Source organism: Meles meles, chromosome X, assembly GCF_922984935.1.
Source record: "Meles meles chromosome X, mMelMel3.1 paternal haplotype, whole genome shotgun sequence".
Classification (NCBI taxonomy): domain Eukaryota; kingdom Metazoa; phylum Chordata; class Mammalia; order Carnivora; family Mustelidae; genus Meles; species Meles meles.
In genome coordinates, this window is record NC_060087.1 from 71,334,120 (window position 1) to 71,622,477 (window position 288,358).

General features: G+C 36.4%; 1 protein-coding gene across 1 annotated transcript; it reads right to left on the minus strand.

The window, feature by feature from the left end:
* Positions 1-15,487: 15,487 nt before the first annotated feature.
* On the minus strand, positions 15,488-242,725 carry HDX (highly divergent homeobox). The gene is made up of 10 exons (XM_045995799.1): positions 242,690-242,725; positions 201,726-201,872; positions 194,467-195,582; positions 159,704-159,757; positions 81,845-81,991; positions 44,980-45,187; positions 33,752-33,828; positions 30,679-30,762; positions 19,933-20,055; positions 15,488-15,823 (listed from the first exon to the last, which is right to left on the minus strand). Exons 2-10 carry the CDS (start codon positions 201,870-201,872, stop codon positions 15,698-15,700), a joined length of 2,082 nt encoding a protein of 693 aa, XP_045851755.1. The 5' UTR covers positions 242,690-242,725; the 3' UTR covers positions 15,488-15,697.
* Between the last annotated feature and the right edge of the window lie 45,633 nt (positions 242,726-288,358).

Here is a 288,358-nt window from a genome sequence, read left to right on the forward strand (position 1 = left end):
TAAACTCTCCATACCCAGACCTCTGCCTCAGAGAGAAGCCTCAGTGTGCTCCCCTCTGGGTCATCCAGAACACACAGACTTCCCCTCTGCAAACTCCGCTGAACCACACTACCTCCCACAGGTGGTGCACACCCCCAGCCACTGTCTCAGTGGTAGCCGGAGGCTTCCACTTTTCTCTGCACCCCTGTGCCACTAAAACCATGAGCGATATTGGTCCAGGGAGCCCGCTTCCAGTGGCTGCCTTTGCCAGGGCTGCTGTCTGGAGTCCACGCACATGCTGGGTGCTCTCAGACCCTGTAGCGCAGGTCTCAGAAGGCTGGGGGCTCAGGGTTCTCCAGCAGGAGCCTAAGCAGAGCTCTTTCAGACACGGGTGGGCACCAGCTGTGACTCCCGTGGGATTGTGAACTTAGGTCCATGCCTGTGGCTTCCCCATTCCACCAGTTGCCCCTTAAGACTCTCTGTTCTGTTTGAGTACTGTTAACCAGTCTCCAAGTTAATGCTGGCTGCCAACCACAGGGCACTCTCGTATTGGGGTATTACTTTCCAATGGGTCAATTCTGGTGGCTCCCTCCCCCTTTTGTTTATCCTCTTATAATAGTCCAAGTGTTCCCACTCCACTTTACCTCTCCACTGATGAGCTTCTGCCCCTGTAGAAATCCAGAAGCATATAATCTTACATCTCAGGCTGATTTCATGGGTGTTCAGAGTGTTCTGGTAGATATTTAGCTCACTTTAGGGGACCAGTTAAAACAGGGTCTCCTACTTCTCCACCATCGTGCCCTTCTTCCCTTTATTTTATTCTTTTTCAAAGCTGATTAAAGTCTTTCAAGTCTGAAGGTCTATACCAAAATTGACACAGTGGATTTTGTCTATAGGATTACTATTTTTTGAATAAGATATCACCATCAATAAGCATTTTTGAGTGACTATTGTATACAGAGTGTTGCATTAATTCTTAAAATTATGTATATGCTTTCCCTGGTTTGCTCTTGTGTTATATTCTGGTAAAAGACTAAAATCCTCCAGCCCTTACGTGTGAAAGTCTGCTTTCTAAGCATTGTATACTATGATTACATTTTGTTTCTGGGAAGTGTTAAAAAAATACTACTAAATGCTACTAAATGTGTGAATGAAAAAAATGAATAAATGTGTGAATGTTATTGTTACCCAAATGACTGCTTAGCATGTAGGTGTTTGATGCAAAGAGTTTATGACAGTAAACATAAGATCACTGGGTTATATACTGGCTCCTCAGTTCTTGTCTAACTCTTGGACCTTGGGCAAGTCATTTTTGTAATGATAAAAAATGTTTAACAATATTCAGTTCTAAAATATTTCTCTGCCACATTATGGTTTAAAGAGCTATGGAGATTCGCCTTTGTTCCACTTTGAAGTTGATAAAGAGAAATCATATGAGAGACAATGGCAAATGAGAAAGCCAATTGTGACTGTATTAGCTGCACTTGTGAAAGCTTAATGCTGAGATTAGTGTAAAACTGGTTGGAATACAGGCTTAGACAAGAAATTTAATGGAGGTAGGTTTCTTCCCTGAGCCCAAATCAGTCATACCGGTCAGCAACTTGGTGTATACTACAGCAAACTGATAAGACACATTGAGAAGAGTTGAGCAGGCATTAGCGGGCCATGCCATTTGGTTAATGGAAGCAGGATGTAAAAAAGCTCCCAAAAGAGAGAGAGAAAGACAGAGACACCAAACATCAATGATATTTTCAAGCACAGTTATTTCACCCACTAGCATTAAGTAATCCAATTATTGTCTTAGAATCTGATCCATCAGTTAGTGCCACTCCTGTTTGTGGATTATTGCTATGTGGTGGTGGTGGTGGTGGGGTGTGTGTGTGTGCTGTTTAAGATAAAATTTTAATGTGGCCTTAGAAGCCTATATATTCCTCACAGTCCTGTACATAGTGTCATTCAGGCATGGTTTGAAGGTTTGTGTTAGTTACCAGATGTTCTACTCTAATATAGAGTCTTTTCTAATTTCCTGAAAAGCCAGAAAAGTATTGACTCCTGAGCAATCAAATCAGTCTGGGGTCACTGCCATGGTAGTTAGGTATGGGGTAGTCACTTTATTTTATGATGAAGTGACTAAAACTTTCAAGGGTTTGGAAGTCCTCAGTGTAAGAAAATAACTTAAAGTTTAGGATTTTCAAAGAGTGATAGAGATCAATAAAGTCCTTAAAATTATGAAAATTATTAATGACACCAAGTCACAGAATAACAGAACTATGTATAGTCATTACTTGAAACATTAATACACAGTTTCTCTTGAGTATGATTTAAGGACCACTTACATCTGCAATCACGTGGGTAAATTGTAGGGTTAAAAAAGCAAAAAGCCCAAGTCTTAGGTTTTCAGAATTCCTGGCTATGAGGCCCACAAACTTGCATTTTATATAACCACCTTCTTCATGATCTTATGCATTTTTAATTTCGAGAACTAGTGGTTTAAAGATGTGGTTTTAGAATAAGTAAATTAAGGTATTATTCTATAGTCTAGTATGATGGAAAGCACAGTGACCTGGGGACGAGGAGACCTAAGATCAAGTCCTAGCTTTACCCTTATTACCTGTGAGATCTTGGGTAGGTGATGTTATCTATTTGAGCACCATTTTCTTTCTCTATACAATGAAAAATTTGATCTGCAGAAACTCTAAGGTTTTCTTCAGCTCTAGCACTGTATAAATCTGCACACGAGACATTAAATTAATCGAACTTGTTCCAAGAGGTCATAGGCCTATCACCTTGCACAATGTCTGGCACATTAAAATGAATTCGATAAATGTTAGTTATGCGAATGCAGACAGAAAATATAAACATGTTCAAACAGAAATTAAATAACTTTTCAGGTGACATATATGTAATGGACAATGCATTATGGTAAGCTAGGAAAATATTTGGGAACTATCTTTAAACTTCTGAAGACATCGTGAGTGCTGTGAAGTGTGTAAACCTGGCGATTCACAGACCTGTACCCCTGGGGATAAAAATACATTATATGTTTATAAAAAAAAATTGGAAGAGGAGGTGAACCATAAGAGACTATGGACTCTGAAAAACAACCTGAGGGTTTTGAAGGGTCAGGGGTGGGAGGTTGGGGGAACAGGTGGTGGGTAATAGGGAGGGCACGTTTTGCATGGAGCACTGGGTGTTGTGCAAAAACAATGAATACTGTTACGCTGAAAAAAAATTAATTAAAAAAAAAACTTCTGAAGACAAATTATATATATATATATTTCCCCACAACATTTATTGGTAGCCATCAGGGATGAATACTTTATTGGATTCAACCAAATCAAACTTACCTTTTTACACAAAGTTTCTTTCAACAACTACCCCTTATTTAAGTTCCCTCCAAGCAACCCTCTACCAACCTGTTAGCAATCACAGCTGTCACTTAACCCTCAATTGTATGCTGTCATTTGTTGCATTTTATACATTTAAACTAATGTTTTGAAGTATGCCAAGGTCCTGGAAACCAGGGGAAATACCCCTTTCCATATGACCCTCAGAACCTATATACTGTGGAATATATAGACAATGAATGAGTACTTTATTAAAAGATGTTAGTCATTTGCATTACCGTTGAGCCTTGTAAGCTATAAAATGCTTTTAAAACTAGTTCATTTGATTCTCACAACCCCTGTGAGAGACAATCAGAGCAGGCATTATTATTTACATTTCACAGATGAAGAAAATAAGGCTCAAAGAATTTACAGCAGCTTGAGCAAAATCACATAGCCGGTGCTCTTTCTTCTCTACCACACTAGAGTGTATCTTATTGGAGAAAGATGTTGGGACATAGGTTTTAGGATCCAGAAACTTTTCATCTCAAATTTCAGTCCCTTCTACTAAAAATGTTTCTACTAGAAAAGGCCAAAAACAAAAAAATAACAGAAGTCTGGAATTTTGTAATGTTCTAATTAAGGTGAAGAGAAACATTAATTACTGGATAAGTTGCTTATTACATTCTGACCTTGATATTGTCTTGGTTCTAAGGTTTTCTAAATTCATCCACCCAAGCTTTGTTTTCTTCCTTGTTTCCAGCAAGCATCTGTACCCAAATGGGTTACTGTTTCTTATCTGAGTAGACCTAAGATCTCTTGCCTTTTATGTCTTAACATTTAGGGATGGTTTTCATTGCTGCTTTTCCAGTTAAAAATATATGCTAGTATTTTAAAAAGTGGAAAATGAATACAAAAATTTATGAGGAGATATAAGAAAATAAATCCATTGAAGTCTTTATGTAATTTCTCTAGCATGTACATTAGTAGATTTTGAAAAAATCCCATACATCTCTAGCCTTTTGTGTCTGGTTTCCTTTACTTACCATAATATCTTTGAGGTTCATCCAAATCCTTGCATGTATCAGTAATTTGTTCCTTGTTTCACTTGATTGGAAACTAAAGATAAGCCAAAACAAAGCAAGTAATCTAAAATTTCTGCAGGGAATGTCAAAGGTAAGTGTCAGAAATTTACCTGCATGCACATACATTAAGCTGGAAATAAACATTTGATATAAAAACAGTAAAATGACTGACTAAGCAATATCTTTTTCCATAATGAGTGGTTCACATAAGATTATAAAACAGTACTTATACAAATAATGGGATCAATAAGAGTGGATATATTGTTACACACTATCAATATTTTATTCAATCCAAAATAATGTATCTGATTTGTTCCAGTTCCCATGGCAGCTCTTTGATAGTGAGGAAGGACAATTAACTCTTAAGGCAGTAAGAAGACCACTAAAGGCATACCAATAAAATTGTGCTGCTCTTTAATGTGACAACTCTGCTAGTAAGATAGTAAATGTAGTTGAAATTATTTTGAGGTGTGTTTTGATTTTCTTAAATCTTTGCATTAAGCCATTTCTGTCCAGGGCAAAGTTGGTAGGTGGAAACTGTCTTTGGTTCCTTTCATTCTGCTTTTCTGTAAGTAATGATAATAGCATTGACTAACAGTTACCAAGCATTTACTTTGTGCTAGGCATTGTGTTAAAGCACTTTTTGATAGGTTGTCTTATTCCTCACAATAACACTATGAGATAGGCACTATCATTATATCTTGCAAAGAAACTTAGACAGTTCAAATAACTTGCCTAAGACCTTTCAGATGGTGTTAAAACATTTGAACCCATGACTTAACTATCAGAATATTCTACCACAACCCCATGCACTATACTACTATATATGCATTTAACCTTCCAGATTTGAGTCTTAAATTCCTTCTCTCCTGCCTATCAGCCATTTAGTGTCTTCCATTGTTAGTCTTCACTCAAGACTTCTAGAAGTTCTATATTTATTCCTCTTCAGTTTTAATCACCCACCTTACCAACTACCCTTCTCTCAGTGTCCTGCTTTTAACTCAATTTTGTAAAATAATGCCGCTGATAAAGGTATGGTAATGAATACATCATAGAATAATTTATATTTGTTAGGAATTATCAAATTGTATACAAAATTATCCTCAATGAATTATTACTAATAAACTCTAACAGAGTCATGGTGGGGGGTAGAAATGGATGTGGGAACCTCCCTAACATCCATTATTTTATGCCACTTAAGCAACATGGAATTTGACTGTATCTCCCATGTTTTCCACCTGGTCCTCAGTTATAAGTGACAGACTGCTAGACAAGATTAGGAATACAGGCACATGTTGGCTCGGTCATTGAAGGATTTTTTCCCTCTTCCGATAAATAAATAATCTGAATGGAGGTAAAACTTGGGTCTCAGAATTATGCTGTATCCAATTTAAGCTAATAAGCATTATTGATACCAGTTCCTACATTATTGAAGCCATACATTGAATGGTCTCCTAACAGCTTGAAGAAATTAATAAGCCTGCCTAAAGATCTTTTAACTGGGAATGACCTAAGTACTGGGAAATATTAGTTTTATATGGCTTAGATCACAAGGGAAGTCACTTGATTATGATAGTCTTGGTGCATTATGTAATAAAATGGAAATACCAATACGGTTTTTTCACAGCAAAATCCAGAATTGGCAAAATTTGCCAAACTTCTCAAATTGTCTGAAACAGAACACTATGATTTCACTATGACACAGTGTTTATTATTTTTGGTGCAAGTATAAATGGGATTGTTTTCTTAATTTCTTTTTGGTACTTCATTGTTAGTGTATATAAATGCAACAGATTTCTGTATATTAATTTTGCAACCTGTGAGTTTACTGAATTCATTTATCAAGTCTAGTAGGTGTATATGTGTGTGTGTGTGTGTGTGTGTGTGTGTGTGTTCATGCATGTGTGTAGTCTTTAGGGCTTTCTATACATAGTATGTCATCTACAAATTGTGAAAGTTTAACTTCTTTGTTATTGATTTGGATACATTTTCCTTCTTTTTGTTGTCTGACTGCATGACTAGGACTTCCAGTACCATGCTGAATAAAAGTGATGAGTGGACATCCTTGTCTTGTTCCTGATCTTTGAGTAAAAGCTCTTATTTTTTCACCAGTAAATCTGACATTAGCTGTGGATTTTTCATATATGGCCTTCCTTATGTTAAGGTATGTTCCCTCTAAACCTACCTTTTAGGGGTTTTTATCATGAATGGATGTTGTATTTTGTCAAATGCTCTTTATGCGTCTATTGAAATGATCATATTTTTTTTCTCTTGTTGAAGTGATGCATCATGTTAACTGATTTGTAAATTCCTTGCATCCCAGGAATAAATCCCACTTGATCATGGTGAATGATTTTTTAAAAATGTATTTTTGGATGCAGTTTGCTAGTATTTTATTGAGGACTTTGCATCTATGTTCATCAGAGACATGGGGCTAAATTTCTCTCTCTCTCTCTCTCTCTCTCTCTTTTTTTGTAGTGTCTTTACCTGGTTCTGGTATCAGGATAAGTCTGGCCTCATACAATGAACTGGATTCTTTCCTTCTTTCCTAGTTTTTAGAATAGTTTGAAAAGAATAATTATTGATTCTTCTTTAAATGTTTGGTAGAATTCTCCTGTGAATCCATCTGGTCCTATAGTTGTTTGTTGGGAGTATTTTGATTACTGATTCCATTTCATTGCTAGTAATTGGTCTGTTCAAATTTTCTATTTCTTCCTGATTCAGTTTAGGGGGTTTATATGTTGCTAGGAATTTATCCATTTTTCTAGGTTGGCATATAATTTTTCAAAATATTCTCTTATAATCTTTTGTATTTCTGTGGCAGTGTTTTTTATTTCTCCTCTTTTGTTACTGATTTTATTTATTTCACTCCTCTCTCTCTCTCTTTCTCTGTCTCTCTCTCCCCTCTACCCTGTAATGAGTCTGACTAAAGCTTTATGTTTCATTAATCTTTTCAAAGAGCCAGATCCTGATTTCATTGATCTGTTCTATTGATTTTTTTAGTCTCTATTCCATTTATTTCTGCTGTATTATTTCTTATTTCCTTCATTCTACTGGATTTGTGTTTTCTTCTTTTTCTAGCTCTTTTAGGTGTAAAGTTAGGTTGTTTATTTCATTTCTTTTCCTTGAGGTAGGTCTATATTGCTAAAATCTTTCCTTTTAGAACAGCTTTTACTGCCTCCCAAAGATTTTGGACCAGTGTGTTTTCATTTTTATTTGCCTTCATATATTTTAGAAAATTTCCTCTTTGAATTCTTGTTTGACCCATTCATTATTTATGTTTATTGTAACCTTATTTATAATAGCTAAGATATGGAAGCAACCCAGTTGTCTATCCATAGATTAATGGAAATAGAATAGGTGGGGTGTGTGTGTGTGTGTGTGTGTGTGTGTGTGTTGTGGAGTATTACTCAACCATAAAAAGAACAAGGACTTGCCATTTACAACAACATGGATAGATTTAGAGGGTATAATGCTAAATGGAGTAAGTCAGTCAATGAAAGAAAAATACCATTTGATTTCATGCATATATGGAATTTAAGAAACAAATTGACAAATAACTAGACAAACAAAACAAAACAAAACAAAACAAACAAACAGAAAAACAAAAAAACCACACACAAAAAAAAACCAGGCTCTTAAATATAGAGAAGAGACTGGTGGTTGCCAGAGGGAAGGTCAGTGGGGAGATAGTTGAAATAGGTAAAGGGGATTAATAGTATATTTTTTATGATGAGCACTGAGTATATGCCTAGAATTGTTGAATATTTATGTTGTATATCTGAAACTAATATAACACTATATGATAATTACACTTACATTAAAATATAAATAAATAATAATAAAAATCAGTCATATTCTTTAGAGAAAAATTAGAATTGGATTCCAACTTGCTTCAAAAAATTATTACTGAAGTGCCTATTGGTTTACGCAATATGAGCTTTTTCACACCTAAAAATGATATTGGTTTTATTTTTAAAGTTTAGAATAGCTTACTAGTATAGATGACAAAAACATTATTGGAGTCGAAGTATTAAGAAGTATCTTGTAACTTGCAACCAAAGTAGAGAAACTTTATTATTGTGAGGATAAATAAACAACATCATCTGTTTTAAACCATATGAGACTCCTGACTCCAGGAAACAAACTGAGTGTTGAAGAAAGGGAGGTGGGTAGGGGGATGGGGTAAATGGGTGATGGGAATTAAAGAGGGCATGTGAAATGATGAGCACTGGGTGTTATATTCAACTAATGAATCACTGAAAATTATATAAAAGACTAATGTACTATACCTTTTCTAATTGAATTTAAATAAACAAAATCTAAGGTAAGAAGGATAGTATTTATGTAAAGCAGATACTTATTAATTTTCCAGAGCAGATGTATTTTAATCAGAAGAATTTTTGCTTTTTTTCTCATATAAATTTTTGGAATTGTTTTTTAATTTTAATATTTTATTATGTTATGTTAGTCACCATACAGTACATCATTAGTTTTTGATGTAGTGCTCCATAATTCATTGTTTGCATATATCTCCCAGAGCTCCATGCAATCTGTGCCCTCCTTAATACCCATTACTGGGCTAACCAAGCCCCCCACCCCTCTCCCCTCTGAAACACTCAGTTTGTTTCCTGGAGTCCATAGTCTCTCATAGTTCATCTCCCCATCTGATTTTCCCCCCTTCAGTTTTCCCTTCCTTCCCCTAATGTCCTCCATGTTATTCCTTATATTCCACAAATAAGTGAAACCATATGATAATTGTCTTTCTCTGCTTGACTTATTTCACTTAACATAATATCTTCCAGTTCCATCCATGTCGATATAAATGGTGGGTATTCATCCTTTCTGATGGCTGAGTAATACTCCATTGTATATATGGACCCTTTAAGTCCAAAAGTAATTGACAGTAAAATACCTTGGTGACAAATGATTACATAGGAATGCTCTCAATATATTACAAGAAAAAAGGCAGGACACATAAAAGCATATTCAGTATAATCTGAATTTTGCTGAATATATGTAATCCCAATTTTGCTGAATATATGTAATATGCAGAAGAAAAGACTGGAATGAAATATACTAAGACGTTAACAATGATACTATTGGAATTTGGGGATTGCAAGTGGTTGTTTTTCTTTATACTATCTACACTTTCTAGAATACCTAAAATGAACATATATTACTTTTGTAATATAATATACACAAGAAATGTTAAAAAAAAGTAGTATCAATGTTGTGAAAAACATTATTCAGTCTTATAGGCATACTCATCCATTGACTGTCTCTTAAAAAGATATACAATTATTCCCATTCATTTTTATAAAATCAAAGGATTTCACCACCTTAACTCAATTTTTTTGCAGACTGAGAAAGACTTGGGTCATTTGAAGTGCATGTTTGTATGTGATTTTTTCCCCCTTGCAATACTCTTGAACTGGGAAGGAAACCTGTTGATGTGCTATTTTAAACTCACCTCCTGCCCTCTCCCATTATTTAGGTAACATGAGCAGTTTTTTTTTTGTTTGTTTGTTTTTTTTGTTTGTTTTTTTTTTAAGTGTTAGGATAATTTTTTTTTTCTCATTTTATTTTTTTCAGCGTAACAGTATTCATTCTTTTTGCACAACACCCAGTGCTCCATGCAAAACGTGCCCTCTCCATTACCCACCACCTGTTCCCCCAACCTCCCACCCCTGACCCTTCAAAACCCTCAGGTTGCCCCAACCTCCCACCCCTGACCCTTCAAAACCCTCAGGTTGTTTTTCAGAGTCCATAGTCTCTTATGGTTCGCTTCCCCTCCCCAATGTCCATAGCCCGCTCCCCCTCCCCCAATCCCACCTCCCCGCAGCAACCCCCAGTTTGTTTTGTGAGATTAAGAGTCATTTATGGTTTGTCTCCCTCCCAATCCCATCTTGTTTCATTTATTCTTCTCCTATCTCCTACCCCTCCATGTTGCTTCTCCATGTCCTCATATCAGGGAGATCATATGTTTTCATTGGTTTAAGATTTTGACAAAAAAATGCACAGGCATATTTTAGCCAAATTAAAAGCATGCTCTACTGGTGTCAAGGAGAGCCAGATTTAGATGCAACACTATCACTTTAAAAATTTTGTTATGAAAATAACATTCTTTGCTTATATGGTGGCAATTTACTTTCTGGTTTTACTAGTTAAATATCCTTCCGTAGACAAATCTTTTTATCTATTCCTGAATATCCACTCTATTACATTGAAATTGGAGTAATTCTTTTTTAAGTAAGTCAATTAAAGATGATGTACTTGGAAGCTTGGAATTCAACCAAATTTTCACTTAAGCGTTCCATGTTCTCCCTTCTCTGACACCTAACACCTTATGATTGTCTGCATTTTGGGGGGTCTTTTTATCAGAACCTTATTTTGGGAGGAAAAATTATCTTTAAAAAAGGAATAATGCTTTAAACACAAAGACTTATGGGGCATCTGGGTGGCTCAGTCAGTTAAGCATCTGGCTCTTGATTTAGCTCAGGTCATGATCTCGGAGTTGTGAGACAGAGCCCTGCATTGGGCTTCCCATTGAGTGTGTAGCCTACTTAAGATTCTCTCTCTCTTTCTCCCTCTGTCCCTCCTCCCCCCCATTCTTCTCTCTCTATCTCAAAAAAAAAAAAAAAAACAAAAACACAAAGACTTAGAAAAATAAACATTAAAAGAAAGAAATAGATGCCTATTAGTTGGAAATCATTTATTGCCTCTATAAAATTTAAATAAAAACCCTATAAAAGATCACATTACAGTGATGTGGTTTTAAGGTGGTAATATATTTCAGAGGTAGTATCAGTAAAATGGGATGCAGAATCACTTAAAGGAATTACTTAACAAGTTAACATAAAATAAAATTTCAATGCAGAGCAATATATACTCAGTATAAACTTTAATGGAACAATCATAATTATAGTTTCATGAAAATATTATTTTATTCTCTTTCCCTCTTAAGAAATCTGACCTTAATAATGGTTTCTTTGGGGCAATAGTATGCTGACCATAGTCTCACAAATTAGTAGGATCCTCGCTTATATCATCACAAAATATAGCCCGATATGATGAGTATGCTAGTGTTGTCTTCCAAGAATAACACCAACTTCAAAGATAAACATTTACTCATCTTTTAGACACTATACCACTGATAGCTCCTTAAAAGGCTAATATGTCAGAATTTGTCATTTTTTAGGACCTGAATGAAAATAGGCAATACTGGGGCTCCTGGGTGGCTCAGTGGGTTAAAGCCTCTCCCTTCAGCTCAGGTCATGATCCCAGGGTCCTGGAATAGAGCCCCACATCGGGCTCTCTGCTCCACGGGGAGCCTGCTTCCTCCTCTCTCTCTGCCTGCCTCTCTGCCTAGTTGTGATTTCTCTCTGTCAAATAAATAAAATATTTTTAAAAAATAGGCAATACTCCTGCTATAGCATCACTACAATGTGGAAGAAGGACAGGAGTTAAATTTTTAAGAATTTCTTCTAAAAATGATCATAAACTATCAAGTTAAAATGAGGAAACTATTCCTTGGAAATGGGCTGAATGTCCCCTCCTCCCCCTAAACATAAAGCAACAAAGTCTAATTCAGAGTCTACAATTCTTCTAAATCACTTCTGTTTTTTCCTATAAATTTAAAGATGACTGGCTATGAAAGTGCCTTAAAATAGATACTGCTGTCTTTGGGGCCTCTTTGACATTTCTTGAAGTCCTGGTAGTATACACAGCACATGATGTGATTGGTTTGTAGCTTTTTCATCTCCAACAATAACATTTTTATCATGATAACATTGGTAAGCATAGAAGTCCTAATGTTGATATATGACCTTACAACAAAGCATCCCTAGTTCCCATAGAAAGAACAATTTTCTTTCTTTTTTAAGATTTTATTTATTTATTTGACAGAGAGAGAGAGAGGGAGCATGAGCAGGGGTTAGGGGCAGTGGCAGAAGCAGACTTCCTGCTCAGCAGGGAGACTGATGCTGGGCTCCATCCCAGGACCCTGAGATCATGACCTGAGCCAAAGGCAGCTGCTTAACAGACTGAACCATCCAGGTGCCCTTCAAGAAGACCAATTTTCTTTTCTTTTTTTTTTCAGTGTTCCAAAATTCATTGTTTAAGACCAATTTTCTTTTAATATTTTCCTTGCATATGCTAAGTTTCCTATTTTCCAGGGTAACTATAGTTCTCATTTTCTTGTGACTAATGTTAGCTTGGCTGAAATGAGGAAGGTATCTTCAGGTTATTTTTTAAAAACCCATTTTAAGGTAAGTGTCCTTAGATAAACATTTTTTACTTAGAAACTGCTTGGCTATCCTAAGCTGAAAGCAAACATCAAAGTGTAGTTAAAAGGAAAAAATTTAAGAAATTTGCACCTTGGTATCTGTCATTGTGAGAGATGCTTCAGATAGTATGGTCTGTTTTAATGTGTCAAACCCTAAAGAAAGAAACATTAGTTGTTTTTCTCCCCCTAGTCATGAAGATGTCACAAAAGCAGTCAAACTCATATTTTTCTGCTTTAAGATGTCTCAAAAAAATTCCAACCTATATGTGTTAAAAAATATATTTTCTTCACAATAAACTTTTAATACTTGATTTTGGCAACTTTTAAAAAATCTGCAGTACTTAATTTAATTCTGTCAATTATGATTTTTTTCTGGATGCAGCTATTTCTTTTGGTCCCTGGTACAGAACAACTATATTTCATTTTTAAATGCTTTAATTTTGATGATAATAAAAGAAATAACTCTGGTGCTGAAACACAAAACAAAAGGATTCCTAAGTGTACTGTTTCTATTTTTAAACAGGAACAAAGAAATCATCAATGTGTCCTCTCGAAATTGTAGATGAGAATTTTTTCTAGGAATCACACCTAACAGAATCTTTAAATTTATTAAAATTTTTACTTAAATAACTTTTATTAGTATCTCTGAGAAAGTGAAGACATAATTCGTTTTGAAGTTTATGGCTTGGTGAGGAGTAGAAATCGAATTTCCCTATAGCAGAAGCTCAATGAATATTTTTTGATTTGGTGTCTAATTGCTGAGGTGTAACTGATCCAATCCATAAAGCTGAAAGATGTAGGAGAGAATTATCTATCCTTACTTGGTGACAAGAGGGTGTGGTACATAAACAATGAATCTTGGAACACTGAAAAAATAAAATAAAATTGAAAAAAAAAACAAATAAGAAAGAGCTTAATTTGGAGCAGAAGAAATTACAGTTTAAAGATAAACTCAGTGAATAGGATGGAGCTCCTAGGAGAGACTTGAAAGCCTGGAATTTGTTCATTCTATCTTATGAGATGGTTTCTACATTTACTGTGTATAGTAGGGACTCTTTATCTCATGGAGGAATTGGTGTGACTGATAAATCTATTCCTAATGCCTGAGGTTCTTTTACTCAGAACTCTTTTTCTGAATGGAATTTTACTTCGCAGCAAGGAGTACTAAACATTATTTGAAAAGAACTGTATGGCTTTCATCTAAAAGGGATCATACCTAACCACTGAAATATTTCTGTTAACAAAAGAACCGTAGCAGTAACATGGCAACAGTCATAAATAATAGCTGACAAAATGAAGGATTACCAATGAACCTTACCTATTTATGTATGAGGGGAGGGGACATTTCAAGGTCAAAGATAAACATATCTGCCTTTTTGCATTCATAAATAGGTATCTGAATTCCAAGATCAAAATTGATTTTGCTTACAAATTACAAAAATATGTGACATAGAAACTTGATGGCCAAAAGAGCCATCTAGTTGGCTCATCTGGGTGGCTCAGTCAGTTAAGCATCTGACTACTGATTTCAGCTCTGGTCATGATCTCAGAATTGTAAGATTGAGCCCTACATAGGGCACTGGGCTGGGCATAGAACCTACTTAAGATTCTCTCTCTCCCACTCTCCCTCTGCCCCTCCCCCACCTCTCTCTTTCCCTCTCTTAAAAAAAAAATGAGAGCCATCTAGATACTTGATTAATCTTTTAGGAATAGATAGTAATTTAACAATGCAACACAACTCCACACAGCTAACTCACAAATACATGATGCTGGGTGCTCAGGGAGAAACTAAGAAACTGGCATTTTCCCTTCTTTGGGTCATGGTAATACCAGCTGGTACCCCAGAAGGAACAGTGTGCAAAGAATTGCCTACAGTGTGTGGCCATCTGGTACCTACTAATAGAACAACTGGGTGGCATGCCCATTTTAGGAGTGTACTCACAGAAAAGTGTCCAGGAAATTCAGAGGACCATGATTTACAACCACAGTAGTGTATAACTCTTTTTGGATATTATCCTTGGCAGATGGCTCTGTACAAGGCTCAGATGAGAATGGGGCAAAATTTGTGACAAAACTGAGTGGCTAGATTAAAAAAGAAGACTCTACCTTATCTTGACTTCCTGTTTCATAAAATGTAAGAATTGAAAAAGTATGATGAAGATAGTGATAAATGTGTAGTATTTGTGCAACATTTCATCTAACTCAGTTATACAGATTTACTAGTAGAATGTGAATCTTATCAATATTTGTCATTTGCAACAATGAAGAATCCCCATTAAGACTAACCTTTTACAACATTTTGTTTCTATACACTTAATAATTTATTTTATTTCATGTTGGTTAATTACTTTTCCATAGTGATTTCCCCCTTCCCCCCAAATATTTAGGTTAGAAAATGGAAGAATACCAACAATTTACAATTATAAACCAGTGATCCTTAAATTTTCAGTCATCAGCTGAAGTCAAATTCTCATAGGAAATCAAAAATAAATCCTAGGACTTGTTCAGGTAAAATCATTTTTAAGGTTTTGTTTTCAAATTTCAGTCCACTTTCCTGAGTAAAGGTGTATGTAGCTGATAGGAGAAGGAGAGAGAATAAAGATGTAATGGCTACAAAACACAGCTAACCAAGCTTTTGTAACTTGATAAGTAATGCTGAAATAACTTTATTTTTATGTTTCTGGTCAAAACTATTACTAAAACTAAGATTCTTCTAAAAACCAAACAAAAATCTTTCAGAAATTAGGCATTACACATTTCAGATAAACTGTTAAAAATTAAATACAAATGTTCCCCAGAGTTTTATCAGTTTGGAAAAATTTCTCAAATGCTGCTTTTAAATTTCACATACATTTTTACACTGTAGCCATTATATCTTGTCCATTCTTCACAGAACATGTCAGTTTCAACAATATTTTTTTTCCAACTGAGGAATTTTGAGGCAAGAGAATGCAGTTATCTGGAAATGCACACCTGTTAGGCAGCCAAAAGGCTGTATGTATCATGTACCCCCCGTCAAATCACAAACTGTCTGAGGCATTTTTCTCTGATAAAGAAGACACACTGAATGAGGTATCATCAGGCTCTGGTGAGGCATGATTGAAATCCATCTCTTCTAATTCAGGAGGTAAATCTGACAGCAGTGCCTGAGCCAGAAAAATCAATTTTTTAGAATTAGTATGTGGACAGGTGTTTTTTTATTTTTTCAATTTTACATTAATAAATGTTCTCTCTTGTCAATTTATATTCATGGACTTAAAGAATGAAACATTTCTCTTCAGGACCTTATACAGTATCTTACATAAAAGAAAAACTCTTCATACACTATTAAGGAAGTAATAAAATACTAGATCTTGAGAGTGTGGATTATGTAGAGTGAAACCCTGGGTAAAAGGCAAATTAGGAGGGAAATGTACAGCTATTCTGGACAAAGGGCTTTGAAGTATTTGAGAAAAGTGATTTTCATACTAGTTTTTAAGTGTTCACTGATCACTGTTAAAGGGCTTTACAATGATATTCCTTATTAAAATACTCCTGCCCACTTATGCTGTCCTTTGGAGAAAAACACGTATCACAAGACTAGTACGTACTTCACTAGGAGAAAGAACTTATTAGGGAAAAAGCTCAGTTATTCTACTTTAAACATTAACAACTTGAAAATTCCAAGTAACTTTTGTTTCTTTTCTTAGGCTATGCCCATATCTATTGATGGGCAAGCACCCACCAAGGCACAGCTGGACAGTGAATCTGGCTGTGAAATTATGTCTCTAGGGGGCTGCTCATTTCTTTGTTGGAGTAAATAGGATAAGCCAAGAGTCATGGATAAGCTTTGCCATGGAAAAATTGTTTCATCTGGAATTGTATAACATGTATCCATACAAGGGAAATAAATGATTAATACATTTTTATGTGGCTGGCAGTCCTGATGCCCATTTGATCATAAAAAATACTGTGAACTAATGATTGATTTGATTCTTCCAATATTAGTAATGTATCTTATCTGGGTACTTTAAGACAGAATTACTTGTAGTGTGGACTTTTGGTACAGTGGTAAATAAGGACCAAAGGAACATGGACAAATGCAAGCTTGTCATTACTGAATTAAGGAACAGAAAGGGCATATTGGAGAACTTATGAAATCCATTGTTTAAATAAGACAGTATTTTATTCTCTTTATTAAAATAAATGACATTTATACATTTGTCTTATAGCAGAGAGATAAGATTAGAAACTTTGTCCTTTTTGTTAATCTGCATAAGGAAAGACTAACTCCTATCTGATGGAAAAGTTATTTATTTTATACTCTTAAATAGCACATGAACCTCTTGCTGAAATTTGGAGAATTCACAAAGCAGTCATCTACTGGTTCTATATGCTTTCTAAGGTGTTAGGTTGCAGTAATAGAACACACAGCCATTTTCTTCTAGAATAGTTGTTTATCACTAATCCAGTCAAGGAGAAACAAAGCCTTAGCTGACATTAGCTGATCATAGTTTATGAGAAATACATCACTGGATTTAGTTCACTTTGTAACTGTGAAGAAGCCATATGAAAAAAGGCAAAGTCCTCCAGCTCACATTCATTGAACATGTGCTTAGAGTATTAGGAAGTCAAGTAAATGAACATACTTGATGACATTCTAAATTCTTGTGGGGATACCTTCAAGTCAAAAGAGGATTATTATTATTATAATTTTTGTAACTGAATTTTATGTAGCTGACTGACTATATATAAGGCAGCATGGGGCACTATTAATGCATGAGGTCCACTTCAAAATTCTTTTAGTATCTTACTGGATTGCAGCATTGACACACTGAACAAATCTATGGATTATGACAATTGCTAGAGATGCCTTTTACATATATATTAAGTAAACACACAACTTTTTTTTTTTTACTATAGATTCTTCATCAATCTATATTTAAAGACTGATCCGGTGCCCTTATTCCCAAAAGATTAAAGCAATTCCCAAATATATCATCTGTCTTTATAATACTTATTCAAAGCCCTGGGGTATGAATGCCAAGTTCCATAATGTTAATCATTCTTATCCTCCTTACAAAGTGGAGAAATTTAAGTTCAAGAAAAGCAATTGATCTGGCTGGGATCACACAGTGAATTATCAGGGGAAGAAAGACACTAATGATAATACAGTGGTGGCAAAATTATTTTTATTTAAAAATGACTATTAATTAAAAGAAACCCTTTGAGTAATCTAAAATTTCAATCAGACAGTGTCACATATTTTTTAAAGTCTGGACTGTTTCATTGGAGAAAAATACGCTGTGAACCACTCATCTCAGTTTACCCAAAGCAAAATTAATTGAAAGAAATTAAGAGTTTTTAAAATAAGAAACCAATGACAAAATGGTTTTCTTTTATTAGATAGAATAAAAATTGCTTCCTTCTATAAATAAAACCTGTAAGTATCTCATAATGTGAAGATCAGTAACTTAAAAGATCACCTTAATAACTTTTGTAAACTACTATTGGTGTCTTCTATACTTAGACAACTGTTATACCTGATCTCAACTATAAAAATTAGTAGTTTCTCTTTGGGTGATGATTATATAGGCTATGAATTTCAGTGCAACTTTTGTATGATTTTCTCTTTTTTATGGCCAATGTTTTGCCATATCTTAGTTCATCAGTATTCTATCAGAGGAAAAGTATAAGAGGAGAAAAGTAAAATATACAATAGTTACTTTTCTTATTTGTTAGTGGTCTTGGGGAAAGAACCAAGTCAAGGGATGAGATTAGAAGTAGAAACAAAACGCAGTCTGTGTGCTGTTCCTAGATATCAAGAGACATAGACAGATGTTGCTAGTTATCTGCCAATGTAACTCTGAATTCAAAACCATGTTCTAACTTTTGGGACCAGGTCTACACTCCAAGTCATTTCTAAAGGTGAACCTAATTTTTTTTTTTTACAATTATTGAAAATTTACAGTACCCTTGGGACCATGTTTAAATCTGCCACCTTATTCATTCAAAATCCATAGTTTACATTCCTAAAAAACAAATACACTTTCAATATGCCATGGAATATGGAAAATGAATAACTTATGTAATACAGCAACATGCTTAAATAAAGCTGGCAAAGCTAACTGAAGACTACTATCTTGGAATGCCTGTGTGTGTGAGGCACAGGGAAAGTAAACTTACAAAACTGGGCACATACTGTACATGCTGGTTTGAGTCTCATGAGTAAATTATTTTAAAAAATAATTGTGGAAAAAAAAAGAATTGTGGGATGCTAATACTCTTCTTTTTCCCTGGAGATATCTGGGATGAGCTACAAATGAACAGTCTTGCTTGGATATTAGGGATGAATTTTTGTACAATATGCATGAGATTTCTTTGCTGAATAAAAACCTACAAGACTGCTTCCAAATTAATGGTTACTAGTGTGACCTACTATTCACCAAATGTCTCAAGAAATTGACACAATAGTATACCACTCAGGCAAATTTGGTATCATTTAGTATTGAGTGTAACATTAGAAAAATTCTATAATTTTAAAGCAAGCTTAATACATTTTTATATACATTTCACATAAAAATGAGACAACATATGTAATTTGGGAGGAATTTGTAAATAAAATTCCATAGTGACAAATAAAAGGCATCTTTGGGGTAAAGGAACCAAGCATTTTAGTTAAATTGGGAAAGTAAATGATGCACTGTGATCACAAATAATTTTACAAAGTAATTTCATATTTCTTAGTGATAAGCAACATATTTTGAAATAGAAGGTATTTAAACATTTGTGAAATCTATTGAGGTCTGGAGGGTAACTGAAATACAGAAGAGAGGTAAATGCCTCACCTTTTTTTTTGAGTTCCAATAAAACTTTATTTATAAAAACACACATCAAGTTGGATTTGGCCCTGAAATCTGTACCAGAATATTTTATTCACGGAAGATTTCAAAATGTGTGTTTCTCCAGTTAGGGTAGCCCAGACTCTACAAACATGGAGAATTTCTTTAAAATTCATTTTTAAAATTATTTTTCCCTTTTTAACTCTAGCCTGAAATTAACCAAGTATTAATCAATTATTTTGATTTTCTATTAAGGCAGCACAAAAATATCTGAATATCTACTTTTAAAAATACTGTGCTTAAAAAGTTATAAAGTAACAAATCCTTTCTTGAGGCAGGCAGGAAAGAAGTATAAAAATGAAAAAAAATATTAAGAACTCAAATGTGCCATGTCATTTTTCAACATGATACATTACAGTTCTTCTGGCACCTACCTGTTGTTGTTCCTTATCATCAGCTTTCATAGCTAGTATCAAGCTTCTAACAAATGTCTGAAGTTTAAAGTATTTTTGCTTTTGAATCTCTAGCTCATTTTCAATGAATCTGACTTCTTCATTCTGAAGGAGAAAAGATCAAACAATATAATTACCCTATGCAAACCTAGGACTATACATGTTTTATGCACAATAAAATTCTAAAAAAGCAATCAAATTAGGAGGACAGTAAAGAAGATGTGGTCCATATATACAATATATACAATATTACTCAGCCATCAGAAAGGATGAATACCCACCATTTGCATCTACATGGATGGAACTGGAGGGGATTATGCTGAGTGAAGTAAGTCAAGCAGAGAAAGACAATTACCATACTGTTTCACTCATATGTGGAACATAAGGAATAGAATGGAGGACCACAAGGAAAGGAAGGGAGAACTGAATGGGAAGGAATCAGAGAGGGAGACAAACCATGAGAGACTCTGGACTCTGGGAAACAATCTGAGGGTTACAGAAGGGAGGGGGCTGGGTGGATGGGGTAGCCCCGTGATGGGTATTATGGAGGGCACATGTTGTGATGAGCACTGAGTGTTAAACACAACTACTGAATTGTTGAACACTACAAAAAAAGAGAAGATGATAATATTTTGGCATAAGGAATATAAAGCACAAAAGAAAATTACCCTTTTACTCAAAGACTACCTTTTAAGCAAATCACCAACAGTCAGTTAAGCGGCTGCCTTCAGCTCAGGTCATGATCCCAGGGTCCTCGGATCAAGTCCCACATCAGGCTCCCTGCTCAGCAAGAGAACCTTCTTCTCCCTCTCCCTCTGCCTGCCACTCTGCCTACTTGTGCTCTCTATCTCTCTGTCAAATAAATAAATAAAATCTTAAAAAAAAAAATAGGCAAAGCCCAATTAAGCCCAATTATAGAGCTATAGCAGATGCAGTAATGCTGACTGTACCATTCACAAAGCCAAATACTGAGAACTAAAAAGGTTATTATTTTGCACCAAGGAGAGACTAAAATTATTACTGTCTTAAGTAGTTGTTGAGTTCCCTGCCTTTATGTAGGAGTCTGTTATTCAGAAGATATCTCCTAATGTCCCACTGTGTACCACTGAGACAGTCTCCTTTCACTACTTTTGTTAGTTTGGTAGGAAAAAAACAATATACTAGGATTTGGGGAGATTTTAATTCCAGGTCTACTGAGAGCTGTGTAAATTTGGGCAGGCCAAACTCTCTGTGATTCTATTTACTCATCAGTAAAATGGATATAATACTAGTAGTCTTTGGCAAGTCTAGGTTTGAGGGATATATGGTCATCACAAAAGTGTTCTGAATCGATTTTATATTAAAGCTATAGTAATCAAGAAGTTACAGTATTGGCAAAGGGTGGACATATAGATCAACAGGACAGAAAAGAGTCCAGAAAAAATATAGAGAGAGTTGATTTTCTTAAAACGTGCTGAGGTAATTCAATAGACAAAGAAAGGACAATCTTCCAAAAAACAGTGATTGAACAAATGTAAATCCATATAAAAAAAAGATTATCAACTCTTACATCATATACACAATTTAGCAAGAAATTTACAAAACCTAAAACCATAAAGCTAGAGGAAAACAGGAGAAATTTTTTGTGTCTTTGGGTTAGGCTGCTTCTCAACAGGCACAAAATGCATGAAACTTAAAAGACTTCATTAAAATTAAAACAAATAAAAAACCCTTTGCTCTGCAAGAGACACTTAAGAAAATAAAAATATGAGCTTCATATTGGGAGAAAATAATTGCAAATCACATGTCTGATAAAATACTTGTATTCACAATACATAAAGAATGTTTACAATACAATTGTAGGATCACCAACAGAATAAAAACAGAGAAAATACTCACTTCATCAAAGAAGACATGTGAATGATCAATAAGCATGTGAAAAATGCTTAATATCATTTTTCATTAAGGAAGTGCAAATTAAAACCCCAATGAGATATTACCACTAACATACTACAATATCTATAGTTAAAAAGACTGACAATAGCTAGTTCTGGTGAGAATGTGGAGCAATTAGATGTCTTATACATTGCTGGTGAGATTATAAAACAGTACAGATGCTTTGGAAAATGTTTTGGCAGTTTCTTATAAAATCAAACTTTATATAATCTTTCTTTCCTATGATCTGACTCAGCACTACTAAGTATTTACCCAAGGGAAATGAAACATGTGTCCACAAAAAGATATACATGAATATTCATAACAACTTTATTCATAATAGACAGAAACTAAAAATAATTCAAGGGTTCATCAGCAGATAAATAAACTGTGGTTTTGGTTACAGAACTGTGTCCACTTGTCAAAAGTCATCTAACTATACAAAGAGGTGAACTTTATTGTATGGAAATTATATATCAAAAACTTGATTTAAATTGTTAGCTGGTCCTCTTGCAGGGAAAAAAACATACAAATGTTAAAAATAAGCTATGAGTATTCTCTGTAGGTGGAGAACTGGTCTCAAAGAGCATAGCAGGACTTAACAGGGTATGTTCAAAGAGCTGCATAAAAGGTATTAAAATTAGTTAATTCTATGCTCATTTTTATTGTTTCAGTTGAGAAGATACAGTTACAATAATCATATTCAATCTGTGAACTGCATCAATTATTTTATCAGTTTAGAACTGATTTTACCTAATAAAACTGCTTCCTTTTCAGACCATTTAAGATCACGCCCATCATCTGCAAATGATTATTTAAGTACATTTCTTATCCACAGGCACCCGACAACAATCTAAATTCTAAGTAAGCATTATAATAAAATTTCATGTGCTTCTGCCATATTATGTTTGACTAATTCTAAACTTTTTTTTTTTAGTATTCACTGTCAGAGCAGTAGTATTAGTAAAGTGCTGACTCAGAAGTCTTTTCAAATCAGGAACTGTAGTGTCTCCTTTGAATGCATAATCTTAATGAGCTGCACTCACAGTCCATTAGAAAACATTTTAAAAATAACTTACATTTGCAGAAATCACAAATCATCTTTCAGTATACATATCTCTATTTTCTCATGCAAATATTTCTTCTACTCAGTATTTATGCAACATTTTAAAAACATAAACAACTTTAAGATAATTTAATAGTGCAAGTATTTTCTTCTTGGAGCTTTTTTTAAAAAGATTTTTTAAATTTATTTGACAGAGAGAGAGATAAGTAGACAGAGAGGCAGGCGGAGGGTGGGGGGAAGCAGCCTCCCCGCTGAGCAGAGAGCCCGATGCGGGTCTCAATCCCAGGACCCTGAGATCATGACCTGAGCTGAAGACAGAGGCTTAAAATACTGAGCTACCCTAGTGCCCCTTGGAGTTTCTTTTTGCAAGCCTGTGAAACATTTTCTAGATTACAGGCAGAAATTTATGTATATTTTAGAGATTCTCCTAAGTAAGTGTTGTCTTTGTGAGAGGAACTAGTAAGATAACATCAGTCACTGAACTGCACAAAAGATCCAGCTCTAGTTTCTTGTTAAAATCTTCCCTGCATTCCTAATAATCTTTGTCAATTCTTCTCCAAGAAGATTGTAGGGGGAATTCAAGGCTTCAGGTGGACTGGAGCTCTGATAGCTGAGAAGGTAACCAATGGCTATCCAAACTGAGGTGTTATTTTATGATGTAGCTATTCATAACTCAGAGATTGAGCTCACCAATTTGTCTCATAAGCATTTTGGATTAGTCCAAACTCCTAGCAATGTGGATTTCTAGCAATATATATCAATCACAAAACCCACCATGTACAAACTGAGTATTGTGTAGTAATAGTTATCGAATGCACAGAAGTAACCACTCTTTTTCATTTTGTTACAATGAATCCCAAGAATGAGAGAATTTTTAATTCAATGTGGGAGAAGAGTTAGAGTTATCCAGCTTCTAATCTTAATTGATTTTGTATAAATGAGCATTTGCATACTGCTATTCAAAGTTTTTCCAAGCATAAGTTAACTTCACTCATGCAGGAACTAGATGCTGGGCACCTTTGTGCTGGAAACTAGGCCAGGGAACACATAGATGACTAAGATAAATCTCTGCTTTCAAGAAGCTTATGATGAATATATTTAAGAAACCAACAAAGTGATTATGATCCCAAAACAAGGAACACTAGCATGCTTATGCAAAAAGAGAACACAACTGTTCTCTGAAAAAAGACTGAATTTCAAAACCGATAAGCTCTTTTTTTAAATTTATTTTTTATTGTGTTATGTTAGATAAGCTGGTTTAAGTCAACATCCTGAAATCAGCAATAAGAATTGCTATCTGAGATTTTATTTACCCTTAATTTCTATCTTATTTTTCCTTCTGGAGAAAATAGTTTTCAATCGAACTAATCTCCAACAAATCAATAAGGAAAAGACATTAATGCATTAGAAAATTGGGTAAAATACTTGAAAAGTTACTTCAAAATGTTATAGAAAAGACCAATATCATAATTAAATATTTAGGTGTATGAATTACCAGGAAAATGAAAATTAAAACCACAATACAATAATGTTTCACATGAACCAGAAAGGCTAATAACATGTAAAAATCAGACAGTACTACTCAAGGAGATAAATAGAATTCCTATTCACTGATGTTGGAAGTGTAAAATTGGGAATTCCATTAAAGTTCAACATTTTTACATCTTTCCTTTATAATTCAGCAGTTTCATATGCATGTGCATGGAAATGTATATACATTACACATATACATATATTTTATATATATGAGTTTGCTACATAATTATTATTGAAGTAAAATTGACATACAATGTTACATTGGTTTCAAGTATACAAAATATTGATTTGACAATTTTCTCAATGCTCATGACAATAAGTGTAGTCCCAGTCTGTCACCATAAAATGTTACTACAATGTTATTGAATATATTCCATACGTTGTACTTTAGTACTCTGCAACTTATTTATTTTATAACTGGAAGTTTGTATCTCTTAATTCCCTTCATCTATTTTACTCATTCACCCACCCACCTCCCCTTTGGCAACCACCACTTTGTTCTCTGTATTTAAGTGTCTGCTTATTTTGTTTGTTCATTTGTTTTGGTTCCTGAATTCTGTGTATAAGTGAAACCATATGGTATTCATCTTTCTCTGTTGAATTCATTTTAATTAGTGTGATACCCTCTAGGTCCATCCATGCGGTTGCAAGTGACAAAATCTCACTCTTTTTTATGGTGAAGTAATACACATACACCACATACACACACACACACACACAAATGATTTCTTCTTTACCCATTCTACGGACAGTTTGGAAGACTATGTTTCTAGGAATTTATTCATTTTTCTAGGTTATCAGATTTGTTGGCATATAATTTTTCCACAATATTCTCTTTTAATTCTTCATATTTCTGTGGTGTCGGTTCATATTTCTCCCCCTTCATTTTATTTGAGTCATCTCTCTTTTTTCTTGATGAATCTGGGTAGGGGTTTATCAATTTTGTTTATCTTTTCAAAGAACCAGCTCTTGGTATCATTGATCTTCTCTGTTATTTTTTTAGTCTCTATTACTCTTGCTCTAATATTTATTATTTCCTTCCTTCTACTTGCTTCAGACTTTGTTTTTCTTTTTCTGCTTCCTTTAGGTGTGAGGTTTGGTTGTTAATTTGAGATAGTTCTCATTTCTTGAAGTACATCTCTATTGCTATATAAACTTCACTCTTAGAACTGCTTTTGCTGCATCCTAAAGATTTTGGACTATTGTGTTTACATTTTTATTTGTCTCCATGCATTTTTAATTACCATTGATTTCTTCATTGACCTATTGTTTGTTCAGTAGTGTGTTGTTTACCTCCATGTGCTTGTGTTTTTTTCCAGTTTTCCCCCACCCCGTGATTGATTTCTAGTTTCATACTATTGTGGTTAATATTATGCTTGATATTATTTTAATCTTTTAAAATTTATAGACTTGTTGTATGGCCTGATATATGACCTATCCTGGAGAATGTGTCATGTGCCCTTGAAAAGATTTTGTGTTCCTCTGCTTCTGCGTAGAATGTTCTGGAAATGACCATCAGGTTTATCTGGAGTAAGTGCCATTCAAATCCAGTTTTCTTGTTGATTTTCTGTCTGGATGATCTATCTATTGATGCAAGTGAGTTGTTAAAGTCCCCTGCTATTGTTGTATCACTGTCAATTTCCCCCTTTATGCCTGTTAATATTTGCTTTATGTATTTCAGTGCTATGTTGGGTGCATAACTATTTACAATAGTTATATCCTCTTGTTGGATTTTCTCCTTTATCATTATGTAGTATCCTTCTTTGGCTCTTATTACAGTCTTTGTTTTAAGGCCTATTTTGTCTGATATAAGTAGTGCTACCCCAGCTTTCTTTTTTGCTTCCATTGGCATGGTAAATGTTCTTCCATCCCTTCACTTTCAATCTGCATGTGTCTTTAGGTCTGAAATAAGTGTTTTGTAGGCATTATATAGATGGATCTTGCTTTTTTATCCATTCAGTCACCCTATGTTTGATTGGAACATTTGGTCCACTTGCCTTTAGAGTAATTGTTAATGAATACATACTTATTGCCATTTTAAAAATTGTTTTCTGGTTGTTGTGGTAGTTCTTCTTTATTCCATTCTTCTCTTGTTTACTTCCCTTATGTTTTGATGGCTTTCTTTAGTGTTATGCTTAGCTTCCCTTCCATTTATTTTTTGTTTCTTGTAATTTTTTGACTTGTAGTTGCCACTGCATTCATATATTACACTTTCTGTGTATAGCAATCTATAATAAGTTGATGGTCACTTAAGTTTGAACACATTCTAAAATCACTAAATTGTTACTTCCTTCTCCATGTTTTATGTGTATGATGTCATATTTTACATCTTATTTCATGTATCCCTTAACTAATTATTTTAGGCACACTTGATTTCACTACTTTTGTGTTTTACCCTCCATACTGGTTTTATAAGTGACTAATCTACCTATCACTATATGTTTGTTATTCCCATGAATGTTTCCTTTCTTAATTTCCTTACTTCTAGTCATGGCCTTCTCTTTACACTCAAAAAAGTCCCTTTATCATTACTTGTAAAGTAGGTTTAGTGGTGATGAATTCCTTTAACTTCTTTTGTCTGGGAAATTCTTTCTATCCCCTTCAATTCTGAATAATAACCTTGCTGGGTAGGTTATTCTAAGTTGTATTTTTTTTTCCTTTTTTCACTTTGAATATATCATGCCAATCCCTTCTGGCCTGCTATGTTTCTGGTGAAAAATTAGCTGATAGCCTTTTGGGGTTTCCTTTGCTTGTAACCGTTTTCTTTTGTTGCTTTTAAATTCTCTCTTTATCATTACATTTAGCCATTTTAATTATTATGTGTCTTGGTGTAGACCTCCTTGGGTTCATCTTGTTGGGGCTCTTTCTACTTCTGCATCTGGATTTCTCTTTCCTCCCTCAGGTTAAGGAAGTTTCTAGCAATTATTTTTTTCAAACAGGCTTTTTTTTGCCCCTTTCTTTCTCTCTTCTTCTGGGATTTATATAATGTGGATGTTACTATGCTTGATAGTATTGTATTGTTTTATTAATTTTATTAACCTATTCTCTTCCATTATTTTTTTTGCTTTTTGATGTTCAGATTGGTTACTTCCCATTATCTTGTCTTCTAGATCCCTGATCCATTTTTCTGCATTCTCTAATCTGCTGTTAATTTCCTCTAGTGTATTTTTCATGTGAGTTATTGAATTCTTGAGCTCTGACTCATTCTTGTTTATATTCTCTGTCTCTTTTGGAAGTTCTCACTGGGTTTATCCACTCTTTTCTCAAGTCTTCTGAGTACCTTTATGACCTTTACTTTGAACTCTTAATCAGGCATATTGCTCATCTTTGTTTCACTCTTTTACTGTGATTTTATCTTGTTCTTTCATTTGGGACATATTACTCTGTCTCCTCATTTAATCTAACTCTCTGTGTTTGTTTCTATGTGTAAGGTAGGTAAGCTACATCTTCCAATATTGAAAATGGTGGCCTTCTTAGAAGAGGTCCTGTGGTGCCCTATAGCACAGTGTTCACATGTCACCAGAACCAGGTGTCCCACAGGTGTCCCCTGTGTAGGCTGTATGTACCCTTCTCTTGTGGCTGAGCCATGGTTACCTTCAGCCCAGATAGCTGCAAAGGCCTACTTCTGTGGGCCTCTGTGAACACACTTTTGAGAGTCTGGGCTGAGGCCAGGTAGGACCGGTTGGTGGGTGGGCCCATTATACATCCTAGCAATGTGCTATTAGCCTCTCTGCCAAAACTGCACAGAAGTGTAGGGCTCAGTCCCTGTGCCTGCAGATAAGAGGCCTGGCTACAGGAACTGTGGGGGCCTGGTAAGTGGGTTTGTTATACCTTCTTAGGACAGGGGTCACTTTGGAGTGGCACTGGTCTGGGCCTAAGCTGCATAACAGGTGTGGTTGAGCAGGAGCAGCTTTGGAAGTTGTGCCTGCTGTGGCAGGTAGGTTGGGTGTAGTTGGTCCACAGGGGAATTCCAGGGTGAAGCATTTGGTGCTGATAAGGAAGATGGAGAGTGTTAGAAACTGTTGTTTTAAGCTTTTGGCTTTTTACACTGGGGGAGGGAAAGAAACAGGTGACAACTTACACTTTTGTTCTTGTAGAAATTTGCAGATCCTTGCCCTTCTGGCACATGGTCTAAGATGACCCAATAAATCTCTTTCATGTATAACCCAGCCACTTTTCAAACTGCTGTTTCTATGCTATGTCCTGGGCTCATTTATATTACTAATATGTGGTTCTTTATGGGTAGGTACTCAGTTTCCCAGGAAACTCCAGGTTTCCTGGCATCAAGCTTATTGATTTTTTAAAGCTCCCGGAGTTAAAGTCTGCTAGTTTTCAAAGTCAGACATTAAGGGGAACTGTCTTCCTAGTGTGTGTCTCCAGCGCCAGTGGTGCCCTGTGTGGGGTCTGAGTCTCTCACTTCTCTGTAGTTGTGATGTCCCTCTTGTTTGTGCTTAGTCACACAGAGAGTTTGGTTCCCAAATGCCTCTCTGCCCCCTTACCCTTTTCGATGTGGCTTTCTCTCTATGACTAGCTGTGGAATGTCTCTTCTGCGAGTGTTCATCTTTCTTTCAGAGTTAGTTGCATAGATGTAGTGTTGCCTAGGTGTGTCTGTGGGAAGAGGTAGGCACAGGAGTCTCCTAGTCTGTCACTGTGTTTCTTTCACTAATTTGTCCTGACTTTAGAATTAAGGCAATACAATTCACAGATGAGGTGAAGTGTTTTTAATAATGATTATGAAAAATATATTTCTATACAATTGCAAATTTTTTAGAGTTAAAAAATAAATTTACGTAGGTGGTGATGTGTTGTCGAAGACATTCCTAATAGGGTAGTTAAGGACTTCTTGTTCCTGTATCATTTACCAATGGAAGACACGGGGTCATTAAATGTCCTGTAGAGTTCAATAAAAATGTTAACTAGCATTCCTGGGTTAGATACTCTACCCTGCCCTGGTCTTTAGTTTCAAACCTTCTCAAGTGGCACTCCAGAAGGTTAAGGTTCTGCAAAGTATCCATTATTCTGAGCCCAGCCCCATTTGACCTTTTTGAGAGTGCTAAGAGGAGAATACTTAACAGCTGTGCAATCCAGTCCTCTCCTCTGTAGTTTCCATATCCTGTGCCAAGTGGCACAGAGCACTTTTAAACCTGAACTGGGCATTTAGAAATATTTTATGACTATGTGGGAGAGATTAGAATGATCTATTGTAGTTCAGAAACAATCTTATAATTTCATTAGTTGGAAATACAGTTTAAATACAGGATTATGCTGTGCTCTTTAAGCACTTATGGAATAAATTTCAAAAGATAATTGTCTTCTGATGATAATATTCAATATTATAAAGCCTGACATGCTATAAACATTTAGGAAACAATCTGTTGAATGATATAACTTTCAATTATAGTAAAATTGAAAAGAGTTTTGAGAAAATGACAGCTATTATCTTTTCTGATTAAATGTTATTTTCTGTTAGCATTTTAAGATTATTAGTCTCTGCTCTGAACACTTAATGTTTTCCATCAAAAGGACTTCCCTGTATGGATGGAATGATTGTTTGGCCAAAATTTCAGAGGCCTGAGTTTACCTAGTAAGATAGGATATTGATTAACAAAGAAAAACAACTACATATCTTTGCCGAAAGCATATTGATATAGACAGATAGCTCATGTCAAAATTTCATAAAGTTACGTATGACACACTCTCAAAGTAAGACTTTCAGTTTAGGTACCAGTGAATTCAAGAAAATATCACTTCTCTTTATATTCATTTGGTATTTGCTTTGGGAATTGTTTTTAAACTTCTAAAACTGGTTCCCTAAAAATGATCTTTAAAAGTTGCAATTCGAGATAAAATTAGCAAGGGCCACTGGAAAAAAATCTCCCCTTTACCACCATTTAAAAGTAAACACTAGCTTTAAGGCCACTGTCATAAATTTCACATTAACCACCATTATGTCCTGCCTCACCTTGATGTTCACTGTCAATACCTACTCCCACTCATCAAGCTCTTTTCTTAAAAAAATAACCACTAAACCAGCTAGAATTAATTAAAATGTCCATATCCTAACTGGTATCCAAGTGCCTGAGAAAGTCAATAGGGAGCCCCACTTTAACTTATTAAAAAATTGAAAATGAAATAAGCTAGTACATAGGCAATATAAAAGTCTGCCTCATTTAGTACCCTCTTTTAATGAATTTTAATGAAATTACTTTCACCTTATAATCCAAGACAGAATTGACTTGTTCAACTTCAGAATTACTTATCATGTCACTTTCTTCATCATCAATAATTTCTATTTTCTGTAACACAAGTAGAGAAGTTTTCATAAATATGTATCTGATCATCAACACTATACCCAACAATGTATAGTACATAAACATTCAATGTTTAGTTTTAATGATGGGGTTGTCTTGTCTAAGTTATCCAGAATAAACTCTGATAACTGGTTCTTCAGTGTTCTATACAGTGTATGTCTAAGCCACTTATTGCTACCTTTAACTGATGACTGCTTATTAACTAGGAAATTATTATAATACTATTTAAAATAGAAAAATCTCTCACAATATTTCTGAAAAACAAGAGGCATTTGAATTCTGCTTAAATAGCACCTTCCAGTGACAGGAAACTCACTTCCTTTAAGAAGAGTCTTTGGAAAAAAAAAAAAAAAGAAGAGTCTTTCTAATGCTAACCATGCCTACTTTGTTACATTGTTTTGTTTTTTAATTACCATGTACATCTTTACAATTTCTAATGTAAAATATCAATATGTGACATGCATTCCAAAGTCAAATGCAGTTTTCTAAGTCACTTATTTAATGCACTCCATTAGCTAGACAAATTGAAAGCAGACATTTATGATATAATAATAAAAATAAACTGGTGATTTTCTTCCTTCACTGAACAGTAAAAGGGAGAGAGAGAGATCCTAAAGTGTCATTATGTTATAATTAAGGTGCAACATAATTTGTGCAGTATTTTGCCCACAGTAGGTACTAATTAAATATCTGTCAAAAGACTCAACAAAACAGCTTACTGCTGACATGAAGAACGACCAGAGACTCAACAAAACAGCTTACTGCTGACATGAAGAACGACCAGTAAACTCCCAACCATGGGGGCAAAGAAAGTTCTCTAATCATAGAACATTATTTTTTTAAAAAACCAAAACCAAAACCAAAATGAGCTCTAAATATTTGAGCACTGGTATTGTATGGAAGTATTGAATTACTATATTGTACACATGAAACTAATATTATATTGTGCTAATTCATTGGAATTTGAATAACAATATTTCAAAAGTCCCAAACACACCTGGAATGATCATACTTAACACATTGCCTATGAGGATATGTAACCATTAACACGATGTGTGACCTACAGGCTTCTGAGTCAAGAGGATAGTTGCAATGAAATTGATTTCTACTGTTGATTGGAGATGAATCTAATTTTTTTATTAAAATCACTATAAACTTGGGGTTTCATTATGTCAGCTTTCACTAGACCTAATTTGATACTTTCTAAAAAAATTTTTTTAGATTCTCTGTTTGGATCAGTTCTGGGGAAAAGGAGGTAAGTAATCCAGGGAAGAAAGCTCCAAAGGCCACTCTATAGATTTTTGCATATAAATCAGTCTTAAATGTTTTTGTGATTTGCCATCTATGAATAATTGCAGGCACTCAGAGTTACAGGCAGAGGAGATGGGCCTTTGACAGTCTGAAGTTCTGTCTCTAAAAATGAATTTTTTGGGGGCGCCTGGGTGGCTCAGTGGGTTAAGCCGCTGCCTTTGGCTCAGGTCATGATCTCAGGGTCCTGGGATCGAGTCCCGCATCGGGCTCTCTGCTCGGCAGTGAGCCTGCTTCCCTCCCTCTCTCTCTGCCTGCCTCTCTGTCTACTTGTGATCTCTCTCTGTCAAATAAATAAAAAATTAAAAAAAAATAAAAAAAATAAAAATGAATTTTTTTTTTCAAAAGTTAGATGCCTAAATGAGTTGGATCATTCCATGCAATTATTTCATTTATTATTTCCAAATGTCTGCTGAGGGGAGATCCAATGCAGAGAAATTCAGACTAAAAATGAGCATGTGTTTACAGAAGAAAAAAGGGTTTAGTTTGTAAATAATTTTATATATCTTGTTTAGTGTAACTCAAATCTAGAGCAGAGGAGATATTACTTCATGGAATTTGAGAATATTAACACAACTAATTGTGGAAATAATTATTACCAGCTATCTAATGAAAGCATTCCATCAAAATTAAAGTTTGTTTTCCTATATGTCTGTTGAGTTGTGTTAGTAGGGTCAGACATCAATTGAAATCAGGACTGAAATCAGTAAAATGTAATCCTAAACTATATTCTGCATGGGGAAAATACTGTTATAAATTGTTTTTGCTTAACAAAAAAGAGCAAAACTGTATTTTATGTGTTCAACTTCTACTAAGGAGATGTGGCAGAATTATAGTGTCCTATAAATAAAGTTTGTAATAGAAACCAGAAATGAAGTTACACCCATTTTGTAACAAAAATCCATTATAGGGACCATTTTTTAAAAGACCGCAATCAAGCAAAAATCACTTTGAAAGAAAAAACAAAATGGCATTTGCTTTTATGTTTGACTTTAATATTACCTTGATTTCTGTATTACTTGATGAAGTCAGGATACAAACAGATGCTGCTAAAACAGCTGCTTAGAGAACATTTCTATATACCAATAATGTTTACATTTTCACGAAGCTCAGTTAAATCCACATATATCCTGTTATTCAGCCTGTTAATATTGTCTTTCCTCCATCAGTGCAATTTTTAAGACAAAGAGAGTCTAATTCAACTAGAAAGAAGGGAATGTTCCAAACATAGTAAAGACAGATATGGTATGAACAGAGAACTCTGAATCAGAGTCAAGTGTATCTGAATCAGATACAAGTCTTAGAACTAAGAAAGCCTTCTTTCATTATTGCAGTCTAACCTCAGCCTTAATTCTGTTCTTTGCTAAATGTATTAAAGAAAAATAACATATGTATAAAATGTCTATACATAGTAAGCTTTGGGTTTTTATATTTGCAAATCTCTTCAGTCAAAAAAATTGAGGCAGAAATGACAGTGCTTTAAATTTCATTTCTTTAACCCTCAAAGATATATAATTTCATTGATGACAGCTTTGTTTTGGCTTATGAAGTGGAGAAGGATATAATTATGGTAACACTGATATTATTACCAACTGGAAATATATCCTTGAAATCCATCATGTAGGAAAGAACCCATCATGAGGAAAGAATTTTAAAATGTACGTACCACATTATCTGCAGATACTGCATGGTGGTCCTCCTCCTTATGAACCCTTGCCTCATTTGGAACTTCACTGGACTCTTCTATGGAAAAAAAAAATGCTGTGATTTCATTTTTTATTCCTCAAAACTTTATTGAGAATGCTTCTCTCAAGATCACTTAAATAATTTCTGTATTTTAAAAAGACACAAATGGGGGTGCCTGAGTGGCTCATTCAGTTAAGCATCTGCCTTCAGCTCAGGTCATAATCCCAGATTAAGCCTCACATTGGGCTCCCACCTCAGCTTCTCCCTCTTCCTCTGCCACCACCCCCGCTTGTGCTCTCTCACTCTGTCAAATAAATAAATAAAATCTTTACAAATAAATAAATAAATAAATAAATGACACAAATGATAAATTCATATCATATATGCTTTGATAAGCAGTTGTACTTCTAACAGTGCCTTCTAGGAAATAAGTGTGGATAGGTACAAATACAAGGATGACCGCTACTGTGCTGTTTATAATTGGAAGAAAAAATAGAAGCAGTCTATATGCTTAACAATGAATGATTGTTTCATTTAGGACCTATTCCTTCAATAAATACTGTAACAATGAAGGGCAAGAAGAGTTGATAGTAAGGAAAATATTCACCATCTACTGTTAAGTGAACAAATGAAGGTAACAAAACCTACTATGTAGGTACACTGTGATCTTAAATAAATAAATATTTATTTATTTATTTATAGAGAGAAGGTGTGAATGCAAATGGGGGAGGGGTAGAAGGAAAGAGGGAGAGAGTCTCAAGCAGACTCTGTGCTAAGCATGAAGCCCACCATGGGGCTCCATCTCATGACCCTGAGATCATGACCTGTGCCAAAACCAAGAGTTCGCTGCTTAACTGAGCCACCCAGATGTCCCTATGATCTTAATTTTATAAAAGGAAAAAGTGTACATTTTTGTCTACAATGAAAAGACTGATATTATTTAGACCAAAACATTGACATTATTATTTTTATGGAATTACAGGCCATTTTATTTTTTTTCTTTGGTTTAATTTTACTTATTTCAATACTTCTTATTTTTTCAATTTGCTTACTTATATTGAAATATTTTTACAATGAATTTGTATCACTGGTTGTAATAAGAGAAAAATGATAAAAGCAATTTTTGAATACATGATATAAAACTATAAATATAGTACATTTCTAATTTTTTGAAAAAGCAAGTGTATGTGAACACACATACATACATACATACACACAGACCCCTGCATATATGCAAGGAAGAAAACACTGGCAAAAATATTCACCTGCTCCTATTTTAATAATAGTTATTGCTGAGAGGTAGGATTATTTCAAAACTTCTTACTGTATTTTCATATATTTTCTGTAATGAACATGTATTCCTTTTATGATCAAAAGGGAGACAAACCATAAGAGACTCTTAACTATTGGAAATAAATTGGGGGTTGCTGGAGGGAAAGGGGTTGGGGGGATGGGGTAACTGGGTGATGAGTATTAAGGAGGGCACGTGATGTGATGAGCACTGGATGTTATATGCAACTGATGAATCATTAAACTTTACCTCTGAAACTAATACAATATATGTTAATTAACTGGTTTTAAGTAAAATAAAAAAAATCAATATTCTAAAAATGTGAAAAAATTAAACTAAGAAAAATTAATTCAGAGAAACAAGTCTTTTAAAAACTCTTCGTGTTGAGCTAGGAGAAGTGGCTAGTTCACAGCATAGGCTGTCTACCAAATAAAGCCCTATCTTAGATTACCCCTACATCTATCTACTCCTTAGTAAAGTAAGACAGTAATGTTTCTCTCCTCTTTATGCACAGTCATGTCATTGAGATTATTTAAACACTAGTTGAAGTTGTCTGCCTCTTGGTAGCTGATGTTTTGTTTCATCATAGAAAGTAGAAGAAAGGAGCGCCTGGATGGCTCAGTCAGTTAAGCTCTGCCTTTGGCTCAAGTCCTGGGATCTAGCCCAACATTGGACTCCCCACTCAGCAGCGAGTCTACTTCTCCCTCTCCCTCTGTGATCCCTCTTGCTCTAACTCTCTCAAATAGATAAAAAAATATTTTAAATAAAAGAACAAAAATATTTATCAGTCTTCCTAAGATTTTTCCAGATCCATTCCTTCCCATGGAAAGATGTATAGAGGTGCCCTGTATGAGCATGGAGCATTAAAAGAAAAAAAAAAAGACTAATGGAGGAACTCACATGAGGACATAAAGAATTAGGTTTAAGATATACAGCAAAACTTTACCAAAATTTTAATGCAAAGTCCACAATAAATTCAATTTATTTATTTATCAAGTTAGTGATTTTCACGTTTTTATTTAAATTCCAGTTACTTAACACACAGTGTAGTATTAGGTTCAGGCATACAATATAGCGATTCAACAATTCCTTACAACACCCATTGCTTAACCACAACAAGTGTACTCCTTAAACCCCATCACCTATTCCACCCATCCACCTCACCTCCCTATTGGTAACCATCAGTTTGTTCTCTATAGTTAAGAGTCTATTTCTGGGCGCCTGGGTGGCTCAGTGGGTTAAGTCTCTGCCTTTGGCTCAGGTCATGATCTCAGGGTCCTGGGACTGAGTTCCGTATTGGGCTCTCTGCTTGGCAGGGAACTTGCTTCCTCTTCTCTCTCTCTGCCTGCCTTTCTGCCTACTTGTGATCTTGCTCTGTCAAATAAATAAATGAAATCTTTAAAAAAACGAGTCTGTTTCTTAATTTGCCTCTTTCTCATTTTTTACTCCCTTTGCTTATTTGTTTTGTTTCTTAAATTCCACATATGACTGATCATATGGTATTTGTCTTTCTCTAACTTATTTTGCTTAGCATAATACGTTCTACCTCCATCCATGTCATTGCAAATGATAAAATTTCACTTTATTTTATGGCTGAATAATAACCTGTTGTATATGTATATACCACATCTTCTTTATCCACTTATCTATCGACAGGTGCTTGGGCCACTTCCATAGTTTGGCTCTTGCAAATGATGCTGCAGTAAACGTAGGGGTGCATGTATTACTTCAAATTAGTGTTTTTGTAGTTTTTGGGTATATACCTAGTAGTACCCTTACTGGATTATAGGGTAGTTCAATTTTAAATTTTGAGAAACTTCTCTACTGTTTTCCACAGTGGGTGATCAGTTTGCATTCCCAAGAGTGCACAAGGTTAATTTTTCTTCATGATGCTCCCAGGACTTGTTGTTTCTTGCGTTTTTTATTTCAGCCATCCTGACAGGTGTGAGGTGGTAATTCGTAGTGTTGATTTGCATTTCCCTGATGACGAGTGATGTTGAGCATCCTTTCATGTGTTTGTTGGCCATCTGTATGCCTTCATTGGAAAAATGTCAATTTGCCTCTTCTGCCCATTTTTAATTGGGCTATTCACTTTTTGGGTGTTTAGTTTTATAAGTTCTTTATATATTTTGGATACTAACCCTTTACCAGATACGTCACTTGCAAATATCTTCTGCCATTCCATAGTGTGCCTTTTAGTTTTGTTGATTGTTTCCTTCACTGTGCAGAAACGTCTTATTTTGATATTGTCCTGACAGTTTCTTTTTCTTTGTTTCCTTTGCCTCAGGAGACATATCTAGAAAGAAGATACTGCAGCCAGTGTCAAAGAAATTAGTGCCTGTGTTCACTTCTAGGATTTTTATGGTTTCACGTCTCACATTTAGGTCTTTCATCCATTTTGGATTAATTTTGTGTATGTTGTATTTTGCATTTAGTTGTCCAGTTTTCCCACCACCATTTGGGGAAGAGAATTTTTCTCATTGGATATTTTCTCCTGCTTTGTCAAAGATTAATTGACATACAGTTGTGGGTTCATTTCTGGGTTTTCTATTCTGTTCTATTGGCCTATATGTCTATTTCTGTGCCAGCACGACATCATTTTGAGCAATACAGCTTTGTAATATAGTCCAGAATTGTGATGCCTCCAGCTTTGCTTTTCTTTTTCAGGATTTCTTTAGCTATAATAATCTTTTGTAGTTCTGTACAAATGTTAGGATTGTTCATTCTAGCTCTGTGAAAAATGCTGTTGGTATTTTGATAGGGATTGCATTAAATGTGTAGATTGTTTGGAGTAGTATAGACATGTTAACAATATTTTTCTTCCAATATATGATCATGGAATGCCCATTTCTTTGTGTCATTTTCAATTTCTTACATCAATGTTCTATAGTTTCCAGAGTACAGATCTTTTACTTCTTTGGTTAGGTTTATTCTTAAGTATCTCATGATTTTTGGTGCAGTTTTATAAGGGATTTGTTCCTTGATTTCTTTTCCTGCTGCTTCTTTATTACTGTATAGAAATGCAACAGATTTCTGTATGTTGATTTTGTGTCCTGCAACTTCACTGAATTCCTGTATCTGTTCTAGCAGGTTTTTTTGGTGGAAGCTTTTAGGTTTTCTATACGGAATATCATGTCATCTGCAAATAGTCACAGTGTGACTTCTTCCTTGCCAAATTGGATTACTTTTATTTCTTTTGTTTTCTGATTGCTATGGCTAGGACTTCCAGCACTATGTTAAATAACAATAGTGAAAGGGGACATCTCTGTCTTGTTCCTAACTATAGAGAAAAAGCTCTCAGTTTTTCCCCATCGAGGATGGCATTAGCTGTGGATTTTTCATATATGGCTTCTATTTTGTTGAGGTATATTGCCTCTACACCTACTTTGTTGAGGGTTTTTATCATGAATGGATATTGTATTTTGTGAAATACTTTTGCTGTCTCTATCGAACACCATAAATTCAATTAATTTTTTAATAAAAATGATTTCTAGATGGAGGAGACTTTATTCATTATTTAGACATTTCAAATCACAGGAATTTCAAAACCTATGTAATCAGCAACTAAATTATATGAAGGGTGGGTTGTTAACAGGTTTAGCTGCAGAGCTGATACTAGGACTAACGCTGTCAGAATAGATGTTACAGTGCTCATCGATAAGATCATTACTGGTAACATTCCTTATGGGTTTGCTTTATATTTATGTTCCTACTTGCTCAAAACTATATACATTTATGCTTTACTGGCAATATATATATGCAGGGTTTGATGTTTTATTAAAGATTTATTTATTTATTTGACAGAGATCACAAGTAGGCAGAGAGGCAGGCAGAGAGAGAGGGGGGAGGGGAAGCAGGCTCCCTGCTGAGCAGAGAGCCCGATGTGGGACTCAATCCAAGGACCCTGAGATCATGACCGGAGCCGAAGGTAGAGGCTTTAACCCACTAAGTCACCCAGGTGCCCCGCGGGTTTGATTATTTTATTAGATGTAAATAAAAATTATTTTGAGGATTTCTAAAATAAAAAGGTATGATGTGATACAGCTGAATAAGGCATGGTTTCTTTTGCTTGCAGATAGCTTCCACATTACTGCAAGTTTGAAGGCTAAACACAGTCAATATGTCGCTTATTCCTCAGGAAAAGCAACTCCGCAAATTGGAAAATAAGTAAAGTTATTATCAGTAAAAACTCTAGAGGGCACTCTATATGGTAGTCATATACTTAAACTGAGTATCTGCTAAACTATATTTTATATGCACAGCCATATAAACCCATACACATGAAAAGAGGCTTTGCTATAAAATTTAACATTAAAGATGTTAATTATTCTCATACTTTAAACAGTTTGATTATCAGGATAGTAAGAATTTTTAAAATTGCTCAGCCATGCATGGATTTTAGCAGACACAGAATTTTACATTAAATCGCTGAGTCATCTATTACTTTTGCTGGAGTTTGCAGTCCTGTGAGGGGTGAAGCCAGCTAGCTTTACCACATCTCCTTTCTCCTCATTTCCACACAGGGAAAGGAAAACAAAATGGAAGAAGTGAAGGTGGGAGACAGAAGGTGGAAGTTTAGAGGTAAGTCAGAAACTTTGTATCAGGGAAGTACCTGTTTCTCAGAAAAGAAGAAATGGAACTGAAACTGCTAAAAGATCAGCAACACTTTTTAGTGATTTGGGCTAAACTTGCCTTTTACTGTATTTTAAAAATATAATTCTTTGGGGCAGCTGCATGGCTCAGTGGGTTAAGCCTCTGCCTTAGGCTCAGGTCATGATCTCAGGGTCCTGGGATGAAGCCCTGCATTGGGCTCTCTGCTCAGCAGGGAGCCTACTTCCTCCTCCCTCTCTGCCTGCCTCTCTGCCTATGTGATCTCTCTCATCCTGTCAAATAAATAAAATCTAAAAAAAAACTTAAAAAAATTAAAAATATATAAAAAAATATAATCCTTCTTTCAGCATGTAGAGTTTTTTCCTAGAAAAATTTAACACAATTTTAAACTGATTTTTAACGTGTAAAATGTAAGTCCTGCTTTAAAGATATTTTTCTTTTTCTTATTTAGAAGATTAATTTTCTTGAAGCAACAGCTATATTATAAAGGACTGTGTTTCAAGTTGTTAGAATTTTGAAATAGTATGGGCAACTACTCTATTTTGTCTCCATATCTCTCAGATGTAACTAATGGAAATTTCAAAGTAAACACAATTAACTATATGTTCATAACTGAAAAAGAATATGGTTAGCATATCTTAAAGTTATGATATTAGTCTAGGCCACATGATACAATTCACTTAATCATCACAAAAGAATCACACAGCTTAATCATCAGATTAGCTTCTTTATCAGCAAAATGAAAAAGAAAATAGTATAGAACTCATTGGAAATAGTACCAAAAAGGGCTCTTTTTGTATTTTAAGACTCTTTTATACTTTTCTGCTCCAACTTCTGATGAGAATGAAAACGTTATTATGCAGCTTTAAAAAATAAGCCACTGAAAGGAATTCTAGGCAATCTCACTTCCCATAAAGTATTTTTTGATTCATATATTAACTTCTCTCTCTACTTTTTCTCATTAGGTCTTGATTGCTATGCTGGCCACCTAGAGAACACACTATTAAATGACAAAGGATGGCAGTGTAGGAGCAGTGGTCCATTAGCAACCTTAAAATTAACTCACTTTTTCCCCATTAACTACCGATTTTTTAAACTCCTTTTTAAGCGGGGAAGTGGAAGTCTTAGGTTGAAACTCCCCTTTAGGGGCTTATGTAATTTACTTCAATCAGAATATTTCTTCATAGCTTTCCCACCCACTCACGGAAAAACACAAAACCCCATAATCTTACAAATAGCTGCCAGCCACCATTCTCTAAAGATCCATTCATAAATCACTGAAAATATTCAAGTATTCCCAGGCACATACAATTTAGTAAAGACTAATAGAAGACAAAAATGGTTTAATGGACCAATTAGATTATAAATAAGAATTTGGAAATGATGAAATAGCCTTTCTTTTTTTCCCACTTCACAGTTTTCCTGTACACCAAATTCTGTGTTATCATCTTCATCAATACAAACAGCAAATGTTGGTAAAGACAGTGAGAGAGACAGAGGGAGGGAGGGAAGAGAGTGAGAAAGAGAGAGAGAAAGGAAACAACTGAACATTCACACAAATTTTTAAACACTTGGTTTTAAAATATATGGCCCTGGCAATACTAAGAGCTTTTATATGCCATTCATTACTCAACCTATTGCAATCTGTTGGCTTCTACCTTGCAACACACATTGTTTTTTGAAAGAATCCCTTAATCACCCAATTCAATGGGTTCTCATTCTTTTTAAAATTTTATTTTCATTTTCTTCTTTATTAAGTTATAATTGGCATACACCAAGTACACATAATTAATATATACAATTTGGTGAGTTTGGACATGTTAATACACTCATGTTACCATCACCACAATCCAGGTAATAAACATATCCATCACCTCCAGAAGTTTTCTTGTGTCCTTTTTTTTGTGTTAAGAACACAATATGAGGGATGCCTGGGTGGCTCAGTTGGTTAAGCGGCTGCCTTCGGCTCAGGTCATGATCCTAGCATCCTGGGATCGAGTCCCACATCGGGCTCCTTGCTCGGCAGGGAGCCTGCTTCGCCCTCTGCCTCTGCCTGCCACTCTGTCTGCCTGTGCTCTCTCTCTCTCTCTCTCTCTCTCTGACTACTAAATAAATAAAATCTTAAAAAAAAAAAGAACACAATATGATTTACCCTTTTAACAAGTTTTTTAAGTCTATAACCCCTTATTGCCAACTATAGGAACTATGTCGTCTAACAGTTAAACTGTAGTTCTAAAATTGTAACTTTATACTCAATGAACAACTCCTCATATCCCTGTCTCTCATCTTGTGGTACTATTATATTGTCCACTTATATACATTTTGGCATTTTTAGATTCCTCATAAGAGAGAAATTTCTATTCATCTTCCAAGAGATGACCAAGATAATGACATTTCTTTCTTCTGTAATCTCTTTCTTTGATTTTAGTAATAACATAACATCCTCATTCTCCTATATCTGAATACTCTTTTGATGGCTCCCTTTTCTTCTCTAGCCCCCAAATCTGGATATTTCTCAACACACAGCTCTTATACATCTTCTTTTTTATTTTCCATTTTCTCACTCAACTATATTTTCTATTTCTATGGCCAGACTTTTTTTTTCTTTGCCTCAATGTGGGTGGTTCCTATATTTACTTTTATGTCTTAACTCCTCTTCTGAGTTTCAGACCCACATTATCCATGAATCTCCTGAACAGCTCCACATGGAAGTCCTAATGTCATCTAAAACTTAACACGTGCAAAACTGAATTTGTCTTTCCACATTTTACTACCCACTTAATGCAGTGTCAATAAAAAAATCTTAAAATGATTTTGGGGGAGAGGGATTGGGGAAAGGTATGACTAAGCAATTCTAATGTCAATCTAGAAGAATCTGGTGCTACAAGAGCTAAGAAGAGTAATCAGAGCACTACCAGATATTTAGATATTTTATAAAGCCACAGTTCTAAATAATTAGATCAATGTAACATAACAGGAAACCCAAGATGTATATGTATACATATATGTATGTATGTATATAATACTTGATAAAAAGCTACAATTAAACTCACTGGGAAAATGCTGGATTATTTAAGAAACAGTGTAAGGGCAACTGGTTAACCATTTGGAAAAATAAAATTAGGGTTTTTTCCTCACATTTCTTGAAGTAAAATAAATTCTAGACCAAATAAATATCAAGTTGTAAAAATGAAACCATGAGAATATAAGATGCAAACATGGGGGTGTGTTAACATATTGCATCGTGGTAAAATGTAATCATGACACTGAAGTCAGAAACCATAAAGAAAAAGATTGATCTATTTGGCAACATAAATATTACAAACAAAAGTTCTGACATCCATAATCAAATTTAAAAGGCAAAAATTAAACTGGAAAATATGTTGTTAATATTCTGATAAGTAAATTAAACAAAATCGGTCAGTGCAAGATTCTTTTTTTTTCTCTCAGTTGCAAAAGGTCTATATTGTATGATTCCTTTCATATGAAATATTCAGAAAATACAAGTTTATACTGTGAAAAAGTAGATCTGTGGTTCCCTGGGTTTGGATGTGGAAATGAGGGTTGATAACAAATGGGCTCAAATTTTTTGAAGCAATGAAAATATTCTAAAGTTGGATTTTAGTGATGGTGATAATCCACAACTCTATAAAACTTACTAAAATTTATGGGATTCTACATTGACAATAGATGAATTTTATGATATGTTAATTAAACTTCAATAAAAGTGTTCATTGAAAAAGTGCATGTTATTATTTCAATTCTCACTAGGGAAACATTGAGCACTGTTATAAAGATGATCCAGCCTATTTTCCTTAGTTTACAGATGTGGAACTAAAGCTCCATGAATTAAATATTTTGCCTGAAGTCACATAACCATCTAGTGAAAGATCTAGAACTTTCACCCAGGTTGCCTATTACCCTGATGTTAATCCTATTATACCATACCCTCTTTTATTACAATACATTGATGATGTTCTAACATAAATTGATTAGAATTTCAATAAAATAAAAACAATCATGTACTTAATTAAAATTATGAATTGTTGCAATAACCAACATTTCTAAATGTGAGAGATCATTATTGTGGTAGATAAGTATTGTGATGATTCAATGAGGCTCTTTAGGTGGAGGCATTAAAAATAAAAAAAGATTAAAAAACAATGGGTGTTGGTGAGGATAGAGAGCAAAAGGAACCCTTGTACACCATTGGTCTGAATGCAAATTGGTACAGCCATTATGGAAAACAGTATGGGGGTTCCTCAAAAACCTAAAGATATAACTACCATGTGATCCAGTAATCACTTTTCTGGATATATAAACAAAAGAAATACAATTAGTACCTCAAAGAGATATCTGTGCTCTCACATTTCTTGCAGCATTATTTATATTACCCAAAATATGGAAGCAACCTAAGTATCCGCTGACAGATAAAGAAATTGAGAAATATATATATATGAATTATATATATGAATATATAATATATACACATAAACACACACACACACACACACAGGAATTTATTCAGTCTTAAATAAAGGAGATCCTGTCATTCTCAATGCATTGATGAACCTGGAGGACATTATATTAGAGAAAATAAGCCAGACACAGAACTAAAAATACTGCACAATCTCACAATCTCACTTATATGTGGACTCTTAGAAAGTCAAAGAGAAACAGAGAACAGAATGATATTTACCATGGTGGGGAGGTCAGGAAATGAGGGAATTTGGCCAAAGATACAAATTTGCAATTATATAGGATGGATAAGTCTAGAGATTTAATGTACAGCATGATTATTACAGTAAACAATTCAATATTGCATACTAGAAATTTGCGAAGAGAGTAAATTTCAGGTGCTCTCACAATATACATAAATGGTAACTATGTAAGGAATGGATATATTAATTAGTTTGACTGTAGTAATCATTTCATTATGTATGTGTATATATATAAAAATATAATCAAGGGGCACCTGCATGGCTCAGTGGGTTAAGCCTCTGCCTTCTGCTCAGGTCATGATCCCAGTGTCCTGGGATCGAGCCCCACATCAGGCTCTCTGCTCAACAGGGAGCTTGCTTCCCCCTCTCTCTGCCTGCCTCTTTGCCTACTTCTGATCTCTTTCTCTCTGTCAAATAAATAAATAAAATATTTTAAAAATATATAGTCAAAATAAATCAATTTCTTTTCAAATGTTAAAACAAAAGTTTTGAAGACTTTCGATGTGAAATGCAATTAGCTGAAAGCAAGTTAAAATCCAACAGTTTTACAAAAGCTATTATTAGGAAGTGCAGCATATGAAATACCTTGAGAGCTTCCTTCAGACAAACAGATGGAGACTTCATCATTTCTTTCATTATCCTCTCCTACTTCTGGACCAGCTTCTTCTCCTGATGTGAGTGCAGACAAAGAACCAGACTCAGGCTGCTCAGAGAAATCAGCAGGGCCTCCTCTTGGAGGCGGAACTTCAATCCCCATTAAACGATATTTTCTTCTTCGATTCCCAATCCAAGTCTTATAAGAGAAATACAAAAGGAATTTTTGTAAACATAGAATCTTTAGGAGTTCTGGCCATTAAAATAACAAATGGATGCTGCATAAAATATTATTAAAAATAAATAGGTACCTAAAATAACAACATTTAATTATTAGTAAGTAAGCAAAAATTAAGATAATTATGCTTTTACTTTTAAATATATTATTAGCAGAAAAATGACATTTATCTAAATACTCGGACTTTAAAGCAACATGCAGTCCATTGCAGAACACTACTTTTAGACTCCTTTTTCTTTTTTGAGATTGATCATTTTATTAATTTTATATAGTATAATCTATCAAAATGTCCAATATAAATGACTAATAAAAATTTATAAGCAGATGTTTACGCTTATGAAGCAAACAAAATTCAAACAGGATAATCTTTAGAGGAAATTTAACAAATGTATTTAATTTTTGATAAATGATAATTAAATAACAATGTTAACTTTTTAGAAAGTGTTTCTCTTAAATAAATGATTATGTCTTTTTTAATTCGTTAAAAATACATAATTTTTTTGTTTTGTTTTGTTTTCGGTAGAAATAACCCACCAAATTTTCAAACAAAACACAAACTGATTCTTTTCCTAATGGGACCAGACATATAGCTATAACTACAGTTCATATCCCATATCCAATCTTGCTTCGATGGTGAAAATGTAGCTTTATTAACTTTGATTCTTTAATGGTTACTTGGGTATTTAAAATATTCTAAAATTTCATTTCCTTGGATTCAGAACCAATTTTTTAAAAGTTTTATATTAAAATATTTTTAAAGGCACAGAAGTTTCAAAGGTAGATCTCCTTCACTCAGTTTTCTTCAATTTATGTTTTACATAATTATATCACAATAATTAAAAACAGGAAATTAATATTGCACATATGTATGTACGCTTCTATGTTCCTTTATCACATGATTCTTCTCCCTCTTTTATCTATCATTTCCATCCCTTGGCAACCATTCATCTCTTTTCCACTTCTATAATTGTGTCATTTAGAAAATATTATATACTCCATTTATGGAGTCATACAGCATGTGATTTTTTTTTGAAGTTGGCTTTTTTTTATTATTTCAGTTAGCCACTGTACAGTACATAATTAGTTTTTGATGTAGTGTTCAATGATTCATTAGTTAAGTATAACACCCAGTACTCAGCACAGCACATGCCCTTCTCAATACCCATCACCCTGTTAACCCCCTCCCCCCACACTCCTCCCCTCTGAAACCCGCAGAAACAATCTGGGGTCCATAGTCTCTCATGGTTCATCTCCCTCTCTGATTTTGTCCCCTTTGGATTTTCCTCACTTCCCCTATAAGTCCTCTGTGTTATTGCTTATGTTCCATATATGTGTGAAACCATATGATAATTGTCTTTCTCTGCTTGACTAATTTCACTTAACATAATCCCCTCCAGGTCCATCCATGTGGATGCAAATGGTGGGTATTCATCCTTTCTGATGGTTGATTAATATTCCATTGAAGCAGGCTTTTTTCACTCAGCATAATTTTCTGAAGATTTTTTTAAGTTGCATTTATCAGCAGTCCATTCCTTTTTATTGTTAAGTTGTATTCCCTGATTATTTATGTACTATTTTTTCCATTTATTTGCAATGCTTGTCTAATCATTCATTCATCAAAGGGAACTTGGGTTGTTTTCATGCTGGGGCCCTTAAAGCTTTTGTTAACAGTCATGAGCAAGTTTTTATGCAGATAAAAGTTTTCATTTCTCTAGAATAAATGCTCAAGAATGCAAATGTTTGGACCTATGGTAATAACACATTTAGTTTTATTTTTAAAAAAAAGCTGTCAAATTGTTTCCAGAAAAATAGTACCATTTTACATTTTTACCAGCAATGTATGAAAAATCCAGTTTCTTGGCATTCTTGCTAGCATCTGGTATTCTCAGTAATTAGAAAATTCGCTGTTCTCATGTGTGCATGCAGTGATAAATCACTGAGTTCTTAATTTGATTTCCCAAAGGCTAGTTGTTGAAAATTTTTTATGTGCTTCCATATACTCTCTTCAGCGAAATATTTCTTCATGCATTTTGAAGCATGAGATCTCTTGGACTCTGAGAAACAAACTGAGGGTTTTGGAAAGGAGGGGGTGGAGGCATGAGTGAGCCTGGTGGTGGGTATTACGGAGGGCACATATATTGCATGGAGCACTGGGTATGGTGCATAAACAATGAATCTTGGAACACTGAAAAAATTAGATTAAATTTAAAAATAAATAAAATGTTGTGTTTTAAGAGTTCTTTATATATTCTAGATATGAGTTGTTGTCAGATATGTGGTTTTGCAAATATATTCTCCCAGTCTATAGGTTTTATTTTCCTCATCTGGGTCTTTTGCAGAAAAAAAGGGGGGATTTTAATTTTGATGAAGTCCAAGCTATTTCTTCTTTTCTTTTATGGATTGTGCTTTTAGTGTCATTTCTAAAAATATTTCACCAAGCCCTAGGTCCTGAAGATTATCCCCTATCTTTTCTTTTAAATTTTTTATAGTTTTTACTTTTTACATTTAAATCTATGATCCATTTTGAGTTCCTTTTTTATAAGGTGTGAGATTTAGATCAAAGTTCATTTCTGTTTTCTATAGATATCAAAGAGTTCCAGAAACATTTTTTGAAAAGACTTTGTCCATTGAATTGCTTTTGCATCTTTGTCAAAAATCAACTAAACTGTCCATAGCTATTTCTGGGTTCATTAATCTGTTTCACCAATCTGTACATGCATCTTCCTGCAAATACCATGTATTCTTTACTACTGTAGCTATATAAGTCTTAAAATTAGGTAGGTGGATTTCTTCCACTTCATTCTCCCCCCCCCCGCCAGAGTTATTTTAATTATACTAGCATATTTCCTTTCCATATAAATCTTAGGGTTATCTGGTCTACATCAACCAAAAAATATTGTTGAGACTTTTATAAGAATTATGTTAAACCTGCATATTTGGAGGAATTTCAGTTTTACTATGTTGAGTCTTCCAATCCATGAGCATAGATATTTTTCCATTTATTTAAAACTTCTTTGATTTCTTTCATCAATGTTTTGTAATTTTTAGCATAGAAGCCCTATACATGTTTTGTTAGATTTACATTATTTGTTTTTTTCAGTAATTGAAAATAGTATTACATATTTAATTTCAGTTTCAATATGTTCATTTTTTCTATATAAACACACAATTGATTTTTGTATGTTGATCTTGTATCCAGAGACTTTGTTAAATTCACTTATTGGTTATAGGACTGTTTTGTAGTTTCCTTAGAATTGTCAACATAGGCAATTGTATGTTACTTTTATTTTCTTTCTTGTTTCATTGCATTAGCTAGAACTTCTACTATAAATTGAATAAAGGTGGTCAAAGTAGACATCTTGTTTTGTCCTTTATCTCAGGGGGAAAGCATTCTGCATTTCACCATTAAGTGTGATGTTAACTGTAGGTTTGGGCACCTGTAGATTTCTTTTTGAGGGGCAGTTTAAAAAAAATATTTATTTTTTAATTTCTTTTCAGTGTTCCAGAATTCATTGTTTATGCACCACATCCAGTGTTTCATGCAATATGTGTCCTCCATAATACCCACCACCCCAACCCCCCAACCTCCTCCCTTCCAAAACCCTCAGTTAGTTCCTCAGAGTCCATAGTCTCTCATGGTTCGCCTCTCCCTCCAATTTCCCCCAACTCCCTTCCCCCTCTCCATCTCCCCATGTCCTCCATGTTATTCCTTATGCTCCACAAATAAGCGAGACCATATGATACTTGACTCTCTCTCCTTGACTTATTTCACTCAGTATAATCTCTTCCAGTCCCATCCATGTTGATACAAAAGTTGGGTATTCATCCTTTCTGATGGATGGAGGCATAAGGATGAATTCAATTTCCTTAATAGTTATAGGGCTAATCAAATAATCTATTTCATATTGGGTAAGTTGTGATACTTTGCACTTTTCCAGGAATTGATCCATCTCATCTAAATTGTCAAATTTGTCCATATAGATTTGCTTGATATATTTTCTTTTCTCCTTTTTCTGTCTGCAAATTCTGTAGAAATATCCCTTGGCTCATTCCTAATATTACTAACTTCTGTCTTCTTTCTTTTTTTCTTTGCCATTCTTACTAGATGTTTGTCAATTTCACTGATCTTTTCAACATACTTATTATTTTATTGATTTTCAAATTCTTATTTATTTTTTACCTTTTGACCACCTTTACTCATTTCTCCCATCTTCCAACTCTCCCCCTCACCACTGCATCTGGCAAGCACCAATCTGTTCTCTTTATCTATTAATTTTTTTAAAAAGATTTTATTTATTTATTTGACAGACAGAGATCACAAGTAGGCAGAGAGGCAGGCAGAGAGAGAGAGGAGGAAGCAGGCTCCCTGCTGAGCAGAGAGCCTGATGCGGGGCTTGATCCCAAGACTCTGGGATCATGACCTGAGCCGAAGGCAGAGGCTTTAACCCACTGAGCCACCCAGGCGCCCCTCTTTATCTATTAATTTTTTAAAAAAAGATAGAATTGGGTTTGGTCAGAGTTCCAAGATGGCAGTGTAGTAGGGAGACTCTGAATTTGCCTCATCCTTAGAATACAAGTAGATCAACCTCCAACTATTCTGAACAACCAAGAAGAGGATTGGAGGAGTATGGAAACATTATATACAGCTGCAGTGAGAGAATTTGGCAGAAGTGGGGTTCAGAGCTCTGAACTGGGGAATTGGGAAACTGCGTGGCCGGGAATGGGAGGAAGCTGAGTTCATGAAGCTAAGTCAGGAAGAGGGAGAAAGGTGGAAAGATTACAGCAGTTTGTGACCAAACAATAAGCCATGGCAAGTGGATCCCTGGGAAGCTCAGGGAGAGACTGCTCCCCTTCCTAAAGGGTATTTGGAGGAACATATCTGTGCTCTCTAAAGACAAAGGGACAGCCAGGGAACCTTGAGGGGGGGCTCAACGCAGGGTCAGAGGGGAGCAGAGAAGGGAGAAAACCTCTTAACTTTTTAGTGTGAGCCAAATTAGGTTTAAGCTTCTGTGCATGTGCCAAACAGCTGCTTTTTTGAGACTTACTGAGCAGAGCACAGAGACTAGAACAGAATGTGGATAAAATTGCTGCCATTTTTTGCTGTCTGCCACAATAGATTCGAGCCTCTGCAATAGCTTTTCTGGGACTAAGGGGAGTAGGGGACTGAGTCAAGTGCAGATGGCTGATAACATGGCTCCAGCTTTCTGTTGAGTGATACAATAAACTCTAGCCTCTGCACACACACGGTGTGATGGCTTCAAGGACAGGATGGTGTAGACCACACACTGAGCTTCCCAGCCAGGGGACAAGAATGGGCACACACATCAGCAGGCCCTTTAAAACTTTAAGGTTTGAATTCCAGCCACTGACCAGAGGTAAGATACAGGAGATCTGTGGCTCTGGTTATACCAACAACACAGACCCAGACAGGTCAGGTCAGGGACTGAGGAGGTCCTGGGTCACAGGAGACTGCTTGCTTTTTTAAGAGGGACTCCTGAGCAGCTGCAGCCAGTTCCACTCCCCAGCGACAAGAGGGAGAGGTGATGCCATATTCTATCTACCTCTTCCACCACCCCTCTCTCCTCTCACCCACCAGCAAAGACAGACTCCAGAGAGAAACACAGTGCCTCTAGTGGAGGCCAGACACCCCTACACTAAACCCAGACACCCTGACCTGGCAGGAGCATCTTTAAGAGGGCAAGTCAGATTGTGAGTCAGCACAGCAGATCTCTTCCTCAGAAGACCAATACAAATCCCCACATCTACTAAGTCTACTTATTAAAGAAAGCTCGAAAACATCAGCTTCCAACATAACTTCACAAACAAATCAAAGCATAACTACTTAAAGGCCAAAACACTCTCTACTACAAGCAAGTAGAAATTCTGTAGAGGAAGGACCATTAGGAAAAAGCAGCCAAAATACAACAGCAGAGTGTGCATACCGTACACCAGAATCACTTTCTGAAGATATTCTTGTTCTTGATATTATTACTGCTGATTCTGCTGGTTTTGTTTGTTTTCTTTTTTTCCCAAATTATTTTATTAAAGAAAATTTTTTATTATGTTCACTTAGCCAACATACAGTACATCATTAGCTTTTGATATAGTGTTCAATGATTCATTATTCGCATATAACACCTAATGCTCATTACAACATGTGCCCTTCTTAATACACATCACCCTGCTACCCCCTCCCCAACCCCCCCTAAACCTTCAGATTTCTTTCCCTTTCTTTCCGGACCAAATGACTAGAAGGGGAAATTCAAAAGAAAAGGAACAAGTAGATGTAGTACTTCCTGCAACAGATTTAATCAGTATGGATATAAGTAAGATTTCAGAACTAGAATTCAGAACAACCTTTATAAAGATACAAGATGGGCTTGAAAAAAGCATAAAAGATTCTAGAGAATCCCTTACTGCTACTGATATAAAAGAAATAAAATCTTATCAGGCTGAAAGTAAAAATGCTTTCACTGAGAGGCAATAAAAAATGGAGTCTCTAACTGCTAGGGTAAATGAGGAAGAAGAGTCAGTGATATAGAAGACAAAATGGTGGAGAAAAAGAAAATTGAGGAAAAGAGAGAAAAACAACTACTGGATCAAGAGGGGATGATTTGAGACATCAGTGATACCATAAAGGGCAATAACATTAGAATAATAGGGGTCCCAGAAAATGAGGAAAGAGAGAAGGGGCAGAAGGTTCACCTGAACAAATTGTACCTGAGAACGTCCCTAATCTTTGAAAGGAAACAAGCATTCAAGTCCAGGAGGCACAAAGAACCCCCCTCAAAATCAATAAATATAGGTCAACATCCCAGCATATAATAGTGAAGCTTGCAAATTTCAGAGATAAAGAGAAAATCTTGAAAGCAGCTCAAGACAAGAGGCCAGGAGCCCCAGTACTATGTTGAAAACAGTGGGAGAGTGGACATCTGTGTCTTCTTACTTACCTTAGGGGTGAAGTTGTCATTTTTTTCCTCATTGAGGATGATAGTCACTGTGGGTATTTTATATATGGCTTTTATGATTTTGAGGAATGTTCCCTTTATCCCTACATGGTAGAGGGTTTTATCAGGAAAAGATGCTGTATTTTGTGAAATGCTTTTTCTGCATCTATTGAGATATAGAAATCTTTAAGAAAATAAAATAAAGTAAGCCAAGTATTCATGAGAGAAGAGAGCAAGAAAAGAAAGGGATGGAGAAAAAGTACAAAACAACCTTATAAAAATTGAAAAACTGGCAAAATATACATATCTATCAATAATTGCTTGGAATTTAATTGGCTAAATACTCCACTCAAATGACAAACATTGATGAACTAGATTAAAACAAACAAACAAACAAACAAATGCAAACCAAGGCCCATCTATATACTTCCTATGAGATAATTATTTCAGACCTAAAAACACATGAAGTTTAATATTTACGAGTTGGATAATTATTTATCATGAAAAATCCCATGAAAAGAAAGATCTGGTAGCAATACTTACATATGACAAAATAGACTTTGAAACAAAGAGTTTAAAAAGAGACAAAAATGGACACTATATAATCACTGCTGGCACATTCCAATAGGAGGATAATTCAACTGAATATTTATGCACCCAAAATGAGAGTACCCATATTCTTTGAGCAGTTAATAACAATAATAAGGAACAAATCACTAGCAATACAATAATAGTTTGAGACATTAACATCCCCATAAGATAGATCATTGAACCAGAAAATCAACAAAGAAATGTTGGGTTTGAATGACACATTGCCCTAAATAGACTTAGAAGCTATATTCAGATAATTTCATCCTAAAACAGCAGCATACACATGCTTTTTAAGTGCACATGGAATATTCTTCATAATAGATCAGATATCTGGGCACAAAATAAGTCTCAACAAATTCAAAAAGATCAAAATCATTCCATGGAAATTTTCTGACCATAGCACTTTGAAACTAAAAATCAATCATAAGAAAAAAATCTTGAAATAGCACAAATACACAGAAGTTAAATAACATGTTACTAAACAATAAATGAGTCAACCACAAAATCAAAGGGAAAATAAAAAAAACAACAACATGGAGACAAATGAAAATGAAACACAAAGTTATAAAATCTCTGGGATGCAGAAAATGCTGTTCTAAGAGGGAATTTTATAGCAATACATGCCTACCTCAAGAAGCAGGAAAAATCTAGGGGCACCTGGGTGGCTCAGTCTGTTAAGTGTCTGCCTTGAGCTCAAGTCATGATCTCAGAGTCCTGAGATTGAGCCCCGCATCAGGCTCCCTGCTCAGCAGGGAGTCTGCTTCTCCCTCTGTCCCTGCCCCTGTTCTTGCTAAAGGCTCTTGGCTAAGTTTAAAAAAAAAATCTTTAAAAAAAGAAGAAGCAAGAAAAATCTCAAATAAACAACAAAACCTCACATCTAAAAAATTAACAAACAAAACCCAAACCAACAGAAAGAAGGAAATGATAAAAATTAGATCATAAATAAATAAAATATAAGCTAAAACAAGGGAACAAATAACCAAACCAGGAACTGGATATTTGTAAAGATTAAGAGAATTGATAAAAATTTAGCCAAACTCATTTAAAAAAAAAAACAGAGAGTGAGTGGATTTAATCAAATAAAATCAGAAATGGAACAGGAGAACAATCAGTCAATAACACAGAAATACGGGGCGCCTGGGTGGCTCAGTGGGTTAAAGCCTCTGCCTTCGGCTCAGGTCGTGATCCCAGGGTCCTGGGATCGAGCCCCGCATCGGGCTCTCTGCTCTGTGGAGAGCCTGCTTCCTCCTCTCTCTCTGCCTGCCTCTCTGCCTACTTGTGATCTCTGTCTGTCAAATAAATAAATTTAAAAAAATAACACAGAAATACAAAGGATTTTAAGAGAAGATCATGAAAAATCATATACCAACAAATTGGATAATGTAGAAGAAATGCGTAAATTCCTAGAAACATATAATCTTCCAAAACTGAATCAGGAACAAACAGAAAATTTAAAAAGACTGATTACCAGCAATGAAATTGATTCAGTAATCAAATAAGTCCCCAAAAGAAAAGTTCTTGGCCAGAAGGTTTCCCAGGTGGATTCTACCAAACATTTAAAGAGCAGCTAATACTTATTATTCTCAAACTATTTCAAAGAATAGAAGAGGAAGGAAAATTTCCAAATTCACTCTGTGAGGCCTGCATTACCCTGATATCAAAACCAGATAAAGTTTCTACAAAAAAGGGAAATACAGACCAATATTTCTGAGCATAGATGCAAAAAGCCTCAACAAAGTTTTGGCAAATTGAATCCAACAATACCTTAAAAAATCATTTACCACAGTTAAGTGGGATTTATTCCCAGGATGCAAGAGTACTTCAGTAATCACAAATCAAAAATATGATAAATATTTTTAAAAAAAATAAAAAATATGATACATTACATCAATAAGAGAAAGGATAAAAATCATATGACAATTCATTAGATGCGGGAAAAGCATTTGAAAACATAAAATGGCCAAGCATTTCATATATATATGTATATATATATATATATATATATACACATATATATAATATAGTTTATATATAAATAATATATAATATAATAATATATATAATATATAATTATATATTATATATAATATATAATAATTATATATATAATTATATATAATATAAAATATATATTATATATAATTATATATTATTTTATATATTTATATATATTTTATATATTTATATATTTATAATAATATTTAAATTTTTAAATATTAAAATTAAATAAATTTAAATTTAATTTAAATATATGTTTATATATAATTATAAATATATAATTATATATAATATAAAATAAAAATAATATATAATAAAATAATAAGATATATATTTTTATATATAATATTATATATATATATATAAAAGATTTAGAGGGAACATAGCTTCATATAATAAAGACCATGTATGAAAAATCCACAGATAAATCATACAAAATGGGGAAAACCTGAGAGCTTTTCTCCTAGGATCAGGAGGAAGACAAGGATATCCACTCTCACCCCCTTTTTTCTCCAACACACTATTTGAAGTCATAACCATAGCAATCAGGCAAAAAGAAAAGCAACAAAAACAACCACATTGGTAAGGAAGAAGTAAAACTTTCACTATCTGCAGTGACATAATACTATATATTCAAAGCCCTAAAGAATTCACCAAAAATTACCAGAATTGATAAATGCATTCAGTAAGTTTGCAGGATACAAAATCAATGAACAGAAATGTACTGCACTTCTATACACTAATAATGAAACAACAGAAAGAGAAATTAAGAAAACAATCCCTGCAGAATCCCATTTACAACTGCACCAAATATAATCAAACATCTATGAATAAACTTAACTAAGGAGGTGAAAGATCTATCGTGTGTAAACTATAAAATACTGACAAAAGAAATTGAAAATGACACAAAAAAATGGAAAGATATTACATGCTCATTTACTGGAAGAAGAAATATTGCTAAAATGTCCATATTATCCCAGGTGCCTGGGTGGCTCAGTTGGTTAAGTATCAGTCTCTTGATTTGGGCTCAGGTCATGATCTCAGGGTCATGAGATCAAGCCCTGTGTCAAGATCCACAATCAGTGAGAAGTCTTTTGAGATTCTCTCTCTCCCTCTCCCTCTGTCCCTCCCCCCACATGCTCTCTCTATCTAAAATAAATTTAAAAATCTTTAAAAAATGTGTATACCACCCAAAGCACTCTGCAGATTTAATGAATCCCTATCAAAATACCAACAACAGGCTTCATAGAACTAGGAAAAACAATCCTAAAACTTGTATGGAAACATACAAAAGACACTGAATAGCAAAACTTTCTCAAAAAAGAAAGACAAAGTTACAGGGATCACAATTCCATATTTCAAGTTATATCATAAAGCTGTAGTAATCAATACAATATGTTACTGGCACAAAAACAGATACATAGATCAACAGAACAGGATAGAAATACCAAAAATACACCCACAATTTTATGATCAACTAATGTTTGACAAAGGAGACAAAAAAATTCATTGGATAAAAGACAGTCTCTCCACCAAATGGTGTTGGGAAAACTGGATAGCTATATATAAAACAATGAAATTGGGCCACTTTATTACACCATACATAAAAATAAACTCAAAATGGATTAAAGACCTGAATGCCTGATCTGAAACTATAAACATTCTAGATAAGAATATGGACAGTAATTACTTTGATATTGGCTGTAGCAACATTTTTCTAGATATATCTCCTGATGCAAGGGAAACAAAACCAACAATAAAGTATTGGGACAATGTCAAAATACAAATCTTCTGCACAGTGAAGGAAACAAAAAAAAAACCCCTAAATGTCAACCTAATAATTCAGAGAAGATATCGAGTAACATATTCAATAAAGGTTGTTATCCAAAATATATAAAAGACTTATACAACTCACACAAAAAAAACAAGTAATTCAATTAAAAATAGCATTTCTCGGGGCGCCTGGGTGGCTCAGTGTGTTAGGCCGCTGCCTTCGGATCAGGTCATGATCTCAGGGTCCTGGGATCGAGTCCCACGTCGGGCTCTCTGCTCAGCGGGGAGCCTGCTTCCCTCTCTCTCTCTCTGCCTGCCTCTCTATCTACTTGTGATCTCTCTCTGTCAAGTAAATAAATAAAATCTTTAAAAAAATAGCATTTCTCCAAAGAAGACATCTAGATGTCCAAGACACATGGACAGAGATGTGTACACTCAACATCACACATCCTCAGGGAAATGCAAATCAAAAATACAATGAAATTTCACCTCACACATGTTAGAATGGCTGAAATAAAAACACAAGAAACAAGTGTTGGAGAGGATGTGAAGAAAAAGGAATGATTGTGTACTGTTGGTGGGAAAGCAAACTGATCAGTCACCGTGGAATACAGTATGGTTGTACCTCAAAAAATTAAAAATAAAACTGCCCTACAATCCAGTAATTGCATTACTGGTTATTTACCCAAAGAATACAAAAATAATAATTAGAAAGGATATATGCACTCCTACCTTTATTGCAGTATTATTTACAACAGCCAAACTGTGGAAGCAGCCCAAGTGTTCATTACTAGATGAATGGATCAAGAAAATGTGTATATACATATAGATGGAATGTTATTCAGCTGTAAAAAAAGAGTGAAATCTTGCCATTTGTCACAGCATGGATGGAGGTGAAGAGCATGATGCTGAAGGGAAATATGTCAGGAAAAGACAAATAACATATGACCAGTCATATGTGAAATTTAAGAAACAAACAAAAAAGGAACAAAGGGGATATAAAAGAGAGAGACAAACCAAGAAACAGACCCTTAAATATAGAGAACAAACTGATGGTTACCAGAAGGGAGGTAGTTGTGCAGATGAGTGAAGTAGTTGATGGGGATTATGAAGTACACTTACCATGAGCACTGAGTAATGTATACAATCACTGAATCACTATATTGTACACCTGAAACTAATCTAACATTGTAAATTTACTAGACTTGAATTAAAATTAAAATTTAAAAATCTTAAAAAAAGAAAAGATAATCAACATCACTAAGCAACAGGAAAATAAAAAATCAAAACCACAGTGAGATATCACCACACACCAGCAAGAATGGATACTATAAAAAATTCAAGCAATAACAAGTGTTACTGAGGATGGAGGGAAAAAGGCAACCCTGGGGTTCTGTTGGTAAGAATGTAAACTGGTGCAACAACTGTGGAAAATAATACAGAGTTTCCTCAATAACTTAAAAAAAATTGAAATACCATGTGATCAAGTAATTCTACAACTGGATATATACACAAAGAAAATGAAAACACCAATTTGAAAATATATATGCATTCCTTTGTGTATTACAGCATTATTTACAAACACCAATGTATGAATGGATAAAGTAGTGTGTGATGTGTGTGTGTGTGTGTGTGTTTGTGTGTAAAGAATATCTTGCCAGTTGAGACAACATGGATAGACCTAGAGGGCATTATTCTAAGTGAAATAAGTCCCACAGGGAAAGACAAGTAACATATGATTTCACTTACATGTGGAATTTAAGAAACAAACAAATAAAAAACCACAAAACTAACAAAGATTGGATTAAAAAAACTGAGAACTGTTGATACACTGTCTGCAAGAGACTCGTTTATTTTATTTTTTTAATTAAAAAAATTTTTTTAAGTTTTTAAAAATTTTTTATAAACATATAATGTATTATTAGCCCCAGGGGTACAGGTCTGTGAATCGCCAGGTTTACACACTTCACAGCACTCACCATAGCACATACCCTCCCCAATATCCATAACCCCACCACCCTCTCCCAACCCCCTTCCCCCCAGCAACCCTCAGTTTGTTTAATGAGATTAAGAGTCTCTTATGATTTGTCTCCCTCTCGATTCCATCTTGTTTCATTTATTCTTTTCCTAACCCCCAAGCCCCCCACATTGCATCTCCACTTCCTCATATCAGGGAGATCATATGATAGTTGTCTTTCTCCAATTGACTTATTTCACTAAGCATAATACCCTCTAGATCCATCCACATCATTGCAAATGGCAAGATTCCATTTCTTTTGATGGCTGCATAGTATTCCATTGTGTATATATATCATACCTTCTTTATCCAGTCATCTGTTGATGGACATCTAGGTTCTTTCCATAGTTTGGCTATTGTAGACATTGCTGCTATAAACATTCAGGTGCACGTGCCCCTTCGGATCACTATGTTTGTATCTTTAAGGTAAATACCCAGTAGTGCAATTGCTGGGTCATAGGGTAGTTCTCTTTTCAACTTTTTGAGGAACCTCCATGCTGTTTTCCAGAGTGGTTGCACCAGCTTGCATTCCCACCAACAGTGTAGGAGGGTTCCCATTTCTCGCATCCTCGCCAGCATCTGTCATTTCCTCACTTGTTAATTTTAGTCATTCTTTTTTTTTAAAAGATTATATTTATTTGTTCGACAGAGAGACATCACAAGTAGGCTGAGAGGCAGGCAGAGAGAGAGAGGAGGAAGCGGACTCCCCGCCAAGGAGAGAGCCCAATGTGGGGCTTAATCCCAGGACCCTGTGACCATGACCTGAGCCAAAGGCAGAGGTTTTAACCCACTGAGCCACCCAGGTGCCCCACTTACAGCCATTCTGACTGGTGTGAGGTGGTAGCTCATTGTGGTTTTAATTTGTATTTCCCTGATGCTGAGTGATGTGGAGCATTTTTTCATGTGTCTGTTGACCATCTAGATGTCTTCTTTGCAGAAATGTCTGTTCAGGGGCACCTCCTGGGTGGCTCAGTGGGTTAAAGCCTCTGCCTTTGGCTCAGGTCATGATCCCAGGGTCCTGGGATTCAGCCCCGCATCAGGCTTTCTGAGAGCCTGCTTCCCTTCCTCTCTCTCTGCCTGTCTCTCTGCCTACTTGTAATCTCTGTCTGTCAAATAAATAAATAAATCTTTTAAAAAAAAGAAATGTCTGTTCATATCCTCTGTCCATTTCTTGATTGGATTATTTGTTCTTTGGATGTTGAGTTTGCTATGCCCTTTACACATTATGGATACTAGCCCTTTATCTGATATGTCATTTGCAAATATCTTCTCCCATTCTGTCAGTTGTCTTTTGGTTTTGTTAACTGTTTCCTTTGCTGTGCAAAAGCTTTTGATCTTGATGAAATCCCAATGGTTCATTTTTGCCCTTGCTTCCCTTGCCTTTAGCAATGTTCCTAGGAAGAAATTGCTGTGGCTGAGGTCAAAGAGGTTGCTGCCTGTGTTCTCCTCAAGGTTTTTGATGGATTCCTTTCTCACAATGAGGTCCTTCATCCATTTGAGTCTATTTTCATGTGTGGTGTAAGGAAATGGTCCAATTTCATTTTTCTGCATGTAGCTGTCCAATTTTCCCAACACCATTTGTTGAAGAGGCTGTCTTTTTTCCATTGGACATTCTTTCCTGCTTTGTCAGAGATTAGTTGACCATAGAGTTGAGGGTCTATTTCTGGGCTTTCTATTCTGTTCCATTGATCTATGTGTCTGTTTTTGTGCCAGTATCATATCGTCTTGATGATGACAGCTTTGTAATAGAGCTTGAAGTCCAGAATTGTGATGCCACCAACTTTGGCTTTCTTTTTCAATATCCCTTTGACTATTGGAGGTCTTTTCTGCTTCCATATAATTTTTAGGATTATTTGTTTCATTTCTTTGAAAAAAATGGATGGGATTTTGATGGGAATTGCATTAAATGTGTAGACTGTTTTAGGTAGCACAAACATATAAACTACCACAACTGAACAAGGAAGAAATAGAAAACCTGAACAGGGGAACCTGGGTGGCTCAGTGGGTTAAAGCCTCTGCCTTTGGCTCAGGTCATGATCCCAAGGTCCTGGGATCAGGCCCACTTCGGGCTCCCTGCTCAGCAGGAAGCCTGCTTCCATCTCTATCTCTGCCTGCCTCTCTGCCTACTTGTGGCTTCTGTCTGTCAAATAAATAAATAAATAAATCTTTAAAAATAAAAAAAAAATAAAAGAAAAGAAAAGAAAACCTGAACAGACCCATAACCAGTAAGGAGATTGAAACAGTCATCAAAAATCTCCAAACAAACAAAAGCCCAGGGCCAGATGGCTTCCCAGGGGAATTCTACCAAACACTGAAAGAAGAACTAATTCCTATTCTCCTGAAACTGTTCCAAAAAATAGAAATGGAAGGAAAAATTACAAACTCATTTTATGAGGCCAGCATCACCTTGATCCCAAAACCAGACAAGGATCCCACCAAAAAAGAGAACTACAGACCAATATCCTTGATGAACACAGATGTGAAAATTCCCCACAAAATACTAGCCAATAGGATCCAACAGTACATTAAAAGGATTATTCACCACGACCAAGTGGGATTTATTCCAGGGCTGCAAGTTTGGTTGAACATCTGCAAATCAATCAATGTGATAGAACACATTAATAAAAGAAAGAACAAGAACCATATGATACTCTCAATAGATGCTGAAAAAGCATTTGACAAAGTACAGCATCCCTTCCTGATGAAAACTCTTCAAAGTGTAGGGATAGAGGGCACATACCTCAATATTATCAAAGCCATCTATGAAAAACCCACCGCAAATATCATTCTCAATGGAGAAAAACTGAAAGTTTTCCGCTAAGATCAGAAACCTGGCAGGGATGTCCATTATCACCACTGCTATTCAACATAGTACTAGAAGTGCTAGCCTCAGCAATCAGACAACAAAAAGAAATTAAAGGCATCCAAATCAGCAAAGGAGAAGTCAAACTATCACTCTTTGAAGATGATATGATACTATATTTGGAAAACTGAAAACCTCCACTCCAAAACTGCTAGAACTTATACAGGAATTCAGTAAAGCAAAATTCAGTAAATTCAGTAAAGTAAATTCAGTAAATTCAGTAAATTCATTCAGGATATAAAATCAATGCACAGAAATCAGTTGCATTTCTATACACCAACAATAAGACAGAAGAAAGAGAAATTCTTTTACTTTTTTAAAACATCTTGTTTTTTAATTTTTTCATGTTCCAAGATTGTTTATGCAACACACCCAGTGTTCCATGCAATAGGTGCCCTCCTTAACATCCACCACCAGGCACACCTAATCCGCAACCCCCTTCCCTCCAAAACCCTCAGTTTGTTTCTCAGAGTCCACAGTTTCTCATGTTTCATTTCCCCCTCTCTTTTCCCCCAATTCACTTTTCCTTCTCCTAATGTCATCCATGTTATTCCTTACATTGTACAAGTAAGTGAAACCATATGATAATTGACTTTCTCTGTTTGACTTATTTCACTCAGCATAATCCCCTCCAGTCCCATCCATGCTGATGCAAAAGTTGGATATTCATCCTTTCTGATGGCTGAGTAATATCCCATTGTGTATATGGACCACATCTTTTTTATCCATTCATCTGTTGAAGGGCATCTGGGCTCTTTCCACAATTTGATGATTGTGGCTATTGCTGCTGTGAACATTGGGGTACAGATGGACCTTTCTTTCACTATATCATCTATCAGATATTTAAAGAAGACTTAATACCTATTCTTCTCAAACTGTTCCAAAAAATAGAAATGGAAGGAAAACTTCCAAACTCATTCTATGAAGCCAGCATTACTTTGATTCCAATAGATCCCACTAAAAAGGAGAATCACAGGCCAATATCTCTGATGAACATGGTTGCAAAAATTTTCAACAAGATACTAGGAAATTGAATCCAACAATACATTTAAAGAATTATCTACCACAATCAAGTGGGATTTATTCCTGGGCTACAAGGTTCATTCAATATTCACAAATCAATCAATATGATACACCATATTAATAAAAGAAAGGAGAACCATATGATCTTCTCTTTGGATGCAGGAAAAGCATTTGACAAAATACAGTATCCATTCTCATAAAATACCTCAGCACAGCAGGGATAGGGGGAACATACTTCAACATCATAAAGTTTATGTATGAAAGACCCACAGCTAATGTCAACTTCATTGGGCAAAAACTGAAAGATTTTCCTTTATGGTCAAGAATAGGACGGGGATGTCCACTCTCATCATTGTTACTTAACATAAAATTGGAAGTTCTAGCCTTAGCAATCAGACAACAAAAGAAAACTAAAGGCATTAAATCCACAAGGAAAAAAGCCAAATAAATGTTCAATATTCACAGATGACATGATATGCTATGGAGAAAACCGAAAAGACACCACCAAAAAATTATAAGAACAGAAACACAAATTCAGGAAAATGACAAGATATAAAATCAAGGTACAGAAATCAGTTGCATTACCATACACCAGTAATGAAGCAACTGGAAGAGAAATCAAAGAATCAATCCCATTTACAATTGCACCCAAAACCATAAGATACCAGGAATAAACCTAACTAAAGAGATAAAATATCTTTCTTCTGAAAACTGTAGAACACTAATGAAAGTAATTGAAGAGGACACAAAGAAATGGAATGATATTCCATCCTCATGGAATGGAATAACAAATATTGTTGAAATTTCTATACTATCCAAAGCAATATACATATTTAAACCAATCATCCCCAGCATTTTTCACAGAGCTAGAACAAACAATCCTCAAATATGCATGGACCTACAAAAGACCCCAAATAGCCAAAGCAATGTTGAAAAAGAAAAGCAAAGTTGAAGGCATTACAATTCTGGACTTCAAGCTATATTACAAAGCTGTAGTCATCAAGACAGTAGGCTACTGGAAGAAAAAGTTATGTAGATCAGTGGAACAGAATAGACATCCCAGAAATGTACCCATGACTATATGGTTAACTATTCTTTGTCAATGTACAAAAAACTATCCAATGTAAAAAAGACAATCTCTTCAACAAATAGTGTTGAGAAAACTGGACAGCAACATGCAAAAGAATGAAACTGGACCACATTCTTACACCATACACAGAAATAAATTAAAAATGGATGAAAAACCCAATTGTGAAACAGGAAATAATCAAAATCTTGGAGGAAAACACTCAAAGTAACCTCTTTGAACTTGGCCACAGCAACTTCTTGCTAAACACATCTCTGGAGGCAAGGGAAACAAAAACAAAAATGAAATATTGGGACTTCATCCAGATTAAAAAAAAAACCTTCTGAGGAGTGAAGGAAACAATTACCAAAACTAAGAGACGACCTAAAGAATGGGAGAAGATATTAGCAAATGATATATCTGATAGCATCCCAAATCTATAAAGAACTTATCAAACTCAACAACCACAAAAATAAATAATTCAGTTAAGAAATGGGCAGAAGGGGAGGAGTCAAGATGGCGGAGAAGTAGCAGGCTGAGATTACATCAGGTAGCAGGAGATCAGCTAGGTAGCTTATCTAAACATTGCAAACACCTACAAATCCAACGGGAGATCAAAGAGAAGAAGAACAGCAATTCTAAAAACAGAAAATCAACCACTTTTGGAAAGGTAGGACTGGCGGAGAAGTGAATCCAAAATGACGGGAAGATAGACCGCCGGGGGAGGGGATGGCTACCGGCAAGCAGTGGAGCAATGGAGCACAAAATCAGGACTTTTAAAAGTCTGTTCCACTGAGGGACATTGCTCCGGAGGCTAAACCGGGGTGAAGCCCATGCAGGGTCAGCATGGCCCCAGGTCCCACAGGGTCACAGAAGGATCGGGGGTGTTGGAGTGTCGCAGAGCTCGCAGGTATTAGAACGGAGAAGCCAGCTACAGAGACAGAGCCAAGGACTGAACTCTCAGCTGGGTTACTTTGAACCTGTTGCAGGCTGGGTAAGATCAGAGCACGGCTGGAGGCTGGGGATACGGGAGTGATTGGGTGCTGTTCTATGGGGGTGCACTGAGGAGTGGGGCCCCGGGCTCTCGGCTCCTCCGGGCCGGAGACTGGGAGGCTGCCATTTTCATTCTGTCCTCCAGAACTCTACAGAAAGTGTTCAAGGAACAAAAGCTCCCAAAAGCGAACCCGAGCGGATTACATAGTCTGGCCTCTGGTAAGAGTTGTGCAATTCTGCCTCCGGCAAAGACACTTGAGTCACTACAACAGGCCCCTCCCCCAGAAGATCAACAAAATATCCAGCCAGGACGAAGTTCATCTACCAAGGAAAGCAGGTCCAATACCTAGGACAGCAGTGGAATTCCAGAGGAGGAGAAAGCAAAGCACGGAACTCATGGCTTTCTCCCCATGATTCTTTAGTCTTGCAGTTAATTCAATTTTTTTTTCAATTTTTTTTCTTTCTTTTTTCTTCTGCTAAATTTTTAAAAAATTTTACCCTTTTATTTTTAACGTTTTTTGACTAGTTTATCTAATATATATATTTTCTTTCTTTTTTGTATTTTTTCATTGTTTTATTTTTTAAATTTTTTTCTTTTTTTTCTGAACCGCTTTTTATCCCCTTTCTCCCCCCCACAATTTGGGGTCTCTTCTGATTTGGTTACAGTGCATTTTTCTGGGGTGTGTGCCACCCTTTAGTATTTTATTTGATCCTTCATATCCTCTTATCTGGACAAAATGACAAGGCAGAAAAAATCACCACAAACAAAAGAACAAGAGGCAATACCGAAGGCTAGGGACCGAATCAACACAGACATTGGTAATCTGTCAGATCAAGAGTTCAGAATGACGATTCTGAAGGTTTTAGCTGGGCTCAAAAAAGGCATGGAAGATATTAGAGAAACCCTCTCTGGAGATATAAAAGCCCTTTCTGGAGAAATTAAAGAACGAAAATCTAACCAAGTTGAAATCAAAAAAGCTATTAATGAGGTGCAATCAAAAATGGAGGTTCTCACTGCTAGGATAAATGAGGCAGAAGAAAGAATTAGTGATATAGAAGACCAAATGACAGAGAATAAAGAAGCCAAGCAAAAGAGGAACAAACAGCTACTGGAACACGAGGGCAGAATTCGAGAGATAAGTGACACCATAAGACGAAACAACATTAGAATAATTGGGATTCCAGAAGAAGAAGAAAGAGAGAGGGGAGCAGAAGGTCTATTGGAGAGAATTATTGGAGAGAATTTCCCTAATATGGCAAAGAGAACAAGCATCAAAATCCAGGCGGTGCAGAGAACTTCCCTCAAAATCAACAAGAATAGGCCCACACCCCGTCACCTAATAGTAAAATTTACAAGGCTTAGTGACAAAGAAAAAATCCTGAAAGCAGCCCGGGAAAAGAAGTCTATAACATACAATGGTAAAAATATTAGATTGGTAGCAGACTTATCCAAAGAGACCTGCAAGGCCAGAAAGAGCTGGCATGATATATTCAGAGCACTAAACGAGAAAAACATGCAGCCAAGAATACTCTATCCAGCTAGGCTATCATTGAAAATAGAAGGAGAGATCAAAAGCTTCCAGGACAAACAAAAACTGAAAGAATTTTCAAACACCAAACCAGCTCTACAGGAAATATTGAAAGGGGTCCTCTAAGCAAAGAGAGAGCCTAAAAGTAGTAGATCAAAAAGTTACAGAGACAATATACAGTAACAGTCACCTTACAGGCTAATAATGGCACTAAATTCATATCTCTCAATAGTTACCCTGAAAGTTAATGGGCTAAATGCCCCAATCAAAAGACACAGGGTATCAGAATGGATAAAAAAACAAAACCCATCTATATGTTGCCTACAAGAAACTCATTTTAGATGCAAAGACACCTCCAGATTTAAAGTGAGGGGGTGGGGCACCTGGGTGGCTCAGTGGGTTAAGCCGCTGCCTTCGGCTCAGGTCATGATCTCAGGGTCCTGGGATGAAGTCCCGCATCGGTCCCTCTGCTCAGCAGGGAGCCTGCTTCCCTCTCTCTCTCTCTCTCTCTGCCTGCCTATCTGCCTACTTGTGATCTGTCTCTGTCAAATAAATAAATAAAATCTTAAAAAAAAATGAAGTGAGGGGTTGGAAAACAATTTACCATGCTAATGGGCATCAGAAGAAAGCTGGAGTGGCAATCCTTATATAAGTTCAATTAGATTTTAAGCCAAAGACTATAATAAGAGATGAGGAAGGACACTATATCATACTCAAAGGGTCTGTCCAACTAGAAGATCTAACAATTTTAAATATCTATGCCCCTATCATGGGAGCAGCCAACTATATCAACCAATTAATAACAAAATCAAAGAAACACATCAATAATAATACAATAATAGTAGGGGACTTTAACACTCCCCTCACTGAAATGGACAGATCATCGAAGCAAAAGATCAACAAGGAAATAAAGGCCTTAAATGACACACTGGACCAGATGGATATCACAGATATATTCAGAACATTTCATCCCAAAGCAACAGAATACACATTCTTCTCTAGTGCACATGGAACCTTCTCCAGAATAGATCACATCCTGGGTCATAAATCAGGTCTCAACTGGTATCAAAAGATTAGGATGATTCCCTTTATATTTTCAGACCACAATGCTCTGAAGCTAGAACTCAATCACAAGAGGTAAGCTGGAAAGAACTCAAATACATGGAGACTAAACAGCATCCTTCTAAAGAATGAATGGGTCAACCAGGAAATTAAAGAAGAATTGAAAAATTCATGGAAACAAATGATAATGAAAACACAATGATTCAAAATCTGTGGGACACAGCAAAGGCAGTCCTGAGAGGAAAATATATAGCACTAGAAGCCTTTCTCAAGAAACAAGAAAGGTCTCAAGTACACAAACTAACCCTACACCTAATGGAGCTGGAGAAAGAACAAGAAAGAAACCTTAAACCCAGCAGAAGAGAACTCATAAAGATCAGAGCAGAAATCAATGAAATAGAAACAAACAAACAAAAAAAGAGTAGAAAAAAATCAATGAAACTAGGAGCTGGTTCTTTGAAAGAATCAAAAAGATTGATAACCCCCTGGCCAGACTTATCAAAAAGAAAAGAGAAAGGACCCAAATAAATAAAATCATGAATGAAAGAGGAGAGATCACAACTAACATCAAAGAAATACAGAAAATTATAAGAACATACTATGAGCAACTCTACGCCAACAAATCTGACAATCTGGAAGAAATGGATGCATTCCTAGAGACATATAAACTACCACACTGAACCAGGAAGAAATACAAAACCTGAACAGGTCCATAACCAGTAAGGAGATTGAAACAGTCATCAAAAATCTCCAAACAAACAAAAGCCCAGGGCCAGATGGCTTCCCAGGGGAATTCTACCAAACACTGAAGAAGAACTAATTCCTATTCTCCTGAAACTGTTCCAAAAAATAGAAGTGGAAGGAAAACTTCCAAACTCATTTTATGAGGCCAGCATCACCTTGATCCCAAAACCAGAAAAGGATCCCACCAAAAAAGAGAACTACAGACCAATATCCTTGATGAACACAGATGTGAAAATTCCCCACAAAATACTAGCCAATAGGATCCAACAGTACATTAAAAGGATTATTCACCACGACCAAGTGGGATTTATTCCAGGGCTGCAAGTTTGGTTGAACATCTGCAAATCAATCAATGTGATAGAACACATTAATAAAAGAAAGAATTAGAACCATATGATACTCTCAATAGATGCTGAAAAAGCATTTGACAAAGTACAGCATCCCTTCCTGATCAAAACTCTTCAAAGTGTAGGGATAGAGGGCACATACCTCAATATTATCAAAGCCATCTATGAAAAACCCACCGCAAACATCATTCTCAATGGAGAAAAACTGAAAGTTTTCCACTAAGATCAGGAACCTGGCAGGGATGTCCATTATCACCACTGCTATTCAACATAGTACTAGAAGTGCTAGCCTCAGCAATCAGACAACAAAAAGAAATTAAAGGCATCCAAATCAGCAAAGGAGAAGTCAAACTATCACTCTTTGAAGATGATATGATACTATATTTGGAAAACTGAAAACACTCCACTCCAAATCTGCTAGAACTTGTACAGGAATTCAGTAAAGTCTACGGCCATACCACCCTGAACGCGCCCGATCTCATCTGATCTGCTAGAACTTGTACAGGAATTCAGTAAAGTGTCAGGATATAAAATCAATGCACAGAAATCAGTTCCATTTCTGTATAACAACAACAGGACAGAAGAAAGAGAAATTAAGGAGTCAATCCCATTTACAATTACACCCAATACTATAAGATACCTAGGAATAAACCTAACCAAAGAGGCTAAGAATCTGTATGCAGAAAACTATAAAGTACTCATGAAAGAAATTGAGGAAGACACAAAGAAATGGAAAAATGTTCCATGCTCCTGGATTGGAAGAATAAATATTGTGAAAATGTCTAGGCTACCTAAAGCAATCTACACATTTAATGCAATCCCTATCAAAATACCATCCATTTTTTTCAAAGAAATGAAACAAATAATCCTAAAATTTATATGGAGCCAGAAAAGACCTCGAATAGCCAACGGAATATTGAAAAAGAAAGCCAACGTTGGTGGCATCACAATTCCGGACTTCAAGCTCTATTACAAAGCTGTCATCATCAAGACAGCATGGTACTGGCACAAAAACAGACACATAGATCAATGGAACAGAATAGAGAGCCCAGAAATAGACCCTCAACTCTATGGTCAACTAATCTTCGACAAAGCAGGAAAGAATGTCCAATGGAAAAAAGACAGCCTCTTCAATAAATGGTGCTGGGAAAATTGGACAGCCACATGCAGAAACATGAAATTGGACCACTTCCTTACACCACACACGAAAATAGACTCAAAATGGGTGGAGGACCTCAATGTGAGAAAGGAATCCATCAAAATCCTTGAGGAGAACACAGGCAGCAACCTCTTCGACCTCAGCCACAGCAATATCTTCCTAGGAACATCGCCAAAGGCAAGGGAAGCAAGGGCAAAAATGAACTATTGGGATTTCATCAAGATCAAAAGCTTTTGCACAGCAAAGCTGTTAACAAAACCAAAAGACAACTGACAGAATGGGAGAAGATATTTGCAAACGACATATCAGATAAAGGGCTAGTATCCAAAATCTACAAGGATCTTAGCAAACTCAACACCCAAAGAACAAACAATCCAATCACGAAATGGGCAGAGGACATGAACAGACATTTATGCAAAGAAGACATCCAGATGGACAACAGACACATGAAAAAGTGTTCCACATCACTCGGCATCAGGAAATACAAATCAAAACCCAATGAGATATCACCTCACACCAGTCAGAATGGCTAAAATTAACAAGCCAGGAAATGAGAGATGCTGGCAAGGATGTGGAGAAAGGGGAACCCTCCTACACTGTTGGTGGGAATGCAAGCTGGTGCAACTACTCTGGAAAACAGCATGGAGGTTCCTTAAAATGTTGAAAATAGAACTACCCTATGACCCAGCAATTGCACTACTGGGTATTTACCCTAAAGATAGAAACGTAGTGATCCGAAGGGGCACGTGCACCTGAATGTTTATAGCAGCAATGTCTACAATAGCCAAACTATGGAAAGAACCTAGATGTCCATCAACAGATGAATGGATAAAGAAGATGTGGCATATATACACCATGGAATACTATGCAGCCATCAAAAGAAATGAAATCTTGCCATTTGCGACAACGTGGATGGAACTAGAGGGTACCATGCTTAGTGAAATAAGTCAATCGGAGAAAGACAACTATCATATGATCTCCCTGATATGAGGATGTGGAGATGCAACATGGGGGGTTAGGGGGATAGGAGAAGAATAAATGAAACAAGATGGGATTGGGAGGGAGACAAACCATAAGTGACTCTTAATCTCACAAAACAAACTGGGGGTTGCTGGGGGGAGGTGGGGTTGGGAGAGGGGAAGGGGGGTTATGGACATTGGGGAGGGTATGTGCTATGGTGAGTGCTGTGAAGTGTGTAAACCTGGAGATTCACAGACCTGTACCCCTGGGGATAAAAATACATTATATGTTTATAAAAAAATAAGAAATAAATAAAAAACTTAAAATCTTAAAGAAATGGGCAGAAGACATGAATAGATATTTTTCCAAAGAAGACATCTAGATGGCTAACAAACACATGAAAGTTGTTCAACATCAGTCATCAAATCATAACTATGATGAGATACTACCACACAACCTGTCAGAATAGCTAAAATTAATAACATAAGAAATAGCTGTTAGCAAGGATGTGACAAAGGGGAACATTTTTACACTGTTAATGGGAATACAAACTTGTGCCATCTCTATAGAAAATGGGGGGTCGGTCCTGAAAAAGTTAAAAGTCAAACTATCTTTTGATCCAGCAATTGTACTACTAGGAATTTACCCATTTGATACAATAACACTGATGCAAAGGGCACACGGATTCTGGTGTTTATAGCAATATTATCAACAATAGCCATAGTATGGATAGAGCCCAATTCTCCAATGACTGATGAATAAAGAAGATGTGCTAAATAAGACAAAATCAGAGAGGGAGTCAAAACATAGGAGACCCTTAACTATAGGGAACAAACTGAACATAGCTGGAGGGGAGGTGGTTGGGAAGATGGGGTGACTGGGTGATGGGCATTAAAGAGGGCACTTGATGTAATGAGCACTGGGTGTCATATGCAAGTGATGAATCACAAAACTCTACCTCTGAAACTGAAAACAAAACAAAACAAAAAGTAGATGTGAGATATATATATAATGGAATATTACTCAGCCATGGAAAGGAATGAAATTTTGTCATTTCCAATGACATGGATGGAGCTAGAGAGTATTATACATAAAATAAGTCAATTAGTGAAAGAAAATACCATATGGTTTCACTCATACATGGAATTTATGAAATAAAATAGATTAACGTAGGGGATGGGGAAAAATAAAGAGTGAGAGAAGCAAACCATAAGAGACTCTTAACAATGGAGAACAAACTGAGGGTTGACAGAGGGAGGTGGACGGGAGATGGGCTAAATGGGTAATGGGTATTAAGGAGGGCCTGTGCTTATGTTTGTTTGTTTTGTGTGTGTGTTTTTAAAAGATTTTATTTATTTATTTGACAGACAGAGATCACAAGTAGGCAGAGAGACAAGCAGAGAGAAAGAGAGGGAAGCAGGCTACCTGCTGAGCCTAGAGTCTGATGCAGGACTCTCTCCCAGGACCCTGAGATCATGACCTGAGCCGGAGGCAGAGGCTTTAACCCACTGAGCCACCCAGGCACCCCTTGCAGGGCACCTTGTTAAGATGAGCACTGGGTGTTATATGTAAGTGAGGAATCACTAAATTCTACATATGAAATGAATTTTACCATATATATTAACTAGAATTTAAATTAAAACTTGAAATTAAAAATGTAAAGAATCAATTTTACTTCAGTAATAAGTTTGTAGAAAAAAGTAACAAAATATATATAAAATAAAATTTATGTTTATTATATATATCATATACGTAGGTGTGTGTGTGTGTGTGTGTGTGTGTGTGTGTGTGTGTAATCAATTACTACACTTATCTGGGTGATCATTGAGGAATGTATAGAATTATAAGTCAATATGTTGTACACCTAAAGCTAATATAACATTGTAAGCCAATTCTACCTCAAGAACAAATTATTTATTTTTCCATTCACTTGCCAAATACTTTTGTCAAAGATAAGCTGACTATATTTATGTGCATCTACTTCTAGTCTCTCTATTCTTCTCTACCACTTATTTTTTTTATACTTTTGCCAATACCACATTGTGTTGATTGGTATAGCTTATGTTAAGTTTTGAAGTTTGGCAGTGTCAGTCTTCTGACTTTTCTCTTTTGATATTTCATTGGCTATTCTATATTGTTGCCATTTTATATAAACTTTGAATCAGTTTGTCAATATCCACAAAATAACTTGAGGGATTATTATTGGGTTTTCATTAAATCTATAGATCAAGTTGTGAAGAAGTGACATACTGATAATACTGAGTCAATCTATGTACATAAAAAACCTCTCAATTTGCTTAAATATTTCATTTGTTTCTTCAGAGTTTTGAGGATTTCCTCTTATAGTTCTTGTACCTATTTTGTTAAAGTTATGTTTAATTATTTTATTTTTGGGGTTATTTTTAAATTTTTATTCAGATCCCAGTTTACATAGAGTATAATATTAGTTACAGGTGTACAATATAATGATTCAATACTCCCATACAATACCTAGTGCTCATTACAAGTGCATTCATTAATCTTTATCACCTAGTTAGCCCATCCCCCAACCTGCCTCCCTTCTGGTAACCATGGGTTTATTCTCTATAGTTAAGAGTTCGTTTCTGGGTTTCTTTCTCTCTCTCTGCTCATTTGTTTTGCTTCTTAAATTCCACATATTAGTGAAATCATATAGTATTTGTCTTTCTTTGACTGACTTCTCTCACTTAGCATAATACTCTCTAGCTCCATCTATGTTGTTGGAAATGGCAAGTTTCACTCTTTTTTATGGCTGAGTAATATTCTATTGTCTTTTTAAATTCAATTTTTACCTTAAATTCTAATAAGTTAACACATATGGTTAATTTGGTTTCAGGTGTAGAATTTAGTGATTCATCACTTACATATAAATCCCAGTTCTCATCCCAAGTGCCCTCCTTAATAGCTATCAGCCATTTAGCCCATCCTCCCCACCCATCTCCCTCCATCAATCCTGTTTGTTCCCTATCCCTAAAAATCTCTTATCGTTTGCTTCCCTCTCTCTCTTTTTTCCCTTCCCCTATGCTTATCTATTTTTTTCTGAAATTCCACATATGAGTGAAATCATATGGTATTTGTCTTTCTCTGACTGACTGATTTCACTTAGCATAATACTCTCTAGCTCCATTCAAGTCATTGCCAAAGGCAAGAGTTCATTCCATTCCTTTTGATGGCTGAGTAATATTCCACTGTAGATACATATACCACATCTTCCTTTTACACTCATTAGTCATTTATCTCTTGGGCTCTCGCTGTAATCTGGCTAATGTAGATAATGCTTCTATAAACTTTGTGGTGCATGTATCCCTTTGGTGTGTTCATGTAAATCATACTTTTTTCAGTTCCATTGAGTTTTGCTCAGAACTTTATTATTTCCTTCCCTCTGTTTGCTTTGTGTTTATCTTGGTCCCTTTTTTGTGGTTTTTTGAGATGGAGTGCTTAGATTATTGATTTGAGATTTTTCTTTTTGCTAATGTATAACTCAGTGTTACAAATTTCACTCTCAGCACTACTTTAGCTGCATCCCACGAATTTTAATATGTAGTATCCTTTATGTTCATCCTGTGGAGTGTCTTTTTACCTTTGCTATTCTCTTACACTGTTCCTTTATACAGATTCAAGTCTTTGAGCTATATCATTTTATTTCTTTCTGAAAACTTTTTTGATTTCTTGCAAGCAGTTCTACTTACAACGAATACTCACTATTTTTGCTTGCCTGAGAAAAAATTTTATATCTCCTTCACTTTTGAAGGATAATTTCATAAATACAAAATTCTAGGTTGGTGTGTATTTTTTAACAAAACTTTAAATATTTTGCTTTACTCTCTTTTCCTTTGCATGATTTCTGAGATATCAGACATAATTTTTAAATTTGCTTCTCTATAGGTAAGATATTTTCCCCTTTTTCTTCTCTCAAGATTTATTCTTTTTCTGTTTCCTGCAGTATGAATCTGATATACCTAGGTGTATTTTGGGGGGGTTTTGCTTGTTGTTGTTTTGTTTTGCATTTATCCTGCTAAGTTCTCTGAGCTTACTGGATCTATGATTTGGTGTCTGACATTTATTTGAGGGATATCTCAGTCATTATTGCTTCAAATATTTCTATTGTTTTATTTTCTTCTTCTGGTATCCCCATTATGCATATGTTATATATTTTTGAATTGTTCCACAGTTCTTGTATATGTTGTTCTGTTTTTATTTCTGTCTTTTGTATCTTTTTGCTATTTGTTTTGGAAGTTTCTGTTGACATATCCCTAACCACAGAGATTCTTTTCACAGACATGCCATCTACTAATAAGCCCATCAATGTCAATCTTCATTTCTGTTGCAGTTGTTTTTGATCATTAACATTTCTGTTTGTTTCTCAATTAGGATTTCTATCTCTCTTCTTACATAATCTGTTTGTTCTGACATGTTTTCTGCTTTTTAAAAATTATAGTCCTAGCCTATCAATCATAGTTACTTTACATTCCTGGTCTGTAATTCTAACATCCTTTTCATACCTGAATCTGGTTCAGATTCTTGCTCTGTCTCTACTATGGGGTGTTTTTTATTTGCCTTTTAGTATACCTTTTAATTTTTTCTTAAATGTCAGACACGGTGTACTGGGTGAAAGGAACTCTGATAAACAGCCCTTTAGTTAGTAGTGGTAAAATGTGGTGTGGGGAAGTAGTCTACAGTCTTACAATTACTATCACTATTATAATTAGTCTGTGCACCTGGCCTGTGAATTTCACAAGTGCTCTTTAGCACCATCCACAAACTTTAAGTGGAGCAGAATAGCTAGAGAAAGCTTCAGCTGGTTATTTCACTTCCTCCAGGTTGATTAGGCACTGAGAAATCCCCAGTAGGTTAGGCTATGGTAAAATAGTTTTTCTTTTTTTTTTCTTTTTTTTTTTTAATGTAGGCCTTGTTAAGAAGAACAGAATGCTTTAACACATTTTAAAATATACTTTAAAATATACTTTTTCCTTGACTTACAGTATGTTTGCATCCAAATAAACCCATCATAATTTGAAAATATCGTAAGTCAAAATGTATTTAATACACCTAAGCTATTGAACATCATAGCTTAATCTAGCCTAATTTAGAAATGCTCAGAACACATTAGCTTATAGTTGGGCCAACTAATCTAACACAAAGCCTATTTTATAAAAATTGTTGACTATTTCATGTAACTTATTGAATAGTATATATAATGTGAAAAACAGAATGGTTGCATGGTACAGAATGATTGTAAGTGTATTGGTCATTTATCCTAGTTACATGTTTGACTGGTAGTTGTGGCTCATTTCTTCTATCACGAGAGAGTATTGTACTACATATTGCTAGCCTGGGAAAAGATGAAAATTCATAATTTGAAGTATGATTTCTAATGAACACATATTGCTTTTACACCATTGTAAAGTTGAAAATCTTAAGACAAACCATCAGAAATCGGGGATTATCTGTAGTCACTTTTTCCTGCCCTTGCCTGACCTAGATGAGGGGTTCTTCACCCATATTCACAGTGAGAACTTGATAGACCTTCTGGAGGTAGAACTCATAAAAATATGGGGACCCCTTTATGACTGACCTCCCTTCCTGTAGTTTTTAAGTCTAAGACTTTCCACACTGAGCCTTCAGCAATTTGTCAATTATACTTTATATTTTATTTTGTTTTTTAACCTTAGTACTGATTCCCACAGAGATTTCTGCTCCAATAAGTTGTGATTCTCTATATTCACCTGCTTATCTTTCCAATCCTGGGATCAGTGATTTGCCCTATGACCTCATTTATCTAGCATATCTAGGAAAATTTGTTAATTTATTAATTTTTTAGCTTTTTCTTTGTGTTAAGATAAAGTAAAACTCCAAGCTTCTCACATGCAAGAGCAGAAATTAAACCTCAAATATACATATTTTTATTTCCCTTTAGATTTCCTCTTTGACCTGTGGATTATTTAGAGATGTGTTGTGTAACTCCCAAGCATTTGTAGATCTTCTTGTTATCTTTCTATTATTAACTTGTACTTTGGTTCAAATATAGTCAGAAACATATGCTGTATGATTTCATTTTTTCAATTTATTGATGTTTGCTTAATGGTCCAGGATACATTTTAACTTGATAGGTGTTCCCTGGGCACTTAAAAGAAATGTGTATGCTACTGTTGTTTGGTTGTGTGCTCTATAAATGTCCATTAGATCCTATTGATTGAAGGTAGTTTTATCTTTGCTTGCATAAAAAGCTTTACATAATTAATGTATACAACCCAATGGGTTTGAAGATAAGTATACACCCATGAAACCACCCCCAAAATCTAAGTCATAAACCTGCACATCATTACCAACTTTCCTCTTATGTTTTAATTACTACTGTTATTTATTATTATTATTATTATTATTATTATTATTATTTTGTGATAACATTTCATAATATCTACTCTCTTGGAAAATTTTTTAAGTATACAATATAGTATTTTTGACTATAGGCAACATGCTATGCAGTAGATCTCTAGAATTTAATCATCTTGTGTAACTGAACTTTGTATGCTTTGACTAATTCATCCACATTTCCCCCTACCCTCATCCCTATTCTACTCTCCATTTCTATGAATTAAAAATCAGTAGTATTATGTAGCATTTGTCCTTCTGTGTCTGGTTTATTTCTCTTAGCATAATAACCTCCAGTTTCATCCATGTTGTTGCAAGGCTTTTAAGGCTGAATGATATTCCATTGTATGTATATTCTCCATTTTCTTTATCCTTTCATCTCTTGATGGGCATTAGGTTGTTTCCATATTGGATATTGTGAATAATGCTTCAGTGAATATGGGAATGAAGGTATCTTTTTGAGATAGTGATGTAAACTTCTTTGGGTATATATCCAGAGGTGGGATTGATGAATCACATGGCAGTTCTATTGTTAGGTCTGTTGTTTTTTTTTTTTGGAACTTCAATACAGTTTTCCATACTGACTGCACCAATTTACATTCCCATCAATAGTGTTTAAGGGTTCCCATTTTACCACATCCTCTCCAACAGTTGTTATCTTATATTTAATTGCTAATAGTCATCCTAGTAGGTGTGAGGTGATATCTCATACACAATGGAGTATTATGCCTCCATCAGAAAGGATGAATACCCAACTTTTGTAGCAACATGGACGGGACTGGAAGAGATTATGCTGAGTGAAATAAGTCAAGCAGAGAGAATCAAGTATCATATGGTCTCACTTATTTGTGGAGCATAACAAATAACATGGAGGACATGGGGAGATGGAGAGGAGAGGGAGTTGAGGGAAACTGGAAGGGGAGATGAACCATGAGAGACTATGGACTCTGAAAAACAACCAGAGGGTTTTGAAGGGGCGGGGCGGTGGGAGGTTGAGGAACCAGGTGGTGGGTAATAGGGAGGACATGTACTGCATGGATCACTGGGTGTGATGCCAAAACAATAAACACTGTTATGCTGTAAATAAACAAAAAAAATTTATTTATTTCTTATTTTTTTATAAACATATAATGTATTTTTATCCCCAGGGGTACAGGTCTGTGAATCTCCAGGTTTACACACTTCACAGCACTCACCATAGCACATACCCTCCCCAATGTCCATAACCCCCCTTCCCCTCTCCCAACCCCACCTCCCCCCAGCAACCCCCAGTTTGTTTTGTGAGATTAAGAGTCACTTATGGTTTGTCTCCCTCCCAATCCCATCTTGTTTCATTTATTCTTCTCCTATCCCCCTAACCCCCCATGTTGCATCTCCACATCCTCATATCAGGGAGATCATATGATAGTTGTCTTTCTCCGATTGACTTATTTCACTAAGCATGGTACCCTCTAGTTCCATCCACGTTGTCGCAAATGGCAAGATTTCATTTCTTTTGATGGCTGCATAGTATTCCATGGTGTATATATGCCACATCTTCTTTATCCATTCATCTGTTGATGGACATCTAGGTTCTTTCCATAGTTTGGCTATTGTAGACATTGCTGCTATAAACATTCAGGTGCACGTGCCCCTTCGGATCACTACGTTTCTATCTTTAGGGTAAATACCCAGTAGTGCAATTGCTGGGTCATAGGATAGTTCTATTTTCTTTTTTTTTTTTTTTTTTTTTTTTAAGACAGAGAGAAATCACAACTAGGCAGAGAGGCAGGCAGAGAGAGAGAGAGAGAGAGAGGGAAGCAGGCTCCCTGCTGAGCAGAGAGCCCGATGCGGGACTCGATCCCAGGACCCTGAGATCATGACCTGAGCCGAAGGCAGCGGCTTAACCCACTGAGCCACCCAGGCGCCCGGGTAGTTCTATTTTCAACATTTTAAGGAACCTCCATGCTGTTTTCCAGAGTAGTTGCACCAGCTTGCATTCCCACCAACAGTGTAGGAGGGTTCCCCTTTCTCCACATCCTTGCCAGCATCTCTCATTTCCTGGCTTGTTAATTTTAGCCATTCTGACTGGTGTGAGGTGATATCTCATTGGGTTTTGATTTGTATTTCCTGATGCCGAGTGATGTGGAACACTTTTTCATGTGTCTGTTGTCCATCTGGATGTCTTCTTTGCATAAATGTCTGTTCATGTCCTCTGCCCATTTCGTGATTGGATTGTTTGTTCTTTGGGTGTTGAGTTTGCTAAGATCCTTGTAGATTTTGGATACTAGCCCTTTATCTGATATGTCATTTGCAAATATCTTCTCCCATTCTGTCAGTTGTCTTTTGGTTTTGTTAACTGTTTCCTTTGCTGTGCAAAAGCTTTTGATCTTGATGAAATCCCAATAGTTCATTTTTGCCCTTGCTTCCCTTGCCTTTGGCGATGTTCCTAGGAAGATGTTGCTGTGGCTGAGGTCGAAGAGGTTGCTGCCTGTGTTCTCCTCAAGGATTTTGATGGATTCCTTTCTCACATTGAGGTCCTCCACCCATTTTGAGTCTATTTTCGTGTGTGGTGTAAGGAAGTGGTCCAATTTCATGTTTCTGCATGTGGCTGTCCAATTTTCCCAGCACCATTTATTGAAGAGGCTGTCTTTTTTCCATTGGACATTCTTTCCTGCTTTGTCGAAGATTAGTTGACCATAGAGTTGAGGGTCTATTTCTGGGCTCTCTATTCTGTTCCATTGATCTATGTGTCTGTTTTTGTGCCAGTACCATGCTGTCTTGATGATGACAGCTTTGTAATAGAGCTTGAAGTCCGGAATTGTGATGCCACCAACGTTGGCTTTCTTTTTCAATATTCCGTTGGCTATTCGAGGTCTTTTCTGGCTCCATATAAATTTTAGGATTATTTGTTTCATTTCTTTGAAAAAAATGGATGGTATTTTGATAGGGATTGCATTAAATGTGTAGATTGCTTTAGGTAGCCTAGACATTTTCACAATATTTATTCTTCCAATCCAGGAGCATGGAACATTTTTCCATTTCTTTGTGTCTTCCTCAATTTCTTTCATGAGTACTTTATAGTTTTCTGCATACAGATTCTTAGCCTCTTTGGTTAGGTTTATTCCTAGGTATCTTATAGTATTGGGTGTAATTGTAAATGGGATTGACTCCTTAATTTCTCTTTCTTCTGTCCTGTTGTTGTTATACAGAAATGGAACTGATTTCTGTGCATTGATTTTATATCCTGACACTTTAATCTAATTATTCTTTGGATTTGCATTTCCCTGATGATTAATGATGTTGTGTACCTTTTCGTATATTTTTTGGCCATTTGTATGTCTTCTTTGGAAAAATGTCTATTCAGTTCCTTTGCCTATTTTAAAATCAAATCATAACCTATCTATCTATCTATCATCTATCTCTATAAGTCATTTACATTATGACAGAATTACACAAGATGATGAAAGTCTAGGTTTATATTTATATGCATATATAGTATTTTGTTTATGCATTCACTTGATGGACACTTGTTTTTTTTTCCCACTTTGATTATTATGAACAATGCTGTTATGAACATTCATATATAAAGTTTTTTAAAGTTTTTTTAATTCCAGTTAGATAAGATACCATTTAATATTACTTTCAGGTGTACAATTTAGTGATTCAACACTTACATACAACCTGATGCTCATCACAAGTGTACTTCTTAAATCCCCAGCACCTATTTAAGCCATCCTCCCAATCACCTCCCTTGAAACTATTAGTTTATTTTCTGTAGTTAAGAATCTGTTTCTTGGTTTCTTTTTCTCTCTCTCCTTCCCCTATGCTCATTTGTTTCATCAAAATAAAAAGCTTCTGCACAGTGAAGGAAACAATCAACAAAACTAAAAGTCAACCCAAGGAATAGGAGAAGATATTGGCCAATGAAATATCTGATGAAGGCTTAGTATCCAAAATCTACAAAGAATTTATCAAATTCAACACCCCCAAATGAATAATCCAATCAAAAATGGTCAGATGACCATTTCAAAAGAAGACACTCAGTTGGCCCACAGGCACATGAAAAGATGCTCACCATTACTGACCATCAGGGAAATACCAAAACTACAATGAGCTATCACTTCACACCTGTTAAAATGGCTAAAATTAACAACATAAAGAAACAACAGGTGTTGGCAAGCATGTGGAGAGAGAAGAACCTTCTTGCACTGTTTATGGAATGCAAACTGGTACAGCCACTATGGAAAACAACATGGAGGTTCCTCAAAAAGTTAAAAATAGAACTACCCTATGACCCAGCAGTTGCATTACTATGTATTTACCTGAAGAATACAAAAATACTCATCCAAAGGGATAGATGCAGGCCAATGTTCATAACAGCATTATCAATAATAGCTAAATTATGAAACTAGGACAAGTGTCCATTGACTGATGAATAGATTATTACTCAGTCATAGAAAAGAATGAAATCTTACCATTTGCAGTCATGTCAATGGAGCTGCAGAGTATTATGGTAAGTGAAAAAGTCAGAGAATCAGAAATACCATATGATTTCACTCATATATGGAATTTAAGAAACAAAACAAACAAGCATGTGTAAGTTTTTGAGTATACAAACATTTCATTTCTTTTGGGTATATAATTTAGAGTGTAATTGTTGGGTCCTATGATAACTTTATGTTAAAATTTTTGAGGATTATTTTCCAATGTGGTTAAAACATTTTACATTTCCACCAGAAGTGTATAATGGTTCCAATTTATCCACATCCTGGTCAACACTTGTTATCATCTGTCTTTTTTATTATAGACATCATATTGGCCATTAAGTGGTATCTCATTGTGGTTTTGGTTTCCATAATTATAAATGATGAACATTTCTGTGTATTTATTGACCATTTATATATCTCCTATGGATAAATGTGTACTCAAATTCTTTGCCCATTTTTAATTTCATTATTTGTCTTTTTATTATTAAGATGTAAGAGTTAATATTTATATGCCCTGAATAAAAGTTCCTTATCAGATATGTGATTTGAATATATTTCCTTCTATTCTGTGGATTATCTTTTTCACTTTATTGATGTTCTTGTTTATGGTACCTCGTGCAATTTTTTTAAAGCTTTAATTTATGACAGTCTTCAACCACAGCATGAAAATTATGGAAAATGTCTTACCCGAACTATTTCACAGTCAACATTTAATTCAGTAGCAACTGCTTCAATTTTCTCTCTACAAACAGAACCAAGGCTGGTCATTCCGTTGTCCCAGTACTTCTTAAGGGTGGCTAAGTCTTGGTCACTGAACTGAGTGCGATCTTGTAGCTGTTAAAACAGATTTAAAATAATTAGAGTAATAAAAGGAAAGAATTTTATAGAAAGGACCATCTGGGTGATATTGCTAGGTTACTTTCAACACCTAACAGTAGCTAAATTAATTTCACAGTTTTTAAAATTAATTTATTTGAAAGAGAGGGAGTGACAGGGGCAGGGAGGGGGAGAAGGAGAGGGAGAGAGATTCTTAAGCAGGCTCCATGCTCAGCATAGAGAATTAGGACACTAAGATCACAACCTGAGCTGAAACCAGTAATTGGAGCTTAACTGGCTGTGACACCCAGGCACCTCTGATTTCACAGTTCTTAATATGTGTTCCCCCATTTTGAAATGGGCCTGTCCATGATATTTATTTCTGTAACATGAAAGTGTGCTAGAATAAAATGAGTAAAGAATGTTTAACTGTTAGAAATTAAGTAGTATTTATTTTAAATTGTTGCAATCACTTAAATAATGCATTGCCATTGCAGAAAATACAGATAAATTTTTAAAAAAAGAATTTAAATCACCCACAATTCTGGGAAATTGCACTTGTTAACATTATAATGTGTATTTTTCAAGCTTTTTTTCTATGATACACATATTCACATTCATACTACATACATTTTTAAAATAACAGGATCACATCACTGTGTTGTTTTTAGATAAATTAATCTAGATTTGCCATACATATGTCTTGTACTAGTGTTACAATTAAAAGTGTAAATAAAAAGTGTAAGAAGATAATGTAGACTTAAAAATCAGATTTATGGCTTCAGAAAGTTTCACAATAACCCTATCCTTTGTTTCTTAGAGTTTTTCAGTCCAATAAACTATGGTCATTTGTATTTTTTTAATTCAATAAATCCTGGAGGCACCCCTAGGAAGTAAATCAGAAGAAGCATGATAGAATAATGACTTCCAGTTTTCCAAAGGGAGTCAGAAAATCAAGGTCAGAGGACTCATTCAACAGGGCACAGAATGTTCATCGCAGAGCTAGAAACAGAAATCTGATTTTTTTCCTAGTACCTTCATCCCTATGATGTCTCCAATTATCTCAAAGGGTAGTAAAAACAACCCAAAAATAAATTTTAACTAAAAATATATATCCTGAAAAGTCCTGTATGTGTATGCATGTTTTTGTGATGAGAGAATAATGAGAGAGCAAGAGAGTGATAGAAAACCATTGAGACTGAGTTGAGGAGAAATGTTGCAAATCATGGAATAAGGTATGAGGTTCTGTTGCTGCCCTCGTTTTAGGCTACACCTCAAATACTTTGTAGACATATACTGATTTCTTTCTTTCATTTTTTTAAAGACTTTATTTATTTATTTGAGAGAGAGAGAGCAGAAGCAGGGGGAGGGAGAAGCAGACTCCCCAGTGAGCAGGGAGACCAAGGTGGGGCTAGATCCCAGGACCCTGAGATCATGACTTAGCTGAAGGAAGATGCTTAACCCACCGAGTCACCAGACACCCAACAACATGATTTCAATGTTCCCTTTCTAACTGAAATTTAAAATGGAACCCTCTCTTAAATTGGATTTGAATAAAAATGGAAAATAATCTATACAATGTATAAAATAGGACTTAAAAGAGTTATCCTAGCTAAAACTGATATAATACTTACAAGTGCAAATTTGTTTTAAAGCTACAACCTTGGGATTCCTTGGGTGACTCAGTTAAGTGTCTGCCTTCGGTTCAGGGCGTGATCCCAGGGTCCTGGGATTGAGTCCCACATTGGTCTCCTTGCTCAGCAGGAAGGCTGTTTCTCCCTTAGACTGCCACTCCCCTGCTTGTGCTTGCTCTCTGACAAATAAATAATATCTTCAAAAAATTGTTTAAAGCTACAACCTTTTGAAAGAGAGCTTTAAACATCAGGATGGAAAGCAATATATAAATTCATGGTTTACCACCAAAAGAGTGAATTTAGATTATATAAGTAATGTGTCTATTCATAAAAAATATAATAGTTGTTCTGTGTGTATGTTCCTTAGCAGATGAATCTTTTCTTCCTCTACTTAAAAAACCTGATAAGCAACATGTGTTATAAGAACTAGTACTGAGGGGCGCCTGGGTGGCTCAGTGGATTAAGCCGCTGCCTTCGGCTCAGGTCATGATCTCAGGGTCCTGGGATCAAGCCCCGCATCGGGCTCTCTGCTCTGCAGGGAGACTGCTTCCTCCTCTCTCTCTGCCTGCCTCTCTGCCTACTTGTGATCTCTCTCTCTGTCAAATAAATAAATAAAATCTTAAAAAAAAAAAAAAAGAACTAGTACTGAAATAATTATATGTCCCTAATAAATGAAGCAAAATGTGACACCCAAGTTTATTTTTAATCAAGTAGAATAAGCTTCAAGTTATTTATTTATTTTACTTTTTAAAAAGATTTTATTTGAGAGAGAGAGAGAGTGAGAGAGAGAGCACCAGAGTGGGGTGAGGAGCAGAGGGAGAAGCAGATGTCCTGCTGAGCAGGAAGCCCAATGTGGGACTTGATCCCAGGACTCTGGGATCATGACCAGAGCAGAAGGAAGATACTTAACCAACTGAGCCACCCAGGCACCCAGAGTTATTTACATAAATATCTCATTAGCCTCTCATTCTATATTGATTGTACAGTAATTTTTGTAGCTGAAATTCTCAAAATAAAACAGAAAGCAAAATAAACACTCATCAGGTTCTATGTAGATTCAAATAATCCACCATAACAGTTAGTGTAAGTGTTCTCACATATTTCCATTACAACAAATGCTCTAGTGCAAGCCAGCCTATATTATTGTCAGAATGGAAGGAATAATGAACAGAACACAACATACTCAGTCATTTAATTTGTAATTCATTTAGAAGACACCCAAGGCTGATTCATCCCTTAAATTGAACTAAACAAAAACTGACTTGATTTGTTAGAAGTGTGCTGGGGTCTCAACATTAGCAATACTGAAAGAATCTTTTTTTTTAAGGACCTTTTATGACAGTGCCTATTAAGTAGAAGCTTATGGGGGAATAACAGTTATTTTTAAGGTTCTTAAGAGCATATTATAACTAAGAAAATAAATAAGGTAGAAACAACAATATAGCATTAAAATTGGAAATATTGATTTAGAGAAGGATGAAAAGGTGGACAGAAAGGGTAAAGTACATTCTGCTCTGATGTTAAAATCAGTTTTGTTTTCAATTGGGCTCTAAGGCCACTTTCACTTTACAAAGAAACCTACAGCCTAAACCACTGGCTCAGTAAGTTAGACATATTAAACAATTCTTTGGTTGATTTTGTGAAAATAGTAACATTCCAGGTACATTCCTTGACAATCTTGGTGAAAGCTCAGGCTTGGCCCTAGTGACCATATAACTATGCTGCTTTTACATGGATTATAACACAATAAACAGAAACTTTCTGGCTTCTTTACCAGTTTCAGTAACATTTCTAGGAATTTAGTTTTTTGCTTTTCTTTCAAAAACAGAACTAGATGACAAAACTGTGATATTGAAAGCACAGCTTCCTGTTTTAAGTATGTTTCATACTTAATTGCAGAACTAAACTATTTGTACTCAGAAGCAACCCCTTTGAAATGAGAAACATTAAAAATTTCTAATCCAACTGACACTTCCCTCAGTTTACTCCTTCAGTGTTCCATATGCTATGCAGTATTTGGTCTTATTTCAAGGATAAGTCCAGACAATAGCTTGTGTTGTTGAGATTTCAAACTTATTTTGTGAAATTCTGTTAATCTTTCCACTTGACAATGGCTTCATTTAGTAATGGAGACTATACCTTTTTACTTTTATTTTTGTTGTAAAAATGAATTAATAATGCATTTGATAAAAAATAGTCAAACTCTCAGAAAGGTGTAAAATGAGCTACAGTCCCTCCTCCTTATTTATAAATTCCTAATCTAAACACCAAAGGCAACTACTGTCAGTAATTTCCAGAGTAACTTTACAAAATAAAAATATGTATACACTTACAAAAAAAGGGATGCTACTATAAACTTAAATTTTTTTACTTAAGTTTATCTTAGAGATATTTTTATACAATCACATACAGACACACTACTTAAATCTTTTCAGCTTCTAAATTGTGCTCCATGGACTACATCAAAATAAAAAGCTTCTGGACCACAAAAGAAATAAGAAACACAACTAAAAGACAGCCTACTGAATGGGAAAAGATATTTGCAAATGACATATCCAATAAAGGACTAGTATCTAGGATATATAAAGAACTAATACTGCTCAACACCAGAAAAACCTCAAATAATACACTTAAAAAATGGGCACAGGACATGAACAGATTTTTCTCCAAAGTAGACATACAGATGGCTAATGAACATATGATAATATATAATGCTCAATATCACTCATCATCAGGGAAGCACAAATCAAAACTACAATGAAACTTCCCCTTGCACCCTGTCAGAAAGGCTAAAATTAATAACAAAAGAAACAACAGGTATTGGTGAGGATGGGGAGAAAGGGAAACTGTCTCACACTGTTGGTGGGAATGCAAGCTGGTGCAGCCACTCTAGAAAAGATTACGGAGGTTCCCCATAAAGTTAAAAATAATCACCCTACTCTTGATTTTGCCTCAGGTCTCAGGGTTATGGGATTGAGCCCTGTGTCAGGCTCTCCACTCAGCAGGGAGTCTGCTTTTCTCCCTCTCCTTCTGTCTGCCCCTCTTCTCTTTCTAAAACAAATAAATCTTTAAAAAACAATGAGATATCACCTTATACCCGTCAAAATGGCTAAAATCAAAAACACACAAAAAAACAAGTGTTGAGGATATGGGAAAAAAGGAACACTCACGCACTGTTGGTAGGAATGCAAACTGTTGTGGCCAATGTGGAAAACAGTATGGAGGTTTTCAAAAGATTAAAAATAGAATTACCCACTAATTCCACTACTGGGTATTTACCTAAAGAATACAGAAACATTACCTGAAAAAGATATCTGCATCCTTGTTTTAATTGCAGCATTATTTACAATGGCAAATTATGGAAGCAATCCTAGTGTCCTTTGATAGACAAATAAGTAAAGAAGATGTGAGATGTGTGTGTGTGTGTGTGTGTGTGTGTGTGTGTGTGAGAGAGAGAGAGAGAGAGAGAGATAATGGGCATTCAACAATTTAGAATTGTCTAATGATGGAACTTTAGGCGGTTTTCAGGTTATTGCTAGTATAAACAATGCTTAAAGGGACATTCTTGCACATAGATCTTGCTTTATATTTGCAATTTATATATTATGGGAAATTCCCAGCTTTGTGTTTTGATCACCTCCACTTCTTCCCACTGGTGAAGAAGGGATTCCTTCCCTAGATGGGGATAGCCAACCAAAACCTCCCAACACCAGACAGATAAAATCAACAATAGTGTATTGGTTAGGTATATTCATAGCCTGGAAGAGGAGAACACCATATGCCACAAAGGGACACACAGATATTCCATTTGGGAACAGAATGAACAAGCAAAGGCTGTACTGTAACCTCTGAGAGTGGTGAAACCCCATTTCCCACAGGAGATGTGACTGGCCTGTTTGAACTGAAGCCTTCCATTCAGAAATAATCAGGAAATCTGCTTGGTCCCTGAGATAAAGTTAGTTATTTGAATATGGTACTTTATCTGCACAAACAGGATGAGAAGGGGAACTTGTGGTTGACCATCCTTTGGGACTCTCTTGGCTTTCCTCAGATGTCAAAATGCATGTAATATGGCACTTTAACATCAGGTCTTTTAATTTTTTAAGGATTTTATTTATTTATTTGATAGAGAGACACAGAAGTAGACAGAGCAGCAGACAGAGGGGCAGGAGAAGCAGGCTCTCTGCTTAGCAGGATGTGAGGCTCAATCCCAGGACCCTGGGACCATGACCTGAGCCAAAGGCAGATACTTAACTGACTGAGCCACCCAGGCACCCCTTACTTGAATATATTTGAGACACACTGTTACATTAGTTTCGGGTGTACAACATTGTGATTCAACTTCTCCACACATTATGCTATGCTCACTACAAGATTAGCTACCATCTGTCACCAAGTAATGCTATTACAGTATCATTGAATGTATTTCCTATCCTTTTAGTCCCATGATTTATTCATTCCATAACTAGAAGCCTGTATCTTCCACTCCCCTTCACCCATTTTGCCCATCCCCTACCCCTCTTCCTCTGACCATCAGTTTGTTCTCTATATTTATAGATCTGATTCTGCTTTTAGTTTGTTTTTTTAGATTCCAGATAGGAGTGAAATCATATGGTATATATCTTTCCATCTGATTTATTTCACTTAGCATAATACCCTCTAAATCCATCCATGTAGGTCTTATACCACAAATTAGGATTAGTGGGCCAAAGAACATGTGCATTTAAATTTTTATAAATCTAGCCAAATTGCCCTTGGACAAGGGCTGAAATATATGATAGTCCTTATAGTCCTATGTCTCTGTAAATGATAGATATTGTCCAATTTTATAATTTTTTGCCAGTTTAGAGAAAAATGGTATCTTATTGTTTTGATTTTTATGTCTTTCAGAACACTTATTTTTATATGCTTACTAGCTTTATGTATTTATTTTTCTAAGAAATACTTATTTAGGGGGAGTCAAGATGGCGGGGAAGTAGGAGGAGGCACCGTTTCAACCTGTACCCTAAAGTGAGCTGATTACCTACTAAAGAACTCCGACCAAAAAAAAAAAAAAAGAACTCCGACCACCCATGAAATCAGCCTGAGATCAGAATTATACACGTCTGGATCTCTACAGGAGCAGAAGACATCAGTGGCAGGTAAAGCAGACTGGGAGCAGCGGACTGATATCGGAAGATAAACAAAAGGGGGAGGGAGCCACCAGAGGTGACAGATTGGAAAGTAATACCCCAACACGAGAGTGTTCTGCATCTGGGAACCAGCATTAACTTGGAGTCTGGTTGAAAGCACTCAAAAAGCAAAGAGCAAAGGATCGCGGTGGTTAATAGTGGGAACGTGGGCGATTAGGGTCAGGGACCTAAGTCCCCGGACCCAGGACAGCCTCCCCTGGCGCTGAGCCAGAGAGAGTGCAGCAGTGAAATCAGGTCTCCATCCCTGAGCCGCCAGTGCGCCTGAACGCCAGCATGCCCCGAGAACGAGTGGGGTCTGGCTCCTGTGAGGGCCTGGGAGCCTGGCCACACGACAATCCTGAAAGGCACGCGTCCCACACCCTCCCTTGGGATAGGTGCTCATAGGTGCTAGCCTGGAGCTCTGGCATCAGGAAAAACCAGACATTCCCAGCCCGGGACAGCGGGAAAATCTCATTGTGCGATCTCTACTCCGAACCTCTCTGGCAGTCTGGAGCTGCCTAGACAGCCACTGCTGCCCTGGTTTTTGGTACAATGAGGAGCTCCTGCATCCCCAGGGACAGTGACTCAGAACCGACTGTGCCAGCAGCTTTTGCAAAACATTCTGAGGCTTCTCTTTGAGAGGGAGGTTGGGGTGCAGTTTGCTCTCCTCTAAACCTCCAAAAACCATCAAAAGCTGTCAAGGCGAGAGAAAACAGATGAAAGAACATAAAACCCCCCAGAGAACAAAAGCCTGAAAAAAACAGTTTCCTCAGAGCTCACCCCCAGAGCTCAGAGCAGGAGGACCTAACTCAGGGAACATCATTGTCTGAAAACCCACGGGGCAGACCCCTCCCCCAGAAAACCAACCAGGAAGGAAGAAAAAAAAAAGACTACAAGAGAACAACCACCACTACTTCATAAATACAACTTTTATTTTTAACTCTTTACCAATATTCTGGTTCTTTTTTTTTTATACATACAGATAATTTTTTAACTTATTTACCATCACACTGAGATGTCCAGTACATCAAATTCTTTAATAACCTTCTAACCTGAACTTTTTGATACATACACCGGTGTTTTTCTTTTGCTTTTCTATTTTTTTAATTCTTTTTAAATTTTAACTTAGTTTAGTCTAGTTTATTCTTTTTTAATTTTTATTTTCTACTATACATATAGAGTTAAACTTCAAGGTAATCCCCTTTCCCCAATCAATGCTACCCCTATAGACAAACCAGTTTCTAATCCCCCTGTAACTTAGGAAAGTTGAGTCCCTTAACAAAAACATCAAGATACATTTAGGAAGAATCAAGATAAACTTCCTCAGCCACACTGAGAATTTATAACCACTCTCCCAATTTTTCCTTCTGTCAGTGTTTCTGTGAATTTGTGTTTGTCCTGATAATATATAAATCTTATACTTGGGGTTCTTTCTGATGAGGTTCTTCCCTTTTTTTTTTTGCTTATATATATATATTTTTGTCTCTTGTCATATACTTTTATCAGTCTTTTTGTTTGTCTGTTTTTGTTTGTATACTTCATAAATCTTACCTTGTGGCCCATTTGGGCTGAGCCTTCTCTTTTATCTTCCCTTTTTTTCCTCTCTCTCTCTCTCTCTCCTTTTTTTTTTCCTTTTTTCTTTTCCCTTTCTTTTCTTTCTGCTTCTCTATTTCTTTTTCTTTTCTTTTCTCTCTCATTTGGGTGGGGAACCCTGATTGCATGGAAGCGTTCCAGGGTGCACCTTGACTGCACCACAATCGAAAAGTCCAGCTGCATTTCTTCAGTCATCTCTTACCAAAATGACTAGGAGGAGGAATACCCAACAGAAGAAAAATACAGAGGATGGACCTTCTGCAACAGAGCTAATGGCTATCGACATAGACAATATGTCAGAAAAGGAATTCAGACTAACAATTATCCAGGCAATAGCTAGGTTGGAGAAAGCCATGGATGACCAAACAGAATTGATTAGGGCAGAACTGAAAGCCACCAGGGATGATGTTCAAAATGCTCTCAATGAGTTCCAATCTAATCTAAATTCTCTAAAAGCTAGGGTAACTGAGACAGAAGATAGAATTAGTGATCTAGAGGACAAACAGATAGAAAGGATCAGGAGGAAGCCTGGAACAAACAGCTCAGAAGCCACGAAAACAGAATCAGGGAAATAAATGAGGCCATGAAACGTTCCAACGTCAGAATTATTGGAATCCCTGAAGGGGAGGAAAAAGAAAGAAGTCTAGAAGATATAGTGGAAGAAGTTGTTGATGAAAATTTTCCCAATCTCACAAATGGAAACAACGTTCATGTACTAGAGGCAGAGAGATTTCCTCCCAACATTTTAGATTCTCGAAAGTCCTCACGACACCTTATAGTTAAAATGAGGAATTATGTTTCACGACAGACCCTCTTAAAAGCAGTTAGGACAAAGAAGCTCCTTACATACAGAGGAAAGCCCATTAGAATAACGTCAGACCTTTCCACAGAGACCTGGCAAGCCAGGAAGGGTGGGCAAAATATATTCAGAGTACTAAATGAGAAGAACGTGCAACCAAGAATACTCTATCCAGCAAGACTGACATTTAAAATGGATGGAGAGATAAAGAGTTTCCAAGACCGGCAAGTCTTAAAAGACTATGCAACCACCAAGCTGAAACTGCAGGAAATATTAAAGGGGGTCCTATAAAAGAGAAAAAAATCCTAAGAATATCATTGAACAGAAATATAGAAACAATCTACAGACTGAAAGACTTCAAAGGTAACACGATGTCAATAAAAACCTATCTCTCAATAATCACTCTCAATGTGAATGGCCTAAATGCGCCCATAAAACGACACAGGGTTGCAGATTGGATAAAATGATGGGACCCATCCATATGTTGTCTACAAGAGACCCATTTTGAACCTAAGGATACACCTAGACTGAAAGTGAAGGGATGGAGAAGCATCTTTCATGCCAATGGGCCTCAAAAGGCCGGGGTAGTGATTCTCATATCAGATAAATTAGATTTTAAACTAAAGACTGTAGTCAGAGATACAGAAGGACACAACATAATTCTTAAAGGGACTATCCGCCAAGATGATCTAACAATTGTGAATATCTATGTGCCCAATATGGGAGCACCCAATTACATAAGAAAACTATTAATCAAGATAAAGAGTCATATTGATATGAATACAATAATAGTAGGAGATCTTAATATGCCTCTCTCAGAAATAGACAGATCATTGAAGCAGAAAATTAATAAAGAAATAAGAGCATTGAATGAAACATTGGACCAGATGGACCTCATAGTTATATACAGAACATTCCACCCTAAAACAACAGAATACTCATTCTTCTCAAGTGCACATGGAACCTTCTCCAGAATAGACCACATACTGGGTTACAAAGCAGGACTCAACCAATACCAAAAGACTGACATTATTCCCTGCATATTCTCAGATCACAATGCTTTGAAACTGGAACTCAATCAGAAGTTTCCTTCTGATTTGAATTCAGAAGGAATTCAAACACCTGGAAGCTAAAGACCACCTTGCTTAAGAATGCTTGGAGCAACCAGGAGATCAAATATGAACTTAAACAATTCATGGAAACCAATGAGAATGAAGACACTTTGGTCCAAAACCTATTGGATACAGCAAAGGCAGTTCTAAGGGGGAAATACATAGCCATCCAAGCCTCCCTCAAAAAAATAAAAAAATCCAGAATACACCAGCTGTATCTACACCTTAAAGAACTGGAGAATCAACAACAAATCAAAAGAACTCCACACACCAGAAGGGGAAAAATCAAGATTAGAGCAGAGATCAATGAGGTAGAAACCAGAGATACAGTAGAACGTATCAATGAAACTAGAAGCTGGTTTTTTGAAAGAATCAATAAGATCAATAAACCACTGGCCACACTAATCCAAAAGAAAAGAGAGAAAGCCCAAATTAATAAAATTATGAATGAAAAGGGAGAGATCACAATTAACACCAAGGAAATAGAAACAATCATCAGAAATTATTACCAACAGTTATATGCCAATAAGCTAAGCAACCTAGATGAATGGATGCATTCCTGGAAAACTACAAACTCCCAAAATTGAACCAGGAAGAAATTGACAACCTGAATAGACCAATATCTAGTAACGAGATTGAAGCAGTGATCAAAAAACAAGAGCCCAGGACCCGACGGATTCCCTGGAGAATTCTACCAAACTTTCAAAGAAGAAATAACCTCAATTCTCCTGAAGCTGTTCCAAAAAATTGAAGCAGATGGAAAACTTCCAGACTCTTTTTATGAAGCCAGCATTACCCTGATCCCCAAACCAGGCAACGACCCTACCAAAAAGGAGAATTTCAGACCAATATCACTGATGAATATGGATGCAAAGATTCTCAACAAGATCCTAGCAAACAGGATCCAGGAGCACATTAAAAAGATTATCCACCATGACCAGGTGGGATTCATCCCTGGGTTGCACGGTTGGTTCAACATTCGCAAATCAATCAATGTGATAGAACAAATCAATAAGAGAAGAGAGAAGAACCACATGGTCCTCTCAATGGATGCAGAAAAAGCATTTGACAAAATCCAGCATCCGTTCCTGATGAAAACGCTTCAAAGTATAGGGATAGAGGGAACATTCCCGAACTTCATAAAATCTATCTGTGAAAGACCCACAGCAAATATCATCCTCAATGGGAAAAAGCTTGCAGCCTTCCCGTTGAGATCAGGAACATGACAAGGATGCCCACTCTCACCACTCTTGTTCAACATAGTATTAGAAGTCCTAGTAATGACAATCAGACAACAAAGAGAAATAAAAGGTATCCAAATTGGCAAGGAAGAAGTCAAACTCTCTCTCTTCGCAGATGACATGATTCTTTATATGGAAAACCCCAAAGACTCCACCCCCAAACTACTAGAACTCATACAGCAATTCAGTAACGTGGCAGGATACAAAGTCAATGTACAGAAATCAGTGGCTTTCTTAGACACTAACAATGAAAATACAGAAAGGGAAATTAGAGAATCGATTCCATTTACTATAGCACCAAGAACCATAAGATACCTCGGAATAAACCTAACCAAAGAGGTAAAGGATCTGTACTTGAGGAACTACAGAACACTCATGAAAGAAATTGAAGAAGACATAAAAAGATGGAAGACTGTTCTATGCTCTTGGATTGGAAGTATAAACATTGTTAAAATGTCTGTACTGCCTAGAGCATTCTATACTTTTAATGCCATTCTGATCAACATTCCACCAGTATTTTTCAAAGAGCTGGAGCAAATAATCCTAAAATTTGTATGGAATCAGAAGAGACCCCGAATTGCTAAGGAAATGTTGAAAAACAAAAATAAAACTGGCGGCATCACGTTACCTGATTTCAAGCTTTACTACAAAGCTGTGATCACCAAGACAGCGTGGTACTGGCATAAAAACAGACACATACACCAGTGGAACAGAGTGGAGAGCTCAGATATGGTCCCTCAACTCTATGGTCAAATAGTCTTCGACAAAACAGGAAAAAATATACAATGGAAAAAAGACAGTCTCTTCAATAAATGGTGCTGGGAAAACAGGACAGCTATATGTAGAAGAATGAAACTCGACCATTCTCTTACACCGTACACATGGTGGATAAAAGACCTCAACGTGAGACAGAAATCCATCAGAATCCTAGAGGAGAACATAGGCAGTGACCTCTTCGATATCAGCCACAGCAACTGCTTTCAAGATATGTCTCCAAAGGCCACGGAAACAAAAGCGAAAATGAACTTTTGGTACATCGTCAAGATCAAAGGTTCTGCACAGCAAAGGAAAGATTCAACAAAACAAAAAGGCAACCCACGGAATGGGAGAAGATATTTGCAAATTACAGTACAGACAAAAGGTTGATATCCAGGATCTATAAAGAACTCCTCAAACTCAACACACACAAAACAGATAGTCATATCAAAAAATGGGCAGAAGATATGAACAGACACTTCTCCAACGAAGACATACAAATGGCTATAAGACACATGAAAAAATGTTCATCATCAGTAGCCATCAGAGAGATTCAAATTAAAACAGCATTGAGATACCACCTGACACCAGGTAGAATGGCCAAAATTAGCAAGACAGGAAACAACGTGTGTTGGAGAGGATGTGGAGAAAGGGGAACCCTCTTACACTGTTGGTGGGAATGCAAGTTGGTGCAGCCACTCTGGAAATCAGTGTGGGGATTCCTGAAGAAATTAAGAATAGAGCTTCCCTATGACCCTGCGATTGCACTGCTGGGTATTTACCCCAAAGATACAGATGTAGTGAAAAGAAGGGCCATCTGTACCCCAATGTTTATTGCAGCAATGGGTACGGTCGCCAAACTGTGGAAAGAACCAAGATGCCCTTCAACGGATGAATGGATAAGGAAGATGTGGTCCATATACACAATGGAGTATTATGCCTCCATCAGAAAGGATGAATACCCAACTTTTGTAGCAACATGGATGGGACTGGAAGAGATTATGCTGAGCGAAATAAGTCAAGCAGAGAGAGTCAAGTATCATATGGTCTCACTTATTTGTGGAGTATAACAAAGAACATGGAGGACATGGGGAGATGGAGAGGAGAGAGAGTTGAGGGAAACTGGAAGGGGAGATGAACCATGAGAGACTATGGACTCTGAAAAACAACCATAGGGTTTGAAGGGGTGTGGGGGTGGGAGGTTGAGGAACCAGGTGGTGGGTAATAGGGAGGGCACGTACTGCATGGAGCACTGGGTGTGATGCCAAAACAATGAACACTGTTATGCAGTAAATTAACAAATAAAAAAAAACTTAAAAAATTAGGTTATTTCTTACTGTTGTTTAGTTGTAAGATAGATAGATATAGATATATATATATATATATATATATATATATATTCCTTTTCAGATAAGGGATTTATTGTTTACATTCTGATAATTTCTAGTCCTTGAATTTCTGAGATACATTACTGTGATGATTGACTTTTTTGGGTTAATTTGACTGGGTCACAGATTGGCCAGAAATTTAGTCAGACATTATTCTGGGTGTGTCTATGAGGTGTTTCTGGGTAAGATTAACATATGGATAAGTAGAATGAATTAAGCAAATTGCCCTTTCCAAGATGGATGAGCTTCATACAATAAACTAAAAACCTGAATAGAAAAAAAAAGGGCTGAGTAAGAGGGTACCTCGTTCTGTCTGAGTCATGAGCTAGAATGTTGGTCTTTTCTGGCCTTTGGACTGGTACTGAAACATTGGCTTTTCTTGGGTCTGGAGCCTCCTGCCTTTTGGAATGGATCTTACATTATTGACTACCCTTGTTTTGTCATTTAGACCTGGACCAGAACAACACTTGGGCACTCCTGGGTCTTTAGTTTGCTGACTGCAGATATTCAGACTTTTCAGCCACCATTATTTTGTGGACCAATTTTTTTTTTTAAGATTTTATTTATTTGACAGACAGAGATCACAAGTAGGCAGAGAGACAGCAGAGAGAGAGTAGGGGGTGAGGTAGGGAAGCAGGGTTCCTGCCGAGCAGAGAGCCCGATGTGGGGCTCGATCCCAGGACCATGGGATCATGACCTGAGCCGAAGGCAAAGGCTTTAACCCGCTGAGCCACCCAGGTGCCCCGGACCAATTTTTTATAATAAATCTTTCTCTGGAAGTATACATACATTCTACTCCTTCTATTTCTCTGGAGATCTCTCACTAATATAATCTCTTTATAAACCCAAGGCCACTTATACTTACTTTTGAGATGAACTTCCTTTAGTTTTACACTATAGCTGTCCAAGCATGGGGTATCTTTAATCTTTAGTTCCAGGAATATTGTTATCTGAATTCCTGATCCAACATCCTTCTAAAGCCACCATATGTGAAAATTTACTGTCATTTTGGTTTCATTTTAAAAAAAGATTAACAGTCAATTCCAGAGTTTAAACTGACATTGCCCAGCTAATCTTTTACTTGTCACATGCAGTCTCAATCACAATCTTCTGCTTCAGGAATGTCATATAAAAATATTGTGCAGAAATAGAAAACTTCTATCTACTTATAAGCAGAAGTGAAGATAAATCCCAAATCACTATAGCTAAGCTTAAAAACATTGGATGTAGTTAACTTGTTAAGGAATTCGCTAAAGACAGCGACTCATCTTTGGAAAGAATGAAATAAGTGTTTTTGCTAAACTTAGAAGGCAGCAGTCTCAATACAAAATAAAGGAACTGCTGGTAAGCCTCTATGTACAAGAGCAAACTTACTAAAAAAACAAAAACAAAAACAAAAAAATCCAACAAAAATAAATAAATAAATCTCACACAATGAGGCACATTACTTCAATGTATATGCAAAAATTCTATTCTCCACCAACAACAATTAAAATCCAGAAACAATGGAAGTTCTGATTATGATTAGCACATGGTAGGTAGAGGCTTAGGATTGGTGACATACAGTAAGCTACAACTTTCCTTAGTGCAAAATAAAGAGAATAAAAAAAGAAGTCCTGAATTTTAATCTTAACTCTGTCTCTTCCTAGTTTTGGGCAAATGACTTCATCTCTGAGACTCAGTTTCCTTATCTGAAAATGAGCATGATACCAGCTATTTCATAAGATTGTTAAAAGGAAAAAAAAAGGTTAAAAGCAAACAGTCAACAAAACAAAGAGGCAACCCATGGAATGGGAGAAGATATTCACAAATGGGGGCACCTGGGTGGCTCAGTGGGTATGCCTCTGCCTTAAGCTCAGGACATGATCTCAGGGTCCTGGGATAGAGCCCCACATCAGGCTCTCTGCTCAGCAGGGAGCCTGTTTCCCCCCCTCTCTCTGCCTGCCTCTCTGCCTATTGTGATCTCTGTCTGTCAAATAAATAAATAAAATCTTTAAAAAAAAGATATTCGCAAATGACACTACAAAGGGCTGATATCCAAGATCTATAAAGAGCTCCTCAAACTCAACACCCACACAAAACAGATAATCATGTCAACAAATGGCAGAAGACATGAACAGACACTTCTCCAAAGAAGAAATACAAATGGCTAACAGACACATGAAAAAATGTTCATCATCATTAGCCATCAGGGAGATTCAAATCAAACCACATTGAGATACCACCTCACACCAGTTAGAATGGCCAAAATTAACAAGACAAGAAACAAGTGTCGGAGAGGGTGTGGAGAAAGGGGAACCCTCTTACACTGTTGGTGGGAATGCAAGTTGGTGCAACCACTTTGGAGAACAGTGTGGAGATTCCTCAAGAAATTAAAAATAGAGCTTCCCTATGACCCTGCAATTGCACTGCTGGGTATTTACCCCAAAGATACAGATGTGGTGAAAAGAAGGGCCATCTGTGCCCCAATGTTCATAGCAGCAATGGCCACAGTCACCAAATTGTGGAAAGAACCAAGATGCCCTTCAACAGATGAATGGATAAAGAAGATATGGTCCATATATACAATGGAGTATTACCAGAAAGGATGAATACCTCCATCAGAAAGGATGAATACCCAACTTTTATATCAACATGGATGGGACTGGAAGAGATTATGCTGAGTGACATAAGTCAAGCAGAGAGAATCAATTATCATATGGTTTCACTTACTTATGGAGCATAAGGTATAACACAGAGGGTATTGGGAGATGGGGAGAAGTGAGTTGGGGGAAATTGGAGGGGGAGACAAACCGTGAGAGACTGGAATCTGAGAAACAAGCTGAGGGTTTTGGAGGGGAGGGGGTGAGCGGTTGGACGAGTCTGGTGGTGGGATATTACAGAGGGCATGTACTGCGTGGAACACTGGGTGTGGTGCATAAACAAAGAATGTTGACATTGGGGAGGGGAGGCGAACCATAAGAGACTATGGAATCTGAAAAACAACCTGAGGGTTTTGAAGGGTCAGGGGTGGGAGGTTGGGGCAACCTGAGGGTTTTGAAGGGTCAGGGGTGGGAGGTTGGGGGAACAGGTGGTGGGTAATGGGGAGGGCACGTTTTGCATGGAGCACTGGGTATTGTGCAAAAAGAATGAATACTGTTACGCTGAAAAAATAAATAAAATGGGAAAAAAAAAGAATGTTGGAACACTGAATATAAAATAAAATAAAATGGAGAAAAAGGATTAAAAGAAAAAACCACATGAAACAAATCATGCTCATAGAGGGACCCAACAGATGTTCATCTTCCACTGACACCTACTTCCCCACACACCCACCCACTTCTATCCTAAACAGGAAGAAAGTACAAAGTACTCTTTGGGGGAGACTAATTCATCAAAATCTCATATACCTGACAGAATAATCTGGTAGTTTAGAAAGAACTACAGTAGCTGGTCATGCTTGGAATTTGCTCCAGCTTCTTTGTGAAGGGCATCTAATCCTGCCTATTATTTTGTTCTTATATAAATTATATACTTGCATATATTCAAGAGAGAGAATGTAGCTTTTTGGAAATATATATTTGAGTCAAAAGCCCCATGAAACACAGATGTCACTTGGATGATAGCTGATAATATGAGAAAAAGGTCTGATTTTCTACCTTGTCAGTATCATCATGTTACTATTCAGAAAAATATATACACAGCTCCATTAAAAGCTTCTCTGACATTCCCAGTGATGGCTGCTCAGATTCACATTTAGTACTGCCAGCTACTCTGTGCTCCCTGAGGAACCTTGTATGTTGACTAAATTAAATATTGGGGCTCAATACCATGAAGGAAAGTCTGGACTGAAAGTCAAACTGCTGTAGACTTCTTCTACAATATGGTCAGTTGCCCATTTCTACTGCTAACTTCCTACAGTTCTTATACACTTGGCTGTATTTCTCCATTACTCATTTAGTAATTGGTAAATTTAGGAAGAATTTAGTTTAAAAAATAAATCAAAATTGAAAGCTGACACCAAAATGTAATTTGAAAGGTGATACAATAGAATGAGGGTATAGATGTATTAGAATGTTCAGATCCAATAAAACGGCAGCCATAACATAGAATAAGATATTACAGAATTAGAGACAAAGGAAGTAAGCATATTATCAAATAAGCACTGATTACATGATATTTCCTTATATATCTCTTATAATCTTAATCCCACAGCAGAAAGTATTATCATATTTTTCAATGTTAAGTAAAATTTTTGGCATCATATATAGAAATATGCATATCTACATTTAATATACAATTGCAAGACATACTGAATAAAAAAAACTTTTTGCATAATCTTATATGAGGAGAGAAATCAGTGGTAAACCTTCCACTAGAAAGGATGTTTTGTCAGCCAATTAACATTATTGGTTATCTAGTTGGTATGTGGTACATAAGTATACAGCAGTACTGCTTATAAGTTCACATTTAACTGCCACTAAAAATAATTTTGTGGTCAAGGATTCTATAAAGTATTCAAAACCTCAGAAAACTTTTGCCTTTTAACTTCTTTTCTTTAATATCTTTTCATTGTACAGGTACTTATTTATCCTTGCAGTCTCATAAAAGTACTTCTATCTTATCTTACTGAAGTTAGGTGTAATATAGATCTAAAAACAAGAATTGAGAATTGTACTTGAAAATTGAATTAGACCCCAAAAGATTTATCAGAAGGCATGACTTTTAAGACACAGTACTCTTATCTGAGGGTAGGAAACGTTCTGTAATAAGTATAAAACAAACGCAATCGGGGCGCCTGGGTGGCTCAGTGGTTTAGGCCGCTGCCTTCGGCTCAGGTCATGATCTCAGGGTCCTGGGATCGAGTCCCGCATCGGGCTCTCTGCTTGGCAGGGAGCCTGCTTCCCTCTCACTCTCTCTGCCTGCCTCTCTGCCTACTTGTGATCTCTCTCTGTCAAATAAATAAATACAAATCTAAAAAAAAAAAACACAAACAAACGCAATCATAAAATTTAGGCATTTGTTTTACAGCATGTAAGACACAAGACAATAAAAAATCTACATAGCAGGTATTCTGCCCCCCCCCCCACTCCAGGGAAAGACAAAAAAAATCCATAATCACTCTGGCAACTCTATTTAAAGCATTCATACCTTTAAATGACAGCATTAAGATAGTTATGATCATTAAATTGTCCAAAATTAGACCTATTTTGGTTTCATTAAAACTATGTCATTTACAAATAAATTATGGGTTTATTCATAAATGCTGAGGCTTTGAAAATGGTTAAAACAAAACAAACACAAGTCCATAATCATTTTACAAAGATTAAGACCTAATTTAGGGAAAAACCAGCCTTACCAGTCAGGATGTCCCTAACCTAACCATTGTGAAGGAACTAAGAACAGAGCTACTCTGAAGAGTAGCACAAAAGATTCAAAATCCAGATTAATTTAACATGCATTTGTTATTGAAAATAGAAAATATTGCCTTTTTTTAAGATTTTATTTTATTTATTTGACAGAGAGAGAAATCACAAGTAGGCAGAGAGGCAGGCAGAGAGAGAGGAGGAAGCAGGGTCCCTGTGGAGCAGAGAACCCGACGCGGGGCTCGATCCCAGGACCCTGAGATCATGACCTGAGCCAAAGGCAGTGGCTCAATCCACTGAGCCACCCAGGCGCCCCAGAAAATATTGCCTTTAAATGGGCTTTGATCCATGTTTGGACACACTGGAACCTGGTAAGCAATGTGGATTAGCAAAAAGATTTAGTTCTAAGTCTTGGCATTTTGACTATTATGGCAAAAGAACATGGATCCTTAAAAACACAAATTACAAAGTGCACTCAAATTACATAGAAACGTTATCTTAAAAAAATAAAAATAATTCCTAAAACAGTTTTCAATAACCAAATTAAGTCATGATCATTTTGAAAATTTGAACAATATATTAAGTTTAAAAGTGATATACATAAAGTAAAAGCACAGTGTTCTCAATTCTGGCCATTCCTAATCTACCTATAAAGTGATACCACCAACAACACAAGGAAAAAAGCATTTTAGGAGCATAGACTTAAAACGTTTTGAAATAACATAACTGTTTGTGGATGACTGAAATTAAGTCACCCAAAGAAAAGACTATTCCTAGATCATTTCATAATATCTCACGTGAATTTTGAAATCTGATTTCATGAAAATGTAAATCATAGCTAGAGAATTCTAGATCCAGTACACATCAGAATACATCTCCAAAAGATGTACTTAATGTTTATTGTATCCCATCAGTAATACTGAGTAAAATCTAATGTTCAGTCCATTGTTATTTTATATTAATGTGCATTTTTTGAAGTTTTCACTAACAATTTCAGTAATAAGGAATAAATATTTTAAAAGTCACCAAGATAATATGTTTGGCTACATTTACCTATTGTTGCTGTATTGTTTTGTTAATATTGCATTCTGTCCCTAGAAGCATCAACCATCCCAATTTCTATTCACAAATGAATCTTGTTCTAAAGAATGTGGTGCAATAGACTTAAAATCATTACCACTGGTTAAGTGTAAAAAACAATTCTATTTTTCCCAGCACATTAATTTGTGATTGATGTTAACTAAACTTATTGTGGTAATAATTTCACAATATACACATATGTCAAACCATTATGTTGTACACCTTGGAATAATGCAATGTTATATGCCAATCATATCTCAATAAAGTTGGAAAAAAATAATAAATATATCATTAAGGCAATAATTCATATTCAGTTTTACTTTGGACTAGATTAAATATATTTTATACAAAGAAACTTTTAAATAGTTAATTTAAGTTTCCAATATTGTAACTTAATAGCCTTTCTTGTGCATGACTAGTTATAGTATAAATATCACTTAAGTTTTTATTTAAATTCCAGTTAGTTAACATACAGTGAAATACTAGTTTCAGGTGTAGAATTTAGTGGCTCATCACCTACATACAATGCCAAGAGCTCATCACAACAAGTGCACTCCATAATATTCATCACCTATCTAACCCATCCAGTGGCCCATCTGCCCTCCAATATTCCTCAGCTTCTTCTCTATACTTAGGAGTCTGTCTCATGGTTTACATCTCTTTTTCCCCCTTTGTTCATCTGTTTTGTTACTTAAATTCCACATGAGTGAAATCATATAGCACTTGTCTTTCTCTCACTGACATACTTCACTTAGCATAATATGCTCTAGCTCCATCCATGTCATTGCAAATGGCAAGATTTCATTCTTTGATATGCCTAGAAAGAAGTCGCCACAGCCACTGTCAAAGAGATTACTGCTTGTGTTCTCCCCTATGATTTTGATGGTTTCTTGTTTTGCATTTGGATCTTTCATTCGTTTTGAATTCATTTTTCTGATATTTTAACAGTATTTATTCTTCCAACCCATAAACATGGGATGTTTTTCCATTTCTTTGTGTCCTCTTCAATTTCCTTCACAAGTGTTCTAATTTTTTCAGAGTACGGATCTTTCACCACTTTGGTTAGGTTTATTACTAAGTATCTTATGGTTTTTGATGCACTTGAAAATGGAATTGACTCCTCGGTTTCCTTTCTGCTGCTTCATTATTGGTGTATAGAAATGCAAAAGGTTTCTGTTTGTTGATATTGTACCTGTGACTTTCCTGAATTCATGTATCAGTTCTAGCAAATTTTGAAGATTTAGTTACAGTATATCTTTTTTTTCCCGATTTTATTTATTTTTTTCAGCGTAACAGTATTCATTGTCTTTGCACAACACCCAGTGCTCCCTGCAAAACGTGCCCTCCCTATTACCCACCACCTGTTCCCCCAACCTCCCACCCCTGACCCTTCAAAACCCTCAGGTTGTTTTTCAGAGTCCATAGTCTCTTATGGTTCACCTCCCCTCCCTAATGTCCATAGCCCCCTCCCCCTCTCCCAATCCCACCTCCCCCCAGCAACCCCCAGTTTGTTTTGTGGGATTAAGAGTCATTTATGGTTTGTCTCCCTCCCAATCCCATCTTGTTTCAGTATATCTTTTTTAAAAAATTTCTTTTCAGTGTAACAGAATTCATTGTTTATGCACCACACCCAGTCTCCCTCCATGCAATACGTGCCCTCCATAATATCCACCACCTGGCTCCCCCAACCTCCCACCCCCTGCCCCTTCAAAACACTCAGATTGTTTTTCAGAGTCCATAGTCTCTCATGGTTTATCTCCCCTTCCAATTTCCCTCAACTCCCTTCTCCTCTCCATCTCCCCATGTCCTCCATGTTATTTGTTATGCTCCACAAATAAGTGAAACCATATGATAATTGACTCTCTCTGCTTGACTTATTTCACTAAGCATAATCTCTTCCAGTCCCGTCCATGTTGCTACAAAAGTTGGGTATTCATCCTTTCTGATGGAGGCATAATACTCCATCATGTATATGGACCACATCTTCCTTACCCATTCATCCGTTGAAGGGCATCTTGGTTCTTTCCACAGTTTGGCGCCCGTGGCCATTGCTGCTATAAACGTTGGGGTACAGATGGCCCTTCTTTTCACTATATCTGTATCTTTGGGGTAAATACCCAGCAGTGCAATTGCAGGGTCATAGGGAAGCTCTATTTTTAATTTCTTAAGGAATCTCTACACTGTTCTCCAAAGTGGCTGCACCAACTTGCATTCCCACCAACAGCGTAAGAGGGTTCCCCTTTCTCCACATCCTCTCCAACACACGTTGTTTCCTATTACAGTACATCTTGATGTTGGCCTGCTTTTGTTGATTTCAGTGGGCGCTCTCTGTGCCTCCTATATTTGGATGTCTGTTTCCTTCCCCAGATTAGGGAAGTTTTCAGCTATTATTTCCTCAAGTAAATCTTCTTGACCCTTTTCACTTGCTTTTTTTTTCTTGGACTCCTGTAATGAGGATGTTATTTTGAGTTCTCTAAGTCTAGTCTTGTGACCCATAACTATTTCTCTATTTTGTTCAACTTTATTATTTTCCATATTCCATTTGCTTCTTCCATCCTTGCAATTATTACATCTAGACAGTTTCCAATCTCAGTTATTGTATGTTCATTTCTGACTTTTTAAACTGCTTTAGCTCTGTAGTAAGGGCCTTCCTGATGTATTCTGTACTTTTCCCTAGCCCAGTCAGTATCATTATGATTATTGCTTCAAGTTCTCAATCAGGCATGCTACTTAATGTCTACTTTGATTAGAATTCTTGCCATGACCTTTTCTTATTCCTTCTTTTGGGATGAATTCCTCCATTTTGGCATTTTGTGTAGGTCACTGTCTTCTCTGTGTTAGAAAAGTCTGTTAGGTTTCCTGTTCTCAAGAGTAATGGCTTTATGCAGAAGAGGTCATATATTGTCTGGGGCCTGGCTCTACAGGGAGTGTTGCTGGTATGTGCTGTGTCTACTCTGCTGCCCTGTTTTGGCTGCTCTACCTTTCATGTCAGTCATCTGCAGGGTTACTCTTTGTCTGCAGTGGACAGTGTTTGGACATTGGCCAGAGTCTGGGGAGTTTTAACTAGATATGCTCTGGTCTGCTTGTTAATTGAGACCTGATGCTAGTAGAACTGAAACCTTGCAGAAGTCTCTGTTCTGAAGACATGGTGCTTGCAAGTGTTTCTGCTGGTCTTCTGGGGATGGGCTCTGCTGCTCTGGAACATAGGCACACTTGCCAGAGAAAAGCAGTACCTGCAGAAACATAGGGGGTGGGGCTTGGTGAAAGTGTGTTAGGTAGCCAGTTTGGGCACTTGTGCTATTTACTGAATCTGGTTTATGTTGAAGGTTGGGGGAGAGAAATGGAGCCAGCCAGCTCTGCCTCTGTGCTTGCTGCTCATAGGGCAGCACTCTTAGAAGAGCGAATAATCTCTCCTTGTGTGTCCCAGGCAATCTTCAGATTGCCATTTTTATGCTGTCCATATCCTGATTGCTTGCCTGCTTGGGTCAGTGTAGTGCACTTTGGGCTGTATCCCAGCCAAGTCTGCTGACATTAAAACTCCAAGCTTTCAGTTGTGGCAGAGGCCCGCACTAGTCTTCTGGGTAACTGAACCACCATGCCATCATGGTTGTAGGTATAACCAAGAAGGGCAGTTGTGCCAGAGTGGAGAGTTGTGAGACTTGGAGCAAGCAGGCTGAACAGCCTTTGTCAGGGTGAGAAGCCCTCAGCAGATGTTTATGCACTCATGTTGAGGGGTGGGGAAAGGAAATGGTGCCTACCACTTATTTTTTTCCCCAGAGAGGCATCTATGAATGTCACCTTTCACAGATGAGCTCCAAGAACAGAGTACAGTCTCTCCCCTCCTTACCTTAGGTGATCCTCAGTTCATGATATTAGCTCTGGGGATATTTGCCTGCCTTCTCTCCAGGAGTGGGGTAGTGTCCTCAGCATTCTTTCTCAGCCAAACTCGTAGACTTTTAAAAACTCCAGTCAAGCTGCACTGGTTGCAAAAACATGAAAATCAGCCCCTCTCATTTTTCCAGCCAATGGCTTTGGGGAAGTATTCTCCTTGTGTGTTTCCATGTATCTCCTCTCTCCCTTCCTCTCTCTCTCTCTTTCTCTTTCTCTCACTCTTTTTCTTCCTAACCAGGGCTCCCTTTCCTCTGAAGTTCCCTCAATCCATTTCTCCCCCAAACAATATCTCCACACTTCCTACTTTCCTCAATGTGGCCTCTTCTCTCCCTCTAGTTGTGTAGTTTATTCTGTCAGTCTTCAGGTCTATTTCTTGAGTATTCATAATGATTTGATAGTTATCTAGCTGTGTTCAAAGCACAAGGAAAGCTTAGGGTCCTCCTACTATGCCACCAATTTAGCTCCCCTCTCTTATAGTATAAATATTTTTTAAAAAATCATATTCCAAAATTTTATTTAGTTTTTAACTAGAAGTTACTAGAGGGCAGGGGTTGGAAGAATTAACTTCCTTTTGTACACTTAGCATAGATTTAAGAGTATAATTCTGAGGCATGTGGCTCATAGAACCCCAGAAAAAGTAGATCTCTAGCAATTCTTCAATCCAGGCTGGACAACTTCAAAATTATCCAAGATAATTGAGTATCAGTATTTGTCTGTGGTTATCCAGTGTATAAAAGGAAAATCTATGCAAGTTACCAAAAGATTCTAATTTATTATAACTTGTAACCTCATGTACATAAATAATAAGTAAAATAAAGTAATTGACTCATTTTTCACACATCATCTTGCACAAGAAAATAGCTTAAAGAGTTAGTCATTTAACCATTGTTAACATGGTTAACAATAAGGGATTCAAATGGAGACTTGTCCCATAATAAGACATACCTAAGATGTGGATAACTGTTATTGGTTATAGCAGTAACTATATTGGTAAAGCAGATGAATGCAGAAATTGAGAACTACTATACAATCAATTTAATTTTGAAAGGCTTAAATTTTGTGCAGTCCATTGCAGGTTTTACATGTATCTGTATAGCCTTTTGATGTAAAATTCTCTGTGTTTTATAGTGTGATATGTCCACCATTACAAGACTATATGGAATATTTCACCTCCCTAAAAATAAATCTTCTGGAACATGGGGATTTATTCAACAACAATGCCCCAATGAATCTTTGGAAACCACTGACCTGTTTATCATCTATATAGTTTTACCTTTTTCAGAATGTCATATAAATGGAATCATACAGATGAAGACTTTTAAAACAGGTTGTTTCTCCTAGGAAAATGCATTTAAGATTCATTAATGTCTTTTTTTTTTAAGATTTTATTTATTTGACAGACAGAGATCACAAGTAGGCAGAGAGGCAGGCAGAGAGAGAAGGGGAAGCAGGCTCCCTGCTGAGCAGAGAACCTGATGTGGACCCTGGGATCATGACCTGAGCCGAAGGCAGAGGCTTTTAACCCAATGAGCCACCCAGACACCCCCATCAATGTCTTTTTTTAAAATAATTTTTGAACAATGTTCACATACAATATTCCTTTAGTTTCAGTTGTAAACAGTGATTCATCATATCTGTGTGTTGTGCTATGCTCACCACAAGTGTAACTACCATATGATAGCATGCATTACTGTTATATCATTGACTGTATCCCCTATGCTGTGTCCTCTGTCCCTGTGACTTATTCATTCCATAACTAGAAGACTAATCTCCCATTGCCCTTCACCAACCTTGCCCATCCTCACATGCCCCCTTCCCTCTGGCAACCATCAATTTGTTCTCTGTATTTACAGAGAACAAATTTATTTGTTCTTTATAGATTTATTTATATATTTATTTCTGCTTTCTGTTTATTCATTTGTCATATATAGACTCCACATTTGAGTGAAATCACATGGAATTTATGTTTCTCAGTCTGCTTTATTTCACTTAGCACAATACCCTCTGGGTCCACCCGTGTTGTCTCAAATGACACGATCTTATCCATTTTTTATGGCAGTCTAATGTTTTACTGTAAGTATATATGTGTGTGTGTGTGTATCACATCTTCTTTCACTACTTTGTTAAGAATTTTTATCATGATTGAATGTTGAATTTTGTCAAACATTTCTTCTGCATCTTTCAAGATAATCTTATGAGTTTTATTGTTTGTTTTTTGATATGGTATATCACACTGATTTGCAAATATTCAAATTCTTCACTTCCATTTAGTTGGTAAATATTTTTCCAACCCTTCATTTTCAGTTTGTATGGTTTTTTTAAAGATTTTATTTATTTATTTATTTATTTGACAGAGAGAGCATGAGCAGGGGGAGAGGCGGGGGAGAAGAAGGCTCTCCACAGAACGGGAAGACCAATGCAAGGCTCAATCCCAGGACCCTGGGATGATGACCTTAGCCGAAGGCAGCTGCTCAACTGACTATGTTTTTAGGTCTGAGGTGAGTTGTAGGCATCATATAGATAGGTGCTTGTTTTTAATCTATTCAGTTACCCTATCTCTTTGGATTGAAACATTTAAGCCATTTACATTTAAAGTAATTATTGACAGGTATATATTTATTGGCAATTTGTTAGTTGTTTTCCAGTTGTTTTTATAGTTCTCTCTTCCTTTTTTTTTTTCTTAGCTTGCTCTCTTTCTTTGTGAGTGATGAGTTTCTGTAGTGTTATGTTAGGCTTTCTTTCTCCTTACTACTTGTGTCTCTATTATATGTTTTGGGTTCATGATTACCATGAGGTACATATAAAACTTCCTATATATATAGCAATCTGCATCAAGTAGATGGTCCTTCCAGTTTAAAAGCTCAAACACATTCCCAAAAAGAGGGTTTTTTTACTCCCTCATCTACATTTTATGTATATAATGTCATATTTTACACCTTTTTATTCATAATTTTCTTACATGTAATTATGGCTATGTCTTTTCCACTTAAAGAAGTCCCTTTAATATTTCTTGCAAAACTAATTAAGGGTGATAAACTCTTTTAATTTTTGTTTGTCTGAGAAATTCTTTATCTTTCCTTCAATTCTGAATGATAACCTTTCTGGGTAGACTATTCTTAGTTATAGGTTCTTTCCTTTCAACACTTTGAACATATCATGCCTCTCCCTTCTGGTAAAGTTTCTGCTGAAAAATCAGCTTTTTTGGGTTTCTCTTATACATAATTTTTACTTCTTTCTTGCTGATTTTAAATTCTCTCTTTATCTTTAGCATTTGACATTTTAATTATTATGTGTCATGGTGTGGACCATCTTGGGTTCATTTTTTTTTGTTTGGGGGGGGGATTCTTTATGCTTCCTAAACCTGGATATCTATTTCCTTCTCTAGGTTAGGGAAATTTTCAGTTATTATTTCTTCAAATAAGTTTTCTGCCCCTTCCATGTTCTCTTCTGGGAATCCTATAATGCAAATGTTTGTTTGCTTGGAGTTGTCCAAGAGATTCCTTAACCCATCCTCAGTGTTTTTTCTTTTTTAACTCTTTTTTTCTTTTCGCCGTTCAGTTTGTATGCTATTACCCTGTATTCCAGATCACTAATACATTCTCTTGCATATTCTAACCTACTATTGGTTTACTGTAATGCATTTTTAAAATTTCAGTTGTTTTATTCTTTAATTCTGATTAGTTGTTTCTGTATTTTCCATCTCTTTATTAAAAATCTCAAAAAAATAAAAACAAAAATTTCTATGTTCTTTCACTTTTTTTCTCCAGCCCAGTGAGCATCTTTATAACCACTACTTTAAATTCTTTATCAGGCATATTGCTTATCTCCATTTCATTTAGTTCTTTTTCTGAAGTTTTGTCTTGTTCTTCCTTTGGAGCACATTTTTCTGTCTCCCTATCTACTTCTAAACTTGAAAGAATTATCTTGTGTATGGACATCCCCTATGCAGACTGTTTGGTTGGTGACTTCTTTTGCCTGGCTGGAACTGTGGTTAGTGTGGGATATGGGTCCTGGGCTCTCCATGCAGTGGATGTCCAGGCAGGACAGGTAAAGCTGAAGTGGGTACAGGTCAGTATGGCTATTGGGGGTGCCCTGGCAGGACAGCAAAAGCAGAAATGCATGCATGTCAGGGGGTCCTGAGGCTCTACTTGCAGAAGGCATCTTGGCAGAATAGCTGAAGTGGGTGTAAGCCAGGGTGTCCTGAAGCTCTCTGTGCAGAGGGTACTTTGACAGGATGTCTTGAGATGAGACAGTTTGCAGGCTGTGAGATCCTGGGGTTCTCCATGCAGACGGCACTCTGGCAAGTCAGCTGCTAATGTGGGTGCAACCTGGGAGTCTCCAGGACTGTCCATGCAGTGAGCACCCTGGCAAAACAGGTAAAGATGAAGTGGATGTAGGGTGGGTGCTCCATGCCGAAGTTGCCCTGATGGGTTGGGCAGAGCTGAAGCAGTGTGTGGGCTGAATGTTCCCTGGGCTGTCCATATAGAGGGTGTCCTGACAGGTAGCTGAAACTAAAGTGGATACAAGCCAGGGGTCCCAGGGCATTACCGTGGAGGAAACCTTGGCAGAAGAGTTAAAGTTATACTTAGTGTAAACTGGGTGTTTCAGGACTCTCTACACAGAGGGTGTCCTGGAGGGTTGGTGCAATCCAAGATAGGGTACAAGGAGGTGCTCCTGGGGTTCTCTGTGCATGGTTTGACCTGGCAGGACAGCTTAAGTGAAGTGTGTGAAGGCTGGTATGGCTTCTGGACTCTCGACACAGAGTGTGCCCTGGCAGGACCACTGAAGTTGAGTGGTTGCAAGCCAGGATGCTGCAGGATTCTCTACATTGAGGGCACACTTAACAGCTGAAGCTGAAGTGGATGCAAACCAGATGTACTGGGGTGCTCAGCACATGGGGTACTCTGGTCAAGCAACTGGAACTGAGGTTGGCTTGGGTAGAGATGTTCCAGGGCACTCTATGTAAGGGTGCCCTGGTGGGTTGACTGGAACTAAGGTTGGTGGGGACAAAGTGTTTGTGGAGTGTTTTAAATATGGAACACCCTAGCAGGTTGGCTTGGATCCAATGCAGATGCCAGCTGGGTAGTTTCAGGGCACTCTGTGTTAGGGGTGTCTTTAGAAAGCTTTCTAAAACCTAAGTGGTGTATGCCTGGAGTGTTCTGCACTGCTTTGTGCCTGTGTCACCATGGCATGAAGGCTGGAGCTATAGTGAGCTCTAATCAGAGATGTCCAGGTATGCCCTGCCCTGTGGCTGCCTCTACTGGGATGGCTGGAGTTGGTGTGGGCTAGAGTTGTGGGGATCACTGAGGTGGTAAGCCAGTTAGGACACCTGGATCATGCACAGGCCTGTGCTTTCAAGGTGCATGGGAAATGTAGATGGTTTGTACGCCCCTCCTACCCACAGAATTCCAGAAGCTCTTACTGTTTGGGAGAGTTCTACGGCTGACTCATATAGGCTGGTTGCTCTTTTAAACCACAGTTATTCTGTGCCTCAGCAGGTCTGAGGCTGATGTGGGCTAGAGGACCCAGGGCTCACTGAAGGGGCAAGCTGGCTATGGTGTCTAGACCCTGTTCTAATCTGTGCTTTTAAGATAAAGTGCAAACATAAACCCTGTCACTCACCAGTTTCTCAGAGTTTTAGTAGCTCCTCTGTCATTTAGCAGAGTTGTAGGGCTGGATCTTTTATAAACTAGTTGTTATTTTAAGTCACAACTTTTAAATTTTATTTATTTATTTATTTATTTATTTATTTATGTGACCAAGGACAGACAAATCTGCTCCAGGTCCCTCAGTATTTTCTCACCTCCTTGCTGTTTGCTGCTTTGAGGGTGGGAGTTCCCTTCATTACTGTGTCTTTGTCTTTGTTGCTGTTCCCTTTTGCCATTCTATCTTTTGTGGTGCAGAAGCAGTTCAGGCAGTCCTCAGTTATTTTTGAGGAAGAACTGCTCTATAAGTAGGTGTTATTTAGTGTGTTCTGCGGAGGAAATGAGTTTCGGGTCTTCCTACTTTGCCATCTTGGGCCAGAACCCGACAAGATTCATCATTATCTTTTCATGGCTTGATGGTTCATTTTTCACGATCACTGAATAGTATTCCATTATACTTAGTATACCAGAGTTTATCCATTTGCTTATTGAAAGACATCTTGGTTGTTTCCAGTTTTTTCTGATTATGAATAAAGCTGTTATAAATATTTGCATGTAGGATTTAAGTAGGCATATATTTTGAGATCAGTTTGGTAAATACCTAGGAGCATGATTGCTAGAACAGATAGTAAGACTATGTTTAGCTTTTTGAGAAACTTTCAGAGTTTTTTTCCAAAGTGATTGTATCATTTTACATTTTACATTCCCCACCAATAAACAAGAATTTCTTTTGTTTCTCATCAGCAATTGCTATTCTCTGTCTTTTGAATTTAGCCATTCTAATGGGGGTATAGCATTTTGAGGTAAAACATATACCGTCAAAAATGACAGAATTTTCACACTAAGGAGGCACCTGGGTGGCTCAGTTGGTTGAGCATCTACCTTCACTCAGGTCCTGGAATCAAGTCCTACATCAGGCTCTCCACTTGGCAGGGAGACTGCTTCTCCCTCTCCCCTGCCTGCAGCTCTGCCTACTTGTGCTCTCTCTGTCAAATAAATAAATAAAATCTTTGAGAAAATAAATAAAAAGAAAAAAAGAGGAAGAAAAAGAATTTTCACACTAAGGACATGGCACTTTGCAAAATCACCTTTGCATGAAATTTTTAGGATTTGTTTGTTTGTTTGTTTCAGAATGTTAAAAACTGTGACTTTATATTTGAGCTTAAACATGCATTTATGCCAAAATTACATGAGCTTAGAAAGCATTTTTTAAAAGTCTAGAGCTATTTGCTCCAATATGACTTGGGGTAAAGTCATAGTAATTAACTCATTTTAACAATCACCTTAGAATATAGTGTTAGCTAAAACAAAACAAAACAAAAACAATAATAGTGTTTGCTATTTGCATGCAGAAAATGCTAGACTGTAGTCAAACTTTGCAGTAACTTTTACCATGGAACATCCAGCAATTCTAACCTAAATAAGCAGATTGAGACATACTAATACATAAAAATAAGTGTTAAGTAGAATGTCTTTTGTACTTTATCTATATAAAAATAAAAAGGAGGGATTGGAAGAAGGCCAAAAGGTACAAGCTTCCAGATATAACATAAATAATTACTAGGGGTGTAATGCACAGTTGATGACTATAGTCAATACTACTGTATAATAGATTCAAAAATTGTTGACAGAACAAATCCTGAGTTCTTGCCACAAGGAAAAAAACTTTTTTTTCTTTTTTTGTATCCATATGAGATGATGGATGCTAACTAAATTTATTGTAATGATCAGTTTATAGTATATGTAAGTCAAGTCATTATGCTGTATGCCTTGAACTTATATATTATGGTATGCCAATTACATTTTAATAAAATTGGGGGAGGAAAAAGTTAAATTTCTTTTTGATAATATTGAGACTGCCAATTCTAAAACAAAATGGACAAACAAAAAAAATCAAAATATCCAGAAGAACATATTGTAAAATTGTCATTTGGGACCTATATCACTACAAGATAAAAATCCATACTTATACTGCATATTCAATAAATGACAAAGAGTAATTAATGCTCAAAATAGGTGTACAATTCTAAATATACTGGAATTACTATAATGTTTTAATACTGATCTTAGTTTTTACCAATTTGAATATATTGAAATAGACTAGACACCAAATATCTTAATACAGAAATTTTTGTTGTCTAACAGCCTAACCATAAACCACAAAGCTTAGTAAGCAGCCTAAGTCACATTATGCTGGAATACAGAGTAAGATAGTCAATGTTTTTCAACATCTATATATAATGTCTGTAAATTAAGCTCTTCAAACTAAATTTAAACTGCTGTTTTCCTTTTAATATGGGAAAGGAAATCTTGTAATAAATATTTTCAAAAATCGAAATAACCAACTAAATAAATAAATTTAAACTTCATCACAATTAAAAAACAAACTAATTTACATGTAGATAGGAAATTTAAAATGTACATCATGAAGACATGCTATATTAAACTCTCACAGAAGTTTTATATGACATTCACTCAATAGAAGATGGATGTATTTTTTTTTCAGGTATACAATACTAAATCAGAAAAAAAGTGCAGCGTATTAATTTGGGACAGAGGAAGGAGAGAAAGGAAAAGACATTGTGCTTCCTTAAAATACCTTTAAATAAACTACACTGGTAATCATATTTTTAAAACACTCATAATTCTTTCTTTTTTGTTAACCCTTTAAAAAGTAAACTTAATTTAGTCACAAGTAACTATTCTAACCATCTAGTTCCTGACAAAAAGTGTATTAATCTAGTTAATTTCTTTTAATATTTTATTTATTTGGCAGAGATAGAGGGCACAAGCAGAGGGAGAAGCAGGAAGAGGAAGAAGAAGGCTCCTTGCTGAGCAAGGGAGCCCAATGCAGGGTTCAGTCCCAGGACTCTGGGACCATGTCCTGAACTGAAGGCAGATGCTGAATGACTGAGCCACCCAGGCATCCTTAATTTCTTAAATCAAAAAAGTATCTGGGGCGCCTGGGTGGCTCAGTGGGTTAAGCCGCTGCCTTTGGCTCGGGTCGTGATCTCGGGGTCCTGGGATCGAGTCTCACATAGGGCTCTCTGCTGAGCAGAGAGCCTGCTTCTCTCTCTCTCTCTCTCTCTCTCTCTCTGCCTGCCTCTCTGTCTACTTGTGATCTCTCTGTCAAATAAATAAAATCTTTTAAAAAAAAGTATCTGAATTATAAAAATAATTTCATAAGCACACACCTTCATGTTGCTAAAACATTTACTTCCTGTGATTATTATTTTATACAGTTCTTACTATTTTCATAATACCAGAGCTGTGTCACATCTCTAGGGTTTTTATAAGCAATGGTATCACTCAACAGATTTAGAAACAATCAGCACACTTTTTTAAAAACCATGAAATTGATTTTTGTCCAGTAACTGGCTGATCAATAAAGTCAAAACAGTCCACCTAAGGTCCTTATATAGAGAATACTGTATTTTAATACACCAACAATTCATTTCAACATGCTTACAGGTAAAGGCTAAGAACTTTATTATTAAGTATTATAGGTGATAGAAGAGAGACTTGCTTGGGAGGCAGAATAAACAAACAGAAATTGAAAGCTTAATGGAACTAAAGGCTGAAATATATCACACAAATTGTAAGCATTATAGAATTTCAGATGGAAGGAGGGCAATGTAGGTCACTGGAGTGGACTATGAGTTGAGCCTGAGATATGAGTAAGATTCAAGTAGAGAGAGATAAGGGATCAAATAAGAACAGTAAAAGTGAAAACAAGGAAACCAGACAACATAATGTATATGCTCAAGTAAACAAAGGAGGCAACTATACCCATTGAAAGATAAATTTAAAAAGGCAAGTTGAGACAAGGCAATGGTGGGCTCTAATGACAGAATAAGTTTTTATTAGATTCCACAGGCAATAAGGAGCCACAGCAGCTGCATCAAACAGGAGGGACAAGAAAGAAACTATAGAAATGCTAAAGAAGAATACAGATGCCAAACAGCGGCACTTATATTTCAAATATCATGGAGAAAAGAAATAGAACTATATATTCCAATTATCAAGGCAAAGTCTAACATGTAAGTATTAAGTAATGGCCAAAAATTCATATATAAGTAATATGCTACAATTTTTTTAAAAAACCCTAGACTTCATAACAGTTAACTCTAAAGGAATTCCACAGTAGTGCTGCTGGAATTACAAAGGCAAAGCCTTTCGAGTAATGAAATGACCAAGAACCAACATGGCACACTGGTAAATCTTTCCCTTCACTGAGGCTTATATAATACTGGAACCTGTTTCTCTTGCCTCTCAGCACTAGTAATGCCCTTTACTCTGCTTGTTTGTTTTTTTTTTTCCCTTCATGATACTTAAAATCTTCTGACATATAATTTATTTCCTTATCTGTTTACTGTATATATCCCCTAACTACAAAATAAAATCCACAAAGGCATGGATCTTTGTTTGTGTGGTTCTTGATATATACCAAATGCCTAGATTAATGCCTGAAACAGCAGGAGCTTCAAATAAATACTTCTTGAATGAGTAACTGAATGAATGAATGGATGAATGAATGACTGAATGAATATAAATATTTTTATATTTGTATAAAAAATTTTATTAAAATGTATTATAATCTATTATTTTCCCAGATTATGGAAGCAAGATATGAATATAGCAATTAAAAACTGAATGAGAAGGATAAACCATGTGTCTGTTGGCCATCTGTATATCTTCTTTGGAGAAATGTCTGTTCATGTTTTCTCCCCATTTTTTTAAAACATTTTATTTTATTTATTTGACAGACAGAGATCACAAGTAGGCAGAGAGGCCGGCAGAGAGAGAGGCGGGGGGAAGCAGGCTCCGGCTGAGCAGGGAACCCGATGTGGGGCTCAATCTGAGGACCCTGGGATCATGACCTGAGACGAAGGCAGAGGCTTTAACCCACTGAGCCACCCAGGCACCCCTTTTCTCCCCATTTTAATTGGATTATTTAGTTTCTGGGTGTTGAATTTTATAAGTTCTCTATATATTTTGGATACTAACACTTTATCAAATAAATTCATATGCAAATACCTACTCCATTCCATAGATTGCCTATTAGTTTTGTTGATTGCTTCCTTCACTCCTTCACTGTGAAGCAGCTTTTTTATTTTGATGTAGAGACATTTCTAGAGAGAAGTTGTTACATCTAATGTCAAAGAAGTTACTGCTTGGTTCTCTTTTAGGATTTTTATGGTTTCAGATATCACACAAGTCTTTAATCCATTTTATGGTTTTTTTGTGTGCATGGTGTAACAATATGGTCAAGCTTCATTCTTTTGCACATTGCTATCCAGTTTTCCAGACTAGAGAAAAGTCTGTACTGGAAAAAGTCTTTTCCCCATTGGGTATTCTTTCCTGCTTTCTTTTTTTAAAGATTTTATTTATTTAATTGACACAGAAAGAGAGAGCAACAGAGGGAGAGGGAGAAGCAGACACCCAGCTGAGCAGGGAGCCTGATGTATACTTGATTCCAGGACCCTGAGATCATGACCTGGGCCAAAGGCATATGCTTAACTGACTGAGCCACCCAGGCACCCTCTTTCCTGCATTCTTGAAGATTGACAATTATCATCAGGGAAATGCAAATAAAAAATATGAGATATCAGTTCTTACCTGTCAGAATGGTTAAAATAAAAAACACAAGAAACAACAGGTGTTGGTGGGAATGTGGAGAAAAAGGAACATTTGTGCCCTGCTGGTGGGAATGCAAAATGGTGCAGTCACTGTGGAAAGCAGCATGGAGGTTCCGCAGAACGTTAAAAATAGAACTAACCTAACATCCAGCAATCACAGTACCAGGTGTATGTCCAAAGAAGACAGCACTAATTCAAAGGGACACATGCACCTCTATGCCTATAGCAGCATTATTAATAATAGCCAAGATATGGAAGCAGCCCAAGTGTTCATCAACTGATGAATGAATAAAGATGTGGCCTATATATATACAATGACTATTATTCAGCCATAAAGAAGAATGAAATTTTACCACCTGCAATCACATGGGTGGAACTAGGGAGCATAAAGCTGAGCAAAATAAGTCAGTCAGGGAAAGACAAATAGCATATGGCTTCATTCATGTGGAATTTAAGAAATAATGCAAACAAGCAAAGGGGAAAAAAATTAGGGAAAGAGAGAGAGAAGCCAAGAGCCAGATTCTTAATTATAGAGAACAAACATGGTTACCAGCGAGGAGGTAGATGGAGGAAAGGGTCAAATAGGTGATAGGGTTTAAGAAGTACACTTGTCCTGATGAACACAGGGTGATGTATGAAAGTGTTGAATCACTATATTGTACACCAGTAACTAATATAGTATTGTATGTAAACTAACTAGAATTAAAACAAAAACTTTTTAAAAAGGGAGAAAGTAGGAGGTATCATGTAAGTATTTATAAATTAAGCTACTTTTATCTTCCAAGTTTCTTGAGTAAGTGCTTTGGTTCGAATGAGAAGTTAAAAGATAAGTTGTGTAAGGTAGAAAGAACAAGAAGAATTAACTATTAGTTCACAACCAAAAAAAAATGAGATTTTTCCCTTATGCAAAGTGCATAGCATCATTTATTTTCTCAATACGGAAATACAGAAAGGCAATTAAATAGACAGAGAATGAAGCATACACTTCTCCCACTAGGTTTTGTGTTGTAAAAATGAATATTGCAGACATGTTATATGAGAATTTTAATGTAATAATACTCAATGAATTGACATTTTGCCTGTACTCATTTTATGTAAAAATGAACAGAAAAAAATAAGTTCAGTTGAAAACTTTGGTCTATAGCAAATATTCTAAAAATAAAAAAAGAGCTACAAAGCAACAAGAATTTTAAGATTTCAAATCAAACTCTGTCAATCATCTAGCTATCCTTTTCAGAAAAGCTTAATTTCAATCCAGAAATTTAGATGAAGTCATTTTAAGTTTTAAAAATACAAATACAACAAGTTCAACTTAATTTTCCTAGAATTTCTACATATTATACACTAGAAAAATTTGAACCTCCTTCAGACCAAACCTGTATCTTTTTTTTGACAGTTTTCACATTTTAAATGTGTATTTTTAAATGTTTTTAAAAGGCACCTAAACAGATATGAACAGAAAAGAAATGCCTTGCAAAAGTGACACGGACTCCAAAAAACAACCTGAGGTTTTGAAGGGGCAGGGGGTGGGAGGTTGGGGAACCAGGTGGTGGGTAATAGGGAGGGCACGTATTGCATGGAGCACTGGGTGTGGTGCAAAAACAATGAATACTGTTACACTGAAAAGAAATTTTTTAAAAAGTGACATTAACTGAATTAAAAGTGTCTTTTAACCATATTTTTACTTTGTAATGATTAAAGACTATTGCATGGTTAGTTGTTGTAAATGTACTATCACTTCCTTGGAGACTCAGTTTGATAACTATAGGATCTTAATTTGATATTTTTCTATTGCTTCCCTATTTCATAACTATATATTGCGAGCCTGACAGACTATATATTTTTACAAAGTATGAGTGATTGCTACTACTCTATTTTGAGAAACTGTTTTTTCTTCTATTGGTGCCAACCCTTTCTGAAATGTCAACTATAATCCTTTTTCAATGAACTAGACTCAGGGGCATCCTGGGAGATGGTGGAGTAGGAAAACCCTAAGCTTGCCTTGTCCCACAAATACAACCAGGTAACACTCACATCAGAATAAGTAATTCAGAAAATGATCCAAAGACTGACAGAAAAAAAAACAAACCCTCCATAACTAACAGTAGAGAAGAGACCACATCAAATCATGTAGAAGGGTGAAGACACAGTTTGGGAGGCAAATAGACTGTGGCTGTCCACAGTGGGAAGGGAATCAGCAGTGCAGAAGGAGGGCAAAAAACAGACATTCACAGAGGGAGCCCACACAAGGAAGATGAATTCCCATAGCATTTGGGTTTGAAAGTGAGAAGAGCCAAACTTCATGAGTTCTTAGAACCAGTAGGACTTAAACTTGGAATTCTAAAATTCCAGTGTGTTTGTCTCTGAGAGCAAGGAAGACATTAGAACGCAGAGTCCCTGTTCTTAAAGAGAGAGCATGACACAGCCTATGCAGATACAGCAAAAAATTAGCAGTTCAAAAAACACCAAGAGCAGAGGGAGAGTGATTTATTCATCTCAGAGCAGGGCCCAGACAGGCAGAGATCATGAGGAGACCCTTCTGGGAACAAAAAAACTAGATATGTCATTTCCATCTCCCATCCATCCATTGTGTGTGTGTGTGTGTGTGTGTGTGTGTGTGTGTGTGTGTGTGTGTGTGTATTACATCTTCTTTCCCCATTCATTAGTCAATGGACATTTGAAGTGTTTCCCTAAGTTGGCGCTTGTTGATAACTGCTATAAACATCGGTTGCATGTATCCTTTCAGCAGTATTTTTGTGCCTTGGATAAATACCTAGTGGTGCAATTCCTGGATCATACGTCGTTCTATTTTTAATATTTTGGGGAACCTCCATACTATTTTCCAGAGTGGCTGCACAAGTTTCCATTCCCTAGGATGGGTTCACCATTCTCCACATCCTTGCCAAAATCTGTTCTTTCATGTGTTGTTAATTTTAGCCATTCTGAGAGCTGTGAGGTGATATCTCACTGTAGTTTTGATTTGTAGTTCCCTGATAAAGAGAGATATTGAGCATATTTTCACGTTTCTGTTAGCCATTTGTATGCCTTCTTTGGAAAAATGTCTATTCATGTATTCTGCCCATTTTTTAACCGGATTTTTTTATGTTCAGTATTGTAAGTTTTTTACATATTTTGGATAATAACCCTTTATCAAATATGTCATTTATAAATACCATCTCCCATTTCTTTGGTTGCCTTTTAGTTTTATGATGGGTTTCTTTGCTGTGCAGAAGTGTTTTATTTTGATGAAGTCTAAATAGTCTATTTTTTCTTTTCTTTCCCTTGTCTCAAGAGACTTATCTACAAAAAAGGTACTACAACCAATATCAAAGAAGTTACTGCCTCTGCTCTAATCTAAGATTTTTATATGCTCAGGTTTCACATTTAAGTCTTTTAAGAATTTTGAGTATATTTTTTGTGTATGGTGTAAGAAAGGGGCTCAGTTTCATTCTTTTGCAGGTAGTTGTCAGTTTTCCCAACACCATTTGTTGAAAAGACAAATTCTGAAAAGACCACAAATATATGGATGTTAAATAACATGCTACTAAACTATAAAAGTTGTAACAAAAAATCAAAGAGCAAATAAAAATGTACACGGAAAGGAATGAAAATGAAGACACAAATTTCCAGAATATTTGGGTTGCAGCAAAAATGGTTTCTAGAGGTAAGTTTATAGTAATACAGGCTTACAATGGGAAGCAAGAAAAATCTCAAAAAAACAAAACAAAACAACCTAAACTTACACCTAAAGGAGCTAGCACAACAACAAACACAACCCCAAACTAGTGCAAGGAAGGAAATAAAAGACAGATAGGGAGAGAAAATATTCAAACAAAATTACAAATTAGAGAGGAGAAATAACGACCAACACCACAGAAATGCAAATAATTTTAAGAGAATATTATAAAAATTTTATGTCATCAAACTGGACAGTGTAGAAGAAATGGATAAATTTAAACAAATATATAACCTACAAAAACTGAAGCACGAAAAAATACAAAATTTGAACTGACCAATTACTAGTAAGGAAATTTAATCAGTCCTCAAAACATTCTCAAACAAAAGTCCAGGACTAGATGGTTTCACAGGGGAATTTTACCAAAAATAATTTAATGTTATTCTTCTCAAAATATTCCAAAAAACAGAAGAGAAAGGAATTTTTCAAATTATTTTTATGAAGCTAGCATTACCATAATACCAAAACCAGAAAAGACAACACCAAAAAGGAGAATTACAGGTCAATATGTGATGGACCTAGATGTAAAAATTGTATACAAAACACTAGCAAACAGAATTCTACAATAAATTTTTAAAAATCATTCATCACAAGCACATAGGATTTATTCCTGGGTTATAAGAGTGATTTAATATTTGCCAGTCAATCAATGTGATACATCTCATCAATAAGAGTGAGGATAAAAACCATGTGATGATTTCAATCGATTCAGAAAAAGCATTTGACAATGTACAGCATCCATTCATGACAAAAGCCCTCAACAAAGTAGGTTTGGTTGTATATGACAAAACCAGAACTAATATCATCCTCAATGGGGAGCAACAGAGAGTTTTCCCTACAGTCAGGAACACAACAGGGATGCCCACTCTCACCAATGTTACTTAACATAATACTGGAAGTCCTAGATTCAGCAATCAGACAACAAAAATAAATAAAAAGCATCTAATCAGCAAGGAAGAAGTCAAACTTTCACTATTTGCAGATGACATGATGCACTATACAGAAAATGAGGGTGCCTGGGTGGCTCAGTGGGTAAAAGCCTCTATCTTCAGCTCAGGTCATGATCTCAGGGTCCTGGGATCGAGCCCCGCATCAGGCTCTCTGCTCAGCAGGGTTCCTGCTTCCCTTCCTCTCTCTCTGGCTGCCTCTCCCTCTACCTGTGATCTCTGTCTGTCAAATAAATAAATAAAATCTTAAAAAAAAAAAAAGAAATCTACTCTCACGGGCGCCTGGGTGGCTCAGTGGGTTAAGCCGCTGCCTTTGGCTCAGGTCATGATCTCAGGGTCCTGGGATCGAGTCTCACATCGGGCTCTCTGCTCAGCAGAGAGCCTGCTTCTCTCTCTCTCTCTCTCTCTCTCTCTCTCTGTCTGCCTCTCTGTCTACTTGTGATCTCTCTCTGTCAAATAAATAAATAAAATCTTTAAAAAAAGATTTTAAAAAAAGGGGGGGCCTGGGTGGCTCAGTGGGTTAAAGCCTCTGCCTTCGGCTCAGGTCATGATCCCAGGGTCCTGGGATCGAGCCCTGCATCGGGCTCCCTGCTTGGCAGGGAGCCTGCTTCCTCCTCTCCCTCTCTCACTGCCTGCCTCTCTCCCTACTTGTGATCTCTATCTGTCAAATAAATAAATAAAATCTTAAAAAAAAAAGAAAAAGAAAATGAGGAGGACTCCACCAAGAAACTGGTACTAAATTTGCAGGATGCAAAATCAATGTATCAAATTCAACTGCATTTCTATATACCAGTAATGGAGCAGGAGAAAGAGAAATCAAGGAATCAATCTTATTTGCAATTGCATGAAAAACCATAAGACACCTAGGAAACCTAAACAAATAGGTAAAAAATCTGTTCTCTGAAAAGTATAAAACAGTGAAGAAAGAAATTGGAAATGACTAAAAATTGGAAAGACATTCCATGCTCATGGATTGGAAGAATAAATACTGTTAAAATGTCTATACCATAAAACAGTCTTCCATCTTTTTGTGTCTTCACTCATGAAAGAAATTGAAGAAGACACAAAAAGATGGAAGATCGTTCCATGCTCTTGGATTGGAAGAATAAACATTGTTAAAATGTCTATACTGCCTAGAGCAATCTATACTTTTAATGCCATTCCAATCAAAATTCCACCGGTATTTTTCAAAGAGCTGGAGCAAATAATCCTAAAATTTGTATGGAATCAGAAGAGACCCCGAATTGCTAAGGAAATGTTGAAAAACAAAAATAAAACTGGCGGCATCACGTTACCTGATTTCAAGCTTTACTACAAAGCTGTGATCACCAAGACAGCGTGGTACTGGCATAAAAACAGACACATAGACCAGTGGAACAGAGTGGAGAGCCCAGAGATGGACCCTCAACTCTATGGTGAAATAATCTTCGACAAAACAGGAAAAAATATTCAATGGAAAAAAGACAGTCTCTTCAATAAATGGTGCTGGGAAAACTGGACAGCGATATGTAGAAGAATGAAACTCGACCATTCTCTTACACCGTACACAAAGATAAACTGGAAATGGAAAAAGACCTCAACGTGAGACAGGAATCTATCAGAATCCTAGAGGAGAACATAGGCAGTAACCTCCTCGATATCAGCCATAGCAACTTCTTTCAAGATATGTCTCCAAAGGCCAAGGAAACAAAAGCGAAAATGAACTTTTGGGACTTCATCAAGATCAAAAGCTTCTGCACAGCAAAGGAAACAGTCAACAAAACAAAAAGGCAACCCACAGAATGGGAGAAGATATTTGCAAATGACAGTACAGACAAAAGGTTGATATCCAGGATCTATAAAGAACTTCTCAAACTCAACACACACAAAACAGATAATCATATCAAAAAATGGGCAGAAGATATGAACAGACACTTCTCCAATGAAGACATACAAATGGCTATCAGACACATGAAAAAATGTTCATCATCACTAGCCATCAGGGAGATTCAAATTAAAACAACATTGAGATACCACCTAACACCAGTTAGAATGGCCAAAATTAGCAAGACAGGAAACAACGTGTGTTGGAGAAGATGTGGAGAAAGGGGAACCCTCTTACACTGTTGGTGGGAATGCAAGTTAGTGCAGCCACTCTGGAGAACAGTGTGGAGATTCCTGAAGAAATTAAGAATAGAGCTTCCCTATGACCCTGCAATTGCACTACTGGGTATTTACCCCAAAGATACAGATGTAATGAAAAGGAGGGCCATCTGTACCCCAATGTTTATTGCAGCAATGGCTACGGTCACCAAACTGTGGAAAGAACCAAGATGCCCTTCAATGGATGAATGGATAAGGAAGATGTGGTCCATATACACAATGGAGTATTATGCCTCCATCAGAAAGGATGAATACCCAACTTTTGTAGCAACATGGATGGGACTGGAAGAGATTATGCTGAGCGAAATAAGTCAAGCAGAGAGAGTCAAGTATCATATGGTCTCACTTATTTGTGGAGCATAACAAATAACATGGAGGACATGGGGAGATGGAGAGGAGAGGGAGTTGAGGGAAACTGGAAGGGGAGATGAACCATGAGAGACTATGGACTCTGAAAAACAACCAGAGGGTTTTGAAGGGGCGGGGCGGTGGGAGGTTGAGGAACCAGGTGGTGGGTAATAGGGAGGACACATACTGCATGGATCACTGGGTGTGATGCCAAAACAATGAACACTGTTATGCTGTAAATAAACAAAAAAAAATGTCTATACCACCCAAAGCAAACTAAACATATAATGTAATCTCTATCAAAATACCAACAGCATTTTTCACTGAACTAGGACAGTCAATCCTAAAATTTGTATGGAACCACAAAAGACCCTGCATAGCCAAAGAAATCTTGAAAAATGAAAGCAAGCTAGAAGTATCACAATGCCAGTGGTATTACAGTTAAATTACAAAGTTGTAATAATCAAAATAGTATGTACTGGAAGAAAAAAGAGACACATAGATCAATGGAACAGAATAGAAAACTCAGAAATGAACCCACAACTCTATGATCAATTAATTTTCAAAAAAGCAGGAAAGAAAATCCAATGAAAAAAAAACCAGCCTCTTTAGCAAATGGTGTTACATAAACTGATCAGCTACATACAAAAGAATCAAACTGGATCACTTTCTTATGCTATAAAAAAACAAATTGAACACCTAAATGTGAGACCTGAAACCATTCGAGTCCTTGAAGAGAATACAGGCAGTAATGCCTCTATGTTGGCCATAGCATCATTTTTCTAAATATATCTCTTAAGGTAAGGAAAGTAAAGGCAAAAATAAAGTACTGAGACTACATCAAAATAGAAAATTTCTGCACAGTGAAGGAAAAAATCAACAAAACTAAAAGACAACTTACTGAATGGGAGAAGATATTTGGAAATGCCTTATCTGATAAAACATTAGCATTCAAATATATAAAGCAGTGATACAACTTAACACTCAAAAAACCACAACAACAAATAATCTAATTAACATTGATGGGACTGGAAGGGGTTATGCTGAGCGAAATAACTCAAGCAGAGAGAGTCAATTATCATATGGTTTTGCTTATTTGTGGAGCATCAGGAATAACATGGAGGACATGGGTAGATGGAGAGGAGAAGGGAGTTAGGGAAATTGGAGGGGGAGATGAACCATGAGAGACTGTGGTCTCAGGAACTGAGGATTTTGGAGGGGAGGAGGGTGGGAGATTGGGTGAGCCTGGTGGTGGGTATTGTGGAGGGCACGTATTGCATGGAGCACTGGGTGTGGTGCATAAACAGTGAATTCTGGAACACTGAAAAGAAATTTAAAAAAATAAATAAAAATTTTAAAAAAAGAAATGAGCAAACATTTATCCCAATGGCCAAAAAATATATGAAAAGATGCTCAACATCACTCATCACCACAGAAATGCAAATCAAAACTACAATGATGCATCACCTCACACTTGTTAGAATGGCTAAAATCCAAAACACAGGTAATGAGTGTTGGCAAGGATGTGGAGTAAAAGAAACATCTGTGTACTGCTGGTGAGAATGAAAACTGGTGCAGCCACTGTGGAATACAGTATGGAACTTCTCAAAGTTAAAATTAAAATTACTCTACAATTCAGTAACAAATTCATTGTAGAGAATTGTAAAAATATAGAAAAGTCTCTAAAAAATTTTAAAATCACTTAATGCCCCACCACCCAATGAAAATCACAGCCAACATTCTGTAGTGCTTGCTTTGTGTGTTTGTGTATAAACTGAGTTCATATTGTATATATAATTTTGTTGTTCATTCTTTTCAATCAACATTATGTCATAAGCATTTTCCCATATCATCAACCATCAAAAATAATAAACTGGCTACATAGTATTCCAGAATAAGAACAAAAAGTTACCCTACAATTCAGTAATTTCCCTACTGGGTATTTATCCTTAAAATACAAAAACACTAATTCAAAGGGATATGTGCATCCCATGTTTATTGCACCATTATTTATAGTACACAAGATATGGAAGCAACCCACATGTCTATGGTTAGATGAATAAAGAAGAGGTGTTATATATTATGTTATATATATATACTAAAGAGAATAGTGTTCAGCCATAAAATAAATGATATCTTGCCATTTGCAACAACATGGATAAAGCAAGAGAGTATATTGCTTAGTGAAATAAGTCAGAGAAAGACAAATACCATATAATTTCACTCATATATGGAATATAAGGAACAAAATAAGGAATCAACGGAATAAAAAGAGAAGAAAAAGAAACAAATTCCTAAATATAGTCAACAAACTGATGTTTATCCAAGGTGTGTTAATTGGTGGGATGGGTGAAATAGGTGATGGGGATTAAGGAGTGCTCTTGTAGTGATGAGCACTAGGTGACAAATAGAATTACAGAATCACTATACTGTACACCTCGAATTAATATAACACTGTATGTTAACCATATTGGAATTAAAACAAAAACTTAATAAAAAAGAAAACTAAATAAATAAACTGGTTTCTACTCCAAAACCATGATTAGTAAACCCCCCCAAAAAAATCAACAGCAATAATATATGCCATTACTGAGTACGTTCAAATTTATTTCATTTACATTTCAAAATAACTATGGGTGGTACATAATATTTTTTGGATTTGTGCAGATTTGGGAATTGATGTTCAAGAGTTACATGTTTAACCAATTGAGCCACCCAGAAGCCCCTAAATAACTAACTTGTAAAAACTTCAGATTCTACCTGGTGAGCAATGTAGGTCCAGGATATGATAGATGGCTCATTATAATAAATGTAATTAATACAACTAATATTAACCAAGTGATACACTGTGACCAATAGATATGCAAAGTTGATAATGATAGAGTTTAAAATCTGGTGATGATAAAGATCAAGTAAACCAATAAATATGCTACTTTGGACTAATGTTATGTGCTACAAAGAAAATTAAACAGGGTAGCAGAACAGAGAGTGACTAGGGCTAGAAGAGAGTTTTTTATATAAGACAGTAAAAAATCTCTTCCAAATGTGGTGACATTCAACCTAGGACCTGAATAATGAGACACACAATCATACATATTTCTATACAAATATTCATATATGCCTCCAAATGTGGATAGGTAGTTTTATGAAGTTACAGAGCTTTAATTTTATATATTTTTTCCCATTTTATTTATTTTTTCAGCATAACAGTATTCATTCTTTTTGCACAACACCCAGTGCTCCATGCAAAACGTGCCCTCCCCATTACCCACCACCTGTTCCCCCAACCTCCCACCCCTGACCCTTCAAAACCCTCAGGTTGCCCCAACCTCCCACCCCTGACCCTTCAAAACCCTCAGGTTGTTTTTCAGAGTCCATAGTCTCTTATGGTTCGCCTCCCCCCCCCCAATGTCCATAGCCTGCTCCCCCTCTCCCAATCCCACCTCCCCCCAGCAACCCCCAGTTTGTTTTGTGAGATTAAGAGTCATTTATGGTTTGTCTCCCTCCCAATCCCATCTTGTTTCATTTATTCTTCTCCTATCCCCCTGCCCCCCCATGTTGCTTCTCCATGTCCTCATATCAGGGAGATCATATGATAGTTGTCTTTCTCTGATTGACTTATTTCACTAAGCATGATACGCTCTAGTTCCATCCACGTCGTCGCAAATGGCAAGATTTCATTTCTTTTGATGGCTGCATAGTATTCCATTGTGTATATATACCACATCTTCTTTATCCATTCATCTGTTGATGGCCATCTAGGTTCTTTCCATAGTCTGGCTATTGTAGACATTGCTGCTATAAACGTGGAGAAAGGGGAACCCTCCTCCACTGTTGGTGGGAATGCAAGCTGGTGCAACCACTCTGGAAAACAGCATGGAGGTTCCTCAAAAAGTTGAAAAAAGAACTACCCTATGACCCAGCAATTGCACTACTGGGTATTTAATTTTATATTTTTAAGATATAAGACATTCCAAAGTTAATAAAAAAGACTAAGCAATAGGCAACTAATACTATGCTCTATTGTGCATGGGAGATCATTGTAAAACTTTAGTTTTTAGGTTTATAATCTTAACTCAGAATGCTTTATTTTTACAAATCAAATTAAACAACTGATTTACTAATTTATTCTATATGAAATCAAACAAGAATAAATACTTTTTTTAAGATTTCACTTAAATTCGTTAGTTTACATACAGTGTAATATTAGTTTCAGGTGTACGATTTAATGATTCAACACATACAACACTCAGTGCTCATCACAAGTGCAGTCCTTAATCTCCATCACAGATTTAACCCATCGCCCCAACTACCACCCTTCTGGCAACCATCAGTTTGCTCTCTATAGTAGAGTCTGATTCTTGGTTTGCCTCTCTTTCTTTTCCCTGTCATCTTTAGTTTTAATCTTTTTTGTTTTTTATGATTTTTGTTTATTTATTTGAGAGAAAGGAGTCAGTGAGAGGAGGGGCAGAGGGAGAAGCAGGCTCCCCGCTGAACAGGGAGCCTGAATATCTTTTTCCCATTGGATATTCTTTCCTGCTTTATTTTTTTTAAGATCTTACTTACTTATTTGACAGAGAGAACAGCAGAGGGAGAGGGAGAGGGAGAAGCAGACTCCAACTGAGCAGGGAGGCTGATGTGGACTGGATCCCAGGACCTTGACATTATGATCTGAGCTGAAGGTAGACACTTAACCAACTGAGCCACCCAGGCACCCCAATCCTTTGTTTTAATTCTTATATTCCACATATGAGTGATATATTGCATTTGTCTTTTTATGACTGACTTATTTCCCTGAGAGTAATATGTTTTAGCTCTATCAATGTCATTGCAAATGCCAAGATTTCATTCTTTTTTTTATGGCTGAGTAATATTCCTGTGTGTGTGTGTGTGTGTGTGTGTGTGTGTGTGTGTGTGTGCGTGTGCGCACATATCTCACTTCTGCTTAATACATTCATCAGTGAATGGACAACTGACTGTTTACATAATTTGGCTTTTGGAGATAATGCTGCTACAAACATCAGGGTGCATATATCCCTTTGAATTAGTATTTTTTTATCCTTTGGGTAAATACCTAGTGGTGCAATTGCTGGATCACAGAGTAGTTCTATTTTTAACTTTTTGAGAAACCTCCATACTGTTTTCTAGAGTGGTTACACCAGATTGCATTCCCACCAATGGTGCAGGACTGTTCTACTTTTTCCACATCCTAATCCAACACCTGTTTATTGTTCTTTTAATTTCAGCCATTTTGACAGGTGTGAGATTGTATATCATTGTAGTTTTTATTTGTATTTCCCTGATGATGAGTGATGTTGAGCATCTTCTCACGTGTCTGTTTGCCATGTGGATATCTTCCTTGGAAAAATGTCTATTCATGTCTTCTGCCAATATTTTAATTGGACTATTCACTTTTTGGGGTGTTGAGCTTTAGAAATTCTTTATATATTTTGTATATTAACCCTTTATCAGGTAAGTCATTTGCAAAAATCATCTAGCATTCTGTAGGTTGCCTTTTAGTTTTGTTCATTGTGCCCTGCACTGTGCAGAAGCTTTTTATTTTGATGACATGCTAACAGTTAATTTGCTTTTGTTTCCCCTGTCTCAGGAGACATATCTAGCAAGAAGCTGCTACAGCAAAAGTCAAAGAGGTTACTGCCTTTGTTCTCTAGGATTTTAATGATTTCAGATCTCATATTTCACTCTTTAATCAATTTTTTTAAATTTATTTTTACACATGGTGTAATATAGTGGGCCTCTTCCATCCCTTTGTATGTTGCTGTCCAATTTTCCAACCATTTGTTGAAAAGACTATCTTTTTCCTATTAGATATTCTTTCCTGCTTTGTCAAAGATTAATTGACTATACACTTATGGGTTCATTTGTGGGTGTTCTATTCAGGCCCATCAGTCTATGTATCTATTTTTGTGCCAGTACCATTCTATTTTGATCACTACAGCTTTGTAATATCACTTGAAGTCCAGAATTGTGATGCTCTCAGCTTTGCTTTTCTTTTCCAAGGTTGCTTTCACTATTTGGTGTCTTTTGTGGTTCCACACTAATTTTAGGATTATTTGTTCTAGCTCTGCAAAAAATGCTGATGGTACTTTAATAGGGATTGCATTAAATGTGTAGATTGATTTGCGTAGTATAGACATTTTAATATTTTTTCTTCCAACCCATGAGCATGGAATGTGTTTCCATTTCTTTGTGTCCTCTTCAATTTCTTTCCTCAGTGTTTTATAGTTTTCAGAGTACAGGTCTCTCACCTCTTTGGTTAGGTTTATTCCTAAGTATCTTACTGTTTTTTATACAGTTGTAAATAGGGTTTATTCATTTATTGCTCTTTCTGCTGCTTCATTACTGGTATACAGAAATGGAATCAAATCACATATGTTGATTCTGTATCCTACTACTTTTCTGAAGTTGTTTATCAGTATAGCAGTTTTTTTTTGTAGTTGGGAGTCTTTCAGGTTTTCTATATAGAGTATCATGTCACCTGCAAATAGTGAAAGTTTTAATTTTTCCTTGCTGAATTGGATTCCTTTTCTTTCTTTTCATTGTTTGTTGTGGCTAAAAATTCCAGTACTGTGGGGGCACCTGGGTGGCTCAGTGGGTTAAAGCCTCTGCCTTTGGCTCAGGTCATGATCCCAGTGTCCTGGGATCAAGCCCTGCTTTGGGTTCTCTGCTCAGCGGGGAGCATGCTTCCCCCTCTCTTTCTGCCTGCCTCTCTGCCTACTTGTGATCACTATCTGTCAAATAAATAAATAAAATCTTAAAAAAAATTCCAGTACTGTGTTAAATAACAGTAGTGAGTGGACAACATCCCTGTCTTGCTCCTGACCATAAAGGAAAAGCACTATTTCTCCTCACTGAGGATGATATTAGCTGTGTGTTTGTCATATACAGCCTTTATTATATTGTGGTATCCTTTCTGTAAACCTAGGGGTTTTTGTTGAGGGTTTTTATCAGGAAGTAATGTGTCAAATGCTTTTTCTGAATCTATTGAAATGATAATATGGTTCAAATCCTTTCTTTTATTAAGGTGGTGAATCACTCTGATGGATTTGCAAATATTGACCCAGGCTTGCAACCCAGAAATATATCCCAATTGATTGTGGTGAATGAATTTTTTAATGTAATTGTGGGTTTGGCTTACTAATATTTTATTGAAAATTTTTACATTCATTTTCATCACAGATATTGGCCTGTAGTTCTCTTTTTTTAGTGGGAGTCTTTATCCGGTTTGGTATCGTGGTAATGCTGGGCTCATAGAATGAATTCAGTTTTCCTTTCTTTTCTTTTTTTTTAGAGTAGTTTGGGAAGAATAGGTATTAACTCCTTTTTAAATATTTGGTAGAAAAAATGTTTGGCAGAATTCACTTGTGAAGCAATCTGGCCCTGGACTTTTTTTTATGTTGGGAGATTTTTTATTCCTGATTCAATGTTTTTGCTGTTTATCAGTTTAAATTTTCTATTTCTTCCTATTTCACTTTTGATAGTTAATGTTTCTAGGAATTTATCTATTACTTCCTGGATGTTTATTTGTTGGCATATAGTTTTTCATAATATTCTCATAATTGTGTGTTTTTCTGTGTTGTTGGTTGTTATTTCTCATTGATAATGTGTTATTTAATGGATTTGGGTACTTTCTCTTTTTTTGATAAATCTGGCTAGAGGTTTTACAATTTTATTAAATTTTTCAAAGAATCAGCTCCTAGTTTCATTGATCTGTTCTTTTTTTTTTTTAGTTTTCATATTGTTTATTTCTGCTCTAATCTTTATTATTTTCTTGCATTTGCTGGCTTTAGGCTTCATTTGTTGTTTTTTTTCTAGCTCCTATAGGTGTAAAGTTGTGTTCTTCACAAGATTTTTTCTTGAGGCAGGCCTGTATTGCTATATACTTCCTTCTTATGACAGTTTTGCTATATCTTAATGGTTTTGGACCACTGTATCTTCATTTTCACTTGTTTCCATGTATTTTTTGTTTGTTTATTTTAATTTCATAGTTAACCATTCATTGTTTAGTGGCATGTTGCTTACCTTCTGTATGTTCATTGTCTTTCTAGATTTTTTTCTTATGATTGACTTCAAGTTACATAGCGTTTTCAGAAAATATGCATGGTAGGATCTGAAATTTTTGTATTTATTGAGGTCTGACTTATGACCTAATACGGAATCAGTTCTGGAGACTGTCTCATGTGCACTTGAAAACAATTTGTATTATGCTGCTTTAGGATGGAATGTACTGAATATATCTGTGAAGTTCATCTGGTCCAGTGTGTCATTCAAAGCCATTGTTTCCTTATTGATTTTCTGTGTAGAAAATTTGTCCATTGATGTAAGTGAATTATTAAAGTCCCCTACTATTATTATATTATAATCAATGTGCTCCTTCATTTTTGTTATGGATACTTATATATATTTGGTGCTCCCATGTTGGGTGCATAAATATTTATAATTGTTAGTTCTTCCTGTTGGGTGTTCTCTTTATTATGATATAGTGTCCTTCTTCATCTCTTACTGCAGTCTTTGCTTAATGTCCAGTTTGTCCAATATAAGTATTACTGTTCTGGGTTTTTTTTAATGTCCATTTGCATAAGAAATATTTCTCAATCCCCTCACTTTCAATCTGCAGGTGTAGTTAGGTCTAAAATTAATTTCTTGTAGGCAGCATATAGATGGATCTTATTTTTTATGCTTTCTGATATCCTGAAACAGTCAAAATTTTCAAAGATAGTTAAATGTTCATTTCTCAACAATATTTCTATCTTTAGTTTTTTTTAATTATTATCTTATTTTGGTAAGAATACAACATAAGCTCTAACTGTAGCTTTGTAACATATTTTGAACATGGAAGTGTGATGCCTTCGAATGTGTCCTTGAGAATTTTTGGTTATTCATAGTCATCTGTGGTTCCACATGAATTCTGGAATTTTTTTCTGATATATATATATATATGGCATTGACTCTTTGGTAGGGATTGCACTGAATGTGTAGATTGCTATGAGTAACATGGGCATTTTAACATTAATTATTCCAAGCCATGAAAATGGGATTTTTTTTCAGTTGTTTTTGTCTTACATAATTTCTTTCATTAATGCTTTGTAGTGTTCAGTTTGTTTTATGTCTTTGGTTCAGTTTATTTGCAAATATTTTATTCTTTTTGATGCTATTACAAATGGGTTTATTTTCATAATTTCTTTTTCAAATAGTTCATCATTAGTGTATAGAAACACAGAAAATTTTTGTATCCTGAAACTTTACTGATTTTAATTATTATAGAAGTGTGTGTGTGTGTGTGTGTGTGTGTGTGTGTGTGTGTGTGTAGTATTTAGGGTTTTCTGTATATAAGAACATTTATCTGCAAACAGATTATTTGGATATTTTCTATTTCTTTTTCTTGCCTAATTGCTCTGGCTGGTAATTCCAGAACCACATTGGATAGAAATGGTCAAAGTGAGCATCCTTGCCTTGTTCCTCCTCATTTTAGTGGAAAAACTTTCAGTTTTTTACCATTGAATATAACATTAGTTGTTGGCTTTTCATATACGGCCTTTATCATGTTCAGGTACTATACTTCTATTCCCAGTTTGCTGAGGGTATTTCTCATGCAGGGGTGCTGAATTTTGCCAAATGCTTTCTCTGCATCTATTAAGATTAATCATGTGATTTTTTTCATTTATTTTTTATTCCAGCCAGTATGGTTAACATACAGTGTTATGTTAGTTTCAGCATACAATACAGAGATTCAATAATTCTATACATTCCTCAATGCTCATCATAAGTGTACTCTTAATCCCCATTCACTTATTTTACCTGTTCCTCAACCCATCTCCCCTCTTGTCGCCATTAGATTGTTCTCTATAATTAAGAGTCTATTATTCTGGTTTGTCTCTTTTTTCTTTGTTCATTTTGTTTCTTAAATTCTACATATAAGTGAAATTATATGGTATTTTTATCCTTTATTGTTTTAATGTGCTCTATTACACTAAATGATTTTCATAGGGCAAAGAAGAGAAAGGTAAACCAAGAAAAAGGCTCTTAACTATAGAGAACAACTGATGATTACCAGAAGGGAGGTCAGTGGGGGAGTGTCTTAAATAGTTGATGGGATTAAGGAGTGCACTTGGGAGGATCACTAGGCGATTTACTCACTGAACTGTATACTCTAAACTAATATTGCACTGTATGCTAATTGTAATTTAATAAAAACTTAAATAAAAATAAAATGAAAAATAAAGAGTATAACTCCCCCAGCAAAAAACAACCTTGCATCCTAGGACAAATCCAACTTGGCCACAACTTATGAATCTTTTAATATGCTGTTTAATTCAGTTTGCTACTACTTGCTTGAAAATTTTTGCATCTATATTCATCATATATATATAGAAAACTCCCTGATGGCTAGTGATGATGAACATTTTTTCATGTGTCTGTTAGCCATTTGTATGTCTTCTTTGGAGAAGGGTCTGTTCATGTCTTCAGGACCTGAGTCCAGGTCTTCCCATTCTTCCATCTTGCTGATATCACTCCCATTATTCTTTTTTAAAGATTAAAACAAGAGTTTCAAAGTCTTACAGGCAAAGACCCCATCAAATAGGAGACTTTCAGACAAATATCCCTGATGAATATAGATGCCAAGATTCGCAACAAAATCCTAGCTAATAGGATCCAACAGTACATTAAAAATGTACTTACAAACATGACCAGGTGGGATTTATCTCTGGGTTGCAAGGGTGGTTCAACATTCGCAAATCAATCAATGTGATGGAACAAATCAATAAGAGAAGAGAGAAGAAACACATGGTCCTCTCAATTGTTGCAGAAAAAGCATTTGACAAGATACAGCATCCGTTCCTGATTAAAACTCTTCAAAGTATAGGGATAGAGGGCATATTCCTCAACTTCGTAAAGTCTATGTGTGAAAAACCCACAGAAAATATCATTCTCAATGGGGAAAAGCTGACAGCCTTCCCTTTGAGATCAAGAACACAATAAGGATGCCCACTCTCACCACTGTTGTTCAACATAGTACTAGAAGACCTAGCAACAGCAATCAGATAACAAAAAGAAATTAAAGGTTTTCAAGTAGGCAAAGAAGAAGTCCAACTCTCTCTTCACAGATGACATGGCATTTTATATGGAAAACCCAAAAGACTCCATCCCCAAACTACTAGAACTTATATAGCGAATCAGTAATTTGGTAAGATACAAAATCAATTCACAGAAATCAGCTGCTTTCTTATGCACTAACAATGAAAATATAGAAAGAGAAACTAGAGAACCAATTCCATTTATTTTAGCACCAAGAACCATAAGATACTTGAACCAAGAACCAAAGAGGTAAAGGATCTGTACTTGAGGAACTATAGAACACTAATGAAAGAAATTGAAGAAGACACAGAAAGATGGAAGAGCATTCCATGCTCATGGATTGGAAGAATAAACATTGTTAAAATGTCTATTTTAATTGCATAGATTGCCTAGAGCAATCTATATGCTCAAGGCCATCCTGATCAGAATTCCACCGACATTTTTGAAAGTGTTGGAAAAAACAATCCTAAACTTTGTATGGAACAAGAAGAGACCCCTAATTGCTAAGGAAATGTTGAAAAAGAAAAACAAAGCTGGGGGCATCAGGTTGCCTGATTTCAAGCTTTACTACAAAGTTGTGATCACCAGGATAGCATGGTACTGGCACAAAAACAGACACATAGACCAGTGGAACAGAGTAGAGAGCCCAGATATGGACCCTCAAATCCATGGTCAAATGATCTTCGGCAAAGCAGGAAAAAATACCAGGGGAAAAAACACAGTCTCGTCAATAAATGGTGCTGGGAAAAATGGACTGCTATGTATAGAAGAATGAAACTCGACCATTCTGTTACACCATATACAAAGATATACTAGAAATGGATAAAAGACCTCAACGTGAGGCAGGAATATATCAAAATCCTAGAGGAGAACACAGGCAGTAACCTCTTCTACACTGGCCACAGCAACTCCTTTCAAGATATGTCTCCAAAGGCAAAGGAAACAAAAGCAAAAATGAACTTTTGGGACTTCATCAAGATAAAAAGTTTCTGCACAACAAAGGAGACGGTCAACCAAAAAAAAAAGGAGGCAACCCACGGAATGGGAGAAGATATTTGCAAATGACACGACAGACAAAGAGCTGATATCCAAGATCTATAAAGAACACCTCAAACTCAACACTTAAAAAACAAATAATCAGGGGCACCTGGGTGGCTCAGCGGTTTAAGCCTCTGCCTTTGGCTCAGGTCATGATCTCAGGGTCCTGGGATCGAGCCCCGCATAGGGCTCTCTGCTCAGTGGGGAGCCTGCTTCCCCCCTCTCTCTGCCTGCCTCTCTGCCTACTTGTGATCGCTCTCTCTGTCAAATAAATAAATAAAATATTTAAAAAAAACAAATAATCAAGTCAAAAAAAGGGCAGAAGGAGTGAACAGACACTTCTCCAAAGATGACATACAAATGGCTATCAGACACATGAAAAAATGTTCATCATCACTAGCCATCAGGGAGATTTAAATCAAAACCACATTGAGATACCAACTTACACCAGTTAGAATGGCCAAAATTAACAAGACAAGAAACAACAAGTGTTGGAGAGGATGTGGAGAAAGGGGAACCCTCTTACACTGTTGGTGGGAATACAAGTTAGTGCAGTCACTTTGGAGAACAGTGTGGACATTCCTTAAGAAATTAAAAATAGAGCTTCCCTATGACCCTGCAATTGCACTACTGGGTATTTACCCCAAAGATACAGATGCAGTGAAAAGAAGGGCCATATGTGCCCCAATGTTCATAGCAGCAGTGTCCACGGTCACCAAACTGTAGAAAGAACCAAGATGCCCTTCAGTGGATGAATGGATAAGGAAGATGTGGTCCATATATACTATGGAGTATTATGCCTCCATCAGAAAGGATGAATACCCAACTTTTCTATCAACATGGGTGGGACTGGAGGAGATTATGCAGAGTGAAATAAGTCAAGCAGAGAAATACAATTATCATATAGTTTCACTTACTTGTGGAGCACAAGGAATAACATGGAGGACATTAGAGGAAGGAGAGAAAAAGTGAATTGGGGGAAATCAGAGAGGGAGATGAACCATGAGAGACTGTGGACTCTGAGAAACAAACTGAAGGTTTTGGAAGGGAGGGGGTGGGGGAATGGGTGAGCCTAGTGCTGGGTATTATGGAGGGCACGTATTGTATGGAGCACTGGGTATAGTGCATAAACTATGAATCTTGGAACACTGAAAAAAATAAAATAAAAATGACCTTTCAAGATGGTGTATGCCAACAGTGACTATTACATTAACAGAATGTTAAAGACAATGTGCCTAATATCTAGGTATACACTGATGAGAAAGAAAATAAAAGCAGCCACTGTCATCCAAAATTCATCTGATGTCCAGAGTTAGACCTCAATATTATTACAAGCTGGCCTGATACTTATATGCAGGCCATTTTGTTGTCTTGTTGGACATCATTTCACAGACTATTACCTAAAACAAGTTTACTCTGACACCATGATAAAATGAAACAAAACAAGGCTACTTTATAATTTTGCCTAAACACAGACAAAGCTATGGCTGCTATGTCACACAAAAAATACAATGATAGAATTGCCCCCACTTTCTCACATTATCCAATCTAGAGCAAACCCTCACTTTCTTAAACCTTCCCCTAAAATAACCCAAAGCCAAAATCCTCTAATAAGTTATTTCTAACATTCTCTCACTGAGATATGCCATCATTTTTCATGGTATGTGTTCTCCTTCGGTGCAATAAATAATAAACACAACTTATTTAACTACTGGTGTGTTCTTACTTGGTTTTGACTGAGGTGCATTGACCCTGGTAAGATTTTAGAAGGGGTGGAAGAATTTTCAGAGACTGTCATTATATTTCAGTGTGAATAAAGTTCACTTTCAGAATAAGTTAGAAAGTGACAAACATGGTCATTTGTCACAATGACATTTTTTATATATTATTTATGTGATTTTTTCAGTAATACCTCTCCTTCATATTAAATCTAGATTGTTAGTTTCATGACAGAAGGGAAAATCTGTTCTCACTACTACAGTAGTTCTCACTATTGCCTCTGTAAGATCAAGCACAATACCTTGTATATTAAGGACCAGTGTAAAACAATAGAAATACAATATGAGCCACACATATAGGCTCAGATTTTCTAGTAGCAACATTAAAAAATCATTTTCAGTAATACACTTTAACTCAATTTATCCAAAATATTATCATTTGAATGTGTAATTTATATAAAAATTACTAAGATATTCTACATATTACTTTTTAGCATTGAAAATCTTTGAATTCAATGTTTTACAACAGCACATGTCACTTTGAATGCTAAATAACCATCACCAAACTTGATTTATATGCAAATTTCATAAATTAACAGTTGAAAAAGTAGATTCAAATACCTAGGTTCCCTAATAACAGAATTTAGGTCATTTTTTTGAAGCTTTATTGAGGTACAATTACATAAAATAAATTTCACTTATTTAAACTGCATTATTAGATGTTTTGATAAGTGTATACACTCAAGAAACACATCTATCATCGCCAAAAGTTTCCTAATGCCTACTTTCAATTTCCCCTACCTTTCCCTCCATAGCTAACCATAAACCACTGATCTACTTCCTGTCACTAGATTTCATTTTCATTAGTTTTATATAGATGGAAGTATACAGTATATGTTCTTTTTTAAATCTTTTTTTCACTCAGCCTGTATTTTAAGATTTACCCATGTTCTTGTGTATATCAATAGTTCATTTTTTATTGTTTAGTAGTATTTCTCTATATGCATAAAAACTATTTGTTTATTTATTCACCTGTTAATGAACATTTGGTTTGTTCCTAAGTTTGGCTATTGCAAATTAAGCTGCTTTCAGCATTCATGTGCAAGTCTTTGTATGAATATGTGCTATCACTCTTCTTGGGTAAATACTTATAGAATAGCTAGATCATGAGATGAGTGTGCACTTAAATTTTTAATGAACTGCAAAACTGTTTTCCAGAGTGGTTGTACCATTTCACATTCCTGATGGCACTGTATTTCAGTGCCAATTCCTTCACTTCCTCACCAAGATTTGGTATGATCAGACTTTTTAATTTCAGAATCTCATGTGGCCATTGTGAATGATTTTTTTTAATGCACTGTTGAATTCCTTTTCCTACTATTTTAGTGAGAATTTTTCTATCTGTGTTCACCAGGGATATTGGCCTATAATTCCCCTTTTTAGTGGTGTCTTTTTCTGGTTTTGGTATCAGGGTAATCCTGGACTCATAGAATGACTTTGGAAGTTTCCCTTCCTTTTCTAATTTATGGAATAGTTTGAGAAAACTAGGTATTAACTCTTCTTTAAAAGTTTGTTCAAGGGGCACCTGGATGGCTCAGTGGGTTAAAGCCTCTGCCTTCAGCTCAGGTCATGATCCCAGGGTCCTGGGATCAAGCCCCGCATCAGGCTCTCTGCTTGGTGGGGGGCCTGCTTCCTCCACTCTCTCTGCCTGCCTCTCTGCCTACTTGTGATCTCTGTCTGACAAATAAATAAATAAAATCTTAAAAAAAAAAGGTTTCTTCAAAATTGCCTGTGAAACTATCTGGTCTTAGACTTTTGTTTGTTGGGAGTCTGCTTACTGATTCTTTTTTTTTTTTTCCTGGTTGTCATTCTGTTCAAGTTTTGTTATTTATTTATTTATTTATTTATTTATTTATTTATTTATTTAACAGAGAGAGATCACAAGTAGGCAGAGAGGCAGGCAGAGAGAGTGAGAGGGAAGCAGGCTCCCTGCTGAGCAGAGAGCCCGATGCGGGGCTTGATCCCAGGACCCTGAGATCATGACCTGAGCCGAAGGCAGCGGGTTAATCCACTGAGCCACCCAGGCGCCCCAAGTTTTGTTATTTCTTTCTGTTTCAGTTTTGTTAGTTCTATATGTGTCTAGGAACTTGTTCATTTCTTCCAGGTTGTCTAAGTGTTGGCATATATTTTTCCATAATATTCTCTTTTTTTAAGATTTTATTTATTTATTTGACAGAGAGAGATCACAAGTAGATAGAGAGGCAGGCAGAGAGAGAGAGAGGGAAGCAGGCTCCCTGCTGAGCAGAGAGCCCGATGCGGGGACTCGATTCCAGGACCCTGAGATCACGACCTGAGCCGAAGGCAGTGGCTTAAGCCACTGAGCCACCCAGGCGCCCCGCCATAATATTCTCTTATAATTGTTTGTGTTTCTGTGGTGTTGGTTGTTATTTCTCCCCTCTCGTTATGATTTTATGTATTTGGGTTCTTTCTCTTTTCCTTTTGATTAAATCTGGCTAGGTCTAATAAATTTTATTAATTTTTTCAAAGATACACCTCTTAGTTTATCTGTTTTATTGTTTTTCAATCTTTGTTTTTACTTTTTATACCATTTATTTGTGCTTGTTTTTACTTTCTATATCATTTATTTGTGCTTTAATATTTATTATTTGCCTACTGCTGGATGTAAGCTTTATTGTTTTTTTTCTAGCTCCTTTAGGTATAAAGTTAGGTAGTTTATTTACGAAATTTCTTGCCTCTTGAAGTAGGTCTGTATTGCCATATACTTCCCTCTTAGGACAGCTTTTGCTACATCTCAATGGTTTTGGATCATGTGTTTTCATTTTAATTTATTTTCATGTATTTTTTCTATTTGTTCTTTGGTTTACTGGTTGATCCATTCATTATTTCATAGCATGTTGTTTTACCTCTATGTATATGTTGTCTTTCCAAATTTCCTCTTGTGGTTAATCTCAAGTTTCATAACATTGTGTTCAGAAAATATGCATGATATGATCTGAATCTTTTTGTACTTCTTGAGGCCTGATTTGTGACCTCATATGTAATCTATTCTGGAGGAGGTCCCAGGTACACTTGAAAAGAATGTATAATCTTCTGCTTTAGGGTAGAATGTTCTGAATATACTTTTTAAGTCCCTCTGTCCAGTGTGTCATGGAATGTCATTGTTTCCTTTAAATTTTCAGTTTAGCTGACCAGTCCATTGATATAATTGAGGTGTTAAAGTCCCCCCACAATTATTGTATTATCAATGTGTTCCTTTGTTTGTTTATACTTTTTATATATATATTTGTGTACTTCCATGCTGGGTGTCTAAAAATTTCAGTTGTTATATCTTCTTGTTGGATTGTCCCCTTTATTATGCTATAAGTCCTTCTTCATCTGTTTTTACAGTCTTTGGTTTAAAATCTAGGTTTCCTGATACAAGTATGGTTACTCTGGCTTTCTTTTGATGTCCATTCGTGTTATAAATATTTCTCCATCTCCTCACTTTCAATCCACAGGTGTCTCTATGTCTAAGTGTGTCTCTTGTAGGCAGCATTAACAGGTCTTTATTTTTCATTCATTCTGACACCTTATGACTTTCATTGGAGTGTTTAGTCCACTTACAGTCAGAGTAATTATTGATAGCTATGTATTTATGCCATTTTATTACTTGTTTTGTCATTGTTTCTGCAGATTTTCTCTGATGGTTTGTTTTCATCACTGTCTTCCATTTCTACTCAAAGAGTTCCCTTTAATATTTCTTGCAGGGCTGGTTTAGTAGTCAAGAACAATTTGTTTTTCTGTGAAACTTTTTCTCTCCACTTATTCTGAATGAGAGCCTTGCTGGATAGAGTATTCTTGGCTGCTGATTTTTTCCCATTCAGCATGTTGAATATATCTTGCCACTGGCTTCTGACCTGCATAGTTTCTGTTGAGAGATCTGCATTGTCCAGATTATAGAAGTTTTCAGGTATTGTTTTCTGAAATAAATTTTTTGTCCCCTTTCCCCTCTCTTCTTCTTCTGGGACTGTAAAATAAAAATGTTATTACATTTAATGGAGTCATTGATTACCATAAATCTTTCTTGTGTTCCCATAATTCTTTTTCTCTTTTGTTCAGCTTCATTATTTTTCATTATTTTGTCTTCTAAGTCATTAATTTGTTCCTCTGCTTCATCCAGCTTGCTGTTCATTGCATCAAGCCTATTTCCAATCTCATTTATTGCATCCATCCTCTCTGATTAATTCCTTTTAACTCTTTTATCACTGTGGTGTCTCACTGATGTCATCCATTGTTTCCTCAAGCCCAGCGAGTATCTTTGTCATTGCTGCTTTAGAAGTTCTCCATCAGTCATGTTACTTATATCTGTTTTGCTTAGATCTCTAGCCATGGCCTTATCTTGTTCTTGCATTTGGTATGAATTTCTCTGAGTTGCCATTTTTCTAAGCTTCTGTCTTCTTCTGTGTGTCAGAAAAGCCAGCTATTTTTTCTTCTTCTAACAGTAACGCCTTTATGAAGTAGAAGCCTTATATTGTCCAGGGCCTGGCACTTTAGAGCATCTCTGTTGTGTGCTGTTTGTTGTTTGCTTTTGTGTTTTGGCTGCTCTATCCTTTAGGCCAGGCTGAGGCCCTTCTTGCCTATTTTGGGCAGTGCTTTTTTCTGGTCTCTATGTGACAAGTTTTAACTAGGTGTGCTCTGGTCTGCTTATAAAGTGAGACCTGTCACTACTTTCACCATACCTGAGGACCCAAGGAACTCTGTGGTCAGGAGATGTGGGTTGTGTGTATGTTTGCGCTGTTTTTCTGGGGCAGGGACCTCCTACACTGGGACTGAGAGAAGCATGACTAATTAAATGCAGTCCCACCAGATCATAGGGACGTGGTGCTTGGGGTATACAAGTTAGGCAGCCAGTGTCAGCACTGATTTACACAGTGGGCTCTGTGTTTATGCTGAGGTTTGGGAGAAGAAAACTGCACTGGTGTGCTCCTTTGTTTCAGGAGAGGGGTCTCTGAATCCTGCCTGTCAGGGATGCACATGGAGATGAACAAATTATCTCTTCACTGTCACCAGGCACTCTTCTGATTACAGTTTCCATGCTGTCAGTACCTGAGTTATTTGCCTGCCTTTTCTTAAGGAGCAGGGAAGTGCCCTTTGGGCTCTATCCAAGCCAAGACTACTGACATTTAAATCTCCAGGTTTTAAGCTCCATTGTTTGTAAGAATCCTTGAAATTCAGCCCCCCTCATTTTCCAAGTCAATGGTTTTCGGTAAATGTTCTCTGTGTAGGTTCCCATGTGCTCCTCTCTCTCTCACCCTTCTCTGTGACCTCAGCTCCCTTCCCTCCATAGCACCTGTGATCTGTTTCTCCTCTAAACTCCATCTCTGTACTTCCTACCTTCTTCAGTGTGACCCTGTCTCTCCCTTTACTTGTGGAGATTTTTCTATCAGTTTTCAAGTCTGTTTCTGTGGTATTTAGGATGATTTGATAGATATATAGTTGTGTTCATGGGACCAAGGCTCACCTAGGCTTCTCCTATTCTAGTCATCCTCTCTCCACAATCCAGCTAGGTTTTTTTTTTCCTAAGTTGTTTTGGCCATTTTATGTCCTTTGAATTATAATATAAATATTAGAGTCATTTTGTCACTTTCTACAAAAAACCTACTGCAGTTCCATTTAGAGTTGTTTTGAATATATAGATAAATATGGAGAGGAAAGCATTTTAGCAATATTAAATATCTTGACCCTTTTTTTTAAGCCTTTTAAATTTTACCAAGATAGTTTGCTATTTTTGTTGTGGAGCTTGTGAGTGTTCTATCCCTCATTATTTCCTATTTCTAAGATATTTTCAATGTTTTAAAAATTTCAATTTCTGATTATTTGTTGGGTTGTAAATATACATCTTGTATCCTGTCATCTTTCTAAACTCACTATTTCTAGTTGATTTTTTCATGAATTCTATTGAATTATCTACATAAATGATCATATCATCTAGGAATAAAGATACCTTCACTTCTAATATGAATAATATTTTCTCTTATCTTATAGCATTATCTAGAATTTCCAACACAGTGTGGAATATAAGTGGAGAGAGTGGACATCTATGTTTTGTATTTGACCGTAGTAAGGAGTCATTCAGCCTTTCACCATGAAGTATGATGTTAAGTATAGGGTTTTTGTATATGCACTTTATAAAGTTGAGAAGTTCCCTTCTACTTCTAGATTTCTGTGTTTATCAATAATGGACGTTAACAAGTGCTCTTTCTACATCAATTGACATAACCATGTGATTTTTTTATTTCATAGTATCATGACTACATTGATTTTTTAATGTTAAACTAATCTTGTATTGCTGGTATAACCTCCACTGGATTCAAACTGCTTGATGAATACTTTCACTTGGTGTGTATCTGAGAAGGTCTTTATTTCATGGTCAATTTTGAGTATTCTAGTTGGGTATAACAATCTGATTGAGTTTTTCTTCCAGTGTTTTAATAAAATTATTGTGCCATTGCCTTATCACTTGCATTGTTTCCCATGAGAAATCCAATACCACCCTTATCTTTGTTTCTCTGTCCATAACATATTTTTTTCTGGATGCTTTTAATTTTTCTGTTCATCATTAATATTAAACATTTTTTGATGTACCTTTGTGGTTCTTATACCTGGGTTTCATTGAGCTTCTTGGGTCTGTGTATTTATAGTTTCATCAAGTTTGGAACATTTTAATATATTATTTATTCAAATATTTTTCTGTCTTATCTCCAATTCTTTGAGAGACTTCAATTATAAGATACATTGGGCTACTTAAAATTCTCTCACAGGTTATTGGTGCTCCTCTTCCAATATTTTCTTCTGTTTCACTTTGAATATTTTGAATTTGTTGTGCCTTCAAATTCACCAATCTTTTCTCTTGCAACATCTAATATCCCATTAATTCCATCTAATATTTCCCCCCACCTCAGACATTTTAAGTTTTGCCTCTAGAAGTTTTATTTGGTCTTTATATATCTGCCACATTTCCATTTAACTTTTAAAACATATAAAATATAGTTAAATAACTGCATTCATTTCCTCTTCTGCTAATTCTAGCATGTGACCATTCTGAGTCATTTTCATTTAATTAATTTTCTCCTAATCATGGGTCATATTTTCTTGCTTCTTTTTTCCTTTGCTTTTTTTCCAGTAGTTTTTGATGAATGACAGACACTGTAAATTTTATCTTGTTGGATGACATATATTTTTACATTTCCATAATATTTAACTTTGATCTGGGATACCAATAGGTTACTTGGAAACTGATCCTTTCTGAATTTGCTTTTAGGATTTGTTAGGGAGAATATGAACAGCATTTAGTCTACAATGAGCTTTTTGTGTGCCTTACACAGTGACTCATGAATCGTTGGTAAGTCACTCTTCCTGGCCCATATGAACACTAAGTCATTTCATTTTCAGTCATTTCAAATCTTTTCAGATGGGTCTTTTTCCAGACTTAGTTTCTCCATACATATGGGTAATCAGTACCCAGTTCACTATTCAAGGATAAACTTCTGCCAAATTCCTGAGTTCTGTGTGTAGCACTCTCCACTCCAATACTCTGCCTGGCAATTTCTAACCATCTTATTCTCCCTGGCCTCTTAATTCCATCTCTTCAACTGAAAAAGTACTTTTAGGCTCCACTTGGGATTCTCCTCCCTACATCAGAGTCTAGGAGCTTTCTGAAGGCAGTAACATATGCCAGGAAGATTTAGTATCACTATTGTCCATTTTTGTGGCAGTCTCTAAGATGGCAACCTTATTATCCCATCACCTGGTTTTCAAGTCTTTGTATAATCCCTTCCTCTGAATATGGGTAGGATCTGTGACTTGTTTCTAACCAACAGAATATAGTAAAATGATAGGATGTCATTCTTATAATAATGTTACATTATAAAAGACCTTGTCTTGCTAGCAGACTCACTCTAGATTCTAGAGACTCCCCTTGATGGCTTGAAAGCATAAATGACCGTGTTTTTAAAGCCTATATGACAAGAAAATATGCAAAGCATCTAGGACCAGTGGGTAACCTCTAGGAAATAAGAAATATCTCTAGAACTGTAGGCAGCTCCTTCTAGGACCTGAGAGTAGCCTTCAGGTAAAAACCAACATGATGTCAAGGCCTCATACTTACAGTCACAAAGAATGTATTGTTCCAACAACCTGTGTGAAATTAAAAATGTATTCATCCACATTCAAGCCCCCATAAGTGAACACAGATTAGCCACCCCCTTGATTACATCTTTGTGAGAGCCTAAGCATAAGACCCAGCTAAGGTATGCCTGGACTCCTGACTCACAGAAATGGTGAGATAATAGATGCATGTTATTTTAAGTGGCTAAGACTGTGTTAATTTGTCATGCAGCAACAGATAACTAATACAGTTGCCAGATTTCCAGTGTTTTGAAAACTATTGTTTCATATATTTAGTTCAGTTTTCTGGTCATTTCAGGTATGAATATAAATCTAGTATTATTCAGTCTAGGTCAGAAGTGGAAGTCCATGTATCAGATTTTAAATTTTAATTTAAAATAATGAAATAAAGAGTGAAAATTCAGTTCCTCAGTTGCATTAGTGACATTCAAAGTAAGCAATAGTCTAGCTGCATGTGCTAGTGGTAACTGCATTGTGGTAAACACTCTAACCAAAATATGAATCAAATGAACAAATGGGAGTTGTCATAATTCAGCATTCTCATTCTCAGGCTTCACCTCAGAATATGTTTTCAGAGAAAGTAAGTTGAGAAAGATGAGATGAAGTGAAATAAAGACATGGGTGCCAGATTATCTCTATAGCAGTGACATTAGATTATTTGTGTCATACAAACTGACAGAGAAATCATGAATGATGGAGGGCTGGGGACAGAAGCTAAAGAGAAGTGGAACTTGAAAGGTGTGTGTGCAAGTGTGTGTAAGTGGTATTGAAAATGTAAATACTTTATAGTTCATTCTAACAACCCCTCTAAACCTCAAGTACTCTAGTCACAACTATATTAGTCTTTCCAAATGCATTCATCTTTGTTAATTCTTTATGTTGGTTAATGGAATTTCCATTTACCTAGTCACCAATGTTTTTGTTTGTTGTTTTTTTTTAAGATTTTATTTATTTGACACAGAGAGAGAGCTCACAATCAGGAGGAGCAGCAAGCAGAGGGAGAAGTAACCTAACCACTGAGTAGAGAGCCTGACTTGGGGCTCAATCCCAGGACCCCAGGATAATGACCTGACCTAGTCACCATGGTAAAAAAAAAAAAAAAGAAAAGAAAAGAAATTAGAAGTCACTTATGGTTTCATCCACTCATTCATCCTTTCCACATTGATTCATTTACCATGTCCAATAATTTTTCTCCTTAACATCTACTGTGTTCACTGCCCCATTCTATCCTCACTGTTACTGCCTTCATTCAGATCTTCATCATATCCTGCTTGGAGTATTGAAAATTACAATAGGACTGTGTTCCTAGCTTCAGTTTAATATTTTCCAAGTTCTGCTAGAGGTTTATCAATTTTACTAATTTTTACCCAGAATCAGATTATTTGTTCATTGATTTTATTTATCCCTTTCATATTTTAATTTCAATGATCTCTGCTCTTATAATATCCTGCTTTCTCTTTGCTCTGGGTTTGTTTTCTTCTCATTTTTTCAGTTTTTTTAAAAGATTTTATTTATTTATTTGACAGAAAGAGATCACAAGGAGGCAGAGAGGCAGGCGGGGTGGGGGGGAAACAGGCTCCCTGCTGAGCAAAGAGCCCAGTGCAGGGTTCGATCCTAGGACCCTGGGATCAAGACCTGAGCCGAAGGCAGAGGCTTTAACACACTGAGACACCCAGGCACCCCTTCAGTTTCTTTTTTTTTAATATTAATTAATTAATTTATTTTCAGCATAACAGTATTCATTGTTTTTGCGCAACACCCAGTGCTCCATGCAATACGTGCCCTCCCTATTACCCACCACCTGGTTCCCCCAACCTCCCACCCCCGCCCCTTCAAAACCCTCAGGTTGTTTTTCAGAGTCCATAGTCTCTTATGGTTCGCCTCCCCTTCCAATTTCCCTCAACTTCCTTCTCCTCTCCATCTCCCAATGTCCTCCATGTCATTTGCTTATGCTCCACAAATAAGTGAAACCACATGATACTTGACTGTCTCTGCTTGACTTATTTCACTCAGCATAATCACTTCCAGTCCCGTCCATGTTGCAACAAAAGTTGGGTATTCATCCTTTCTTTTCTTTCTTTCTTTTTTTTTTTTATAAACATATAATGTATTTTTATCCCCAGGGGTACAGGTCTGTGAATCACCAGGTTTACACACTTCAAAGCACTCACCATAGCGCATACCCTCCCCAATGTCCATACCCCCCTCCCCCTCTCCCAACCCCACCTCCCCCCAGCAACCCCCAGTTTGTTTTGTGAGATTAAGAGTCATTTATGGTTTGTCTCCCTCCCATCCCCATCTTGTTTCATTTATTCTTCTCCTATCCCCCTAACCCCCCATGTTGCGTCTCCACATCCTCATATCAGGGAGATCATATGATAGTTGTCTTTCTCCAATTGACTTATTTCACTAAGCATGATACCCTCTAGTTCCATCCACGTTGTCGCAAATGGCAAGATTTCATTTCTTTTGATGGCTGCATAGTATTCCATGGTGTATATATATACCACCTCTTCTTTATCCATTCATCTGTTGATGGACATCTAGGTTCTTTCCATAGTTTGGCTATTGTAGACATTACTGCTATAAACATTCGGGTACACGTGACCCTTCGGATCACTATGTTTGTATCTTTAGGGTAAATACCCAGTAGTGCAATTGCTGGGTCATAGGGTAGTTCTATTTTCAACATTTTGAGGAACTTCCATGCTGTCTTCCAGAGTGGATTTTAGGATTATTTGTTCCATTTTTTTCAAAGAAATGGAACAAATAGTCCTAAAATTTATATGGAGCCAGAAAAGACCTCGAATAGCCAAAGGAATATTGAAAAAGAAAGCCAAAGTTGGTGGCATCACAATTCCGGACTTCAAGCTCTATTACAAAGCTGTCATCATCAAGACAGCATGGTACTGGCAGAAAAACAGACACATAGATCAATGGAACAGAATAGAGAGCCCAGAAATAGACCCTCAACTCTATGGTCAACTAATCTTCGACAAAGCAGGAAAGAATGTCCAGTGGAAAAAAGACAGCCTCTTCAATAAATGGTGCTGGGAAAATTGGACAGCCACATGCAGAAAAATGAAATTGGACCACTTCCTTACACCACACAAAAATAGACTCAAAAATGGATGAAAGACCTCAATGTGAGAAAGGAATCCATCAAAATCCTTGAGGAGAACACAGGCAGCAACCTCTTCGACCTCAGCTGTAGCAACATCTTCCTAGGAACATCGGTAAAGGCAAGGGAAGCAAGGGCAAAAATGAACTATTGGGATTTCATCAAGATCAAAAGCTTTTGCACAGCAAAGGAAACAGTTAACAAAACCAAAAGACAAGTGACAGAATGGGAGAAGATATTTGCAAACGACATATCAGATAAAGGGCTAGTGTCCAAAATCTATAAGGAACTTAACAAACTCAACACTCAAAGAACAAACAATCCAATCAAGAAATGGGCAGAGGACATGAACAGACATTTCTGCAAAGAAGACATCCAGATGGCCAACAGACACATGAAAAAGTGCTCCATGTCACTCGGCATCAGGGAAATACAAATCAAAACCACAATGAGATATCACCTCACAACAGTCAGAATGGCTAAAATTAACAAGTCAGGAAATGACAGATACTGGCGAGGATGCGGAGAAAGGGGAACCCTCCTACACTGTTGGTGGGAATGCAAGCTGGTGCAACCTTCAGTTTCTTGAGATACAAACTTAGATGTTCAATTTAAGTCCTTTCCTCATTTCCAATGTGAGCATGTAGCGTGGCAATTAAAATTTTAATATTGTTTTAGCTATATCCCACATCTTTTGATATGCTATATTTTTATTTTATGTACTTATATGTATTTCTATGATTTTCTCTTTAACTCACAGATTATTTAGAAGCATGTTGTTTAATTTATATATAATTAGTTAATGTTCATGTTGTTTTTCTGTTACTGATTTCTAATTTCATTCTAGTGAGGTCTGAGTATATAATATATATGGTTTCAATCTTTTAAAGCTATTGAGATTTGTTTTACAGTTTTGGATAAGGTCTAACTTGATGACTGTTCCAGGGATCTTTTAAAACTATGTGTTCTTTTCTTGTTGGGTGGAGTGTTTTATACATGTTCTATATGTTTTGATTAGATTTTTTCGGTTGATTGTGTTTTTCAAATCTTCTTTGTCCTTATTGATTCTCTGTCTAGTAGCTCTATCAGTTTCTGAGAAGAGGGTGTTGAAGTATGCCTCTACAAGTGTAGATTTGCCTATTATCTTTTCTGCTCTATCAGTTTTTGCTTCGCCCATTTTTAAGAGCTGTTGCTTTTGTACAGTTTTGGGATTGTTATGTTTTCCCAGTGGACATATCACTTTACATTATCTAATGACTTCTTTTTCTCTAGTAATTTTATTTACTTTAAAGTTTATTTTAGTTTTGTTGATTTCTCCCTTCACTGTGCATAAGTTTTTCTCTTGATTAAGTCCACTGTGCATAAGTTTTTCTCTTGATTAAGTCTCAATAGTTCATTTTAGCTTTTGTTCCCTTCCTTCCAGTGATGTGTCTAGTAAGAAGCTGCTGTGGCCAAGGCCAAACAAGTTATTGCCTATGTTCTTCCTTATGATTTTGATGGTTTCCTACATCACACTTAGATCTTTCATCCATTTTGAATTTATTTTCCAGTATGGTATAAGAAAATGTTTCAGTTTTATCCTTTGGCATGTTTCTGTCCAGTTTTGTCACCAGCATTTATTGAGGAGACTCTCTTTTTTAAATTGGATATTCTCTCAGCTTTTTTGAAGTTTAGTTGACCATATAGTTGTAGATCCACTTCTGAATTTTCTATTCTGCTCCATGGACCTATGTGTCTGTTTTTGTGCCAGTACCATACTGTCTTGATGACTACAGCTTTGTGACATAGCTTGATGCCTGGATTTGTGATGCCTCCAGGTTTGGTTTTCTTTTTCAGGATAGCTTTGGCTATTCACGGTCTTTTATGGTTCCATACAAATTTCAGGATTGTTTTTTCTAGCTCTGTAAATAATGCCAGTGGTATTTAAAAAATTTTTTAATTTAAATTCAATTAGCCAACACGTAGTAGCATATCATTAGTTTCAGATGTAGAGGGAAGCAATCAACAAAACTAAAAGGCAGCCCATGGAATGGGAGAAGATATTTGCAAATGATGTAACTGATAAAGGGTTAATATCCAAAATCTATAAAGAACTTACCAAACACAACATCCAAAAAACAAATAATCTGGTTAAGAAATTATCAGAAGACATGAATAGATACTTTTCCAAAGAAGACACCTAGATGACTAACAGACACATGAAAAAATGTTCAACATCACTCATTATTGGGGAAATACAAATCAAAACTGTTATGTTACCACCTCACACCTGTCAGAATGGGTAAATTTAACAACTCATGAAACAACAGATGTTGTCAAAGATGCAGATAAAGAGGAACCCTCTTACATTGTTGGTGGGAATGCAAACTGGTGCAGACACTAAGGAAAACAGTATGGGGGTTCCTCAAAAAGGTAAGAGCAGGGGCGCCTGGGTGGCTCAGTGGGTTAAGCCGCTGCCTTCGGCTCAGGTCATGATCTCAGGGTCCTGGGATCGAGTCCCGCATCGGGCTCTCTGCTCAGCAGGGAGCCTGCTTCCCTCTCTCTCTCTGCCTGCCTCTCTGCCTACTTGTGATCTCTCTCTGTCAAATAAATAAATAAAAATCTTTAAAAATAAATAAAAAAAAAAGGTAAGAGCAGAACTACCCTATGACACAGCAATTGCACTACTAGCCATTTAACCAAACAATACACAGATTTGAATGTGGACATTCACCCCAATGTTTACAGCAGCATTATCAACAATAGTCAAGCTATGAAAAGAGCCCAAAATGTCCGCTGACTGATGGATAAAGAAGATGTGCTGTGTATGTGTCTATGTGTGTGTGTGTATATAGATATTCACAGTTATCAAAAATTGTCATGAAAATTTTGATTTTATTTAACCATCAAAGAAATGCAATCTTGCCATATGCAACAAGGTGGATAGAACTAGTGTGTTATGCTAAGCAAAATAAATCAGGCAGAGAAAAACAAATACTATTTGGTTTCACTCATGTGGAATTCAGGAAACAAAACAGATGACCAAATTGGTAGGAAAAGGGGCGCCTGGGTGGCTCAGTGGGTTAAGCTTCTGCCTCCGGCTCAGGTCATGATCTCAGGGTCCTGGGATCGGGCCCCGCATCGGGCTCTCTGCTTAGCGGGGAGCCTGCTTCCTTTCCTCTCTCTCTGCCTGCCTCTCTGCCTGCTTGTGATTTCTGTCTGTCAAATAAATAAATAAAATCTTAAAAAAAAATTGGTAGGGAAAAAAAGAGAGAGAGGGAAACAAACCATAAGAGACTCTTAAAGACAGAAAAGAAACTGAGGGTTGATGGAGGGAGGTGGGTAGACTATTGGCTAGAGGGGTGATGGGTATGATGAAGGTTGCTTTTTATGATGAGAACGGAGTGTTGTATGTAAGGGATGAATCACTAAATTCTACTCTGAAACCACTATCACACTATATGTTAAATAACTAGAATTTAAATAAACATTTGGAGAGAAAAAAATAAAGTCTATTTTATCTGATGTTAACACAGCTGCTCACTTCTGGCTTTTATGATTAACATTTGCATGGTATATTTTTCCCTAAACATTTGCATGGAATATTTTCCCCTATCATTTGCATTTCAGCCTACATATGCTACTGAATTTGAAGTGAGATGTTATAAACAGCATAAAATTGAGTTGTGTTGGGGCGCCTGGGTGGCTCAGTGGGTTAAAGCCTCTGCCTTCAGCTCAGGTCATGGTCTCAGGGTCCTGGGATCGAGCTCCACATCGGGCTCTTGCTCAGCAGGGAACCTGCTTCTTCCTCTCTCTCTTCCTGCCTCTCTGCCTACTTGTGATCTCTGTCTATCAAATAAATAAATAAAAATCTTTAAAAAATGAGTTGTGTTTCTTTTATCAATTCTGCCAATATATCTAAATTTTACTTGGTATATTTAAGTAATTATCTCCATATTACGGCTTATGTCTGTCATTTTATTATTTTCCATTTCTTCTGTTTTGTATTCCTGTGTTTCTTCTTTTTTTTTTCTTTTCTTCCTGTGTGACTTGAACATTTTTTAGGTTTCTATTTTGATTCATTTTAGGTGTTTTTTAGTATATTATTTTGTAGTTTTTGATCGTTCTGGCTATCAAATACACATAATGTGACTGGTCATAATGTACCGGTTTCCGTAACTTACCCCTTCTAAGGAAGTGTGGAAACCTTACTTCTTTTTATATGCCTTTAATCTTCCCAGTTTTAAGTACCATTGCCTTGAGTCTCAGAGAGATGGTACTATTACTTTTGTTTTAATCATCAAATATAATATAGAAAATTCATGAGGAGCAAGATGGGCCTATTTCTGCACTTTCTGTTGTTATTTCTTCCTCCCTACTGCCCCCAAATTCCTCTTCTATCATTTTCCTTTTCTGTGAAGAACTTCCTTTAGTCATTGTTTCAGAGTAGGCAAGCTACTGACAAATTACTTTACTTCTTTTTCATTTGAAAATGTCTTTTTGTTCCTTCATTCCCAGAAGGATAGTTTTGCCAAACAAAGAATTATTGGTTGAAAGTTATCTTCTTCAACATGTGAAAAAATATTGACCTTCTGGTCTCCAAGGTTTCAGATGAGAAATCCACTGTCATTTGAATTGGTATTCTTCCAGAAGTAATGCATCATTTCTCTCTGGCAACATTCAAGACTTTTTTTGCATTGTCTTTAGTCTTCAGAAGTTTAATTATGATGCGCCTACATATGGAATTCTTTGCATCTATCTTGCTTGGAATTCACTCAGTTTCTTGAATCCATAGGTAATGTTAGATTTTTCCCCAAATTTGAGATGCTTTTGCCACTGTTTCTTTGAATATTCTTTATGTTCTATTCTCTGTCTCCTCTTACTATAGGACTTCAATGACACAAATATCGAATCTTTTGTTATTTTTCCACAGGATTTTAAGCCTCTAATATTTTTCAGTTTATTTTCTCTCTCTAGTTCCAGTTAGGTACATTCTATCAATCTGTCCTTAAGTTCATTGATTCTGTTCTCTTTTATCACCACTCAAATCTTGAGGAATCCTGCAGGTTTATTTGTTACTGTATTCTTCAGTCCTACAATTCTCATTTGGTTCTTTAATAACGTTGATTGCTTTCTTGAGATTTTCTGTATTTTTGTTTGTTTCAAAGGAATGTGTAACTGCATGTTGGAACAGTTTTATAATGGATGCTCTAAAATCCTTGTCAAGTAATTCCATTATCTACTTCAACTCAGTATTTGTGCCAGTTGATTGTCTTTTATCATTCATTCTCTGATTTTCCTGGTTCTTGGTATTCTGGGTGATTTTTTCTTGTATCCTGAATACTTTGGCCATTATGTAAAGAGATTTTTGGCTTTATTTAAATCTTTTTTTTTTTTTTAATTTTACCAGGCAGACACACAGGTCCTGGCCAACATTTACGGGCTGTGGTTCCAATTGTACCTTCTGGTGGTATTTTCATCTTCAAATAAGCTGTAGCGTTTGTAGCGTTATTTTAATTTGCTTGATTTATTTGGTACCACCTGGGCTAGTGTCTCCATGTGGGAAAATAGATTTTCTATCCTTCAGAGATGAACAGCACACTTACTAAGCTGTGCATATATAGTGTCTTTATCACTTTTGCTGGTGCTAACCAAGCTACCTGATTCTCTAAGTTGGGGAAATAATTCTCTGACTTACCGGGCCAAAGAGGTTTTCCAGGTCAAACTACTTTTTGTGGCATCTCCCTTTGGTATTACTCCCTGGTATCTCCACCAAAGGAGGAAAGGTTAAGGTGCAACAGAGAAGGAGAACACTTCTCTGGTTGCCTTATTGTCACTGAGGCTTCCAACTGCTCTCCTATGGCAATGTTGCCAGGATCATTTCATGCTGTTTGGGAACTCCCACCCCAACAATGGGATGAATGAGCCTACCCAAGCTGTTTTCTCTTATTACACTACGGGTCATGAGATGCCTGGCCTGGTTACCTTCTGCTGTTAATTGGGAGACAAAATACCCTGTAGTTCTTCCAAGTCCTGGAGTTACTAAGCAGTTGCTTCCTTTCCAACTTTTAGAGATCTCCGTTGGTGACATCCTGTATTATTTCCATGATTTATAGTTCTACTTTTGGGGGAAGAGAAAGTAAAAAAAGTCTACATAATCCCGTACAGTACAAAAGTTCCTAGCTTCAGTTTTACTATCCCTAAACCTACCTACCATAAAGTAACTTGAGTTATCTTTCTAAAATTCTATTTTTGTCTCTTTTATAATTAAAATCTTTTAATGATTTCCCATCTATTGACCAGTTACATCAAAATCTCCTGAGGTGTTTCTTAAAATTCAGATTTATAGGTCCCACACAGACCAACTGAATAAGATTCTTTGATAAAACACAATTTTAATTAAGTTTCTTGTTGTTAACATTATACAAATCAATAGTCGTAGTAGGAAGTCAGAAAAACAAAATAAGACTGTTAAATTACTAGTTACTCATTACTTTTAAATACAGAAATATTAGATCTTCTTGTTAGATAGACCATTTAAGTATGATATAATGTCCCTATACATATCTTATTATAGTCTTTGGTTTAAAATCTAATTTTTCTGATGTGAGGAATGCTATCCCAGCTTTTTTTGAGGTCCATTAGCATGGTAAATTGTTCTTCATCCCCTCACTTTCAATCTGGAGGTGTTTTAGGTTCAAAATGAGTCTCCTGTAGACAGCATATGGATGGATCCTGCTTTTTAGACACAGAAACCCTGTGTCTTTTGTTTGGAGCATCCAGCCCATTTACATTCAGAGAAACTATTGAAAGATAAGAATTAAGTGCCATTGTATTGCCTGCAAAGTTCCTGTTTCCGAAGAGTGATTCTGTTACTTTCTGGTCTGTTACCCTTGGTGTCTCTCCTCACATACAGTATCTCCCTTAATATTTCTTGCAGGGCTGGCTTGGTGGTCACATATTCTCAAGCTTCTGTCTGTCTTGGAAACTCTATCTCTCCTTATATTCTGAATGACAGTCTTGCTGGATAAAGTATTTTTAGTTGCATGTTCTTCTCATTTAGTACCCTGAATATATCTTGCCACACCGTTCTGATCTGCTAGGTTTCTAAACTCTTCAAAGTATAGAGATACAGGGAACATACCTCAATATCATAAAAGTCATCTATGAAAAGCCCACAGTGAATATCATTCTCAGTGTGGAAAAACTGAGAGCTTTTCCTTTAAGATCAAGAATACGACAGAGATGTCTACTCTCACGACTGTCATTCAAAAACATACTAGAAGTCCTAGCTTCAGCAATCAGACAATAAAAAGAAATAAAAGCATTCAAAATGGCAAAAAAAAAGTCAAACTCTCACTCTTTGCAGATGACATGATTCTTTATGTAGAAAACCCCAAAGACTCCACCCCAAAATTTCTAGAACTCATACAGCAATTCAGCAAAGTGACAGGATACAAAATCAGTGCACAGAAATCAGTTACATTTCTATACACTAGCAAGGAGACAGAAGAAAGAGAAATTAAGGAACCTATCCCATTTACAATTGCACCAAAACCGTAAGATACCTTGGAATAAACCTAATCAAAGAGGTAAAAGATCTGTACACTACAAACTACAGAATGTTTGTGAAAGAAACTGAAGAACACAAAGAGATGGAAAAACATCCCATGCTCGTGGATTGGAAGAATAAACCTTGCTAAACTGTCTAGGCTGCCCAGAGCTATCTACACATTCAATGTAATCCCTATCAAAATACCACTGACATTTTTCACAGAGCTGGAACAAACAATCCTAAAAGTTGTATGAAACCAGAAAAGACCCCAAATCACCAGAGGAATGTTGAAAAAGAAAACAAAAGCTGGGGGCATCACAATGCCTGGCTTTAAGTTATGTTACAAAGCTGTAATCATCAAGACAGTATGGTACTGGCACAAAACAGACACAGATCAATGGGACAGACTAGAGAACCCAAAAATGGACCCTCAGTCTTAGGTCAACTAATCTTCAACAAATCAGGAAAGAATATCATACAGAAAAAAGACAGTCTCCTTAATAAACAGTGCTGGGAAAATTGGAGAGCCACATGCAGAAGAATGAAGCTGGACCATTCTCTCACACCATACACAAAGATAAACTCAAAATGGATGAAAGATCTAAATGTGAAGACAGGAATCCATCAAAATCCTAGAGGAAAACACAGGAAACAACCTCTTTGACCTTGGATACAGCAACTTCTTGCAAGACATCTCTAAAGAGAAGGGAAACAAAAGCAAAAATGAACTATTGGAACTTCATCAAGATAAAAAGCTTATGCACAGCAAAGGAAACAATCAACAAACCTAAAAGCAACCTATGGAATGGGAGAAAATATTTGCAAATGACATATCAGATAAACACTGGTATCCAAGATATGTAAAGAACTTATGAAATCCAAAAACAAAGAAAACAGTCAAGAAGTGGGCAGAAGGCATGAACAGACACTTCTCCAAAAAAGACATAGAAATGGCTAACAGATCTATGAAAAATGCTCCACATCACTTGCCATCAGGGAAATATGAATCAAAGCCACAATGAGATACTACCTTACACCAGTTAGAATGGCTAAAATTACCAAGGCAGGAAACAACAAATATTGGCAAGGATGTGGAGCAAGGGGAACCCCATTACACTGTTGGTGGGAATGCAAACTGGTACAGCCATTCTGGAAAACAGTATGGTGGCTCCTCAAGACGTTAAAAATAGAGCTTCCCTATGATCCAGCAATTGGGTATATTTACCTCAAAGATACAGATGTAGTGAAAAGAAGGGGCACATGTATCCCAATGTTCATAGTACCAATGTTCACAATAGCCAAACTGTGGAAGGAGCCAAGACATCTTTCAACAGATGAATGGGTAAAGATGTGGTTCATACATACAATGGGATATTACTTAGCCATCAGAAAAGATGAATATCATTTACATATACATGGATGGAATTGGAGGTAATTATACTAAGTGAAGTAAGTCAATCAGAGAAAGACAATTATCACATGGTTTCACTCATATGTGGAACATAAGGAAAGGTGAAGAGTATAATAGGTGAAGGGAGGGAAAAATGAATGGGAAGAAATCAGAGAGGGAGACAAACCATATGTGACTTCTGACTCTGGTAAACAAACTGAGGACTGCAGATAGGGAGAGGGAGTGGAGAGATGGGGTAACTGGGTGTTGAGCATTAAGGAGGGTAAGTGATGTGATGAGCGATGATGTGATGAGGAGAGTAAGTGATGTGATGTTATATACAACTAATGCATCATTGAACATGTTATCAAAAACTAATGATGTACTGGGGCGCCTGGGTGGCTCAGTGGGTTAAAGCCTCTGCCTTCGGCTCAGGTCATGATCCCAGGGTCCTGGGATCGAGCCCCACGTCCAGCTCTCTGCTCCGCAGGGAGCCTGCTTCCTCCTCTCTCTCTGCCTGCCTCTCTGCCTAGTTGTGATTTCTCTCTGTCAAATAAATAAAATATTAAAAAAAAAACTAATGATGTACTAATCACTGGATAATTGAATTTAAAGGAAAAAACATATTGTGTGTCAAGGCTTTTACAACCATAAAAATACTGAAATGCACTAAAAATAAATAGTAATGTAAATTTCTTAACTTTGATCGAGACATTTAAATCAATCATAACTCAATTATATAATCAAATTAACTGGGATAATTAGATATAAAAATATTATGGTATTTTATCTTTTTATTGAAGTATAGTTAATATATAGTGTTAGATATATATTAGTTTCAGGGGTGTAATATAATTCAACAATTCTATACATTGCTCAATGCTCTTCTTATTCCCCTCTATTTCACCTATCCCATTAATTATCTTTGTATGCTTTTTAAAACTATAAAAACCTGCTCAAAGATTAGATGGTATACTGAATACTACATTTCATTTAAGATTATATTGGTAATGTATATAAATATTATGATCTCAGAATATGTACTTTGAGATAATGCAGTCTGAATGAGGTTCAATTTTGCCAACTTTAAAAATAATCATGAAAATTTTCTCAACAGCATTCTTATTAACAACACAGGGGAAAACCCTACTTGTTGTTTTAAATGAAAGATTACTTACTGCTCTTTTTCTAGAACACCCTGTAATCCAAGGCACAGTAAGGTTTCCTGAAATCTGTGGAAACAAGAAATGGAATTTCAGTAAGGTATGCATCAACAGTACTTCAAATAATGATCAACAGCAAAAAATTCATACAGGATGTCAAGATAGTTCTGCATTCAGAGCATATGCCCCACGTAGAGAGTGCCATTTCCTTATTGAACACAACAGATTTAAAGGGCCTTCCCTTAGAAGTAGTGCAGTTCCCCTGGAAATTCAAGAAAATTTCTAGGGCATTATTGGGGCCTAGAAGCATGCTTTAAAATTCTGTGGACAAGAAAAATTTTTTTAAAGATTTTATTTATTTATTTGACAGACAGAGATTACAAGTAGGCAGAGAGGCAGGCAGAGAGAGAGAGGTGGAACCAGGCTCAGCAGAGAGCCTGATGCGGGGCTCGATCCCAGGACCCTGGGACCATGACCGGAGCCGAAGGCAGAGGCTTTAACCCACTGAGCCACCCAGGCACCCCGGACAAGAAAATTTTTATAGGGAAGTCTGGGTGGCTCAGTTGATTAAGCATCTGCCTTCAGCTCAGGACATGATCCTGGGGTCCTGGGATCAACCCCTGCTTCAGGCTCCCTGCTTGTCCCTCTCCTTCTGCCCCTCTGCACTGTTTGTGCTCTCTCTGAAATAAATAAATAAAATCTTCAAAAAAGAAAATTCTTATAATAAAAATTCAGCACTCTGTAGAATACATAAACTATAATAATTAACTTATTACTTATAGTCATCATGCTATATATTAGTTTTCTAGACTTAGCCTACATAACTGCAATTTCCTTTTTAAGCAGAAACTACTAAGATGAAAAGCCAGCAAAACCTTATTACATCAACACTGTCACACAAAGAGATAAGTGTTACTCTAGTTGGATTCTGGCAACTGTTTACAGAGACCAAGGTGGTCCTGTGAGTTACAATACAGGGTAGCCTAGATGTAACCATACATTTCCCTGGGATTCACAAGTTTGGGGGAATACTCCAAATTCTCCTCCTGCCCTCTCCTCCCCTCCCAAACACATACCTCCTGAGAGACTGACAAGTCAAATCAGCCTTGCAAATTGGTGATGCTGAGAATATGGTATTCAATAGAAAATTTATTGTTTTGATAAAATTATATTTAGTGATGACCTATGAATCAGTATTATGCCACTGATAAGGAGTGACAATCAAACAGTCAATGCAAATAGTAAAGTAATATCCTTAATTATTCAAAATTCAGATAAATTTTTACTGCCCCTGGCCACTAGATCTGAAATTTTATTTTGAGTTCAAAGTACACCAACATACTAGGGATAGCCTAAGAAAAATTAATGATATAAGCTCCAAATAATACTTTTAAGGAAAAAAATACTTTTACTTGAGTTAAAGTCCCATTACAGTAACATGGCAATAAACTATAATGCTTGAGGATCATGAAAAGTTTTGAGTAATTAATTGTTAAAATGGTAAACTAAAAAAATAAATAAATAAAATTTGTAAACTGAGTGATAATGAAATTTTTATGGAAAAAAGTTCTTTACAACATACACTTTCTTGTCCTCACATCAGTACTAGCTATATAATATAATGTTTGTAAAGTAAATTGGTTGCTAGCTCAATGAAAGAGGTAAGACTACTGCAATAATCACAGAATATATTCTTGAAAAAAACAGAGATACCCAACAATTTTGGATTAGCTGTGCACATGCTTCCACTTGTTATGATAATTTATAACTGGCTATATAAATTTGCTCCAGAAAACATGTTAAACCAAACAAATTGGAACCCCTCCCATAAACAAGTATTAAAAAGTTGTATATGAAATAAAAAATGATTCATACAATATACATGATAATTGAATGTCTTTAAAATTGGGCATTATACATTTTAAGAATACAAAATGTGGTTTTTTTTTTTCGTGGGGTGCCTGGGTGGTTTAGCCGGTTAAGTGTCTGACTCTTGATTTCGGCTCATGTCATGATTTCTAGGTGGTGGAATTGAGCCCCATGTTAGGATCCACACTCAGGGGAGGCTTCTTGAGATTCTCTCCCTTTGTCCCTCCCCCCACTGAAGCTCGCTCTCTCTCTAAATAAAATTAAATAAATAGATAGATAAATAGATAAAATGTGATTTTCTGCTTAAGTCAATTGTATGTAACCAAGAAAATAGAAAACTTCTATAAGGACATTCACATACAAATATTATCAATTCTATGTGCATTGGGAAGAGATGAAGTTTCACCTTTTTTTAAATAATTCTGGGACACCAGTTCCATAATACTCAAATGCTATATTCAACTACCTTCTCCTGTTTACTTCAAATCTTTTTTCAATGGAGAGGAAAAGGGAGTTGGGGGAAATTGGGGGGAGAGACGAACCATGAGAGACTGTGGACTCTGAAAAACAATCTGAGGGTTTTGGAGGGGAGGAGGGTGGGGATTGGGTGAGCCTGGTGGTGGGTACTATGGAGGGCATGTATTGCATGGAGCACTGGGTGTGGTGCATAAACAATGAATTCTGGAACACTGAAAAGAAATTTAAAAAATAAATAAAAATGTAAAAAGAACCTTTTTTCAGTTCTTTGTGTTTCTGGTAAAACTCAGAAAAGCCAACCATAGCAGCTGAACTTGTATGCTTTTTAAAATAATAATACTGTATAAACATATTTTCTTCAAATGTGGAAAGTTTTGTTTGGTCAATAGTGATGATTTAATTTCTTCTTCACCAGAAGCTACAAAAATAGTATTTCAAATGAGCAGCATAATATACGTATCATTTAAATGATATTTAAATTCCAAACACATTTTCAACACCCTAGTTTGGAAAACTGTAAAATTAATTGATAAAGAAACAAGACTGATTTAACAAATATATTCAAACTTAACACATTCAAATGAGTACTGTATGCTTCAAAGTAGAAAACCTAGGAAGTTATAAAGTCATTACAATGATGTTGCCATTGTTGAAAACATTTTGGGGACTTTTCTTTTGGAGTTGGGAGTTCATGACACCCAGAGACTCTGTCTCATTAATTTGTATTCCCTTTCTTTCTCTCAACCTTCCCTGGATTGTGGTTGATATTTTAAGCTATACATCCACTCAACTACAACACAACAAGATGACTGGGAGGAGGAACACCCAACAAAGGAAAGGCCCAGAGACAATGGCCTCTCTCACAGATTTAATGGATATGGATCTAAGCAAGATGTCAGAAATAGACTTCATTGTAGCAGTTATGAAGACAATAGGCTGGAGAAAACTATTAATAGCAATATAAATTCTCCAAGGTCAGAAATGAGAGTGGATCTGGCAGAACTTAAAAATGCTATCAATGAGATACAATTAATATAGATACTCTAACAGTTAGGGTAAATGATGCAAAAGAACAAATTAGTGATTTTGAAGACAAACTGATAGAAAAGGAGCAAGAGGAGGCCTGGAACAAACAGCGTAAAATCTATGGAAACAGAATTAGAAAAATAAATGACGCCATGATATATTCCAATGTCAGAATTATTGGGATCCCTGAGGGAATGGAGAGAGAGGACGAGAAGATATATTTGACCAAATCAGAGTGGAGAACTTCCCTAATCTGGGGAATGAAATGAGTAATCATATCCTAGAGGTAGAGAGGACCCTTCCCAGAACCAAGTAGACCAGACCAATGTCCTGGCATGTAATAGTAAAACTTACAAAACTTAGAACCAAGGAAACCATTTTAAGGACAATTAGGAGGAAAAGAGTCCTTACATACAGAGAGTGGAACATCAGAATAACATCAGACCTGTCCACAGAGACCTGGCAAACCAGAAAGGGCTGGCAAGACATATTCAGGGTAATAAATGAGAATAATATGCAACCAAGAATTCTTTATCTGGCAAGGCTGTCATTCAGAATGGATGGAGAGATAAGGAGCTTCCAGAACCAGCAGAGACTGAAAGAATGTGACAACTAAACTGGCTCTGCAAGAAATATTAAGTGGGGTTCTATAAAAGGAGAAAGACCTCAAGTGTGATATAGAACAGAAATTTACAGAGACATCTATAGAAAAAAGGACTTCACAGGCAAAATGATGACAATAAAATCTTATCTTCCAATAATCACTCTCAATGTGAACAGTCTAAATGCTCCCATGAAGTGGCACAGGGTTGCAGATTGGATAAAAAGATAGGAGCCATCCATACACTGTCTACAAGAGACTCATTTTGAATGTAAAGATACATCCACACTGAAAGGGAAGGGATGGAGAACCATCTCTCATGCCAATGGACCTCAAAAGGAAGCTGAGGTACCAATCCTCATATCAGAACAAATTAGATTTTTAGCTAAAGGCTGTATGTAGTTAGAGATACAGAAGGATGCTATATCATTCTTAAAGGGTCTATCCAAAAAGATCTATCAATTGTAAATATCTATGCCCCTAACATGAAAGCAGCCAACTACATAAGCCAACTGTTGACCAAAATAGACATATTGATAATAATACCTTAATTGTAGGAGACCTCAACACTCCACTCTCAGCAATAGACAGATCATCTAAGGAGAAAATCAACAAAGAAACAAGAGCTTTGCCAGTTTGGTGATATGGTGAGTGCTGTGAAGTATGTAAGCCTGATGATTCACAAACTTGTACCCTGGGGGCAAATAATACATTATATGTTAATAAAAATAATTTAAAAAATCAAGGAACACAATATGGTATTAAAAAAAAAAGAGGGGTGCCTGGGTAGCTCAGTGGGTTAAAGTCTCTGTCTTCAGCTTAAGTCATGATCCTAGAGTCCTGGGATCGAGCCCTGCATTGGACTCTCTGCTCAGCGGGGAGCCTGCTTCTTCCTCTCTCTGCCTGCCTCTCTGCCTACTTGTGATCTCTGTCTGTCAAATAAATAAAATCTTAAAAAAAAAGAAACAAGTGCTTTGAACGACACACTGGACCAGATAGACCTCATAGATATACACATAACTTTCCACCCTAAAACAACAGAATACTCATTCTTCTTGAGTGCGCATGGAACTTTCTCCAGAATAGATCACATACTGGGTCACAAATCAGGTCTCAACCAATGTCAAAAGATTGACATTATTCCCTGCATATTCCCAGACCATAATGCTTTGAAACTGGAACTCAATCACAAGAAAAGGTTTGGAAAAAATTAAAATAATTGGCCCCTAAAGAGCATCCTGCTCAAAAATGTTTGGGTTAATGAGGAAATCAAAGAAGAACTTAAACAATTCATGGAGACCAATGAGAATGAAGACCATCAATACAAAACCTATGGGATATGGCAAAGGCCTAAGTCCTAAGGGGGAAATACACAGCCACTCAAGCTTCACTCAAAAAAAAAATTCGAAAAATCCCAGATACATGAGCTATCTTTACACCTTAAAGATCTGGAGGATCAACAACAAATTAAACCTAACCCACACATGAAAAGGGAAATAATTAAGATTAGAACAGATATCAATGAATTAGAATTCAGAAATACAGTAGAATACATCAATGAAACTAGAAGTTGGTTCTTTGAAAGAATTAATATGATCGATAAACCACTAGCCAAACTAATCTAAAAGACAAGAGAAAGGACCCAAATTAATCAAATTATGAATGAAAGGAGAGAAGTCACAACTAACACCAAGGATATAAATACAATTATCAGAAAGTATTAACAACAGCTATATACCAATAAGTTAAGCAGCCTGGAAGAAATGGATGCATTCCTGGAAAACTATAAACTTCCAAGACTGAAACACGAAGAAACTGACAACATGAATAGACCAATAACCAGAAATGAGATGGAAGTAGTGATCAAAAACCTCCCAAAAAACAAGAGTCCACGGGCTGATGGATTCCCTGGGGAAGTCTACCAAACATTCAAAGAAGAAATAGTGCCTATTTTCCTAAAACTATTTCAAAAAATAGTAACAAAAGGAAAACTTCCATACTCATTCTATGAGGCCAGCATTACCTTGATCCCCAAACCAAGCAAAGACTGCATCAAAAAGGAGAATTTCAGACCAATATCCCTGATGAATATGGATAACAAAATTCTCAACAAGATCATAGCTAATAGAATCCAGCAGTACATTAAAAGGATTATCCACCATGACCAGATGGGATTTATCCCTGGGATGCAAGGGTGGTTCAAAATTTGCAAATCAATCAATGTGATATAATACATAAATAAGAGAAAAGACAAGATCTACATGGTCTTCTCAGGGATGAAGAAAAAGCATTTGACAAAATACTGCATTCTTTCCAGATTAAAACTATTTAGAGTATAGGGATAGAGGGAATATTCCTCAACCTCATAAAATCCATCTATGAAAAACCCTCAGTGAATATCATTCTCAATGGGGAAAGCTGAGAGCCTTTCCACTGAGATCAGGATCTGGACAATGATGCCCACTCTCACCACTATTGTTAAACATAGTAACAGAAGTCCTAGCAACAACAATCAGACAAGGAAAAGAAATAAAATGTATTCAAATAGGCAAAGAAGAAGTCAAATGCTCTCTCTTCAAGGATGACATAATACTTCATGTGGAAAACCCAAAAACTCCAACCTCAGATTACTAGAACTCATACAGCAATTCAATAATGTGGCAGGTTACAAAATCAGTGCACAGAAATCAGTTGCTCACTTATACACTAACAATGCAGTTGTAGAAGTAGAAATTAGAGAATCAATTCTCTTTACAATAGCACCAAAAACATAACATACCTTGGAATAAACCTAACCAAAGAGATAAAGGATCTATACTTAAGAAGTACAGAACACTCATTAAAAAAATTGAAGGAGACACAAAGAGATGGAAAAACATTCCATGTTCATGGATCAGAAGAATAAACATTGTTAAAATGTCTATGCTGCACAGAGCAATCTATACTTTCAACATCAACCTGATCAAAATACCAATGGCATTTTTCAAAGGGCTGGAGCAAACAACCTTAAATTTGTATGGAACCAGAAAAGTCCCTGAATTGCCAAGGAAATGTTGAAAAAGAAAAACAAAAACAAAAAACCTAGGGGCATCACGTTCCCTGATTTCAAGCTATATTACAAAGCTGTGATCACCAAAACAGCATGGTACTGGCACAAAAAGAGACACATAGATCAATGGAACATAATAGAGAACCCAGATATGGACTCTCAACTGTAAGGTTAACTAATTTCAATGAAGCAGGAAAAAATATCCATGGAAAAAAGACAGTCTCTTTGATAAATGGTGCTGGGAAAATTAGACAGCTATATACTGAAGAATGAAACTCAACCATTCTCTTAGACCATACATGAAGATAAACTCTAAATGGATGAAAGACCTCAATGTGAAAGAGGAATCCAACAAAATCTTAGAGAACATAGGCAGTAACCTTTTCAACATCAGCCACCACAACTTCTTTCAAGACATGTCTCCAAAGGCAAAGGAAACAAAAGTGAAAATGAGCTTTTGGGACTTCAGCAAGATAAAAAGCTTCTGCATAGTAAAGGAAACAATCAACAAAACAAAGAGGCAACCCACAGAATGGGAGAAGATAGTTGCAAAAGACACTACAGACGAAGGGCTAATATCCAAGATCTACAAAGAACTTCTCAAACTCAACACCTAAAAAACAAATCACGTTTTTTTATTTTTAATTTTTTTAATAAACATATAATGTATTATTAGCCCCCCAGGGGTACAGGTCTGTGAATCGCCAGGTTTACACACTTCATACCACTCACCATAGCACATACCCTCCCCAATGTCCATAACCCCACCACCCTCTACCTACCCCCCTCCCCGTGGCCACCCTCAGTTTGTTCTGTGACATTAAGAGTCTCTTACGGTTTGTCTCCCTCCCAATCCCATCTTGTTTCATTTATTCTTTTCTTACCCCCCAAGCCCCCCACATTGCATCTCTACTTCCTCATATCAGGGACATCATATGATAGTTGTTTTTCTCTAACTGACTTATTTCGCTAAGCATAATACCCTCTAGTTCCATCCACGTTGTTGCAAATGGCAAGATTTCACTTCTTTTCATGGCTGCATAGTATTCCATTGTGTATATATACCATACCTTCTTTATCCATTCATCTGTTGATGGACATCTAGGCTCTTTCCATAGTTTGGCTATTGTGGATATTGTGGACATTGCTGCTATAAACATTCCGGTGCACATGCCCCTCTGGACCACTATGTTTGTATCTTTATGGTAAATACCCAGTAGTGCAATTGCTGGGTCATAGGGTAGCTCTCTTTTCAACTTTTTGAGGAACCTCCATGCTGTTTTCCACAGTGGTTGCACCAGCTCGCATTCCCACCAACAGTGTAGGACAGTTCCCCTTTCTCCACATCCTCGCCAGCGTCTGTCATTTCCTGACTTGTTAATTTTAACCATTCTGACTGGTGTGAGGTGGTATCTCATTGTGGTTTTGATTTGTATTTCCCTGATGCCGAATGATGTGGAGCACTTTTTCATGTGTCTGTTGGCCATCTGGATGTCTTCTTTGCAGAAATGTCTGTTCATGTCCTCTGCCCATTTCTTGATTGGATTATTTGTTCTTTGGGTATTGAGTTTGCTAAACTCTTTATAGATTTTGGATACTAGCCCTTTCAAATGATCAAGTTTTTTTTTAAAAAGGCAGAAGACATGAACACTTTTCAAAGAAGATATACAAGTGGCTAACAGACACATGAAAAAATGTTCATCATCATTAGCCATCAGGGAAATTCAAACCAAAACCACACTGAGATACTACATTAGACCAGTTAGAATGGCAAAGATTAACAAGACAGAAAATAACAAATGTTGGAAAGGATGTAGAGAAAGGGGAACCCTCTTACAGTGTTGGTCGGAATGCAAGTTGGTGCAGCCACTTTGGAAACCAGTGTGGAGGTTCCTCAAAAAGTAAAAATAGAGCTACCCAATGACCCAACAATTGCACTACTGGGTATTTATCTCAAAGATACAGATGTAGAGAAAAGGAGGGCCATATGCACCCCAATGTTCATAGCTGCAATGTCCACAAGAGCCAAACTGTGGAGCTGAGATGCCCTTCAATAGCGTGATGGATAAAGAAGATGTGTTCCATTACACAATGGAATATTACTCAGCCATCAGAAACAATGAATACTTAACTTTTGCATCAACATGGATGGAACCAAACAGCTCCAGAGTCTCATCTCCCATGGAAATATTAAAAACTAGAGACTGACAAGAATAACATTATGGTAGCTTTAGAAATCAGCCAAAGTTCTACAGCAATCAGGCAAAAGCCCAATCAAAAAAATTCCACATTGTAAATGGCAGGAAGTTTCACAGCATTTTTACTTGATGTTGTCATACTCCCTTCCTGGTGCAGCATAATGTAGCTCAGGGGAAGTTCTGGCCTGTTTTCTAGTTCTCTTATATTAACCAGAGAACAGAGGAGACTGAATTCTAACCTGGATTTGGGCTGCCTGAGTGATTAATCTCTTTCAGACCTAACTTGGAGCTCAGATAGCTAAAAGTGGTATGGATTACATCTTAGCCTAGGAAATAGAAGGAAGCAGCAAGCAAAACTCAGCTGCAAGGCCACCAAAGACCTGCATGTATCTGGAGAAGAAGATTACTGGTTGAGGAGTATAACAGACCAACCAAGGGCTCTAGGAGAAGCAGAAGTGATACTCTCTGGGAAATTAAGACCTTTAATAGGATAATCAGTAAAAAGCATATACACAGGACCAGGGAGACACATAACCAAGAAAAGACCTGTGGAAACATTAAGTCTTTATGCCAGGCAAATTAGTGGAGGCCTTGAACTGCACAGACCCCAACAGCAAGGACTGGAAGACAATTGTTTTTAAAATACTCAATTTAAAAAAATCACAATATATACAACAAAACAGGAAAACATTGTCTATTAAAAGGAAAAACTCTCAGGAATATATGCCTGAAAAAATGACATCAAACTTACTAGACAAATATGTTAAAACAACTATCTTAAATATGCTCAAAGAGCTAAAGGAAGATATGGACAAAGAACTAAGGGAAAACAGGAAGAAGGTATATGAGCAAAATGAGAATATCATCAAAGAGATAGAAATTACAAAAAGAACCAAACAGGAATTTTGGAAATGACAAGTACAATACTTGAGTTTAAAAGTTAACTCAAAGAGTTCAGCAGAAAATAGGAAGGGGTAGAAGAATCAGTAGACTTGAAGGAAAGTAATTTGATATTATCAAGTTTGAGGACCAAAATAAAAGCACAAAAAAAAGTAAACAGGGCCTAAGAAACTTATGGAACATAAACCAGCAGACCAATATGTGTATTATAAAGTCCCAAATGGAAAAGAAAAAGACTAAGAGACAGACAAATGATTTGAATAAATAGCTGAAAACTTCACAAATCTGAGGAAATTCTTTGGCTTTCTCCACATAGAAATTTTTCCACACTGATTTCTCTACAGAGAAATCCACAAAGCTCAGCAAACTCTTACTAGGATAAATTCAAAGAGATTCACATGGAGACACATTATAATCAAACTGTCAAAAGACACATACAAGGAGAGAATATTGAAAGGAGCAAAAGTGACTCATTACACACAGGGGCTCACAACAACTAGCACTCAGATTTGGGCAGACCAAATTCCTGACTGCAATGTCCATGTAGTAGTCCTACCAGTGGTATGGCTTACCTGCAGAGCCAACATGGTTGTATAGTCTGACCAGAGAACTCAGCAAGCTGCAGGCCTGCCTTGTTTGGGTCCTCAAGTGAAGAGCTTTCCAGCCCTGCAGCTTCATCTGCCCCGAGGTTGCTAAGTCATGGCCCAACCCATTGCTGAGTGTAGCTTCTAGCCATTCCTAACCAGAAAGGCTAGCCAGAATGCCTGGAAGCTGCGTAACTCAGCATTACTAGATCCAAGTGTAGCAGGTAACGTTGATCATCCACAGAACACAGCAAGTGGCACTATTCAATTAAGGAATTAGGGCAGTAGGCCAATTTTAATCAAGACCATAAATAAAGAGCTTCTCCCAGCTTGGAGTCAGTTTACCTGCTCTGCCCAGCTAGGGGAATTAATTCATAATCCCCCTCATTGATGAGCATAGCTCCAAAGCCCTCTGGAGCAGATACTCTGATTGGTCATGCATGGGAGGCTACTCACAGGGGAGACACTTCCTACTACACCCACTGCTAAGTACAGCTCCCAGTACCACCTGACAAGAAACCCTGCCTGACACACCTGAAGAGCATCATAGCCTAGCAATACTTGAGTGGAGAATCTGGCAGGAAAAGCTGATTATCCACAGAGCAAGGACAGTGGCCCCACCAAGCCAGGAAATTTGGTGACATGGTTTGACTTGAGTCAAAACCAAAAACAAAGAGCCTTCTAGCCTTGAAAATAGTTCCCCTGCTCCACCCAGGAAGATAAATGAATTTTTAGCCCTTCCCATTGTTAAATACAACTGCCTATCTAACCAACCAGGGAACCTAACAAGAGCACATGGAAAGTTTCACAGCTCATCCAACAGCCCTGCTTACAGTTAATCTTAAGCAGAAAGCAGAACCCATGGCTTTTTCCCATCTGCAAAGGAAAACTGGCAGCCCTATCTGGCTAGGAATTCAGTACATTGTCTTGCCTGATTTAAATTTCTGAACAAGAAGATATGCAGAAACTGGGGCCTGTTCTGTTACACTGAACAATTTCAAAGTACCACCTATTATTGAGTATAGTACCCAGACTTAACCGTTTAGGAAGCCTGTCAAGGGAACCCAGACAATTGTGGAACACAACCTAAGAGGTAACTTGACTTGCTTGTGCAGAGAAGCAACAGAGCAATCCTAGTCAACTGTTCTCAGCCAGAGGAAACCCGAATAACTCAGAGTTCAGGCAGTGACCTTGACCCAAAACAAATTCTGCTGGCAAGTTCCACCTTCCCAAAGACATTATCAGCACCATATTCAGAAACCCAGAGTGAGATGACTGGTGAAGAACTGTCTCTGCCAAAGAGAACGTGTAAAGTCTGGAAGAAGAGACTATTGAAATGCACAGGCACTAAAGTAAATAATGAAGGATCATGAAAAATCAGGTCAATGTACGCCACCAAAGGAACTAATAAAATTTCAATAACTGGGGCCCCTGGGTGGCTCAGTGAGTTAAGCCTCTGCCTTCACCTCAGGTCATGATCCCAGGGTCCTGGGATCCAGCCCCGCATTGGGCTCTCTGCTCAGCGGGGAGCCTGCTTCCTCCTCACTCTCTCTGCCTGCCTCTCTGCCTACTTGTGATCTCTGTCTGTCAAATAAATAAACAAAATCTTTAAAAAAAATTTCAATAACTGCTCCTAAAGCAATGGGGATCTATGAGCAGTTAAAAAAAAAGAATTAAAATAATCCCTTTTAAATAAGTGAACTAGCACACTGACCTATAAGAACACACAGACATACAATTAAATGAAATTATGGAAACAATGCATGAAAAGAAAGAGAGATTCAACAAAGAAATAGAAACGACTGAAAACAAAAACAACAACAACCAGAAAGCCTAGATCTGAAAAATATGATGACTGACCTGAAGAATTCAATGGAGAGCTTCAAAACCAGGCTGATTCATGCAGAAGAAAGAATCAGAGACCTAGAAGATAGACCATTTGAAATTACACAGTCAGAAGATCAAAAAGAAAAAAAAAAGAATGAAAAAGAAGGAAAAAGCCAATGGAATTTATGGGACACAACAACAACAAAAATATCTACATTATGAGAATGCCAGAAGAGAAAGAGACAAGAACAGAAAGTATATCTGAAGGAATAATGGCTGAAAACTGCAAACGTGGGGAGAAAAATGAACACCCATATCCACGAAGCTCAAAGAATCCTAAATAGTTTGAACAGTGAGCAGGGTAATATTAAGATACATTATATACTAAATTATCAAAAGTCAAAGACAAAGAAAGATTTGAGAGTAGCAAGAGAGAAGAAAGAAGTTACATACAAGGGAACTCTCATAAGATTATAAGCTTTTCAGGCCAAAAGATAATGGGATGATATAATCAAAATATTGAAAGAAAAAAAAACAACTGGGGCATCTGGGTGGCTCAGTCACTTAAGGTTAAGTCACTTAATCTGACTCTTGGTTTTGGCTCAGGTCATGATTTCATGAATCATGAGATCAAACCCTGTGTTGGGCTCTGTGCTCAGTGGAGAATCTGCTTGAAGATTTTCTTCCTTCTCTCCCTCCCTTCATTCATGCACTCTCTCTGTCACTTTCTCTCTCTCAAATAAGTGAATCTTTGGAAAAAGAAAAGAAAAAATGAACTGTCAACCAAGAAACTATACCCAGCAAGGCTGTCCTTCAGAAATACTTTTTTTAAAAGATTTTATTTATTTATTTGTCAGAGAGAGAGAGAGAGAGAGAAAGATCACAAGGAGGCAGAGAGGTAGGCAGAGGCAGAGGGAGAAGCAGGCTCCCTGCCAAGCAAGGAGCCCCATATAGGACTCGATCTCAGGACGCTGGGATCATGACCTGAGGCGAAGGCAGCCACTTAACCAACTGAGCCACCCAGGTGTCCCAGAAATACTTTCTTGAATAAACAAAAGCTGAGGGAATTCACCACACTAAACCTGCCTTACAAGAAATGTTAAAGGGAGATCTACTACTGAATTAAAAATATGCTAACTAACACCATAAAAACACTTAAAGGTAGAATAAAATTCACTAGTAATTATAAATAGTCAAAGTTAGATTCTATAATATGGAAGTGGTGGTGTATCATTTGCTTATACCTGCACTTTAAAAGTTAAAAGACATAGTAAAAAGATAACTATAAGTAAAAAATGTGTTATTGGTTATGCAATAAAGAAATATGTAAACTGCAACATCTATAACTTAAAATATGGGGGTGGGGCATAAAATCAAAAGAAACAGAATGGCTCAATGGATGAAAAAAACATGATCTAATAATATGCTGACTACAAAAGATTCACTTTAGCCTTAAAGACCTACATAGACTGAAAGTAAAGAGACAGAAAAATATTTCAAAAACACTATAAAGGAAAGCAAGAATATCTATCATCAAATCAGACAAATTGGACTACACTAAAAAGGGTAAAAGGAGATAAAGAAGGTCATTATACAATGATAATGGGAGCCAATCCATCGACACAATATAAAAAGTGTAAATGTTTATGTGCCCAACATCAGAGGACCCAAATATATAAAGAACTAAAAAAGATAAAAGAAAAATGGTAATTCATTCATAGTTGTTAACTTTATAATTTTTAAGTTTTTATTTAAACTCTAGTAAGATAACATACAGTATAATATTAATTTCAGATGTACAGCTTAGTGATTCATTTAAATACAACACCCAGAGCTCATCACAAGTGTACTTCTTAATAGCCATCACTTATTTAAACCACCCCCAACCACATTCCCTCTAATAATCAACAGTCTTCCCTCTAGAGTCAGTCTGTTTCTTAAAGGGGAACACTTTTGCACTTTTTTAAAAAATATTTTTTATATTTATCTAAGAAAGAGAGAGTGAGAGGCAGCATGAGAGGGGAGAAGGTCAGAGGGAGAAGCAGACTCCGGGTGGAGCTGGGAGCCTGACATGGGCCTCGATTCTGGGACTCTGTGATCATGACCTGAGCCAAAGGCAGTCGCCCAACCAACTGAGCCACCCAGGTGCCCCACTTTTGAACTGTTAATGGAAATGCAAACTGCTGCAGCCACGCTGGAAAACAGTATGGAGGTTTCTCAAAAAGTGAAGAACGGAACTACCATATGACTTAGCAATTGCATTACTAGGAATTTAGTCAAAGGATACAAAAGTACTGATTCAAAGGGGCCTATGTACTTCAATGTTTACAGCAGCACTATCAACAATAACCAAATTACAAAAGAGCCCAAATTTCCACCAGTTGATAAACAGATAAAGAAGATGTGGTGTATATATGTTTGTGTGTATATAAACACACACACACACATACACACACACATACACACACACACACTCTCTCTCTCTAAGATATTAGCCTTCAGCAAGAATGAAATCTTGTCATTTGAAGCAAAGTAGATGGAACTAGAGTATATTACACTAAGCGAAATAAATCAGTCAGAGAAAGACAAATATAAGATTTCACTCACATGTGGAATTTAAGAAACAAAACAGATGAACATAGGGGGAAGGGAGGAAAAACATTAAAAAATAAGATAAAAACTGAAAGAGAGGTAAACCATAAAACAGACTCAACTATAGAGAACAAATTGAGGGTTGCTGGAAGGAAAAAGGGGGATTGGGATGAAAGGGTGATGGGCATTAAGGAGGGTACTTGTTGGGATGAGCACTGGGAGTTATATGTTAGTGATAAATCCCTAAATCCTACTCCTAAAGCTAATACTACAATATATGTTAACTAACTTGAATTAAAAAAAAAAAAAGACTCTGTTTCTTGGTTTGCATCTCCCCTTTTTCCCCCATGATCATTTGTTTTGTTTCTTAAATCCCACATATAAGTAAAATCATATGGAACTTGCCTTTCTTTGGGTGACTTATTTCACTTACCCTTATACACTCTAGCTCCACTAGATTTCATTCTTTCCTGGCTGAATAAAATTCGTGTGTGTGTGTGTGTACCACTTCTTCTTTACCCATATATCAGTTGATGGACATTTGGGCCCTTTCTGTAATTTGGCTATTGATAATGCTGTTATAAACTTCATGATGCATGTATCACTTTGAATTAGTATTTTTGTATTCTTTGGGTGAATACCTAGTAATGCAATAACTGAACCATAAGGTACCTCCATTTTTAACTTTTTTTTAAAGATTTTATTTATTTATTTGACAGAGAGAGATCACAAGTAGGCAGACAGGCAGGCAGAGAGAGTGAGAGGGAAGCAGGCTCTCTGCCGAGCAGAGAGCCTGATGTGGGACTCAATCCCAGGACCCTGAGATCATAATCTGAGCCGAAGGCAGCAGCTTAAACCACTGAGCCACCCAGGCGCCCTCTATTTTTCACTTTTTGAGGAAACTCCATACTGTTTTCCAGAGTGGCTGGACTAATTTTACACTAACAGTGTAAAAACAAGAAAATTGAAAACACAACAGTCCAAAACCTTTGTGATACAGCAAAAGTGGTCTTCAGAGGTAATTACATGGCAATACAGGCCCACCTCAAGAAGCAAAAAAAAATCTTAAATAACAGAACCTTACAACTAAAGGATCTAGAAGAGAAAACAAAAAATGGGGGCACCTGGGTGGCTTACCTGGTTAAAGCCTCTGCCTTCGGCTCGGGTCATGATCCCAGGGTCCTGGGATCAAGCCCCGCATTGGGCTCTCTGCTCAGCAGGGAGCCCGCTTCCTCCTCTCTCTCTCTCTCTGCCTGCCTCTCTGCCTACTTGTGATCTCTGTCAAATAAATAAATAAAATCTTTAAAAAAAAAGAAAACAAAAAAGGAAGCCTAAAGTGGGAGAAGGAGGGAAATAATAAAAGATTAGATAATTGTCTTTCTCTGATTGACTTATTTCGCTTAGCATGATACCCTCTAGCTCCATCTATGTCATTGCAAATGGAAGATTTCATTTTTGATGGCTGCATAGTATTCCATTGTGTATATATACCACATCTTCTTTATCCATTCCGCTGTTGATGGACACCTAGGCTCTTTCCATAGTTTGGCTATTGTGGACATTGCTTCTATAAACATTTGGGTGCATGTGCCACTTCAGATCACTACATTTGTATCTTTAGGGTAAATACCCCGTAGTACAGTTGCTGGGTTGTAGCTCTATTTTCAACTTCTTGAGAAACTTCCATACTTGTTTCCAGAGTGGCTGCACCAGTTTGTATTCTCACCAACAGTGTAGGAGGGTTCCCCTTTCTCCACATCCTCGCCAGCATCTGTCATTTCCTAACTTGTTAATTTTAGCCATTCTGACTGGTGTGAGATGGCATCTCACTGTGGTTTTGATTTGTATTTCCCCGATGCCAAGTGATGTTGAGCAAGATGGGACCAGGGAGGGAGACAACCATAAGAGACTCTTAATCTCAAGAAATAAACTGAGGGTTTGCTATAGGGTGGGGGGTAGGGATAGGTTGGCTGGATTATGGATACTGGGGAGGGTATGTGCTATGGTGAGTGCTGTGAATTGTATAAGACTGATGATTCACAGACCTGTACCCCTGAAGCAAATAATACATTATATGTTAATTTTAAAAATTTTAAAAATACATTAAAATTTTAGAAAAAAAGATTACAGCAGAAATAAATAATATAGAAACTACAAAACAATACACTTCCTCAATGAAACAAGGAGCTGGTTCTTTGAAAAAAATTGATGAAATTGGTAAACCCACAGTCACAGTTGGCGGAAAAAAGAAAGGACCCAAATAAATAAAATCACTAATGACAGAGGAGAAATAACAACCAACACCACAGAAATACAAACAATTATAAGAGAATATTATGAAAAACTAATGGCAATAAATTGGAAAACCTGGAAAAACTTGATAAATTCCTAGAAACATATAAACTACCAACACTGAAACAGGAAGAAATAGAAAACTTGAACAGACCAATAACCAGCAAAGAAATTCAATCAGTAATTGAGAATTTACCAACAAAAAAAAGTCCAGGGCCAGATAGCTTTATAGACGAATTCTAACAAACATTTAAACAAGAGTTAATACTGTTTCTTCTCTATTTAAAAAAATAGAAATGGAAAGAAAACATCCAAATTCAGTCTATGAGGCTAGCGTTACCCTTATACCATAACCAGATACATAAAGACTCCACTTAAAAAGAGAACAATAGGCCAATATCCCTGATGAACATGGATGCAAATTTTTCAATAAAATACTATCATATCAAATTCAACAGTACATTAAAATAATCATTCACCACGATCAAGTGGGATTTATTCCTGGGCTGCAAGTGTGGTGCACTATTCACAAATCAGTCACATGATACACCACATTAATAAAAGAAATTATAGGGGGGCACCTGGGTGGCTCAGTTGGTTAAGCGTCTGCTTTTGGCTCATGTCATGATCTCAGGCTCCTGGGATCGAGCCCCAGGCATGGGCTTTGTCCTCTCCCTGTGCACTAGCCCCCCCATCTTGTGCTCTCTCTCTCTCTCAAACAAAATCTTTAAAAAAAAAAAAGAAATCATAGGAACCACAGGATAGGAAAAACCGATAGCTAATATCAATCTCATTTGGGGACTTTCAAACCATACTTTCAAGAAGGGATAGATTATCTCAACTGGAAATCAATAAAAAACAGATTTGTACTACAATATAGACCAAATGGACCTAACAGACCTATACAGAGCATTGTATTTGACAACAGCCCAAATACATTCTTCCTAAGTGCACATGGAACATTTTCCAGGTCAGGTCATATGTTGGACCACAAAATATGTCTTAGAAAATTCAAGGAGACTGAAATCATACCAACTATCTTCTCTCACCACAATGGTATGAAACTGGAAGTCAATAATAAGAGGAAAATTGTAAACTCACAAATACATGGAAATTAAACAACACTCTCTTGAATAATCAATGGATCAATGAAAAATGTAAAGGGAAAAAAAAATCCCAAGACCAACTAAAAGAGGACTACAACACTCTGAAATATACAGGATGCAGCAAAAGCCATTTTGAAAACAACATTTATGGCAACAAATGCCTATATTACAAAACAAGAAAGATCTCAAATAATCTATTTCTATGCCTCAAGGAACTAGAGAACGAACAAACTGAACCCAAAGGTAGCAGATGGAAGGAAATAATGAGAAGAATAGAAATAAATGAAATAGAAAACAGGAAAATCAGAAAAGATGAACAAACCTAAGAGTTCTTTTTTTAAATGACAGATTTGACAAGCCTTTACTTAGATTAACTACAGAAGTGACAGTAAGTCCCCAAATTAACAAAATTATAAGTGAAAACTACTTACTACTTACTACTGAAACCACACTATGTGAAGGGTAATAAGAGACTACTATGAACAACTATACACTAAGAAACTGAACAACCTAGAATAGAAAAATTCTTAGAATCATACAACCCACCTAGAATCAATGAGGAATAAATGGGAAAATTACTCATAAGGAGACTGAACCTATATTCAGAAATCTTCCAACAACAACAACAACAACAATTAAATTCCCAGGACCAAATGACTTCACTGATAACTTTTAGTAAACATTTAAAGAAGAATTAATGGCAACTCTTCTCAAAAACTTCTAAAAAGTCCAAGAGGAGGGAACATTCCAAAACTCATTTTATATGGGCAGCATTACCCTGATAGGCAGAAAAGGGCACTACCAGAAAAGAACATTACAAACCAATCCCTGATAAATATAAATGCACAAATTCTCATTAAAATACTGGCAAAACAGCAAGGATAGGAAAAGATGTTTAATATTAGTAATAATTGGGGCGCCTGGGTGGCTCAGCGGGTTAAAGCCTCTGCCTTCGGCTTGGGTCATGATCCCAGGGTCCTGGGATCCAGCCCCGCGTTGGTTTCTCTGCTCAGCGGGGAGCCTACTTCACCTCCCCCCTGCCTGCCTCTCTGCCTACTTGTGGTCTCTGTCTGTCAAATAAATAAATAAATAAATAAATAAATAAATATTTTTAAAATATTAGTAATAATTACAGAAACGTAAATCAAAACCACAATGAGGTATTGCCTCACATCCACTGTAGGGGCACTTAAAAAAAAAAAAAAAAAAAAAAACATTTGTTAGGATGTGGAGAAACTGAAACTGTTGTGCCTTGTTGGTGGGATGTAAAATGGTGTACCTGCTATGGGAAACATTATGGCAATCCCTCAAAAAAATTAAAAATAGAATTACTGTGTGATCCAGCAATCTATCCCCATTGTTTGGTACGTATTCAAAAGTATTAAAAAGCAGGATCTTGAAGAGATATTTGCCTGTTATGTTCATTACAGAATTATTCACAATTAGCTAAGAGGAGTAAACCAAATATCCATCTTTGGTTGAATGGATAAATAAAAATGTTGTATAGGGGCACCTGGGTGGCTCAGTGGATTAAGCCGCTGCCTTCGGCTCAGGTCATGATCTCAGGGTCCTGGGATCGAGCCCCGCATCGGGATCTCTGCTCCGCAGGGAGCCTGCTTCCTCCTCTCTCTCTGCCTGCCTCTCTGCCTACTTGTGATCTCTCTCTCTGTCAAATAAATAAATAAAATCTTTAAAAAAACAAAAATGTTGTATATATATACAATGTATATCTGTATACCTTGTAGAGAGTCGCCACATTCTATACGGATGAACCTTGATAACTTTATACTTTCTGGAATAAACCAGTCACAAAAAGACAAATACTGGGCGCCTGGGTGGCTCAGTGGGTTAAGCCGCTGCCTTCGGCTCAGGTCGTGATCTCAGGGTCCTGGGATCGAGTCCCGCATCGGGCTCTCTGCTCGGCGGGGAGCCTGCTTCCCTCTCTCTCTCTCTGCCTGCCTCTCTGCCTACTTGTGATCTCTCTCTCTCTCTCTGTCAAATAAATAAATAAAATCTTTAAAAAAAAAAAAAAAAAAGACAAATACTGACCGTATAATTCCACTTATATGAAGAAGCTAATGTATTCAAACTCATAGAAACAGGAAGTAGGATGGTGATTTCCAGGGGATAGTGGGAGGAGGAAATGGGGAATTGTAGTTCAATGGGTATAGAGTTTCAGTTTGGGAAGATGAAAAAATTCTAGAGATCTGACACATAACAGTGTGAATAAAATTAACAATCTGGAACTGTACCTGTAATAATAGGTAATATGGTGAATTTTATGTTACATTTTTTACCACAATTGAACAACAACAATAACAAAACACATGCAATAAGAAATAGATAAACTGAGTAGTCCTATATTGAAGAAATTAAAATCCCACACTGTAAACTCCAGGCACAGATGGCTTCATTAGTGAATGATCACACTTACATGTAGTGTCTAAAATATAAAACACAACCCCAAAGAAAAAATATGATATTTGTGGTTATCAGAGGTGGAAGTAAGGGGAGTAGGGTATTGGAAGAAGGTGGTCAAAATATACAAACTTTCATTATAAGACAAATAAGTACTAGAAATGTAATGCACAGCATGACTATAGTTAAAGTTGCTGTATTGGTATATTTGAAAGTTAAGAGTGTAGTCCCCAGGGATTCTCATCTCAAGGAAAAAAACTTTTGTTTGTATCTATATGAGATACATAAACTTCTTGTAATACTTTCACAATATAATTGAAATAATTAATGTTGAACACCTTAACTTTATACAGTGCTCTATATAAATTATATTTTAAAACTGAAAAAATATATATACAAAATAAACACCAAAACAATAAAAGGAAAAGAAAATCAAACACTGCAATACTCCATATTAATAGAATAAAATTTAAAAATGTACATGACTATCTCTTAAAGTGCAGAAATAGCATTTGACAAAAATCCAACACCTTTTCATGATAAAAGCCCTCAACAAACCAGGAATGAAAGGGAATTTCCTCATCCTGATAAAGTGTATCTACACAAAATCCACAGTTAACACCATATTTAATTGGGAGAGACAGAATGTGTTCAACCTAAGGTCAAGAAGACAAAGATATCTAGTCTTACCAGCTCTATTCAAACTAGTACTGAGGTTAATTAGCAATTAGTCAAGAAAAATAAAATGCATTCAGGTTTTACACAAGTAAAATTATCTGTGTTTTTAGATGGCATAATTGTATATATAGAAAACCTTAGAGAGTCCACTATTGTCTATCATAATACTTTAGTTCAGCAAATTTTCAGGATATAAGTTCAGAATACAAAAATCAATAAAAAATCCAATAATGAACTAGGCAATTCCATTTAAAATAGCATCAAAAAAGTTATATACTTAAGAATAAATTTAACAAAAGAAGTGCAAACCTTATCTACTGAAAAGTAGAACACATTGTTAAAAAACTTAATCAAAATTTAAAATGTTCCTGTATAAACAACAATTCCCTTGAGAAAGGCAAAACATGAGAGAAAATATTTGCAAGTTATATCTCTAATAAGGACTGATGTAGAAAATATGTAAATAATTGAACACTTACAATTCAGAAAGAAAAAAAGTAAACAATTGAAAAAAAGGACCAATTATTTGCAGACATTTCCAAATAAGGTATTCAAATGGCCAACATGCATATCAAAAGGATACATCATTAACTATTAGAGCAATGCAGATCAAAAATTCCATTAGATATTTTATAGCAATGATAATGGTTATAATCAAAATGCCTGACATAACAATTACTGATCAAGATAGGGAGAAACTGGACATTTTATACAATGATGGTGGAAGTTTGAAGTGGGACAGCTACTTTGGGAAAAAGTTTGGCAGTTCCTCAAAATTTTAAGCAGAGATTTACAATATGAATTAGAAATCCACTCCCAGATATATTCCCAAAAGATTTGAAAACATGTCCACACGAAAATTTGTGTATGGATACTCCCAGCAGCATTACTCATAAAAAACAAATGTGGAAACAGACCAAATGTCCATTAACTAATGAACAGATAAACCATACATGCTATATACACACAAGTGAATATCATAGAGAAATATAAAACATTATAACTGAAAGAAGCTAATCGCAGAACACCACATATTGTATGATTCCATTTAAAATAATATCCAGAATAGAGGTGCCTGGGGGACACCTGGGTGGCTTAGTCAGTTAAGTGGCTGCCTTCAGCTCAGGTCATGATCCCAGGGTCCTGGGATGGAAACCCACAGCAGGTTCCCTGCTCACGGGGAGGCTGTTTTTCCCTTTCCCTCTGTCTGCCACTCCCCATGCTTCTGCTCTCTCTGTCAAATAAATAAATAAAATCTTAAAAAAAAAAAGGATAGAGGTGCCTGGGTAGCTCAATCTGCCTTCAGCTTTGGTCATGATCCCTGGGTCCTGGGATCCAGCCCTGAACTGTGCTCTCTGCTCAGCGGGGAGTCTGCTTCTCCCTGTCCTTCTGACTAACCCCCATGCTCATGCTCTCACCCTCTCCCTCTCTCTCTCTCTCAAATGGATAAATTTTAAAAAGTCTTAAAAAAAGATGTAAAATAATATCTAGAAGAGGTAAATTCATAGAGACAGAAAAATGATTAGTGACTGTCTAGTGCTGGGATGGGGGTTTTGGCAGGCTAATGGATAGGTAGTTAATTTTTGAAGTGATAAAATATTCTTTTTTTAAGATTTTATTTATTTATTTGACAGAGAGAGAAACAGTGAGAGAGGGAATACAAGTTGGGGGAGTGGGAGAAGGACAAGCAGGCTTCCTGCAGAGCAGGGAGCTCGATGTGGGGTCCTGGGATCATGACCTTAGATGAAGGCAGACTCTTAACCGACTGAGCCACCCAGGAGCCCTGAAGTAATAAATTATTCTAAAATTAGGTTGTGATGCTATTTGAACAACTCTCAGAAAAAAAGACACAACTGTAAATTTTAATGTGTGAATTATATACTATATGAGTTTTGTCTCAATGAAGTTTTTCAAAAATGACCCCTGCTAACCACACCCATTCAAAACATATTATTATTATTTTTAAGTCGAATATTTATCTGAGAGTTATTTTACAAAGTCATTTATTACTGACCTCCACTTTTCTCAGATCACAATAGCATTTGTATTGGTTGATTTTAAAGTTTATACAACATTAAATTTTCAAATTTATTCTTAAAAATACACTGAAGTGCACAAGTACTTGTAGAAAGTTGGAGTGCACTGTGAATGCACTTTCACTGATGAAGATGCATTGTACTTATAAAGTATCTTTTAAAGAGTCATTAAAGGTTCTTAGAAACAAAAAACAAAAACAAATAAAGGAAACTGAAAGTACTCTACTACTATTAACTCCTGAGTCCTTATGAAGTCCATGAGAGATGGAAATGCAGTTAATTGGTAGGCCACAATAATAACTGTATTTATAGCACCAGTCTCCCAAAATGCTCCATTATCTTCACATAAGTGATCATCAATTATTAATCTTTAATCAGCACAGTATTCTTACAAAAAATAGATGAACTGACATAGAGATATCATAAAAAGTAAATCGCACTTTGGAGACCAATATGGTCACAATATGGCCCCAAAGGAGTGAAGTTAGTCTAGAACATTTTGTTTGTTTGTTTAAGATAGAAATGGAAAGGGGAGAAGCTAAGATCATAGAGTAGTAGAAGAACCCTAGGCTTGACTCATCCTTTGAACACAGCTAGATAAATATCAAATTATTCTGAATACCCAAGAAATTGATCTAAGGACTGACAAATAAACTGCACAACTAGAGGGAAAGAAGAGGCAATGTCATGGAAAGTAGATGTGGAGCTGTGATTTGGAGGAGAAAGAGACTGCAGGTGCTGCAGAGGGGAGGGAGCCCTAGTCACAAGCAGGAGAGAGAGAGAGAGAGAGAGAGAGAGAGAGAGAGAGAGGAATGTACAAGGAAAACACTTCCCCAAAGCCACTGATTAGGGGAAAAAAGAAGGGCCGATTTTCCTAGGTTTTTGTAACTTACAGGGCTCAAAGATGAATTTTAGAGGTCCTCAGTGTGGCTGGTATGGAGGCCTGAGGGTACCACAGTGCTCCTGGAGAGAAGGCAAGAAGATAGCCTGGGGGCAGAAGGCACAATCTCAGGATTCCATGGGACACACTGGTTGAGATGGTTCTCCCTTCTTGGAGTGCATCTGAGAGAGACGGCATTGCCTCTCCTGGGACAAAGGAGCTGCAAGATGCCTTTCCCTGCCTCAGCCCTTAGCATAAGTACAGAAACACCTGCCAAGGGCAACTAACCTAGATACTGGCTCTTTAATGTGCTCAACTTCAAACCCCATTCCCTTGTTCTTTGGTGTAAATCCCTTCTGGATCAAATCTGCATCAGTCCCAGCACAGCAAGACCCTCCCCCAGAAGACAAGTGTGGGTTGTCACCACACCAGGTTCCTAAAGTTTGGAGTTTTAAAATTCAGCCTGCCTGACTAGGATTGAGCCCAATGTGTACTGTGCTGCTCCAGGCAAACAAGCAACCCAGACACAGACAGCATGAAAGCAGAAGTCTGAAGGTTGACTGGGATTCACGAGGGGAAATGTTATTTCTTTTGGGAGGGTTTCCTGGACAGCAGCAAGTGCAAACTCCCCTCTCCAGGAGCTAAGGGGATGGCTATGCCATTTATGGCCCCATCCCCCAGCATAAACTAGCTACAGTAAACAGCATGGTGCCAACACTGGCTGAGTGGTGACACCAAGCACTCCTGCCTCCTGCACTGTCCTGGTACTGCTTTTCTTGGGCAAGTGTGCCTGGGAACCAGCTGAGTGGGTTCTAATGTAAGAAGACATACTCCCAAATGCACAATGTTCACTGACCATAGAGTTCTAAAAAGCTTCAGCTCTAGTAGACATAGCATCAGGAGTCTTTTAACAAGAGGATCAAAGCATACCTAGTTAAAACCTGCTACATGCTGGCCAAGATCCAAACACTCCCCACTGAGTCAAGGAGAAACTCTGCAGAGGACTAACCTGAGGGATAGAGTAGCCACAACACAGCAGCAGAGTGCACACAGCATACATCAGAGACACCTGCTGAAGCACCAGGCCCTGGATAGTATATGACCTCTTCTTCACAAAGCCATTACCCATAGGAGCAGGAGACAACAGGATTTCCTAACACAGAGAAGACAGAGATCTAGACATAATGCCAAGAGAAGGAATTCATCCTAAAAGAAAGAACAATATAAAGTCATGGCTAGGATCTAATCAAAACAGATATAAGTAATATATCTGATATACAGGGTGGGCTTAAGAAAAGCATCAAAAACACTATGTAGTCCTTTACTGCAGAGATAAAGAGCTAAAAACAGATTAGGATGAAATGAAATGAAAAAATGCAATAACCTAGGGGCACCTAGGTGGCTCAGTGGGTTAAGCCTCTGCCTTTAGCTCAGGCCATGGTCTCAGGGTCCTGGGATTGAGCCCTGCATGGGGCTATCTGCTCAGCGGGGAGCCTACTTCCCTCACTCTCTGCCTGCCTCTCTGCTTACTTGTGATCTCTCTCTCCATCAAATAAATTAAAATCTTTTAAAAAAATGCAATAACCTAGATTTGAAACCAGCTGGATATAATGATCACAAGGATGGAAGAAACAAGGAAAGAATAAGTGATATAGAAGACAGAATTATGGAAAGTAATGAAGCTGAAAAAAAGAGGGAAAGAAAAATCTTGGATCATGAAAGTACACTAAGGGAACTCAGTAACTCCATAAAGAATAACATTCATATCACAGAAACTCCAGAAGAAGAACAGCAGGAAAAGGGGGCAGAAGGTTTATTTGGAGAAATTATAGCTGAAAACTTCCTTAATCTAAGGAGGAAAACAGACATCCAAATCCAGGAGGTGTAGAGAACTCCCATCAAAATCAACAAAAGCAAGCCAAAACCCAGACATAGCAAAGTTAAATTTGTGAACTAGAAAGAAGAAAATCCTAAAAGCAGCAAAGCAAAAAAAGTCCCTAACTTAGAAGGGAAGACAAATAAGGTTAGCAACAGATTTCTTCAAAGAAATATGGGAGGCAAGAAGAAATTGGCATATTATTTTTTTTAAAGTGGCATATTACATTCAGCATGTTGAATGGAAAAAATAAAAAACTATGCAACCAAGAATACTCTAACCAACAAGACTATCATTCAGAAGAGAAGGAGTGATAAGAAATTTCAGAGAAAAACAAAAATGAAAGGAGTTTGTGAACATTAAACCAGCCCTTCAAGGAATATTAAAGGAGATTCTCTCAGTGGGAAACAAAGACCAAAAGTGACAAAGACTAGAAAGGAACAAAACAAAAATCTCCAGAAACAACAAAACAAGTAATAAATGTCACTAAATTCATAGCTATCAATACTCTAAATGTAAATGGATTAAGTGCCAGAATGGATAAAAGAAACGAGACCCATCTATATCTATATGCTGCCTAAAAGAGAATCATTTAGACCTAAATACACATGCAGATTGAAAGTGAGGGGACATAGAAAGATTTATCATGCAAATGGACATCAAAAGAAAGCCAAAGTAGCCATATACATATCATACAAACTAAATTTTAACCCAAAACTGTGACAAAGGATGAAGAAGTGTAGCATCATAATAAAGAGGTCTATCCAAGAAGATCTAACAATTGTAAACATTGATGGACCCAAATTGGGAGCACCTACACATATAAAATAATAATAACCATAAAGGTATCATTGATAATAATACAATAATGGTAAGGTACTTTAACACTCACCTTACATCAATGGACAAATTGTCTAAAAAGAAAATTAACAAGGAAACAATGGCTTTGAATGACACTCTGAACCAGATGGACTTAAGAAATATATTCAGAACATTCCATCCTAAAGCAGCAGAATACACAGTCTTTTCAAGTGCACATGGGACTTTCTCCAGAATAGTTAACATACTGGGTCACAAAGCAAGCCTCAACAAGTAAGAAAAAATTTAGAACATAGCATGCATCTTTTCTGAACACAGTGCTATGAAACTTGAAGTCCACCATAAGAAAAAAAAAATTGGAAAGACCAGAAATTCATGGAGGAGAAATAACATCCTACTAAAGAATGAATGGGTCAACCAAGAAATCAATGAAGTAATAACATAGAAACAAATGAAAATGAAAACATGAAGTTCCCCAAGATGCAGCAAAAGTGGATATAAGAGGTAAGTATGTGGCAATATAGGCCTACCTTAAGAAACAAGAAAAAATTCAGATAAAGAACCTAACCTTACACTCAAAGGAGCTAAAAATAGAACAACAAATGAAGCCTAAAGCCAGTATAATAAGGGAAATGATAAAGGTTAGAGCAGAAGTAAATGATATAGAAACAAACAAAAAGAGTAGAACAGATCAATGAAATCAGGAGCTGATTCTCTGAAAACCTTAATAAAACTGACAACGCCCTACCAGACTCACAAAAAAAAAAAAAAAGAAAGAAAGAAAGAAAAAAGAGAGAGAGAAAGGACTCATAAAATCACTAATGAGAGAGGGAAAAATCACAACTTACAACACAGAAATACAAACAATTATAAAAGAATGTTATGAAAAGTATACACCAACAAACTGAGCAATCGGAAAGAAATGGATAAATTCCTAGAAACTCACAAACTATCAAAACTGAAACAGGAAGAAAGAGAAAACTTAGACGGATAACTAGCAAAGCAATTGAATCAGTAATCAAAAATCTCCCCAAAAGTCCATGGCCAGATGGCTTCAGAGGTGAATCCAACCAAACATTTAAAAAAGAGTTAATACCTACTCTCAAACTGTTCCAAAATGTAGAAAAGGAAGGAAAACTTCCCAACACATTCCATAAGACCAGTATTACCCAGATTCCAAAACCAGACAAAGACTCCACAAAGAAAGAGAACTATAGGCCAATATCACTGATGAACATGGATGCAAAAAAATAATGAATTACTAGCAAAATGAATCCAACAATACATTAAAAAAAACTCCAACTGGGATTTATCCTGGTTTGCAAGGGTGAGTCAATATTCACAAATCAACGTGATACTTCACATTAATAAAAGAAAGGATAAGAACCTTATGATCCTCTCAATAGATGTAGAAAAAGCAGTTGACAGTGTGCAGCAAAAAAAGGATAAAAACCCTCAACAAAATGTGGCTAGAAGGAACATACCTCAACATCATAAAGGCCATATACAAAAAAACACAAAGCTAATATCATCCTCAATGGGGAAAAATTGAGAGCTTTTTCTCTACGGTTAAGAACAAGACAGGTATTGGCCACTCTCACCACTGTGATTTAACATAGCACTGGAAGTCCTGGTCTCAGTAATTAGACAACAAAAATAAATAAAAGGCTTCAAATCAGCAAGGACAAAGTCAAAGTTTAACTATTTGCAAACAAAATGACATTCTATGTAGAAAACCCAAAAGACCCCTCAAAAAATTGCTAGAACTGATAAGCAAATTCACTGAAGTCACAGGATACAAAATCAACATAAAGAAACTTGTTTCAGTTCCATATACCCATAATGAAGCAGCAAAAAGAAAAATCAAGGAATTGATCCCATTTACAATTGCACCAAAAACCATAAGATACCTAGGGACAGACCTAACCAAACAGGTAAAAGATCTATACTCTTAAAAGTGTAAAACACTTATGAAAGAAATTAAGGAAGACACAAAGAAATGGAAAAACATTCCATGCTCATGGATTGGAAAATCAAATATTGTTAAAAATGTGGATACTACTGAAAGGACTCTATATCCTTAATGCAATCCCTATCAAAATACCACCAGCACTTTTCACAGCATGGAACTATCCTAAAATCTGTGTGGAACCACAAAAGACCATGAATAGCCAAAGCAATCTTGAAAAACAAAAGGAAAGGTGGAGACATCACAATACCAGATCTCAAGTTATATTACAAAGCAGTAGTAATGAGGACAGCATGGTACTGGCACAAAAATACATATAGATTAATGAAATAGAATAGAATAGAGTAGAAATAAAATAGAAAACCTCAACATGAACCTACACTATAATGTCAGCTAATCTTCAACAAAGAAGGAAAGAATGTCCAATGAGGAAAAAATTCTCTTTAACAAATGGTGGGAAAACTGGACAGGAACATGCAGAAGAATGAAACTGGATGACTTTCTTTCACGATACACAAAAAATAAGTTGAAAATGGATGAAAGAACTAAATGTGATAAAGGAAACCACCAAAATCCTGTAGGAAAATGCAGACCACAATCTCTCTGACATTGGCCATAGCAACTACTTACTAGAAAGGTCTCTGGAGGCAAGGGAAACAAAAGCAAAAATTAATTATTGAGACTTTACCAAGATAAAAAGCTTCTAAGCAGCAAAGGAAACAATCAGCAAAACTAAAAGGCCATCTACAGAAGAGGAGAATATATTTGCAAGTGATATACCTAATAAAGACTTAGAACATACAAAACTCAATCTATAAAGAACTTACAAAACTCAACACCCAAAGAACAAATAATCCAGTTAACAAATAAGTAGAAGACATGAACAGACATTTTTCCAAAGAAGTCATACAGGTGGCCAACAGACACATGAAAAGATGCACAATATCACTCATCATCAGGGAAATAAAAATGAAAACTAAAATGAGCTATCACCTCACAGCTGTCAGAAATATTAAAATTAACAACACAGGAAACAATAGATGTTGGTGAGGATGTAGAGAAAGGGGAGCCCTCCTACACTGTTGGTGGGAATGCAAGCTGGTGCAGCCAATCTGGAAGAGTATGGAGATTCTTCAAAATGTTAAAAATATATCTACCCTATGATCTAGCAATTGCACTAGGTATTTACCCAAAGGATACAAAAATACTAATTTGAAGGGATATATGCACCCTGATATTTATGGCAGCATTATCAACCATAGCCAAATTATGGAAAGAGCTCAGATGCCTATTGATGAAGGCATAAAGAAGAAGTGGTATATACACACAACGGAATAATACTCAGCCATAAAAGGAATGAAAACTTGCCATTTGCAATGACATGGATGGAGCTAGAGAGTATTATTCTAAGAGAAATAAGTCAATCAGAAAAAGACAAATACTGTACTATTTCATTCATATGTGGAATTTAAGAAACAAAGCAAATGAATATGGGGGAAAAGAGAGAGGCAAACTGTAACAGACTCTTAATTATAGAGAACAAACAGGGTTGCTGGAGGGCAGGTGGGTGGGGGGATGGGTTAAATGGGCAATGGGTATTAAGGAGGACAATTGTGATGAGCACTGGGTGTTGTATGTAAATGATAAATCAGTAAATTCTCCACCTAAAACTGTTATTATACTGTATAGTAACTGGAATTTAAATAGAAACTTGCAATTACCAAAAAAGTGTATACAAAATGAAATAAACTGGCCTGTAAAGAAAAAAATTAGAACTGAACTTTAGTATCCTGACATAGCCACCCCCTGACAGTTTCCTTACTACCACTTCAACCCTTAGTATGGTATTCCCAAGAGGATCCAAGACAGAGCTTCCTTTCAACATCCTCTGGGAGTCCTTCAATTGTACTCACTCACCTAGATCGCTTGGAACTAGACTATCTTCCAGGAATAGGACCTCAGCTCGAAGATACCTGGTGTGACAGGAAGAAGAGGCAGATATCTCTGTTATATAGTCCTAAAGTCAGAAACTAATAAGAATTGCTTGTATTTTTATAGAAAGTTGCCAATATGGTCGTAAGTTCTATTTTTCTAAGTCCTCACCTAATAGTAATATAACTTGGTAATAGAACTTCATCAAAATCCTATAGAATAACTACCATAGACTGGATGTTTGTACTTCAGCTGAATTCAGATGTTAAAAACTAATCCCTAGTGCGATGGTGTTTCGAGGTTGGGCTTTTGAGAGGTGATTAGGTCATGAGAATGGAGCCCTCATGAATGGGATTAGTTTCCTTATAATAGCGAACCCAGGGGGCTCCCTTGTCCCTTCTGCCATATGAGGACACAGTGAAAAGACTGTCATTTATGAATTAGGAAACATCCCTTTACCAGATACCGAATCTGTCAGTACCTTGATCTTGGGCTTCGTGGCCTCCAGAACTGTGAGAAATAAATGCTTGTTGTTTAATCTACCCAGTCTATAGTATGTTCATTATAGCAGCCCAACTGGGCAAGACATTTTCATGGACTACACTTCCTCAGGCTTCTTTGATTTCTCCAGTTCTCAACTAATTAAAAGAAAGGTGGGGCAAAGTAATGCCCCAAGGGTTCTCTGCAAACACCCTTTACCATACTGTCTACAGTCAAGTTGGAAAAGGTCCGGTATATTATATATAATTAAGTACATCGATTATGGTAAAGTTGATGGCTAATCTCCAGTCTTTTTCCGGCCAGGCCTACAGCTATTTCTTCTTCAGCTACCCTGTGATAATCGTGGACTCTGCAATATTTTACTTGAAACTGAATGTAAAGGAGACATGGACTACCAGAACCTCATTACCTTTCCAACTACAACATTAAAAGTTTAAGAACGTTTATTTGCCAGGGAAGACACAAATAGCCTTGCACTGATTGTGATATAATTATGTCACAGCTTTCCTGTGAAATGGATATTATTAGCCACATTATACAAATGAGGAAACTGTTATACAGAGAAGTTGTGTCACTTGCCTGAGGTCACGCAAGTGGAAAGTGGCAGAACCTAAATTTGAATCCAGGTCTATTGGGCTCTAAGTCAATGCTCTTCATTGTTACGTCAGACTGCCTTTCTTTTTTTTTTTTTTTTTTTTTTTTTCCCTTTTTATTAATTTTTTCAGCGTAACAGTATTCATTCTTTTTGCACAACACCCAGTGCTCCATGCAAAACGTGCCCTCCCCATCACCCACCACCTGTTCCCCCAACCTCCCACCCCTGACCCTTCAAAACCCTCAGGTTGTTTTTCAGAGTCCATAGTCTCTTATGGTTCGCCTCCCCTCCCCAATGTCCATAGCCCGCTCCCCCTCTCCCAATCCCACCTCCCCCCAGCAACCCCCAGTTTGTTTTGTGAGATTAAAAGTCATTTATGGTTTGTCTCCCTCCCAATCCCATCTTGTTTCATTTATTCTTCTCCTATCCCCCTACCCCCCCATGTTGCTTCTCCATGTCCTCATATCAGGGAGATCATATGATAGTTGTCTGCCTTTCTTTAAAGAGATTAGTACCCAGGACGCCTGGGTGGCTCAGTTGGTTAAGCAGCTGCCTTTCGCTCAGGTCATGATCCCAGCATCCTGGGATCGAGTCCCACATTGGGCTCCTTGTTCGGCAGGGACCCTGCTTCGCCCTCTGCCTCTGCCTGTGCTTGCTCTCTCTCTCTCTCTCTAATAAATAAATAAAATCTTTAAAAAAATTAAAAATAAAGAGATTAGTACCCAATTATTTGCTAAGTTTTATTACTTTCAAGAGTTTCTTTTATATAAAACAAATTTAATTTCTTTAAAAGTTTTGTCAGGAAAAAATAGACTATAAAAATGTATAGGTTAAGTTATTTTAAAGGGAGTGTTTGGCTTATGAAAAAATGAAAGTTAAACTGCCCTTTCAGGCTTCCAAATAAATCTAACACAGTTGAAATCATTAGACTGTATGATAAAGCAGAAAAAAAAATACACGATATATTTCTTAGTTGGAATACTGGTTCTGTATTGGACTTACTGGCTGTGTGATACTGGACAAGTTATTGTAATATATATATTAAATACCTTTATATCCAGAGTGGGCTACATGTCCAGAAGATTAAATGAGATCCAGTATATAAAATGACTAATGATGCTTGGTATGTGGAAGTCCCTCAACAGATGGTAAATTTTACTGTCATTAATATTACTAATAAAAACACTAAAGGGTATAAAAAGAAGTACAAAAGAGAAGGCGAATTAAAGCTGGTTTGGTGGAAGTTTTTTTTTTTTTTTTAAGATCTCAATGGTATGATTCAGTGTTACTTTAAGCATGCTTTAGGAAATAACAAACAGAAAAAATGAGTGGATTCTCAGTAATAAATGAATACTAATGATGATGATACAGCCCTCCTTTGTTAGGGTTAGGCACCGGAGAGATTCTTCCTATACTCTGTTTTGAAGCAGGGAGCTATAAGATGGGGGTGGGGAAGTAAGGAGAAACTGGTTCCTTATATTGTTTGAGAAGAGCCTGGAAGGACCTTAAGTCCAGATTAAACTTAAACACTGTGGCTGAGGTCCACAGCACAAAAGTCCAGCCAGTAGCAAGGAAAAACAGCAAACTTCCCTGTCCTATTCAAATTCTCAGAAACATATTTTTTCAGAGAAACCTAAGGTCTTGGTAGATGTTCGGGGGTGGGCTCAATGTTGAGATTATTTGCAGCACATCTAAACAACTGAATACATGAAATAGTGAAGAAACAACACTTATTTTCTGCACAGGACTAAAGTTGCTTTAAATTTTACTCTGAATGTCTCTTCCCTATAAACGCTTTAAAAACTTGATCAACATTCCACTTGATGTTTTAATAAAGCATTTACTTTTAGAAAAAGCATTTGTCTGAGTTACTGCATACTCTGACTTCTTAGCCACCATCTCTCAGGGAAATGACTGACTTGCTTTGCCATGTATCCAAAGAAAGCACCACTTATCTAGTGACAGCTTTCCAAATTTCAAGTAAAAACCATTACAGGAATAATCTATGTTAAAGGGGATGAGCCAAGTCACTTTAGTCCTATTTCGTGATGGGAAATGCCACACTTCCTAGAAAACTACTATTTCCTGATGGGGCGCCTGGGTGGCTCAGTGGGTTAAGCCTCTGCCTTCGGCTCAGGTAATGATCTCAGGGTCCTGGGATCGAGCCCCACATTGGGCTCTCTGCTCAGCAGGGAGCCTGCTTCCTCCTCTCTGTTTCTGCCTGCCTCTCTGCATACTTGTGGTCTCTATCTGTCAAATAAATAAATAAAATCTTAAAAAAAAACTACTATTTCCTGAACAAAATCATTTTAAATGTCAGGAGAAAGCTTCCATGATTATATTCCATGGAGAGAAACTCACCATTTTGAACATGACCAAGGAAGCACAAGTCTTCAAAGATCCCAAACCACCAATTTGAAGCAAAAAACTCTCAAATTACTTCAAAATAGGAGTTAAATGAGACAGGTCTCATGTTTAACTGGATATCAAACACAGCTTTTTATACCAAGCAAAACTTGTAAAAAACTTTTATAAAATAAATGCATACATTACCTGGTAATTGTTTTGGTTTTGTGACAACCTCAATTGGTTTGATGATGCAAAATGTGAAGAAAAATTACTCCGTGATGGATTTGTATTACTGTACATTGTAGTAGCTACTGTATGTAATGAGGTCCGTGGTGTCAAATGGTAGTCTCTGTTTTGATACAGTACATTGTCTGACAAATCTCTAATATTCACCATTTGTGAATTTGGCATATTTCTTCCTGGTCCAGGCAATGCTGTACTTTGGTTCTCTGTCCCAAGGGATCTGCCACTTTCATAAAATCTTGAGTAACTTGGTATCTGTGCTCCCATCAATGCCAACTCTTCCTCTTTGGCATACTCATCATCAGCATCTCCAGTCTCCATTGCAATGGACAAACAAGTTCCTTCTGCTGAACTAGGCTTCTGTGAGGCATTTCCTCCCAGAATTCTCTGGGGATAATCACTAACAGCCAATGAAAATACTTCACGGATTTCCAAGTTTTGTGTTCTACAGTAAGGGTCTCTAATAGGTGGCTTTTGCCCACATAAATTATGTGATGCTAGACCTGTGTGTTCAGGCTTATATGACCTTTGAATTCCAACTGGTTCAATTTTGCAAGGTCGGTGGCACACAGATGGCTTTTGAGGTACCATCATATCAGAGGCTTGCATTGAAGATCTTCCATAGTTCTTCTTTGTGTGACTGTATACTGAATTTCCAGCATTTAGCACACTTGTCTGTCTTGACAAGATAATTGTTTTTTCGCCTAAGAGCAGAGAGGCATTTTTACAGTGTGCTACTTGTCTTTGAACAGGAATGTGCAACTCAAACTCTGTATCACTTTTACTGGCCGTTTTCTGAATAGGAATTTTATATGCTTCTGTAAGTTGTGTATCTGAATGTTTGGTTGTCCCTTGCCTACTTGATGAACTTGCTGGACTGTATGTACCAGTTACAATGACATCATTATTGGCAGATGTCCAGGAAGACTGCTGGATTGAGGGTCGAGTGATGTTAACTACATTTCTGACTGTAATGTCTGGAGATGTCAAAGAGGTACCAGGAAGAGTTCCTGTTGTTGCTGCTCCTGATTCAGAATTCTTACTACTCATTTTCCTTCTCTTATTGCCAACCCACGTCTGTAATGATAAAAAATGACAAAATGGAAATGTTCTTAAAATATAGGAAAAAAACTTTCAATGTAATAAATTGTATTCTCATCTGTTGTAGAAGTAAGGCCTATACAAATTGTAAACACTACTTAAAAAACGAATGATGTACTGGGCGCCTGGGTGGCTCAGTGGGTTAAGCCGCTGCCTTCGGCTCAGGTCATGATCTCAGGGTCCTGGGATCGAGTCCCGCATCGGGCTCTCTGCTCAGCAGGGAGCCTGCTTCCCTCTCTCTCTCTGCCTGCCTCTCTATCTACTTGTGATCTCTCTCTGTCAAATAAATAAATAAAATCTTTAAAAAAAAAAAAGAATGATGTACTATATGTTGGCTAATTGAATTTAAAAAAAAGAAATAAAAATAAATAAATGAAACAAAAAAGATACAATAAAAGAAAAAGTAACTAAAGTATAAGGTTAGAAAATAAAAATAAAGTATAAGGTCAGATATGTTAAAGAACTTGCTCTTAATAAATATCTAAGAACTTTGAAAACAGAATCGAATTATTGTTTCTTTCCCCAAAATCCGTTCAATTAATCTACAGCAAGAATCCTAAAAATGTTTACATCCCTTGACCTAGTAAATCCATTTCTAGGAATTTATCCTTAAAATAATCATATGTGTATACAAAGTTTATATGCAATTATGCTCATCACATATTTATTTTTAATAGTGAAAGATTGGAAGCATACTAAAGTAGGATGTTAAATGACATTGGAAAATGCTCATAGTATTATTAAACAAATATACACTTGTGATCTTCAGTTTTAACAACTTCTGTTCTACAGATATATCATAACTTGGTTAATTTAATATTGCAAGACACTACTGGGTTATTTTTGGAATTATTCACTATTATAAACCATACTGAAATATGTCATTATATATGCATCTTTGTGCTAATGAATCATTAAACTTTATATCAAAAACTAATGATGTACTAAAAAAAGAAAGTGTTGGGCTTTTTGATACCTTCAAGATACCCTCCAATGTATGAGTTCTGATTTCTCCACACCCTCACCAACATCTTGCATTATCTTTTTGTAGTGTTTACTAGCCTAGGAGTTAATATAAGGTATATAATTTCTCTTTACATTTGAATTTCAATGGTTACTATATTATGCTTATCCATTAATTTTACTCATTTTTATATTGGGGTATTTATCTTTTTAAGTTTATTTATAAAAGCTATTTTTTACTAGAGATACAACACTGTCACAAGTTACAAATACTTTCCCCAGTTTGTCACCAATTTATGGTAATTATTTCCTTCTTCGTATTTTTCTCTACTAACCAAATTTTATATAGTAAATGTGCATTACTTTTATAAACAGAATAATCATTATTAATAAAAATAAGACAAGAGATTGACATTCAAGTTTTATTACAAAATATGTACTTTTATATAAGTAATCTGTTATAATGATCTTAGTAATATTACACTGAATAATGATTATACAATAAAAATATGCAATAAGAAATATTACATGCCATAATGTGATCAGTAAACCTTATAAGTATTTTAAAATGCATACCACAGTATAAACTGCCAAAACACATTAATCTATTACAAATTTTTTAAAAAATAAGTGAAAATATTAAATAAACTAGCCTTTCACAAACATGGTGCAGGGTGTATTTGGTTAACCTTTATGTGATGGGTTTTTATTTTATTTTATTTTTTAAGATTTTATTTATTTATTTGACAGACAGAGATCACAAGTAGGCAGAGAGGCAGGTAGAGAGAGAGGAAGGGAAGCAGGCTCCCGGATGAGCAGAGAGCCCGACACGGAGCTCAATCCCAGGACCCTGGGATCATGACCTGAGCTGAAGGCAAAGGCTTTAACCCACTGAGCCACCCAGGTGCCCCTGTGATGTGTTTTTAAAGACACACAAGAATTTCTCAGTTTTTGATGTTTATACAGTATACAACATCAATGTTGCTGTAATATTATAAATAAAAGCTAACATGTATTGAATCCCCATTATATGTTTTTATATATATTAGCTTCTTTGATTATTTTTTCTAATTGTATAAATGAAAAAAATTGATGTTGAGAAATATTAACTAGCTTATACAAGGATATCCTGTCAACAAGTGATGGAGCAATGATTCAAAATCAAGTCTACTTGACCTCAAAGCACATTCTCCTTCCACTATGGCAAGAAACTCCCAAAATGGTCATCCTTGTTGGCCATTTAATTTTTATACTTAGTATTTCTCTAACAAGGAAAATGTTCCAGAGATGTAGATGCTCTATTTTGCTTCACATGAAGCTGTGGGAATTTTAAAGTCACTCTAGTTTTACTAAACAGCAGAGGTGAGAATTACAAGCAAAGGGACAAATAAATGTAAATGTCAATGGAGAAGGAGGCAGAGTAGAAAAAGTGAAAGGTTTTAAAGTATATACTCAAAAGAAACATTTAAATAGAAATATTTTGGATAAATATAATTTCAAGGTATGGTCCAAAAAGGTGAATTTTACAAATATTCAAACTAAGTTACTGTATTATGGCTTTTCAAGTATGAAATTATGCATAGGAAGCATAGTGCATTTGTTCATAATTTTTAAAAATGTACAGTCATTACACTTAAAAACTTTCAAACTTAGTGAATTTGTAACATCTGAACTCAAGAAGTACTGCATCTGGAGGGCAGATCTGGGCAATATTTCTAAGAATACAAATAAATGTTCTCATTATGCTAAATACTTTAATGCAGAAAGTTTAAGAGTGATCTTAGTGAATTGCAAATTTATGGCTTACTTTAATAGTCTATATATATAATGAATAGTAATAAGTATAATGAACGGTAATTGCTCATATATATAATGAACTATAAAACTATCAAAATAAGCCATAAATTTACAATATATTTCTATATATAGTTACTTACAGTTTTAAATATTTACATTACATACTCATAAAAAAGTAAAATGCAGTAGAATATCATGTGTGTATGAAGCTCAGCTATCTGATAATCTCACTTGTCCAGAACACAGCCAACAGAGATAACACAGGATACATGGGCCTTGCTAAAAGCACAACCCTAAACTTTAAAACACACCTTCTCCTATTTTATATATGATTTCACCAAATCTGGTATTCTCATCTGTAACAAATTAGAAATAATAAGCAGACCATTGGTGACAGAAATTGCTACTGGAGGCAATTACATGGCACCGAAACAGAATGTTCATGAAATTTTGCTCACTAAAAAGGTCAAGGAAAAACATAAGAGAATTAATGTGAGAAATAATCAAATAGTTTGGAGTTCTTTAGTGAAGAAGAAAATCACCCCATATAGTTTACCATGTTATAAGCATTACCATTTTACAGCACAATGTAATAATTCATTTTCATAATGAAACTGTGAGTCAAAAAGTAAGGGTTCAATGACTTTCAATATTTTCCATTGAAGTTAAAATGAGAAAGTATATACTTAAGAAAAATTTTTAAAATTCTGAAAATAAAGAAAATTCATTGCCGGAGCATTCCCAGTAACTGAACTAAATTTTACTTAATTAAAGCCATTCAATTACAGGTGCTCATAGGATGTAAATTTACCAGTGCTCATAGGATGTAAATGATTTTCATTCCAAATGCCTCATTGGTTAAGAGAGAAAATGGGTCAAACAAAATTGATATGATGAGAATCTGGGGTCTATAACTAATAACAAAGCAATACTGCATAAAAAAGAAAGAATGACACTAGGTCATCAGTTCATAAAATTCTCTTCAGTTCTCTCTTTGAAATTCAGTCTCCACTGCTTTTCAGCCTTTTGGCTAAGATCAAATGAAATTCTGTCTCCAAACCTATTTTCCTTTTTCTATAACTCCTTCTTTGATTCTCTGTTCCTTTATTTTTGCATATGTTTTAGCCTTTTGAGTTTATTTTACATTGGGATCAGGTTTTTAGTACCATAAGATTTGAGTTCTGAGGAAAAACACAACAAATACTATATTAAAATAATAAAGAAAGGTCTCTTTCAAGTACAACATATACACCTAGGAAAATATTGAAGACAAGAGAGGTTATAGAATAATGAATCTATAAACAACTCCCTTCTCAGACTGCAGAAAGCAACTAAAATTGTGCTGGAATTTAGATTAGGAAGACTGAATTTCTGTACAATTTACACTCTTTTAGAGCAGAGAGAATGAATCTGTTTTACACAAGTCCTTAAAACTTAAGTAATATTTTACTTGTAAGCTTAAAATCTATGAATTTATTTCTGTCATTCTAATTGTTTGTTTTAGATTTCATACCATTTGGAGCATAAATATAAATGTTTGCATTTCAGCACTGTCAATATTCAAGTACAATCAAGTAAGTTATTGCAATAACAAATTGGAAACATGAACCATCACAAAGTACATAAGAAGCTGTCCGATAAGGCTTTTCACTTTTAAGTAATGATAAAATAAAAGGAAAAAGGAAGAAAAAATATGAGGAAAAAAGAAAAACCGTTACTCCAAAAAAATGAGTTTGTACTTGTAAAATGCAATCTTGTCAATCTGAAATATAAAACTTATTTTTACTAAGGAAATTAAACATTTTTCTATTAGATTTACTAAAGGGAAATAGGAACTTGAATATACCAGGACAACCTTTGACCTTAAAACATACTTTCTCTTATTTTACCAAATTTTATTGTATTATGTTAATTAGTTATAGTATTTATAATCGATGTTAATTATTATTTATTATATAACCATTATATCTAATACAATATATAATATATAATAGTTATTATATACTATAAAATCACATTATATGTATAAAATATGATTTTATATAAATATATTAAAATATAATTGTATGATAATAATCATATAAATATTATATATTATATAACCTATGATATAATAATATATATCATATAATGTGATGTATTATTATGATGTATTATTAATTATTAAAATATTAATATATTATATTAATATGAATATTTTATCAACTATTTATGGCACAATTTTACCAAATCTGGTACAAAAAAAATTAGTCTAGAATTCATAGTAAAGAAGAAATTTGAGCTGTAAATTCAAATAGGGAATTTATATCTACAAATAGAAAGAAGATATTTCTAGTTCTTACACAAATCTGAATATGATTGATCTCAGCACATAAAAACAGATATCATGTGATAATTCCGTAGAATTAGTATCATAATTCCCTGTTCAAAGGTGAATATATGCTTTAGTCTTTAAGAAATAGTTTTTCCAAAGAATTCTGCTTATCAAGAGATTTCTTTTATAATTAGGGTCTTTTGAAAGTTCTTCCAAAAGAAATAAACCTATAAACGGATGTCCTAGATTCTCTTTGACAAAGTAGGCTAATGAATGGATGAGAAAGTCGTCAATCTGTGAATCCATAAGTTTTCAAGCCAGGAGTATCTGTATCATGTTCAGACAAACATGAAAGGACCTATGTACTCCAATAAAATCTGTAACTAATTCTGTTAGATTTGTCTCTTCTCCTCTCCATCACCTTCTCATTGTCTTTAAAAGAAGTTTAAGAGCTCTGATTTTTACAGCTGAATAACTAAGGTTGTGAAAAAGGAAAATTTCCTCCCATGGGATTTCTTGTTTCTTACTCGTTAACTAACCCAATTAAGTCCATGCATTTTACTTAGGATAAGGAGTGGGTATTCATAAAAAAGGCCCAGTTTTCCTAAAAAAGCCCAAAATACTGAAGTCAAAAATGCCTGACAAAAAATTCAAATACACCAAGAAAATATTGGTGCACAATAGTCACCTGGTAAATGCCTGTGCTACTGATATAATTTTGGTGGGTTATCTCCAAATTAATCCTGGGTTTAAAGAAGGCACAGGATAAGCAACTAATCTTAAAAGTATTCATTAGTTCAAAGGATTGGGATTTTTTTAAAGCTATGTTTACAATGCAAAAGTTTTAGTGTTTTCAAGGTATTTACAGAAACAAATAATACTAAATGATTAACTCTATTTATTATTTTTTAAGAAAGTAGTATTTTTATACCAGGGAAATCAAACTATAACATTAGTGACTTCATACTCTGATAGTTTTTCTCATATGAAGCAATTATCACTTATAAAAAGCTATAAATTCAAGAATGACAGCCTCAATACTTACCCTGACTACACTGAAGTCCAGCTTAGTCTCCTGTGCACACTGTAATATGAGCTGAAAGCAATTTTTACTTTGATTTGTCATTCCATTTTCATAATAACGCTGTAAAATCCTTTGTTGTTCTACAGTAAATACAGAACGTAGATTCATCTAAAAATAAAAGAAGATACTCTGAAAATTGGAATAAGAGTTGGGTGTATGCAGAGTTTGCACGCTACCATTTTTTTGATACAGTTTCAGTGCTTCAAAGTTGCAAAATTTATTTAATTGAACTAATTCCCAGTAATGGGCAATAATTTGTTTGCCAAAGGGAAACAGGTTCTAAGTGACAATTATATATAATGCAAATGCTTATTAAGTTTGTTCAGAATAAGTAACAACTTTAAGGACAAAAAAAGAGAGAGGAAAACCCTATCTGGTTAGTGTCGATACATTGGGAAGTAAAGGTTTTTTCACTGAAATAAATATTTTTGGCTAGTAAAGTCAGAGATGGTGGTAGCCATATATTCATGGTCAGTTATCAACAGGAACACTCACTGTTCTTTGTCAAACAAGGCATCTGGCATAAGTCTTACAGCCAGAAACTGTGGTCCAAAACAAAGAGGTGCTTTTATTTTTCCTTTCTTGAATAAAGGGGTTCTTTGTGTATATAAAAACAAAACCTCTCTTTAAAAAGCTTAAAAATAAATAAGAAGTGTTGGTAACTCAAAATATCTGCTTTAGGCAATACTAACCAAAATAATTATTTTTAATAACTATAGTATATAAATCAAAGTTCAAAACCATGTGCATTTTACTAAAAGGGAACCATGTAAAAACTACGTACTTTTAATTAAACTGACAGCATCATAATTACACAAGAGAAATTTAAAAATGCACTTTATCCTTTCTGCCAATAAACAAAGTGCTTAATATTGAGAGAAAACAACCTGTGAAACTCACAATAAAAAGCAGGTCAAACTCTTTTTTTCTTAAAAAGGATGAATTCTAGGGCGCCTGGGTGGCTCAGTGTGTTAAGCTGCTGCCTTCGGCTCAGGTCATGATCTCAGGGTCCTGGGATGGAGTACTGCATCGGGCTCTCTGCTCAGCAGCGAGCCTGCTTCCCTCTCTCTCTCTCTGCCTTCCCTCTCTCTCTCTCTCTCTCAGTCTACTTGTGATCTCTCTCTGTCAAATAAATAAATAAAATCTTTAAAAAAAAGGATGAATTCTAGTAGTGCATTTAATGAAAAAGAACGCTTGTAATTAGATTAAGGCAACTTCTGGTTCTTATTTAAAGCATTTATACTGAAATTGTTATTCCTAAAAGTTGACAGAAAGGAAAAAAAAAAACCTTCCAAAGGAAGTTGTCCCTTCAAAATTAGGAAAACAGCAATGACAGAAACACTATAAGCCAAACCAAACAGAAATCATTCTAGTATACTGGGTATGGAAACAACCAAGTACACTGATATGGAAATAAAAATAATTTTCCTTTCTCTGAATATACTGAAAAATAAAGGAATTAAAGACAGTCATATAGCAGTCTATTGCCATTTGTACACCTGAATCTTTTTCCTGCCCACACAAACATCTTCCTATCTAATGTTAAGAAATCCAATTATAGAAAATTAGATGTGGGAGAGGACGCAGAAAAGATAAGTTGATAGTCCCTGAAACTTCAGGAACAAAATAACTCCACTAACTTTCTGAAGGGTATCGCATTGTGCCGTGTGACCAAACTTTCAAGGATGTTTGGGCCAGAGGGTAGTGATGGTATCCATCAAAGCAACATTTACTATCATGGCTGTCACATTTTTGAACAATTTGGAATTCCTTTTCCTAAATAACTCAGCTACAGTCAAGAGAGGAGCTGGGAAGTAGAGGGCAAATACCTAAAATGTGTCATCTCATGTGGGTTTAGAAGCAAAGTGTTTTGGAATGAGTTCTGAGGAGGGCTATAAACTTCAATTTCACTGATGCATAATGAGGGTGATGGTTCTGATCCTTCTCTGCAGGGCTGTACAAAAAGTACAAGATATGAGTGATCCTCATGTGTGATGATACAGCTGTAAAATATACAAGTGTTTTCCTATTGGCTAGCTACAACAGCAACATGTACTCAGGTATGGTATAAGCATTAAAAAGCACAGCAATTTCTCCCTCACTGATAACAACAGCCAAATACTGATGTTGAGCACTAAATCGACTTCTGGAGTCTACATCCTGACAGGAGACAATGCTGTGACCTTTTCAGTTTCTCTCTTAAATTCATAGCAACAGCAAGAAGGCCACCTTGCTCAAGAGAGCGAGTGTTCATGGGACATTTATTCTTTATCACAACAACTAGATAAAAACCTTATAGCCAAGATAACTTGTCATTACCTCTATCTACCCTAGGTACCTTGGCCTGTGAAGTGGCAAGATATTGAATGATGGCATAGACAAAGTTACTAATCATTTACACAAAAATCAGGAAGAGAATTGTAAAAACCTTCATTTTAAAAGTCTGGTTCTTATTTCTGTGGAAATAAAATGGCAACCCATTGGTTTCATGGACATCGAGGTTTGTTGGGTTGAGGTAAGGAGGGTAACTGAATTAAGGAATTAAATACTGAAATAACAAGTCATTAGCCTTACCCCAAGACTTACTAATCTAATACCCTTTGCAATGTGGCACTCACTTAGCCCATGATAGCACATAGGAATAAGATGAACTGTGCGCTGCACTTAGCTCCACTGTGGACTAGTGTGCAAGTCACTTAAATTTTATGAGCCTCTATTTGCTAATCTATAAAATGCTAGAATATACGACATGTACTACCTACCAGTCTGGGTTTTTACAAATAATTAAGGATTTGGGAGCTCATTTTCTTAAATTGTAAAGCATGGTATAATTGTAACATACTTGTAAATATGACTAGGTTCTTCAATTTATCATATTCAGATATGGGATTTCTCAGGTTGCCCTCAGCGTTGGGATTCAGTGGGTTTTTTTTTTTTTAAATATTTTATTTATTTGACAGAGAGAAATCACAACTAGGCATAGAGGCAGGCAGAGAGAGAGGCAGGCACAGAGAGAGGAGGAAGCGGGCTCCCTGCGAAGCAGAGAGCCCGATGTGGGGTTTGATCCCAGGAGCCTGGGATCATGACCTGAGCTGAAGGCAGAGGCTTTAACCCACTGAACCACCCAGGCGCCCCGGGATTCAGTGTTTTAATAAAGATCCTGAGCCACAGAAAGGTTTATGTTCAGTGTGTTCTATTCAAACAAGCAGAGCACTGAGTAAAATGTTATATAAATTTAGGGCCTCAGGAGTACTTGAAAAATGAAGCTTTTAAGAATGACTTCCCCTTAGCAGTATCACATAGCTTTGGTCATATTTTCACATGGGAACATTTCAGATAAATTTCTACATAACATTGTTCTTACACATCTGATGTCACACATAAACCCAGATCTAGTAATGCCCTAATAATGTCTTAACTGGTTAAATCATTTGAAAAATACCAAAAAATTTTACTCCTAAGTATTCATTTTTGGGAAAATTGATTCTAAAAATGGATTGAGTCCAAAAAATCACCACTGAGTCAAGTATAACACATTCTTTTCAATATTAAAAGTTTCAATTTTAGCTGAACTACTGATTTTTTTTTTGGTTTACAAAGAGTAGCACCTAGGTTAATGAAACATTTTGAATGTCTTTAATTTGACCAATACATCTCTATTAACAGTGCTCTTTTTACCCTTTATTATTATTCACTTTTAAATTTATATATAGTTAATTTCATTCATTTTAGTATACAGTTTTATGAGTTAGGACAAACAAACATATTTATGAAACCACCATCACAACCAAGATACAAAACAGATACATCACTCCAAAAAAATTCCTTTATGCTGCTCCTTTGTAATTAAATCCTCTCACCATCCCATCCCTGGGCAATAACTAATCTGGTTCTATAACTTTGACTTTTGAAGAACACTGTATAAATGGAATAACAGTATGTATTCTATTCCTCCTAGACTAACATCTTTCACTTAGCATAATGCATTTGAGATTTTTCTGTTTTGTCTGTTTGTAGAGTTTTCTCCTTTCTATTGCAGCATAGTATTTCATTGCATAGAATGTACCACAGTTTATCCATTTATCCATTGGCAGACATTTGAAATTTCCAAGTTCTTGGCTACTGTCAATACAGTTGATAAAAAAAAAATTGTGTGCAGGTTTCTGTCTTTTCATTTCTCCGGAGTAAATACCTAGGAGTGGGATTTCATATAGTAAGTATATGTTTAACTTTATAAGAAACGACTAAACAGTTTTCAAAAGTGACTGTAAAAATTTGCTTTCTCACCAATATTCTATATAAGTCTGTTTTTTCACTTTATCACCAGCATTTGTTATAATCAGATATTTCTTATTTTTCAGAGAGGGAGAAAAGGGGGGAGAAGGGAGAAAGAGGGAGAGAGAGAATCTTAAGCAAACTCCACACCCAGCACAGAGCCTGATACACAGCTCCATCTCACAAACTTGAGATCATGACCTGAGCTAAAATTAAGAGTTGGATGTTAAACCAAATGAGCCACTCAGGCACCCCAATTATCAGATATTTTTAAAAAGTGAATAAAGCTACACTATGATCCAGTAGTTTCACTACTATTTACCCAAAGAATACAAAAATACTAATTCAAATGGATATATACATCCCCAATGTTTATAGCAGCATTACCTATAATAACCAAATTGTGGAAACAGCCCATGTCCATCAACTGATGAATGCATAAAGAAGTGGTATATATATTTATTGGAATATTACTCAGCCATAAAAAAAGAATTCTCACCATTTGCAATGACATGAATGGAGCTAGAGAATATTATGTTGAGTGAAATAAGTCTGTCAAAGAAACACAAATCCCATATGATTTCACTCACATGTAGAATTTAAGAAACTAAACAAATAAGCAGAGAGAGAGAGAGAGAGAGATTGAGAAAGCAAAGCAAATTAAGAAACAGACTCTTAACTATAGAGAACTGATGGTTACCTGAATGGAGGTGGGTGGGGGATGGGTAAAATAGGTGACAGAGGGTTAAGGAGTGCACTTGTGATGAGCACCAGGTGTTGTATGGAAATGTTGAATCACTAAATCTTACACCTGAAATTAATATTATACTGTATGTTAACTTGAATTCAAGTAAAAACTTCAAAAATAACAAAATAAGGGGTGCCTGGGTGGCTCAGTAGTTAAGTGTCTGCCTTCAGCTCAGATCATGATCCCAGGGTCCAGGGATCAAGCCCCAAATCGAGCTCCCTGCTCAGCAGGAAGCCTGCTTCTCCCTCTCCCACTCTGTCTACTTGTGTTCCCTCTCTTGCTGTGTCTCTCATTGTCAAATAAATAAGTAAAATCTTATGAATAAATAAAAAATAAATAAAAATTAGCCATTCTAATAGGTTTAAAATTGTATGTTATTATTATGGTTTTGATTTGTATTTCCCTAGTGAATAATGACATTAAGCATCTTCTAATATGTTTTTTAGCCATCTATATATCTACTTTGTATAACTGTCCAAATATTTTGCAAGGTTTTTAATTGGATTTTTTTTTTTACTTTTATTGAGTTTTTAGGGGTCATTACATATTCTGGATACAACTACTTTATCAGAAATATTATGATTTACAAGTATTTTCTCTCTGTTAGCAGTTTACCCATTTTATTTTATTAAAGTGTGGGGCGCTGGGGTGGCTCAGTTGGTTAAGTGATGGCCTTCAGCTCAGGTCATGATCCCGGAGTCCCAGGATGCAGTTCCACATCTGGCTCCCTGCTGATCAGGGAGTCTGCTTCACCCTCTGACCCACACCCCTCTCATGCCCTCTCTCGCTCTCTCTTCCTCTCTCTCTCAAATCATAAAAATAAAATCTTCAAAAAATAAATATTTAAAGTGTATTTCAAAAAAAATAAAAAATAAGTATATTTCACAGAAAAGGTTTTAATATTGATGAAGTTCAACTTATCATGGTTTTACCTTTTACAGATTGTTCTTTTAGTGCTCTATTAAAATAAATCTGTGTGTAGAAAGGATCAGGCATCCCAGATGCTTGATAAAATATGAGGTTTTCCCATCTGACTGTTGGTAATGTAAACAATTTTGGGTCCTATTTGAGCTATTAGGATTGTTTGCCTGATCTTTTCAAATGGTTCTTTCCTTGTCCTTAGTAGTTTTAGTAGTATTTAGCTAAAGACTTGAGGGGTCCCTCTATAAATTTCCATAGCTTTCTCAATGTGCAGTTCTAATCTCTCTGCAAGCTTTCTCCTCTCCAGTATTGTTCCTCAAATTCTAGCCACCATTTCCTTTCTAAACTCTGTGTCCTCAATACAGAGAGAATCCCAGTCTGTTTGGGTTCACTTTCCTTTGGTTGTGATCTGGATACTTTTTTCAGGCAGTGAGTTTTTTCAGGCAGTGAGTTGAGACACTCATAGTGTTCATCTTGTTTCCCTTTTCCCAATAATCATGGTCTTGTGCTGCCTTTTGCTGAATATCTGAAATCTATTATTTCATATATATTTTTCCCTTTTTTTTGTTTTAGATATTTAAGATAAGAGGGCAAATCCTGTTCCTGTTACTTCATCATGGCTGTAAGCAGAAGCTCCGGTGGCTTTTAGGAGTGGTAGAGTAGGAACACTATGTTAAAAATCAGGAAACATCTGTTTATATTCAGCTTCACTACTTATTAGTTTTGTCACCTTAGCAGAGATAGTAGGCCGCTTGGACTCAGTTTCTTCATCTGGAAAATGGGGCTATAAAATCTTTCCTATTTTACTGCATATAATTATCTTCATTAAAATACATGGCAAATTATAATGTGCAAGGCAAAAGCTATTTTTGTTAATAGTTAACATTATATATAACTACTTATTCCTAAAAGTAATAATTGTTTTAGTGAGTATCAAGCCACTCCCACACTATTTGTATATAAACCTCAAATGAAAAAAAATTATTATATTATCATGGCCAAAGGAATAAGGATGCTATGACTCTCTTCTATCTGATAAGAGTTTGATCTTTGAAAATTCTGAGAGCATGATGTCCAAGTGAATGGATGTCTCTGCATAATTTTTTTATGTAAATTGTATTTAAAATAAAAGGACATATTTAACCAGGTAAATTATTCTACTAAAAACTATGTGATTAAGCAGCTATTTAGAAGAAGTTTGATAAATACATAAAAATGAATTAACACAGTCAAGATGGCAGGGAAGTAGGAGGAGGTGCCATTTCAACCTGTACCCTAAAGTGAGCTGATTACTTACCAAAGAACTTGATCACCCATGAAATCAGCCTGAGATCAGAATTATACACGTCTGGATCTCTACAGGAGCAGAAGACGCCAGTGGGAAGGTAAAGCAGAGTGGGAACATCGGACTGATATCGGAAGATAAACAAAAGGGGGAGGGAGCCACCAGAGGCGACCAATTGGAAAGTAATACCCCAATACGAGAGTGCCCTGCGTCTGGGGACCAGCATTAGCTTGGAATCTGGTTGAAAGCACTTAAAAAAAAAAGAGTAAAGGACTGCAGGGGTAAATTGTGGGAATCGGGGCAGTTAGGGACAGGGGCCTAAGTCCCCGGACCCAGGACAGCCTCCCCTAGCGCTGAGCCAGAGAGAGTGCGGTGGAGAAACCAGGTCTTGGTCCCTGAACCACCAGCGCGACCGAGAACACATGGGGTCCAGCTCCCGTGAGGGGCTGGGAGCCTCGAAAGACCGCATTCCTAAAACGCGCGCGTCCAACACCCTCCCCTGGGAGAGGTGCTCATAGGTGCTAGCCTGGAGCTCTGGCATCTGGAAAAACCAGACATTCCAGCCCGGGACAGCGGGAAAATCTCAGTGTGCGATCGCCACTTGGAACCTCTCTGGTGGTCTGGAGCTGCCCAGACAGCCGCCACTGCCCTGGTATTGGGTACAACGAGGAGATCATGCATCCCCAGGGACTGTGACTCAGAACCAATTCTGCCAGCAGCTCTGCAGAGCATTCTGAGGCTTCTCTCTGAGAGGGAGGTCTGGGTGCAATTTGCTCTCCTCTAAACCTCCAAAAACCATCAAAAGCTGTCAAGGCGAGAGAAAATAGATGAACAAAGATAAAAACCTCCAGAGAACAAAAGCCTGGAAAAAAACAGTTTCCTCAGAGCCCACCCCCTAACTCAGGGAACATCATTGACTAAAAACCCACGTGGCAGGCCCCTCCCCCAGAAAACCAACCAGGAAGGAAGGAAAAAAAAAAATAAGAAGACAACAAGAGAACAACCACCACTACTTCATAAATACAACTTTTATTTTTAACTCTTTACCACTATTCTGGTTCATTTTTTTATACATATAGATAATTTTGAACCTATTTACCATCACAGAGAGATATCCAGTACATCAAATTCCTTAATAACCTTCTAATCAGAGCTTATTGATACATACACCCGTGTTTTTCTTTTGCTTTTCTATTTTTAAAATTTTTTTTATTTTAATTTAGTTTAGTCTACTTTATTCTTTTTTAATTTTTATTTTCTAATATACATATAGAGTTAAACTTCAAGGTAGTCCCCTTTCCCCAATCAATGCTACCCCTATAGGCAAAACAATTTTTAATCCCCCTTTATCATAGGAGAGTTGGGTCCCTTAACAAAGACATCAAGATACATCCAGGAAGAATCAAAATAAACTTCCTCACCCACACTGAGAATTTACAACCACTCTCCCATCTTTCCCTTCTGCCAGTGTTTCTGTGTATTTGTGTCTGTCCTGATAGTATATAAATCTTATACTTGGTGTTGATTTTGATGAGGTCAAAGCTTTTTGTTTGTCTGTTTTTGTTTGTATACTTAATAATCTTACCTTGGGGCCCATTTGGACTGAGGCTTCGCTTTTATCTTCCCTTTTTTCTCTCTCTCTCTCTCTCTCTCTTTTTTTTTCCTCTATTCCTTTTTTACTTTTTTCTCTCATTTGGGTGGGGAATCCTGATTCCTCAGAAGTGTTCCAGGGTGCACCTTGACTGTACCACGGTCAATACATCCAGCTACATCCGTTCAGCTATCTCTCACCAAAATGACCAGGAGGAGGAATCCCCAACAGAAGAAAAATACAGAGGATGGACCTTCTGCAACAGAGCTAATGGCTATCGACATAGGCAATATGTCGGAAAAGGAATTCAGACTAACAATTATCCAGGCAATAGCTAGGTTGGAGAAAGCCATGGATGAACACACAGAATTGATTAGGGCAGAAGTGAAAGCCACCAGGGATGATGTTCACAATGTTAGGGCAGAACTAAAAGCCACCAGGGATGATGTTCAAAATGCTCTCAATGAGTTCCAATCTAATCTAAAATTCTCTAAAAGCTAGGGTAACTGAGGCAGAAGATAGAATTAGTGATCTGGAGGACAAACAGACAGAGAGAAAGGATCAGGAGGAGGCCTGGAACAAACAGCTCAGAAGCCACGAAAACAGAATCAGGGAAATAAATGATGCCATGAAATGTTCCAACGTCAGAATTATTGGAATCCCTGAAGGGGAAGAAAAAGAAAGAAGTCCAGAAAATATATTGGAACAAGTTGTCTATGAAAATTTTCCCAATCTCACGAATGGAAACAGCGTTCATGTACTAGAGGCTGAACGGTTTCCCCCCAAGATTTTAGATTCTCGAAAGTCCTCGTGACACCTGATAGTTAGAATGAAGAATTACAATTCTAGACAGACCCACTTGAAAGAAGCTAGGACAAGGAAGCTCCTTACATACAGAGGAAAACCCATTAGAATAACGTCAGACCTGTCCACAGACACCTGGCAAGCCAGGAAGGGCTGGCAAAATATATTCAGAGTACTAAATGAGAAGAACATGCAGCCAAGAATACTTTATCCAGCAAGACTGACACAAAATGGATAGAGAGATAAAGAGTTTCCAAGACTGGCAAGGCTTAAAAGACTATGCAACCACCAAGCCGACACTGCAGGAAATATTAAGGGGGGGTTCTATAAAAGAGAAAAAATCCTAAGAATATCATTGAACAGAAAAATAGAGACAATCTACAGACAGAAAGACTTCAAAGGTAACACGATGTCAATAAAAACGTACCTATCAATAATCACTCTCAATGTGAATGTCCTAAATGAGTGCATAAAACAACACAGGGTTGCAGATTGGATAAAACGACAGGACCCATCGTTGTCTACAAGAGACCCATTTTGAACCTAAGGATACACCCAGACTGTAAGTGAAGGGATGGAGAAGCATCTTTCATGCCATTGAGCCTCAAAAGAAGGCCGGGGGTAGCAATTCTCATATCAGATAAACTAGATTTTAAACAAACACTGAAGTCACAGATACAGAAGGACACTACATAATTCTTAAAGTGACTATCCACCAAGATGATCTAACAATTGTAAATATCTACACCCCCAATATGGGAGCAGCCAATTACATAAGAAAACTATTAATCAAGATAAAGAGTCATATTGATATGAATACATTAATAGTAGGAGATCTTAATATGCCTCTCTCAGTAATAGACAGATCATCGAAGCAGAAAATCAATAAAGAAATAAGAGCATTGAATGAAACATTAGACCAGATGGACCTCATAGACATATACAGAACATTCCACCATAAAACAACAGAATACTCATTCTTCTCAAGTGGAACTTTCTCCAGAATGGACCACATACTGGGTCACAAAGCAGGACTCAACTGATACCAAAAGACTGAGATGATTCCCTGCATATTCTCAGATCACAATGCTTTGAAACTGGAACTCAATCACAAGGAAAAGTTCAGAAGGAAATCAAACACATTGAAGCTAAAGACCACCTTACATAAGAATGCTTAGATCAACCAAGAGATCAAAGAACTTAAACAATTCATGGAAACCAATGAGAATGAAGACACTTCGGCCAAAAACCTATGGGATACAGCAAAGGCGGTTCTAAGGGGGAAATACATAGCCATCCAAGCCTCCATCAAAAAAACTGAGAAATCCAGAATACACCAGCTATGTCTACACCTTAAAGAACTGGAGAATCAACAACAAATCAAGCCAACTTCACACAAAAGAAGTGAAATAATCAAGATTAGAGCAGAGATCAATGAGGTAGAAACCAGAGATACAGTAGAATGTATCAGTGAAACTAGAAGCTGGTTTTTTGAAAGAATCAATAAGATTGATACACCATTGGCCACACTAATCCAAAAGAAAAGAGAGAAAGCCCAAATTAATAAAATTATGAATGAAAAGGGAGAGATCACAACTAACACCAAGGAAGCAGAAACAATCATCAGAAATTATTACCAACAGTTATATGCCAATAAGCTAAGCAACCTAGATGAAATGGATGCATTCCTAGAAAACTACAAACTCCCAAAATTGAACCAGGAAGAAACTGACAACTTGAATAGACCGATATCTAGTAATGAGATTGAAGCAGTGATCAAAAACCTCCCAAAAAACAAGAGCCCAGGACCTGATGGATTCCCTGGGGAATTCTACCAAACTTTCAAAGAAGAAATAACACCAATTCTCCTGAAGCTGTTTCAAAAAATTGAAGCAGAAGGAAAACTTTCAGACTCTTTTTATGAAGCTGGCATTATCCTGATCCCCAAACCAGGCAAAGACCCTACGAAAAAGGAGAATTTCAGAACAATATCACTTATGAATATGGATGCAAAGATTCTCAACAAGATCCTAGCAAACAGGATCCAGCAGCATATTAAAATGTTTATCCACCCTGACAGGTGGGATTCACCCCTGGGTTATAAGGATGGTTCAACATTCGGAAATCAATCAATGTGATAGAACAAATCAATAAGAGAAGAGAGAAGAACCACATGGTCCTCTCAATGGATGCAGAAAAGGCATTTGACAAAATCCAGCATCCGTTCCTGATTAAAACGCTTCAAAGTATAGGGATAGAGGGAACATTCCTGAACTTTATAAAATCTATCTATGAAAGACCCACAGCAAATATCATCCTCAATGGCAAAAAGCTTGCAGCCTTCCCGTTGAGATCAGGAACACAACAAGGATGCCCACTCTCACCACTCTTGTTCAACACAGTATTAGAAGTCCTAGCAATGGCAATCAGACAACAAAGAGAAATAAAAGGTATCCAAATTGGCAATGGAGAAGTCAAACTCTCTCTCTTCGCAGATGACATGATACTTTATACGGACAACCCCAAAGACTCCATCCCCAAACTACTAGAACTCATACAGCAATTCAGTAACGTGGCAGGATACAAAGTCAATGTACAGAAATCAGTGGCTTTCTTAGACACTAACAATGAAAATACAGAAAGGGAAATTAGAGAATCGATTCCATTTACTTATAGCACCAAGAACCATAAGATAACTTGGAATAAACCTAACCAAAGAGGTAAAGGATCTGTACTCGAGGAACTACAGAATGCTCATGAAAGAAATTGAAGAAGACACAAAAAGATGGAAGATCGTTCCATGCTCTTGGATTGGAAGAATAAACATTGTTAAAATGTCTATACTGCCTAGAGCAATCTATACTTTTAATGCTATTCCAATCAATATTCCACCAGTATTTTTCAAAGAGCTGGAGGAAATAATCCTAAAATTTTTATGGACTCAGAAGAGATCCCGAATTGCTAAGGAAATGTTGAAAAACAAAAACAAAACTGGCGGCATCACGTTTCCTGATTTCAAGCTTTACTACAAAGCTGTGATCACCAAGACAGCATGTTACTGGCATCAAAACAGACACAGAGACCAGTGGAACAGAGTAGAGAGCCCAGATATGGACCCTCAACTCTATGGTCTAATAATCTTCGACAAAACAGGAAAAAATATACAGTGGAAAAAAGACAGTCTCTTCAATAAATGGTGCTGGGAAAACTGGACAGCTATAGGTAGAAGAATGAAACTCGACTGTTCTCTTACACCGTACACAAAGATACACTCGAAATGGATAAAAGACCTCAACGTGAGACAGGAATCCATCAGAATCCTAGAGGAGAACATAGGCAGTAACCTCTTCGATATCAGCCACAGCAACTTCTTTCAAGATATGTCTCCAAAGGCAAAGGAAACAAAAGGGAAAATGAACTTTTGGGACTTCATCAAGATCAAAAGCTTCTGCACAGCAAAGGAAACAGTCAACAAAACAAAGAGGCAACCCACGGAATGGGAGAAGATATTTGCAAATGACAATACAGACAAAAGGTTGATATCCAGGATGTATAAAGAACTCCTCAAACTCAACACACACAAAACAGATAATCATATCAAAAAATGGGCAGAAGATATGAACAGACACTTCTCCAAAGAATACGTACAAATGGCTATCAGACACATGAAAAAACGTTCATCATCACTAGCCATCAGGGAGATTCAAATTAAAACCACATTGAGATATCACCTTTCACCAGTTAGAATGTCCAAACTTAGCAAGAAGGAAACAACACGTGTTGGAGAGGATGTGGAGAAAGGGGAACCCTCTTACACTGTTGATGGGAGTGCAAGTTAGTGCAGCCACTTTGGAGAACAGTGTGGATATTCCTCAAGAATTTAAAAATAGAGCTTACCTATGACCCTGCAATTGCACTGCTGGATATTTACCGCATAGATACAGATGTAGTGAAAAGAAGAGCCATCTGTACCCCAATGTTTATAGCAGCAATGGCCACGGTCACCAAACTGTGGAAAGAACCAAGATGCCCTTCAATGGACGAATGGATAAGGAAGATGTGGTACATATACACGATGGAGTATTATGCCTCCATCAGAAAGGATGAATACCCAACTTTTGTATCAACATGGGTGGGACTGGAAGAGATGATGCTGAGTGAAATAAGTCAAGCAGAGAGAGTCAAGTATCATATTTTTCACTTATTTGTGGAGCATAACAAAGAACATGGAGGACATGGGGAGATGGAGAGGAGAAGGGAGTTGAGAGAAATTGGAAGGGGAGATGAACCATGAGAGACTATGGACTCTGAAAAACAACCTGAGGGTTTTGAAGGGGCGGGGTGTGGGAGGTTGGGGAACCAGGTGGTGGGTAATAGGGAGGGCACGTATTGCATGGAGCACTGGGTGTGGGCAAAAACAATGAATATTGTTACTCTGAAAATAAATAAATAAATAAATAAAATAATGAATAAAGTATTAAAAAATGAATTAACACTTTGAACTTAATGAAATTTGAACATGTATAAGAGTTGCTATTGTAAATCTGTTCTCAGTTGTCATTTTAATCTGTCATTTGCATTTATTGTCCCACATCTTTACAAAAAGCAGCCACTATATTTACTTTATTTTGTAGCCTACATCCCCAAATTTCCAGCTATTGCAAAAAATAAATTTTACGATTTCCTAATTATAAAATTGAGTAACACACATTTGCCTATTCTAATACTATGAAAGAATATTCATCATTTCTTTATTTGGCTATAATTACTGAAACACATTGCACACATCTTTTTACTGTCATTTTAGAGATATAATTGGACTTTATTACTTACGTGAAATATGAAACAAGGAATTATAACAACCTGTCATATGATTTTCTTAAGATACAAAGCAATTAACAAATTGACCTTATTTTAAAAAACATTGAAAATTCTGTGTAATTAATATTTATATTTTTCAGCTACATAAAAGCTAAATATATATGTGTAGTGACCTGGATACAAATTTCAAGACAATTTTGTGTTTACATTCTTCAAATAAATATATGAAAGATATACATCTGTAGGGAAATAAACCTCTATAGCTTCATGTCTGATGTCTAAGAAGATTACTGGTTGTTCAGAAAAAAAAAATTTTTAGGAAAACATTTAACGGATTAGGATAGAAAAAGGTGGCAGGACAGAAGGATCCTGAAACTCATCTCCTCCCATGAATATACTGAGGCAACTCACTATGGAAATGACCTGAAGAATGGCAAAACAGAGCTTCCACAGATAAAATATTTAAGAAAATTTCATATCCATAAGGGTGAGAGGGAAGAGAAATGGTCAGGACCCAAACTCCTGGTGTAGTGACTGATAAGCAGGAAGGACATCACAAATACAAAGGAGTGAGGGGATTAAGTTCCATACTGGGCATCCACAGCCCTGGGGTCCTGCCCTGGAAACACTAGTCCCCATAATGCTGGGCTTTGAAAATCAGCACGACTTAACACCGGAGAACCCAAGGTCTATAGGAAACTAAGTCTCTGCCCTTAAGGAGCCAGGAGGGTTTACAACCTAGACGCAGCACAGAAGCAGGAATTTGAAAGGTGCCTGGGTAATATGTGAAAGAGATTTATTGACTAATTTTACAATGTATGCCAGATGGACAGGCATCTGCAGAAGATTTCTCTTAAGAACATAAATGCTGGCAGGCACCATTTTTCTTGCCCTCCCTCAACCTAGGTAGTCAGAAACTTGTGGGAGACAGTTCTGACACTCTCCATCTAACTTGCTACCACAGGTTGCCCTGTCTTAAAGTTCCCCTGTGGACCTGTTCCACAAAACCTGCCAACCTAGCAGGGACACTTCCAAAGTGATTCCCACCTTTCCATAACTGGCAGACAGCTTCAGTCCAAATCAGCTTTCCCCGAACCAAAGTGACTTCCACTCTGCAACACAGAGCAGGTATCCTTGATTAGAACCAGTGCCCATCCAAAGTAACTCCTGTCCCAAGGAGGGAGTACTAATGAAACACAATAACATCCTTGTAGTAGCTTCAGCCAGGCCTCTAAGCTAGCCATACCAGGAGTAAACCCTGCCCACTAGCACATCCAAAGCAGCTGCAACCAGGCCTTTGGACCAACTGTGTTGGGGGCAGACTCTGACAATCAGTGCAGCCACAGAGTGACAGCAAGACAGTTGCAGACAGCTAAGGTGAGGTTTGGCCCTGCCTAATAGAATGCCTATAAGAGCTTCGGTAGTTTCCCATCCAGCTGCACACAGGACAAGACCTCCCTACCAGTGCATCCACAGCAGTTGCAGCTATATATTGCAGCCCACTGGGCTGAGGGCCAGCCCACTTACCACCATGCCTATAGTAGTTGCAACCCAGCCATTAAAAAGAAAAAAATATATATAACTCACCCAGGGGAGCACCTGGTTCTGGTGACTGGGGAGATTGTGCTACAAAGCAGCCCAGAATGTCTTCTAAATAAGGCCATTACTTTCAAGACAAGGAGATGTGGCTGACCCACCTAATACACAGAAACAAACAGAAAGTCAGACAAAATGAAGAGACAGAGGAATATATTCCAAGGGAAAGAATAAGACAAAAACACAGAAAAAGAGCTCAACAAAGTGGAGATAAGGACTCTGCCTGATAAAGTAATGGTTATAAAGATGCTCAATGACTTAAGAGAAAAGTGAATGAATTCAGTGAGAATTTCAACAGGGAGACAGAAAATTTAAAAAAAAAAACAGGCAAAGCTGAAGAATAAAACAACTTAAATGGAAAGTATTAGAAGAAATCAACAGCAAATCAGAGAATGCAAAGAACAGATCAGTGATCTGGAACACAGAGTAATGAAAAGCAACTAATCTGAACAGCAAGGGAAAAAAAGAATAAAAGAAATGAGGATTGGTTAAGATACCTCTGCAATAACATCAAGCATAATAGTATTCATATTATAGGGATGCCAGAAGGGGAAAGGAGAAAGAAGGGAACAGAAAACTTATTTGAAGAAATAATAGCTGAAACTTCCCTAATCCGGAGAAGGAAACAGATATGCAGGTCCAGAAATTACAGAGTCACAAGCATAAAGACATATGGAGGTCCATATCAAGATGTATAATTAAACTGTCAAAACTTAAGGAAAGAATCTTAAAAGCATGAACTAAAAAACTATATAGTTACATAAAAGGGAAATCCCATAAAACTATCAACTGATTCCTTAGCAGAAACTCTGCAAGCCACAAGGAGGTGACGATATATTCAAAGGGCTGAAAGGAAAAAAAAAAAAAAAAACATAGCCAAGAATACGCTACCCAGCAAGGATAACATTCAGAATTAAAGGAGAGATAAAGAGTGTCCTAAACAAACAAAAGTTAAAGGAGTTCATTACCACAAAAATCATCTTACAAGAAATGTTAGAGACTTTTTTAGGTGGAAAAAAGAGGCCATAATTAGAAGTAAAAAAAAATTATGAAAGGAAAAAATTTGAATGGTAAAAACATAATAAACAAAGTATATCAATCCCTTATAAAGCTAGTATGAAGATTAAAACACAAAAATAGTAAAATTGGTTATGTGACAAAAATTAGTCAAAAGATATACAAAATGAAAACATATTAAATATGACATCACATACATAAAATGCAGAGGAGGGAGAAAAAAAATGCAGTGCTTTTTTTTAAATTTTATTTATTTATTTGACAGAGAGAGAGAGATCACAAGTAGGCAGACAGGCAGGCAGAAAGAGAGGAGGGAGCAGGCTCCCTGCGGAGCAGAGATCCCGATGCGGGGCTCGATCCCAGGACCCTGAGATCATGACCTGAGCCGAAGGCAGCGGCTTAATCCACTGAGCCACCCAAGCGCCCCAAATGCAGTGCTTTTAGAATGTGTTCAAACTTAAGGTACCATCAACTTAATATAGACTGCTCTATACCTAAGATGCTATATATAAACCTCATGGTAACCACAAACCAAAATCTGGTAATAGACACACACATACATACAAAAAAGAAATCCAAACATAACACTAGGGAAAAAAAAGTCATCAAACCACAAGAGAACAAGAATACAAGAAAAAAAAACATAGAATTACATAAATGACAGAAAACAATTAACAAAATGACAGTAAGTACATCAATAAATATTTAAATATTGGACCAAATGCTTCAATTTAAAACAAAAGCTATGTTGACTAAATGGATAAGAAAAACAAGATCTGGGGCGCCTGGGTGGCTCAGTGGGTTAAAGCCTCTGCCTTGGGCTCTGGTCATGATCACAGGGTCCTGAGATAGAGCCCTGCATCGGGCTCTCTGCTCAGCAGGGAGCCTGCTTCCCCCTCTCTCTCTCTGCCTGCCTCTCTGCTTACTTGTGATCTCTGTCTGTCAAATAAATAAATAAAATCTTAAAAAAAAAAAAAAGAAAAACAAGATCTATCCATGTGCTGCCTATGAGAGACTCCCTTCAGAACTAAAACACAGACTAAAAGAGAAGGGATAGGGCACCTCGGTGGTTCAGTTGGTTAAGTGTATGTCTTCAGCTCAGGTCACGATCCCAACATCCTAAGATCGAGCCCCACGCAGGGCTTCTTGCTCAGTGAGGAGCCTGCTTCTCCCTCCCCCTCTTCCTGCCACTCTTCTTGTTTGTGCTAACTCTTTCTCCCTGCCAAGTAGATAAATAACATCTCTAAAAATAAATAAACAAATGAAGAAATAAACTGGGATGGAAAATGATATGCCATTCAAATTGTGAATAAAAAGCCAGAGTAGCAATACTCATATCAGATAAAATAGACTTTAAAACAAAGACAGTAGCAATAGTTAACCAAAGGGTACAACATAATGATAAAGGGATCAATCCAAAAAAAGGACATAATGATTGTAAATATCTAGGCACCCAACACTGGAGTAACTAAATATATAGAACATATATTAACAGAAATAAAAGGAGAAATAGTAATAAAATAATAGTAGAGGACTGTAACACTTCACTTACATCAATGGGTAGATCATCCAGAAAGAAAATCAACAAGGAAACAGTGACTTTGAATGACACATTAGACCACATGAACCTAACAGATAGGTATAGAACATTCCATCCAAAACACACATTCTTTAAAGGAGAACACACATTCTTTAAAGTGAACATGGAACCTTCTACAGGATAGATCACATGGTAGGCCACAAAACAAGTCTCTGTAAATTTAAGGAGACTGAAATCATATCAAGCATCTTTTCCAATCACAGCAGTACGAAACTAGAAATCAATTACAAGAAAAAAGTCTGGAAACACAAACACATAGAGGCCAAACAACATGTTACTAAACAAAGAAAAAAATTAAAGAAGAAATTTAAAAAATACATGGAGTCATATGAAAATGAAAACACAATGGTCCAAAATCTTTGGGACCTTTCAAAAGCAGTTCTAAGAAGGAAATTTATAGCAAGGGCTGACTTCAAGAAACAAGGAAAATATCAAATAACAACCTAAACTTACACCTAAAGGAGGTAGAGAAAGAAGAACAAAGCCCAAAGCTAACAGAAGGAGGGAAATAATAAATATCAGAGCAAAAATACAAGAAACAGAAGCTAAAAAATAAAAAAAAAAAAAAGATCAATGAAACCAAGGGCTGGTTCTTTGACAAGATAAACAAAATTGATAAAGATTTACCCCGACTCATTAAGAAAAAGGATAAAGAACTCAAATAAATTAAAAAAAGAAACAAGGGGCGCCTGGGGGGCTCAGTGGGTTAAAGCCTCTGCTTTCGGCTCAGGTCAGGGTCCCAGGGTCCTGGGATGGAGCCCCACATCCGGCTCACTGCTCAGCAAGGAGCCTGCTTCCCTCTCTCTCTGCCTGCCTCTCTGCCTACTCATAATCTCTGTCTGTCAAATAAATAAAATATTTTTTAAAAATAAATAAATAAAAATAAAAAATAAAAACAAAGGAAGAGAAATTATAACTGATACCACAAAAACACAGAGGATTATGAGTCTATCATGAAAAATGTCCAATACATTGAACAATTAGAAGAAATGGATAAATTCCTAGAAACATACAATCTTGTTAGACTGATTCAGAAAGAAATAGAAAATTTGAAAAGACTGATTTCTAGTAATACAGTTGAATCAATAACAACAACAACAACAAAAAATCCGGACAAACAAAATTCCAGGACCAGTTTGCTTCACAGGTGAATTCTACCAAATATTTAAGGAAGAGTTACTACCAATCCTACTCTATTCCAAAAAATAGAAAAATAAAAAGAATTATTCCTGATTTATCTTATGAGATCAGCATTAACCTTTTATCAAAACCAAAGACACTACAAGAAAAGAAAATTACAGACCTATATCCTTGATGAGCACAGATGCAAAAATCCTTGATAAAATATTAGCAAACCAACTTCAAAAATACATTAATAGGATCTTTCACCACATTCAAGCGGGGTTTATTCCAGGGATACAAAGATAGTCAAATATGCAAATCAATCAAGTGATACAGCACAGTAACAAAGTGAAGGATAAAAATCATACAATAATCTCAGCAGATGCAGAAAGAGCATTTGACAAAATTCAGCATCCACTTACTATAAAAATTCTTAATAAAGTGGATATAGAAGAAACATAGTTCAAAATAATAAAGGCTATATATAGCAATCCCACTACTAACGTCATACTCATCAGTAAAAAGCTAAAAGCTTTTCCTCTAAGATGAGGTACAACACAGAGATGTCTACTCTCACCAATTATTCAACATAGAACTGAAAGTCCTAGCTGCAGCAGTCAAACAAGAAAAAGTAATTAAAGGCATCCAAATTGATAAGAAATAAGTAAAACTGTCACTATTTGTAGATGGCATGATAGATACCTAAGTCCACCAAAAATTATTAGGAGTAATAAATGAATTCAGCAAAGTTGCAAGACACAAAATTCATATACAGAAATATGTTATATTTTATACACTAATAACAAAATAACAGAAAGTAAAATTAATAAAACAGTCCCATTTGCAAGTACATCAAAAAGATTAAAATGTGTAAAAATACATTTTACCAAGGAGGTAAAAGACTTACACTCTGGAAACCATACAACACAGACAAAAGAAATTGGGGCACCTAGGTGGCTCAGTGAGTTAAGCCTCTGCTTTCAGCTCAGGTCATGATCCCAGGGTCCTGGGATCAAGCCCTGCATCAGGCTCTCTGTTCAGCAGGGAGCCTGCTTCCCCCTCTCTCTCTGGCTCTCTGCCTACTTGTGATCTCTCTCTCTGTGTCAAATAAATAAATAAAATCTTTTAAAAAAAACAAGAAAGAACGAAATTGAGCATGACACAAATAAATGGAAAAACATAGCATATTCATGGATTAAAAGAATTAATGTTGTTAAAATGTTCATATGATTCAAAATAATCTACAGATTAAATACAACGCCTATTAATACACCAACAGTATTTTCTTCAGAACTAGTACAAAAAAAAATCTTAAAATTTGTATGGAACCACAAGAAACCCTGAATAGCCAAAGGGATATTGAGAAAAAACAAACCTGGAGGTATCATAGTCCCAGATTTCAAACTATATTACAAAAAATATATATAGTAATCAAAACGGTATGGTACTGGCACAAAAATAGACACATTGATCAATGGAACAGAACTGAGAGCTCAGGAATAAATCCACATTAGTATTGGCCATATATGGTCAATTAATCTATGACAAAGGAAGCAAAAATTTATTTGGGGGAAAAAAGTCTCTTCAATAAATGGTTCTAGGAAACTGGACAGCTATATTGAAAAGAACAAAAGTGGGCCACTTTCTTAAACACACACATAAACAAACTCAAAGTATTAAATACCTAAATGTAATACCTAAAACCTTAAGACTCCTAAAAGGAAATATATAGGTAGTAAGCTCGTGGACACTGACCTTCGCAAAATTTTTCTGCATATGTCTTATGTTTCCCATGAAAGGGAAACAAAAGAAAAAATAAACAAGACTACCTAAAACTAAAAAGCTTTTTTTTTTTTTTTTAGATTTTATTTGTTTATTTGACAGAGAGAGATCACAAGTAGCAGAGAGGCAGGCAGAGAGAGAAAGGGAAGCAGGCTCTCCACTGAGCAGAGAGCCTGATGTGGGACTTGATCCCAGGATCCTGAGATCATGACCTGAGCCGAAGGCAGCGGCTTAACCCACTGAGCCACCCAGGTGCCCCTAAAACTAAAAAGCTTTTGCACAGTGAAGAAAACCACCACGAAAATGAAGAGACAACAAAAGGTAAATACCATATGATTCCACTTACATGTAGAATCTACAAAAAAAAAAAAAGAACCAAAACAAATGAATTAACAAACAAAAGCAAAAAAATATAAGAAAATAGTTGGTTGCCAGAGTGGATGGCATGTGGGGGAGTAGGCAAAATAGGTGAAGGGGATTGAGAGTTAAAAACTTTTACTTTTAAAATAAATGGGAAAAGATATTTGCAGATGATATATCTGATAAGGAGCTAATATCCAAAATATATAAAGAACTTAAATAACTCAACAACAAGAAAACAATCTGATTAAATATGGGCAGAGAACCTGAATATATATACTTTTTCAAAGAAAACATAGTCAACTGACACATGAAAAAATGTTCAACAGCATTATCAAGGAAATGCAAATCAAAACCACAATGAGTATCATCTCACACTAGTCAGAATGGCTAGTATCAAAAAGACAAGCAATAACAAGTGTTGGCAAGGATGTGGAGATAAAGGTACTCTCAAACTCTCTTAGTGGGAATGTAATCAGATATAGCCACTGTGGAAAACACTATGGAGATTTATCAAAAAACTAAAAATAGAAATATCATAAATCCAGTAATTCCACTTTTGTTTCTGAAGAAAACAAAAAACTACTTCAAAAAGATCCTTATGTTTATCCCTATGCTTATTACAAAATTATTTATAATAGCCAAGATATTGAAGCAACCTAAATATCTATCCATAAATGAATGGATAAGGAAGATAAGGCATATATATATGCATATATATATATATATGGAATGAAATATTATGCAACCATAAAAAAATGAAATCTTGAAATAAGAGAAGATAAATACCATATGATTTTACTTACATGTAGAATCTAAAAAAATGAAAAAATGAATTAAAAAACAAAACAATAACAAAATGTGAGAGAATAGTCGGTTGCCAGAGGGGAGAGCTTGAGGGGGGCAAGCAAAATAGGTGAAGGGGATTAAGAGGTACAAACTTTCATTTTTAAAATAAATAAGCTATGGGTGGCTCAGAGAGTTAAGCCTCTGCCTTCAGCTCAGTCCTGGGATTGAGCCCTGCATTGGGCTCTCTGCTTGGCAGGGAGCCTGCTTCCCCCTCTCTCTCTGCCTGACTGCTTGTGATCTCTCTCTCTCTCTCTATCAAATAAATAAATAAAATCTTTAATAAAATAAAATATCTACAGGGTGGCTCAAAGATGATGGTATAGTAGGAGGACTACTAGGTTTGTCTCTTCCATGGAACACAACTGGAAAACTATCAAATAATTCTAAATATGCCAGATATCAACCTGAAGACTGACAGAAAAAAACTCCACAACTAAAGGGAAAAAAGAGGCCGTATCAAAGAAGGTAGGAAGTGCAGACTTGGTTTGGGGGAAAAATGGAACATAGGTACTGCAAAGAAGACAGAACTACAGTTGCGGAGAAAGGAGAGAGGGAGAGGAGCACACAGGGAAAGACATAAAAACACTTCCCCAAGACCATTGGCTAGAAAAATAAGAAGGCCTGATTTTCATGAGTTCTTGCAACCAGCAGGGCTAAAAGAATGGAGTTTTAAAGGTTGGTAGGCTTGGCAGGAATAACCCTGAGTGCAATGCCTTACTCCCAGAGAGAAATCATGCAAACAACCCAGGGGCAGATGGCATGGAAACAGGGATCTGAAGAATGCCTGGGACCCACAGTGGGTAGAATTTTCCCACTTCTTAGAGCTCATCCTTGAGAGATGAGATTCCTCTCTTGGGACAAAGGAGCAGGCTAGTGCAATTTCCCTCCCCCCCCCCCGCCCCTCAGCATAAACACAGAGCCACCTGCAGAAAGAAGTTCAGCCCTGATACTGGCTGCCTAACCTGCTTACACCAAGTTTCAACCTGTGAGCTCTGGCACCACTGCCCTTCTCATCCTTCTTTGTCAAGTTTACATCAGTCCCAGTGTGGCAGGTCCCTTCTCCAGAAAACCAGTACAAAACCTTGTCTACACCATTTCTCCTAACCAGAGAGTTCTGTAGGGTTTCTGTTCTAATGGAAGTAAAATCAGATCTCATTTAGCAAGCAGAGCAGAGCATACCTAGTTAAAACTTGCCACATTCTAGCCAAGGAACAAACACATCCTACTGCAGGCAAGAAGAGCCTCTACAGATGACTGGTCTGAAGGACAGAGAAGCCAAAACACCCCAGCAGAGTGCACAAAAGGCACACCAGAGTTGCTCCCTGCAAAGCCAGGCCCTGGACACTGTATGTCCTCTTCTTCATAAAGCAGTCACACTCAGGAACAGGAAACAAAACAGACTTTTCTAACAAAGAGAAGAAGATAGAGACTTAGACAAAAATGCAGAGACAAGAATTCATCCCAAATGAAAGAACAAGGTATGGTCATGGCCAGAGATCTAATCAACACAGATATAAGTAACATGCCTGATGGAGAATTTAAAGCAGCAATCATAAGGATACTTGGTAGGCTCAAGAAAAGAAATGAAAAGTTCAGGGAGGCCCTTCCTGCAGAGATAAAATAATCAGTCAGAAATAAAAATACAATAACTGAGACTGAAAATAGACTTCGTAGAATGAACACAAGGATGGAAGAAGCATAGGAATGAAGTAGTGATACATAAGATAAATTAATGGAAAAATAATGAGGCTGAGCAAAAGAGAAAAAAGAATTATGGAACATGAGAATAGACTTAGGGAACTCTGTGATTCAATCAAATGAAATAACACTCATATTATAGGAGTTCCAGAGGAAGAGAGAGAAAAGGGGGCAGAAAATTTTTTGAGGAAATAATATCTGAAAAGTTCCCTAATCTGGGAAAAGAAACAGATATCCAAATCTAGGAGGCACAAAGAACACTCATCAAAATCAACAAAAGCAGACCAACAGCAAAATATATTATAATTAAATTTGCAAACTATAACAGTAAAGAAAAAAATCTTAAGAGCAACAAGAGAAAAGAAATCCCTAACTTACAAAGGAAGACTCAGAAGGCTAGCTATACATCTATCCGTCAACAGAAAAGGAGCAAGCCAGAAAGGGGGTAAGTATGACATATTCAAAGTGCTGAATGGAAAAAAACAAGCAGCCAAGAATATTCTATCAAGCAATGTTATCATTCAGAAGAGAAGGAGAGATAACAAATTCCCTAGACGAACAAAAAACAAAGGAGTTCATGACCACTAAACCAGCCCTGAAAGGCATTTAATGTTAAGGGGAACCCTCTGAGTGGAAAGGAAAGACCAAAAGCAACAAAGACAGGACAGGATCAGAGAAAATCTCCAGAATCAACGAAAAAAGAAGTAATAAAATGGCACTAAATACATGTATCAATAATTATTCTTGGGATGCCTGGGTGGCTCAGTTAGTTAAGCATCTGCCTTCAGCTTAGGTCATGATCCTGGGGTCCTAGGTTCAAGTTCCACATCAGGCTCCTTGCTTAGTGGGGAGCCAGCTTTTCCCTCTGCCTGCCACTCCCCCTGCTTGTGCATACTTGCACTCTCTCTCTCTGATCAATAAATAAAATCTTCAATAATAATAATAATAGGGGCACCTGGGTGGTTCAGTGGGTTAAAGCCTCTGCCTTCGGCTCAGGTCATGATCCCAGGGTCCTGGGATCGAGCCCCACATCGGGCTATCTGCTCCATGGGGAGCCTGCTTCCTCCTCTCTCTCTGCCTGCCTCTCTGCCTAGTTGTGATTTCTCTATGTCAAATAAATAAAATATTAATAATAATAATAATAATAATAATAATAGTAGTAGTAATTACTCTGAATATAAAAAGACTAAATGTTCCAATCAAAAGTCTTAGGGTGCCAGAATGATTTTTTTTTAAAAAGAAAAAAAAAACACACACACAAAAAACAAACTAAAACAAAAAAAAAACCAAGACCCATCTATAAGCTGTCTACAAGAGACTCATTTTAGACCTAAAGACACCTGCAGACTGGAAATAGGGGATGAAGAAATATTTACCATGCAAAGAGAAATCAAAAGAAAGCCAAAATAGCAATACTTGTATGAGATAAACTAGATTTTAAACCAAAGACCATAATAAGAGATGAAGAAAGGAACTATATCATAATAAAGGGGATTATCCAACAAGAAGATCTAACAATTGTAAACATTTATTTCCCAGCATGGGAGCAGCTAATATTTAAAACAATTAATAACAAACATAAAGGGATCACTGATAATAATACAATAATAGTACGGGACTTTAACATCCCAGTTACATCAATGTCCAGATCATCTAGGCAGAAAATCAACAAGGAAACAACGGCTTTGAATGACACACTGAACCAGATGGACTTAGATATATTCAGAACACTGCACCCTAAAGAAGCATAATACACATTCTTTTAAAGTGCACATGGGATATGCTCCAGAAAAGGTCACAGATTAGGTCTTCACAAGTACAAAAATGTTGAGATCATATCATGCATATTTTCTGACAACAGTGCTATGAAACTTGAAGGCAACCAAAAGATAAGTAATGGAAAGACCACAAATGCATGGAGATTGGACAACATGCTACTAAACAGTGAATGGGCCAACTAGGAAATCAAAGAACAAACAAAAAAATACATGGAAACAAATGAAAATGAAATATAATGGTCCAAAACCTTTGTAATGCAGCAAAAGTTATCATAAGTAGGAAATATACAGCAAGACAAGTCTACCTCAAGAAACAAGAAATATCTCAAACAACCTAAACTTATACCTAAAAGAGTTAGAAAAATAACAACAAATGAATCTGAAAGCCAGCAAAAGGTAAATAATAAAGACTAGAGCAGAAATAAATGATATAGAAATTAAGGGAAAAAAACAATAGAACAGATCAATAAAACCAGGGGCTGGTTCCTAGAAAAAAATTATAAACCCTTAGCCAGATTTATGAAAAAGAAAAGAGAAAGGACCAGAATAAAATCACAAATGAGAAAGGAGAAATAACAACCAAAACCTCAGAAACATAAGCAATTATAAGAGAATATTATAAAAAACTACATGCCAACATATTACACAACCTGGAAGAAAAGGATAAATTCCTGGAAACATACAAACTACAAAAACTGAAACAGAAAGAAATAGAAAACCTGAACAGACCAATAACCAGCAAAGAAATTGAATCAATAATAAAAAAACTACCAACAAACAGAAGTCCTGTACTAGATGACTTCACAGGTAAATTCTACCAAACATTTAAAAAAGAGTTAATACCTCTTCTTCTCAAATTATTACAAAAATAGAAATGAAAGGAAAACTTCCAAACTCAATCTATGAGGCCAGGATTACTCTGATTCCAAAACCAGACAAAGACTGCACTAAAAATGAGAACAACAGGCCAATATCCCTGATGAACATCGATGCAAAAAATTCTTGATAAAATAACTAGCAAACTGAATTCAACAGTATATCAAATGAATCATTCACCATGATCAAGTGCGATTTATTCCCGGGATGCAAGGGTGGTTCAATATTCACAAATCAATCAATGTGATATACCACATTGAGAAAAGAAAGGAAAAGGACCATATGATCATTTCAGTAGATGCAGAAAAAGCATTTGGCAAAGTATAACATGGGATCATGATAAAAACCCTCCAGAAAGTAGGGTTAGAGGGAATACCTCAACATAACAAATGCCATATATGAAAAACCCACAGTTAATATCATCCTCAACAAAGAAAAACTAAAAGCTTTTCTCTAAGGTCAGGAAAAAGACACAATCTCCACCCTCACCATTACTTAATATCATACTGGAGGTCCTTGCTGTCAGACAGCTGTCAGACAACAAAAAGAAATAAAAGCTATCATATCAGCAAGGAGAAAGTCAAAGTTTCATCATTGACAGATGATGTGACACTCTATATAGAAAAACCAAAAGACTGCACCCAAAGACTGCTAGAAGTGACAAAACTTCAGCAAAGTCACAAGGTGTAAAATCAATGTACAGAATTTCTGTACACCAACAATTAAGCAGCAGAAAGAGAAATCAAGAATTGATACCATTTACAACTATAACAAAAACCAGAACGATACCTAGGAATAAACCTAACCAAAGAGCTAAAAGATCTATATTCTGAAAACTGTAAAACACTTATGAAAGAAATTGAAAAGGCCAAAGATATGGAAGAATATTCCTAACTCATTGATTAGAAGAACAAATATTGTTTAAATGTCTGTATTACCCAAAGCAATCTATACATTTCATGCAAACTCTATCAATATATTAACAGCATTTTTCAGAGGTAGAACAAACAATCCTAAAATTTGTATGGAACCTCAAAAGACTTTAAGTAGTCAAAAAAACCTTGAAAAAGAAAAGCAGAGGTGGAAACATTACAATTTTGGACTTTAAGTTACATTACACAGCTGTAGTGATCAAAATAGTTTGGTACTAGCACAGAGATAGACACATAGACCAATAGAACAGAACAGAAACCCAGAAATGGACCCTTAGTGACATAGTGAATTAATCTGTAACAAAGCAGGAAAGAACACCCAGTGGGAAACAGTCTCTTCAAGAAATGGTGTTGGGAAAACTAGACATCAACATGCAAAAAGAAAGCAAAAATAAGCTACTGAGGCCCCATCAAAATAAAATAAAACATAGAAAATATATTATAAAATATATAATAAAAACAAAATAAAAAGTTTCTGCACAGTGAAGGAAACAATCAACAAAACTAAAAGGCAACCTAGGTAATGGGAGAAGATAGCTGTAAGTGACATATCTGATAAAGAGTTAGTACCCAAAGCATGCAAAGAATTTATAAAACACAACAACCTCCCAAAAAATCCAGTAAGAGAATGGACAGGAGATGTGAATAGACATTTTTCCAAAGAAGACATCCAGATAGCCAACAGACATGAAATGATGCTCAACATCACTCATCATCAAAGAAACACAAATCAAAACTACAATGAAATTTCACCTCAAACCAACCAGAATGTCTACAATTAACACTATCAACAACAGCTGCTGGAGAGGATTCAGAGAAAGGGGGTCAACCCTCTGACACTGTTAGTGAGAATGCAAACTAGTGCAGCCACTCTGGAAAACAATGGTATGGAGGTTCCTCAAAAAATTAAAAACGGAACTCCCTATGATCCAGCAATTGCACTACTAGGTATCTACCCAAAGAATACAGAAATACTAATTTGAAAGGATACATATACCCAGATGTTTACAGCAACATTATCAACAATAGCCAAATTATGGAAGAAGTCCAAATGTCCACTCACTGATGACTGGATAAAGAAGGTATATATATAATGGAATATTAGCTATAAAATAGAATGAAATCTTGTCATTGCAACAACATGGATGGAGTTAGAGAGCATTATGCTAAGTGAAAGAAGTCATTGAGGAAAGACAAATAGCATGCAATTTCAAGTATATGTAGAATTTAAAATATAAAACAAAGGATCCTAGGGGAGAAAAAAGAGAGGCAAGCCAAGAAACAGACTCAACTACAGAGAGCAAATTAATGGTTACCAGAGGGGAGGTGTGTGGGGGGAATGGGTTAAATAGGTGATAGGCTTTAAGGAGGGCGCTTAAATGATGAGTATAGATATATATCTAAGAAAAAATAGATATATTTTCAGATTTATTTTAGATTTAGATTATATATTTATATATATTTTTATTATTTATTATATATATTTTGTGTGTGTGATATAATATCACACACACACAAAACTTAGTGGAAAAATTAAACGTCCTCCGTTTTGGGGATCAGAGAAAGACTCCTCAATGCACACCACCTAGTGGCAAGTAAGTACGTAACAGTATATAAGTACATTCCCATATACAGTATTGAAATGATATACATACACATATATAATTCATCAAATAGTGGAAGCATAAATTTATCTCCACAAATACTTTGAATAGACTAAGAAGCTTCTTAATAATTTAAAAGCTTTATGGAGCACAGCCTAAATCTGAAAGCCACAGGTAAATCTCCCTCTTTCTTCTTCCCTTGAAAGAAGAAAACAAAAGCAAAAGCAAAATCTTTCCTATCCTGCGGAAATCTATCTTTGGATGTCAGTTTGAGGAAATGTGTATTATGGTACTCAGTTTATTCCATCAAATGTCTTTTAACTGTGATTTATGACTATAAAAGAGAAGTTTTGTGTTTATACCCGGTAAAAAGGCTTTGTGTATGAGTGAATGCATACAGATTGTGGATTTTTCTTTCAAGCTTATCATTTTCTTTTTATTTTTTTCTTTTTATTTTTTTTAAAGATTTAATTTATTTATTTAACAGAGAGAGAGAGAGATCACAAGTAGGCAGAGCAGCAGGCCGAGAGAGAGGGGGAAGCAAGCTCCCTGCTGAGCAGAGAGCCAGATGTGGGGCTCGATCCCAGGACCCTGGGATCATGACCTGAGCTGAAGGCAGAGTCTTAACCCACTGAGCCACCTGGGCGCCCCTCATTTTCTTTTTAAAGATCATTTACTTTAAGACAAAATAAAACCCTCAAATTTAGAAATAGCCATAAAATTTTCAGACCTCTGAAAACATGCCCTTGCACCCCTAGGGGTCTGCAGACCTTCAGTCTGAGAGACACTGCCCTACGTTAACCCTATGATATTAAGTTAGGAAAAAATGTTACTGTCAAATTATAGACATACATATGTTCAAAGTATGGGATTAACATTGATCCCTAACATTTTTCTTGGCACTGCATTTCTCCTGCCTAGTCATTTTTTTCACATAGACATGAGACACTAAGGCAGAGATTGTTACACAACTAATGTGTTTCTAAGTATTTCATTACAATCACATTCCTTGGTGTTAGTCAGACCAAACCTGAACACAAGGAATATACTATCCAGTGTTTGATCATGACCATATTCAGCAATTGTTGTTTTACTGCTAATTAATCCAGGAAACCTGATAACCATTTGCAAAAATATTGTCAAGGCTACTTATAAACTACAGCTTCATCTGTGAATTATGAGAATACATATTGCTCCAATGTACTGTGTATTAATGAGAAATCAGGGGAAAACATTTTCAAAATAACCATTTCCTCTTCAAGTCACTGGTCTCAAAATTATTCAATATAGAAATGTCTTGCTTCAGATATTTTGACAACTTATTCACTTATTTAAATTTGTTTCTTAAGCATATATTGAGAGCATAGCATCATAAATATACTATTTCCTGAACATAATTCTTTTGTAAAAGAGTTTATTTCTTTATCTGAGAGAGAAAGCTCATGCTGGGGGTTGGGGTGGGGCAGAGGGAGAGGGAAAGGGAAAGAGGCCCAAGCAGACTCTATGCAGAGCATGGAGCCCGACATGGGGCTTGATCTCAGAACCCATGAGATCATGACCCTAGCTGAAATTGAGAGTTGGATGCTTAACCAACTGAGCCACCCAGGCACTCCCTGAACATAAGTCTTAAACCAATTTCAAATGAGAATGGTTGAGGGAGTCAAAAGAATAAAGATGTTTCTCAATAATGTCTTCAATACTTCTCTTTAAAAATGAACTGTAGTGGCATCTGCTTGGCTCATTTGGAGAACTGTGTGACTCTTGATCTTGGAATCATAAATTCATGCCCCATATGGGGCGTAGAGATTACTTAAATAAATAAAACTTTAAAAAACTTTAAAAAATAAAATTAGAATAGAAGGTGGGCAATGAATAGCAGAGATGGTAGGAATTAAGATACTGATTCTGAAGAAGAGTTTAACACAAGTTTGATGGCTTTCCCTGTACTTAATACTTTCTATTAATGTATGGATATAATAACTTCCTAAAATTTAAGTAATAAAACATGGATTTTTAATCTGGAAATGTTCTTAGATATTTTGAATACTATGTCTTTTTCACAGTTGAGTAAACGGAGGGTCAGAGGTGTAAAATCATCTATTTTGGAGCTTGTTTTATGAAAACTGTCTAATGTATATCATAAGTTCTTTGACGTCTAATTCACTTTGTCTAACATCTAGCACATAATAGAATACAACTTACTAAATAAGTGCTTTTGATGATGATATTACTTAGCTATCAACTGAAGGACAATCCTGACTTTTCTAGGGCTGCTGAAACAAAGCACCAAAAACCAAATGGCTTAACTAGAAATGTATTGTCTCACAATTATGAAGGCTAGAAGCCTGAAATAAAAGTATTGGGAGGGTTGGTTCTCTCTGAGGGCTGTGAAGGAAGGCTCTGTTTTGTTTTGTTTTGTTTTTTAAAGATTTTATTTTATTTATTTGACAGAGAGAGATCACAAGTAGATAGAGAGGAGGCAGAGAGAGAGAGAGAGAGAGGGAAGCAGGCTCCCTGCTGAGCAGAGAGCCCGATGCGGGACTCGATCCCAGGACCCCGAGATCATGACCTGAGCCGAAGGCAGCAGCTTAACCCACTGAGCCACCCAGACGCCCCGGAAAGCTCTGTTTTAAGCAACTCTCCTTGACAACATCATGTTCATATAGCATTCTCCCTGTATGTGTGATAGTATCCAAATTTCCCCCTATATCCAAATTTCCCAGCTATATTGGAAGAAGGGTCTACTTTACTCAAGTATGACCTCATATTAATTTAACTAATTACATGTGCAATGATCCTATTTCATTATAAGGTCGCATTCTGAGATCCTGGGGGTGAGAACATCAACACATGAATTTTTGGTGGGGTGGCGGAGGAAGCACAGTTCAACCCATGACACTGACTGCTTATTTCCATAACAAGATTAGAGGGTAACTTTCTTTATCAGCCAAAAATGCCAACAATTCCTGTGAGGATGAGGCACAGTTTAACCCATGACACTAATTGCTTATTCCTATAACAAGATTAGAGGGTGACTTTCTTTATCAGCCAAAAATGCCATCAATTCCTGTGCTCACACACACACACACACACACACACACACACCCAGAAATATCTACATCTAATTCCTGAAACCTACGAATATATTAGGTTCCAAGGCAAAAGTGAATTACGGTTGAAGAGGAATTAAGGTTCCTAATAAGCTGATGTTAAAATAAAGAGATTATTTTACATTATCTGAGTGGACAGGGCCACAAGTCAAGGAATATGGGTAACCTCTAGAAGCTAAAAAAGGTAAGGAAATAAATTCTTTCCTAGATGCTTTAGGGAAAAAATGCCTGTTGACATCCTGGTTTTAATAGATATCATTAACCCAATGATATCTATTTCAGACTTCTAACCAGCAGAACAGTAATATAATACATATGTTTTTTTATTTTTTAAAGATTTATTTCTTTGAAAGAGAGAGCATGAGTGGGAGGGGCAGAGGGAGAGAGAGAGAAAATCTCAAGCAGACTCCATAGTGCACATAGAGCCCAAAATGGGGCTCTATCCCAGGATCCTGAGATCATGACCTAAGCTAAAACCAAGAGCTGGACACTTAACCAACTGTACCACCCAGGCACCCCAATACATGTAATGTTTTAAGCCACTATGTTTGTGGTGATTTGTTACCGTAGGAAATAGAAAACTAAGTACAGTTCCTCTTGAAGATACTAATGACAGTAACCCCAATACATCTATACTCTTTTGTAACACTCTGTTGACAATTGGGAAAAGTGTCATTTCAATGGCAAGGCCATTACTATCACCAAAATAATTGGATTCACTCATACTCAGCAATTTTACCCATCACGTAGGTGTAGCTATTCTTTCAATGAGTTAGACTCCAAAATGGAACAAAGCTGATGTATATTAGAAATATAATACTTCAATTACATATTTCTTTACATATGTGAAAACTGTCAAAAAGAAATTAAGGGATTTTTCTGATTATCAGCTCTTAACACTCTAAGATGTAGTTATATTTCACTTTATATCAGTATTTCTCAGAGTTTAATGTGCATATGAATCATCTGGAGATCTTATTAAAATACAGAATCTGATTCAGTAGTACTTGGTTGATATTAGAGATTCTGTAATTTCCAAGATGTTCCCAGGTGATGTTCATGCTGGTACTCCATGGAACACACTTTGAGGAGCAAGAATTAGATACAGATACATTAAACCATACCAGAAAAGTAAATTGGTTACACATCACAAGCAATACTCCGGTATTTTTTTTTTGTATTTTGTATTTTTTGTTTAAGTGCCTCTTTACATTAAGCACTAGCAGTTGGGAAAAGATGAAAAAAACTCAAACTGACCTTTAACATCTTTTAAGCATTCACTGGTAATAAAAGTGAGTCTAGAGGTTCTAAATAAAAATGATTATTTTAGTAAGTTACATATGTATTCAAAAATAACTTCATGTTGTCTCAGGACAGTGGTGATAGGGATGCCTAGGTGGCTCAGTTGGCTGGGTGTCTGCCTTTGGCCTAGATCATGATCACAGGGTCCTGGGACAGAGCCCCACATCAGGCTCTCTGCTCGGTGAGGAATCTGTCTCTCCCTCTCCACTCACCCCTCCCCTTGCTTGTGTTCTCTCTCTAGCTCTTGCTCTCTCTCTCAAATAAATAAAATCTTTTAAAAAAAGAATAATGGGTATAAGTCAAGGCTGAGCACTGTATACCTAATGTAATAATGCCTACTAATGTAGAATATATTTTTCTTCCATATTTCATAATGATTCAGGTCTCTATTAAAGAGATTTCAACACAACTGACAGGTCTATGAAAGGGTAAAGATATTTGGAGGATGGGTCTCATATAATTACTTTCCTAAGTGGCATAACTACTTCATACATAAAACACACAGTACATAGACCAAGCCAACCAAGCAAAACAGTATGTATATATAAAGAATATATTAAATCAGAGAAAGACAATTATCATATGATCTCTCTGATATGAAGAACTTGAGAGGCAGGGCAGGGCGTTGTGTGGGGTAGGGAGGGGAAAAAAATGAAACAAGATGGGATCAGGAGGCAGACAAACCATAAGAGACTCAATCTCACAAAACAAACTGAGGGTTGCTGGGCGGTGGGAGAGTAGGGATAGGGTGGCTGGGTTATGGACATTGGGGAGGGTACGTGTTATGGTGAGTGTTGTGAAATGTGTAAGCCTGATGATTCACAGAGCTGTTCACTTGTGGCAAATGATACATTATATGTTACTAAAAAACAGCAAGAATATGTTAGTGTAGTAGAACAAAACCCAAAGAAGAAAGAAGAAATGCTTTTGCCATTGCTTAGTACGACAACAGGAAAGAATAATTTTATGGGTCTATATGCCTTCTGCCTCTGAAGCCACTGGAGGTTAACACAATGATCTCTTTCTCCTAAATCTTGGGCTTTCTATTAAAAAATTTTATCGGGGTCGCCTGGGTGGCTCAGTGGGTTAAAGCCTCTGCCTTCAGCTCAGGTCATGATCCCGGGGTCCTGGGATCAAGCCCTGCATCAGGCTCTCTGCTCAGTGGGGAGCCTGCTTCCTCCTCTCTCTCTGCCTGCCTCTCTGCCTACTTGTGATCTCTGTCAAATAAATAAATAAAAATCTTTAAAAAAATTTTATCTCCACTGATAAAAAAGGAAAAATGTCAAAAGCAGTAAAGACTCAAAGAGAGAAGTTAGAAGGAAATTACATGCACATACATGCATACACATAAAATTTTAAAAACAATAAATAAAGGTGGGCTTCATTCTAGTTCTCTATTCTAGATCCTAATAAAGAGTGCAGCATCTACAATGACACCTGCTGTAAAGCCCTGGCTCTGCCACTTACTACTTGCATGACCTTGGGCAAATATCATGCACAAATTCTTGTTTACATGAGAAAAGTGCCTACCCGGGGCATGTTTGCATTTAAGAATCTTAAAATGAATTGCCACCAACTCCAAGGGAAGCGAGGCTAAGAAAATGTTTTCCTAAATTTTTGCCACTCTGACAACACTTTCTTGAGTATAGCTGACACACAATGTTACATTCGTTCCGGGTGTACAACTCAGTGATATGACAAGTTTATGCATTATGCTATGTTCACCACAAGTATAGCTACCATCTGTCCCATTACACTATTATAATATCATTAACTGCAGTCCTTAGGCTCTGCATTTTATTCCTGTGATTTACTCATTCCAAAACTGGAGGCCCATATATCCCTCTCCCCTTTACCCATTTTGTTCAATTCCCCATGTCCCTCCATTTTAAAGATTCTAAGGATCAACCCAATTAGAATATAACTCTAATTGTAAAACAACAGGAGACCAAGAGGGTAGGACAGCCGCTATTGCAGATTTCTTTACAGATGAGAAATGTAAAGTATAGCATTTAATTGACACAATATAATCTCATTTATTCAGTTGCCATGTACATAGAGCTACAGTTAGTACACAAAATTTTGCTACTAGTTGGTGTATGGATGACTCCATTTGCACATACAAGTTTCAATTTATTGTCTTGAAATTTTACACAGACTAGAAAGGTCTCACGGTGTTAATGATGGCTTCTGAATATACTAACATCTCCAGCTCCCTTCTTATGCAGAATATATCTCCCTAGAATTTTCACTGCTTACTTCTAAACCAGTATGCCTAGATATAATATGCTCCATACAAGTATATTAAGACACCACCAATGTCATGTTTCGCTGATCCCACTGTAGAATAAAAATCAACAATTCAAGTATTATTACTCTGTTTGGGGTTACAACATACAAAATACATAAGTCCTTCTGAAAGTATAATACAATTTTAAAAGCAGAACTAAATATCTTTAAAAATATCTTTTATATAAAATTTAATGCCATCTTTTTCAACCAAGACCAAGAGACTGTGTTTTAGTAAAATATCTAAAAAGAAATATAAGTATACACTATTTGGTCAGGCTTAGAAATCAGTGATTTTGTAGAAGTAGCTGCTATTCATGGAAAACATTATGATATAAAACACATACATACATATAAACACAAATATGCACACACACATGCATGCATACACACACATTGGGCTGGGACTTCACAGATTAAGATTCTTGTTAAAGCTCTGCCTAAGGGGGGCGCCTGGGTGGCTCAGTGGGTTAAAGCCTCTGCCTTCGGCTCGGGTCATGATCCCAGGGTCCTGGGATCGAGCCCCGCATCGGGCTCTCTGCTTGGCGGGGAGCCTGCTTCCTCCTCTCTCTCTCTCTCTCTGCCTGCCTCTCTCCCTACTTGTGATCTCTATCTGTCAAATAAATAAATAAAATCTTTAAAAAAAAAAAAAAAAAGCTCTGCCTAAGGGTTGCCTAGGTGGCTCAGTCAGTTAAGCATCTGCCTTTGGCTCAGGTCATGATGTTAGGACCCTGGGATCTAGCCCTGCATCAGGCTCCCTGCTCATTGGGGAGCCTGCTTTTTCCTCTCCTCCCTGCTCATGGTCTCTCTTGCTATCTCTGTCTCTCTCAAATAAATAAATAAAATCTTTAAAAAATAACTTTGCCTAAGATTCACTGCATATGACCCTAGTCAAGTATAATTTGGTGATTAAGAATCAAAACAGACCTGTTTGGATCCTGACTGTGACATGTTGTCATTGTCTGGCCCCAAGGAGATCAACTACTTTGAGCTACTGTTTTCTCACTTATAAAATGAGAAATAATACTAGAAACTATCTCATAGGGATGTGGTGAGGTTTGAATGTGAAAATATATATAAAGTTTTTAGCATAATGCTTGGTATTAAGTGCTTCATAAATATTAGTATTTATTAATTCGGCTAAGTTACTTCACTTCTCTAGACTTGAGCTTCCTCATATGTAAAATGGGGGGACTGTTTGTCATTATAAAATCCCCTCCAGCTCAACTAAAACTTAAATGAGAAAGGCCAATACCATCCTCTCATTCAGACTGGAGTTGTAAAATAAACCTTAAAACATGAATACCACAGGGGCACTTGAGTGGCTCAGGTCATGGTCCCAGGGTCCTGGGACTGAGCCCCCCATTGGGCTCCCTGCTCAGCGGGGAGCTCTCCCTCTGTCTGCAGCTCCCCCTGCTTGTGTGCTTTATCTCTCTGTCAAATAAATAAATAAAAATCTTTTTTAAAAAACTATGAATACTGCAGTCTTTTTTTATTTTATTTTAAGCTTTCTAAAATGAGCAGTATATCCCTATCATTACATTCTATCCAGAGTGTCCTACCTTTGAACAATTTAGTTTATTGGTCTACATGTAAATGTCTAGGTAAGTCTTATTAATTACTAAAAGCTAAAACACTTTGAGGGAATTTCCATAATGTAAGTAATAAGAGAAAAAGTCAAGGATAAAGGATTTTCCTTTATAATAACATTCAAAGTTCACTCATAATGATTTATGACAATGATTTTTAAATTTAAAGGTTATAATACCTTCTAGAATGGTTTCTATCCATGTTCTTAAACCACAAACTTTGATGTGATATTGGTTGGGATGGTGACTTAAAGTAAGGCAGCAGCCAAAGTGAAATCTGCAGAAAGCCTCTATATTGAACTGCAATCACACTTTCCATCAAATAAAACTGAGCTCCATGAAACAATGCAGTTTGAAATCCTAGGTGTAGGAAAGTGACAACTGATATGTTATACAATAGCAGTTATGGCAGCAATCACAATGATTAGCTCTGAATCAATAGACATACAATGAGAACTATCAGTGATAGTCAATGTAAAGCAGTAACTCCAAGATATATTGCAATAAAAAGGAAACAATAGTAGGTTTTAACAAAACATACATGATGTAATGTCATCAAAAAGAAATACATGGCTGGGCGCCTGGGTGGCTCAGTGGGTTAAAGCCTCTGCCTTCAGCTCAGGTCATGATCCCAGGGTCCCGGGATCGAGCCTCGCATCGGGCTCTCTGCTTAGCTGGGAGCCTGCTTCCTCCTCTCTCTCTCTCTCTGCCTGCCTCTCTGCCTACTTGTAATCTCTATCTGTCAAATAAACAAATCTTTAAAAAAAAAAAAAAAGAAATACATGGAAAATGTCTTATTGTTTTTAAACCTGAGAAAATTATAGACAGAACCACTTCTGGGATAATGTCCCCTTGGTCTTTTTTATGAAGACAGTCTATGTTTGGAGGGCACCTGCTACATAGATATGTCCATATTGCTTTTTCTCTGACTCATAATCAAGTTTATTTAGTCACCGGAGGGTCCCTTGCTTGACCAATGATGAATAAATTTTCACATATACAGTTCTCTCTATAACAAAATTGCTTTTTACCCAAGAAACTGGGAAGCAAAAGCCATATATAGTTATAGTTATATATGCAAATAATCATCTGTAGGCAGAGGATAAAGAATTAGATGGCATCATCCTAACACTTAAGAAGGGGTTTTAAATTCAGTTGAGAAGTTTAGTCCAACACATACACAACGCAAATAAGAAGACAATATAAAACAGACTATAAGAAAGTGACAAATATAAGAACCGATGTAGAAGTTCTAGAAAAAGTGAGCTGAATAATGGTTGGGTTACATTAAGAAAGCACTCAGCGGAAACGTGCAACCTGAACCTCCAAATTGGGTAAGATCTGAATAGGCAGAAGAGAGAGTGCATGAAGTGTGTGAAGTGTGTTGTAGTTGTTCAAGGAGGAAAGCTCGGGAGGTAGATTGTTCAGGAGACATTAAAGAGAATTGTGCACTGAAAAATCAAGCAAAATAAGGGTCCCAGGATACAATGAAGCCAGATTATGAAGTTTTTGCAGTCTGACTAGAATTGGGCATGGAAGGATAAAAGATAAATTCCAAGAATATTTTGGTGAAGAAAATAACTTGCTAAAAGGAGTGTTTACTGACCATCAGTCTGGTAGGATGAATTAAGGATTTGGGGCACAAGTGAAAGCTGACTGGGAGGTTCCTTGAGTGACTGAATGGGTGGTGATGAGAGCTTAGATTGTAGAATAAAGAAGAATTATAAAAGTGGGCCTTCAAAGGAAAATTCACCAGGACTCTATAACCATTTAACCATAAGAAATGGTTGGGGGCGGGAATCAGATTTCTCTGTGAAAGTCAGGAGTTAATAATAATTTTTCCACCAAGAACAAACAGGTTGTTCCTCACCATTGCTGAGTAATATTGCCCCCCCCCCCAAAAAAGGAGAGTTAAAAAGGGTCTCCCAAAAAGGATTTGCCTTTGCTGGTTTTAGCAGGGACACTGAGGAAGAAAGGAAGAAAGGAAGACTTAGCACCAAACCAGAAAGGGAGACCAAGGCTTTGTAAGAAGCCGTTCCAAGAAAAAAAAGACAAGAAAGTTAAATTTCTTACTCTGAGTCTCCACAATGGGTCTCACTCTGAGTCTCTCCAAAGAGTTTAAATTTCAAAATCACTGAGTGGCACCTCAAATCAGAGTTCATTGAAGATTAAAAGTTGGATTCACTTTAATAATTAGTGTATTGGGTTTGTTTGTTTTTTTTAACGGTTTCTCATCTCAGGAATTTCTATTTCACAAATTCCAAGTTCTTTCAGTTGTTATAAACCTGATATCTGTAGATTAAGAACTTGCTTTCTTAAATTTATCAGGCCCATCTGCGGTCTGGGTATGCCCAGTAAGCCAGATTCAAAATAAGTGGCAGGTGTCTCGCCACGAACAGGCGCTTGAAACAACACACAACCAACTCCCCAGTCCTTTCCACAGTCGGCCCAGACAGCTCAGCCCCACCTCCTCCAGCGAAATGGAAAAGGCGCCTGCGCAAACTCCGAGTCTATTCTTCTCTCCACGAACTTCCCCCCTCCCCCCAAGTTCTTAATGCGCAGGCGCAGCACTCGGCGCGTTTGAGTAGGGTTGTGAGATGAGAAATCCGCTGTCCAGTGAAATGTAGAAGTGGTAGAATTCAGCCCCCTCCCCACCTCCTTTTTTGGGAGGCAGAGGTGCCACTTCCTCCTACTTCGAAGCCAGAAGTGCATTCCAAACGTCGCCCTCTCTCGGAACAAGGTCCTTTGCTCTCTGGCAATGCCCACTGGATCCCTATCCTCAGCTGTTTTTTAACCTCAGGCTGCCTCCAGCCTTGACTCGGGTAGTGGAGGCAGCTGGCTCCCCCCAAACCGCAGCGGTTTGTTGTTAGCCTCTTTAGGCCTCTGAACCTGTAAGTCCCCCACTGGGCAGAGCATTAGCCCCGTGTCTCGCTCATCCTCCTTCGCCCTTTACACCCACCCAGGCTGGGTCCTTACCTCGGGGCGTGGTGCGGTTACGGGAAGGATCGAAGGATCCCAAATCAGGCCAGTGCTGGGGCAGGCAGATTTCAGCAAGATTTTTCCTGGGTCTCACTGTCTCCTCAGACAATGAAATCAGCGTGTCCGATCATCAATTCTCATCATGATTGTGACGTCACAAAAGACAGCGACCAATGGGAGCCCGAGATCAGCTCCGGACAGTCCCTGGCCTCAGCCCAGAACCCAAGAGTGGGGAGGGGGGAGGAAAGATAGCTGCCTGCAGTGGGGCTGCCTCTTCCCTGCACACATCAGCTGTGTCCAAGGCCAGGCCTCTATACCTCTCCCTTCCTGAATAGCTGCGGACACTCAGCATCCCTGTGACTATAGTAGTTACATGGCACCCTTCGAGCAGGTGCTGCCTGGTCTTCCCACTTGAGATTCACTTTCAGCAGAATTGTTGCATGCCAAAATCAAATGATCACAAACAGAAATATAGTCTTTTGTGGTCAGTGTTCAACTGACATGTATATACTCAGTGTTACTAAAATCAAGAAAGTTTCCATCAAGCCTTTGGAATTTATCGATAAGAGCAAATGTACAGTTTTATGTGACCAGCTGACTCTCCGACTAAAACAAGAAATTAAAATTATGAGTTCTATTCACCTAACGTCAATCCCTATTCTGCAAGAAGTTACTTGCATGATCACCACTGCACCATAGCAAGGAAAAAAAAAACCAAAAACAACTTCAAGTCATATGCTACTTGATACATTCCCCAAATTTGCTGCATGCCATGAAAGATGTACAATTTATTGGTCCTGTGCTACTATAGAACTTACCACTCAGAAGACAAGATTAGCAAATGTTAAACATTCACAACAACAAAATTAAGCACACTATTATTTGCTCAATCATCAACTACAGACAAGAGATACATCGTTTAGTGACTGGAAACGCCAGTGAGGTGATAACCATTAGGAAATAATTTTATTTGGTGATCAAAACTTGAGATGCCTCTTGAATGGTGGATAAGAGAGGACTGAAAGCACTGTCTTAAAGGGGAAGAATAGGCAAAAGTAGGAAAGCATAGATATATATGATATAAGGAAATCCATGATAAACTCAGCCTAGCAAATAGCATATATAAAGACCAGTGGGGAAATAGGATAGACTGATAATAAAAGTCTTTGAAAGTAGGCAGAGAACTTCGATTTTATTAAAAACCACTGAAGACCCTAGGGCAGGGTACCTAAACCCTCTACAGTCATCTACAAAGCAGCTTGAGGGATTTTTTTTTAAAGTCAAATCATGCCCAGATCCAGACTATCCAATGGCTTACATTCACATATATATTACATAAAATGCAAATTTCTTACCATAGTCTCAAGGTCCTAAGTGATCTGGTCTTTGCCATCCTTATGTCCTCACCTCCTGCCACTCTGCAGTTAACTCACTTTCAAATCACATGGGCCTTCTCTCCATTTCTCAAACAAATTAATCTCATGACACATGGGGACCCTCATACAGTTGTTCAGTTTGATCTTTATATGACTTTAGTTCATTTGATTAACATTTCTACTCAAATGTAACTTCTTTAAATGTAACCTCTTTAAAATTTTAAAGAAGTTACACTGTAACCCTATTCTAAATTGTGATCTTCTCAACACTTCATCTACCTCCCTTTCCTGTTTTATTTTTCATAGCATTTACTACTATCTAACATACTCTATATTTTTAGTTATTATTATTTAGCAAATATAAGCTCCATAAGGGCAGGATTTTTTGTCTTACTTATTTTTACATTCCTGGCATCTGAAAGAGTCCTGGATATAAGGTGGACAAATCAATATTTGTTGAATGAATGACTGAAAGCAAATTTTTCAAGTGATTAGTTAGTCATCAATTTGCAGGTTGAATCAGATTGGGGATAGGCTGGAGAAAGAAAGATCAGTTAGACAGTTACAGTGGCACTATAGCTTCTAGAATACTTGGGGCTAGATAAGTGCATCAAGAGCAGTAATAAAGAGATATTATTAAATTTCAAAGAAGGAGTGATTAGGATGAAAATAGAGGATTCAGAGATGGCCTACCTATGATAGACTAACATATTCATTAAGTACTTACAGCACAGCTTTTTAAACTTATTTTTTGAGTAAGTTCCACACCCAGCATGGACTCCAATGTAGAGCCTGAACTCACAACCCTCAGATCAATATCTGAGCTGAAATCAACAGTTGGAGGCTTAACTGACTGAGCCAACCAGGCACCCCAGTATCTACTGCATATCCAGAACTGAAGTGATTTGAGAGAAAGAGAAAGCCATAATAATTAATAATAAATTAAAGAATTTATTGCCCGACTGACAAGAGAAAACAAATACGAAACCAGAGTACAAAAAGAGGTAATTAAATTCATATAGTTGCTCATTCTTCTTTTCCCTTCACACTCTATATCCAAGCCATCCATGAATCCTATAGGTCGTACCTTCAAAATACCTCCAAATACTAAGCACTCCTTACTTCTCCCATTACTGCTACAATAGTCAAAGTCACTATCATTTCTAGGTTGAGCCACAGCAAAATCATCTTGCATGGTTTGGTTTTGTCTACTACTATTTTCTTTAATACTTTCTCTTAACAGCTGTCAAAATATTCTTTATGAAGTTGAATAGGATCATATTACTCCCCAGCTTAAAGCCCTCCAAATGCTTCCCAGCACTTTAACAATAAAATCCAAAATCCTTGTTGTGGTTTATTTCCTACCACTTCTTTCTGCCATGGTTCTCTATGCTACACTGGCCCTTTTTTCTTTCCTTCTCTCTTTCTTTTTGAAAATCCTGTTCCTTCTTTGGAGATTTTGTTCTTGCTATGCCTTCTTAGAAAACTCTTCTCCCAGATCTTTCCATAACATACTACTTCACTCAGGTGGCCAGCTAAAATTTACCTCCTCAGATATGTCTTTATGGACTAATGTATTTAAAATAGCATCTCCAAATCACACTACATCCTCTGTCCTCTTGCTGTGCATTAGTCTTCTCAAATCACTGTAGGAAATCACATAATTTGCTTATTTATTTTGCCTTTCCCTAGGTAAGGATTTTATCTCTCTTATTTACTGTTCTATCCCCACCTGGTATGAAACTTTGTTGAATTAATGAGTGTAGAAAAGCATAGATTGTGTGGTATAAGCTAAAGTAATTGGTATTCAGAGGTCTGAGATGTTGCTAGTACCATGTCATAGGTATCCATCCCTGTTCTGCATACAGCGTATCAATTAAAGCCATGTTCATTGAATTTGTGGATGAAAACAATCTGAGAGGAATAATTAAAGTATGGATATTAATAAGATTTCAAAAATCTCAAAAGACTCAAAATTCAAATGCAGCAAGATCAAATCGGAGAGGGCTGAACAGTTAAGCCTTAATTTTAGGTCTACAAAAATCAACTGTACAAGTACAGAATGGGCAATAAACACTTAAGGTGGGAAAATTTTATTTATAAAATTTGTAAATTCAGTATGAGCTAGAGTACCACAGCTGTCAAGAAAGATAATTGAGAGGCACCGGGGTGGCTCAGTCAGTTAAGCGTCTGCCTTCAGCTCATGGCATGATATCAGGTATCTCAGGGATCATGATCTCTGGGATCAAGCCCCACATTGGGCTCCCTGTTCAGTGGGAAGCCAGCTTCTTACCCTCCCTCTGCCACTCCCCTTGCTGTGCTCACTTGCTCCCTCTCTCACTGTCAAGTGAATAAATAAAATCTAAAAAAAGAAAGAAAGAAAGAAAATCAAGAATTAAACTACATTAAGAAAAAGTTAGCATCAGGACCCCTGCGTGGTTCAGTCGGTTAAGCATCTACCTTCTACTTAGGTCATAATTCCAAAGTCCTGGGATCGAGTCCCACATCAGGCTCCCTGCTTAGCCGGGAGCCTGCTTCTCCTCTGACTGCTTCTCCCTTGGCCTCCGCCTGTTGCTCCCCCTGCTTGTGCCCTCACTCTGACAAATAAATAAATCTTTTAAAAAAGAGAAAATGTTAGCTTCTAAAGCAAGAAAGTTAAGAGTCTTACAATTCTAGACCCTGATCAGACAAAATCTGCTTTGTTCAGTTGATTGTCTCTTATTTAAAAAAAAAAAATCATGAATGAACACTATATCAAAAACTAATGATTACTGTATATTGGCTAACTGAACATAATAAAAAAATCATAAATGGGGGTACCTGGGCGGCTCAGTCAGTTAAGTGTCTGACTCTTGATTTCAGTTCAGGTCATGATCTTAGGGTCCTGAGAGTGGACCCTGCATGGGGCACCACACTCAGCAGGAGTCTGCTTGGGATTCTTTCTCCCTCTGTCCCTCCCCACCACTTGCATTCTAAATAAATGAATGAATGAATGAATACATAAATAAAACCTTTTAAAATTTTAGTAAATGGTTGCACCTAGAGAAGAGAGACCAGAAATGATGAAGCATCTTAAAAATATATGCTATGAGGCAAGGCTCCAAGAAGTGAGGGTGGTTAGTTTAAATCAGGGAAGATCTGGAGAAAATATAACTATCATCAAATATTTGAAAGACTACCAGGACAAAGAAAGACAGACTTATTGTGTGGTTCTCAAAAAGGCAAAACCAAAGCCAAAAAACGAGAACTGACAGGGAGACAAATTTCAGCTTAACATTCAAGTGTTCAAAAATGACAAGAGCTGCTCTGTAAAGTCAAAAGACCTCAAATCATTAGGAATGTTCAAGCATAGTGACCATCAACTCGGAGCAAGGTCTTATCCATGTTGAGTGAGCGCTAAAATCCATTCCAACAGGAACTTTACTAATCTTTGGATTGTGTTGATGAGGGAGCAGGAGGCTGGCTGAGGACAAAGCAAAAGCTGGCACCTTGCACCCCCTCTCCACCCGCTCCCCACACCCCTCTAATATGTGTGACATTCCTCAGGCACCCCTGACTGCCCTAAAAGAAAAACAAATAGTTAACTTGCAGAGATCACAATCCTGCAAGGCAGGAGTCTCCCTTGGTTTACAAATGTCCTTGAGATTTACAACAAATAAGTTACCTTTTCGATAGCTCAGTTTCCAGAGACAAACAACTCAGTTCCTCAAGTCCTAACATCACCCTCCCCTCCATAAATAAAACTGAAGGAGGCTGAGGTAGAAGGAAATGTAAATAAAGTTAAATTTCTTCTAAACCCAAATCTCACTAACAAGGACTCTTGATAGCAGGAATGTGACATTCCACCAGGAAACTCCCAATTGTCTTCATACCAGTGCCGCATTAAAGGGAAGAACGGCCTTGGCTTGATAGTAACCAGTCCTCCAGTATTCTGACAGTCTTCTTTACCCTGATAGCCATTTTGAAAACCCCATTGTTCTCACTCTGACAGTCTTCTTTACCCTGATAGCCATTTTGAAAACCCCATTGTTCTCACCTACCCAACTCCTGTGTATATAATCAGCCACTCCTCACATCCCCGAGGCAGCAGCTCTTTCTACCCAAAGGTCCTGTCCCCGTGCTTTAATAAACCACCATTTTGCACCAAAGATGTCTCAAGAATTCTTTCTTGGTCATCAGCTCCAGACCTCACCCCATCGAACCTCACCTAGGTTCTAGAACTTCATCAGTGTCAGATAGGAATTGGTTCCGAATATGCCTTGAAAGTAGAAAAGGGTTTGGTCTTTTAGAATTTGTTTTGGTTGAGCCAAATGGGAGGGATGTTTTAGGTTGGGGGTGCCACTAATAAAACAGAAAAAAATTTACTGCTCTCAGATTCATCAGTAGGTAGAATCTAAATAAAACATTTTCGCAGTGCATTTTGGGTCAGTGTTGGGCTGCATACACCAAAGAAAATGTTTTCAACTTTTATTTTTCCTATTTAAACTTTCCCCATTAATAAGCAATTCATTTCCAGTCTATCTTAACCAAGACACCACTTACTAAAATATGTGAAGCCTGCTTGTATAAGCCCGGAACACAACTATTAACAATACGGCTTGCTAGGATTTAAAAAGGTTTTCAAAAACTAACTTCTAAGTTACTGAAAATTAGGTTGATTTTCCTGGTAGAGCTGATCTTCACTAACTAAAGGCTCAATGTTTTGTTTGTTGATTATTGAGTCTCTTCTCTTTCACTTTTTTGCTGTCCAACTTTTAGACATTTTGCAGCTTACTGATATCTCCAATCAAATTTTTATAACAAAAATTAATCAGAAAGTTAAAATTGCATGTTGTTCTTTTAAACGCTCATGATCCAAAGTAGAACAACTTTAGAATGAAAATGCAGTGTTAAATTTATACATTTTCACTAGATTTCAATTATCCATCACAGTTGTGTTCTTAGGATTCTGGCTGTTTAAAGAGATGCCAGTTGAAGAAACTTCCCTCAGTTTACTGTGGGCCAGGTTAGAGTAAAATCAAGAAGAAAAACATACTGTGGCACAAACCTCACCAGAATCATTAACATATCCTTCTCTGCTTTAATGATATGTTTTTTTAAGTTTTTATTTAAATTCCAGTTAGTTAACGTGCAGTGTAATATTAGTTTCAGGTGTAAAACTTAGTGATTCAACACTTACATACAATACTCTGTGCTCATCACAAGTGCCCTCCTTAATCCCCATCACCTATTTAACACATCCTCTACCCACCTACCTTCTGGTAACCATCAGTTTGTTCTCTACAGTTAAGATTCTGCTTCTTCTTGGTTTGCCTCTCCTTTTTTCTCCCCCATGATCATTTCCTTTATTTCTTAAATTCCACATATGAGTGAAATAATATGTTATTTGTCTTCTATGATTGACTTAATTTGCTTAGCACAATACTTTGTAACTCCATCCATGTCATTCGAAATGGCAAGATTTCATTCTTTTTATGGGTGAGTAATATTCCATTGTGTGTATGTATACCACACCTTCTTATCCAGGCATCAGTGAATGGATATTTGGGCTTTTTCCATAATTTAGCTATTGTTGATAATGTTGCTATAAACATCAGTGTGCATGTACCCCTTTGAATTAGTACTGAATTAGTATTTTTGTATTCTTTAGATAAATACCTAGTAATGATTCTGTAAATAACCTCTGTGGAATACTATATTTCTACTTTGTATTTTAGTTATTAATGGACTTCATTTTATAGAAAATATATTTAATGAAACTTGTTCACCTAGTAAATTTGGAAAATAAAACTGATTTTGAAGTTGCCCTGTGGTTTTTGAGATGTAAGTCATTACTAATATTCCCGTTTGTTTCTACTTAAAACTAAACATGTTTTCATCATCTGGAAATTTGTTAGAAATCTAAATCTGAGGGCCTCACTCACAGATTCAGAAACTCTAAGTGTAAGATCCAGCAACCACTGTTTTAGCAAGCTCTCCAGGGAATTCTTGTGTATGATAAAGATTGAGATCCAATGTATTAAGTTGTAAATATGAGAGGGAATATTAGAGGCATTCATTCCACAAACTTCTATTTAACTCCTTACGTGAAGCTCTACCTAATTTACTAAAACGTGATTTTTGTCCTCAAAATACTTACAATTTAATACAACAGTCAAAGACTTAAAGGGAAAATGCAAAATAATGAAGTAGAGATGGAATGAATCAGGGATTATGAGTGGTTCCAGGAAAACTAAAGCTATGTGTATAAGTGTTTTTTGTATAATGGAGTTCTATTTCTCACATATCAAAAGCTATATTTCTCATATGGCTCCAGATGTTTTTTCCTTTAGTCATGCTACTGATGCCAGGATAAAGCAAAATACCAGAGCCTCGGTTATTCTAACCTGGCAGTTGTGCAATGGCAAAGTGCTAAAAAAAAATAAAGAAACACTGTATACATCCAGGAAAAAGTCCACTTATAAATATCTCTCTTGAGTGCAATAAAAAAGTGCAATAAAATTGATTCTGGTTTTTCTAATTCCATATTGAAATATATTTGTACATTTTGCCAGACATTTAGGGGACCTACATTTTTACATTGATTAACTTCTGGAAGTAGCTTGAACTCTATTTATATATTAAAAAAGAAACTACTAGGTCAAGGTTAAACTGTCTTCTTTAAATTTTAAAGTTATGCTCAGTCACTCAGAGGGTTTAGGGATAACTTCTCCTAATATTACACAGCCATGGATTCTTTCTCCAGAAACATGCACATATACATTTCCTATAGATCATTTATGAACTTGTTGGAATGAGTATATTCTAGGAAATAACTCTTCTGTTATATTTTCAAAATGACCCCCAAAATTATCTGTTTGGTCATAAGAGTGCTAGTAGTAGTCCAGAGAAATTATCTGGAAAGAGAATAGTTAGTTATTTAGCACTATGATGTATGGGCCATTCCAGAATGCCTCAAACCAGTATCCTCTGCAAGTTTTCACTACCAATCCACACATATATATCAACCAAACATCAATAATTTTTTTAAAGATTTTATTTATTTGACAGAGAGAAATCACAAGAGAGGCAGGCAGAGAGAGAGGGAGAAGCAGGCTCCCCGCTGAGCAGAGAGCCCGATGTGGGACTCGATTCCAGGATCCTGAGATCATGACCTGAGCTGAAGGCAGCAGCTTAACCCACTGAGCCACCCAGGTGCCCCCAGACATCAATAATTTGATCTTAAGCCTCATTTATCTAAAAGATGTGAGGCTTTGAAAGGACCAGTAGTCCTCAGGTCAAATCAAAGGAGATACCTTGAGAATACCTTTGCCTAAGTAAGCAAAATGTATCTGAAGAAGCACCCAGATACATTCTTTGTATCTGTGTTATCAAAGAAGACAGCAAAAAAGCCTAATTATTCTAAACCAGTATTTGTGTTATAGGAAGGATGGGGGAGGAAAGACAAAGAAGAGTACTTAAAATTTCAGAGTCATTTGACAAGTTTCTGAAAAACCACTAAAATGACTGAAATGGCTATTTTTGAGGAAATTTAATGAGGAAAAACTATCACATTAAACATCATTTTGCCATCACTTTTTTTGAATGAGGAAAGTAAAGTAAAAGGAAGCAAAATGAATTACCTAACATCGATGTATCAGTAATTAAATTATATAATTTTGATCAAATAGAGTTCCTGATTATTTGAAAGTTACTATTAACAATCGTGTCATTTTAAGGCCTAGATAATGGATGTAAATGGAAGAGCTAAGTTTTGCCAGGCAAATTAATGGATTCAAGATCCGGACCTAAGTCAAGATAGAAATGATGATCTGAAAATATAAGTGTGAAGAGAACAAAGTAGGTGCGTATAGAATGTCCACCAGTCAGAACAGACAGTGTAGCCAAAATTATACCTAGTCAGGGAAAACATAAAAACACATGTAGCAGGGTACCTGGTGGCTCAGTCACTAATTTTCCAACTCTTGATTTCAGCTCAGATCATGATCTCAGAGTCGTGAGTTTGAGCTTCCAGTTGGCTCCACACACTGGGTGTGGTTCCTGCATAGGAATCTCTCGCTCTCACTCTCCCTTTGCCACCCCCCCCCCCCCACTAAAAAGACATGTAGCAAAAGTCACAGAAGGCAAGATTCTAAATTCAGAGATGAAAGACTGGGCCACAGAAATCAAGAACTCAAAGAGAAGAAGCATCTGAAATAAATCAGAGTAGTAGGAAAACAGCATTAAGGTCTAAGTTGGTAACCAAAAACTTGGGCAGATTCAAATACAAAAGTCAAGATAAAAAGAAAGCAGCCAAAGACCAAACAAGATAAATTCAGGTCAGGCCATTTTGATTTATTTAACAATCAAAATAGTGAGTGGTCAGGGGTCAATGCAAATCAAGAAATAGCAGCCATAGAAGCATAAAGCACCAAGGACATGAAAGTAAAACTACACATATACTTAACCATATTTCTTTTTTAAAAATTTTTAAAGCTTTTTGGTTAAATTACACTTTGTGAAGGGAGGAGGGAAGATAGTGGAAGATTAGGGAACTGTCCTTCCATCTGGTCCCTTGAAATCAGATAGATATCTATCAAATCATCCCGAACACCTGTGAATTCAACTTGAGATATAAGAAAAGAATTGCTGAAATTCTACAAATAGAAAAGCGACCACTTTTTGCAAGGTAGGAGGTGCAGAGAAGTGAATCTGAGGGGATATATCAGAAAATAAACTGTGGGGAGAGGGAGCCTCCATAAGAGAGCTACCAGAAAGTGTTATAGCAGCAGAGCACAAAATCAGAATTTTTACAACTCTGCTCCAGTAAGGGACCTCCTTGCCTGAAAGGTGCTCAGGTGGCAAACCTGGCAAAATCTTAGACAGGACAACAGGGTCTCAGGCTCCCAGGGTTCACAGAAAGAATAAGGGTGTCTGAGTACAGCAGGGCTCCCATGCATAGGAGCAGGGAAGCCAACTACAATCAGTGAGCACAGGAGTGGTCTCTCACCTCAGTGTTGCCATATATCATGAACTATGGCATGGCAGGATTAGGCAACGACTCCTGGAGCAGAGACACAGCAAGTGGCAGAACACTGATGAAAACCCCTCCTCTTTCCCCCAGAAGAATTGGTAAGGGTGCAAACCAAAGAATTTTCACACACAGATGTGATTGATTTTCCCTCAGGGTGCACTGAAGAGTGGGGGCCTCCATAATTCAGCTCTGCGGCTGGAGATGGAGCACCACCCTTTTTATTTACTTATTTTTCATCCTCTAAAGTGGCATGGAAAGCCTTCAGGGAACAAAAGCCACACAGAACAACCCAAGCAGCTTACACTAAGCCTGGCCCCCTGGGAAAGGGTGGTGCAAACTCACCCAGGCAAAGACACCTGAGAATCAGTGCAACAGGCCTCTCCCCCAGAAGACCAGCAAGAACATCAAGCTAATACCAAGTTTATGGATCACACAAAATTGAAAAACTTCTGTGCTAGGGGAAAATTATACATAGAATTCCAGGGTTTTTTTGTCTCATGAATCTTTAGTCTTTCAGTTTAAAGTTTTCTTTTTCTTTTTTTCCCTTTTCAACTAGTTTCTTATTTTATCAACTCTTTAAGTTTTTTCTTTAACTTACATTTTTACATTTACATTTTATAGATATATTCTTCATTTTTGGCTGCCTTTCACTATATTCAATTTGATTTTTGTATATATGGAGGTTTTTCTTTCTCTAAAATTTTGGAAACTAGTGTCTTCTTAAAAACAGACCAGGGACACCTGGGTGGCTCAGTGGGTTAAAGCCTTTGCCTTTGGCTCGGGTCATGATTCCAGGGTTCTGGGATCGAGCCCCGCATCGGGCTCTCAGCTCAGCGGGGAGCCTGCTTACCCCTCTCTCTCTGCATGCATCTCTGCCTACTTGTGATCTCTGTCTGTCAAATAAATAAATAAAATCTTTAAAAAAGAAACCTGACCAAAACACACCTGGAACAAAGTGGGTCACCAGTTTTGTCCACCTATTAGATTATATTCCTTTCCCCCCCTTTTCTCTTTCTTTTTTTGGTTTCTGATCTCTTTGGATTTACCTAGTAAATATTGCCCTGAGGTCACAGTTGATATTTTTTATTTTGTTCTCTTGTTCATCTATTCTTCTCTGGACAAAATGACTAGAAGGAGAACTTCACAGCAAAAGGAAGAACCAGAGGTAATACCCCCAAAGATTTAATCCATATGCATATAAGTAAGATGTCAGACCTAGAATACAGAATAATGATTATAAAGATACTAGGTGGGCTTGAAAAAAGCATAAAATTCACTGAACAATCCCTTAGTGCAGAAATAAAAGAACTAAAATCTAATCAGGCTGAAATTAAAAATGTTTTAACTAAGATGTAGTCTAAAATGGACACTCATAAAAATAGGCTAAATGAAGCAGAAGACAGAGTTAGTGACACAGAAGACAAAATGATGTAAAGGAAGGAATCTGAGGAAAAGAGAGGAAAACAACTACTGGATCATTAGGGAGTCTTCAAGAAATCAGTGATACTATAAAGTGAAACAATAGTAGAATTAATCAGGATCCAGAGGAAGAAGAGAGAGAGGGACAGAAGGTATACTTGAAAAAGTCATAGCTGAGTACTTCCCTAATCTGGGAAAGGGAACAGAGGATCAAGTCCAGAAGGCACAGATAATCCCCCATCAAAATCAATAAAAATAGATCAACACCCCGACAAATAATAGTGAAACTTGACAATCTCAGAAATAAAAGGAAATGCTGAAAGCTGCACAAAACAAGAGGTCCTTAACCTACAAAGTTAGAAATATTAGACTGGCAGCATGCCTATCCACCAAGACCTGGCAGGACAGAAAGGGCTGGCATGAAATATTCAGGGTACTAAATGAGAAAAACATGCAGCCAAGAATACTTTATCCAGAAAGGCTGACATTCAGAATGGAAGGAGAGATAAGGAGCTTCCAGGACAGACAGAAAGTAAAAGAATTTGTCATCACTAAACCAGCACTGAAAGAAATATTAAAAGGGATTCTGTAAGCAAAGAGGGAGTCCAAGAGTAATGTAGACCAGAAAGGAACAGAGACAATCTACAGAAACAGTAACTTTACAGGTAATGCAATGGTACAAAATGCATATCTTTCAATAGTTACTCTGAATGTAAATGGACTACCTGCTCCAATCAGATACAGGGTTTCAGATTGAATAAAAAAGCAAGAACCATTGACATGCTGTCTAGAAGAGACTCATTTTAGACCTAAAGACACATCCAGATTGAATGTGAGGGGATGGAGAACCATTTATCATGCTAATGGACATCAAAACAAAGTGGGGGTAGAAATCCTCATATCAAAAAATTAGATTTTAATTTAATTTATTTTATTTTATTAAAGACTTTATTTATTTATTTGAGAGAGATAGAGAGAATGAAAGAGTGAGAGCATGAGAGGGAGAGGATCAGAGGGAGAACCAGACTCCCTGCCGAGCAGGGAGACAGATGCAGGACTCAATCCTGGGACTCCAGGATCATGACCTGAGCCGAAGGAAGTCATTTAATCAACTGAGCCACCCAGGCGCTCTGATAAACTAGATTTTAAACTGAAGAATGTAGTAAGGTATGAAAAGGGACAGTATATCACACTTACAGGGACTATCCAACAAGAAGATTTAGCAATTATAAATATTTATGCTCCTAATGTGGAGTAGCCAATTATAAAAACCAATTAATAATACAATTAAAGAAACACATTGATATTAACGCAATAATATCAGGGAACTTTAACACCCTACTCACAGCAATAGACAGATCATCTAAGCAGAAGATCAACATGGAAACAACGGCTCAAATGAATGACGTACTGAGCCAGATGGATTTCACAGATATATACAGAGCATTCCATCCCAAACAAAAGAATACACATTCTTCCTGAGTACATGGAAGATTCTCCAGAATAGATCACATACTGAGTCACAAATCAGGTCTCAAATGGTACCAAAAGATTGGGATTACTCCCAATATTTTCAGACCACAATGCTTGGAAACTTGAACTCAACTACAAGAGGAAATTTGAAGGAACTTAAATACTTGAAGGTTAAGAACATCCTGTTAAAAAATAAATGGGTCAAAAAAAATAAATGGGTCAACTAGGAAATTAAAGAATTAATAAAATTCATGGAAACAAAAGACAATGAAAACACCTGTTCAAAAACTTTGGGATGTAGCAAAGGTGTTCCTAAGAGGGAATTACAGCAATACAACCCTTTCTCAAGAAAGAATAAATGTCTCAAATACACAACCTAACCCTACACTTAAAGGAGCTAGAGAGCCAACAATCAATAAAGCCAATCCAATCAGGAGATGAGAAATAATGAAGGTCAGAGCAGAAATCAATGAAATAGAAACCAAAAGAAAAATAGAACAGATCAATGAAACTAAGGAGCTGATTCTTTGAATGAATTAATAAGATTGATAAACCTCTACTCAGACTTATCAAAAAGAAAATAGAGCAATTTAATAAAATCATTAATGAAAGAGGTGAGACCATGCCAACACTAAGGAAATACAAACAATTATAGGAACATATTATGAGCAACTATATGCCAGCAGTTAGGCAATCTGGAAGAAATGGATGCATTCCTGGACACATATAAACTACTAAAACTGAACCAGGAGGACATAGAAAACCTGAAGAGACCCATAACTAGCAAGGAAATTGAAGCAGTCATCAAAAAATCTCCCAACAAAGAGCCCAGGGCCAGATGGATTCCCAGGGGAATTCTATCAAATATTTAAGAACTAACACCTACTCTTCTGAAGCTCTTTCGAAAAACAGAAATGGAAGCAAAACTTCCAAACTTATATTCTATGAAGCCAGCATTACCTTGATCCCAAACCAGACAAAGACCCCACCAAAAGGAATTATATACTGATAACCCTGATGAACATGGATGCCAAAATTCTCACCAAGATACTAGCCAATAAAATGCAACAATACATTAAAAGATTTATTCACCAGGACCAAGTGGGATTTACTCCTGTGCTGCAAGCATGGTTCAGCATTTGCAAATCAATCAACATGATACACCACATTAACAAAAGAAAAGACAAGAATCATATGATCTTCTCAACTGATGCAGAAAAAGCATTCAACAAAATACAGCATCCTTTCTTGATTAAAACTCTCAACAGTGTAGGGATAGAGGGAATATATGTCAAAATCATAAAAGCCATATATGAAAAGCCCATAGCAAATATTCTCAATCGGGAAAAACTAAGAACTTTTACCCCTAAGGTCAAGAACATGACAGGGATGCCCACTCTCAACATTGATTTTCAACACAATATTAGAAGTCCTAGCCTTGATCAGAAAACAAAAAGAAATAAAAGGCATTCAAATTGGCAAAGAAGAATTCAAACTCTTTCTTCACAAATGACATGATACTTTACATGGAAATCCCAAAAGACCCCACCCCCAAATTCCTAGAACTCACACAGAAATTTAGCAACATGCCAAATGCACAGAAATCAGTTTCATTTTGATACACTAACAATGTGACTGAAAGGAAGAGAAATTAAGGAATCAATCCCATTTACAATTGCACCAAACACCCAAAGATAACTAGAAATGAACCTAACCAAAGAGGTAAAAGATCTGTACTCTAAAAACTACAGAACACTTATGAAAGAAATTGAGGAAGACACCAAGAAATAAAAAAGTATTCCATGTTCATGGAGTGGAAGAATAAATATTGTTAAAATGTCTATGCTACCCAGGTCAATCAACACATTAAAAGAAATCTCTAACAAAATGCCATTGACGGGGTGCCTGAGTGGCTCAGTCATTAAGTGACTGCCTTTGGCTCAGGTCATGATCCCAGGGTCCTGGGATCGAACCAAGCATCAAGCTCCCCCACTCAGTGGGAAGCCTGCTTCTCCCTCTCCTACTCCCCCTTACTTGTGTTCCCCCTCTCTCTGTCTCTCTCTCTGTCAAATAAATAAATTCTTTAAAAAAAAAAGAGAGAGAGATACCATTGAAATTTTTCACAGAGCTGGGACAAACAAACCTAAAATTTGTATGGAACCAGAAAAGATTCCAAATAGCCAGAGGAATGTTGAAACAGAAACCCAAAGCTAATGACATCACAATGCCAGACTTCAAGCTATATTACAAAGCTGTAATCATCAAGACACAAAAGCTTTAGACTTGAGCTTTTCTGGCACAAAAAACAGATACAAAGATCAATGGAATGGAATAGAGAACCCAGAAATGGGCCCTCAATTCTATAGTCAACTAATCTGCAACAAAACAGGAAAGAATAGCTAATGGAAGAAGACAGTCTTTTCAACAAATGTTCTTGGGAAAATTGGACAGCCACAGGCAGAAAAATGAAACTGGACCATTTTCTTATACCACACATAAAGATAACTTTAAAATGGTTGAGAGACCTAAATGTGAGGCAAGAATCCATCAAAATCCTAGAGGAGAACACAGGCAGCAACCTCTTCTACCAGGCCACAGCAACTTCTTGCTAAACATGTATCTAAAGGCAAGGGGAACAAAAGCAAAAATAAATTATTGGCACCTCATCAAGATAAGAGCTTTTGCTTGTAAACAGTCAATAAAACTAAAATGGGAGAAAATATTTGCAAATGACATATCAGAAAAAAGTCTAGTATCCAAGATCTATTAAGAACTTATCAAACTCAACACTTAAAAACAAATAATATGGTCAAGAATGGGCAGAAGACATGAATAGACATTTCTCCAAAGAAGACATACAAATGTCCAACAGACACATGAAAAAATGCTCCAAATCACTTGGTTTCAGGGAAATACAAATCACAGGCACGATGAGATACCACCTCACACCAGTCGTAATGGCTAGCATTAGAAGTTAGGAAAAAACAAATGTTGGCAAGGATTTAAAGAAAGGGGAACTCTCTTACACTGTTGGTGCAAATACAAGCTGGTACACCCACTCTGGAAAACAGTATGGGAGTTCCTCAAATGGCTAAAAACAGAGATACCCTATGACCCGGCAATTGCACTACTAGATATTTACTGAAAAGATACAAATGTAGTGTTCTGAAGGGACACCGGCACCCCAATATTTAAAGCAGCAATGTACACAATAGCCAAACTGGGAAAAGCCCAGATTTTCATTGATGGATTAATGAATAAAAATGTGATACACACACACGCACACACGTGTGCACGTGCACACACATACATGCACACTGAAATATTACTTAGCCATCAGAAAGGATGAACATCTACCAATTACATTGACATGGATGGAACTGGCAGGTCTTATGCTGAGTGTAATAATTCAACCACAGAAAGACAATTATCATATGGTTTCACTCATATGAGGAATGTAAGAAATAGCACAGAGGATTGTAGGGGAAGGGAGGGGAAAAGAGGAATGGTAAGAAATCAGAGAGGGAGACAAACCATGAAAGACTCTTAACTATGGGAAAGAAACTGAGGGTTGCTGGAGGGGATGTGGATGTGGGAATGGGGTAACTGGTCATAGACATTAAGGAGAGCAAGTAATGTGATGAGCACTGGGTGTTTGTTGTGAGCGGCTCTCCTAGAGCGAGTTGAGCAGGTGGTAGCAAAGGCTCCCTGGTCCTCGGTCGGAGGGCACTCATGGCTAATCCCCTGGGCTCGTTAAGGCCCTGTTGTTTGCCTTAAGATTATTCTCCCGTGTTCTGCTGTCATTCTGAAAGCGGACCTTGTGGTCTACCCTGCAGCTGCATTTTCTATAATTATGACTGACACATCCTGTACATGAGACATGTCTCATCTTTGCACAAAAATGCTGTGGTAATCACTTATGAAACAGAAATATGCTATGGTAATCACTTATGAAACAGATTATAAGAGTATGTGCTTAATAAAGAACTTTGTCACTTGTGTCAATCGGCCTGGTGTCCCTCGCGTGTTCTTCGCATTCCCTTTCCCCCGGGACTCTCCCTCTTTTTCCCCTTTCTTTTCCCCTTGCTGTTTGTCGTGCAGGCACGACAGGTGTTCTACGCAACTGATGAATTACTGAACTCTATATCTGAAACTAATGTTGTTCTGTATGTTGGCTAGTTGAATTTAAATCTTAAAAAATTAAATAAATTCCAGCTAGTTAATATACAATATGATATTGTGATATTAGTTTCAGGTGTAAAATATTATGATTCAACAATTCCATACATCACCCAGTGCTCATCATGAGAAATGCACACTCCTTAATCCCCGTTACCTGTTACATCTATAACTCCACCCACTTTGCCTCCACTAACCATCAGTTTCTTCTCTATACATAAGAGTCTGTTTCTTTATTTCTTCTCTCTTTCCCTTTGCTCATTCTTTTCTTAAACTCTATATATGAGTAAAATCAGATGGTGTTTGCTTTTCTCTGACTTATTTCACTTAGCATTATACTCTCTAGCCCCACCCATGTCATTGCAAATGGCAAATTTTTATTCTTCTTATGGTTGAATAATATTTCTATATATATATTATATATAATATATAATTATTTATTATATATAATATATATTTATCTAATATAAATATTAAATAAATATATATTTCTATATATCTATATATAGATATATAGAAATATTATATATAGATATATCTAGAGATATCTATATATCTATATATCTATATATCTAGATTTCTCTAGATATATATATCTATAGATAGATATCTAGATATCTATGATGAGTCTATAGATCTATAGTATGATGAGTCTATAGATCTATAGATATATCTAGATATCGATCTATAGATATCTATAGATCTATAGATATATCTAGATGTATCTATATATCTATCTATCTATATATAGATAGATATCACTTCTTTCTCCATTCATCAATTGATGGACACTTGGGCTGCTTCCATATCTTGGCTACTCTAAATAATGCTGCTATAATCATAGATGTGGCCATATAGTTTGAAGTAGTGTTTTTGTATTCTTTGGTAAATACCCAGTAGTGTCTTCACTAGATTGTATGATGAGTCTGTTTTTAATTTTTTGAATGACATCCATACTGTTTTCTACAGTGGTTGCACTGTTTGCATTCCCACCAACAGTTTATGAGGGTTCTCCTTTCTCCATGTCCTCACCAACAAGTGTTATTTCTTGTGTTGCTGATTTTAGCCATTTTGACAGGTATGAGTTGATATCTCAATATAGTTTTGATTTGCATTTCCCTGATGGTAAATGATGATGAATATTTTTTCTTGTCTGCCATCTTAAATGGACAGATATTAATGCCAATGTGGATCCTAATAAATGAGATAGTGTTTCAGTTTTAGACTTGAGCTCTTATAACCTTACTGTGTCAAAACTGAGCCCTGGAAGTGTGAGCATGTAATTAAGAACATCTGGTTAGAATGAAGTGTATGTGGGTAGAAAAGTAGTAGCTTCCAGCATTCAGATTCTGACAATAAAACTCATAGGAAAGTAAGAAGTGTTTTGGATGTCTTATAAGAGTTTATAGAGTTTCCCAGACAAATGTTAAAGGTGTGTATCTCCTAAACCAGCCTTACAAGAAATGTTAAAGACAATTCTTTAATTGGAAAGAAAAAGCCATAATCAGGAGTAAGAAAATTATAAAAGGAAAAAAGTCCACAGGTAAATATGACCATAATAAAAATAGTAGATTAATCACTTACAAAACCAGCATGGAGGTCAATGTGCAAAATAGAATCAATTATGTCCACAAAAATCTTGGAACACTGGGGTGGCTCAGTCAGTTGAGCGTTGGGCTTGTGAATTTGGCTCAGGTCATGATCTCTTCTTGGGTTGTGGGATTGGGGTCCTGCCTTGTGCTCCATGTTCAGTGGGGAGTCAGCTTGGGTTTCTCTCCCTCTGCTACTTCCCCTTCTCTCTCTCTCTCTCTCTCTCTCTCTCTCTCACTAAGTGAGATTCACTAAGTGAATCTTTTAAAGAAATCAGTCAAGAGGACCTGGATGGCTCAGTCAGTTAAACCTCTGTCTCTGGCTTAGGTCATTGTCCTTGGGTTGTGGGATTGAGCCCTGCATCAGAATACCTGCTTTGCCAAGAGGTGTTTCTCCCTCTCCCTGTTCCACCCCCAACTCATGCTCTCTCTCCCTGTATCTCTCTCATATAAAAAAATAAAATCTTAAAAAAATTAAAAAATAAAAAATCAGTCAAGATTCACAAAATAATAGAATGTATGTTATGATATTATATACACAATACATTAAAGGAATTATAATGAGTTTGAGTTGTGTTGCAATACATCCCATTTTTTCTCAGCTGCTATGATTGATACATGAAAGCCTTCTACATATTTTAAAAATCTAAACTGATGGTGTTAGCAGTACATTTCTAATTATGATTAGCAGTTTAGTATGACAAGAGCCATTTTTTAACAGTTAACATGGTCAGTTAGCACTCTATCCTAAGGTTATGCATAGCTGGGTATTTATGGCAATTCAGCACTGTCGTTTTCATAGCCAAGTCTTTAGTGTTAAGATCTTGTGTCGCAATTTCAAAATCACAATTCTTTGTGTGTTTAAAACCTGGAAAATTGGATACATGGAGTGAATAGTAGGTAGCTTCACTAGATCTACCATTTTAATTTCTTTAAGTTTAAAGTATTGATGTAGAGTCTGTATCTATTTTCCCTGCCCCAAATGGATTACATCCAAAATAATTTGATAATGTTAAAAGTGGGCACATTAAATATTCTTCTTCCTGGAAATGGGTGGGAAAGAGGAGAAATAGGAGAATAATGACAGTGGTATGCTGGAGACTGCTAGCTCTAGAGAGTTAATTGTGTGTATCTCTTCCCAACTCTCTTACCTTGGTAGCTTGAAATTAGCCATGGTGAGGGTAGTAACACTATGAAAATCAGTAAACATTAAAAATCAGAATCCCCCGACCAGAGAGTCAGTTTAAGTATTTACCAGCACACTGAAGATATAGGAAATAAAAAATGAGGACAGATTATAGAGAAATAGCTTGAAGCTAAAGGAGACATTGGTTAACTTTGATTACTCTTGAAATATAAAGAACACCTGAAAAATGATTTTGTTTGGGAGGAGTGAAAATATTTCATTGCATTTCTGCCTTACAAATTCACTTTTCTAATTAGAAATAGGATAACTTACTTAGCTTGTAAATTGAATAAAATTTTGGAATATTGCCATCAAGACCTAAGTTATTTGCTAATGATGTTAATTTACCTTATCCTAAGTTTTACCTTTTTATAAAAAAAAGTATTGGGGCGCCTGGGTGGCTCAGTGGGTTAAAGCCTCTGCCTTCAGCTTGGGTCCTGATCTCAGGGTCCTGGGATCAAGCCCCACATCGGGCTCTCTGCTCAGCGGGGAGCCTGCTTCCCCCTCTCTCTCTGCCTGCCTCTCTGCCTACTTGTGATTTCTGTCTGTCAAATAAATAAATCAAATCTTTTAAAAAAAGGGCTAGTGTTCAAAATGTGTATATTTCCACATATAAATGAAATCATATGGTATTTGTCCTTCTTTGTCAGACTTATTCCATTTAGCATACTCAAGGTCCAACCATGTTGTCACATATGTAAAGATTTCATCCTTTTTTTTAATCCCTTTTTTATGGCTAATATTCCACTGTATGTAGGCACATGTATTTATATAGGGAAAAAGCTTATACAACCTAACACCAAAAAACAAAAACAAAAACAAAAAACAAAAAACGGGGTGCCTGGGTGGCTCAGTGGGTGAAGACTCTGCCTTCGGCTCAGGTCATGATCTCAGGGTCCTGGGATAGAGTTCCACATGGGGTTCTCTGCTCAGCAGGGAGCCTGCTTCCTCCACTCTCTCTCTGCCTGCCTCTCTGCCTACTTGTGATCTCTCTCTGTCAAATAAATAAATAAAATCTTTTTTTTTAAGTATCAAAAGCATCCTGAAATAATGTAAAGTCAGGGATAGTAGGTATATCTTTTAAGGAAATCAATTTGAGGGGCATGATTTCAGAGAGGATGTATGTCAAGCAAGTCTTAAATTTAAGCTGGGTCTGACAAGGGTTGCATCAAATGGGTCAGAGTTGTGACTGAAAGTCTAAAGCAGGACCTGGAACTCAATGATCAGAAATGGAGGCAGAAGCTACAGAAACAGAGGTAGATGTTGAAATAATGTGTAGAATATTATGGAACTTTATAAAAGCAATGTCTGTCCAAAGTGCATGTTCAGATTGTGATAGACCAGAACTCTTATAAAGACACATGGATTAGACCTATTTGTAAGTCAATACCTTCTTTTAATAAGGGTATCTTGGATGTTTCAAATGAACTCACCTGCAGATAATGGCCAGTACCCCCCAAATCTTAAATATAACCTTTACTTACACAAACATTATCATTAGTATTTTAATACTGTGGAAAAAGTTATTCAGGTAACTTAGAGTTACAGCACTGCCAAAGATCAAAAGCATCTCTTCTTTTTCTAAATAAACCTGCTCCTAAGCAAAATTGTAGTAACATTTTTAATCTGTGTGTATCATGAGCAACAAACTATGAAGACTCATCATACATGATTAATTTCATGTGGTAATCAAATAAAATGTACAATATCAGGCCTTTTTAACTCACATCTAATCTACATTTATTAATCTCCCACAATATTGAACACTATACTGGATTTATCCCCATATGTCATCTTATTTAATCTTTCAGAGAAGAGTAAATTAATTCTGTTTTACAGATAAGAATATTAAATATTAATAATCATTATTGTACTGATGATAGTAAGTAAAAAACTACAGTTTAAATGACTTTAATTAACATTAGTTTTGTATAGTCAAATAGAAGTTTTGATTTTTTTAAACAGCCAACTCTTACAAAAAACAAAAACCCCATTTTCTCACCTTAGCATGTACCTATGTTCCTCTTATCTCATGCCACACCAAGTGATTGTAATACTTGCCCTTTTATTGAATGATAACCTCATAGCAGATACTAAATACTTTAAGCTCCACAACAATGCTATATAAGACATTATTATCTCTCATTTTCAAAGGAGGAACCAAGTCTCGATGAGGTTAACCTTACAAAACTTGCATGTCAGAAAACCAGTATTCAAAGTTTATTGCAACTAACTTCAACGCCATCATTCATTAGCACTTTACCATACTTCCCTCTACGTTCATATGATATTCACATTCTTTCAAAAGACGTGCTACTGGAGAAATTTGATTATGGATCAGATAACGGACAAGATAAAAAGGAATAATTTTTCATTCTGTTAGATGTAATACTAGCAGCAGTTATGCAAGAAAATGTTCATTCTTTAAGTGATAAATACAGAAATATGCAAAAGCGAAAATATGTGTTATCTGGGTTTTTCTTTGAAATACTTCAGCAAAAGAAAAGGTTTACATAAAGCAAATGTGACAAAATAATGACAGTTGTTGAATTTGAGTTATGTATGCATGGGGGCTTTACCATTTAACTCTATTTTTATGTACATTTCACATTTACATAATTATTTTTAAAGACATCATGAACCTAATACCAGCAAGACCTCCATGTCTTTATTCTTCCTCAGTTCCATCTCAGTGACTAAGGGGAGAGATTCCCATTTTCTAAACTATTTCATGTCTTCTAAGAAGTTAGTCACAGCAAAACCAATTGGTCTGTACACCCTATTTCCTGCCAGGAATGAGCTACTTTAGGTCTCAAGTGCCTAGAAGTCTTTTTTTTATTTTTTTAAAGATTTTATTTATTTACTTGACAGACAGAGGTCACAAGTAGGCAGAGAGGCAGGCAGAGAGAGAGAGAGAAAGAGAGAGAGAGGAGGAGGAAGCAGGATCCCCGCCGAGCAGAGAGCCCGATGCGGGCTCGATCCCACGACCCTGGGATCATGACCTGAGCCGAAGGCAGAGGCTTTAACCCACTGAGCCATCCAGGCGCCCCTCAAGTGCCTAGAAGTCTTGAAGGTAATAGAAAATCATGACTACAAGAAGTTAGATGCTCATTATGCCCTGTCTACCCTATCAAAATGTTACACCTATTTCTGACACTCTCTAATACCTTTCTCAGCCATAAATTTTCCTCATTTAACTTACCACTATAAGACAATATATATTTACTTGTTAATTATATTTTCCCCCCAGTATATGGCAAGAACCATGAGGGAAAGGATCTTGTCTTTCTCGTCTACAGCCATATTTCAAAAAGCTGAAACAGTATCTGAATCAAAGAAGGCATTCCATAAATATTTACTGAATAAAAAAAAAGGCTAAATGCAATCATTGTGGATTTCTGCCACTAGTAAGGGGGAAAGTTAATACATAAGATGCATTACTGTATGCTAATGTAGGAAAAGAAAAGTTGGGAGCTCAGGAAGAGGTAGCTTCCTGTAATGGTCATAATGGTGATTATGTTACAAATGTGTCCAAGTGTCAGAGACCTGTGGCTGGACTGAATAATACATTACTCATTCCCATTTTGAAGAATGGTTAAGAACATGAGGAGATATCTCTAACCATCTTCCGTTTTGGATAGGGACCTCATAGACCTCATAGCCTTAGCCTCAAGGCTAAGACCTCTGAGTCAGACCATTATAGGCTTTAGAATCTCAGAGTTTCTGAAGTCTCCAGAATTACTTGAGGTCACTGAAAGGTTGGTAAGAGGGCCTCAGGTCTCTTGCTCCTCAGACAGATGATGATCCTTACTCAGTGTTCATTGCTGTACATTTGTTACCTGGGTCTGGGACTAGGACCAACACTCTACTTCAGCTTTGTTCATCTTGTCCTAGAGAAAAGAGGGGAAAAAAAGAAATGATTTCTTACACCTTTACCATGCTCTGGAAAATAGTGCTAAAGTGTATGTTACCAGTAGCAGAGCAGCCCCTTAATTGAATTAGGGGTAGAGGGAGAGAACAGGTACACACTGAGATCATGAAAGGGATAAAAGATAAAGAAGGGTGGATGTTACCAAGAAAGGATAAAAACAAAGACAAATTAAGCCTACTTCTCAATTTGGGTCATCAATATTTGAGGTCCTACATGACTGCAAAGGTGCACTTTCAATCTCTATGGCAAATATCAAATTTGAAGAAAGAATTAAACTTTTAGTAAATAATAAAGACCTTAAAAATGTTACCTGACATTGCAAGAGCTAGAATGGAAATAGAATATGTTGCTCCATTGTCTTATAAGGATGGAATGAATGGTGTACAACATTTGTGACATTTCTTATATATATGGAGAAATTAGTAGGTTTTATGCAAATGGGATTAAATGTACTTTTTAAAAATAACTCTATACAAATTTAGTAGTGACTAAAAATGTTAAAATATGGAAATTATTCCATTTTAAAGCTCATATTTTATAAATGAAACCATCTTCCATCTAAATTACATCATATGTTAGAGAGTGACACAACCTTACAAGCTACAACTTTATAAAAAGTAACACCAAAACTTGACAAAAGAAGAAAAGCAAAAAGAATATTTATTATAGGTACCTCAAATATGTGGTCAAGGAATTTCTAGAAATAAGAACAATTTATCTGAAATAATAATATGTTCACTGTGCCCTACCCACCATATCAAATAAAGAAGGCAAATTCCAGATCCAGGAAAGTATCACACAGAGAAGAAAAACTAGGGATAGGGGACTATAAACCTATCAGGCATGCCATTGCTGAAATACTGCAAATGCCCCAAGGGCCATGAAGTTGGCTATCTTCTTCACTATAATTAAGCTTATTAATGTAAATTTTCTAAGCTACAGTGCAACTGTCCCTCAGAACAATGTATTACTTAAAATATAACCCATGGGAAGACTGCCTGGGTGGCTCAGTTGGTTAAGCAACTGCCTTTGGCTCAGGTCATGATCCCAGAGTCCCAGGATCAAGGCCCACATTGGGCTCCCAGCTCCATGGGGAGTCTGCTTCTCCCTCTGAACTTCTCTCCTCTCATTCTCTCTCTCACTCTCTCTTTAAATATATATATATGTATATATATATATATACATATATATACACATATATATACATATATATATATATATATACATATACATATACAAAGCCAAAACAAAAGCCAATTCAGGCAGCTTAGAAAATTCTGCTAAGAATTTAGAATTTCTGCTTAGAAATTTCTGCTCAGGAAAAGGACTCAGGTAAAGGGTGGCACAGAACAGGTACCTCAGACTTCTTTCTAATCTGAACATATACATATATGTGTATATATATATACAACCATAAAACCCATGGGAAATTTTACTAGTTACCGAGCACATTTAGATATAGCCTTAAGAAAAACACATACTCACATACTGGTAACAGGCCTTTGGGGGAGAGGACGATATACAGCCTTGAAGCTGAGCAGCGGGGGATGCCCGACCCACTCAGGGCAGAATGCTGCCTGCTTCATTTTTCCGTTGTCTCCCCTTTCTCCCCCTTCAAAGCACTTGTGGATAGTTAGATAAGTCCTTTGAATGTGCTTGTTTAACTGTAAACTTTATACTGCTTTTACAGACATATTTTGCCCTCCTTCTTTTTTATCTACAAGGCATATGACTAATGTTTGGCCTTCTCCCGCTCTTCTGTTGGTTACTGTTTCTATCTAATAAAGGCGAGACTGAGGAATTGTTTGGGGCAACAGTCTTTTGTTGTCCGCTGCCCCTTTTCTCTTGCAGCTGACTTGTTTGTGCCTCATTCTTCTCCCGTTGGACGACAGGAAGCTGCACTGCAGGACAGGACTGATTTTGGTTATATACCTTAAAGCAAAATGCTTAAGTCTCTTCACCACAACTCCTCCCACTCCCTCACCCCCTGCATTATATGTCCCAATAAGAATGATTAAAACAAAATGGAATCCTTAAAGACCTACAATTAGCATACAAATAGTTTCATGAGGTGGGGCTTTTATCAAATAAGGAGAGGGAATAAAAGAGGCACTAGACTAGTACAATGTATCTTTTCCTTTCAAAGTTGTTGATGCAATAAAATAGGACTGGGAAACTTTGGACCCAGGGGAAAAGCCAAAACAAAAGCCAATTCAGGCAGCTTAGAAAATTCTGCTAAGAATTTAGAATTTCTGCTTAGAAATTTCTGCTCAGGAAAAGGACTCAGGTAAAGGGTGGCACAGAACAGGTACCTCAGACTTCTTTCTAATCTGAACATTGGGTTGAAAGAGCAAAAGTGGCTTGGAAGTTCATATACACTTTGGTCCAGTGTTTTGGAGCATTTTTGTTGTGTATTATCCATTAATATAAATCTTGGAGGGTTCTATTTCCTGAATTATGGTCAGAAACATGAAAATCTTCTCTATAGTACAACTAAAGATGCTGGGAAAATAACATCTTTTTAAATGCATAGGTGAGTTTGCAAAAAATAAGTGCAGGATTTCCATTTCAGTAATGACAGTTTAGGTTATTTTTACCAAACATTCCTGAGAAAACAAATTAAAATATTGGATAACATATTTATTTTAAAAGTACCTTTAGAAGCAAGAAAGAAATATTAAGACAGTTACAAACTACCAACCAAAATTTGAAGGGAAAGTGAGAATCCAGAGAAGTAAGAACATCGAAGTTATTTGGCCCTGAGAGAATTTGACAATAAAGAAAAATTTGAACCTTGTAAACTGGATCCTTAGAGTGTCAACCCTCTGGGTAAAAGTAAATCATAAGTATACCACATTTGTTACACAAATACATATTAACTCATCTAGAAAACCTCAAGCTATGAATTTAGTTTAACAAGGTAACAAACTTGTGGTGTCCCTAGGCATCCAGAAGCAGATGCAAGTTCTCCCTGGATGAAGTCACCTTTATTCTAAGTCTCACATTATTCCCACAATTAATTGCTCAAGGTGCAATGAGCAACACACATAATAATCAAGTATATAAATAATCCTGGTACCAGGAGTGAAAACCAGTGGAAAAATAGCAGATCCACGAAGACTTTAGATAATAAAATGATCAGAAATACCTTCAAAATAACTATGGTTACTAGGCTTAAAGAATTAAAAGAGAATAATAACAATGTTTTAAAAGATTTTATTTATTTATTTAACAGAGAGAGAGAGAGAGAGAGAGAGATCACAAGTAGGCAGAGAGGCAGGCAGAGAGAGAGCGGGAAGCAGGCTCCCTCCTGAGCAGAGAGCCAGATGTGGGGCTCCATCCCAGGACCCTGACATCATGACCTGAGCCAAAAGCAGAGGCTTAACCCACTGAGCCACCCGGGTGCCCCTAGAATAATAACAATTTTAGAAAGAACAAGAAACCATAAAAAGTGGCTCAGATCTGACAAAGCAGATCTGATGACACTTATAAAAGTAAAAAATACAATGACAAAAATAAAATGTATGGCTTTTAAAAGGAAATTATAAGGGGCACTGGCATGGCTCAGTGGGTTAAGCCTCTTCCTTCAGCTTGGGTCATGATCCCAGGGTCCTGGGATTGAGCCCTGCCTAGGCCTCACTGCTCAGCAGGGAGCCTGATTCCTCCTCTCTCTCTCTCATTCTCTCTCTCTCCCTGCCTACTTGTGATCTCTGCCAAATAAATAAATAAAATATCTTTTTAAAAAAGGAAATTATAAATAACTGAAGAGAGAATTTATGAATTGGAATATAAGTCAGAAGAAATGACCAATAATGCAAGAGAGATAAAAAGATTGAGAAGATAAAAGAGGTAGGAGATATGAAAATAGAATTAGAGTCTAACATGTGGTTAGAGTACCAGAATGTGGAAAAGGACAGGGTAGAATCAATATTTAAAGACATAATGGCTATGAATTTGCCAGCAATGGCAAAAGATACTAAAGATTTAAGAAGTGTAATGAATCCTTAAACATATACACAAAAGAAACTCTTACCTATCACACATCATAATGAAACAGCCACACACCAAAAAGAGAAAACTTTAATAACAGTATAAGAAAAGAGACATCCTGAAAAGAATGGCAAGTAAACAGATATCTTGTTTCTCAGTAGTGGCAATGGAAATCAAGACAGTGAACTAATATATTCATTGTTCTGAAATAAACTGTTAACATATAATTATATATCAAGTACAAATATTTTTCAACTTTTTGAAGAACCTCCATACTGTTCTCCAAAGTGGCTGCAACAAATTGCATTATTTATTATTTATTTATTTACTTGAAAAAACTAGTATGGTTATGGCAGACAAAATAGGCTTTTTTTTTTAAGATGGAAAACAAAATGTTATTCTAAAACTAGATCTCAATAACAAGGAAATAAAAAAGCTGGTTATTATAATAAAAAGAAAAATAAGATAAAAAGAATTTGCTTTAAATTTTTCTCCTGAAAATTTCAGAAAAGTACAGAATTCTCCCTGTACTAAACTGCCAACTCTCATTTATGTATATGGGAAGTATTCATTTTGGGGATTATCCAAAGAAAGTCTAAGGTCCCAGACTCTAAGAAACAAACTGAGGGTTTGAGAAGGGAGAGGAGTAGAGGGATAGGGTAGCTGGGTGATGGGTATTAAGGAGGGTTATGTGGGTATTAAGTAGGGCATGTGTTGTGATAAGCAGTAGGTATTATACACAACTAAGGAATCATTGAACACTACATCAAAAACCAATGATGTACTATATGTTGGCTAACTGAACATAAATAAATACATAAATAAATACATACATACATAAATGTGTGGTATAATTCCCAGGGTGGAAAAATAAAGTCATATTTACATATTTACATATTTACAAATTCTAACATATTTACAAATAACCATGTACCTGGGTTATTTTTGTCTTCAAGTAAATACATTCTCAAAGAATGCAAACAGGGTGTCTGACTGGTGAAGTTGGTTGAGCATGCCCCTCTTGGTTTCAGCTTGGGTTGTGATCTCAGGGTCCTGAGTTTGAGCCTCATGTCACACTCATTGCTCAGCATGGAGTCTTGCTTGAGATTCTTTCTGCCCCAAGGCAAGGGAAGCAAGGGCGAAAATGAACTATTGGGATTTCATCAAGATCAAAAGCTTTTGCACAGCAAAGGAAACAGTTAACAAAACCAAAAGACAGCTGACAGAATGGGAGAAGATATTTGCAAACGACATATCAGATAAAGGGCTAGTATCCAAAATCTATAAGGAACTTAGCAAACTCAACACCCAAAGAACAAACAATCCAATCAAGAAATGGGCAGAGGACATGAACAGACATTTCTGCAAAGAAGACATCCAGATGGCCAACAGACACATGAAAAAGTGCTCCACATCACTCAGCATCAGGGAAATACAAATCAAAACCACAATGAGATATCACCTCACACCAGTCAGAATGGCTAAAATTAACAAGTCAGGAAATGACAGATGCTGGAGAGGATGTGGAGAAAGGGGAACCCTCCTCCACTGTTGGTGGGAATGCAAGCTGGTGCAACCACTCTGGAAAACAGCATGGAGGTTCCTCAAAATGTTGAAAATAGAACTACCCTATGACCCAGCAATTGCACTACTGGGTATTTACCCTAAAGATACAAACATAGTGATCCAAAGGGGCACGTGTACCCGAATGTTTATAGCAGCAATGTCTACAATAGCCAGACTATGGAAAGAACCTAGATGTCCATCAACAGATGAATGGATCAAGAAGATGTGGTATATATACACAATGGAATACTATGCAGCCATCAAAAGAAATGAAATCTTGCCATTTGCGACGACGTGGATGGAACTAGAGCGTATCATGCTTAGTGAAATAAGTCAATCGGAGAAAGACAACTATCATATGATCTCCCTGATATGAGGACATGGAGAAGCAACATGGGGGGGTAGGGGGATAGGAGAAGAATAAATGAAACAAGATGGGATTGGGAGGGAGACAAACCATAAATGACTCTTAATCTCACAAAACAAACTGGGGGTTGCTGGGGGGAGGTGGGATTGGGAGAGGGGGAGCGGGCTATGGACATTGGGGAGGGGAGGCGAACCATAAGAGACTATGGACTCTGAAAAACAACCTGAGGGTTTTGAAGGGTCAGGGGTGGGAGGTTGGGGGAACAGGTGGTGGGTGATGGGGAGGGCACGTTTTGCATGGAGCACTGGGTGTTGTGCAAAAAGAATGAATACTGTTACGCTGAAAAAAAAATAAATAAATAAAAAGGGGAAAAAAAATAATATAAAAAAAAAATAAAAACGTGAGATTCTTTCTGCCCCTTCCACTTGTGTTCCCTCTCTCTCTCTGAAATAAATAAATAAATCATAAAAAGGAATGCAAATAAAATTGAATACTTGCTTAAGTTAACAGAATTGGGATTTAAATTTATGCTTAGGAAATATGCTCCAAAGGGAAATACTGGTTTGCATCAATATTTCCGTCTATTTTTTTGCATATAGTCAAAGAATCTGACCACATCAAAGTATTGGTATTTGAAAGTAACAATAATACAGCTTATTTACAGAGAAAAGACATTCAATTATTTCAAACACAAACCACAAGCATGTCAGTGGTGCCAGAGAGTAGCTGCTTTATGTAAAATGCTTCACTATAGAAGAAGCACATTACTTCAGAGTGAAAAAGTTTCAATCACCAAGGTAGTATAAAAAAATGTATGCATATAATAACACGGTCTTAAAGCATATAAAGCAAAACTTGACAGAAACCCAAAACAATCTCATTAATTAATAGAACAAATAGAAATGAACTGATAAACATATAGAAGACTTGAATAAGATGATTAATAAATTTGACAAAGTGTTTCCAACAAACTGAATAATAAAAACTGAATCCAACAACTGTAGAATAAATACATTTTAAATATTTTTAATTTAACTTCAACTAGTCAATCTGTAGTACATAATTAGTTTCAGATGTAGTGTTCCACAATTTATCAGTTGCCTATATCACCTAGTGTTCATTACATGAAGTGCCCTCCTTAATGCCCATCACCTAATTACCCCATCCCCACACCCACCTCCCCTCCAGCAACGCTGTTTGTTTCCTATAGTTAAGAGTCTTTCATGTTTTGTCTCCCTCTCTGATGACTTCCCCTTCATTGTTCCCTCCCTTCCCCTATGATCCTCTGTGCTGTTTCTTATATTCCACATATTGGTGAAACCATATGAAAACTATCTTTCTCTGATAGACTTATTTTGCTCAGAATAATACCCTCCAGTTCTATTCACGTCGATGTAAATGGTAAGTATTCATCCTTTCTGATGGCTAAGTATTCCATTGTATACAATATCTTCTTTACCAATTCCTCTGTCAATGGACATCTGGGCTCTTTCTACAGTTTGGCTATTGTGAACATTGCTGCAATGAACATTGGAGGGCAGGTGCCCTTTGGGTCACTGCATTTGTATCTTTGGAGTAAATACCTATTAGTGCAATTGCTGGGTCATAGGGTAGCTCTGTTTTTAACTTCTTGAGGAACCTCCATACTGTTTTTCAGAGTGGCTGCACCAACTTGCATTCCCACCAGTACTGTAAAATTGTGCCCCTTTCTCCACATCTATGCCCACATTTGTTGTTTCCTGTCTTGTTAATTTTAGCCATTCTGACTGGTGTAAGGTGGCATCTCATTGTGGATTTGGTTTTTATTTCCCTGATGCCAAGTGATACGGTATATATTTTCATGTGTCTGTTGGCCATTTGTGTGTCTTCTTTGGGGATGTCTGTTCATCTCTTCTGCCCATTTCTTGACTGATTGTTTGTTTTTTGGGGTATTAAATATATACCTTTACATGCATTGTGTTTAAGTTCCAGAACTGGGTCTTGAAGCTTGTTCTAGCAAATTCAGAGATCTGTATCTTAAGGTGGGCTGCATGGTAAGCAAACTAATACTGGAGCTAAGGCAGATGGTGATTCATGCCATTAAGTGGAAAAACCTTTGGTAAAAAATCTCCTACAATAACTGGGGAAATAAATCATGTTATATCCACAAATTTCAAAGAATTAAATGCATATAGGGCATGTTTCCTGGAAATACTTATCAAGACAAAAGGAGAGTTGGGGGAAGGGATGATGGGAGGGAGAGAGGAAAAGGAGAAGGGAAAGAGAATATATGAGAGGAAAACAGATAACAAATATCAGGAATAAAAAAGGAGTTAGCGCTATGTTATGGATATCAAAAATATAAAAAGCTATAATGGATAGACAAGATTAACTGAATAAATTTGAAAATGTGGAAGGAACGGGCAAATTCCCTTAAGCCACTGCCTTCGGCTCAGGTCATGATCTCAGGGTGCTGGGATCGAGTCCCGCATCGGGCTCTCTGCTCAGCAGGGAGCCTGCTTCCCTCTCTCTCTCTCTCTCTGCCTGCCTCTCTATCTACTTGTGATCTCTCTCTGTCAAATAAATAAATAAAATCTTTAAAAAATATACATTTTTTTAAAAAATTGACTCATATAGAAGTAGAAAACCTCAGTAGTACTATAACCATTAATACAGCTAAATAAGTTGCTAATTTTTTCTACAAAGAAAACTGCAGACTTAGGTGGCTTAGATGATTTCCACCAAATATTCAAAAATGAAATACCTTTATTGTTAAACAAAATTTTCAAGAGAATAGGTAAAAGAGGGAACACCGCCCCAACTCATTTTAGAATCTGTGATACCAAAACCTATCAAGGATTATATGAAAAAATACTTTATTAAAATTAACATCACTCAGGAACATAGATATGCAATCCTAAAACATATCTAATAGAAAGAATAAAGGAATGTATACAAATGACATGTCATTGAGCTTTTACCTGGAAAGCAAAATTTGTTTAACATTAGGATGTTAATTAATCATTTTAATAGATTGAAAGAGAAAACTTGTAAAATTTTTTCAATGGATTAAATAATGTTTGACAAAATTCAACATATTTTTTATTTAAGTATTATTAACACACAGTGTTACATTAGTTTCATTTCAGTTGTAACATCCATCACCATGCAACACTATTACAATCCTATTAACTATACTCCTTATGCAGTACTTTGCATCCCCATGACTTCTTCATTCCATTACTCAAAGCTAAAATACAAACAAAAGTCTGAGTAGAGGAAAAACAAAAAGTAAATTTAATCTGATTCTGGGTATCTAGTCCAAAAAAATGGAAACAAATTTACATAAGATTTCATATTTCATGATGAAATACCAAAAAAATCTAACTGTGAAAGACAAAAGTATAAATATTTTCAAAGAAAATACAATTAGATCTTGATGTCAAGGTAGGGAGAAACTTTTTTTTCATTTTTTTAAAGATTTATTTATTCATTTGACAGAGAGAGAGCACACAAGCAGGGAGAGCAGCAGGCAGAGGGAGAGAGAGAAGCCGGCTCCCAACTGAGCAGGGAGCATGATGTAAGACTCAATCCCAGGACCCTGGGATCATGACATGAACTGAAGGCAGCTGCTTAACCAACTGAGCCACCCAGGCACCCTGGGAGAAACTTTTTAAACAAAGCATAAAATTTATGAGATGCTGTGAAAACACTGCTAGGGAAAATTTTAACTCTAAATACATAGAGCAAAAATTAAAAAAAAAAAGATCTTCAATGAGTAATCTAAGTCTATACTTTCAGGGACTAGAAAATACCAACCTTGAGAAGATTAACAAAATGGACAAACCTTTAGTTACATTGACTAACAAAAAGAAAAAAAAAGAGGAGACTCAAATTATTAAATTGGAAATGAAATTGGGGGCATTACTACTAATTTCATGAAATAAAATGAGAGTATAAAAGAGTATTATGAATATTTATATACCAATGAATTGGATAATCTAGATGAAATGGATAGATTTCTAGAAACAATATACAAAAACTGATTCATGAAGAAATAAAAATCTGAATAGACCTATAACTGGTGTGGAGGTTGAATCAGTAATCAAAAGCCACCCAGCAAAAAAAGGTCCCGGACCAAATGGCATAATTGGTGAAATCTAACGAATATTAAAGAATTGTCAGCAACCCTTCTCAGTTTTTTTCCAAAATATTTAAGAGAAGAGAATGCTCTCTAACTCATCCTATGAAGGCTGTTAAAGCCAGACAAGGAAACTACAAGAAAAGAAAACTACAGAACAATATCTCTTATGAATATTGATGTGAAATGCCTTAACAACATACTAGCCAACCAAATTAAACAGCACATTAAAAAATATATACACTACAATCACACTGATTCAACATAATATTGTCAGTTATAGTCAGTACACTAAGATAATAAAAGACATAAAAGGCATCCAAATTTGAAAGAAGTAAAATTATTTCTGTTGGTAGATACCATGATATTATGTGTAGAAAATCCTAAGGATTTCACAAAGAACTGTTAAAGTTAATAAACAATTCAGTAAATTTGCAGGATACAAAATCAACACCAAAAAATCTGCTGTATTTCTATACACTAACACTGAACTATCCATAAAGAAAATTAAAAATAATTCAATTTATAATAACACTAAAACAATAAATTTTAGGAATAAATTTAACCAAAGAGACAAAAGACTTGAACATTGAAAATTATAAGACATAACTGAAATAAATAAGATATAAATAAATGAAAAGAATCCCACTTTCATGAATTGGAAGACTTAATATAGTTAAGGTGATTATACCATCCAAAGAAATCTACAGATTCAATGCAATCCTTAACAAAATTCCAAAAGCATTTTTTTTTGCAAAAATAGAAAATTTGCATATGGAATCTTAACAAAACAAGTATAGCCAAACAATCTTGAAAAAGAATAAAAAAGTTCGTGGCCTCATGCTTTCTGCTTTCAAAACTTACCACAAAGCTACAATAATCAAAACACAGTGGTATTTACATAAAGACAGATACATAGACCAATAGTATAGAAGAGATATCCTAAATAGAATCCTTTGTATACATGGTTAAATGATTTTTGACAAAAGTGGCAAGACCATTCTAAAAAACTGGATATTTACATGCAAAAAAATACAGTTGGACTCTTAACTTACACCATGTACAAAAAATAACTCAAAGTGGATTAAAAATCTAAGCATAAGAGCTACACCACTTTTAAAAGAAAACATAGGGTAAATATAACATTAGGTTTCGTGAGGATTTCTTGAATATGACATTCAAAGCACAGGCAACAAAAAAATAGGGAAATTGAACTTCATCAAAATTAAAAACTTTTGTACATCAAAGGACACTACCAAGAAAGTGAAAAGACAATTCACAGAATGGGAGAAGATATTTGGAAATCAAGTATCTGGTAAGTGATTAATTTCCAGAATATATAAAGAACTTCTACAACTCAACATCAACAGCTACAACAGTAACAACAAATAAAGCCTAATTCAAAAAATGGACAGAAGACTTGAATATAAATCTCTCCAGAGAAGATACACAAAGGGCCAATAAGCTAATGAAAATATGCTAAATATCACTAGCTGTTAGGGAAATACAAATAAAATACCACAATGAGATACAACCTCACAACCATTGGTATTGCTATCATAAAAAAGGAGAACAAGTGTTTGGGCAGATATGAAGAAACTGGAACACTTGTGCATTGCCAGTGAAAATGTAAAATGGTACAGCAGCTGTGAAAATCAGTATGGCAGTTTTTCAAAAATTAAGCATAAAATTAACATGTGTTCCAGTAATTCCACTTTAAGACATATACCCAAAAGAATGGAAAGCATGGACTCAGACAAATCATTGCACACCAATGTTCACAGCAGCATTATTTATGATAGCCAAAAGCACAACTAAAAGCCAGTCCAAATGTCCATCAATGGATGAACGAGTAAACAAAATGTGATATATATATATATATATATAATTTATATATATGTATAATATATATAATATATATGTATTATATATGTGCATATACTTATATGTGTGTATACTTACAAATACAGTAGAATATTATTCAGCCTTGAAAAGGAAGGAAATTTTGACAAATGTACAGCATGGATGAATCTTGAGGTTATTATCCTAAGGGACAAATATTGTGTGATTCCTAGGATGGGCAAATTCCTAAAGACACAAAGTATAATAGAGATTACCAGGGACTAGGAGTTCTTTTTTAAGAACTACAGAGTTTCTTTTTGAGATGAGGAAAAAGTTCTGACAATAACAAGTGATAGGGAGAATGGAGGCAACCAGGCCTCTCATAAATGTAGGAGTATAAAACAATACAAATATTTATTATTGGCAATATATTACAATAAGGGTACAAGGATGACACAATTGAAATCAATTGTATGAATAATGAATAATGACTTTTTCAGTTGAAGAGTCTAAACAGGGTTGTTATTATTATGGTTTGTGTATACCTGAAGTATTTTATTATTTAAAGAAATAAAGAATAAGTCATTGAAAAGGTGGTTTGTAAAGATGTGAGTTCTAATGTGACTAAGCTTCACCTATTCAAACGTAATTCCTCTGAAAAAATCTCCCAAACTCCTCATAGCTAATTCAGTCATTAGAAGTAAAGCCAGAAAAAAAGAAAAGAAAGAAAAGAAAAAGAAAGAACAAAGCCAGAACTAGTTTCTGGATCCTGGAATGTCTCTAATAAATTTTCATGATAACTGATTTTCTATTTCCATGATAGTTTCATGTAGAGCACCTGGGTTAAAAATACGCTAAGCCTGAGGATAGGTATGTGTCATGAACCCTACTTGAAGAAATCAAGAAATAAGCCATTTCCTTTACAGCTCTAAATTCTTGGGATATATAGGTACTTACTGTTCACAGATTCTCCAGATCCTAAAGGTTTAATCACTTGAAACGTCCAAATTCAAATCTTTTGGCCAAAGAACTATTTTATCTTTTAAAAAAGTAATTAACATCCCTCATTGTTTTAAAATCTCCAGGGTCTTGAATCTTAATTTCTGGCTAAGTTCCCCTGATGCTTGACCTTTCAAAACTATCTATAAATTGTTCAGATTCTAACCTTATCAATAAGATATGAAGCCTCAGGGCCCATTTTGTCCTTTGACACTACCATCAAGAAAAAAATCAGATCTAAAAATTTCCCCCATTTATAATTAACAACTTGGCAAATAAAAAATGTTTTAGGAGACTAATTCTTTTTCTATTATTATGGTAAGAACACTTAACATGAAATTTACAGTCAAATGTAAAAGTGCATGATACAGTATTATTTATTATAAGCACAATGTTGTACAACAGATCTGTACACTTTATTCACCTTGTAAAACTGAATCTTTGTATCTGTTGAATTGCAACTCTTCATTTTTCCTTCCTCTCAGCCCCTGGATACCACGATTTTATTGTCTGTTTCTATAAGTTTAACTATTTTAGATACCTTATGTAGTAGAATCACACAGTATCTGTCCTGTGGATTGGATTGCTTCATTTAGCATAATGCCTATCATATTCATCCATGTTGTCATCTATGGCAGGATTTCCTTCTTAAAAAAAATTTTTTTTTACTTATTTGTTTGAGAGAGAGAGAGAATGAGTAGTGGAGATGGGGAGAGGGAGAGAGAGAGAGAAGTGGACTCCATGGCTGAGCCAGAAGCTTGATGTAGGGCTCAATCCCAGGACGCAGAGATCATGACCTGAGCCAAAGAAAGATGCTTAACCAACTGAGCCACCCAGGGACCCCAAGATTACCTTATTTTTTTTAAAGATTTTATTTATTTATTTGTCAGAGATAGACAGAGAGAGCACAAGTAGGGGGAGCAGCAGGCAGAGCAGGCAGAGGGAGAAGCAGGCTCCCCACCAAGCAAAGAGCTCCAAGCAGGACTCGATCCCAGGATCATGATCTGTGCTGAAGGCAGAGGCTCAAATGACTGAGCCACCCAGAGACCACAGGATTACCTTCTTTTTAATAACATTTGTATGTATACACCACATTTCCTTTATCCATTCATCCTTTGATGGAGACTTACATTGTTTCCATATTTTAGCTATTACATATAATGCTGCAGTGAACATAGGAGTGCAGATATATTTGAGATCCTGATTTCAATATTTTGGGATATATATATCCCAAAGTATTGAAATACACACACACAGAGTACAGATATAGATATAGATGATGATATAGATAGATAGATAGATAGATAGATAGATAGATAGATAGATGATAGATAGATGATAGATAGATAGATGATAGATAGATAGATAGATAGATAGATAGATAGATAGATATAGGTAGATAGATAGATATATCCAGATGTGGGATTGCTGAATCATATGGATTCAGCCATTGGAAAAACTGGATATCCACATGCAATAGAATTAAACTGGACCTTTATCTCACATAATATACAAAATCAATTCATATGGATTAAAGAATTAAACTAAGACCTGAAATTGTAAAAGTCCCAGAAGTTGTAAAAGTCCCAGAAGAAAACATATAAGGGATGTTTTTGGCATTTGCCTAAGTAATGATTTCTTGGATATAACACTAAAAGCACAAGCAACAAAAGCAAAAATAAACAAATGGACTAAGTCAAAGTAAAAAGAAAAAACAAAAACAAACAAACAAAAACCTTGCACATCTAAGGAAATACTCAGCAGGAAAAAGGCAACCTACAGAATGGGAGAAAACATTTATATACCATATATCTGATAAAGTGTTAACATCCAAAATATATAAGTAACTCATACAATTCAATTTTAAAAAAGAAATAACCTGGTTAAAAATGGGCAAAGGATTTGAAAAGAGACTTCTATAGAGATGATATGCAAATGGCTAACACGTAAATAAAAAGATACTCAATGTCATTAATGAGATATCACCTCACACCTGTTAGGATAGCTATTACCAAAAAAGATAGAAAGTGTTGGCAAGCATGTGGAGAAATTGGAGCCCTTGTATACTGTTGGTGGGAATGTAAATGGTGCAGCCACCATGGAAAACAGTATGGAGGTTCCTTAAATAATTAAAAATACAATTACTATAAGATAGCAAAAGGTACTTAAGTCTTTAAATGCTTTCAGTATACTGAGTTGCAGGCAGAGAATGAATTTGAAAATGTTTTTAGAGTTTGTTCTAGAAGGGAGGGGGAAGGAGGGATAGGTGAGTCTGGTGATGGGTATTAAGGAGGGCATGGATTGCATGGAGCAGTGGGTGTTCTATGCAAACAATGAATCATGGAACACTACATCAAAAACTAATGGTGTACTGTATGGTGAGTAACATAACACAATAAAAAATAAAAATAAACAAAATAAAAAGTTTGTTCATTAAAGCCCAGTACCCTGGATACTTAATAATCAGGATTAGCAAATTTACAAATAATTACCACCCCTTAAAAAGCTCTGTTCTGGGGTCATGCTTAGGGTTAAATGTCATGATGCTAAAAGGTATGGGCTAACATCCTCTACCACAAGGACCAGAAGCAAGAATAGGAAAGTAGCAGTTCATAATTCAAGGACTAAACTCCAGTCAAATTAAATATGTAAGGGCACCTGGGTGGCTCAGTCAGTTAAGCAACTGACTCTTGATTTCAGCTCAGGTTATGATCTCACGGTCATGAGATCCAGCCCTGTGTCTGGCTCTGTGCTCAGCATGCAGTCTACATGATATTCTCTCTCTCTCTCTCTCTCCCAACCCCTCCTCCTGCTCCCTCCTTCTCTTTCTCAAAAAAATAATAAATAAAATCTTTTAAAAAATTGGATGTATAAAGGTATCAAGCATTGAAAATAGAAAAACTGAGTATAACATTGTTTGAAAGGTTTAACAGAAATGGAAGTTTGATTGTTTCCTGAATTCTGTTCTAGATAGAACTAAAATGCTCTCTTTCTATCCTAGACTGAAAGCTACATGAGCACAGTCACCATTTGCAGAGTGTTTATTGTTAATTTCCCTAGTACCTTGTACATTGCTTAGCATATAATAACCACTTAACAAATATTTGTTGAGTAAGTGAATCAATATTTCTCTGATGCTGACCATTCATTCATCGTTCATTACCTAGAGTTATTATGCAAAAAGTTCTGGCTTTCAAAAACCCAATACCTTCAGCTTCATACTGATGGTCCAGTGGGGCTCAGACCATAGTGTTCCATCCTGTGATTTTTCAGGGTCCCAGAACTTGCTTAGTTATTAGGATCATGTCCTGTTTTAACAGTCTCTTTAGTGAGATCTAAAACAAATGTCATCCCAGTGTAATAACATGCATATGGATCTAATGAAGAACTTTTGGATTTGGACTCCAACTTTCCATAAACTAACTGTATTCCTTTAAGTATGCCAGATCAACAAAGTACATCTCACTGAAAAAACAAGGGGGTTAAGCCAGACTACCTTTAAATATCTTTTCAGCACAAACAGTGTTGAAATCTTGAGAAAGTGACATGTTGTAAGTACAAATATCTTTAACTATTTCTCCTGAATATCAATGATGATAATAATAATGACAGTAATTAACATTTACACAGCACTTACTACATGCTAAATGTTTCATATGAATTATTTTTAAAGTTCTTATAATTTTTTCATTTAAATATTTATATTTTGATTCAAATTTAAGGGGTTTAAGAATAATATATGCTTCTTTTCTGATTAACACATGTTTATTTTGGAAAATTTACAAAATAAAAAATATCACAAAGCAAAAAATTGATAATTTTTGGTGTATACTATTCAAGTATATGTGTATGTGAATTTGTACTTGTATATAATTAAATTTGAATTATACTGAAATTCTATTTTACAATTTCTCACTCAACATAAAGTGAACTTTTCTCTATGACTTTTAATTACTGCATATTATTAAATTGTACAGCCTACCATGATTTAATCAATCCCTATTTTGAAATATGTTGGTTGTCTTCAAATATTGTGACATTATAATACTGCAATGAATACTTTTAGGCAAAATTATTTGAATTTATGGGTCAAAGATTATGCAAATTTTTGCTTGATACATATTGCCAAATTTCTTCTCAGAAAGATTTTAGCAATTTATGATATGACCAGCAGTAGGCCTTTCATTTTACCTTTTTAAAACTCTATTATTATTATTATTTGCCAAACCTATAAAGGAAAAATGTCATATCATTTTATCTTGCCTTTCTTGGATTCTTGCAATTAAAAAGAATCTTTTATAAATTACTTATTTATCTTTGCTTGTTTTTTTTTTCAAAATCAATAGTCATAATTTCACTGGCTTATAAGAACACTTTGTTGTTGGTATTTATTCCTTACCTATAGTATATATTGCAACATTTTTTCCAGTCTATGACTTGCTTCTGTTTCTGGTGTTACTGAATCTGTTAATCATCTTTTAATTTTTGTTTCAATTCCTAGAAATATCTTTCCTGTTATAGGTCAGATTATATATTGTTTACTTACATCTTCTTTGGTGTTTTATAGTTTAAAAGTTTATATTTAGGTCTTAAATTTATTTAAAATTTATTTTGGCATATGAAGTGAGATAGAAATCAAAATTATTTTTATAAATAATTTTCATAACAGCTTCTCTCAAATAATTTGTCCATCTTTTCCCCATACACGGATAAGAATACACTCTTTAAAATGTATTAAGCTGTGGTTCAGGGAATTAAAATGGCATAATATGGGTACCCTAGGCTTGCTTTGTCCTTCAAACATAACTAGATCAACATCAAATCATTTTGAGCAACTAAGAAACAGATCTGAGGATCAACAAAACAACCTGCACAGTTGGAGAGAAAGGATGAGGCAGATGCAGGGTTTGTAGATGTGAATTGGGGGAGAGAAAAGCTATGGAGCTACAGAGGGGAGCGAGCTCTTTTTGCATAGAAAAGTCAGGGAGAGAGGGAACAAGAAGACAGGGCAGTGTGTAGGGTTTGTGCAAGATGTCTTGGTGTGTTGGTCCCAGGGCCACATGGGAAAAGAATGATCCCCTTCCTAGAGAACATCTGGAAGAGGGTGTATTGCCTCTCCAAGGACAAAAGACTTACCAGGCACCACTGAGTGGCTGTTCAATAGCAGAGGACTAATTAAAACCTAGTAAATATACTTTTCATTTCACTGTGGCTAATTTAAGCATGTTAATTACTTTGTAGTAAATGACCCCCCACTTACAAAAAAAAAAAATAGCTGAGGACAGGGGCACATACAAAGGGCAGTTAACCTGGTTGCAGCTTTTTGCTGTGCTTCCCTATAGACTCCAGGCACCCACACAGACATGTGGTTGCTTTTCTGGGACAAAACAGTGCCAAACACAGCACTGGGAGGCTCTTCTGTGGAAGAGGAGACTACTTCTGTGCCTTACTGGGCCTTTAGGATTTGGATTTGCCTCACAGCTTCTAACCAGAGATATAACAGTGGAGAACTGTGGCACCAGGCACAATTATGGCCTGGGCACAAACAGGTTGAGGGCAGGAATCTTTCAAAATCCTGGGACACAGGAGGGGAGATCATTCACTTTTCTCTGAGGGCCTCCTGAACGTTGCAAGCTATGAGTTCCCCTCCCCAGGGCAAGAAAGGTTTGATGTCATTTTCATCCCACTGCATACCAGCATGGTGGGACTTCAGAAAGAAACATAGCATCTCCAGTGGATCCTGGAGTTGCCTACACCAAACCCCACCCCTATGCAAAGCAGTAACATCTTTACTAGGGCAAGTCTGACTGTGAGCCACCAGAGCTGGCCTCTCCCTTAGACCAACACAGGACCCCTTCGTGTACTAAGTCTACTGATCATAGAGTGCTCCAAATCATCAGTTTCAGTTCTGATGGAAATAGGATGAAGTTTACTTTTTTTTGGTATTTTTAAATTTATTTTTGCTTTTTTGGGGAGGGGGGTCAGGCTTACAGTTTTTGTGCATTTGTTGGTTTGTTTCCTTTTCTTGTTCTTTGGATCAGTTTTTTTTCTCCTTCTTTACTTTTTTCTTACTTTTTACTTTGGAATCAGCTTAAGGACTTTTGTTTGTTTGCTTGCTTTTTTGTTCATTTTCTGTCTTTCCATTCTTAGATCAGCTCCTTTTTTTATCATGCTTATCTTAACAAATAAATCAAAGCACACCAACTTAAAGTTCAAACACTCACCACTGCAAGCAAGGAAGAACACTGCAGAGAACTGACCTGTAAGAAAGAGCAGCCAAAACACAAAATCAGAGTTCACACGGCACACACCAAAAACACTTCCTGAAGTGCCAGGTCCTGGACAGTGTATGACTCCAGTCTTGGTTTTTTGGGTTTTTTTTGTTTGTTTGTTTGTTTTTTAAAGATTATATTTATTTATTTGTCAAAGAGAGAAAGTGAGAGCACAAGCAGGGAGAGCAGCTCAACTCAGAACCATGGCTTGAGATCATGACTTGAGATGAAGGCAGATGCTTAACTGACTCTGCCACCCAGGCATCCCTTTATGACCACGTCTTAATATAGTATTACTCTCAGGAGCAGGAAATATAAAAACCTTTCATAACATGCAACAGATAGAAACTTTGACATAATGACAAGATGGAGGAATTTTCCCTAAAAGAAAGATCAAGAAGAAATCACAGCTAGGGATTTCCTCAAAACAAGTAAAAGCAATATGTCTCAGCAAGAATTTAGAACGACAGTCCTAAGACTACTGTAATCATAAGACTACTAGCTGAGTTGGAAAAAAGCAGAGAAGACACCATAGAAACAGTTGCTACAGAGATAAAAGACCTAAAAACTAGTCAGGCTGAAATAAAAAATGCTATAACTCAGATGCAAAATCACCTGGATATAATCACAATGAGGGTAGAAGAAGTGGATGAATAAGTGAGTGAAATAACAGATAAAGTTATGAAAAATAATGAAGCTGAAAGAAAAGTACTAGATCATGACTATAGAGGTAGGGAACTCTGTGTTTTCACAAAGCACAACAATATCTGTATCATAGGAGTCCCAGAAGAAGCAGAATAGGAAAAGGGGCAAAACATATATTTGAAAATAATTATAACTGAGAAATTCCCAAATCTGGGGAAATAAACAGGTATTAAAGTCCAAACAGCCTAAAGAACTCCCCCCAAAATAATTGAAGACAGGACGGCACAAAGATTTATCATAGTGAAACTTGCAAAATACAAAGATAGAGAATTCTGAAAGCAGCTAGGGAAAAAATATCCTTAACCTACAAGGGAAGACCAAAAACTTACCCCCCAAACCCCCAACAGTGCATCTCTACTTCCTCATATCAGGGAGATCATATGATAGTTGTCTTTCTCTGATTGACTTATTTCGCTCAGCATAATACCCTCTAGTTCCATTGACATCATTGCAAATGGCAAGATTTCATTTCTTTTGATGACTGCATAGTATTCCATTGTATATATATATGCCACACCTTCTTTATCCATTCATCTGGTGATGGACATCTAGGTTCTTTCCATAGTTTGGTTATTGCGGACATTGCTCCTATAAACATTAGGGTGTATGTGCCCCTTTGGATCACTATGTTTGTATCTTTAGGGTAAATACTCAGTAGTGCAATTGCTGGGTCATAGGGTAGTTCTCTTTTCAACTTTTTGAGGAACCTCCATGCTGTTTTCCAGAGTGGTTGCACCAGCTTGCATTCCCACCAACAGTGTAGGAGGGTTCCCCTTTCTCCACATCCTCATCAGCATCTGTCATTTCCTGACTAACAATTTTAGCCATTCTGACTGGTGTGAGGTGGTAGCTCACTGTGGTTTTGATTTGTATATCACTGATGCCAAGTGATGTGGAGCACTTTTTCATGTGTCTGTGGCCATCTGGATGTCTTCTTTGAAGAAATGTCTGTTCATGTCCTCTGCACATTTCTTGATTGGATATTTGTTCTTTGGGTGTTGAGTTTGATCAGTTCTTTATAAATCTTGGATACTAGCCCTTTATCTGATATGTCGTTTGCAAATATCTTCTCCTATTCTGTCAGTTGTCTTTTGGTTTTGTTAACTGTTTCCTTTGCTGTGCAAAAGCTTTTGATCTTGATGAAGTCCCAATAGTTCATTTTTCCCTTGCTTCCCTTGCCTTTGGCAATGTTCCTAGGAAGAAGTTGCTGTGGTTGAGGTCAAAGAGGTTGCTGCCTGTGTTCTCCATAAGGATTTTGAAGGATTCCATTCTCACACTGAGGTCCTTCATCCATTTTGCATCTATTTTCATGTATAGTGTAAGGAAATGGTACAGTTTCATTTTTCTGCATGTGGCTGTCCATTTTCCCCAACACCATTTGTTGGAGAGGCTGTCTTTTTTCCATTGGACATTCTTTCCTGCTTTGTTGAAGATTAGTTGACCATAGACTTGAGGGTCTATTTCTGGAATTTCTATTATGTTCCATTGATCTATGTGTCTGTTTTTGTGCCAGTGCCATCCTGTCTTGATGATGATAGCTTTGTAATAGAGCTTGAAGTCTGGAATTGTGATGCCACCAACTTTGGCTTTCTTTATCCATATTCTTCTGGATATTGGAAGTCTTTTCTGGTTCCATACA

Bases quoted from the DNA above. Each gene is read 5' to 3' on its own strand.
- HDX (XM_045995799.1), bottom strand. From the start codon at position 201,872: ATGAATCTACGTTCTGTATTTACTGTAGAACAACAAAGGATTTTACAG. The intron at 195,583-201,725 runs GTAAGTATTGAG...TTATCATTACAG, and splicing joins TGGACTTCAGTGTAGTCAGG to ACGTGGGTTGGCAATAAGAG. The intron at 45,188-81,844 runs GTAAGACATTTT...TTCTCTTATAAG, and splicing joins TTGACTGTGAAATAGTTCGG to ACTTGGATTGGGAATCGAAG.